We start from the raw sequence: 213,492 nt of genomic DNA on the forward strand, positions 1-213,492 counted from the left end.
AGGTTGGGGTCTGGAAAACAAGAGCTGGAATAGGGGAGCTAGAGTTACAGGCTGGGGAGTGCTGCCGTTCTAGGGTCTCAGAGTTCACAATCTTGGTCTGAGGTCTAGAATATGGGGCACGATCTGGGATCTTGGGTCTAGGAGGCTCTGGGTAAAGTGAGAGCAGGAGTCCCTCCTGTTCCCTATTCTCCATCCAGCTGCTCAACTTAACCCCTCCAGCCCCGCCCCTTTCCCAACCCCACTCTCCCCATCAGCTCCTCAGGCCTTTGGCTTCCCCGACCCTCCATCCCCGACCCTCCATCCTCAGGTCTGGCCTGGGGCCCCTTCTTCCTACCGTACCCTACTTCTTTGCCTCAGCTTCCTTTCTGGCTTTCTGGGATCTGAGTACTCAGCTTTGGTCTCTAGCGTCCTGCAGCCTGAGCTGGGTCATCTAGGCTCAGGGGCTCAGTCAGGGGCTAGAGTGTGTGGGGGGGATCAAGGCTCTAAGCAGGGGTCCTGAGCCCTCCTCATCCTCACCTCAGCTCTTCCTAGTCCTCTCACTGCCCCTCCCCCAGGCTGTCCCTAACTTTCCCCTCCATCCCTATTCCTCCACTGCAGACCCACTTCCCTATGACTCTGCCCTCCACCCCGCCCTCTCGCGTGGCTTGCTCAGGCAAACCCCGCCCCTACTCTTCCCTCATCCTCTGCTGTGCAATCTGGCCTCCCTTCCCTGCCTGCCTTCCTTCCCTTCCTCCATTCCTCCCTCCTCCATAGACCCTACTCTCCCTGTCCACTACTTCTGGGCCTCTCCCATCTTCCCTTTTCCCTCTGTCCCTCCCCTCCTCCTGTCCCTTCTCCACCCCTCTGGACTCACCTCCTCCCTTCATTTTTCCTCTCCGCGATAGCCCTGCTCCTCATCTTCTGGCTCGCTCTACCCTTTTCTCTCTGCCCCTCCCTCTCCTCCTTATTCCCTCTTCCTCCATCCCCCCTCTCTGCTTCTCTTTCTACACCTCTCTAGTTTATCTGCCTCTCTTGCCTCTCCCTTTCCACCCCTGCCCTTGCTCCAATCCGGGGCCTGCTCCTCCTTGGTCCCGCCCTCTTCTCCTAGCTCCGGGCTGTGCTCCTCGCTTATCGCCTCACCCTCTCATCCAGTCCCTCCTGTTCCCCTCCCATTTCCTCTTCCCAGTCCTAGTATCCATACCCTCTTTCCCTGAATCCCTTTTCCCTCTGCCCTTCTTTCTCTCCCTCTCGCCCTGGCTCGCTCCAGGCCCCTCCTTTTCCTCGTCTGACCCAACCAAGCCCCTCCTCCCTTATCTCCTCTCTGTCCTCTCAATAGCCTCTCCTCCTTCCTCTCCTCTCTCCTCCCTCCCCACTCTCCTCCCGATCCATCCTTCTTCTCCTCCTCCCCGCTGCCTCTGCATGCCCTTTCTAGTCGTGCCCTTACTCCCTCCTCTCTGTCTGCCCGTTCGCTCCTCCCTCTGCTCCTCGCAGGCCCCGCCTCTCCGCTGCCCCGCCCCTCCGCCCTCCCCTTCCCGCACTCCACTCAGGTCCCGCCTCTCGGTGGCCCCGCCCCCAGTGACCACGCCCTCCGTCGCCCCGCCCCCGCGCCGCAGCGACAAGATGGCGGCAGGCGGCAGCGGGCGCGCGTCGTGCCCGCCGGGGGTCGGGCCTGGCGCTGGCAGCCTGGGGCCTAGCGCCAACGCCGCCGCGGCCCCCGGCAACGCCACCGCCTGCGCCCCGGGGCCGCCGCCCCCTCCATCCCCGCCACCCGGGCCCGTGCCGGACGCGCAGGCCGTGGGCGACGAGCGCGACGACGCGGGCCCGGGCGCGCTGCTGCGTGAGCCCGTGTACAACTGGCAGGCCACTAAACCCACGGTGCAGGAGCGCTTCGCCTTCCTCTTCAACAACGAGGTGCTGTGCGACGTGCACTTCCTGGTGGGCAAGGGGCTCAGCTCGCAGCGCGTCCCCGCGCACAGGTGGGCCGCCGAGACGCCGGACCCTGCAACCCCAGACCCTGCACCCCTGGACCCTGAACCCCACCCGGACCCTGCATCCCAGGAATCAGCACCCTGGAACCCTGCACCCCACCTGGACCCTGCACTCGAAACCCTGTAGCCTACCCAGACCCTGCACCCTCCCATCCTGTTCCCCTCCCGGAGTCTGCATTTCACCTGGATCGTGCACCCCATGAACCAGCACCCAGAACCCTGCATCCGAGACCTTGAACTTCACCTAGGACGTGCACCTCAGACCTTGCACCCCATCAGACCCTGCATCCCTGGGTCCTGCACCCCAAACCCTGCAGTCAAACCTTGGACCCTGCAACCCAACCCTAATCTCAAGACCCTGGACTGCACCCAGATCCTTTATCCCTAGATTCTGCACCCCAAGAACCCGCAGTCCACCAGGACCATGTACCTCAGACTCTACACCACGCGCACACCTTGCATCACCCCAAGACACTGAGTCTAGAGCCTCAGGCCCTGTCTCTTGGCATTCCTGTAATTGTCACCTGAACCTGGTTCTCAGATACCCCTCAATCACAGTCCAGTTCCTGAGCATGGGGGGCCTCAGGCCCTGCTCCTGACCCTCCATCCAGGTCCCTTCTTGCTCCCTGAATCCTCAGCCATCCCCACCACCCCTTGTTCTCCAGCTTGTCCAGTTCTAGGAACCCCCTTCTTCTCCCACCCACCGTCCTCACACCCTGTGTTTGTACCTCCTGCCATCTGACTTAGGTCATCTCTCCCCAAGACACTTGCTTGTGCTTCCCTGTGTACCCCTAGTTTTGCTCTTGCCTCTCCTCTTCCTGCCTGCCTTGAGTTCCCCGCCGGTCTGAGCCAGCCCCTCTCACCCCAGCCCTTACCGGATAGATCTCATTCCATGCCCCGCCGAGCTCTCTGGGAGTGGGTCAAGGGTCCTGCACATTCTTAGATGGGGTTGAGGGCTCTCGAGAGTCCCGTAAATGCACTGTCTGGCCGGCCATTGCTGTTCTGGGCACTTTTGAGTTCGTTGTCTTGGCGGCAGCCTGGAGAACATAGAAGTGGGTGGGCAGACCCTGGGGAAGGAGAGGAGTGCTGGGGTTGCAGAGACCCCGAGTCTCGAGGACTTGAGAGTGTGTCCACAGCAAGGACAGCAGGAAGAGTGAGGGGCACTCTAGCCCCGTGGTGGGCTGGTGGGCAGTGGAGGACGTGGCTCCCAAGTGGAATAGGTTTTTCAGTCGCATTGTGGCAAGTGGCTGAGAAACCAGTGGTGTGACTGGTTGGATAGCAGCAGAAGGACCCCTGAATCTCAGTTTCCATACCTACGCACTAGGCTCAGACCTCCCCGTCAAGGCCTGCTGGGATAGGCGATCCCATACTGTGCTTTCCAGGCCCCTGTGGGGAGGGGGCGTGACCTGCCATGGGTGGCTGACATTCCTGGGCCTAAGTCCCACCCACCAACAGTGTAGCTTAGGGTTGGCTGAGAAAAGCAGTCGTGTTGGGCCAGACAAGTCTTGAGCTCAGCTGTATCTTGGCTGGGGCAGGAGGACTGTAAATTCCAGATCCACCTGCAATCTAGGAGATCCTATCAGAAGAAGGAGAAAGAGTGAGCTTTAGTCTTTTGTTGGGAAGCAGAGGCAGGTGAATCTCTGTGAATCCAAAGCCAACAGCAAGTTCCAGAACAGCCAGGGCTACTTAGAGTGCCTCAAAAAACAAACCAAAAAGAATGACCAAAAAAGAAAAACAAGTAAATTGAGGGCTGGGGGCGTAGCTCAGGAGTGGAAGTCCCCCTAGATCCCCCCGGGAGAGGCTGGGTTGTGACACACCTGCCTACCCTGTTTTTTTTTTCTTTTGAAGGAGGCCAGAAGATGGCTTAGTGGCTGAGTATGTTCTTTTGTAGAGGAGGATAGACTCAGTTCCTGGTGGCCACCTTGGTGCCTTGAAATAGCTTGTAGCTGCCGGGTGATGGTAGCACTCGGGAGGCAGAGGCAGGCGGATCTCTGTGAGTTCGAGACCAGCCTAGTCTACAAGAGCTAGTTCCAGGACAGGCTCCAAAGCCACAGAGAAACCTTGTCTCGAAAAACCCCAAAAAAAAGAAAAAAAAAGAAAAGAAAAAGAAATAGCTTGTAGCTCTAGTTCCAGGGGTCCTGAAGCTTCTGATCCCTGGAGGCGCTTGTGCTCCTGTGCCTTTAATTTAAAGGAAGGGGGGGGGCTGAAGAGCAACCCCACAACCTGCAAGAGGCTGAAGGACCTCCCAGAGGCCTTCGCAGACCTGGGGTCCAGAGTGTGGCCTTTAGGACCCTGTACCGTTCTGTTTCTTTCTTTGTTTGGGGGTCCTAAGGAAGAATCCTGGGCTCTGTGTATGGTAGACAAACTCTCTCCACTGAGTTGTGGTTTCTGGCCTCTGTGTGACCACAGAACAGATAAACCAACTGTGGTCAGGGAAAACTGACTCAGGTCAGAGGCAGCACCTGATTGCGCCTCTGTCAAGGTCACAGAACACAAGGAAAGTTTGGAGGAGCACTAGGGTCTCGTGCTGGCTGGGGCCCTGATTGGGCACCTGAGGTGACACCTGAGGCCACCCGGAGAAACAGAATAGCAGGCTGAGAGGCTGTTACCTGGCGCTCTGGAGGTGAGGCCAGAGACTCTGCAGCCCAAGGTCGTCTTTGCTCACACAGTGAGTTTTAAGCCAACCTGGGCTACAGGAGGCCTGGTCTACCACACAGGAAGTGGGGAGACAGTTCACTGGATAAAGTGCTCGCATCCCCATAAAAGCCAGCCAGCTCTGGAGGTGAGGATTCTTGGTGCAGGCTGGTAGCTAGCTGGAACTGGCGAGACCTTCTTAGAGAATAGCCATGGGAGATACCTGGCATTGCCACAGCCAGACAGCAAGAGCTTTTGGTGGTGTTGGCTGTAATTCAGTGCTAGAGCATTTGCCTAGCATTGGAAAGTCCTCGGTTCAAGTCTCAGTCTGGAATAAAGAAATGTTTTGGCCAGCTATATTGGCTCCATAGCAACTGTTCAACTCTGGTGTAGCGATAGGCAGGAGGGCTTTGAGGGTGGGTGAAGCCTGTGTGTGCGCATGTGCGCATTTAGTTTATGTGTACAGGTGTTTTTTGCCTGCATGTATGACTGTGTACCCTGCATGTAATGCCCCTGGAGGCCAGAAGAGGGCGTTTAGTCCTCTGGAACTGGAGTCCCAGCTGGTTGTGAGCTGATGTGTGGGTGTCAGGAACGGACCCTGGGTCCTCTGGGAAGAGTAGCCAGTGCACTAGCCACTGAGTCCTCTCTCCAGTCCCTTGTTTTCCTTCTGACAAGGTCTCATGGAGGCCAAGCTGGTCTCCAACTCTCAGTGGCCAAGGATGACCTTGAACTCCAGGCCTCCACCTCCCCTTCTGAGGGGGATGGGTGATAGAAAGTGCTCCACTGTCCTGGTTTGTGTCTGTGGAGCATGGGGCCCAGCCTCACCCTCCTAAGTGCTGGAATGACAGGCCTGTGCCTCCGTGCCCTGCTCCTTTGGTGGTTTCTGAGGGGCCGTCCACAGATTCCACACCAGCTTGCCATGGGGCTTCTGAAGTCACCTGGATCAGCTTGGGACCGGTAGGCAGAACCTCTGCCTAGGATGCTTATCCTTGGGGTGCGTGGATCCTCTAAAGCCTTGAGGGCTCCTCCTGAAACCATCTTCCGGCCTCTTCTTTGTGGGCAGATTTCATGCTCTGCCAGACTGTCTTGCTCCAGTGTGTGTGTCTCTTTCTGGTTCTTTCTGTCCGAGCTGGCGATAGAGCTCAGGGCCTCAAGCCTAAGTCATTACTCCCTCCCCAGTCCACATCCCTCCTAAGCAGCCGTCACTCCCTCCCCAGTCCACATCCCTCCTAAGCAGCCGTCACTCCCTCCCCAGTCCACATCCCTTTGCCTCTGTGTATTTTGTTTTGTTTCGTTTTTTGAGACTGTGTCTTGCCATGTATCCCAGGCTGCCCTCCAGCTCACCACAGTTCTGCCTGGGGATGACAGGTGTACGTCTCCATGTCTGGCCTATTTATTTACTTGTTTAATCTTTTATTTATTTTATGTACATCGGTGTTTGGCCTGCATGTATGTCTGTGAGGGTGTCAGAAGCCCTGCAACTGGAGTTAGGCATGTGGGTACTGGGATTGAGCCTGAGTCCTCTGCAAGAGCAGCCAGCCAGTGCTTCTAATTCCTGAGCTACTGGGAAAATGTTGTTTATTGAATTTCCTTAAAATTCTCTTCATAGTTGGGTGTGGTGGTGCACACCTTTAATCCCAGCACTTAGAAGGCAGAGCTCTGTGGATCAGTGTGAGTTCTAGGACAGCCTGGTTTATGTAGCAAATTCATGGCTAACCAAGTTTTTGTTTTGTTTTTTTTCAAGACGGGGTTTCTCTGTGTAGACCTGGGTGTCCTGGAACTTGTAGAGCAGGCTGGCCTGAGACTCTTTACAAATAAGGATATACTCCTTCCATTTCCCCACGGCCATTTGAGCTCTCAGGAAGCTGAGCTGCATAAGGTTTGTCTAAAGAACCCCCCCCTTTTTTTTTTGAGACAGCCCTAGCTGTCCTGGAACTAGTTCTTGTAGACCAGGCTGGCCTCGAACTCACAGAGATCTGCCTGCCTCTGCCTCCCAAGTGCTGGGATTACAGGCGCGGCCACCATACCTCACCCACACCTGGCTTTTTACACGAGTGATAGGATTTGAACTCACACCCTCTTTTCCCGTGGAGCACTCTCCCCAGCCACAGCTGTGGGCTTTTCTTCCATGTGGCTGTGGGATTGGAGCCTTGCATCAGCCCTGTGCACATTTGTAGCCCCTGTGTGTTCCTGGCGCAGGTAGTCTGGGTTCACCTTGAGCTGGTCCCTGCAGTGAAGCTCCTGGCCTTGTGTTGGGTGTGGTGCTGCAGGCTATCCCAGCAATGAGGCTGAGGGGGAGAATCTTGAGTTCAAGGCTAGCCCAGGCTTTGTGGTAGGACCCTGTCAGAAACAAAAAGCAACAGCAAAAGATCATTTTAATAGTGTGTGTGTATGTGTATGCATGCATGTGTCCATGTGAACTTGTGTGTATGTGTGTGTGTGTGTGTTCGTACAGGTGTTCATGTGACTGTGCTCGTGTGTGTGCCAGCCTGCAGAGTCCAGTTATTGGATCGCTGAAGCTGGCAGTGAGTGTCCAGCATGGGTGCTAGGAGCTAAACTTGGGCTTTGTGCAGGAATAGCTTGTGGTCTTAACCCACTAAGCCATCTCTCCAGTCCCCAATCACCATTTTAATTGCACCTAGGTATGGCTCCCCAGACACCCCCCCCTTCCCGGCATGCAGCAGCGCTGCTGTGTAGTGCGCACCGGCTCCCGCAGTTCCCTTCACTTCCCGCTCGGCTTGTGTGGTGTAGCCCTGTTTGTGTTCATGGCTGTAGAGGGAACACGTTGTGTGTGGTCACACTTGATGCGTGATGGGCTGTCCTGCCTTTGGCTGCTGGGAACATCTGTGTCTGTTCCTCTCTCCTGCGAAGAACCAGAGAGGCCATAGTGGACAACAAACATGTCCAGGGAAAAGGCTGGGATGCCTTCAGGAGAACGAAAGGCAGGGACAAGGAGAGTTCCCAGGGCCTCCCCTGGCATGGGTTGCCCCATTGCTGAGTCAGAGGACCAGGTGTGGGCATTCGTGTCAGGTGGCTGTGGCTATGCTGGTGCAGCTGGGTGCCTGAGTTTCTGATTTTGGCTTTTGTGTGGTCGGTGGAGGCTTCCCTGCGGGGACAGAATACTTCCTAAAAAGAAAGAAGAGGCACAGGCAGAGAGGTTATTTCTGGCTTACTGCTGCGTGGGCCCGGGGCCGGGAGCTGCTGTGCTGTGCTGAGCAGTTAGGTTCCCAGCCTCCACCAGCACCAGGATGAGGTCAAGAGCTGGAAGGCTGCAGGGCTGAGACTGAGATCCCAGAGCCAAGACCCTGGTCTGAGCAGCTGCACTCTTTCCAGGCCCCCCCCCCCCCCCCCGTGGGTCCTTTCTTGCTGCCCCAACCCCAGGCACCAGCGTTCGCCTCAGCTTTTCCTCAGCCATCTCCACTTTGATTTTGCAGTGATGAACATGAAGTCTGTAGGTATGCACATGCAAGATAGGTGCTGTATTGCTGAGCGACGCTCCAGCCCCACTGGGGGAGTCTATGCGGGGCTCCACCCCGACCACGCCCCCAGCCCCTCCCCGCTCTGAGCTATCATCCTTCCGCTTTTGAGTTGCCCCCTTACTGAGTTGCCCAGGTTGCCCTGACCTCCTGCCATGACAGGCAAGTCCAGCCAGCTGTCAGCTCTTTGTCTGTCTGTCTGTCTGTCTGAAGGCCCTGTCCTGCAGTTAGAGCCCGCCTCCTCTTTCGCTAGTTTTGGTTAATTCCATTTGGGAGTGCCAATTCCAAGAGGTTCTGGGTGTACTTGGTTGCTCTTTGGGGACTGGTGGTGCCTGGTCTGAGTTTGCAGTGACAGTCGGCAGTGGCCAGACTCTGGGCGGGAGGAAGCTTTGTTATTGTAGGGCCAGTGAGGTGGAGAGGGGCCTCCCTAGTGGGTGCACCCCAAAGGCACAGTGGGCCTACAGTTCTGTGGAAGGTCGTGGTCCCTTGTCCACAGCTTCAGCAGTGACTCTGTCCCACTCATGGTGCATGGACCCATCTACATGTCCAGAGGTATCCAGCTGGAGTCTTGTCTGCTCAGAGCCACCCTGTCACTGTGGGAACAGAACAGAGCAGGGCACTGGACCGGCTCCATGGTCATTGTTTCCATCCAGAACATGAGCTGTATTCCGAGCCAAGTCACTGTGGGTCTTGAACCTGGCCATTGTGCCCTTAGTCCTGCCCTGACCCACCCACACTCCAGCTGTTACACGACCCCTTTGGTTCCCTTGCCCCTACCCTTCACCAAGCCCTAACACCCTTTCCAAGCCTGTGCTGTCTGCCCGAGGCTGTCCAGCCCCTGTATCTAGTCTGCTTTCTCCTGTGAGGCTCAGGTCCCCATGCCTGTTTCTGCGGCCTGGAGACTGGAGGGAGGGGGGCTGAGGGAATGGGGATGAGGAAGAAGGGCCAAGTGCAGGAATGAGTGAGGGGCTGTGTGGGCAAGGGCGAGTAGAAAGGACTGTGGTGCTGCCCCATGCTCCCCCCTGCTGCCTCCTCCTTCCTGTTCCTTCTAGAAGGATCTGAGGCCCGGAAAGGCCTCTGCTAAGATTGCCAGGAGTCTCTGCAGGTGTGACAGGGGACTCTGACTGGCCTGGGCCAGCAAGACTAACGGACAGTCGCCCTCTCTTCTGGCTCAGGTTTGTGCTAGCTGTTGGCAGCGCTGTCTTTGACGCTATGTTCAATGGTGGGATGGCTACCACATCCACTGAGATTGAGTTGCCCGATGTGGAGCCCGCTGCATTCCTGGCACTGCTCAAGTAAGTTCCAGATTCTTCCGACCACAGGGGTGTTAGAGTATGGACTAGAGTGTGAAAAGACAGGAGCGATCCCTCTGTGTCTGCGACAGAGCCTGCCCTCCAGTGCAACATTCTAGAACACATGCCCAGAGAAGAGGGTTTGGGGGCTGGAAAGATGACTCAGCACCTCCAGAACCCCAGCCAGGTGGTCGCCAAGTGCAGGTCTGACATTCTTCAGGACCACACACACAGGCACACAAACTCATGCCGTCTTCAAGAATGGGCAGAGTGCTATGTGCCACACCTGGCCTGCAGTGCTGGTGTGGAACCCATGGCCTCGTGACTTATACTGCCCTTGACAGTGCCTGTGGTTTTCTGTGATTTACCTGTGGTCACATAAGCTTGGTCACAGGGTCTCAGCACGCCTACAGTGGCCTGTGTGGCCTCGCTGAGTGATGTTTCCCAGGTCAGGAGATTGACAGATGTCAGTTCTAGAGGTGGCTGAGCAGCCCCTTGCAAACATGCAGTGCTCGGCAGGTCTGGTGGCCTCATTCTCACCGCCCACGTCTCCTGCTCAGGTTTCTGTATTCAGATGAGGTACAGATTGGGCCTGAGACGGTGATGACCACACTGTACACCGCCAAGAAGTACGCAGTGCCTGCGCTCGAGGCACACTGTGTGGAGTTCCTCAAGAAGCACCTGCGGGCTGACAATGCCTTCATGCTGCTCACGCAGGTGAGTGCTCACGCGGTGTCCGGTGACGCCTACAGGGCTGGCACCAGAGATCCTTCAGCCTCTGCCTCTCCAGTGCTGGGATTAAAGGTGTGCGCCACTACTGCCTGCTTTTTGTTTGTTTTGTTTTTTTCTCCTCTGAGACAGTCTGGCTCAGCAGCTAGGCTGCTCTGCCTTCCTGACCCCTCTGTCTCAGCCCGAGGCCTGGGGTGACACTTTCGTCCATTCACGAGGGACAGTGTGGTGTGGCCTGCTCTCCCTAGGCTCGGCTCTTCGATGAGCCCCAGCTGGCCAGCCTGTGTCTGGAGAGCATCGACAAGAACACAGCCGACGCCATCGCTGCCGAGGGCTTCACAGACATTGATCTGGGTGAGTCAGGCCCACGGGTCTTGGATCCAAGGATTGCTCTGGGCTTGGGTCAGGTTGGAGATCCTGATTTGAAGATGACGGGACACCCACCTCCTGGGTGACATAGCGGGCCTGAATGGAGCAGGTCCCATGGGGCTTGGTAGCAGGGCCTGTTCTGGGGTCAGTGCCCTCTCCAGGGGTATCTGCAATGCAGTGGAAGGGCCGTATGGGGTCAAAGCCACAGGAACCAATCACAGGGTGTAGGGATGCACTCCTATGATCTTGGCTCTCAGGAGGCTGTCAGAAAGATTGCTGTGAGTTCTAGACCTGCCTAGGCTGTAGAATGAGACCCTGTTTCAAAAAGAAAGAGAGCTAAGACTGACTCAGCTAAGTTGGTAAACTGCTTCCCTATTACTTGCTAGCCCGTCACCCCAGCACTCAAGAGGTGGAGACAGGAGGGCCAAGGGTGTAAGGCCAGTCTTGGTTACATAATGATTTCAAGGCTAGGCTCAACTACTGAGACTGTGTTGAAGAAAGGGAGGAAGGGAGAAAGAAAGGCAATGCTTAGGGAGGGCTGTTTGTCAATAAAACTTTATTGATAAACATGGACAAAGGGCCACAGTCACCAAGCTCTGGCTGTGAGGTGGTTCTTATATGGTCTGGTCTGCATGTGGTCCCTTACAGGCATAGGGGTTCACAAGCCTTTCTCTGCCACAGACACCCTGGTGGCAGTGCTTGAGCGTGACACCTTGGGCATCCGTGAGGTGAGGCTATTCAATGCTGTTGTGCGCTGGTCTGAAGCAGAGTGTCAACGTCAGCAGCTTCAGGTGACACCTGAGAACAAGAGGAAGGTGCTGGGCAAGGCCCTGGGTCTCATCCGATTCCCCCTGATGACCATTGAGGAGTTTGCCGCAGGTAACAGGCTTGCACGGCCCTATTGAGCCACCCTCCTTGCCATCAGGCTGTGACTTGGGGACCCTGCCTGGGACCCTGGGGTTTCCATGTCTTGGGGTCATGTCCTATCACCCACTCAGGATTCAGCTTTGGGCTGGGCTCAGTTGTCAGTTGGTCACCTGGCATGCAGAGCGTGGAGTGGCTTCTAGAAGCTGCACTTGGTGAGGTGCTGGCTGTGAGGTAACCTGGTGTGTGGACAGGCAGGGCCGAGCTCTTGGTGTGAAGCAAGGGTGTTCCCCAGGACTCTAGAGGACCTCGGAGGTAGGGTCTGCCAGCCCAGCGTCCAGCAGAAGGACACTGAAGGGGGGTTCTAGGAAGGAGGAACTTCTTAACTTGGTTGGGCCCTGAGAGTCAAATGTCCCAGTTTGAGGGGCAGGCCCTGAGTCTGCCTTTCCTTCGTGTGGTCAGCCAGCCCTCTGCCCGCAGGCCCGGCACAGTCTGGCATCCTGGTAGATCGCGAGGTGGTCAGCCTCTTTCTGCACTTCACTGTCAACCCCAAGCCGCGGGTGGAGTTCATCGACAGGCCCCGGTGCTGCCTGCGGGGCAAGGAGTGCAGCATCAACCGGTTCCAGCAGGTGGAGAGCCGCTGGGGCTACAGTGGCACCAGTGACAGAATCAGGTGGGGCCTCAGGACCCCAGGTCGGGAGGTGATGGGAAAGAAGGGGCAGCAGGAGCTGGGCAGGTCCTGAATGGGCAGTGTGCCTTCCCCACAGCTCCGGCTGCCCGACTCACCCGTGGCTGCTCCAGTTGTCGCCCTCATGGGCCCAGGGCGTTAAGCCGCTGCCACCCACTTCCCTCTGCAGGTTCTCTGTCAACAAGCGCATCTTTGTGGTGGGCTTTGGGCTCTATGGATCCATCCACGGACCCACTGATTATCAAGTCAACATCCAGGTGAGCTGCCAGCCCCACCCATGCCACACCTCCTCTCCTTGAGAGCTCGCCCAGAAGTCCCACCCACAGACCCTCATCAGTGCCACTCCCTCCCTCCCTGCGAGCTGAGCAGCCTTCCTTCCCCAGATCATCCACACAGACAGCAACACGGTCCTCGGCCAGAACGATACTGGTTTCAGCTGTGACGGCTCAGCCAGTACCTTCCGCGTGATGTTCAAGGAGCCCGTGGAAGTCCTGCCCAGTGTGAACTACACTGCCTGCGCCACACTCAAGGTGGGGGCCACACTACCTGAGGGCGCTGGCCCATCCCTGCAGGCTGTGGGTACCCTTGTTATTTCCCCCCCCGCCCCCCGTCCTGAGGACTTACTGACCTCACTGTGACTCCCTCTCCCTGCCAGGGCCCAGACTCTCACTATGGCACTAAAGGCCTACGCAAGGTGACCCATGAGTCACCCACCACGGGGGCTAAGACCTGCTTCACCTTCTGTTACGCGGCCGGGAACAACAACGGCACTTCCGTGGAGGACGGGCAGATCCCTGAAGTCATCTTCTACACCTAGGCCATTTTCCACCCAGGTCGCCCCTCGGCCGTCTACGGGCTTCCCTCCCCACCACGTCCCTCGTCATCACGGAAGGGGCTGCCTTGTGTCCACAGGGACAAGTGTGACTGCCTGTCCAAGGCACTGGGGAGGTGGTCGGGCCATGGGCTGGGCCCTGTCAAGACAATCCCTCAGTCTTGGGGGCAGAGTGGGCTTGGCCCTGGATGGACAGCTGTTGGGGTCAAGGGCGGTGGATTGGGAGTCGGGGTTTCCCACTCTGGTTCCTGCAGCTCAGGGCAGCCGGCCAGCTCCGTGCCCAGGGCACCGCAACCATTCATCCGCTCTCTTTAATTGCACACTGCAATGCATTCAAGCCCACACTCAGCTGGAGCCTGTCCTCCAGCCGATGGTTTGGGTTTCATGTTCCTTCTGTTCTCCGCTGCTCCCTGGGGACCCCAGGGCCTGACCTGTGTGCACTGAGGACACCTGAAGCTCTGGCCTCCTGGACATGGGCAAGTGCAGGGCACTGGTCAGTCCTAAGCAGCCTCGGGTGGGGCTGCTGGGCCTTCCTGGATGCTCTACCCAGGGTGGGTGACAGGTGGGCCACCGTTCCTGCTCCTCCCAACAGTGACGTGCAAACCATCACTGTCCAGCCTCTGTGGACCAGCTCCTCCCCGGTGTGGCCTAGAGGGCTGGAGTAGCAGGTTGAGCCCCATCAAGACACACTGGGCCTCCAGCTGGCCTGCTGTGGCACCCAGGGTACAGAACAGCCCTGTGCAAACCATAGATAGCCCTGCACCAGGCACCCTGTTCAGTGATGCCCTAGGAGGCACAGTCCCCTATCTGGGGTCCCACTCCTTGTCCTTCATGTCCTCTGTACCTGTGACCTCCTACCCAGATCCCATGTCCTCCCCAAAGCCATGGGAGGTGAACCCTCCACACTGTGTCCCCAAATGATTTTTTTTTTTAAAATAAAGGCGAGAAACATCCACCTTAAGCCACTGAGTACCAAACTGTCTGCCTGCTGTGCGGCTGGGGGTGGGCACCTTGGCCACATGCAGCTCCCTCCCTAAGAGCACCTTCACAGTGTGCCCACAGAGCAGAGGCAGGCAGCCAGAGCCAAGACCTGGACCCTGGGCTAGCCTGGGCTACACGACACTCTGCTTCAAAACAGAAAAGGGGGCAATGAAGAGGGGGTAAAGGGAACTTGCTGCTATTGCAGGGGACCTGCGGTCCCAGCTCCTATGCTGGTGGCTCCCAGCCACCTGTGCTACCAGGTCAGCTGCCTCCACCACTCCTGTGCACACAGGTATGGCTTAAGACGCTACAAATAAGTCCTTTGCCAGGAGGTGAGGGTGAACACTAATCTCAGCACTCAGGAGGCAGAGGCAGGTGGATCTCTGAGTTCAAGGCCAGCCTGGTCTACACACAGAAATCATGCTTCCAAAACAAAAACAAGAAAAACCCAATCAACTAAACAACCAAAACCAGAAAACGAACAACAAACCAGTGAGAGCAGTGCGACCCAGCGCAGCTGAGGCTGAGGGCACAGACTCCGGCACACACCGCAGCGCAGCTGAGGGCACAGACTCCGGCACACACCGCAGCGCAGCTGAGGGCACAGACTCCGGCACACACCGCAGTGCAGCTGAGGGCACAGACTCCGGCACACACCGCAGTGCGGCACAGCAGAGGGCACAGACTCCGGCACACACCGCAGTGCGGCACAGCAGAGGGCACAGACTCCGGCACACACCGCAGTGCGGCACAGCAGAGGGCACAGACTCCGGCACACACCGCAGTGCAGCTGAGGGCACAGACTCCGGCACACACCGCAGTGCGGCACAGCAGAGGGCACAGACTCCGGCACACACCGCAGTGCGGCACAGCAGAGGGCACAGACTCCGGCACACACCGCAGTGCGGCACAGCAGAGGGCACAGACTCCGGCACACACCGCAGTGCAGCTGAGGGCACAGACTCCGGCACACAGCGCAGTGCGGCACAGCTGAGGGCACAGACTCCGGCACACACCGCAGTGCGGCACAGCTGAGGGCACAGACTCCGGCACACACCGCAGTGCAGCTGAGGGCACAGACTCCGGCACACACCGCAGTGCAGCTGAGGGCACAGACTCCGGCACACACCGCAGTGCGGCACAGCAGAGGGCACAGACTCCGGCACACACCGCAGTGCGGCAGAGGCTGAGGGCACAGACTCCGGCACACACCGCAGTGCGGCACAGCAGAGGGCATAGACTCCGGCACACACCGCAGTGCGGCACAGCAGAGGGCACAGACTCCGGCACACACCGCAGTGCGGCAGAGGCTGAGGGCACAGACTCCGGCACACACCGCAGTGCGGCACAGCAGAGGGCATAGACTCCGGCACACACCGCAGTGCGGCACAGCAGAGGGCACAGACTCCGGCACACACCGCAGTGCGGCAGAGGCTGAGGGCACAGACTCCGGCACACACCGCAGTGCGGCACAGCTGAGGGCACAGACTCCGGCACACACCGCAGTGCGGCACAGCAGAGGGCACAGACTCCGGCACACACCGCAGTGCGGCACAGCTGAGGGCACAGACTCCGGCACACACCGCAGTGCGGCACAGCTGAGGGCACAGACTCCGGCACACACCGCAGTGCAGCTGAGGGCACAGACTCCGGCACACACCGCAGTGCAGCTGAGGGCACAGACTCCGGCACACACCGCAGTGCAGCCGCAAAGCCGCCCACCAAGCCTGACTCCAGGTGGAAAGGAGAATAGACGGCAGAAAGAAAGCTGAGATTTCCTCTTCCCAATGAATGATTCTAACTTGTGTCAAGCCATCTTTCCAGTCCCAGAGACTTGGCTCTACTCTGGAAGCCCTCAGCTCTACTTGTGGATACCACTGGGAACTCTCGGGAGAGTGGCAAGCACTTGGGAGCACAGGAAGGCCTTAGACCACTGCACCTAGGGAGCCGCTCTTATAGACTACTGTCTCCTGAGACACAACCCAACCAAACCCGAGCCTCTTGAGGGTGCATTTTCCGTATAAGGATTTTTGATTTAAAGATTTATTTATTATGTATAGTATTCTGCCTCCATGTGTGCACCAGATCTCATTACAGATGGCTGTGAGTCTCCATGTGGTTGCTGGGAATTGAACTCAGGACCTCTGGAAGAGCAGCCAATGCTCTTAACCTCTGAGTCAGTCATATCTCCAGCTCTACACAAGGACTTCTGACAGCAGTTTCTTCAGGTTGTTTTAAAATTTATTGTTTTTGTTTTTCAGGACAAGGTTTCTCTGTGTAGCCCTAGCTGTTCTGGAACTCACTCTGTAGACCAGACTGGTCTTGAATTCAGAGATCCGCCTGCTTCTGCCTCCTGAGTGCTGGGGTTAAAGGTGTGCAGCACCATTGCCCAGCAATAAAATATATTTAAAAAAAAAAGATTTCTGCCAGGCGGTGGCAATACACGCCATTAATCCCAGCACTGGGGAGGCAGAGGCAGGCAGATCTCTGTGAGTTTGAGGCCAACCTGGCCTACAAGAGCTAGTTCCAGGACAGGCTCCAAAGCTACAGAGAAACCCTGTCTCAAAAAAGAAAAACAGGGCTGGAGAGGTGGCTCAGAGGTTAAGATCACTGGCTGCTCTTCCGAGGTCCTGAGTTCAATTCCCAGCACCTACATGGTGGCTCACAACCACCTGTAATAAGATACGGTGCTCTCTTCTGGCCTACAGACAAAATACCTTGTACATAATAAATAAATCTTTAAAAAAAAAAAAAGCAAAGCAACAAAAAAAGATTTCTGTGTTCTCTTATCTGTGGTGCCCAGGAACTGGTTCAGGGGTGACTTGGGCTCTGGAATGGCCACAGCTCCTGACCCTGACCATTCTGCCCTCTCTCCAGCCCCGTCTTCTTACTCCTGGCTTACCTCTTATCTCCATCCTTTCTTCTCCCATGAACCCATTTTTTATTTTTTGGTAGGTGGTACCTGTGTAGGGAACCGTCCCAGCAACAGCAAGCCCAGCTGCCCCCTGCTCACTTCTCCTGTTAGCTGGTCACCAGGACAGCACTGCCAAGCCCTTCCCAGCCTTTCCCTCTGCAGCAGCACAATGCTCTCAGAGTGGCTGATTAACACAGACTTGGGTGCAGCAGCCTTTCTGCCCTACCCAGTCCCCACAGCCTCTTCCATCCTTCCTGGAATGAGCTGGCGCCCAGCTCCTCCAGGACTCCAGTGAGCCAGCAGGGATCCTCTTGTCCCTAGACCTGAATGTCCTATATGGGTTACAAAGACCAGGCCCACGCTTGGGGATGGTTTCATTTTCTTTTTAATTTTTTTTTCTTTTTTTAAAAAAAGCCCCTAAACTCTATGGCTTCAAGGAAGCGCCGGAGAAACATAAGTTCATTTCTGTACATGTTGTAAAGCAAGAACTCAGCTCCCGCGACCACAGCCTGGCTCTCCCATGGGGACCGCCTCTCTGCTGCCCCAGGTCGGGCATTAAGGCGATTCTGTCCCGTGGGCCCAGCACGCAGACACAGGTCACAGCCGCCCTGGCTCCATGGGGCCCAGTCCAGTCCCTGCATGGTGACCGTCCCGCGCTCCACCCCAGCTTTGGTGCAGCATTGTGGTAGCGCACGCGCCCCCCCCTGGTGGCCAAGGCCTCAAGGCCCCGGGCCTGCCCCACTCGAGAAAACGGCCTTTGGATCGAGGGGACAAGCTGGACTTTATGAGCTAATGGGGGCGCAGCGGGGACAGCGCGGCGCTTCTCTCCTGGTTTTAAATAGTTAATGCTCTCAAAGGGGACGAGACATGGGCGTAGAGATTTCAGCCAAAGTCCTGTGTGAAGGAAGTGGCCCCAAACCCCCGAAGATGATGCCTGCAGTCGGGCCAAAGAGCCCCATGCCACCAAGGACACTGCCAGCCTCCTGGATACCGCCCTGGGGATCTCGGCAGCCGCTGCACCCACCCTCACTTGTGTCTCTGCAGGGATTTTCTCTTTCTCCTCTTGAAGAAGCAGCAACACCTGGGGGGGGGGGGGGTTAAAAGGACAAAGTGGGGCCGGGCAGTGGTGGCGCACGCCTTTAATCCCAGCACTCGGGAGGCAGAGGCAGGTGGATCTCTGTGAGTTCAAGACCAGCCTGGTCTACAGAGCTAGTTCCAGGACAGGCTCCAAAACCACAGAGAAACCCTGTCTCGAAAAAAACAAACAAAAAACCCCGAACAAAAAAGGGACAAAGTGGGGATGGATAAGGGGACAGAGGTGACAAGACACTGATATGGGGTGGGGGTAACTCGAGAAACTCGGGAGAGGTGACGTAGGGGTGGAAGCGGCACGTGATGAGTAGAAGATGGCAGTGACAGAGCCTTACTTGGTTTCATCCGCCACCTCTACTTCTGCGGGGGCCGCGATGGGGGCGTTGGAGTGGCCCGCGGTGGGGTCATCGGCGTTCAGCTCTCCGTTAGTGGAGTTCAGTGCCTGGAAGGGCAGCGGGTACCAGGCTAGCACCCCTGCTCACCCTGCGTCACTGGCCTCCGTCCCCTCCAGGACAAGTCCCCAGCCGGCCCTCACCTGGTTCTTGGTGTGGGGCTGGGCTTTGTCACGATGAGGCGGCTGGGAGGGCATGTCGGTGTGCACGGTGCCGATGGGTGTCGGCTGCGAGAGCAGAGTCAGGACAGTTCCTGACCCGCGCCCTCTGGAGGATGGCCCCTCCTATGGAAGCTCCCGCCCACGGCGCTCCTGCACACCGTGGGGATAGGGGCTCCCGACCTGGTGTCCCCGCACCTGCAGACCCACACCGCACCCGCACGTGAGTTCTAACCGGAGGGTATCTCATCACCTCCACGTACCAGGGGCTTCCCGGCCCAGTCATACTCGTAGTCAAACACGTAGCCGCTGCGGTCGAAGAGGTCGGTGAAGAGCTTCCGCAGGTAGTCGTAGTCTGGCTTCTCAAAGAAGTCCAGGCGCCGTACATAGCGCAAATAGGTGGCCATCTCCTCTGCGAAAAGACAAGGGCCAGGGGCGTGGTCACATGGGCAGCTCAGTCTGCGGTGTGGCCATGGCCACACTGTGGGACGGAGCCAAGGGGCATCGCCGTGGGCTCCTCACCCGGGAAGCTCTCACACAGAGCCTCAATGGGCGTGGCGCGCTTGGTGTCACCAATCTTCTGGTAGCGTTCCTTCAGCGTGTCGGCCTGCGTGACGTGAGCGTGGTCAGGGTCAGCGCCCATTCCCGCGCCCCTCCCCCACCCGGGAGTCCCCGCCCACCTTGAGTCCCTGCCAGGGCAGGCTCCCGCGCAGGAAGTACATGAACATGTGTCCCAGCGCCTCCAGGTCATCCCGGCGGCTCTGCTCTGCGGGGACAGCACAGGCTCAGCGCAGCCCCGGGCCCCACCCCATCCCCCCACTGCAGCGCGGCTCACCCTTGCCCAGGTGCGTGTTGATGCTCATGTAGCGCGCCGTGCCCGTCAGGCTCTTGTGCTCCCGGTACGGGATGTGCTTCTTGGTCTCAGGGTCGATGTACTCCTTAGCCAGCCCGAAGTCGATGATGTGGATGGCGTGCTGCCGTTTGCTGCCCGGCCGCCCGACCAGGAAGTTCTCTGGCTTCACGTCGCGGTAGATGAGGCTCTTGGTATGTACGTACTCCATGCGTGTGATCTGCGGGGACCTGGGTTCAGCGCCCAGGCCCTGCCCCGCCTATCCACCCCGCCCGCCAGCTCCACCCCTCCGCACCAGCTGGATGGCAATCATCAGCACCGTCTTCAGCGTGAAGGTGCGGTCGCACAGGTCGAACAGGTCCTCCAGGCTGGGCCCCAGCAGCTCCAGCACCATGGCATTGTACTTCCCGCACGGGCCAAAATAGTAGACCTGAGGGACGCCCTCTGCGGAGGAAACACGCGTGCTGGACACCTGGAGCCCCTGCCTGGGCCACACCCTGTGTCAGTCTCACCGAGTGCCCATGCCCCCCCATGCCGGCCTCACCTGCTGTGCTAAGCTGCTTGTAGAAGCGGTACTCCAGATGCAGCTGCGGGGCCCGGGACTTGATGGGCTCCTGCAGGACAGGGGACAGTTACCCAGGCCCTCCTTCTGGGCCTGGGATGCTCGGCCTGACAGGGCAGGGCAGGGCAGGGTAGGGTACACTCACCAGCTTGATGGCCACGTACTCGTTTGTATACAGGTTCTTTCCTGGGGGAGGGTCAACAGAAGAAGCATGAGGATTGTGGGCTAAGGAGCCCACCCCACCCAGTCCACAGCACACTCCACAGAAGCTTTAGACCCCCTCCCAGCTTCCCAGGAATCCCTGCACTGCACCTCACTGCTTGTATGCAGTCCCGGGGAGAGGTCTACTGTGAATCCAGCAGTAGGACCTGCTCCACGCTCGCCTCTCCTGCAGGGGTCACATCTGCCACACCCAGGCAGACCTTACCCCAATCTCCAACATCCATGTTTACCTCAGCATCACTAGTCACAAAGGCCACCTCCAGGGTCACACCCCAGTGGCTACACCTGCCACCCCTGAAGGGAAAAGACGTTCCTACCACAGCAGCTGTGCCCACAACTGCCTCTGTTCCCAGCCATAGCCAGCCACCAGCTATGGCGCAGCCCTCTGCCCTGGTTCTCCTGGACGTCTCCATCACCACCAGCCACCATGTGCTTGCCATCAGGGCCCCTCTATGACAGCCTGCCACCACCTGTGACCCACCAGAGTGCCCCAGGCTGTGTAAGGCGCAGCGCCATCAAGCTTCTTCCAAGAGGAGGCGCAGTGATGGTCCATGTCTCCATAGGTCTGGTCCCCACCCCTCCACCTCACAATGGCTGTCTCTTGCAAGAACAGCGAGGTCAGCTGTCACCTGGGAGGGCCTAAGTCTGCCCACTTTCCCTGGACTGTGGCTCTCACAGGTCACTTTTCCTCTGTGGCATTCCCGTCTCTGCTGTGGGAGACTCGGTGTGGAGCTTGGCTGCAGCTGACAAGCTCAAGCTCCCACAACCACCGCGCGGGGGAGGGGGAGGACGGGACTCCCAGAGCTGTCCTCTGACCCACAGGGTCTGGCATGTCTGCTCCCAACATATATACACATTAAGACTTTTCCTTAAACGTGGGCGGGGCTGTGGAGACGGCTCAGCAGGAAAAGCTGCTCTTCCAGAGGACCTGGGTCCAGGGGCCCAGCACCCACAGGGGCTCACAATAGTCCCTAACCTTAATTCTAGAGGGCCCAGTGCCCTCTTCCGGTTTCCGTAGGTATGCATACAAAACACCCATACACATAAAACAAGAATTTTGAAAAAAAACTCTTTTTTAAAAACAAAACAAAACATGGGGGGGGCTGGGCATGGTAGTACACACTTAATCCCAGCACTGGGAAAGCAGAGGCAGGTGGGTACCTGTGGATTCTGGCTAGCTTGGTCTACACAGTGAGCTCCAGGTCAGTGGGACCCTGTCTAAAAAGAAAAAGGAGGACAGGGGACAGGACTATGGCCCCATAAGAGGAAGAAAGTTGCGCAGACATAGGGCTTCAATTTTCCCATTTAATGAACAGTTATCTCTACAGATCCAAGGGGCTCAGTGGCCCCAGGCCAGACAGACACCTGAGTACGGGCCAGGGTAGCTCCACATGGGAAGACGATGGGGGCTCAGGCAAGAGGCACCCCATACTCACCAGGGAAACGAACACCCGTGCAGCTTATTCTAACTCTGTGGGGCATGGGGAGGGAACCGAGCTCTCGATGTGCTGCCAGGCTGGCCTCCCTCAGTACCGAGTGATGTAAAGCTAGTTCAGAGCTGGGGGAGAGGGAAGGCACTGGCTCACATCACCACTGCATCCTAACCTGCACTCACAGTATTCGCTGACCCTGGACTCCAACAGAGGTCAAGCTGCACAGGCTGGTGCAGTCAGCACGGGAGCACATAGCACACACCCCATAGACAGGCTCCTGCACAGGCTGCAGTGGAAAACCTTTTAACTCACACTGTCCAAGCCCCGACACAGATCTGTACAGAGACCTGAGGTGGTGCACGGCCACCCCAACTGCCTGAGGCCAGGGGTCCTTTAAAGTGTCCTCATACTTGCCCATGTGTGTGGCTGAGTGTTCAGGGCTGCGGTCTGGCATACCCATCACAGCGGAGGGACTATTCTCAGCCAGGCCTGGGGACACCTGCGGCTGCAGACTGCGGAGGCCCTTACCCAGATGGGGTCCTAGCTGGCCTTGAACAGGCCAGTAAGTGCAACACCCACCAATACCCTCCCACGGGAGAGGAAGGGACAGCTGTGCACAGGGCAGCTGTGCCCCACATCAGTGCCCTCGCTGACTGAATGGCACGTGTCAGCTGATGAGTGGTCAGGAGTGGAGAATGACAGCCACTGTGTTCTGGCCCTCAGCTATCTGCCTTTGCAGCAAGGTCCACCTCCTCCCCAGGCCCGCTTCCAGGTGACATCGGGACCTGAGCTGGCACGAGGTTGGTGTTTCTTTTTTATCTTAAGGAGCTGGACTGGGATGAGTGCCTGCACATAGGTCTTCTCTAACCTACACAGGGCCAGGATGTGACAGTTCCAGGGACCTTTGGACTCCCGGGCACTGCTGCGAACGGGGGCCAGCCGCCTAAGAGGGAGGCACACTGGCTCAGCACTAGCCCTGCAGACCAGGCAGCAGTTAGACACTGGTCTCTGCAGCTCAGGAGCCAGAGGCCGGGAAGCTGTGACTCCGCCCACCCAGCCGCTTGCAGGCAACCACCACAAAACCTAGTGACAGACCAAAGAGTGTAGGACTTACCTAGGCGAAGCTCTCCGAAGTTCCCACAGCCTATCTTCTTGCCAACCCGGAAATTGGGGCCCACCATCAAGACCCCTGAGCTGGTCCCCGAGCTGCGGACGCCATGGTTGCTCCGGCTTGTGCCAGTCTTGGACATTCTCCGGCCCTCCTCCAACTCCCCCTTCCCTCCTTTCTTGTCAAAATCCATAAGTTTGTGGTACCCTGGCCTCTCCACGGTGACTCTGCCGTGAGATCCGAGTGCGAAACCTGAGCTCGCGCCCGGCCTAGTACACCATTGCGCCTGGTGGCCCCTTGGCTCCCGGCTATTGACACCCGGGTGTGCTTGCAGGCCCGGCTGCAGTGCTCATCTTGGTGGCCTCAGGGTCACTTGCAGAGAGAGAAGACATTCTGCCAACAGGTCCCACCGCCTTAAATCTCGTGGTGCCCCACTGTGAAGAAACAGAGACACGGGTTAGCGGACAGAGATCGCAACAAAGGCTACTGTGGTGTGACCAGGCAAAGGCTGGCAGAAGCCTAGCCATGTGCCCTACTTGCCACATGGCTGTGCCATCAAGTGGCACAGGCCCCTTGGAAACCTAAAGCAAGAAAGGGAAGCCAGATCCAGGCTAAGAGGTAACACCAGGGCTGACAAGACAGGAACAGTGGCAGGTGGCAGAGCAGACGGTGTCCCTAAGAGGGCAGGGGATGGGACTCCAGTCATGCAGGTGGGAAGGCACATGGCACACAATGCTGGGTGAACAGGGAAGGCTTGACAGGGCTCCAGGCAGTGGGTGCCGACCCTGCTTGACCTGCATCTCTTAGCCCCAGAACTAGACTGGCCAGGAGCTCACTGAGTAGCCCAGGCTGCCCTCGATCTCAGAGATCTACCAGCCTGCTTTTTATGTGGGTGCAGAGTCACCAGATCTCCAGACTCTCAAGGTGAACACTTCAGCAACGGAGCCGCTGCCCAGGCCGTGGGTTTGCGACTCTGAGAGATGAATTCACAAGTGTGTTCTAACACAAGTACTCATGCAGGGGTTTCTCACCCACCAGGCCACGTGCAGCTGTATGTGCTCCTGGGGCACATCTGGAGGGGCTGCCAGCCTGCTTTCCTGCTCAGTGCCCCCAGCATCCCATCCCCATGCACTGGGGTCCCCGCCCAGCACCATCTAGGCGGTGGTCATGTGTCTGTTTGCTGACTTCTATTTACACACCGCTCCGCTGGGTTGTGGCCATCGTATCATTCTGAGCCTTCACTGACAGCACCTCCTCACAGAGGGGCATAAGGAAACCCTGGGCAGTAAGCCTGGCTGCCCAGTGCAAAAGTCTAACCTCCTTCCTGGGTATGTAGCAGGGGCCTCTCCTAAAGATAAAGGGAACTCAAAGAAACCAGGGGTGGGGCTCTACAATGCCAACAGCTACACCACAGGCTACCCAGGATCTGCACTCCACCGAGGACACCCACAAAAGCCCAGCACCTGGGGGAAGCATCCCCCTCCTCACTATGGATGCCATGGGGAGGAGCTCCTGACGGCTAGGCCGCTCCTCTTGCCCTCTCCTCACCAGGACACTGACTCTCAAGAGCATGGGAGGCAGCAGACGGCCTGCCAGGAAGACTGTGGCACGAGACCCGTGTGCCACCAGGGGCAAGTGTGGAGGAGAGGAGGGCAGAGGCCAGCTGAGTCTGATGAAGGCTACATGGCAGAAAACCCATCTACTTTTCACTCTCACCCAGCAAGGGGCACACTTGGGCAACTGTCACTCCGAATACTCCCTCCAGAGCCTCTGCGTCCACATGATCGCCATGACGTCCATGGCTACCTCACTGAGGTTCGGCAGGCAGAGCACCTCCCTAATGTGCAGGAAGCCTGAGCATCCTAACACAGCATCCCAATGCAGAGATGTACAGCATTGTCTCAACACGCAGGATCAGAGGCAGGAGGGCCAGGAGCTCACCCTGCTCCCAGAACATTATCACAGGTCAGCAAGATGACGGCTTAGTGGGGAATTTGGTGACCCCCATCTCCTCCCTCATCCATTCTCCCCATCAGCACACGCTAAGTAAACACAGAGAACTGTAAGGGCTGCACACACAGAGAGGCACTCTCGGTCTAGCACCCACCCCAGCATCCCTGCACGGATGCCAGGGCTCATGTACTCGGGAGAGAAAGGATCACTTAGAAAGGTGCAAACATCTACAAAAAGCAGCCTTCCCTCCAGCACTCATCCTGTTCAGACCTCCACACCCCTTAAGCCCCAGACAGAACATCACCAACACTGAGAGAGCAGCCTGGGGAGCCAGTTGTCCCCCGCCTTTCCCAAGTGCACCTCTGCAGAGGGCAGGTGAAGTCCCACCATGGGGCCCAGCAGCATGGAGAGCTGGACAAAGCAGGCAGCATTGAGCAGGGGCAGTGAGTGACATCAGGAGACCTAGTGCATGGACACCTGGCTGTGTCAAATGCAAGGACTGGTAAAGACACCAATGTTAGGGACCACAAGGACATGGGACACTCCAGATCACCAGAGGCAGCAGGGCCACTCCAAGGATTAGAGAGAAAGGTACCCAGATGAGGCTGAGTCTCTTCAGGCCGGAGGGGCCACAGGAGTTAGCAGTGGCAGAGTGCCACTTTCTCCTGGGAGACAGACAGCGCTAATCTAAGGGAACGAGGCAGGCCGCTGTGTCTTCCTTAGCATGGCTGGGCAGCTGCAAACCTGTGACCTGAAGAGCTGCCTGTCACAGGCACAGAAGCCTTAGCCTAGGACTCACCACACAAATGTGACCCCCGCACTCCGTTGCCCACCTATGGTGTCTGGTGGGCAAGACCTAGGTGACAACATCAATTGCACAGCCAGCAGCACAGGCAGTGCAGACCACCCTGGGGCCAACTAGGGTATGCAGGGAACGGGCATCCACAGCACTGCACAGGACACCAGGCAATGGCGGGCTCAAAGCAGGCAGGCTGGAAGAAGCAGGCCCCACAACACTACTGTGCCCTTGAACCACGGTGTTTATGGGTAAGTAGGCTGCCCCTATCCTGAGTGGACGCGGCACCAATCTGCCACTGCTCCTCTCACAAGAACAGCTATGCAGACATGGGCTATGTGGCAGTCTGTGACACCCAAGAGAGTAAGGACGCCACCACAGACAGCTGTCACTCCAACACCGAGGGTCAGTGGAACAGACAACCTGGTGACAAGCAGCTGTGTCTCAGGCACACCTGAGCATGTGAAGAGTGACCTGGGACCCCAGAGAAGAGGAAGTGCCGCTAGCCTTGGCTCTGGATGAAGTCTGTAGCTAAAAATAGACCTAGGAAGACAGGCAAGCTTTCCCAGCCCTAAATAAAGCCTCCCTGGGAGGACCCACAAGGCCCAGAGCCCAGGCTGTCCCCAGGGGTGAGCCCAGGCTCAGGGTTAACGCTGGACTGGCCTGCGCAAGACTAGGCTGGAGGTCAGCTGCAGGGCACTCACTCAGGGAGCTGGCTGACAGCAGGTTGGATTCCCACCAGACACACCCCTCCTTGCAAGGCCCCAGCACGCACCTGCCCTGTTCTTTTTGGGGTCCCCCATCTTGCTGGGACCCCGGCTGCTCTCTGCTGGAGGCCCCAAGCCCCTTCCCTGCATCTCCACTCAGTGATGTCACAGTCCCTAGCTGACGTCACCGGGAGTTTCCAAGCTAGACCTGGTGCCCAGCTGAGGGGACAAGCAGGGACAACACCCACCATGGGAGTCCTGCAGAGGGTGGGGATCTGGCTGCAGCCCTGAAGATATTGCACCTGAGTGGCAGTCCAACGTGCCTGTTTCTTGCAGACCCAGGCTGCGACACACCAGGACTCCCCAGCACCGAGTCCTGGAAAACAGCTGAAGAAACTTGGGGTTCAAACCAAGAAAGGAAAGGAGCGTGGCCTACAAGGTGTGGTGCTACCTGGCCAGTGGGCAGTGGGGGCTATGCATTAAGTTGGGATCTGATGACCAAAACAGATATATATGTCTGCGCCATGAGGCTGATGGGAAGGGGGGGGGAGCGGGGGACGAGTCCTACACAGGCCCATGCAATGGCCAGATTTCTCAGTACTTTGTCTTTAGAGAAAGGTACCCAAATACCATCACAGCTCACCTGCTCCTGCATCATTATCCCTAAAGATGCAGAGAGATGATCTGGGGATGAGTGGATGGAGCCACTGTGCTGGTGGGCGTGCTTCTGTGCAGCCCCAGCCAGTGTGGGGGCTCACCAACACCTGGGCTGACAGTCCTCAGAAAAGGGCTGAGGGCCTGGACCACAGCACTGGGAGACCATCTGGGAGGACCCATCAACAGACTTCAGAGATGGCCAACCCCAGCCACGCATACCACCATATCCGCCATGCTTACACACATTCACACACTGGACACGCGCTGATACATGGAATTGTCGGAAGCTGGGCGCGCACAGGCCTGACAATCAGTATGCATGCCTTATGGGCAAAGAATCAACCACTGCCCTGCTGTGTCTGACACCCAGACAGCTCTACAGCATAAACTACAGAAAGAGTGACTGAAGGCGAGGACGGGCAGGAGGGACACAGCCTCCCTCCTGCTCCCGACAGAACATAACACCCTCTACAGGAGAGCAGACGGCGTCAGTTCCTGAGACCTTGGGTCTCGTACCCTCTACACTGGGAGTTGGTTGACTGTGGGACCTCCTGACCCAGGTCTCGGTGAGGGTGACTCTGCTCTCAGGAAACCATGGGCCATGGGGGCTGCCCAGCACTCACAGACCCGTCTAAAGTCACAAAGCTGGCGTCAGCCCACGCACGGCTGTGTACAGGTACGGACTGTGGTCTACAGCAGAGGCCTGCGTGCTTCCCACAACACCCGGATACTATGACAGGAAATGATCACATGGACCACCAGCTCCAGTGGGGCTCAGATCAAACCCACGCTACAAAGGACAACTCAGTCGTAGGCTCCTGCCCAGCAGGAGATTCAGGGGTAAAGGGGGTTTGTCCCCTGGGAATTCCCCAACTGTCACCAGGAACAGTCACCAAGGCCTCTCAGGGGTGGTTCTCAGGAACAGCTTGGGACCTGCAGTTCTGCAGTCTCAGGCACGAGCAGTGTAGACCGACGTGCACACGCATCTTCCTAACTAACTCTCCATCTGCTACCGAGCCATCTCGCATTTGAATCCCAGCTTGCCACTTTAGCTAGCACAACCAGCTCCTTGTAAGGCCCTGGCCCCACAGGTGGCATCTGAGTACTGGGGAGCTGAGTTTAGGCAGCACTTCTACCCTAGCTGCCTCCTAAGTGTGGGGAAGACGGGCATGAGCCACCATGCTTGGTCTTGACATTTTATTAAGGGGTGGGGGAGAGCTGTCCAGGCTCACACAGTGTGTGGAGGGCCTAGCACCAGGTGAGGCACGGGCTAGATGCACACAGCCACCCACCCCGAGGGGCGTAGTCTGTCCTAGAGGCCCTGCCCATGCCACGCCTCCTCTTAGGGGCGTAGTTCAATGGCCAAGGGCTGTATGCAGTATGCAGATTTCCCAGGAGCCCACCGGGGTATGCCTCCACAGGAAGCACAGGCCACAGCATGGTAACTGGAAGAGAACAGGCCAGCGCCTGGGGCTGCAAGCCACTTGCAAGCTCTGTGGAACCCAGTCACTCTGATCCCAGTCCCTCTGTGCCTGGGGCAACTGCGGACTCTGGGGGCTCGTGGCACATCCAACCCTCTGGTCCTGATTCCTGCACCTGCCCCCCAACCTGTATAAACACCTGAAGACCCTTACAGGCCTGCACCTGTGCTAGGGTTTTCTTTAGCTCTCCCAGGAGTGCTCCAATCTTTCTCACTGTAACCCCAGGAGAACGTGCGTGGAGCAAAATCCCAGGAGTCAAGGAGTTCAAGGCCATCCTCAGCTACACATTAGCCAGCCTAGGCTACCTGAGATGTGAGCTCAACAACACTTTCGCTGGGTGTTGTGCCACAAACCTATGTCCCAGCATTCAGGTAATTGTGGCAGGCATGAGTTCATGGCCAGCCTGGACTACGTGGTGAGTTCATGGCCAACCTGGACTACAGAGTTGCCATCTCAAGTGGAAAATGGCGGGTGAAATGGCTCAGTGGGTAAAGGGCTTGGTGAAAACCTAACAGCCTGAGTTCGACCTCTGGAAACTGCATTAATGTGGAAGGAGGCCAGCCTGGTCTACCAGCAAGCTCCAGGACAGGCAAGGCTAGAGACCCCTATTGTCAAAGAAAAAAAAAAAGCTCGCCGGTGGTGGTGCCACCTTTAATCTCAGCACTGGAGAGGCAGAGGCAGGGGGATCTCTGAGAGCAGGAGAGCCAGGGCTACAGAGAGACCCTGTCCTAAAAAACAAAACCGTTCAAGGAGAGAACCAATTCCAAGTTGCCCCGACCTCCACAAGCACACCTGAGACACACAAGACCCTGCATCAAGAGCCAAGCACAAGGACCCCACACTCAGAATACGGAAGCAGGAGCAGGTGTTCAAGGCATCCTAATCCACTTGAGACCTTGTCTCTCAAATCTAAAACAAAACAAAAAAAAAGATGGCTTTTCTGCCCCCTTGGGTCCAAGCCAGGTGTGGCACGCCCTTAGGGAGTCTCTAGGGAGTCAGTGGCTGGTAGCCCTCCCAGCTGGAAGTTCCCACTTCCAGGCCCCAGGCCCAGCCAGACCTAGGGTCCTGCACAGGTCTGCACAGCCCCATACAGGGACAACCTTGTTCCTGGCTTTGACTGTGGACTCCCGTGAGGCTGCACGCTGCCACTGGACAGGATGTGACCTCAATCTGTCGCAGCCTCATGCCACAGAGCTGTCCCCAGGGGTAAGGCTGTGGGCAGGAGGCCCCAGGCAACCTGGAGGCCTGTTCCAGAGGAGGGGAACAGACTACTTCCCCAGTGTGGGGCCTCTTTACAAGAGGAAAGACTAGGAGGCCCACCCACAACACCTGGCCTCTGATGGGAGAGCAGAGGCTGTGAAACCCAAACATCACTCTGTCCTCAGGCTGTGCCCTGGCCGCAGGACTGGGACTAGTGACTCCTGTCTCCCAGGAGGGTTCTGAGGGCCCCGTGGACATGACATGGGGCCAGAGAGGGCACATAGGCAGATGTAACAGTTGTGGCTCCCAGTCTCGGCTTCTTGACTGCTATGCGTCCCAGGTGTCCTGTGCCCTCTGCCCAGTATGAAGCCTCCTGGTGACCATGCATGGGACAGAGCATACAGAGGTAAGGACTAGGGTCTACTGGTCCTACATCTTTGCAGGCCGTGGGATCGTGGCCCACCCGAGTGCCATAGCCAGATTGTTTCCTCAGGTGACAGGTGGCCATCCAAACGCTCCAGGAGACCTGCTGAGGTTTCCCCAACACCACACCTTGAGGTCAAGCCCTGCTTTTGTGCCTCCAGAGTGACTGATGCCTCCTGGGGACCAGGATGGGGACAACACAGGTGCAGCTGCCCAGCCTCTGGAAGTAGCGAAGGTCACAGAGAGTGGATAGCATACCAGAGGGACCCACAGGGTCACGCAGACAGGAACTCCCTCGGGGAACATCCCTCCTGGAGTCATCCAGCATGTCCTTTGTCCCCAGGATTATTAACACAAGTCACCCCTCTATAAACCAGGCGCCATGACCACCTCATGGATGCCGTAGCACAGCCCACAGGCCCACCAGCTCGCAGCTGAGTGTGGACACACTGGGAGTCGCATGCCTAGGGCTGTGCCAGTGCCAACCAACAGGCTCTAGAGAAAATTGCTCATGGCACTTACTGGCAAGTTGATGCCCAGGGCCTTCAAGGACAAGGCTTGGGTCCAGCAAGAACACGGCCTCTAAGTGTGGGTGAATCTGGATGAAGCCCCAGCCACTTCTCATCCAGACCCAGCTACAGGACTCTTGGGCTGATGGCTCCTTCAAGTGGCTCCAACTGCCCCCCAGATAACAAGAATGCCATTGGCCTGTTCTATACCATCTAGACACCAAAGACCGCAATACTTAATCCTGCTTTTCCTCCCTCCTCCCTGTCTGGCCCCCACACAGGTAAGGGCAGTCCCTTAATGGTCCCCAGCCCTGCAGGAAGGACGGAGTCTGGGGCAGTTTCAGCAGGCACCACAGCAGAACAGACACCAGCACCCCACAGCACAGCTCTGTCCTGTCTGCTGTACAGGACGCTTCCCCAGCCAGGCCTACAAGCAGATTCTCCAGAAACACACGTGGTCCCCAAAGCTGGGGTGGCCATGTTGAAGCTGTTACCAAGAACCTCCCCTATTCCCTTCTGCTGGAGGCAATTACTGTATAATTGAAAAGACACAGGTCCTTCAAAGAAGTCTGCACTGGGCTCCACCACAGACAGCAGGAGCAGGGGGAGGGCTGGTCTGGTCTCCAGGACATGCTTGGGGCCCAAGTGACCATCCTAAGGTGAAATCAAGGCAGACAAACAAGAGGCATCCTCAAGCAGCTGGCATAGGGATGCACAGGCCCTGAATCTCACCCCACTGGCCTGCAGTGGGCTCTGGAGTCTGGCCCTTTCCAGGGGTCCCCTACTTTCTTGCATAGTCTTTCCGGTTCTCTCCCACTGGCTTCCAACAAAGTACCAAGGCTCAGCATTAGTGGGAAGGCCCTGGAGACCCATGGCAGGCACTGTGTGCCTGTGATCTCCTGGGAAACCCACCAGTCAACATCACACAGCTCTGCTGGAGACAACTGCACACTTACCCCTCACAAACCTATGTGCGCCAGTCTTCTCTAAGCTCGACCAAAGCCCCCAGGGCAGGCAAAAAGCCCAGTTGTCCACCCCCACACCTAACAGGTCAGCACTATCCCAGTGGGCAGCTGCGGTTTCTCCTATACCAACAAGACCTTTGTGCTTTCAGCCACCAGCTCCCAGAGTCCCCAGCCCACAGACATCCAAGGAAGACCCCATCAGCCTTCTGAGCTCAGGGTGCCGGGTTGGGCGAGCAGACTGCAGCTCAGTGAGGACAGACAAGTCTCCCCGCCTCCACCTACACACCAACCCCCAGGCTGCTTCCTGCAAACTGCCATCCGGAGGCCACCAAGATGAAAAACAGCTGCCCCCAACCTAGAAGCTCGGTCGCGCCCAGGTTGCACAGGAGACCCTTCCCTGAGGGCACTGTTCCTATCTCCTTGTGAGAAAGTCACCCGTGGACGTGGACAAAGTTGGGGCAGAGAGGTACAGGCAGGGGATCCTGCAGCCTGCTCAGACATCTCACCCCTCCCTCCTTGATCCGTGTGTTTCCGGAAAACAAAGCCGGTGGCCAGAGCGGAAGGGGGAGGGCGCAGGCAGCTGGGCCCAAGAGTTCCCAAGCAGCTCCCTGCAACAGGTCCCCCCCCTCAATGCCTGTCCCCAAGCCCCCCAACAAACCGTCAGGACCACAAATGTGAAGAGCGAACATCAGGGAGAGGGCTGGGAGGATAGAGGGACAAGGAGCCGGACCCAGTTGGCAGGACCCAGGTGTAAAGGGGGTTTGGGGACAAAAAGAGACATGGGGGGACATGAAGAAAAACGTGCGATTTGCAAGTGGTCTGAACACTTGGGAAGAAGACACAGGAAACTGGGGGGTCAGAGAGCGAGGACACGAGTGGGGTCAGAGTGTGGGGCACACTAAAGCCGAATGGGGGTCGCGGGAAGAAGGCGACCGGAAGTGGGGGCGCATGAGTGTCGCCCGTGAGTTGAGAACCTGCGAAACAGTAGACACTGAAAGTCAGGGGTCAGAGAGAGAGGGATACTGAGGCAGGGTGACCGGAAGTTGGGGTCGCGCGGTGCAGAGCACCAGTCGGGAACCGCAGGGTGAGGACCGTGAGCGCCCAGGTGCGAAGATGGGGTCATCTGAGGTCAGTGGGGGGGGGATCACAGGGTCCCGGCGCCGCCGGGGTGGGGCGCGGCCGGCCGTGCGCGCGCAACGTTACCTGCGCCCCGCCTGGGGCCCGCGGGCGGTGGCGGCCGAGCTCAGCAGAGCGGCGTCCCCCGCTCCGGGCCCCGCGCACGTTCGCGCTTCGGCTCGGGCCCCCGATCCGGCTCCCGCGCTGTCGGGGCCGGCCTCGGCATGTTCGGCGGAGAGGGCCGGGCTCCGCCGCTCCGCCGCGCCCGCTCCGCGGAGCCCCCGCGCGCCTTACGCCGCCAGCGTCGGCCAGCGGGGGGCGGCGGCCTGCGCGGGCCACTGCGCCGGCGCGACCGGGCAGCGGCAGGCGTGCGCGTGTAACGTCATAGGGCGGGGCGGGGCCTTTAGGAAGGGGCGTCGCTTTACGATAGCGTGGGGCGTGGTCCTAAGGCGCGGAACGTGGCATTACGACAATATCAGCATGGTCACTTTGAAGGGCCCGGAGCTTTACGACGATCAGCATGGAGCTTTACGACACGGTGGGGGCGTGGCTTGAAAGTGGGCTCAGCATTTAACCACAAGGGAGGGGCGGGGTCTTAAGGTGGGAGGAGCGAGTGACGGTAGTGGGGCGGAGCTTTGCCAGTGGGCGGACGTTGAGGACGGGAGCAAAGCGTTACCATATCGGTGGGCGGGGCCGAGTGGCGGGCACGCCGTTTTGCGACGGCGCCTGTGGGTAAGGGAGGGTTCGCCGCACTACGGCTGCCGCGTTTTGCGGACAGGCCGAGCCGCCCACCGGCGGATCCCGAGGGACACCAGAGACAGGTGGCCGCGGGAGCGTACCTGAATTGTGACTAGTTCCATCAGCAGCCCCACCCTTGTGAAGGCGGGGTTTACGAAATCCGCGGGGTCGCTCCCTTTCGTTGCCATGGAGACGCGTGGCGGTCTCCGCGGCGCCAGCCCGGAGCCTTGTCTGTGACGTCACTGTCTCGCCACCTAACGTCACGGTGGGCGGTGTCTACGGGCGTGGTTTCACTGGGCTGGGGGTGGGGTGGGCTGGGGGTGGAGGGGAGCTGAATGGCGCTGGACCTGGAAATTGCTTCCATAAATGAAAATCGCATTCTAAAATCGTCTAAACCCAGGAAATTGTCGATTTGGTTACAGGCAGATGATCAGAGTTAGGGATGTTCGTCTTGGTGTTAATTATTTAAAATTTTATTTTTATTTTATTTTTGTTTTTTCGAGACAGAGCTTCCCTGTGTAACAGCCCTGGCTGTCCTGGAACTCACTCTGCAGACCAGGCTGGTCTCGAACTCACAGAGATCCCCCTGCCTCTGCCTCCCAAGTGCTGGGATTAAAGGTGTGCACCACCGCCCAGCTTTATTCTGTTTTGTATTTTTTTTTTTTGGAGACTGCCTTGCTCATGCTGGCCCCCAACTCCAAGAAATCTTATAGGAATCCTTCCTGCCTCAGCATCCAAGTGCTCGGATGACAGGCATGACCCATTCATTACCCGTTGGTTTCTCTCATCGTTCTTTTGCATGACGACATCCCCAAGTGCCAGAGCCTCTGGGGGTCCCAATCCTGCAGCGGGTCACCTAAGGCCAACCGGCTGGCAGCCTCCTACAAAGCACAGGCTCGGCCTCCAGCTGGCAGGCATTTGGTGCAGCCATCAAAGTGCTTGTTAACTCATCGCTGCACGTCTGCCCACCTCAAATAAACGCGGGGAGTGGCTGCAGAGCTACCCAAGGCCCTGCCTGGAAGGAGGCGAGGCCGCGCAGTGAACCCTGCCCGCGGCTTCTCTGTTCAGTTGAAGGAGACTTATCTAGTCACAAATCCGCAGAGCCTCCCAGGCTAAAGCTATGGACTACCCGGAGTCCCCAGTCCTGGGGTCAGATGACCTCATGTGTGGTAACGTGCCTGAGGGTGGATGCTTTGACCAGATGCCTCTGGGACTGCCAGAAGCTGAGCGCCGAGCTACCAGCCCCTCCCCCCTGACTGTGTGTTGCTTTCCTCTTAGAAGATACACAAGGGGTGGATTTGGCGTCCTTCGGGAAGGCTGAATCAGCCTTTTATAGCCAAGTGCAGCCCCAGAGGCTGCGGAGCACAAAGATGAAGGTGCAGCCCTTTCTCCTTTCTCATTGCAGCATGGTTCTCCCCTGAGCTGTGGTGGACGGGGTTGCATCTCTGTCCTGGGAGCCCCGCGGGAGTGTGCACACAGTAGGCGCTCAACCTATGGGTGGGTAAACTCCACAGTCCTCACAGGTGTGGAGAAGTTGGGCTTTTCCCTTTTTTAGATGTCCTTCCCTATCTTTGTCCCTGTCTACCTGGGTTATGGCTGTTACTTGCCTTTTAATCCAGTGCCCTGTGCAGCTCAAATTCCTATTAAAGCCAGGATTATAGTCGTTCCAGGCAGAGGCTGTGTGACTGTGGACTGATCGCTTACCCTCTCTGGTCCTCAGTATTATCTTCCTATAATTTTAGGTAATGGCAAGGCCTATGAGTATATGGTGGGAATCCAGAAATGAATAAAATCCCGCAGCTGTCATCCCAGCCTCTAAGGCGCAAGGGCTGCTGCTGGCAGGGTGGCCCCAGAAATACCTTGACCAGCCAGGTCAGTCTTGCAGGGGGGAGTCTCAGACTCCCTGTTAGCTGAGACCCCTTTTGATGTTCCAGTATGGATGCTGAGAATTAGAGACAGTGGATTCATTGGCCACTGCACCACCACACTGTGGGACAATGGTCTTTTTAAAAAAAAATACTTATTTTATTTATTATATATACAATATTCTGTCTGTGTGTATGCCTGCAGGCCAGAAGAGGGCACCAGACCCCATTACAGATGGTTGTGAGCCAACATGTGGTTGCTGGGAATTGAACTCAGGACCTTTGGAAGAGCAGGCAATGCTCTTAACCTCTGAGCCATCTCTCCAGCCCCAGGACAATGGTCTTGTACCTGTAAAGGTTTCTCAGTTGTACTGGATTAATAAAATGCTGATTGGCCAGTAGTCAGGCTGGAAGTATAGGCGGGGCAACCAGAACAGGAGAATTCTGGGAAGCCAAAAGACCCAGATACAGAGGATGAGAACGCCTTGCTGAAAAAAGGGACCAAGCCATGTGGCTAACACAGACAAGAATTATGTGCTAATTTAAGATGTAAGAAAGAATTAAGAGGGGCTGGAGAGATGGCTCAGTGGTTAAGAGCATTGCCTGCTCTTCCAAAGGTCCTGAGTTCAATTCCCAGCAACCACATGGTGGCTCACAACCATCTGTAATGAGATCTGGTGCCCTCTTCTGGCCTGCAGATGTACACACAGACAGAATATTGTATACATAATAAATAAATAAATATTTAAAAAAAAAAGAAAGAATTAAGAAGCCTGAGTATTAATAGGCCAACTAGTTTATTATTAATGTAGGTTTCCGTGTGTTTCTTTGGTACTGAACCACTGTGGGACCGGGCAGGACAGTAATCTCTGTCAACAAATGGTGCCAACGTGGACAACTCAGTCCTCTTCAAATCTAAGAGAGTCTGGGAAGGAATTCTAGACACAAGAAGAACAGTGAAGCACAGCTTCTTAGTGACAGCAGTTTCTCAGACAGGCTCTGTTTGCAAGAAAGGCGCAGTAAAAACTGCATTGAATTCTTCAACAAAAAAGCAGCGGTTTCCTGGTTCCCCAGCACAAAGGACTCTGGCTCTTTCGGGAGGTCTGGCTATGGAGCATTTGAATGGGTTCTGTGAGCAGAGTGCTACAACCTGCTTAATGGCAACATAGACCCGCTGTGTGCCTGAAAATGGGGTGATGTGCATGGCTCTCAGAGGCAGCGAACATGCCTCCCCCATGCTGGACTGGGCAGAGCAAGCAGGCAGGGCCATGGAGTTGGTCCTAGCCATGCCTGATTAGCATTGTAAAAAAAGCGATTCTGGTCAGAAAATAATAACAGATACACAGTAAAGACAGATTCAGGGGGCTGGAGAGGTGGCTCAGTGGTTAAGAGCATTGCCTGCTCTTCCAAAGGTCCTGAGTTCAATTCCCAGCAACCACATGGTGGCTCACAACCATCTGTAATGAGGTCTGGTGCCCTCTTCTGACAGCAGGCATACACACAGACAGAATATTGTATACATAATAAATAAATAAATATTAAAAAAAAGACAGATTCAGATAAAAAAAAGACATCTAAATGGATCATAGAAAAATGTACATAGGCTTGGGAGAGAGAAGAAAAAGTGAAGAGACAGTAGATGTCATATAAAAGACATCTAAATGGATCATAGAAAAATGTACATAGGCTTGGGAGAGAGAAGAAAAAGTGAAGAGACAGTAGATGTCATATAAAAGAGTACAGACAGCATAGATCAAAGGAATAAAGAAATAAAATATTAAACTTGTTGAAAAAGTAATAAAGAAAAATAAGCCACATAAAGATGTAATATACACAGAAAGTCTAGATTATGTATATTATTGTGTTTTCTTTGAATTTTTGACTTTTTTTTTTCGAGACAGGGTTTCTCTGTAGCTTTGGAGCCTGTCCTGGAACTAGCTTTGCAGACCAGGGTGGCCTGGAACTCACAGAGATCCGCCTGCCTCTGCCTCTCCCATCTGGGATTAAAGGCGTGCGCCACCACTGCCACCGGGTGAGTGTTTTGACTGTTAAAGAGCTACACAGCGAGAGACATTTCATTGTGGGGACTGCCAAGTCAAGCCAACATAAAGGTGTATTGACTTCAGAATTTTAGTCTAAGAATTAGACTTTGGAAAAGAGGTTCTGCTCTTGTTTCCACAGAAGATGAGAACCCAGGAATTAATTCCAGACTAATGTGGTTTGATGCACAAAAATCCCCCAAAAGGTCGCCATGAACACCCTCAAAAATAGTTTGCCCAACAAAAACCAGGAAGCAGTTTGGAGAAAACTATGCCCATATCCCCAAATATTACATTATATTATATGTCTATAAATGTTTGGTTACATTTAAAGGGGGATATGCTATACAGATTTGCATTGCTATGGATCTTGATACAAATTTAAGGTCAATTTTGTTATATATTTCTGCTCTTGATTAAGGTTTTGTATTTGTGCAACTCATTTAAAAATGTGCTGGGCGATGGTGGCGCACGCCTTTAATACCAGCACTCAAGAGGCAGAGGCAGGCGGATCTCTGTGAGTTCGAGACCCCCCTGGTCTACAGAGCTAGTTCCAGGACAGGCTCCAAAGCCACAGAGAAACCCTGTCTCGAAAAACAAAAACAAAAAAAAAAATGTAATGTATGGGCGGTGGTGGCGCATGCCTTTAGTCCCACCACTCAGGAGGCAGAGGCAGGGGGATCTCTGTGAGTTTGAGGTCAGTCTGACATACAGAGTGAGTTCCAGGATAGCCTGAGATACACAGAAAAACCCTGTTTCAGAAAAAAATAATGAAGTGGGGAGGGGAGCGGCTGGGAGGAGAGCAGAGAAAAATGTAGAGCTCAATAAATATCAATTTAGGGGCTGGAGAGATGGCTCAGAGGTTAAGAGCATTGCCTGTTCTTCCAAAGGTCCTGAGTTCAATTCCAAGTACCCACACGATGGCTCACAACCATCTGTAATCTGGCACCGTCTTCTGACCTGCAGGCATACATGTAGGCAGAAAACTCTATATGTAATAAATAAAATCTTTTTAAAAAAGTAAATCTTAAAAAAAATATCAATTTAAAAAATAAATAAATAAGCCGGGCGGTGGTGGCGCATGCCTTTAATCCCAGCACTCGGGAGGCAGAGGCAGGCGGATCTCTGTGAGTTCGAGACCAGCCTGGTCTACAGAGCTAGTTCCAGGACAGGCTCCAAAACCACAGAGAAACCCTGTCTCGAAAAACCAAAAAATAAATAAATAATAAATAAATAAATAAAACTCTGTTCTCAAAAAAAAATGTAATGTAAGCTGAACAGTGGTGGCACATGCCTTTAATCCCAGCATTTGGGAGGTAGAAGCAGGCAGATTTCTGTGAGATCAAGGTCAGCATTGTCTACAAGAGCTAGCTCCAGAACAGGCACCAAAACTACAGAGAAACCCTGTCTCAAAACACAAAAAGCAAACAAACAAACAAAAGTAATGTATATAATAGTCAAGCTTGTAGTCATGTTAGTTAGGTTTTCTCGCTATATAGAGATATATTTCTGTTAGGTATTCTTCAAATCTTTCAGAGACCTTCAGAATATGGATGGTATTTAAAATGTTTTAAGAACTTAAGACTTTTCATGACAATGAGACACATCTGTTCCTGGGAGCACCATTTTTCAAAAGGAAGATGGGCATCAGAGAGGCTCTTATGGCCTTGGTTAGCCATTTGGGTAAGAAACTGCCCTTACCTGGACTGATTGATGCTATGCTGTGTGAACTGGACATGCAGGACCCACAGAGAAATGGTGGCTGAACTTGCCTAAAGGGGAGATGATCCCTTGGGATTCCTGCTTCATGAAAGAGTCTGCCAGACATTCTGCAGGACACAGAAGATAGTGACTGACGGGGCTGGAGAGATGGTTCAGAGGTTAAGAAAGCTGGCTGCTCTTCAGAGGTCCTGGGTTCAATTCCCAGCAACCAAATGAGATCTGGTTCCCTCTTCTGGCTGGCAGGTGTACATGCAGGCAGAGCAGTATACATAATAAATAAATAAATCTTAAAAAAAAATTAAAAAAATAGTGACTGGGCTCCAAAACCACAGAGAAACCCTGTCTTGAAAAAAAAAATGACTGACAAACTGCCAATATAGGCGGAACGGTCTTTGAAATTTCCTGCTTTGTGGAAAAGTCTGCGGATACTATGGGCCTGTAGGCTGAAGACAGATGCCCCAATGTTACAGAAGAACTTTGGGTGACTGTCCAGGCAGTGAGAAGTCTCTGTCAATTCTAGAGTTTTAGAAGTCCCTTACTATGCACTTCCTGTTAACTTAGGTAATATTATATCCTTCTGTTTTTTTTGTTTTTCAAGACAGGTTTTCTCTGTAGCTTTGGAGCCTGTCTTGGAACTCCCTATGTAGACCAGAGATCTGCCTGACTCTGCCTCCTAAGTGCTGGGATTAAAGGTGTGCACCACCATCTCATGGCTAATAATTTTTTTTTTAAGACTGGGTCACATGTAGTTCAAACTAGCCTCAAACCCAATATGTAGCAAAGGGTGATCTAAACTCCAACTCCTGATGTACTGAGCATTGGGAGCTAGGGAACACTACCCACTGAGCCCAGCCCGGACTTGAGATTGTAATGTCCATACCGAGAAAGTTCCAGCAGAGCAGGTGGCTAAATCACCTGCTGGCGAGGTGCCAGGATTCCTCAGCAGCTGGAGGAGGCAGGAAGAGTCCCCCTTTGGGCCAAGGGAGCTCATCTTGTTCCTGGCAGCAGGTGGAGGACCTTGAAGAGATGACAGCTGCCCATACCCTGCACTGGTAACCACGGGGACTCCGGCTACACATGGCTTCCTTACACTGAGTGGCAGGGTGCCCACACTTTCCAGCCAGGCCTGGTAGTTTCCTTCTGAGGGGACAGGACAGTCTCGGTCATCAAGCAGGAACTGGCCTTGGAAGGCACACACTGATGTTTTCTTGATGTTGCCCCAGAGGCTAGCGTCCAAGCTAATCCTAGACAGTGTTCTGTGGGAGCAGGAGGGGCTGCCCTGCCTGAGTTCACCTTGTCCCAGGATGAGCTTAGAGGTGCCTTTCAGGAAGTCTGAGTTGGAAATAAGATGCTATGTGGTTTCCTCTTGATGTCACTTCTCTATGTATAGATGGAGGAGGCCATTGCTGACACATTGACTCGTGGTGAGTGCTGTGTGCTGAGGTCTTATTGACGCCTGACTTGTGCACAGAATGGGCCACACCATTGGCTGGCAGATTGATTGCTTAATGTTGATTGCTTAATGCCTGTCCTGTGCAAAACATGGAAGGAATCATTCATTTGTCAATCGATTGGTGATGTCTGCATGGGAGGGAATAGGCAGTGCAGTTTTATCTACCTACCAGGTAGATGAACTCAACAGGGCAGCCCTCCTGCCTCCAGATTCTGACAACAGTGATTCTATAATTTTCCTGTATTTCCCCATTTTAAAGCATTCCAGAACTTTCTGAATATTAGAGGCACAATCGTTCCAAGTTCTTCCTGGCTTCAGAGATGAGTATGTTCTGTACTACACCCCAGCATTCCCCTCCAGCCAGCAGGGAAAGTAGAGGACCCCAGGATGCACCAGAGGAGCTTAGCAACAGTGCTCAGATACACCAGGTGGAGTCAAGAGGGCTCAGGGCCAGCCTTGGCCATGCAGCGTGCTGGAGGCCAGCCTGTGGTACAGGAGACCATATTAAAAACACAAACCAGTAATTCGGTTGGTGGTGGTGCATACCTTTAATCCCAGCACTTGGAAGGCAGAGGCAGGAGGATCTCTGTGAATTAGAGGTCAACCTGGTCTACAGAGTGAGTTCCAGGACAGCCAGGGCTACACAGAGAAACCCTGTCTCAAAAAAACCAAAAACCAAACAACAAACCTAGAAAAGATTAAAAGAGCCAAAGCAGAGAACGGGTTACAGCATGTGATATTGTACTGGGGACTTTGGAGACAGGACTCAGTATGGGAGGCCAGTGTGGGTGGCTGGCCATTGTCTTCTGTGCCGACAGCATTGGAGAGTGCAGAGGACAATGGGTACGAGAAACCCAGAGTGTCCCCTGGTGGCTGAAGACAGAATGGCACCATAACTGTTGAAGAGATGCCGCGTGAGGAACTTCATAACTATGGGGTCACTGTCGCCGCTCCTGAAAGAACTGCCACCCTATGTGTGGTAGTGAGTTGTGTGCAGACACAGGCTTACAGGGAAAGCCCCATACACCAGGGCTAACACAAGCTCGTCTCCCTTCTGTGGGACAGAACTTTGAGGTCAACAAGGAGGGCTGACCCCACTGATTTTGTAGGGAGTCCAGTCCTGCCCAGTGGCATGTGGCAGCCAGTGACCTCAGTGTCCTTGGCCTCTAGATACATCTGCCCATCTCTCCTTCCATGGCCTTCCCTTGGCAGGTATCTGTGCCTTTGGATCTTTTTTTTTTTTTAATTGCTTTTTGAGACTCTGTAGCCCCTGGCTGTCCTGGAACTCACTGTGTAAACCAGGCTGGCCTTGAACTCTGCCTGCCTCTGCCTCTGGAGTGCTGGGGTTAAAGGCGTGCACCACCACCACCCAGCAAGATGCAGTTTTCATGGGCATTGCCAAGGCTCTGGGGGAAGGGCCTTAGTGCAGGGAGAACAGGAGACACAAAGCAGACCATGCTGGTCCACTCTGGAGCATGTCCTCCATGATGCCACCTTCTCTAAAGCCTTTTGAGACCGAGACCTATGTATCCCAGGATAATCCTCTTATTTTGGGGCATATGTATTTTGCTACGTAGGCTTAGCCAGCATGGAACTCAAGACACCACCTGCCTCTGCTCCAAACCCAGGTCAGCAGCAGGCTATGGTGCCTGTCTGTTACGCCAACCTCCAGGCTCCACACACACACAGGTACGTATACATGTGCACACAAGTACAGGCCCTGCTGCAGAAAGAGAATTTATTTCCAGAATATTCTCACATAACAAAACCAACTTGGCATGTGGGTACACATACCCCGGGATGGCAGGGCAAAGCTGTGTAGGTGTCTTGGGGGTACTGGGCTCCATCCCCATGCCCCCTCTGTACCTCAGTGTGCGAGGCTGATCCCCAAGCGCCTGCCTGCAACTCTCTATTCTGGCCCCCTCTGGGCATCCAGGTGCCCAGGCAGTTTGGCAGGACACCGGCAGGAAGGGCACGGCTCTGTGGGGAGGCCTGGGGACTGCAGTGGCTTAGCTGGTGGCACCAGCAGGTCATAAGGGAAAATGTTGAGTCCAATGTCATCAGGGGTGCCATGGACCTTCCATAACTCAGGTGGCTTTCCTGTCCAGGCCACAGCTACCCTGGGAAGGCGAAGGGTGAGGGAAAGCAGGGTTCTCTCTAAGGCACAGTTCTGTCCCTGGCTCTGCTCCCAGCAGACCAAGGGCCTGTGGTCCTGGCTAGCCTCTGGGTGAAGGGGTGAAGCCTGCTGTGTAGCTGAGCCTGTCTCTCCTCCCACAGAGAGAGGGAGGGCCTCCTGGAGCCACAGCAGCCCCAACCCAGTGATCACTGCCTGCACTGGCAGAGGTCTAGTCAGAATCCTGGATGGTTGTGGGGCCAGCAGGCTGTCACTGCCACTAGGGATGGGCCACAGAAGCTGGAGGACCCTGTCCCAGGGGTAGACCCGATGGCAGTGCTAAGGATGCAGTCACAACAGCCACGCTCCTGCCTCCACCCTCAGTGCTCTGGGACACAACGGCAGGAGCCTGGCCCTTGAGGCTGCTCCGTGGACAGGAGAGGCAGTAACAGCTTGGCTCTGGGGGCTGACAGTGGACAACAGCTGTTGGGCAGAGCTTGCTGAGGGTAGGACAAAGATGAATACAGGCCAAGAACCTCTTGTGACCCTGGGGAGATGCTCGGGCTTCAGGACCAAGGGTGATGGCAGGAGACAGAGGCACGAAATTAGGGCCAGCCAGCTGCCTAAGGCCACTGGCCTGCACTGGGGTAGCTGGGGACAGTGGGGTACTCAGGCAGGCTATTCCCAGAGAAGTTGTTAAACTGGGCCTCCCTCGACGGGGGATTCCTCCAGGTACCAGCACTCCACTCCGTCTGTGCCTTCTGCAGGCTCCCACCAGCCCCACGGTAGATCTTGTGCACCTGAAGGGTCAGGACAAGAGCAGAGAGCAGGTCAGGCACTGGCAGGGACAGAGACCCACTGTGAATCCTCAGGTGACATCACAAGGCATGACAGACCCTACACCCTCGCTGTGCCCTGGGTGCGCCCTCGCTGTGCCCTGGGTACCTCATCTCCATTCTGCTGTCCCCGCAGCCCCAAAGGACACACCAGTTCAACAACAGCTTCTCCAGGGCGGTACGCATCACCCTACTGTGACACCTGTCACTAGTGTGTGTGACCTCTGACCATCTTTCTTAGGGAGCCTGAGGAAGAAAGGGGGATAATGCAGGGCAGGGTGGTATAGACCCTCATCACTCAGGCTGAGGTAGGAGCTAGCCTGGGCTACATGAGACGTTGTCTAAAAAATACAAAAAAGCACAGTGTGCTGGCGCACACCTTCAATCCCAGCACTCAGGAGGCAGAGGTGGGCTCTGAGCTCAAGGCCAGCCTGGGCTACAGAGCGAGTTCCAGCACAGTCAGAGTTACAGAGAGGATCCCTGTCTTGAAAAAACTAAATAAATAAATAAAAAGTAAGAATGAATAAATAAACAAAAAGGCAGGTGTGGTGGGAGCCAGAGGCAGGCAGATCTTTATCAGAGCCAGGGCAGCCAGGCTGAGAGCGGGGATGCAGCGCAGTGTGTAAGGCACACTCATCCTGAGGATGCAGTGCAGCGTGTAAGGCACACTCATCCTGAGGATGCAGCGCAGTGTGTAAGGCACACTCATCCTGAGGATGCAGCGCAGCGTGTAAGGCACACTCATCCTGAGGATGCAGCTCAGTGTGTAAGGCACACTCATCCTGAGGATGCAGCTCAGTATGTAAGGCACACTCATCCTGAGTTCCATCCTGCCCTCCACACCACAGAAACCAGCTGTGGTGGCACACACCTGTCACCCCAGTACTCCATCCCAGCAGCTGGTTGTGGCCTACGGTCACAGATTGCTGCCCATGACCCAAGCAGCCACACTGGACAAGTGGAGGACAGATATCAGTTAACTGGGCAGAAGCCTGTCCTGGATATGGATCAGAAACTCCAGCAGGACAGAGAGGTTCTACGGCCTGCCGGCCCCTGGACCAGCCTTACCGGAAGGCCTTGTATGCGGGCCGAAACCAGCACACATAACTGCAGGGAGTGAAGAGAAGCAGCCAGAGCAGGGCCAGGCCGAAGTTGGCTCCTGTCCCATCCGCAATCCACCAGGCCAGGCAGGCCACCAGGTTCACCCCCAAAGTGGCACAGTAAACTGGCAGGAGGATCAGGAGTTCAAGGTCAGTCTCAGCCTACACAGTGAGTCTGAGGCTAGCCTGGGCTACATGATACTGCCTCTAAAAATTAAAACAAAACAAAACAAAAAATACTCAAACAAAACCTGCAGAGGCCGTAAGGCCAGAGTGGCCATGTGCAGCTTCTCTTCCATGTGCAGGGCTCACGTCAGCTTTGGGGGCTGTGTCTTTAGAATTCCTCACAGCACACCCGCTCCTCCACGACTAGTTAGGGACTGGGAGGAGGGCAGCGGCATGCACTTGGGGAGTGTGACCCAGATAGGACTGGGTAGACACTATAAGGATGACACACGCGCCGGGTGGTGGTGGCACACGCCTTTAATCCCAGCACTCGGAAGGCAGAGGCAGGCGGATCTCTGTGAGTTCGAGGCCACCCTGGCCTACAAAGGGAGTTCCAGGACAGGCTCCAAGGCTACAGAGAAACCCTGTCTCGAAAAACCAATAAATAAATAAATAGATAGATAAATAAATAAATAAATAAAAAAGGATGAAACACGGGCCTCCTGGATTGTCAACACTGTCCTGGGAACGCCGGGGTTGCTGCAGATAAGTCGCAGCTCTAGGGACGTGGGCTGCTCACTCCTAGACATGCATCAGCTTCGAGAATGGAAGAGCGGCTCTGTGCTGAGCAGGGCTGCCCGGAGCTCACAAGGCTCGGTTTATCCTCTAGAAAAGAAACCCCCAAAAAGGCTTTTCCCCTCGAGACAGGATTTTTCTGTATAACTAGCTCTTGTAGACCAGGCTGGCCTTGAACTCACAGAAATCCACCTGCCTCTGCCTCCCGAGTGCTGGAATTAAAAGCATGCGCCACCACTGCCTGGCGTCAAAAAAAAAAAAAAAGGCCTTTTAAAAGGTTACTGCCCCTACACAGCTAGCTACAGTAGAACCTGTGCTCTGCCTTGAGGATGTGTCCAGCCAGGCAGAGCTGCCACAGGGCACAGTGGTGTTTGGGGAACCCGGCCAGGTCTCCTGCGCTCCCTGCTCTGGGGCCAGTGCCACCTGTGATGCCCAGTCCTGAACCTTCTCCAGGACTTGCACACCTAGCAGAGGGCCATGTGTCCTCCCCAACCAAGCCTGTGAGTTCCCAGGTGTCAAAACTCTTCACAGCCACACCTGAAGACACAGGTGCTCTGTGGAGACAGACCTGCCAACTTACCTTCACAAGAGTGATGGCCATCATGACAGCAGACAAGGAAAACAGTATGGCCGGGATCAGCATGACCACGGCAGCCCCAACACTGACCGTAAAGAATCTAACAGCCGCCAGCCAGCCACTGCAGAGTGAAAAGGGAGACGAGGGGTAAGGAGGGCCCAGCATGTCCTTCACATGCAAAGAGCTCTGACAAATCAACAAGGAATGTGTAAATAGGCCTCATCCTTCATATGTACAGATCTCCAACGGATCAAGAGGTAAAAAGGAGCCCGAGCTCAGTTAGGGACCAAAGGGTGACTGACAAAAACAAAACACACCAAACATCTCAAAAAAAGTATTAAGGCAAGGCCTCGATGATTCCTCCAGGCCGTTCTCCACGCTACCACTAAATGACCAAGTACGTGGGGCTGGGTGGGACACGCTAAATAGCCCTCCTTGGCAGCCGTCCATCCTGGAGATGCCATGGCTAGGGATGGAGTGGGTGACAGCCCGTTCCAAGGCTGTGGACTCCAGCTGCCAGGGAAGGTAGGGGGCAGGGTTCATATGAGAAACATGGAGGGGAAGAGGGTGCCCGAGGACCTTACATGGACTTCGACGAGGACGCACAAAAGAAACGGAGGCCACACTGCGTCAACTGAGCAGGGCTCCTAAGGGCTCCCAGGGACTGAAGCAACAACCATGGAGCCTGGAAGGGCCTGACCTAAGTCCTCTGCATACACCTAAGGGGCTCCCAACAGTGGGAGTGCAGGAGCCTTGTCCTGGGCTGTCTCACAGCCATGCACGAGGCTGTGCCTGCTCCTACTGTAACTCGTTATTCCTGTTTGGTTGATGTCCCTGGGAGGGAAATGGAAGAGGAGTAAATGGATCTGGAAGAAAGGGAGGTGCTGGGAAGAGTGGAGCGGAGGAGAACTCTTGGGGTGTAATACACGCGAGAAAGAAATGGGGGCCCAGACCTAGCGGCACATGCCTTTATCCCAGTACTCAGGAGTGGGGCAGATAAAACTCGTAACTTCAATTACCAGGTCCAGGCCAGTCAAGGCCATATATGGAGTGTGTCTGTCCAAGGCAGCCCCGGGCAGAGTGGCAGGAAAGGGTCGCTTTAGGATGAAATCTAAGAGGGTGGCACTGGCAGGGCCACGAGCAGCTCGGCAGCACCCTCTGCTGGTCGCTCGCGATAAGGCCCAAGCGGACTCTCACATAGGCACATCCCTTAGTCGGCTTACCATGCCCCCCAGCCTGAGAAACCGACGGCCTGAAAGACGGCCAGGACGAACTGTGCTCCGAAGATGAAGAAGAACGTCATGAAGTTAAAGGAGCTGTCGGCTCTGCAAGGAAAAGAGCACGGTGGGGAGGAAGCACCGAGTCCCCTGGTCCCTGATGGACCTACGGACCCTCCACCAGGCACTCAGCCAGTGTCTCTGGGGACGGCCTGGAGAAACTTGGGGGTCCCACCAACAGGGAGAGCTGATAAAGCCTAGATACCCTGAAGGCAAAGGAAGGGGGCTTCGGAGAGTGGGAGGAGACAGCCTCTGCTCTGGCTTGGTGGAGTCCCCCTGCCCCACTCTAGCCTCTGTCTGTAACTCAGGCACACTTGTCCCAGAAGGGAGAAGCCAGCTGAGGAGAGACAACTGAAGGTGGATGGATGACGGACACCCAGGCATGCAGCTGACACACATCGCAGTGGACAAACACGGGAGGTCACACGTGTGTGACTCAATAACAGACACTGTCCAGAGACACAAGTGGCCTTGTGGAGGCCGGAGAGCAGACTTTTGCATGATGGAATCCTCTAGAAGCAAGCACCAGCAAGGCTAACCCACCACACTGCAATCCCAGCATGCATTATGTTCAGGAAACTATAGTGCACGAGCCAACTGTAAACCAAAAATCAGGGTACGGACTCCAAAGACGACTTAGCAGGTGCCCTCAAGTTAGGCTGAGGCAGGGGCGCTGTGACCAGACCTCCCTGTGGTGTAACTCCACCAAACTTCAAAGCACCAAAGAAGGGGACATGGCTCAGCCAGTGCCACTTGCCTTGAGTCTCACACCCTGGACTCCATCCCAGCAGCTGGTTGTGGCCTATGGTCACAGATTGCTGCCCATGACCCAAGCAGCCACACTGGACAAGTGGAGGACAGATGTCAGTTAACTGGGCGGAAGCCTGTCCTGGATATGGATCAGAAACTCCAGCAGGACAGAGAGGTTCTACGGCCTGCCGGCCCCTGGACCAGCCTTACCGGAAGGCCTTGTATGCGGGCCGAAACCAGCACACATAACTGCAGGGAGTGAAGAGAAGCAGCCAGAGCAGGGCCAGGCCGAAGTTGGCTCCTGTCCCATCCGCAATCCACCAGGCCAGGCAGGCCACCAGGTTCACCCCCAAAGTGGCACAGTAAACTGGAGGGGGACACAGGTGGAAAAGAGTGGGGGCATATCAGCAAGGACGGAGGAGCCACACGAAGGGACCAGGACCCCTCCGCCCCGTGAGGCTCACACATCCACAGGCGGTAGATCCTCTTCACCAGCACCCGGTGCTCCACGGGGATCTCCTCAGAAAAGTCCTGGTAGAAGCAGGGCTTCAGCGGGACAAAGCGCGGCAGCGGCGGGAAGTTGTTCTCCTTTCCTGCAGAAGGACCCCACCGAGGCTGCACAGGACGCAGACCTTTGCAGGTTGCCTTCCTGTCCCCTCGAAGGCTGCAGCCAGGGCCACACCACTAAGGAGCGGCCAGGCAGTGCACGCGCCCTAGGTTGGCAGGCCAGGGAGGGCAGGAAAGACCAGGCAGCCAGAGGTCCTCCACAGCCCCAGGGTTCCCTGTACACCCCTCCGAGCTACACTTCAAACCCTCAATCTGCACGCTGGAAGGTGGTGGCTCTTTGGTGGCTCTATGCCCCACTGTAGCACTAAACGTGTCACAAGGGCAGAAGCTCAGGTCAGGTTTGCAACCACAGCTCAGGAATCCAGGGTTTCAGTGGGAGTTGGGGAACAGGACGTCTCACCTGCCATTTCTGTACCAGCTGGCCTGGCACCCAGGCAGAAAGGGCCACCTGAAAGGAGACTAGTATCAGGGCCCCTGCAGCCACCAGGCCCAGGAAGAACCGAGCCCAGTCCACCCACACAGGCCCTGATGGCTGCTGCCCAGATGTTGGTCCCAGGTGTGGGGCTGCATGTCACCTCCCCACAGAGAAGTCTGGAAGGGGAAGGGTGAAGCCACCAGCTGATTCTACCCGCAGCCTTGGGGCCAGGATGTCCCCAGTTTTTGTCCTCCCAACACTGACCCAAATGTGGCCCCAAAGATGACGCTAAGTGCTCCCGACACAACCCTCGGGATTTCTATTCAAGGGAACCACCCAGAACAGAGCTTCCTGCCATGTGACAATCACATGGTCACAGCAGCTGTGGGTGTGGAATTCACCCAGGAGAGCTCACAGGGCCCTGGCACAGCCCCAGTCACCTGAATGGCTCTGAGGAGGCCGGGGAAGCCCCCCTGAGGTTTCAAGTAAAAAGGTTGCAGGTCCACCCTGGTCTCAGAGTCCAGGCACTGCTCAACCAGGTGCCACTGGCTGGACACAGTCCCACAGTGTCAAGACGGGCCACCTCACAGCCTCACCCTGCCCCATCCTGCCTCCTGGTCATCTGAGTAGCAACAGGCCCTGGCTTTCCTTGGAGGAGGAAGGTTGTAAGGGAGGACATGAAGATACAGGCAGGAACCCAAGCCCGACGTCTGCTCTAGGCTGAGCCACGCTCCGCTGTCCACATCTGCCCAAGGCCAGCAGGCGCATAGCAGGCCCTCACCACTGGCAAAGCCCCATGTCCCCTCAGCCTGGGAGGGCCCCCAGGCCGGTCTCCTAAGGGCAGCAGCGTCCTGCTCAGAGGCCTAGCAGCCCACCACTCAGGCGGACCCTTCTGAAGCCCCAGCCTCCCCAGCAGAGAGGTACAGAGAAGGGCCATGAACAGCCCAGGCCAACAGGTGTCCAGACAGACTGCAGAGACAGGCACGGGCGTCTCCTGAACTGCTTCTGCCCCTAGAAGCATCCAGAACTGGCTGCACTCAGCAGGGCTGCCACCTTCCCCTTCAAAGCCACACAGCCTGGCCCCTTGGTGCAAACAGGAACTTGGTTTGAGGTGCTTTATTTTCACACACGATGGCTGCTCCCTGCCCCAAGCCTGGAGGACCACCGGAACTGGAAGACAGCCACTGGGCTTGTAAGCAGGGTCGCCCACGGTCGCCATAGCCAGCAGAGAGGAGGCCGCTGTCTTGGGACTGAAAGGGTCCCACACACGCTAACACAGGCGGTCAGTGTCCTTAGACAGATACAGAGGGTGGGTCCCTCGGGTCCAAGGCCGTGGAGCTTCAGGGGACGCAGAGGTCTGGAAGCAGACGGTCACCAGGCCTATGGGTCAGGGTCCAGCTGGCAGCACTGGTCTTCAAGGATGCCACAGAACACCTGGAAGCGGTGGTTGAGGTCTGGCCGCGCGTGGACACGGAAACGCGTGCCCAGGGCGCCGTCTGGTGAGGGCGCCCCATAGAAGACGCGCTGGATGCGGGCGTGGACAAGGGCCATGGCACACATGACGCAGGGCTCGCGGGTGACATACAGGTCGTAGCCAGTGCACACGTAGGGCAGGCTGTCCTCATCCTCCTCCAGCTTGCGCACGCTGCCAGGACGTGCACCCTGGGCGGTGGAGGCCGGGGCGAAGGAGCAAGCTGGGTAACATCTGAGGTCACAGGTGCCACGGCCCTGCCCCTGGGCCACCAGGTCAATGCACACCATGACAGCGTGCAGCAGGGGGCTGGCGGTGCCGCTGCAGTCATGGCCTGTGGCCAGCACGCGGTCAGAGGCTGGGTCGACCACCACAGCGCCCACCGCCCGCAGGCCCTGCGCAGCTGCTCTCTGGGCGGCACGCACGGCCCTTTGCATGTGGCTCTGCATGGCTGCTCGCGCCTGTGCAGAGAAGAGCTGCCCGGCCAGCGCGCTGGTCACCTGCTTGTCCTCGTGGAAGGATGTAGGCCAGTGTGCCCGCGCCTCCTCAAACTGGCTCCGGGTGAGGGGTGGCCGGGCGGGCACAGGCACCAGGAAAGGTGTGCCCAGGCCACGTGGGTCCACGGCCGGCCTGGGGAGGAGCTCGGCCAGAGAGCGGGGGCCCGCTGAAGGCCCTGCCAGGCACAACAGCAGATCCGATGCGTGGGCGCCCCCGGCACTGCGGCTGGGGCGCACCCGCTTGAGGTGGGGCTGGGCTGGAAGCGGGTAGACAGCAGACACCTCCCGGAGGAGGCGTGATGTCTGGCGTTTGTCCAGGACGGGGGCAGCATAGGCCAGCACCAGCTCCACGGCCCCCGACTGCTGCTCCGACAGGACAGGGAGGGCTTGCCATTGCACAGGCTCTTGCTCCTCACTTCCAGTCTTCTCAGGTTCAGGCTGCTCTGCGAGGCCCGCGGTGGGATCCATGCTCAGCGAGCTTTGACTGTGGGAGACAAAGATGCGACTGGAGTGTCATCCGTCAGCTTCAGTGGCTCGGGGTCTGTCCTGGGATGCTATGGATCCTGCCAGGTCTGGGAAAGAGGAGCCTGAGCGCCAGGTACAGTCAGCTGACTCCCAGGCTGCACAAGGAATAACCGTGCCGGGCTCCTCAGGGCTCTGACCAGTCATCGCGCACAGGACGGACACAGTGGGGAGACAGTCACTCATTACTGCCGAATCCAGAACCCACCCCATCAGCATGCACAGGCCCAGTAACACTACCTATCAACCTGGGAGGAGCAGGCCAGGGCATCAGGAGCTCATGGTGACTTTGAGGCCAGCCTGGGCTACATAATACTTTGTCTCTAACAAAAAAAAGTCCATGAAAAACAAAATCCAGTCCTTGGCCCCTAAACAAGCCCACGGTCACCCACCCACAGACAACTAATACTTGATCTGTGGGTCTGGCATGGGCTACTGCCACGCTTTGGTTGGCTTGAAGAGCTCAGGCATATAGTCAGGAAAAACAGAATTCTGCCTGCAGTATGAGGTGTGGACATGCCTTGTCCAGTATATGTGCGTACAGCCCCACGGGGACCTCTACCTGCAGAAGAGGCGACCATAGCACATGTTTCTGGCTATGGCCCCAGGGCTAACTGGTGGGGTGGAGGACCACCCACAGAAGGGCATAGCCCTCACACTCACATCCCCCCGACCCCAGGTGGAGCCTACTGGGGTCACAGTGGATCAGAGTAGAGACACACAAATGTCACCCCAGCACTGGTGGGGCAGAGGCAAGATGATGGCTATAAACTGCAGTGGGCAAGACCCCACTTTAATACCCCAGAAAAAGGCAGCAGACCTAAGATGTATCTATCCCAAGAACACAGGCCCTGCTGAACAAGGCAGGCACGTGGCCAGGACCCATTCCAGCAGGCTCTGCCAGCACCCCAAAGAAACCTGAGCTGACAGTCAAAACTAGCGTCACCTTGTGATACACAAGAGAAAAGCCAGGCTCAGCCAGGCAGTGGTGGCACACGCCTGTAATCCCAGCACTCAGGAGGCAGAGGCAGGGGATCTCTGTGAGTTCAAGACTAGCCTGGTCTACAAAGTGAGTTCCAGGACAGCCAGGGAGGTTATGCAGAGAAACCCTGTCAGAAAAAATGAAAAAAAAAAAAAAGAAAAGAAAGAAAAGAAAAGAAACACCAGGCTGTGAGAGGCACAGTGAGGGCTAGGCCACAGAGGATCCTCTTGGCCGCAGACAACTGCTTCACACTGCCATGGAATAACAGTCAGTCAGAACAGGACGTCAGGCGCGACCCGGCAGCAGCCATACTGCAGGCTCCACACAGACCCTGCTACCCAAAACCACTTGCCACCCTTATGTCAGCTGAGTTGTCACCTACCTCTCTGCCCCACCATGCCAGCTGACTAACAGCCATCTACAGGCAACGATTAGACACCCACATTCTTCACAATCATCAAAGCACCGCCACGGAGGGGCTGCGAGAGTGGCTCAAAGGTGGCAGGAACGTGGCTGCCACACTGAAACCTGAGTTACATACTGAGCATCAAAGAAACCAACCAGAAGACAGAACAAGAGCTCCCGCGAGGGAGGCGACTGCAGGGCTGCCTAGGGGCTTGTCTGCGTTACCCACAAACCGCCACCCCTGTGGTGTCCCCCGGCCACCGTGATGGCCTGGTGGGCATCTGCTGGCTTCTAGAGCTCCCCCAGGCTGCCCAGGTCAGTGGAGCATGGCTCTATGGGGAGAATGGTGCCAGGCATGTCTGAGAGCCTAGTGGCACCATGGCTGCCTCTGACAGGCCCCAGGGCAGGCAGAGCCCATGAGGGGCCATGGTGACATCTGGCCTTCCCAGGCACCCAGCACGCCTACAACCCCCACCAACTGTGGGGACCACAAAGCACTACTGTCTGCAGGGCAGAAGACACAGCTGCGTTTGTCCCCTCAAGACTACAAACAGGGACGCAGAAAGAAGGCCTTGGGGACAGGTGCCTGGCTTTACAGACCTCTGGGGAGGAGTCTGAAAGCCACAGGATGGTAGCCAAGGCTGTGGCCAGAGGGGTCCTTCAAGGTCCATTCTGTATGCTTTCTTTCTTTCTTTCTTTTTTTTAAATATTTATTTATTTATTATTATGTATACAATGTTCTGTCTGTGTGTATGCCTGTAGGCCAGAGGAGGGCACCAGACCTCATTACAGATGGTTGTGAGCCACCATGTGGTTGCTGGGAATTGAACTCAGGACCTCTGGAAGAGCAGGCAATGCTCTTAATCACTGAGCCATCTCTCCAGCCCCCTGTATGCTTGCTTTCTTGTTCTGTTCTGAGACAAGGTTTCCCCGTGTAGCCCAAGCTAGCCGAGAGCTCACCATGTCTATCAGATCAGCTTCAAACTTGCGGTCATTTTTATGTCAGCCTCCCACGTTCTGGGACTGAAGGGGACACCAGCATAAATGGAGTCAGCATGCAAACAGGTCCCAAAAGGAGCTCCTGCCCCATGAGCCCCCGACAGGGACCTGGGGCCTGCCGACACTCCCTAAAGTGGCTTAGGAAGTCTGCCTCTCTCGGGGGAACCTCAGCACACCGCACTTAAGAACTGCAGGCAAGCAATGGGACCTGGGTTCAGGGTCCCACAGAAAGGGGCCACGGCTGTCGACTGGCTTGGCTACAGGGGAGGACAGCAAACAGCATCACGGCGTCAAGTCTGAACGCTCAAGCCTAAAACACCAGGCCCTCAGTAAGCAGGATGCTGAGTTCCAGGCCAGTCTGAGACAGAAAGCAAAACCTTCCGAAATAAAAAATATAAAGGACTGAAGGCAGAGGGCAGCGGTGACAACCTACCCACCTCCAGTGAGGGGGTAAGGGTGGAATCAGCTACCGGAGGGAAGGGACGTGGGTTAGCGGTGCCCACCTAACAGGACCAAAGCCCAGGATTCGATACCTGGTACCGCCAGAACTACCTCAACAATTCCCACAGGGTACCATAGCTTAAAGGGAAACTGCACACCTGCTGTTTAGACGGTGTTTGGACAACCCTGAGGCAGGGGACTAACTGCGATGACCCGGAACAGACGCAACTGGAAATTACGAGTTTCCGGAATGAGAAGAGGGGCACACGCGTGCGCAGCAAACCGACGGCGTAGGGTGCGGTAGGTACAAAACCCTCGACGCACGCGTACTCGCGTTGACTGAGCGCACGAGCACGCCCACCACCTCCCGGAACGCGCGCAGCACTCCCGGAGCCTACGTCGTCGGCCCCAGCAAGGCCTAGTTTTCCCGTCCACCGACCGGATCGTGTCGCTCTCCCCGCTGCCCGGTGGCGTATCCGGAACAGTGGAAGCCGAGTCCCCACGGCGGCTGCTCACCTGAGGGACGCCCGCGAGAACACGCCGCTCCAAGTCCTAGCAACCGGACCGCCCCGCCTACCGGCGCGGGGCACGACGGGAACTTAGTTCGTGGGCGGGGCCTGCTCGAGGCGGAGAGCTGACTACAATTCCCATAAGGCCGCGCGCGTGCCCTTTCACGCCATCTTAGTGTATCTGGGGGCCTTTTTCCTTGTGTCCTGCCGGGGCCAGAGCGCTGTGTTGCCGGTTCAAGACCCACGAATGGATGGCCCAAACATGGACCCTGCTTGACACTGAGACATCCACAGAGGGGAGACTTGAGGCAGAAGGAAACTCACTCAAAGAGCATCTGCCCTCAGACTACCGGGAAGTTCCCCGGGTTCCAGGTCCACTCAGGCCCTCCTTTTCCCCATCCCTACAGTGGATGAAGCAAATATGTGGACTCTTGAATAAAAATTGGGGCTCGGGCTACAGCACGTTTTTAAGGTGTTTGCCTAGCATCCAGGAGACCCCTGATTCCATCCCCCAACACGGCTAGTGCACATAAGAATTCATCCCGCCGCTCAGGGGACAAACTGTGGTAGGGGAGCCACGTGGTGGTTCGCAGCGATCTGTGATGTAATCTGGCTCGCAGGTGTACGCGCAGGCAGAACACTGTATACATAATAAATAAATAAATCTTAAAAAGAAGGAAAAGTTCAGGCTTAACGCGCTTGCTTCTGCCGACGTGTTCTTCCGGTGGTAGGTACACTAGCCCTGTCAACCCAGCCGTCTTCCCACACCTGACTGTGGTACTTCTGGCCATCGGCATGTTCTTCACCGCCTGGTTCTTCGTTTACGAGGTCACCTCCACCAAGTACACTCGTGACATTTACAAAGAGCTCCTCGTCTCCTTGGTGGTCACTCTTCATGGGCTTTGGAGTCCTCTTCCTCCTACTCTGGGTTGGCATCTACATATGAGTCCCCAAGGGTACCCACCAGGCAGCTTCACCAAGTCCCTGCTTTTGTAAATTATTTTTTTACCATTGCTACAAGTGTCCCAACTGCTGTTTACAATAAAGGCAGATGTGTAACAAAAAAAAAAAAAAGAAAAGAAAAAGTTCAGCACTCTGAAGGCAGAGGCAGGTAGAAACCGTGTCTCAAGGAATGAAAGTTCCGGGGATGCAGATAAACGGTGACACCAACAGAGCTGAAGAGATGGCTCAGGGTGTAAGAGCACTGGCTGCTCTTCCAGAGGTCCAGAGTTCAATTCCCAGCACCCACATGGTGGATCACAACCATCTGTACTGGGATCCAATGCCCTCATCCGGCATGCAGGCATCCATGTAGATAGAACACTCAGACATTTTAAAAAACAAAACAGTGAAGCCAAGCATGGGGATTCATGCCAACAGCATGGGGTTCATGCCAGCATGAGCAAGCTGAGTCAGGAGGATCACAAATAATTCCACCTAGGCTGACCTGTGTGAGATGCCTTTAATCACTCCAGAAGCAGTGGCAGGCAGACTCCAGGACAGCTGGGACTACATGAGACAATGTCTTGAAAACAAACAAACAAACAAAGATGAAATAAAATTAATGAATAAATAGTAGGGACTGGAGAAATAGTTTAACATTAAGAGCAGGCAATACTTTTTAATTGATTTGTTGACTAAGGAGCCAGAATCTGATGCTTCATGGGTGTTGTTCTTAATTGCTGGCTGTCTGCAGGTTAGAGGGTAAAGACGTTATGTGAGGAAAAGACACAGACACGCGGCGGTCCCACGTGGGTGCACTTTAATGAGGGGAGGGGTAACAGGCAGGTAAAGGGCGTGCCAACACAGTAGGAAAGGCAGGGGAAGAAGAGAAGAGGGCGAACTCGTGACGACCTTCGCTTTTAACGGGGAATGCAAAGGCTTCTGGGAAATGTCCATATCCAGGAGAACGCTGGGAACTGTAGTTCCGCAAAAGAACAACATTTCACCCTTTTGGTTTGATTAAAAAAAATTGGGGAACCTTAAAGGGTAGGGAATGGGGGCGTAGTCCGGTCTCTCATGGCTGCTTCCTGCTGGCTTTGGGCGTTGAGGGGTCCAGGGAATGTCCGATTATTCTGGCAATGTCCCACTGGCCGCTGGTGTCTGAGGTCGCTGGTGTCTGGCGACTGGCCGCTGGTGTCTGAGGTCGCTGGCTGCTTCCTGCTGGCTTTGGGTGTTGAGGGGTCCAGGGAATGTCCGATTATTCTGGCGATGTCCCACTGGCCTCTGGTGTCTGAGCTCGCTGGTGTCTGGCGATGGCTGATTGTACTGCTGGCATTTGAAGTCCTGGCTGTCATCTGAGGTGGCCGATTGAAGAAATCTGTCTGGCTTTTCCTGAGTAGCTGGGTCATCATTAAGATTCTGGAAGGCAAAAGTTGCATTAGTAAAAGGAAAAAAATTAAAAAGGGGGGCGAGATCTGAGGTGAGGGGGGGATAGGAGATCTGGGGGGATCTGGGGTGAGGGGGGACAGGAGATCTGGGGGGGGAATCTGGGGTGAGGGGGGATAGGAGATCTGGGGGGGGAATCTTAGGATGTCCGGGGTTAAGAATGATAAAAAAAATACTTATTCCGTTAATGGTCCGCTTGTGTTTGATTTGTTTAGGTGGGTTGGGCTGGCATCCTGGAGATTAAAGAAAGTGTCTTAAAAGAAATAGATTTTAAGCATACATTCCTTAACATTTTAGGGGCCACTGCTGCAGTCAGCGGCTGGCCTGTTATGTTAAAGAGCTTTGTAGAGGAGAATCTGCTTACCACTTGACTCCGTATTTGATGATGGTACCTGTAACGACAGCTAGATGGTTATTTATGAATTTAAAGAAGGGAGGGTGTGTTAACACAGCGACGGATGGGGACCACTGTTTTCCTTAGATTGTAGTAGAGGGGACTGAATCCGGCGTCCTTTGGAACTTAAGAGAACAAGCTCCCGTCTGAGTTACCATATATGAAGGATTATCTTGAGCTGTAGAGATAAACGGTTTAAGATGTGACAGGTGAATCCAATGAGGAATCCCTTCAAGCTTGGCAGTTTATAATCGGCAGTGGACATGTATTTTAAGTGAATATTTGGTCTTGGGATCTGACTTTTGTCAGATCCGACAGGAGGCTGTTGTAGCTTTTAGGAACCTGATATCCTTAGGTGTAACAACGGGAGAGTGGTGGTTAGTGACAACGGGAGCCTAGAGGGGCTTTGGAAGATCGAGGGGGAGGCATAGGACAGGGAGGAGACGCTTTAAGCCGCCTGTGTGACCTGTGGCGGAGAGGAGACAGGGAAGAATCCGAAGACACGCGCGACCTGTGGCGGGAGAAGTGGGGTGAGGCTGGTTCGGAGAGGGAGCGGGTAGGTGACCCAGAAGAATATTTATGCGGGACTCCTGGAGACCTAGGAATGAAACGTTTAGAGGCGACATGGGGGAAAGGTGCAGGCGAGTAAACCTTGGAAGAAAGAGGAATGGGTGAGCCATCGCTATCGCTCGACTGGGCGGAGCGAGAGCGAGTGGCCCCTCCAGGCGCGGTGGGGGGGGTATGGAGTTTGAGGTTTGTCCGGGATCCATGGCGGCAGGAGCAGAGGGTCCCTGGAGGGATGGCATTGCACCAGCCTTCCAGATGCGGGGGTTGGTTACAGAGCCCATGACTGAAACGGAAGCCTGCCCGCAAAAAGGTACCGGAGTACCGCGAACAATGGCAGCCACGAATACAGGCATCCGAGTATTCATGGGGCGTGCTATGGCTTAATTGGCCCGAGCCCAGCTACCGGACAGGGGAGAAAAGCCCTGGCTGGGAGGAGACAATTAAGCTTATCGGGGCTGACTGTACAGCCCAAAAAGGCACCGTGGCAGAGCGGGCCAGGAAGAGGATAGGAAAGGTTAGAAAAAAGAGAAAGAGGCCGGGAGCACCGAATTCCCGGGCGCGGACTGAGGCAGGGTTCAGCCAAGGGCAAAAAGCCGGGGGGGGGGGGGGGGAAGGGGGAGGGAGGTTGGCGACCTAGTCCAGGATGCGCCAAAGAAAGCCGGCCGGACAGTCTCTGAGCGCCCCGGGGGGAAGGGAAGCCAACTTAGGTTAACTCACGGATCAGGATGAGGCAGTGGTGAATGGCCGTGGTAAACAGGTGGAGGTGAGTGCAGGCGGTTGGTTCAGACCTTGTGCTGGTCAAACCCAGAGGCAAAAGCCTCAGGCACCGGGACGGAGAGGTCACCGAGTCAAACGGTGGCACCACTGTTGTTCTTAATTGCTGGCTGTCTGCAGGTTAGAGGGTAAAGACGTTGTGCGAGGAAAAGACACAGACACGCGGCGGTCCCACGTGGGTGCACTTTAATGAGGGGAGGGGTAACAGGCAGGTAAAGGGCGTGCCAACACAGTAGGAAAGGCAGGGGAAGAAGAGAAGAGGGCGAACTCGTGACGACCTTCGCTTTTAACGGGGAATGCAAAGGCTTCTGGGAAATGTCCGTATCCAGGAGAACGCTGGGAACTGTAGTTCCGCAAAAGAACAACAATGGGGACCTCACGCAGCAGCCCTGACTAAACTGCAGACTGTCTGGCTTGAGCAGTGGCTGCCAGCAAGGTAGACACGGGCGCCAGAGAACCTGGATTGGCCAATGTCCGCAGAATCAGATTCTTTGCAATCTTCTCGGACTGTCTGCCAGGACCTTTCTGGAATAAAGAGTGTCTTGTGACCAGCTATCAGACCAAAATAGGTTCCACAGGATCAGTTTATGGTCACTTGCAAGACCAGTAAGTGGGAGATTAGTGTGGACGTGATGTGATCCATGTCAGAAAGCCAGAGACCTTAGGTGCTGCGTCTAACTTACAGGAGGCCACATGAGCCCAGGGACTCTGGAGGAAAACCAGGACTTTGGGTCATTACACTGGAAGAGGTCACCAGAAAAGCGATGCTAGTTATTTTACTATTTTTGTGAACCCCAATGAGAGATGAGCCTCTCTGCTGACACAAATAATCCCAGTCAGACCAAATCAGACCAAATTAAAAGATATCCAGGTTTAATTGGACGTCTGTGCTCTCGGGTGGCCCCAGGTTCGATTCTCAACACCCATGTGGCAATTCCAGAGCTTCTGACACCCTCCCACAGATACATATGCACCAGTGAACATAAAAAAGATTAATTGAAAAAAGATTGACGTTTGCCGGGCAACGATGGCGCACGCCTTTAATCCCAGCACTCAGGAGGCAGAGGCAGGCAGATCTCAGTAGTTTGAGGCCAGCCTGGTCTACAAAAGTGTGATTCAAGGCTAGGGAGATAGCTCGGTGATTAGGAACACCAACTACTCTTCCAGACAAAGGTCCTGAGTTCAATTCCCAACAACCCAATGATGGTTCACAACCATCTCTAGTAGGAATTTCTGTCCTCTTCTGGTATGTAGGCATATAGAACATTCATATACATTAAATCAATCAATCAATCAGTCTTTAGCTGGGCGGTGGTGATGTACCTTTAATCTCAGCATTGGTGAGGCAGAGTCAGGCAGATCTCTGTGAGTTCAAGGCCAGCCTGGTCTACAGAGTGAGTTTCCAGGACAGGCTCCAAAGCTACAGAAAAATCCTGTCTCGAACCCCCCCTCCCCAAAAAGAATCCCCTACTTCCTGCCCGGCCTATACACTCCACAGAAACCATTCTCTGCCCCAGCCCCTTGAAATCAGCCATCATCTGGACACATCTGGGCATGCATTCGCCAAATACAGCTGTCTTCAAGGCACAGTCTCGGGCTGTGCAGTTGTGACACCCAAGATTTGGAACCTGCTTTGTAAATTGGGAAAGAAGCCTGGGCTGGCACCATTATGATCCCCGCGCTGAGGAGGCTGAGACGAGAAGACCACTACACGGTGACTAGCCTGGGTTGAGTAGCAACACTCTTGTAGCTGAGTGAGTAGAGGGCTTGCCTGGCATGTAGAAAGCCAGAGATCCTGCCCCCAGCACCATGCAAACCTGCAAGGCGCACCTGTTACCCCAGCACGGGGAAGCAGAGGCAGGAAGCAAGAAGTTTAGGCCATCCTTGGCTACATAGCTAGGTTGAGGTCAGCCTGGACTGCATGAGACTGTGTCTCAAAAAAAATTAAAAAGAACAGAAGATACTATGTGGTGTCATTACTTAAGCTTCAGGAAAAGAATCTCTGCAGTTTGACTACTCTCCATTAAGTCTGACAGGCATGGGGCCATCTGAGCAGGCTTGGCCCTAAGATCGGGTCCATCTTAGCAGTTTTGTGAATAGTACTTAATTCTGATTTTCTCCTTCCTTTTTTAAATTATATGTGTATAATGCACTTGTGCACCTTGCATGTGTGTGTGTACATGTACGCGGGTGTGCGCGCCTGTGCATGTGCATGCGCATGTGTGCACCATGCGTGTGTGCACGTGCGTGTGTTGCTTTCCGAGGCCTGAAGAGGGCCTCAGATCCCAGAGCTGCAGTTACAGGTGCTTGTGTCCTGTGGTGTTTGGAACTCAACCCAGGTCCTCTGAGAGGCGGCCCCTGCCAGTAACTGCTGAGCTGCCTCTCCAGCCTAGTTTTCTTTTCATTTTTTTTTAATTTTATCTAATTTTTTCTCTTTTTTAATATTTATTTATTTATTATGTATACAATATTCTGTCTGTGTGCATGTCTGCTGGCCAGAAGACGGCACCAGACCTCTTTACAGATGGTTGTGAGCCACCATGTGGTTGTCGGGAATTGAACTCAGGACCTCTGGAAGAGCAGGTAATGCTCTTAACCACTGAGCCATCTCTCCAGCCCCAGCCTAGTTTTCTTTGCTAATGGTTGGTTGGCTAGTTTTTTAAGACATTGTCTTCTTTGGGTTAAGGTAGCACAGAACTCTGGGCAGTGCCTGTCTCCTGAGTTCAAGTGCTGGAATGGATGTGTTAGCTGTCCTCCACAGCTTCCTTCCACATTAACACAACTAGCTTTTCCTTCCTGCTGGACTTAAAGGTGTTTGCCACCACCACCTGGCGAAATAGTGCGCTTGTATTACTTTGTGTGTGGGGTTTGCTCTGTGGGTGGGTGAATGCAGGTCAGACGCCAGCTTACAGGCTCTGTTCTGTGTTTTTCTCCACTCTGTGAGTCCTAGCGATTAAACTCAGCTCTTCAGGCTGGACAGCGCGCACCCGCTGCACCGGATCACCGGGTTGGACAGCGCGCACCTGCACCCGCTAAACCGGATCACCGGGTTTGACAGCGCGCACCTGCACCTGCCGCACTGGATCACCAGCCCCTGTGTTTTAATTTTTGATATATCTGTGTAGTACTGGCTGGCCTTGAACTCCTGGTGGTCCTCTCTTGCCTCTGCTTCCTTCCTAGGGTGTTGTTACAGAGGCTTACTGCAATGTCTGGCTACAACAATGGTTTTTTTTCTTTTACAGAGTGTCCTGGGGAATGTGGGCATCATTGTACAGAAGAGAGAGCAGGACAGACTTCAGTGAAGAACTGAGTCTTACTCCACCAACTAGAGTCCTGTCCTGGCCACTCTCACCCCCAGCCCGAGGGCTACCTTCACTCCCTATGATTTATCCCACATATAGCCTGGCTTTCTGGCTTAGCCAGCCCTGGCTTCTCACAGCCCTAAATTGGAATGGCCTGGAGGAAGTCCTGGGTTTGAAGGAAGGAGTCTATTCATGATATGGTGCTTAAAGGTGTGTGTCACCACACCCAGCTAAATGTAAACTTAAATATTGAAGTATTATTATTATTGATCTTGAAAAATAAAGAAAAAGGAAAAAATTACATTTACTTGTGTGTGTTTGCATCCTGCTACACCTGTGGAGGGCAGAGCACAGATCTGTGGGCTTGCTTCTTTCTACCCACCTTTCTGAGGGTTCTGGGGTTGAATTCAGGTCATGGTCAGGCTTAGTAGAAGTTGCTTCACTTGCTCAGCCACTTCCTGAGTCCCATCCATCTTTCCATGCAAGCATGTTAATGTGCAGGAATAGGAGACACCTTAGGGAAGGTCTTCCACCTTGTTTGAGACAGTATTTTCTTTGGCCTGGCGCTCAGCCGTCCACTAGGCCAGCTAGCCAACAAAGCACCCAGACCGGCCTGTCTCTGCCTCTCTAGCACTGGAATTACAATCCAGGAACCTGGCATTTTACATGGCTTTTGCAGACTTGAACTCGGGTCCTGGAACTTTTGTGGTAGTAAGCACTTGCCTCCTGTAGAAAGCTGCATGGAGCGCACCTGAGGGTACTGGCTCCCGCCCTCCGCAATCCCGAAAGTGAGGTGCTCTCTGTGATAATCAATGATCACGCAATGATCATCAGCTGCCTGCATATGCGTGAACCTATGGGCAGTGCCCACCTGGCAATATCCGGGTTTGGCAGCCTGTGCCTTTTTAAGGGCTAGGAGAGATTTGCCCAGAGAGAGAGAGAGGGAGAGAGAGAGAGAGGGAGAGGGAGAGAGAGAGAGAGAAGGAGAAGGAGAAGGAGAAGGAGAAGGAGAAGGAGAAAGATTGCTGTGAATAAAGCCCTGAATAAAACTGCAGTGAGAAGAGCTCTGAGTGTCGCATCACCCTTGCGGGTCGAGGGTGGCCGTGACAAGTGGTGGCCTCGTACGGGGAACCTCCAAACCTCTCTCCGTGGAGCCCAGAACTTGCTGCAGTCAGGGGGTGCACCGACAGTCCTCAGGTAAGGCTGGTTTTTTGTTCTCACCAATAGAAAAAGGGAGAGCAAGGTAGTAGAGCCACGACAGAGTGGACGGATTAAAAGTAAAATTGTAAGAATTTAACATTTGTTCAGATGGGCGCTTCACCTTCACATCCAATTTTTTTTTTTTTTTTGGTTTTTCGAGACAGGGTTTCTCTGTGGTTTTGGAGCCTGTCCTGGAACTAGCTCTTGTAGACCAGGCTGATCTCGAACTCACAGAGATCCGCCTGCCTCTGCCTCCCGAGTGCTGGGATTAAAGGCGTGAGCCACCACCGCCTGGCTCACATCCAATTTTTTTTAGCTCTTAAAGGAGTCAGGTCAGTTTGGAAGCTACTGTGGCGTTGCTTGAAAGACCAAAGGCATAATGAAGCAATAGAGAATAGCCAGACTGCCTTAGAGATTCAACAGAAGGAGAGATCTGAGAGAGCAGCCTCTAAAAAAGTTATGTTTGACACTGGGTCAGGTAAAGATACGAGGAAAAAGGACCCAGGAAAAGGAAAAACAGAATTATATTCTAGTATGTCAGACCTGGAGGAGTCGGATATTTCCACTCAGAGTCTGATGAGGAGGAGGAGGAGGAGGAAGAGGAGGGCTTTTATGTAGTCCCCCTAGAATCTGTCCATAAGATCAAGAGGAAAGAAAGGGAGGAACAGAAGCAAAAACAACTTGAAAGTACAAGAAGGAGTGTAACTCCTCCAGCCCCTCCTCAGTATCCTGGGGTCATGGGAGCAGAAGGAGGGACTTCTTTCAGCCCTGGAGTGTGGAGGGAAGTCAGAGCGGAGATGATGACCCAGAAAGGAGATAGAATGATAACTGCTTTCCCAGTGTTTCAAGATCAGCAAGGCAACAGATACCATGAGCCCTTAGATTTCAAAGTTATTAAAACGTTGGCAGAGTCTGTCCGGACCTATGGCGTTTCAGCCTCTTCTACAGTGGCTCAGGTGGAGGCTTTACATAGATACACTATGACCCCAGCTGATTAGATGAATCTTGCAAAGGCTTGCTTATCCCCTGGTCAATATTTGGATTGGAAAGCTTCTTTAATTGAATTTGCCAGGGGCTGGAGAGATGGCTCAGCGGTTAAGAGCATTGCCTGCTCTTCCAAAGGTCCTGAGGTCAATTCCCAGCAACCACATGGTGACTCACAACCATCTGTAATGGGGTCTGGTGCCCTCTTCTGGCCTGCAGGCATACACACAGACAGAATATTGTATACATAATAAATAAATATTTAAAAAAAAGAAAAAGAAAGAATTTGCCAATGGCCAGGCTGCGATAAATTTAGCAGCTGGAGGAGCTCAAGCAGCCTGGGATATGGATATGCTACTCGGACAAGGTAGATTTGCCAATCAGCAAAATGGATATTCTCCTCAGATGTATGAGCAAATTAACAATCTTGCTACTCGAGCCTGGAAGTCTTTACCCAATAGAGGGGAAGTAAGAGGTAATTTGACAAAGATTATCCAAGGACCTGCAGAGCCTTTTTCTGATTTTGTGGCTAGACTGGTGGAAGCGGCAGGAAAGATGTTTGGTGATCCTGACACCGCTATGCCATTAGTCAAGCAGTTAGCATATGAGCAATGTACTAAAGAATGCAGGGCAGCTATCACTCCTTACAAGAACAGAGGGTTGGAATATTGGATGAGAGCATGTAGAGAGCTAGGAGGTCCGTTAACCAATTCTGGGCTAGCTGCTGCTGTACTCCGGCTAAGTAAGAAAGGGGGAACTATGGGAGCTTGCTTTCATTGTGGCAAGCCAGGCCATGTAAGGCGTAACTGCCCTCAAGGAGGAAACACTCAGCAGGGACATGTCCAGGAAGCTGGAAATGGTCAATGCCCAATTCCAGGACTATGCCCCAGATGTAAAAAAGGAAGGCATTGGGCGATTGGGTGTAAGTCAGTAAAAGATATTAATGGACAACCTCTAATAAATGTTACTGTGCCAAAAAACGGACAGCGGGGCCCCCAGTCTCAGGGCCCCCAAATACATGGGGCAGTGGAGGATCAGAGCAGAGAAGGGAGTCACGAGCAGTGGCCAACCTTCAGACATCCCAAGGACCGCGGAGAGCTACTGCAGGTTCAGCAGGATTGGACCTTCGTGCCACCACCAGACTTTTATTGACACCTCAAATGGGGGTCCAAACTGTAGACTCTGACTTTCAGGGCCCCCTTCAGCCTGGCACGGTGGGTCTATTGATAGGGAGATCGTCTACCACCTTAAGAGGCTTACGAGTTCACCCAGGGATAATTGATCCAGACTATACAGGCATTGTTAAAATCATGGTTGAGTCGCATAAAGGCATTACCGTGATTTCCCCAGGTGATAGGATAGCTCAACTTATTATTTTGCCTAGTCTACATGACAAACATCCAGTTAAAGACATTGAAAGAGGAGATAAGGGATTAGGTTCATCAGGTACAGACTTAACATTTTTATCCTTGGATTTGGACCAAAGGCCTATTTTACAACTAACTGTTAATGGAGTCAAGATCACAGGCCTTTTGGATACAGGGGCAGATAAAAGTATCATAGCCAGTAAAGATTGGCCACGAGGATGTCCTATACAGACCTCATCACACACCTTACAAGGATTAGGATATGCAGGTGCTTCTAATATTAGTGCTAATTTATTAAATTGGCAGGATACAGAAGGCCACTCCGGAGTAATTCAACCTTATGTTCTTGAACTTCCAGTATCATTATGGGGAAGAGATCTCATGAAATCTATGGGTTTTAAATTAAGTAATGAATATTCAGAAAAAGCTCAAACCATTATGAAAAATATGGGCTGGCATCCGAATTGGGAAGGTATTTACAAGGACCGAAAGATCCGATAGTGGCAGAACTAAGAAAACCCAGACAAGGGATGGGTTTTTCTTAGGGGCCCTGGGGAAGGAATTCCCATTACTTGGAAAACAGAGGAGCCAGTGTGGGTTCCTCAGTGGCCTCTTTCCTCTGAGAAGCTCATAGCTGCCAATGATTTAATAATGGAACAGTTAACTCTGGGCCATATTAAACCATCCATTTCCCCCCGGAACACACCTATCTTTGTAATCAGGAAAAAATCGGGAAAGTGGCAACTATTACATGATTTGCGAGCTGTTAATAATCAAATGCAAGTCATGGGACCGGTGCAATACGGGTTGCCATTACTATCCTCTTTGCCTGCCTCCTGGCCTATTATTGTAATAGATATGAAAGATTGTTTTTTCTCCATTCCTTTGTTTGATAAAGACAGCCTTTACAGTTCCATCTCTTAATCATGAAGAACCAGACAAAAGATAGGAGTGGGTTGTCTTACCACAGGGAATGGCCAATAGTGCTACAATGTGTCAGCTGTATGTGGGAGAGGCTATTACACCCCTGAGAAAAAAATTTCCCACTCTAAGATACGTTCATTATATGGACGATATATTGCTGGCTGCTAAGAATGAACGAATGTTAGATCAGGCCTATTTGGAGCTTATTAAGCTACTTGAAAGGAGAGGGCTACATGTAGCCCCTGAAAAGGTACAAAAGGATAAAACTGTTAATTATTTAGGAGTAAGAGTTTGTGAGAAAAAGATCATCCCTCAAAAGATAGAGTTAAGGAAAGATAGTTTAAAAACGCTAAATGATTTTCAAAAGCTGTTAGGTGATATAAATTGGATTAGATGTTATTTGAAGTTACCAAACTATAAGTTAAAGCCTCTGTATAGTGTTTTAAATGGAGACTCCGCTTTGGATTCTCCAAGGCAATTGACTACTGAGGCACGAGAAGCATTAAAAAAGGTGGAAAACAGGTTACAAGATGCTTTCCTACAAAGGATACAAGAGGGTCAAGATATTGCTTTATGCATTCTTTCCTCATATTACCAGCCCACAGGACTCTTATGGCAGAGTGGGCCATTGTTTTGGATATATCCTAGAGTGGGCCATTGCTTTGGATCTATCCTAAGATATCTCCAGCTAAATCTCTTGAGCATTATCCTACTGCTGTAGCGACTTTGGCATTAACCGGAATTCAGCAGTGCCTACAATATTTTGGGGTTACCCCCGCAAACATTATAGTGCCTTATTCCAACCATCAAGTAAAGATTTTATGTGCTACCTGAGATGAGTGGGCCATCTTGCGTTGCTCCTATCCGGGGTCTATAGATTGCCACTATCCTAAACATTCATTGCTAACTTTCTTTAAGGAACACCCAGTGATATTTCCTAAAATTACTACTTTACAACCCATTCCAAGAGCCAGTGTTATTTTTACAGATAGATCTAAGACCGGTTGTGGCGCTTATATGGTAGATTCCTTGGAGCCTGTTATACATCAATTTTCTCCTGGAGCCCCCCAACAAGTTGAACTGGCAATTGTAATAGAAGTGTTTAAGGCCTGCCCTTTTGCATTCAATCTAATTTCAGATTCATGTTATGTTGTTAATGTCTTAAGATCCTTAGAGCCGGGCGGTGGTGGCGCACGCCTTTAATCCCAGCACTCGGGAGGCAGAGGCAGGTGGATCTCTGTGAGTTCGAGGCCAGCCTGGTCTACAAGAGCTAGTGCCAGGACAGGCTCCAAAGCTACAGAGAAACCCTGTCTCGGGAAAAAAAAAAGATCCTTAGAATGCGTGGGACCTATTAGGTCTTCCAGTCCCGTACATGTACTACTTGTACAATTACAGCTTTTACTCTGGCAGCAAAAAAATCCTTTTTTTGTACAACATATCCATGCACATACGGGATTACCAGGTCCTTTAGCTGAGGGCAATGACAAAGTAGATCGTTGTACCAGACAAGAATGGATATTTCTCGCCTCTGCTTTACAGAGAGCATATAATTTTTACAAGGAATTTCATGTTAATGCAAAAACCCTACAACAAAAATTTAATATCTCTCGTGCTGATGCACAGAAAGTGTTTGTAGACTGCCCACAATGTGTTGTTTATCATCATCCTCAAACCTTGGGAATCAATTCACGTGGAATACTACCTCTTAAAATTTGGCAAATGGATGTTACACATGTTTCAGAATTTGGTAAGCTGAAATATGTGCATGTTTCAGTTGATACATGTTCTGGCATTATTCATGCCACACCCATGACAGGTGAAAAGGCGACTCAGGTGGTTGCCCATTGTCTAGAAGCATGGGCAGCCTGGGGCAAGCCTCAACAATTAAAAACTGATAATGGTCCTGCTTATACTGGACAAAAATTCACCTCATTTTGTAAACGTATGGGTATTCAATTGACACATGGACTGCCATACAATCCACAAGGACAAGGCATTGTGGACCATGCCCATCGATCTCTAAAGGAGATACTTCAAAAACAAAAAGGGGGAATAGGCCATAAGCAAACCCCTAAGAATAGATTTTCCTTAGCCTTATTTACTTTAATTTTTTTTTTTTTAGTTTTTTCGAGACAGGGTTTCTCTGTAGCTTTGGAGCCTGTCCTGGCACTAGCTCTTGTAGACCAGGCTGGCCTCGAACTCACAGAGATCCACCTGCCTCTGCCTCCCGAGTGCTGGGATTAAAGGCGTGTGCGCCACCACCGCCAGGCCTACTTTAAATTTTTTAAACTTGGATAACTCCATTCAGTCTGCCACAGACAGGCATTCATGTCCCATGTCCGCCCAGTCCTCCAAAAGGAATGGTGAGCTGGAAGGATGCTTTGACAGGGGTCTGGCATGGACCCGATCCCATGCTGGCATGGGCACGAGGCGCTGTTTGTGTTTTTCCACAGGATCATTTGGACCCTATTTGGGTGCCAGAACGCCTGGTGAGGAAGGTGCAAGTGCAGACGGAAGCAGAAAAGGATGTTACTGTGCCTGTTCCTCACCCACTCAACGGAGAAAGTGATGGCGGAGCTGCGGTGGGGGATTCTGTCAGCCTTTCCCAAGCCGATGCCAGTTCTCCATGACCTGGATCATCATAGCCATGAATCATTTGAAGGAGTGGGTGGGAATAGGAGCCCTAACAGGCTTAATGGTGCTTGCCTCCCTGGTATGCCTATGGTGCATTTGTCACATAAGGGTTTCACCGCATCGCAATGCAGTTATGATCATTCAGGCCTTCACGGCTATTGAAGCAGGACAGTCCCCTCAAGCTTGGTTATCTATATTTGAGCACAGGATGCGAGTCTTGCACACTGCACTTGAGGTAAGCATACATCAGCCTCAAGAAGAGCAAGTCTGATTGCATGTGGGTTGGTGTCTAACTCCCACCTCTGTAAAAAGACACCGGACAGTGTCTCTGAGTGGATGATACCTGGACAAAAACTATTACATGTTCCATTTTTAACAGAGATCAGACCTCTACTCTTGCCTGGTGCTTTACAAAACAAAAGGGGGAACTGTAGAGAGCTGCGTGGAGTGCACCTGAGGGTACTGGCTCCCGCCCTCCGCAATCCCGAAAGCGAGTGCTCTCTGTGATAATCAATGATCACGCAATGATCATCAGCTGCCTGCATATGTGTGAACCTATGGGGCAGTGCCCACCTGGCAATATCCGGGTTTGGCAGCCTGTGCCTTTTTAAGGGCTGGGAGAGATTTGCCTAGAGAGAGAGAGAGAGAGAGAGAGAGAGAGAGAGAGAGAGAGAGAGAGAGAGAGGGAGAAGGAGAAGGAGAAGGAGAAGGAGAAGGAGAAGGAGAAGGAGAAGGAGAAAGATTGCTGTGAATAAAGCCCTGAATAAAACTGCATTGAGAAGAGCTCCGGGTGTCGCATCATCCTTGCGGGTTGAGGGTGGCCGTGACAGCCTCCCTGACCTTGTTTCTTTTAGACAGATTTTTTTATATTTATTTATTATGTATATAATATTCTGTCTACATGTATTCCTGCAGGCCAGAAGAGGGCACCAGATTTCATTAAGATGGATGTGAGCCACCATGTAGTTTCTGGGAATTGAACTCAGGACCTTTGAAACAGCAGGCAACGCTCTTAACCGCTGAGCCATCTCTCTAGCCCCTAGACAGAATTTTTCTGTGTAGCCCTGCCTGTTGTAGAATTAGCTGGCCTTGAACTCACAGAGATCTTCTTGTTTCTGCCTCCTGAGGGTGCTGGGATTAAAAGTCTGTACCACAACTACCAGGCAACATTTCATTTCTTTTTCTTTTTCTCTTTCTTTTTTTTGTGTGGGGGGGGGTATGTGCTTTGAGACAGGGTTTCTCTGTAGCTTTGGAGCCTGTTCTAGAACTAGCTCTTATAGACCAGGCTGGCCTTGAACTCCCAGGGATCCATCCGCCTCTGTTGGGATTAAAGGCGTGGACCACCACCACCTGGCTGCAAGAGTTCATTTCTTTTGTATGTGCATGCCTGCTGCGGTGTGGCAACCAGAGTGCAATTTGCAGGAACCATTCCTTTCTTTCTTCTGTATGGGTCCCAGGGCTGGAACTCGGGCCCCCAGACTTGTCAGCTACTACTGAGCCATCTTGCTGGCCCATGCACTGTTGGGGAATAGTATTTCCAGGTGTGTGACTTTTGTTCACATTGTATTTGTTTAAGTCTGAAGTTGTGGTATGGTGCCCATTTAAAATACCTGTTGGTTCTAATAAAGAAATGAACGGCCAATAGCAAGGCAGGAACAAGGACAGGAAGGGCTGGCAGGAAGAGAGGATAAATAGAAGGAAAACCAAGGCAGAGGAGAGCAAGGAGTCAACGAGAGAACAAGGACAAGGGGACACCAGGGGCCAGCCACCCAGCTTCACTGCAAGCCACGGAGAAAAAAAGGTAAAGAAAGGTAATACAGCCAGGCGGTGGTGGCACACGCCTTTAATCCCAGCATTCGGGAGGCAGAGGCAGGCGGATCTCTGTGAGTTCGAGGTCAGCCTGGTCTACAGGAGCTAGTTCCAGGACAGAAAACAAAAAGAAAGGTAATACAGAAATAGAGAATGAAAAAAGCCCAGAGGGAAAAGGGAGTTGGAATAATTTAGGTTAAGAAAAGCAGGCAACCCAGCACCCACGGCTGTCCCTCCAGGTACCAGTAAAAATTTAAAAAAAAAAAAGAAAAAAGAAAAGCAGGCAAGAAACAAGTCAAGCTAAGCCTGGGCTTTTATAAGTAATAATAAGTAAGCCTCTGTGTGATTTATTTGGGAACTGGGTTGATGTAGGTGGGTCATCTGTCTGTTGCTTTCATTGGTTAATTAATAAAGAAACTGCTTGGCCTTTGATAGGACAGCAGCTTAGATAGGCGGAGTAAACAGAACTGAATCCTGGGAGGAAGAAGGCAGTGAGCCAGACGCCATGCCTCTCCTCTCCAGGCACACGCCATAGCTCTCCTCTCCGAGATGGATGCAGGTTAAAATCTTTCCGGTAAGCCACCACCTTGTGGTGCTACACAGATTAATAGAAATGGGTTAATCAAGATGTGAGAGTTAGCCAGTAAGAGGCTGGAATTTATGGGCCAAGCAGTGTTTAAAAGAATACAGTTTACGTGTAATTATTTCGGGTAAAGCTAGCCTTGCGGAGCTGGGCAGGAATGCAGCCCACCACTCCTCCTTCTACACTGGGTGGTGGGCCCTCCAAAAAGTCAAAGGGGTAAAATGTCACAAAACAATGTGCTATATTTCATAGAGTATTAAATACAAAGCTAGGTGTGGAGACAAGTTCTCGAATGCTAACATCCAATAGGCATCGATTTCTAGGCCAACTCTGAATACAGAGGAGACCTTGTCTTTAGACACAAGAAAGAGCCAGGTGTGGTGACACACGCCTTTAATCCCAGCACTAGGAAAGCAGAGCCAGGTGGATCTGTGAGTTTGAGGCCAGCCTGGTCTACACAGCAGGACCCTGTCTTAGAGTCCTTGCCCAGCATAAAGCTCTGGGTTGTAGCTCTCAGGAACCTGACTTAGTGACACAATGTTGTTTTCCCAGCGTTTGGGAGGCTGAGGCAGGGGGATCAGGGATACAGTACAGCCTTCATTCCTTATCAAGTTTAAGAACAGGCCAGTTTGGGCTGCATGACACTCTTGCCGCAAAAGAGAAGGTAGGGGTGGGGGAATGAATGAGGATATAGTAAAACTGGGTGTGGTGACACATGCCTAATCCCACAGTCTCATGGAAGTCACTCTGGGTCCCCTCACCTCCCTGGAAAAGACTTTCACTCAGCTTGTCATGGTAGCTCCTGTCTGTCAGTCTAGCAGGACTGCTAAATTCAGGGGCCCAACCTGAGCTACATAAGGATTCCCCAGTGACCTGGCCTACAGATCAAGATGCTGTCTCAAAAAACAAAGGAGGAGGCTAGAGGGATGACGCCGTGGTTAAGAGCATTTACTGTGCTGTGTAAGACCCAGGTTTGGTTCCCAGATGCCACACAGTGGCTCACGACCATCCTGACTATCAGTAACTCCAGATCCAGGGAATTTAACCTCTTCTCCTTGGGCACAAGGCACACATGTGATGTACATACGTATATGCAGCCAAATACTCATACATACAAAATAAGAAAATAGAGTTTGGCGGTGGTGGTGCACGCCTTTAATCCCAGCACGCAGGAGGCAGGCAGATCTGTGTGAGTCCAAGGCTAGCATGGTCCACAGAGTAAGTTCCATGTCAGCCAGGGCTACATAGAGAGACTCTGAGTCAAAAATGAATAAAAATAAAACAAAAAGAAAAAGTGGGCCATTGAGATGGTTCATTGGATATAAGCTTTTTTGCCACTAAGCCTGAATACCTGAGTTCAGTCCCTGTTACTTAAATCAGAATCAACTCTCACAAGCCGTTTTCTGACCAGGAGATTTATGGCACAATAATGTATACGTACAGACAAATAAACCAAGTAAAAAAAAATTTGGGAGAGGGGCAGGAGAGATGGCTCAGAGGTTAAGAGCTCTTGCGGAGGTCCTAAATTCAATTCCCAGCAACCACATGGTGGCTCACAGCCATCTGTAATGAGATCTGGTGCCCCCTTCTGGCCAGCAAGCATACATACAGATAGAACATTGTATACATAATAAATAAATAAAACTTTTTTAAAAATTGTGAAAGAGAATCTTTTCTTTAATGTAAAGTTGTTTTGTCTGCTTGTGGTTTCTTTTTTTTTTCTTTTTTTTGGTTTTTCGAGACAGGGTTTCTCAGTGGCTTTGGAGCCTGTCCTGGAACTAGCTCTGTAGACCAGGCTGGTCTCGAACTCACAGAGATCCGCCTGCCTCTGCCTCCCGAGTGCTGGGATTAAAGGCGTGCACCACCATCGCCCGACTGCTTGTGGTTTCTATAGTTTGTCTGGTGACTGAAAAGCCAGGAGTGAGCGTGGGCATCCCCTAGAACTGGAATTACCTTGTGGGTGCTAGGAATCGAACTCTGGTCTTTTGTAAAAGCAGCCAGTGTTCTTAAACGCTGAACCACCCCTCCAGATTCTGTCTCTAGACCCTGAGAGAGAATGATTTGATCTATCTGCCTCTCCAGGAATGCGGAAAGAATGATTTAAAAAACCAACAGGGGATGCAGACTCCGCCCACTGCACCAAGTTTTGCTCCCCGCTTAAGCCCCGCCTCTAGGCAGATCTGCTCCACTCCAGTGAGCCACACCCTACCAAGGCCACGCCTCTCGACCCTTCGGGTCCGCCCACATTTCAGGCCCCGCCCCCAAGCCGCCAGGTGCCTCTTCGGTGGTGACCACGCCCCCGCCCAATCAGGCCCCGCCTTCTACACAGGACTTAATCCGGCTCCTCCCGCCCGTGGCCCCGCCTCCAGAATTTGCACCTCCCACCCAATCCACCCAATCCGCTTCTGGTCTCTTTGCCACGCCCCCATAAACACTCCTGCCTTGCGCTGTCCCCCTTCCACCACTCGCGTCACTTCCGGGGCGTGTTAGGTCGAGGCTCACTTCCGCCCGCGGCGGAGCGGCGGTGGTGGCGGCGCAAGAACCCCAGTCGCGGTCCCGAGGGACAGACAGACGGACGCAGGGGCGGGCAGCCGGGAGCCATGGAGTGCGGCCCCGGAGCCGGCGGACGCGGGCGGCGGTGAGTGTGGGCGTGCGGCGGCGGCAATTCGCGGAGCGGGGCCGAGGCGAGCGGGGGCCCTGCGTCCTAGACACCTCTGCGTCCTCCGAGGATGGCAGCACGACAGCACGATCAGCGTACCCACCCTGTCCCTCGAGTCCCTCTGTCCCCGGGCAGCGATCCTAGAGCAACCGTTTAACCTCCTCAGGACGCGGCTCTGCTCCAAGAAACGCCCGGGCCCAGCCGCCGACCCTGAGCCAGCTCCGGAACCTGCCCTTATCCCACACCACCTCCGCCTGCATCTCCCTGCTGACACTCCCCGTCCACCTCTGCCCCATGTCTGGTCTCTTCCTGACAGCTGGGGCCTACATCAGACTTCCCTTATGCAGCCCAGGACTCCAGGTTTTCCCCTCACCCCCACGGTCAAGTCCTCATCCTGCAACAGAGCCCAAAGGTGCAGCTGAGCCGTCCCTGCTACCCCGGGAACCCTCTTTCACCGCCGGGGTTTACCTTTTCAATCCTGTGTCTCTTGACTGTTTCCCTTTTCTCATGGTGCGCCCACGCAGAGGCCAGAGGATAGCTTTCTGGAGTGAGTCGGCTCCCACTCTGTGGGTCCCCATGATACAGCTCTGATCTTCAGCCTTGGTAGCAAGTGCCTTTACCTGCTGCTCCACTTCCCTCAGCCCGTCGACATTCTTGCAGTTTTTGGCTTGCGCTGCTTCTAGGGGGGTTGCCTCCCTAGCCTGACTGGCTGGGTCAGGCATGCCGGTGCAGGCAGGCATATGTAGGTCGTCCTAAAGCCCTTACTTACTTACTTACTTACTTACTGGCTGCGGGTAACACCGGGGCCAGGTTTTATGTTTGTGATCACAGTACCTGGGATTTTGAGTGGCACTGAGTGAAATATCTTGGCTTGCGCTCCCCAGCGGCACCCATCTGTGAATAAGGTCCCACATGCTGTCTGTCCCCTCTATTATAACATTGGCAGATGTTGGAGGCTTATGTCTTTCTCCTACAACTTCCTTATTTTCTCTGGCTGCGCAACACATGGTTGTTGAGTGAGGTAGGTGCTTATTGGTCTTGCTGGCCCCCTCCGCATGGAGTGTCTTGCAGGGTGGAGATCTGGTTAACTGTAGAAGAGTGACCATGTGGAGGGCTCAGGAGGGAGACTGAGGCCTACCATTGTTTGACTTGTCTACAAGTGTGCTGCAAGATGACACCCCAGAGGTTGCACCCGGATAAACTGTACCTAGGGATGTTGTTTGTGAACAGGGAGGAGGACACCCCTAAAGGGAGGTCACTTGATGGGTGTGTGCATCAGAAGGAGCAGCCTGGCAAAGGATGATGGGGACTGAGCTGTGACCCAGGCAAGGAGGCTAGAGTGCAGTAGGGGAAAGGTGGGCTGGCAGGTGGAGCCATTGGAGCGGACTGGAGGGCAGTGTTCGTGGTAGCACCCACTTTTCTGGTCTTGGTAGTAGGGCCTTGTTTCACATTGTTCTTCTCCAGCATGGTCAGGGCTTCTTTCTCCCTGGGCTGCAGATCCTTCCAAACTCTGGAACCACGGGGGTTACAGGGTATTCCCTGATGAGGCCTGGATTATAAAGGACTATAAAGCTGTGGGTGTTTGGGGCAGGATCATTGCCTTCTAGGGCTGCTCTGGGCTCTTCAGTGTCCTGGACAGAGTCCCCAGTCTCCACCCATTCCTTGCTAGGAGTGTTTCTGGTTATAGATGTGTAGGCATGGCCTCTTAATCTCTTAGAGACAGCCTCACCTGCATCTGAGAATTGCCACATGGGAGCTGGGGACTTGTTTTTTTTCTTCCCAAGACTGGATTTCTGTTTAGTTCTGACTGTCCTGGAACTCTGTGGACCGGGCTGGCTTAGAACTCACAGGTCTGCCTGCTTCTGCCTCCCTAAAGGCGTGCGCCACGGCAGCCTGCTGGGAACTGGGGATTTTTTAACACATCTTTGTCCCTGCTCTGGCTCTTCTCTCTTCTCTTTGTATGCTCCTGCACTGGCATGGACTGGGACTTCTACCCAGCCCCAGGCTGCACACTTCAGGTACACAGGGAGCAGAGATGTGTCTGTGAGCCCACAGCTGCCTGAGTGTTATGTGTTCATCTGTCCTGTGGGTTTATATGCTGTGACCTAAAACCCATGGATATCCTCTTGTTAAAGTTGAACTGTGATGTCTCCTGCTTCCTCCCTGGCAGTGAGAGATGGTAGGCATGATTAGTGGCGGACTATTCTGGAAAGGTCTTTGTTTGTCTGTTGGGCAGCTCTGCACACAGTGGTCATGGCTTTGGTGTCAGCTGCTTATTTCAGGGTGTCCTGCAGAAATGGAGCATCTGAGTTTCCCCTGGAGTCAGGCCCTGTCCCCTCTCTAACTCCCACCTGTCACTCTGAGGCACATTAGTAGTTGCAAGGATCGCAGACCCAGGAGGTTGGGTGACTCAACCCTGAGGCTGCTGCTGCAGGAGGCCTCAGCTGCCCTGACCCCAGGGAGACCCACCTGGCTTCAAGCACCGGGACAAACCATTTTCCCAGCCAATGGGGCCCTGCCTCTGAGACGCATCCTGTCCTTGTTCCTGGTCTTTGTGTCTGTTTCCTCCCCTGGGTTCTGTCTCTATGCTCCAAGGCCCTGTGGCGTCCCCTCCCTCCTCCCCCTGCATGGGAGCCTTTGGGTCTCCTCTCAAGCCCCAGGCTGGGCTGCCTCCTCACCTGTTCCTGGAGGATAGAAATCTGTAAAGGACTGAGGGGTGGGGCTGGAAAGCTGGCTCAGCGATGAAGAGCACTGACTGCTTTTTCAGAGAGAGGTCCAGGGTTCAATTTCCAGCACCCACATGGCACCTCACAGCTGTCTGCAACTCCAGTTCCAGGGAACTGGACACCATGACAAAACACCAGCGTACATAAAATAAAAATAAAGAAAGAAAGAAAGAAAGAAAGAAAGAAAGAAAAGGACTGAGGGAGACTATGCTAGGCAGGAAGACAGTCCGGACATAGGCCATGGGGTAGTGGAATGGCAGAGGCTGGGGACATACACCGCAGAGTTGTGCATCAGAGGCCAGGAGAGGCTGCGGGGTGAGCTAGGGCTGTGGGCAGACCAAGAGGAACAAGCTAGCCCGTGGATATGGGGACACGCCTTCCTCTTTGCCTGGCACGGTCTAGCACCTAGTTCCACCCTAGCTTCCTAGAGGGAACCCACATCTTGGTGTCCCCTACAGGGTGTCCCACTGTACGACATGGAGACCTGTGGCTGCGAGGCTCCCGGGGGCTCACCTTGGACCGCGATGGGGCCGGGCTGCGGCCTCCTAACCGGACTGAGGTGTGCGGCCCGCGAGCCTGGCCGCCCGCTGCCCGCGTCTCGGAGCACCCCTGCCCCTCCCCTGGCCCGGCGCGGGCCCGGTGCCCGCCATGAACGGCCTGTCGGTGAGCGAGCTCTGTTGCCTCTTCTGCTGCCCGCCCTGCCCGGGCCGCATCGCCGCCAAGCTCGCCTTCCTGCCTCCTGAGCCCACCTACTCGCTGGTACCTGAACCCGAGCCGGGTCCCGGCGGGGCTGGCGCTGCCCCCTTGGGTCCCCAGCGGACCTCAGCGGCCACCCCCGGGCGCTGGAAGATCCACCTCACTGAGCGCGCTGACTTCCAGTACGGCCAGCGAGAGCTGGACACCATCGAGGTTTTCCTGACCAAGAGCGCGCGCGCCAACCGCATCGCCTGCATGTATGTGCGCTGCGTACCTAGTGCCAGGTGAGCCGAGGGGTCTCAGGGCTCTCCCCGGGGGTGCATGCCCATCTTACCCCTCTTGTAAAGGACAGAAGAGCCTGCTCTTGGGTTCATGCTTTCTGGTCCCCAGCAGAGGGTGAGGTGTGTGTCAGGGGGTGACATCTCAGCTGGAGTCTGAAGTCCAAAGGGCAAGTCCTTTACTGAGGAGCCGGGCAGGTGCTTCAGGAAACTTCAGGGGCAGGGCCACCCAGGTGCATGGCCTTGACCTGGTGCAGGCCTGTTTTGTTATAGTCCTGTCAGGGTTGGGCAGAGGCCAATTGGGAACAGGATGGCCCTTAAGAGTTGGCTAGTGGCCAGGGTTGGGTCCCTGTCCTCCCCTAGCAAGACTGTGCACTCGTGGAGTGCATGGGAACAGGCTCTTCCTTGGTGCAGTTTCCAACACCGTGGAGTGTACATGCCACTAGGGATACGGCCATCGCCCTCCTGTTAAAGATTGAACTCATTGTGGGTCCCTCTGTGTTCCCTGTAGATGGGCAGCCTAAGGCCCGCTGGCTGATGACACCAGGGATGCAGGATTAACTGTTCCCACCCAATACTGCCTCCATTCTGGGAGTCTAGCAGCTGAGCAGATGGGACAGTGAGTGCTGTCGGCTACCAGCACAGATGGTCAGCCTGTCTGTGCCCATGCCCCTCTTCCCCGACCACCAGGTACACAGTTCTCTTCTCGCATGGCAATGCAGTGGACCTGGGCCAGATGTGCAGCTTCTATGTTGGCTTGGGCACACGCATCGGCTGCAACATCTTCTCCTATGACTACTCTGGCTACGGGATCAGCTCTGGCCGGCCCTCAGAGAAGAACCTCTATGCCGACATTGATGCGGCCTGGCAGGCCCTTCGTACCAGGTGAGGGCTCTGGCCCCTTGGGGCAGGGGTGGGACCAGCGGGATAGGCACCTGTGGCCCAGAAGACAGCTTCCTTGATCCTTGCTGTCCACTGGGTCCAGGAGATGGCTGTTGAGGGACCTGGTAGCCCAAGGGCTAGGAGACCTTAGGACTCCGTGTTGTCAGCTCAGCTCGTTCTGGGGCAGCTGGACCAGAGGGTGCCCAGGTGGCAGCAGTCACAGGTTTAGACTGCCAGCCTGCACTCCAGACCTTTAGTCTCTGCTCCTCTGTCACACCGTACATCCCAGTCACCCCAGTCTCACCCCCCTCACGAAGGCTCCTTTTTCTCCGTCACCGAGCAGAGCCCTTGCAGGGGGTTAGAAGAGGCTAGTCGTCTCTAGTTCTGGAGGTCCCATGTGGTACTGGGATTCTGACAGCCCTGGGGAAGTGGGGACCCTGGTTGCCCTGGAGATAGTAGGTGTCACTGGGCTGGCTTCCCCCTGTGGACACCATCCAGCCTGGAAAGTGCTCCGTGTGTTCTTAGCTCTCTCCATTTGCCCCACCATGGCACTGGCTTTCAGGGGCCTCTGCCAGCACCATAGCTAAGCCTCAGGGGAGGTGGGGTGACTTCTGGAGGGGCTGCCCCCCATGATGAGGGGAGCTTAGGCCTGAGCTGTGCCTAGTGCTGTGCAGGCAGAGCTGGGGGCTTGGTCAGCACACATGGGCAGTATAGGTTGCCCCCAGGTGGTCCAGCTCCTGCCTGGGATCAGGGGAGGGGCCTGTGGACAGACAGGTGGGAATTCTGACAGGGGCAGCAGTCTGGGCGGCACTAGGCCAGCTCAGCCAGGATAAGTGACCACAGCAACCTGCGGGGGTAGGAGGGGCCACAGGGTAGCTGGGAATGGACTGGCTCCCAGGACCTCCGCAGCCGCACTGCCTGTGTTGTGCAAGCTTCTATTTTGGCAGCAGGGAACTCAGGGGACCCTAAACTGGGCCGAGCCATCCGGGGACACAGTCTTATATATTCCCAGAACCCAAGCTTGTGGAGAATCAGCGATGGGAAGAGACAGACCCGCTTTCTCTCTGGGGTCAGGAGGGAACCAGAACTTTGGGTCTGGACTCTTAGGTCCCCAGCCTGCTCACTCAGGCACTGTCAAAGGGGCTGTGGGAAAAGCCAGGGAGCTGCGGCTTGGCAGGGCCCTGGGAGCTGCCCTCCTCCAGGCCTCCTGCTGACCCTACCGCTGCTGTCGGTCAGGTACGGCATCAGCCCGGACAGCATCATCCTGTATGGCCAGAGCATCGGCACGGTGCCCACGGTGGACCTGGCGTCACGCTATGAGTGCGCTGCAGTGGTCCTGCACTCACCTCTCACCTCGGGCATGCGGGTGGCCTTCCCTGATACCAAGAAGACCTACTGCTTTGATGCTTTCCCTAAGTGAGCATGGCAAGTGGGTCCTGGGGGCGGGGTCTGGGGTCTGGGGGCGGGTCCAGCCTGACCATTTTCTCTCTCAGCATCGAGAAGGTGTCGAAGATCACATCACCGGTGCTCATCATCCACGGCACGGAGGATGAGGTGATCGACTTCTCACACGGGCTGGCACTGTATGAGCGCTGCCCAAAGGCCGTGGAACCACTGTGGGTAGAGGGCGCCGGGCACAACGACATTGAGCTCTACAGTCAGTACCTGGAGCGCCTGCGCCGCTTCATCTCCCAGGAGCTGCCCAGCCAACGCACCTAGCCAAGCCGCAGGGACCTCAGCAGCACACGGGCCTCCTGCCGGGGCTGCATGTGACCCGGCGCTCAGGACCCTTCCCAGTACCCCACAGGCCACGAGCCATGTGCAGGTGAAGGAGGTCCCTCTTTTCCTCGTGGATGCAAAGAGAAGGAAAGAGGGAAACTAATTAAAGGTTTAAGATTTTAGGGTTGCCCTGGCTTCTTCATGGCTCCAGTGCGCCTTCCTGGGGCTGGGAGATCGCAATGACCAGACGGGTGCTGGGCTGTTAGGAAATTGTCAGGTCCTTTCTGCTAGCCTGCACCCGGACTGAAGGGCAGCGCCTTGCTCTGCAGGAGTCCCCACCCCCACTGTGGACAGAGCATAAGCTCCTACTTCAGATGCGGAGATGACAGGCCCAGTAGACCCCGGGGCCGGGCCATGTACTGTGCCAAAGAAGCTGAGGTGATTGCCTCAGGACTGCAGGGCAGCCCTAGCTAGGGACTCTTCGAGCAGTAGGGTCCCTTGGGGAAGGAAGGGCTTGTCTGCAGGAGGCCAGCACTCTGAACTGACTCCTGATGCTGCAAGGTACATTTGGGGGCTGGAATATGTGGGGTGTGGCTGTAGCAGAAGTGACATTTGGTTTTCACTCCCAAGTCCATGACCCTTGAAAGCCTCCCCAAATCGGAGTGGAGCATCCCTGACTGCCTAGCCACTCCTCTCCGACCTCAGGTTACCCACGCCCTTACCAGATCCCTGTCTGCAGTCCAACCGACTACCTCCTCCCCATTACCTGCTGCAGAGTTGTGTCTCTCCCGCTTCTTCCCTTCCATCCCCCTGAAATGCTGAATTGAGAACCCAGGCTGCCCCAGGACTAAGTCTCCTGTGACCCTGGCACAGCTGGGGAAAAAGCAGCTGCCCCGAGCCCAGAATGCACACAGTTAGCAAGCCTCGTCCCCAGCTGCTCATCCTGGAATCAGACTGAGGCAGGAGGATTGCCACCAATATTGAGGGAAGCACAGGACAGAGCGAGTGAGACCTTCTCAAGCCCAGCTTTTGCTGGCCACAAAGTCTGGTTTCCTGGGTACTGGAACCAGGTTCTTCCTGTGGGGGAGAACATTCCACCTGCTGAGCTGTGGCCCCAACCCTCTTTCTGCTTTTTGAGTCATGGTCTTACTCTGTAGCTCACTGTGATCTTGAACTGACCCCGAGGCCTGCCACACTTGGATTCTGGTGCAGGCACACCAGAAGAGAACTCCTCACAGCCCCCCCTTTTGTTTTGAGTCAGAATCTCTGTTTTTAGCCTGGCAGACTGAAATTTGCCATGTAACTGGCCTCCAACGAGAGGCAGCCCCACGACCTCCATCTCCCCCCTGCTGGAGTGAGACCTGATGAGCCAGCATAGGAGCCAGAGCCAGTGCAAACAACCAGCCAGGCTGGGGCTTGGTGGCACGCACCTTTAATCCCAGCACTCTGGAGGCAGAGGCAGGTGGATCTCTGTGAGTTCGAGTCCAGCCTGGTCTACAGAGCTAGTTCCAGGACAGCCAGGGCTACACAGAGAAACCCTGTCTCAAATGAATAAACAACAAAAAAACCCCACATTTATTTGGGGTGAGGCACATGTGCCCCAGCATGTGCAGAGGTCAGAGGTCAACTGTCAGGAATCAGTTCTCACCATGTGGAGTTTTGAAGGCAAGTGTCTACTCACTGAGCCATCTGGCTGGCCCTCCAGCCAGCTTTTAAATACGCTGTTTTGTAATAGCCATCTCTGTCACTATAGTTATTTAAAAGTTGGATAAATGTACATTTATTATAAAGATGTATATTTAAATAGTCTGTATTTTACGGCCTTTTTCTACCCAGTTGGTTTTGTTGTTTGCTAAAGCATCTGATACGTTAAGGAAACTGGGGGCTGGAGAGAAGGCCCAGTGGATACGAGCACTTGTTGCTCTTGCAGAGGACCCGGCTCAGTTCCTGTCACTCTAGCTCCAGGGCATCCAAAGTCTGTGGACCCTGAGCTCCTACACACAGATCATTTAAGTGTGTGGGTGCTTGGCCTGTAGGCAGGTGCCCAGAGAGGCAAGAAGAGGGTCTCAGGTCCTTTGGAGTTCCAGGTGGCTGTGAGCTGCCCCACATGGGTGCTGCTCTGAACCATGCTAGGCCCCCCTCCCCCATTGTGTTTTGAAACAGGGTCTTTCCTGGAACTGACAGAGACCCTCCTGCTTCCGCCTGAGAGTGCAGCAACTAGAGATATGGTGGTTTGAAATCTGTATTTTTAAAAATTTATTTTGGCATTTTGAGAGCGTCTCAAACTCACTGTTGCCTAGGCTGACCATAAATTCCTGATCCTCTGGCCTGTTTCCTGAGGCTGGAATGACAAGACGTGTGCCACCAATGTATCTGGTAATTTATCTTGCTTTTGTTTTTTTGTTGTTGTTGTTGTTTTTCGAGACAGGGTTTCTCTGTGGTTTTGGAGCCTGTCCTGGAACTAGCTCTTGTAGACCAGGCTGCCTTTGCCTCCCAAGTGCTGGGATTAAAGGCGTGCGCCACCACCGCCCGGCTGCTTTTTTTTTTTTTTTTTTATTGAGACAGGGTTTCTCTGTGTAGCCCTGGCTGTCTTGAAACTCTCTCTGTAGACTAGGCTGGTCTCAGTCACAGAGATGTGCCTGCCTCCCATGGGGTGATAGGGAACCCACCGTGATCCAAGAGCTAGGAATAAAGGCATGTGCCACCACTGCCACCTTGATCCAAGGGCTAGGAATAAAGGCATGTGACACCACTGCCCAGCTTTATCTCGCAAGTCAGACTTATAAGGAAACATTATCTGAACTTTCAAGTGCATAAGATACTTTGTTTTCTTCCACAATTGGGGTAGTTTCCTCTTTTACACAAGTTAATGTGTCTGTGTAAGCAAATCCTATGTGTGAACAGGGGCCCGAGGCTGGAAGAGGTCAGGTCCTCTGGAGTCAGAGTTGCAGGTGATCCTGAGCCGCCCACTATGGGGTTTGGAAACTGAACTCGGATCCTCTGGAAAGACCAGCAAGTACCTTAACCCCTGAGCAGTGTCTCTAGGGTGCCCCCAATCTTGTCTCTTTGCGACAAGATCTTGCTGTGTAACCCTAGCTGTCCTGGAACTGCATGTAGACCAGGTTGGCCTGACGGTTGTTATCCACATGCCCCAACCTCCCTACATAGCTCATAGGAGGATTCTAGACCTCTACCCATCTCACTGTGTTGCAAAAGTCTGTTCCCTGCCCCGCCCGCCCCCCCCCTTTTTTACAAGACAGGTTTTTGCTAGGGTTGCCTGCACACATAAACAACCAGCTTTTCTTTTTTTTTTTTTTTTTGGTTTTTCGAGACAGGGTTTCTCTGTGGTTTTGGAGCCTGTCCTGGAACTAGCTCTGTAGACCAGGCTGGTCTCGAACTCACAGAGATCCGCCTGCCTCTGCCTCCCAAGTGCTGGGATTAAAGGCGTGCGCCACCACCGCCCGGCTACCAGCTTTTCTTTTATTTTGGTTTTTCGAGACAGGGTTTCTCTGTAGCTTTGGAGCCTGTCCTGGAACTCACTCTGTAGACCAGGCTGGCCTCGAACTCACAGAGATCTGTCTGCCTCTGCCTCACGAGTGCTGGGATTAAAGGCGTGCCACCACTGCCTGGCAACTCAAGTTGTAGGAACTCCTTCTCATACTCTCGGGTCCTGTCTCCTCTCAGTGCTCGGGCTTTCTTTTTTTCTCATGAACAGCAAAAGATCTCCTTTCATTCTGATAATCTTTGTAGGGCTGGGGGCGTGGTCAGGATGGAGCCCCGCCCAGAATCCTCTCAGAGAGGGGGCTGAGGGCGTGGTCAGGATGGAGCCCCGGCTAGAATCCCCAGTGAGGGCTGGGGGCGTGGTCAGGGTGGAGTCCCGCCTAGAATCCCCCAGTGAGAGGGCCGAGGGTGTAGTCAGGGTGGAGCCCCACCTAGTATCGCCCTGTGAGCAGCTGCAAAAGAAAACAAGAAATGAATGCAAATCGCTCACATCCAGAGATAAAATTCTGATGAAACTGTTATGTTAAGTAACAGTCCTAACTTACCTTTGGCTCCTGCTGTTGGATCCTCTGATTAAATGAGGATTTGGGGCTCCCACATCACAGCTCAGTCGCTGACCCCGTGTCTCTGTCAGCAGCAACCACAGGCCTCTGGGGTATGTGTGCACCTGTGTGTGTTTTCTCTGTGTACGCGTTCCCCACAAGATGCAGAGTGTAGCAGCCAGAGCCTTGTATGGAGTATGGAGAGTGTGGATGGAGCCTTGGGGACTTCGGACTGGACAGTCACCCCAGCTTCTAGGTTACTGTCTGTGGCTGTCTTTTACATACACCCCTTTCCCAGAGGCCACTGTCGACCCCAGGAAGCCACCTGGGGACAGGGTCTACCTTAGCTCTCCATTTTGTGAATTTCCCAGCCGCACTGATTCACACCCCAGTTGCAGTGGTCTCCCAGTCCAGTACGTGGCCACAAGGTCTTGCCGTCACCTCAAGCTCCCGATACATGGCTTACCTCCTAAGTGACTTAGTGGCCCCCAAAGAGTTTAGAATACAGGATCAGATGTGCCCTAGATGTACCCATCGAGCAGGGTACGAACCTTCCCACGCCTGACGTTCAGGTCGTTCTGGCCTCTCTAGTCTTGAGGGCTCTCTGTGGACAGCAGCCGGACCCACGTGAGGGCAAGAAAGGCCAATACCTGCCTTGGGGTTCGGATTTCTCCTGAACGCATCATCTCTTTGGACTTGGAATAGGTCTCTGACAGTTACCTACCTCCCTTACTAGGGTATACAGTGGACAAGGATGTATTAGGCGCATGGCTACTTTTGGCTGAGGGTCCACAGAGATGGTACATGTTTGTGATTCAGATTTGTTCATTTTGGATTTTTGCTTCTCAATGCTGCAATTTTATTTTATTGGTTTTTGGAACAGCCTTTCTCTGTGTAGCCCTGACTATCCTTGAATTCTCTATCTGTAGCCCAGGCTTGCTTCTCACTCACAGATCTGCCTGCCTCTACCTCCCAAGTGCTGGGATTAAAAGCCTGTGCCACCTGCCTGGCCTCAGTGCTGGTATTTTAAACAGGATTTTACAAAACCCAGGCTGGTCTGGAATTTACTATATAGACTAGAATAATTTCCTGATGTCCAGCCTTCACCTGGGAGTGTTAGGATTAAAGGAATGTACTACATGCCCAGATAATTAAAAACAACCCTCCAAACAAACAGAAACAAAGAGCATGGCCTGGCGGTGGTGGCGCACGCCTTTAATCCCAGCACTTGGGAGGCAGTGGCAGGTGGATCTCTATGAGTTCGAGGCCAGCCTGGTCTACAAGAGCTAGTTCCAGGACAGGAACCAAAAAGCTACGGAGAAACCCTGTCTCAAAAATCAAAAAAAAAAAAAAAAAAAAAAGAAAGAAAGAAAGAAAGAAAGAAAGAAAGAAAGCATGGACCCATGCAGCCCTGTCCATATTTCTACTTTGCTGGATGTTGCTATGGATCAAGCCAGTCTTAGGAAGTGGCTGTCTGGGTGCTGGAGTGTTTGGCATCAACCTTCCTGAGCCACGGGGCTTGGAAGCAGCAGTGACCTGGGTCTGTGCTTTGGCTTACCTGTCCCAAGTCTGTGTACAGCTCAGAACAGGCAAAGCAGGCACATTGTGAGACTCCAGGAGGTGACAGACCTCTGGGGTCCATCCTGTCCCTCAAAATGGAACCCAGAGTGCTCAACAGGGTGCTTAATAGTTCACCTTTGAGCCCTGCTGTGGTGGTCACACCTTAATCCCTGCACTTGGGACACGGGGCAAGAGCATCTCTTGTGAGTCTGAGGCCAGCCTGGTCTACACAGTGTGTTCCAGGACAGCCAATTGTGGGCTACACAAAGAAACCCCATATCAAAAAAGCCTTAAAATACATATAGATAACTGGGTAGTCACAGTAGCTGTGGTCCACCTAGATCCTGTCTGGAGATAAAAATCACCCATGAAAGCCGGGTGGTGGTGGCGCACGCCTTTAATCCCAGCACTCGGGAGGCAGAGGCAGGTGGATCTCTGTGAGCTCGAGACCAGCCTGGTCTACAAGAGCTAGTTCCAGAACAGGCTCCAAAACCACAGAGAAACCCTGTCTCGAAAAACCAAAAAAAAAAAAAAAAAATCACCCATGAAGCCCCAGGGACCTGTGCTTGAGCCCCAGGGGTACTATCACAGAAGGAGCAAGGCGATTCTCACCAGTCAGGCCTTGTGGGAGCGAGCTGGGTAGTTTCCCAGAACCCTCAGCGCCAGAATCGTGTGCACAGGGTTCCAGCTTTGACAGTACCATCTGTAAGGTAAGGCCCCTCCTGGGTCAGCCGCAGCTTCCATGGTTTGACACATAGTATCAAACTGACTCGAGGTGGGGGGGGCTGGGATGCAAGGAGAATATGCAGGAGTTGTATATGAGCACCCGCCCAGGGCTGCTCCGGGTGATGGATCACTACTGGGGTCTAAGGATACATAGTTGGGGCATGCTAAGTGGCACCACCTGGTGGGTGGCCTTACAAAACTTATCACTGTAGGGCTGTTAGGTGTGACCTCTTGAGCCAAGGGTTGCGCTAATCTTCATTCATCCTGGCTGTAGTTCTCAGCAAAGGACTGTTCATGGCTCCTCTCTTCAGGTGTGTGTGTGTGTGTGTGTGTGTGTGTGTGTGTGTGTGTGTGTGTCTGGGGATGCCAAGGGTGGGTGCAAGGGTGCGGAGGGAGGGCAACAAATTCCTGCAGGAAGGATACCGCCCTTACCTTCGAAGACACAGAAGCTGGGCCAGGACCTACATGGTTCTGGTTGTTGGAGTGCAAGCCTGAGGAAGAAAGGCAGGTGTGTCCTCCTGGCCCACTCCTGTCCAGTCAGAGTATTGCTGCCCCCCCACCCCCAGAGTATCCAACTTCAGTCATTGAGGGACATAGGTGTCACCACCAAGTACAGAGGGTTCTTGGGGAAACATGGCCGACCCGAGGGCAGAGAGGTAGAACCTGGGGAAGTCAGCTGGGGGTGCAATGTGGGGAAGGTAGAGATGACACTCAGGATCACTGCCACCGTCTAGCCTTTGCTGGGAACAACCGTGAAGAGCCTTGACTGACAGACTGCTGTCGGCTGGCGTGCTTCGCCCCCTGGAGGCCGTCCGGGCCACTGCATGGCCTCCACAACCGGGCGGGAGTTGGGAAGGGGCGGGAGCCTGGGCGCCGACTTCCGCGCACCGGGCGACTGGGGCCTGGGGCTTTTAGGAGACCATCATTTCACAACTTGGCCGAATCATCCACGGGAGTTTCCAATCACTCCATCAGCTAGCCGCACTTTCCCTGCTCCAGTCTCAAAGGCCCCCAACAGAGGAAGGGAAGGAACGCCCGGAACTCCGGTGTCCCTAGCTTCGAGCGGGTGACCGAGACAGACCTTTTTACTGCAGCCCCGTTCACTTTTGCCATTCCGATTATTCCCGAATCTCCGTGCGCAAAACCGAACTCTACAGATTCGCTCGGCCAAGTGGGGTGTAGGGCACCACCGTACGTTCCAAAGTCTCACCGCCGGAATATTTTGATCCCAAGACATGCATGGCATTGGGGACCCCAGAAGTGGGGAATCAGGGCTGCCGGGTTCCTGCCAGGCGCCAGGGCGAGGAAGGGGGGGGGAAGGGTCGCGCACGTGGCCCGGGGGCGGGGACGCGGGCTTCCGCACCCCCACCCTGGCCACGTGCGGATCCCTGCCGTCCCCTCCCCTTCGCGGACAGGGGCGCGCCCCAGTGCTTGTGTGTGGGGGAGGGACAAGTTGGAGAGGGGAGGACTCCCGGCGTCTGCGCACCCCGCACAGCGTGGTGGGCGCGTCCGCGAGGAGAAGGAGCGCGGACCCGGAGGAGGCGTGGCGCGCAATGGGGAGGGAGGTGGGGCATCCGAGACTGGGGTAGGGCTTGTGGGCGTGTCCCCGAGTGGGCGTAACTCTCAGCGCGTGGGGAGGTGGCAATCCGGAAAGGGCACCGATGGGGGTAGTGCGTATCAGGCCGCGGGCAGAGTTTCTCTCCGTTTGGCTTTTTCTCTTGTGGAGAGCGCACGATCTAGGGTGCTGGGCGTCGCCGGGTGCTTTGCCAGCGCACAAGGGTGTGGAAGTGGGGAAGGACCGGCAGCTGGCAGAGTGAGCCCCGCCCACCCCCGGTGGCGCGCGACTCTCCGGACGGTGGAGGGCGCGGCAGGAGGGGGCGTGACCACGGTGGGAGGGCGTGGCCACTGAGCCCCGAGGGGGCGTCCTCCGGGCGGGGCGGGCCGCGGCCGCCCCCGCGGGCTCCGGTGCGTCAGGGCGCGTCAGGCGGGGCGGGGCGGGGCTGAGCGCGGGTGGCGGCGGCGCGCCGGGGCCGCCTCCTCCCTCCTCTCTTCCCTCTCCTCCTCCGCCTCCCGCACTCCAGCAGCCGCCGCCGGCCGGACGGGCGCAGCTCCCGCCGCCTCCGCTTCTCTCCCGCCGCCGATCCCGCGCCCGCGCGTCCTTGCCCGGCATGTCGGCGGCCGTGGCGTGCGTGGATTACTTCGCCGCCGACGTCCTCATGGCCATCTCCTCTGGAGCCGTGGTGCATCGCGGGCGACCCGGCCCCGAGGGCGCGGGCCCCACAGCCGGCCTGGATGTGCGCGCCACGCGTCGTGAGGCCACGCCGCCGGGGACCCCTGGGGCACCGCCACCGCCAGCCACCGTTCCGGGGCCGGGAGGCGCCACTGCTGCGCCCCACCTGCTGGCCGCCAGCATCCTGGCTGATCTGCGAGGCGGGCCCGGAGTCGCCGCCGCAGCCAGCACCGCGGGGGGCACCTCTCCGGTCTCCTCTGCCGCTTCGTCGCCGTCTTCGGGCCGCGCCCCCGGCGCCGCCAAGAGCCACCGCTGCCCCTTCCCTGGCTGCGCCAAAGCCTATTACAAGTCTTCGCACCTCAAGTCACACCTGCGGACGCACACAGGTAAACCCCACGTTTCTAGCCCCCGTGGGGTTCAGGGGGAGCCTTGGAGCGCTCTCGGGAAGCCCCCTTCCCCCACCTCGCTGGGAACCCCGAAACTGCGTGGGGGGCGGGGAGGGGGGCGCGCCCGGCCCTCAGCCACCTCGCCGACCGGGAAGGCGGGGACATGGTGGGTGGGGCGCACTCAGGGGGCGTGGCGGCCACGCGGTCGGGCTGCGCGCGGAGGGCGGCCCTGGTGGCTGTTCGGGATCCACCCCGGCACGGTGGTGCCACCGCGCGCGATCGTGTCCCCCAGCTTCTCACCCCTTCAATCCCGCTTCGTGTTCTTGTCCTGTTTCTCAGTGCTCATGGTCTCTTGCGCTAGGTGGTCAGAACATCCGCTTCCGTAGTTCTTCCTCGGTCCCCCCCACCCCCAGCCTCAGTTTCCTTATCTGTGAAGAGGGTGGGAGGATCCTGGTCACTGCCTCCGGGGTATCTGCGCGGATTCCCTCTGGAGGGCGGCGAAGTACCTGGCGCCGGGCCAGGAGGTGGTGGGGGTGAGGGGTGGTTTCCTTTCCATTCTGTGTACTTGTGGCGGAGGGAGGCCGCGGTCTGGACCTGAAGTTAGGGGCTTGGGTCTTCAGTCCAATGGAAAACTGGAAATTAAAATCTCCACCCCAACCCCGTGTTTGCGCTCTTCACACACCTGTGATGGATCTGCGCAAAGTCCAAGGTGGGCAGCGAGACCTCGCCACACCAGGGTTTCTGGGACGTCCAGTCCCTCGGGATTGGTTAGGGGAAACCTTTTGCTAGGCACTGGATGTTCCCCCGTCCTGGTCGCCCCAAGGCTTTATCCATTTTAGCTGGGAATGTGCACTAGGATTGAAAACCCACCTCTTTAGCGGTGGTCGAATGAACAGTTTTGCAGCTTTCCGGGGGTAGGGCGACCCGCCTCTGTCATTCGCCTAACTTAACCTGATTTTGGTCTGCCATCTCCTGTCTACAGAAAAGATACAGGCTGCCCCGCTCTTGCTGTGGGCAACGGGGCACCCAAAGAGAACTTGGTCCAGGGACTCCCGTTGTGGTCATACTGGGAGAGAGTCTCAGCCCCCGTAGCTGTGTGGGTGGCTCCAAGCATGTTCAGGGTAGGTAGTGGGATGGAGGCGCCATCTTTGGTGTCTGCTGAGCCAGAGAGGGTGGGCATGGATGGTGCCTCCTCTCACTCTGTCCCTCAGCTGCTGTCCTGAGTCCCCATGTTGGTGTGCAAATGGACAGAAGTTGGGCCGGGCAGCTCCCCACTCTGTTGTGCAGCTACACACTTATCTCTGTGGAACATTTCAAGGGGGCAAAGCGATAGCAAGATAGATTTTTGTTTGTGTTTTTTTTTCCCCTCTTGACTCTTGAGAAAGACCTCTCTTTCCCACAGACTGCAGTCCAGGGTGTCCTGGCTGTATGGTAATGGGCTGAGCCAGGGCTGCATGGCCGACACCTGTGTTCTTTCTTCCTAGCTCCTAGAACTTGGCTTCTTGGTGTCTATGAAAGAGGAATCCAGCACATTCCCCCACTCCAGGGACATCAAGAGACAATCCTGTTGTCTGATATGCCAGAAAAACTGAGGCCCAAGAAGTGAAGTCCACGGGATGACTACAGGCAGTTTTTACGATGGGGGAGGATGCGATGCCCTTCCTGGGTCTCATGTCCCCAAATTCCCCATATAATAACCATTGTGCGACCAGGAGAGCCATGTTGAATCCAGGCACCTTAATGTCATTTTGGGGGTGTCTGGGGATCACATAGACTTGAGTATTGCTATATAGTTAATTTAAACGATTGTTTTGATAGACTCCTGTCTATTTTAATGTAGCCCTTACTATCCTGGAACTTGCTCTGTAGACCAGGCTGGCCTCAAACTCACAGAGCTCCACCTGATCCTGCCTCCCGAAGGCTGGGATTAAAGGCGTGGGCCACCATACTTGGAACCATACAGTTTCTTTTTTTTTTTTTTATTGAGACAAGTTCTCGCTCTGTAGCCCAGCCTGGCTTTGAAACTTGAGGCAGTCCTCCTGCTTCAGCTTTCTCCTGATTACAAGCAAGAGCCACCTCTGACTAAACCAGCCTCTTCCGTGGAAGGGGATTTGTTTCTTTTTCTTTCTTTCTTTCTTTCTTTTTTTTTTTTTTTTTAGTTTTTCGAGACAGGGTTTCTCTGTAGCTTTGGAGCCTATCCTGGCACTAGCTCCTGTAGACCAGGCTGGCCTAGAACTCACAGAGATCCGCCTGTCTGCCTCCCGAGTGCTGGGATTAAAGGGATTTGTTTCTTGTACACTGCAGGGGAAGCTGGCACAGGACCCGTCCCAGGGCCAGTGGGACTCACCTCTGCTGCAGAGCAGGGATAGATAGATCTGGTCCCCTGCAAAGGCAGAGCAATGCCCCAAGGCTGTGCACTTGGAGGGGAAGCCGTGTCTCCAGACACCCACTCGTGCCTGCCTTGAGACTGGATCTCGACAGACAGAAGAGGGCGAAGGGTCCCGTTATGCCCACCCCGTTGTACTTGGGGGTTTACGGAACACCCCCATCCAAGGGACTATAGGCTGTAGGCAGAGCTTGGCACTCCTGAACATTACAGTTACCCCAGCTCCTGCTTGGGGTGGAGAAGGACTTTAGAGGCTGTGGGAGATGTTGACGTGGTTGCCATGGATACTGCAAGCGAGCCAGCCTTGGGGCGGGGGCGGGAGGAGAGGCTGGCTGCTGATTCTGCTCCTCAAGCCCCTCCATCTCTAGCACCCTCTCTCCCTAGACCTGGGCGGGCGGGAGGGGGGGCGTCCCTTGATCTGGTCCCTGAAGCTTGAGAGACCTGATTTCATCCACGCAGGGTCTCACCCCTCTGGGTCCAGGTTGTTCTCAGTAAGGTGTCCTGGGTGCTGCAGGATGGCCTCAACCCTGGGCTCCCCCTAATTGGGACAGCCACACACGTTCCCAGATACTGCCCAGTATCTGCTGGAGGGCCTCTGGTCACCTCTAATATATTTGGAAATCTGCTTCTTTAGGTCTGAGAAGCGATAGGGTAATGGGGGTGCTAACTGCAGAGCCTGCTGCACTCCAGAGGCCTGCATCACTGAAGGAAGCCCACCCATTGCCACTGACCGACCTCCACAGTAATGTAAAACATTACGTACGTCTGAAAAAATGTTAGTGTTTATGGTTACTGGGATTGTGCAGGGTCACTGGGCGTCTTCTGTTCCTGTGCCCACTAAATGTGAAGTCTGAAGGTGGGGATTTGCTTATCCATAACCGTGTAGCTGGGTGGGGCTGGCGTGGGAACAGCAGGCTAGCCCTAGGACTGGGATTTTGAGGGCTACTGAAGGTTGGGGTGTCTCGGCTGACTTGCCTTTTTCTTTATAGAGGAGGGCTTAGGATGGAAGAGTCAGGCGGTGTCTGAGGGGGTGGGGTGCCAAGAGGCTAGGGCCACCCCTAGCTTTGCGGTCAGTCCTAGAAGCGGTTCTAATTTGTCTGAAGCTATTTCCAAGAGGAGAGACAGATGGGGAAACTGAGGCCTGAAATGGGAAGGAGCCTGGTCACCTGCAGGCAGAGGGGCAAGATTCCCAGTGTGATTTGAAGCCCTGTAGAAAGGGGTTCAGGTGGCTTTTGGGGATTGCTAGCCTACTCAAATCCTCAACTCAACTCCTCCTTTGAGGACACAGCAGCTGGGGCTGGCTACATTGCTGGGGGTGATAACCACACCCCCACCCAGGCTTCTGATAAAAGCAGCCCAGATGGGGTGGGAGTTGGCAAGTGATACCAGCCAGAGGCCTGGCTGCCCTTTGGAGGGGTGGGTTGGTGTGTGTCGTGGGGTGATCTCCTTACTTCCCAGTCTCAAGAGCTCCCGAGAGGTGGGGAGTAGTCAGACATCCTGGCCCTCTGGGAGGGAGAAGGGGATGCGAGGCCCTGCTGCCACCCTTTAATTGGAGAATTTATTTATTCCCTGTGTAGCCCCGCCTGCCCTGGAACTCGCTCAGTAGACCAGGCTGGCCTCAAACTCAGAGAGATCCTCCTGCCTCTGCCTCAGGAGTGCTGGGATTAAAGGTGTGCACCACCACCTCCTGGCTTTGAGACACAGTTTTATCCCAGTAGCCCTGAAACTCACTCAGTAGACCAGGCTGGTCTCAAAGTCAGAGATCCGCTGCCACCCCTGGTTTAATGGTTTGTTTATTTGCTGTGTGCGTGTGCGGTATATAGGTCGTGTGTGTGTGTCGTGGTGCATATGTGAAGGTCGGAGGACATCTTGGAGAGTTGATTCTCTCCCACCATATTAGTCCTGGGGATCTAACTCAGGTTAGGGTTAAGGTCCCTCTGGTGGCAAGAGGCGCCTCACTAGCCCATTGTCCTATTCCGTACGTGGGCAGATAGTGGGAGTCCAGGCCTATAGACTTTCCCACAGTTAAGTAAGCATTAGGCACCACTGCATGCCAAACTCAGGCTGTGACATTTTAGGAACCTAGCTCACAGCTGCGTGTTGGGGAAGGAGAAACATGGGGAGACCACCATCAGAGTTAGGGGGCCCGCCGCAGGGGTGATGCTCCACAGGGAAGGGGTAGCAAGCCGAGGTTTGGACTTCACCATCTACTCCTAGCCAAGGTGGAGGTCCAGCCAGCCTTCACAGCAGTCCAGCCCTTCCCGAGGAGGTCAGACTCAGGCAGGGTGAGGCTGATGGAAGCTACACCTTCAGGTCCCCCTCTGCTGGCCACTCCGCTCCTGGAACAAGTTCACAGGATGTCACAACCTCCATGTTTTAGAGGCTCCGAAGTTGTCCCCAGCTCACCCCAGCCCCGCCTGAGCAGAGGGTCAAGTCCACAGCCAAGCCCTTAGGGCCCTTCCTGAGTGGTTCCCACCCACCTGACCCTTCTCCTCCCAGCAGTCAAGTAGCCTGGGGCTGTGCGGGGACTCGCCTGCAACTCCCCCAAGTTAACTAACTCCAGCTCCCAGCTCTCTCGATAGATCCAGATACTTAGAGTAGCACAGCCAGGCCAGGTATTTGGCAAGTGTTCACCCGACGTTGCGGTGGGGGGTGGGGTGGGTGGGTGAGCCCGTGCGCCGGTGTGCACACGTGCGCTCCCCAATACCCTAGCGTGGGGCGGGGTCTGGCAGGCTCTCGGCTCAGCGAGCGCCCCCCCCCACACACACACACCAAGGCGACCCTGGCCGTGGCCTCTGCCTCCCCCAGGGCGGGAGCTGAGACCACGTGAGCAAAGCCGGTTAGGACCGCCTATGTCTCCGGCTTGCCACTGCCGAGCTAGTGCAGCAGCTGAGTCCCTGGCTGGCTGGCGACCTGGCAGCGGTTGCCTCCACTGCGACCTGCTCCTGGCTAAGTGGAACTAGGTGGCGGGAGGTGGTGGGAGCCAGCCCCACAGGGAGGCCCTGAAAGAGGAAATAAGCTGATTGAATGCTAAGGGGTGTCCCCTTTTCTCACACCCTCTCCCTCCTCTCCTGTCCGCAAAATGGCGACAGGATTACACGTCCCCCTTGGACGGACATAGGACGTAGTTCCTCACCCAGGATCTGTTCCAAAGCTAGGAACCTCACCCCATAACCAAGCGTCCCTCCCCCTCAGAATGAGCCCCTTGGGCACTGTGCTGGAGCTGGGGTAGAGGAGGAGGAGTCGTCCTTTCTGAGACTGTTTTGGACCCGCTGACAAACACTTTTGTTGGGACCTGGCATTTCGAATCACTTAGGGGACACTTTGGAAATGCTAAGGACTTGCTGACAGCCGTCTAGAAACAATGGTCCCTCTCTCTTCCTTTACTGCTTAGGGTCGCAACTTCCTGGGGCCTCAGGTTGCCTGGATGACATGCAAAATTGGCACATGGGCACCCCAGAAGCAGTTTCCTGGCCTCTGCACCCCCATGGTGGGGGTGTGGTTTGTAGGGGGCCGGACGGAGATTGTTTCTTCTTCTGGCTGCTTCCTGGGGCCAGGGACACCAGGGTTGGCTGTGTCCCGCCTAGTGCTGGACCCGCCCACTTTCCCTCCCCTTCCCCGGTCCTTTTCTCCTGGGATCCCCTGAGCTACTTACAGCGAAGATGACACCAGATCCCCTGGGCCTTTGGCCCAGCCTGGTATCTGTTCCCCTTTCTGGTCACCTCCTCACTTCCATGAATCCTGTCTGGAGGGCCCCTTGGCCACATTCTGAGGGACATGAGTCCTGAGTACCTGTTGGCCAGTGGATCCGCCTGGGACCACACCAGGTGACCTGGTGCTAGTCCCCTTGTGAGTTAGCAGAGGTTAGGCCTTCTGGTCACCAGTGACTTGGTTCTGCCCTCTGCCTCTGGAGTCTGAGCACTTTCACAAGCAGAAATGTACAGGGGTTTCAGGTCCACATTCTGTGTGTGCAAACCGCCCTTCCAACCCTTGGGCCTCAGAATTCCAGGCTTCTGGGTGTCCAGAGCAGACAGGCCAGGTCCAAGGCATGGGGGCCCCGGGTGAGTCCCCTGGGCCTCTTGGTCCATGGAGGCCTGGAAGGTGCTAATCACACGGTGAAGTCTGGTGTTGGGGGTGTCTCTGGGAGACAAGAGCTATGGCCAGTGGGTCCTAGGCTGGGTCAGGAGGGCCACTTAAGTCATGGTGGGAGCGGTCAGTGGAGGAAGCGGCCTAGTGGTGTCTTGTCTCGGCTCAAAGGCACCTGCTGCTTCTGACTGAGTCCCCTGTGAGACCACACTCCTGGGCACTCTCTCTACACCCGGTGATTTAATTTAAGCTAAGCTTGGGATTGTGGGGGAACAAAAGCCTTGCGTTTTACCCCCGCTTCAGAACCCCAGATGAAAACTATCCGGTCTGATTCGAGACTGCTGATGGCCCATGGTATGGGGGAGGGCCTGCCCCATATCTGTGTGTACAAGGACCCGGAAAATGGCTCCTTTCAGTGCCCCACAGTTATTTGGAAGAAAGGATGCTGTTGAGGACTAGGACTCCCGAGGACCTTTCTTTAGGGTGGGCATACATAAATGGACATAGGTCAGCCGTGGACATGGCCCACTCCGTAGCTCCAACACTTGGGAGGCCGAGGCAAGATTTCCTTTATTCTTGGCTGGCTAGGGTCATGTATGTTATATCAAGACCCTGCCTCCACAGGCCTGTTGCTCAGGGCGAGTGCTCCCCTAGCATGTAGAAGGCCCTGGGTTCTGTTCTTGGCACCACATAAGCCAGCGGCCCGTGCCTGTGATTTCAGAGCAGGAGATGGAAATCAGATAATGGAGAGGCCCTCGGCCCAGTTGCTAGACACACCATGTTAGCCGGGGCCACTTCTGTAGATGGTGGAAGCCTTGGGATTTACAGGAACCCCCCTCCTTGCCCCCCGCCCACCCACCATGTTGTCTTTTTGTCTAGGTGAACGACCCTTTGCCTGTGACTGGCCTGGCTGCGACAAGAAATTCGCTCGTTCTGATGAGCTGGCCCGCCACCACCGGACGCACACAGGCGAGAAGCGGTTTCCCTGTCCCCTGTGTACCAAGCGCTTCACCCGCAGTGACCATCTAACCAAGCACGCCCGACGCCACCCCGGCTTCCGCCCGGAACTACTGCGACGACCTGGTGCCCGGAGCACCTCGCCCAGCGACTCACTGCCCTGCAGCCTGGCTGGCAGTCCCGCACCGAGCCCTGTCCCTAGCCCAGCTCCTGCCAGCTTATAGAGCCCTGGTCTGTCCACCCTGAGAGTGGCCTGCTTGCTAGGCCTCGGCAGGGATTTCCATCGAGGGACATCTGCCCTCTGGAGAGCCCGTGTTCTGGAGTCCCAGCCCATATCAAGGAAGCCTCAAGGGGACTGAGAATGGACTTGGGTCACTAGGGGGCCTGGGAGGTGGTCTCGGGCTCTGTGTAAATAACCACGATTAACTGTCCCATCCCCTCTGCAGGAACCCCCAAATGGGCAGTCAGCAGGTCCGTGTCCCCTGCTGCCATTTCTGCCTTTCCTCCTGGGTGGCACTGGGCATGAAGCCTGGCCACAGTCCCACTCCTTAATCTTCAGCCCCCTCGTCACTCCTCTAGGTTGGGACACAGGTACACAGCCATAGGTGACTGGGGCTTCCCGTGGGCCCCGACCTGCCCCCACCCCACTGAAAGCCATTGGCCGAAGTTCAGGGAAATGGAGGGGGTGCAGCCTGGCTGACCCCCCAACATGGGTACTCAAATCTCAGGTGTCCACAGGTTCTGCCCTCAGTAAGGGCCACCCACATCCCCAGCCCTGGGAAGTTAGGAGGCACTGCAGTTTTCAGAGGACTTTGGGTTGGGGACGCAGGTGGGGTGTGGAGGTGCCCTCATCGAGCGTCAGCACCCACTGTGGGGTGTGCTGTTGGGCAGGTGAAATTATTTATTGTCCTCTCTTGACTGTTGGCATGGGGGGCCTGGCCCCCCATCTGGGTGTGTGTATGTGTGAGAGAGACAGTGGGCGTCTGGTGCCTCTGGGCCCTGCCTCCCTACTCCTGCTGGACTAGGGTCCCTGAGTTGGGCCTTTGTGGCCTTGCGTCTCAGACAATCTTCTGTAGGACTGTGTGGTCATCAGGCGAGGGCTGCAGGGCTCTGCCCCGCCCTTTGTGTCCTCCACACTCCTGGGTGTCTGCGGAGGTGGTCTTGAACTCCAGGACTGGAAACAGGGGCTCAGCTCCTGGGCCTTCTGGGATAGCTCGGGTTTTTTTGTTTTTATTTGTTTTGTTTTTGCTGGGATAGACTATTTTTTCAGGCTCCAGTTCCTTGTTTCAGGGGCCCCCTTGTGTGGCCACTATCCTCAGGGGTATGAGTGTTGGGGGGAGGTCTCACCTGAACCTGAGGGTTGGTTGGGTGGTCTCTCGCGGGAGAATCTCTTAGGGTTCTTTGGGAACCCAGAGAAAGTTGAGCTGCCCCATATTGGCTGTAGGAGGTTTCTGGCATTTCCATTTGTTCTAGAACCTTCCATCATCCAATGAGGGAGACTAGTTACAGCCACCTTCCCCTGAGCCTACCTGGAGGGACGCCTCCCTTCTGGAGCTGGGCTCGGAGGGTCCTAGGCCAGCCACCCTCCCAGGTACTTCCATCTGCCCCTTCTCTTTGGACACAGAAAGGAGATGCCTTAGTTGGTGGAGTAGGGGTTGGGACCCTATTCTTTTTGTGTCTTTTTGGATGTATCTTGCTCCATCCCGGCTCCTGGTCCCATGCCCTTCCTGGAAACGGGAAAGGTCTTAGGGTCCCGGGACTTTGGGAGGAAGCTCCCCCCTCACTTCAGGTTCTGGTAGGTCACTGGAACTTGGGTCTAACCATTGAGAGGTAGTGTCTGTGACACAGGCAAGGCAGGAGTCCTAAGGGGTTTGTTCTTTCTGGGAGGGGCACTCCTCTTTCATTCTGCCTGGCCTCTCACCCATGTATTTAATTAAAGAAGCCCTTTTTAAAAAACCTGCCCTGATGAGTGTCTGATTGGTTCCCATGTCCCACCCATATCTGGTTCTTAGTTACATCCTGGGGAAACTGAGGGAGCCTAGGACCCTCTGAGACCTTGGAAGGGGGCTGCCTGTGCAGCCTGTGCACAACACATAGTCACCCACGCCTGGTGCAGCTGCACACCCGTTACCCAGCAACCAGAGATCTGTGACAGGGCTCCTGGGGGCGTTGGCCACCGCCTCCTTCCGGAGCCAGCAGGAGGGGTGGGGGTGGGGATAGACCCCTAGAGCTGAACATAGTGGAGTAACTCAAGCTCAAAAGGTGCCTCAGGACCTCTCCCGCCACATGGGCCTTGCTATGTCATCCCATTGTCCAAAAGTTGAATGCCCACTGCATACCCTCTTGGTGCAGGAGGGGTGTAGGGGGGATTCAAGAGGCTTGGGAGCTTTCAGGAGCTGATGAGAGCTTAAATCCCTGTTGGCGAGGACACCAGATCCCAGGGGTCTGCAGAGTTCTGGGGGTGGGGCGGGGTGGGGTAGGGAGGGGCTGACCTGCCCCATTGCACCTGCTGTGCCAGAGGAGGCGCTGCACCCCACCTAGTGGCCAGAGCTAGTACTGTGGGTCGGAGTCTGCTGGGGAATTGCTCCTAGGGGGTGTGTTTAACTGGCTCCCTGGAGAGCTTGGGCGGAGCACGCCCCCAGCTCCAGGCATTCATGAACACTTGGGCTTCTCCAGCTTCCTCGTGGTTCTCTGATCCTCTCCAGTGCCCTCGATACTTTAGCAGTGCCTGCTCCAACGTTTCTACGCTTCCTCATAGGACCAAAAGACACCATCCTTGTCTGACTCCTTGAATATCCACCTGCGACTCCCTTGATGCCTCCAACTGTAACTCATCACCCCGCCCTTGTCACGCTGGCCCGTGCCTGTCACAAGGTTCACCCCATGGTCTTTGTAACACTCCGCAGTTTCGTGCCGTGCAGTTGAGTGTGGAGAGCTTGAGTAGCGCTTTTGAGGCTCCACGAAATACCTATCCAAATTCTTCTCCTTTTTAAAACTATTTTGGCGGGGCTGGGGATGGAATCCAGTCCCTTGCATATATACTAGAGGGGCTCTACCTCTTGGCCACGCCTCCAGCCCCTCACTAGGGATTCTAGGCGGGGCTCCACGACTGACCACGCCCCCAGCCCCCTCACTGGGGATTCTAGGCGGGGCTCCACCCTGACCACGCCCCAGCCTTTCATTGAGGGACTCTAGGCCAGCACCAATCACTGGTGCCCCAGACATGTCTTCACATCTGCTTTGTTCCACGCACCATTACTAATTGGTTTCTTTTTTTCGTTTTTCTTTTTTTTTTTTGGTTTCTCTGCATACCTTTGGCTGTCCTGGAACTAACTGTAGATTAGGCTGGCCATGAACTCAGAGATCCACCCACCTTTGTCTCCCGAGTGCTGGGAATAAGGTGTGTGCCACCACTTCCTAGCCAAGAACATTATTTATGCGAAAATCAGCCCCTGCCCCTCTAACTGCCATCGCCTCCCCTCCCCAGCAGCACGGATGCTCGGATGCTCGTCTCAGATCTACACTCCCAGCTCTGGCCGTTCTCTGTGCGGTCCACACTACGCTTTGCTCTTCCGCGTGGTTCTCTTGCCGAGCATGTTTTCCAGAGCCCACATCTACATCATGTTTCCCAAGAGTAGCGAAATTAGCCAGACATGGTGGCCCACACCTTTAATCCCAGCACTCAGGAGGCAGAGGCAACAACAAACAAGCAAAACAGTAGCATAATTACAGTTAGGGAGAAGCAGCAAAAATAATTTTATGGTTGGGGTCATCACAACTTGAACTATATTAAAGGGTGGTAACAAGGGGTTGGAGAGGTGGTTTAATGGTTAAGAGCACTGGCTGCCTCTCCAGAAGTTCTGAGTTCAATTCCTGGCAACCACGCGGTGGCTCACAACCATCTGTAATGGGATCTAATGCCCTCTTCCAGCCTGCAGGCATGCAGACAGAGCACTCACACCCAAAAAGATACATACCTAAATAAAAAGTTTTAAAAACAGAATACAAGTAAGGGATGATCGCATTAGACTGCGGAGCCTGCTCTACACCAGGCTCCAGTGTGGAGGACTGTGCTGTGCTCATCACCTACCCATGTATGGATTGTGAGTGCTACCCAAAGTTTGAATCCTGCGATGCTCTACACCAGGCTCCAGTGTGGAGGACTGTGCTGTGCTCATCACCTACCCATGTATGGATTGTGAGTGCTACCCAAAGTTTGAATCCTGCGATGCTCTACACCAGGCTCCAGTGTGGAGGACTGTGCTGTGCTCATCACCTACCCATGTGTGGATTGTGAGTGCTATCCAAAGTTTGAATCCTGCGATGCTCTACACCAGGCTCCAGTGTGGAGGACTGTGCTGTGCTCATCACCTACCCATGTGTGGATTGTGAGTGCTATCCAAAGTTTGAATCCTGCGATGCTCTACACCAGGCTCCAGTGTGGAGGACTGTGCTGTGCTCATCACCTACCCATGTGTGGATTGTGAGTGCTATCCAAAGTTTGAATCCTGCGATGCTCTACACCAGGCTCCAGTGTGGAGGACTGTGCTGTGCTCATCACCTACCCATGTATGGATTGTGAGTGCTACCCAAAGTTTGAATCCTGCGATTAATGCTGATAAGAACACTAATACTTAAGTTCCTGGATAGAAGTGTGTTTTTATTTCTCTTTGGTAAGCATCTAAGGAACTACTGGCAAGACTTTATGGTATCCTCTCCATCTCCCTTGCTGAGCATATTTCTGAGATTCCCCAGAGGAGCAGGGTGCGACTCCCCCAGAGGGGCAGGGTGCATGGCTGAGTGGTGACTGCCCACCTAGCTTACATAATAAGTCCCTGCATGCCAATTTCTTCCCTGGGGGGTGGGGGAGAAAGAAAGAAAGAAAAGAAAAGAAAAGCTGGCTCTGGAGGCACTGTGTTGTTCTCTCTGCCTGCGGCTCTTCTCACAATCATAAATGTGGCTAAAGTGGGCTAGGGATGTGCAGACCACACATTTAATTCCAGCATCCAGGAGGGAGAGGCAGGGCAATCTCTGTGAGTTCGAGGCCAGCCTGGTCTACAGAGTGAGTTCCAAGACTGGCTCCATAGCTACTCAAAAAACAAAAACAAAACAAAATGTTATGTGTTATTGCACAGAGGTCTGCCATCTTCCTTCTCAGGACGCCAGGCAGAATGGCTGTCAGTTCAAGGCCAGACAAAAGGAGAATATTGTCCTGTCCCTAGTCACAGCCACACCAGATGTTCAGTGAACAGATGGATGCTGAGTACCCTGGGTGGGACACAAGGACTTGAACGCTGGCTCGGTGGGCGTTACAGGAGCCATGTACTAGTGAGTTAACCATGCTCTTAGACGGCAAGATGTCTGGGAAGGTGCTGAGAGCAATGTCCCCAGGGATACAAACTGTCAGACTACCTGTCAGGGACAGTCCAGGCTCTCCATCGTTCTCCTGCCTTGGCTGACATGCAATCTCCCAGCGTCCCCGCCTTGCTTTGCCTGAGGACTTCATGAGAAATGTCTATTCCTGGAACACCTCTCTTGCGGACCCCAGGACCTCATCGCCAACCTCACTGTGGCTCTATACAGGCACCCTGACATGGGGGTCACTACAGCTCCTGTCCTAGGGCACATGGCACAGAGTCAGGCTTTGGGTCTGGGGCCACACCGGGTTCTCTATGCCCACGGGGAGCTAGGCTTTGGGTGTGGGGTCACCCCTGGTTCTCTATGCCCACGGAGTCTGGCTTTGGGTGTGGGGTCACCCCGGGTTCTCTATGCCCACGGAGTCAGGCTTTGGGTGTGGGGTCACCCCTGGTTCTCTATGCCCACGGAGTCAGGCTTTGGGTCTGGGGTCACCCCGGGTTCTCTATGCCCACGGAGTCAGGCTTTGGGTGTGGGGTCACCCCTGGTTCTCTATGCCCACGGAGTCAGGCTTTGGGTCTGGGGTCACCCCGGGTTCTCTATGCCCACGGAGTCAGGCTTTGGGTGTGGGGTCACCCCAGGTTCTCTATGCCCACGGAGTCAGGCTTTGGGTGTGGGGTCACCCCAGGTTCTCTATGCCCACGGAGTCAGGCTTTGGGTGTGGGGTCACCCCAGGTTCTCTATGCCCACGGAGTCAGGCTTTGGGTGTGGGGTCACCCCTGGTTCTCTATGCCCACGGAGTCAGGCTTTGGGTGTGGGGTCACCCCAGGTTCTCTATGCCCACGGAGTCTGGCTTTGGGTGTGGGGTCACCCCGGGTTCTCTATGCCCACGGAGTCAGGCTTTGGGTGTGGGGTCACCCCGGGTTCTCTATGCCCACGGAGTCAGGCTTTGGGTGTGGGGTCACCCCTGGTTCTCTATGCCCACGGAGTCAGGCTTTGGGTGTGGGGTCACCCCTGGTTCTCTATGCCCACGGAGTCAGGCTTTGGGTGTGGGGTCACCCCTGGTTCTCTATGCCCACGGAGTCTGGCTTTGGGTGTGGGGTCACCCCGGGTTCTCTATGCCCACGGAGTCAGGCTTTGGGTGTGGGGTCACCCCGGGTTCTCTATGCCCACGGAGTCAGGCTTTGGGTGTGGGGTCACCCCAGGTTCTCTATGCCCACGGAGTCTGGCTTTGGGTGTGGGGTCACCCCGGGTTCTCTATGCCCACGGAGTCAGGCTTTGGGTGTGGGGTCACCCCGGGTTCTCTATGCCCACGGAGTCAGGCTTTGGGTGTGGGGTCACTCCGGGTTCTCTATGCCCACGGAGTCTGGCTTTGGGTGTGGGGTCACCCCAGGTTCTCTATGCCCACGGAGTCAGGCTTTGGGTGTGGGGTCACTCCGGGTTCTCTATGCCCACGGAGTCAGGCTTTGGGTGTGGGGTCACCCCGGGTTCTCTATGCCCACGGAGTCAGGCTTTGGGTGTGGGGTCACCCCGGGTTCTCTATGCCCACGGAGTCAGGCTTTGGGTGTGGGGTCACCCCAGGTTCTCTATGCCCACGGAGTCTGGCTTTGGGTGTGGGGTCACCCCGGGTTCTCTATGCCCACGGAGTCAGGCTTTGGGTGTGGGGTCACCCCGGGTTCTCTATGCCCACGGAGTCAGGCTTTGGGTGTGGGGTCACCCCGGGTTCTCTATGCCCACGGAGTCAGGCTTTGGGTGTGGGGTCACTCCGGGTTCTCTATGCCCACGGAGTCTGGCTTTGGGTGTGGGGTCACCCCAGGTTCTCTATGCCCACGGAGTCAGGCTTTGGGTGTGGGGTCACCCCGGGTTCTCTATGCCCACGGAGTCAGGCTTTGGGTGTGGGGTCACCCCGGGTTCTCTATGCCCACGGAGTCAGGCTTTGGGTGTGGGGTCACCCCGGGTTCTCTATGCCCACGGAGTCAGGCTTTGGGTGTGGGGTCACCCCGGGTTCTCTATGCCCACGGAGTCAGGCTTTGGGTGTGGGGTCACTCCGGGTTCTCTATGCCCACGGAGTCAGGCTTTGGGTGTGGGGTCACCCCGGGTTCTCTATGCCCACGGAGTCAGGCTTTGGGTGTGGGGTCACCCCGGGTTCTCTATGCCCACGGAGTCAGGCTTTGGGTGTGGGGTCACCCCAGGTTCTCTATGCCCACGGAGTCTGGCTTTGGGTGTGGGGTCACCCCGGGTTCTCTATGCCCACGGAGTCAGGCTTTGGGTGTGGGGTCACCCCGGGTTCTCTATGCCCACGGAGTCAGGCTTTGGGTGTGGGGTCACCCCTGGTTCTCTATGCCCACGGAGTCTGGCTTTGGGTGTGGGGTCACCCCGGGTTCTCTATGCCCACGGAGTCAGGCTTTGGGTGTGGGGTCACCCCTGGTTCTCTATGCCCGTGGAGTCAGGCTTTGGGTGTGGGGTCACCCCAGGTTCTCTATGCCCACGGAGTCAGGCTTTGGGTGTGGGGTCACCCCGGGTTCTCTATGCCCACGGAGTCAGGCTTTGGGTGTGGGGTCACCCCGGGTTCTCTATGCCCACGGAGTCTGGCTTTGGGTGTGGGGTCACTCCGGGTTCTCTATGCCCACGGAGTCAGGCTTTGGGTGTGGGGTCACCCCGGGTTCTCTATGCCCACGGAGTCTGGCTTTGGGTGTGGGGTCACTCCGGGTTCTCTATGCCCACGGAGTCAGGCTTTGGGTGTGGGGTCACCCCGGGTTCTCTATGCCCACGGAGTCAGGCTTTGGGTGTGGGGTCACCCCGGGTTCTCTATGCCCACGGAGTCAGGCTTTGGGTGTGGGGTCACCCCTGGTTCTCTATGCCCACGGAGTCAGGCTTTGGGTGTGGGGTCACCCCTGGTTCTCTATGCCCACGGAGTCAGGCTTTGGGTGTGGGGTCACCCCGGGTTCTCTATGCCCACGGAGTCAGGCTTTGGGTGTGGGGTCACCCCTGGTTCTCTATGCCCACGGAGTCAGGCTTTGGGTGTGGGGTCATCCTGGGTTCTCTATGCCCCTCTCATTGCTCTGCTTACTATCTGTTTATAATTAAACCTCACTTCCACACATAGCCTGGACCATGAAACCCATGCACAGGGCTGTGCGGCGGTCCCCACACTCCTACCCTCCCACACTGAAGCTGTCCCAACCCCAGTCCCCACCCACCACACTCCTCTCCATCTTACTGGCTCCTGGTAGTGGAGCTCTGTAGTACATCTCTCTAAGTGTGCCTAATGCTGTCTAAAACAACAAATCTTTATTTACTTCTTTTTCTTTTTTTTTCCTTTCTTCTCTCTCCTTTTCTATTCCCACGCCACACTGACCAGCAATTTATTTTTAAATGTCAGTTCCCAGGTAACCCAGGCTGGCCTTGAATTCTTTTTTTTTTTTTTTTTTGGTTTTTTGAGACAGGGTTTCTCTCTGTGGTTTTGGAGCCTGTCCTGGAACTAGCTCTTATAGACCAGGCTGGTTCAAACTCACAGAGATCCACCTGCCTTTGCCTTCGAGTGCTGGGATTAAAGGCGTGCACCACCACCGCAAAGCTTGGCCTTGAATTCTTTAGGTAACTGAGGATGATCTTGAATGAATCCTGTGGCCTCTTCCTCCATTGTATTGAGATTACAGGTATGGACCACAAGAATTTCCTTTTTTTTTTTTTTGCTTTTTGAGGCAGGGTTTCTCTGTAGCTTTGGAGCCAGTCCTGGAACTAGCTTTTGTAGACTAGGTTGGCCTCGAACTCACAGAGATCTGCCTGCCTCTGCCTCTTGAGTGCTGGGATTAAAGGAGTGTGCCACCACCGCCCGGCAGAATTTCCTTTTTAGGCTATGTAATATTCTAGCACGTGCATGGACCACTCCGTGTGTATCTGTCATGCATCAGTACTGATCTAGGTTACTTCTATCCATGAGATGTTTTAAATAATGGTAGGTGACATGACTGTTGAAATAGCCTTTCAAAACTGCATGTGTTGGCTCACGCCTGTAATCCCGGTGCCCTGGAAGCTGAGGCTGGCAGTTGGATTTCATGGAATTTAAAATAAGCCTGGAAGTCGGGCAGTGGTGGCACACGCCTTTAATTCCAGCACTCAGGAGGCAGAGGCAGGAGGATCTCTGTGAGTTCGAGACCAGCCTGGTCTACAAGACATAGTTCTAGCCGGGCGGTGGTGGTGCACGCCTTTAATCCCGGATCTCTGTGAGACCAGACTGGTCTATAGAGCTAGTTCCAGGACAGGCTCCAAAGCCACAGAGAAACCCTGTCTCGAAAAAAACCAAAAAAAAAAAAAACCCAAAAAACAAATAAACAAAAAAACTCTAGCCTCGTGGTCAGATGGAGGCAGATCCTGGAAGCCCGAGGGCCAGATAGAGTAGCTGAAGTACTTTGGTAAGAAGCCTATCTCAAAAGAAGACAAAAGAAAAAAAGGGGGGGGGGACAAAAGGTGGAAAGCTATACCTTCCTAGCCTCTGCATGTGAGCACACAGTCCTGCACCCCTCAAAACACTCCCCCACCCAACAAAAATAAAACGAAACAAAAAAACAATCAAAAAAAGTTTCCGACTCGGGAGGCAGAGGCAGGCGGATCTCTGTGAGTTCGAGACCAGCCTGGTCTACAAGAGCTAGTTCCAGGACAGGCTCCAAAACCACAAAGAAACCCTGTCTCGAAAAACCAAAAAAAAAAAAAAAAAAGTTTCCGGAGTGGCTCAGTGGTAGAGCGCTAGTCTAGTGTATCCAGGCTCTGCAAAATTAAGAAATGTCCCGTTTCACGGTTAGGTGAATATTTGAGCGTCAACTCAGACAGGCGTGGGTCTCTCAATACTAAGACCCTGGCTAGTGAGTTGGCTCCGTGATGAAGAGCACTTGCTGCTTGCTGCTCTTGCAGAAGACTTGGGTTCTATTTCCAGTACTCACATGGTCGTTCGCAACCATCTGTAGCTGCAATTCCAGGGGATTCGACTCCGTCTTCTGACTTCTGCGAGCATCAGGTACAGTCATGTTTGCACATACATACGAACACAAAGTAAATCCTGAGAGAGAGAGAGAGAGAGAGAGGGAGGGAGGGAGGGAGGGAGGGAGGGAGGGAGGAAGGGAGAGACCGTAACACTCTCCTCGTCCTCCAGGGGGCGCACAAAGTCATTATATAGCGAAATGAAAATAAGCGTAGTCTGGGGACCCGAGGGACATTTTCAGTCAGGCGCGCTCTGGACAGTCCAGGCTCCTCAGAGGCTTGAGGTTCAAGATAACGAGGCTGTATCCGCGAAAGTCGGGTGCCGAAAGGTTCTTAGGGACCAGGAACAGATAATTAAGCTTTCTTTAGAGCTTCGCTTGTTCTAGACCTGCGTCGGCCACTATTCCAAGAGAGCCGATATTGCAAGCAGGCGCACTTCGGGCAGCCTTTCCCGGCGTCCCTAGCGACAGCGTCCCGGGGGCCTCTGGGGGCCTCGGAGCAAGATGGCGGCGGCGGCGGGGTCCGAGAGGCGCGAGCGGCGGCCTCCGGAGCGAGTGTGAGGAGGGGTCCCGGGGTCCCGGGTAGCTCCGGGCCGGGGCCCCGCTGAGGAACAGACCATGCTACGTTCTACCGGCTTCTTCCGCTCCATAGATTGCCCATACTGGGCAGGAGCTCCCGGGGGGCCTTGCCGGCGGCCCTACTGCCACTTCCGGCACCGCGGAGCTCGGGGCCCCGGCAGCGGAGGCGCGGCGTCTCCCGCAGCAGGTAAAGCCCGCACGACTGCGCCCGGTTCCGCAGCTTGGCCAGCGCGCCTGTGCTGCATGTTCCCCTTGTGCAGCCTGGTCGCACACCCTCACAGTGCTGTCCCTCCTCCCCTAGTCGCTGTCGCGATGCTGTGCAAGTGCCTAGGCCTCTCTGATCACTGAGTAAAACGTAAATGCCTACTCGGCGGAGGGAGAGACAGTGTAGGCGTCCGAGCCTACATTTGTCCGTTGGTGCAGTCGGTGCGATTCCCCCGGTCCTCATTCCGTCATCATTGTTTGAAACGGGATGTCATTCCCCTCCTGTCACCGAACCCTATGCGCTTGTGGTACATCTTGTTTATGATCGCGACACTTTTCTCGGGCGTCTCCAGTAGTTGGAAACACAAGGCCCTAGGGGCACCTGCTGTTTGTCAATCTGAAAACCCGCTTGGCTTGGATGAGTGTAGACTTTGAGTTTGTCGGGGAGCGTGTCGCAATGACTGCCGTGATGGCGCTTCTGAAGGCCTCGAGGATTAGGCAGTGTGGAGGAGGTACTGTATTAGAAGAAAACAGTGGGAGAAATTAGGATTTTGTTAATTAGTGTTTTGTTTGTTTTTACTGAGTAGGCCTGACTAGCTTGGGACCCAGGATCCTCAGTTCAATCTAGCGAGTTCTGGGATGACATTGTGGGACTGAAGAGATGGCTCATATTTGCCGCTTTGACTGGGAACGTGGGCGGAGGCACGTCTTTAGACCCACGGCACTCAGAAGGCATAGCCAGGTGGACCTCTTGAGTTCGAGGCCAGCCTGGTCTACATGAGGATTTGTTCCAGAAAAACCATAGATAGTGAGATCCTGTGGGGTTGGGTAGGGGAGCACACTTGCTACTATTGCAGAGACCCGGGATTGGCTTCCCAGCATCCATATAACTTCCAGTTCCAGTACCTGATGCAGTCCGGTTCTGCGCAAATCCATACATCCAGACAAAACTCTTATGCACGAAATTAATAAAAAATACAAAAACTTAAAAAGTGGCACTGCACCCAGGCATCGTGACCTTTTATCCCAGCACCAGAGAGGCAGAGGCAGGTGAATGTCTTTGAGTTCAAGGTTGGCCTGAGTTACATATGTGGCCATCTCTAAAACAGAAAGACGGGCAGACATTAGGAGGAAAAGGCTGGAGGAAGGGCTTATTGAATAGAGTTCTGTTTAGACCCCTGGTGACCTCTGTCCCTTCAGAGAGCCTCTCCTTTGTTTTATTTATACATTCGAGGCAGGTCTCATGTAGTGTAGGCTGGCCTCAGAGTCTGCGCAGCCAAGGATGCCCCCTGCTGACACGACAAGTGCATCATCCCAGCTGCTTTATTGCTGCAGCCCTGGAGACAGGCGCACACTCACATGTGAGAGGCAGGCCTCAGCACTGGCTTCATCTCCAGTTCCCAGATTGATTTCAGATACCAGTCTGTCTCAGTCTGTTTTTCTTTAAGTAAATATTTATTTGAAAGTGTTAAAGCCGGGCTGTGGTGACGCACACCTTTAATCCTAGCACTGGGGAGACAGAGGCAGGTGGATCTCTGTGAGTTGGAGGCCAGCCTGGGCTACAAGAACTAGTTCCGGGGGCTGGAGAGATTGCTCAGAGGTTAAGAGCATTGCCTGCTCTTCCAAAGGTCCTGAGTTCAATTCCCAGCAACCACATGGTGGCTCACAACCATCTGTAATGGGGTCTTCTGGCCTGCAGGCATACACACTGACTGAATATTGTATACATAATAAATAAATAAATAAATAAATAAATAAATAAATAAAAAGAACTAGCTCCAGAACAGGCTCCAAAGCTACAAAGAAACCCTGTCTCAAAAAAAAAAAAAAAAAAAAGCCGGACGATGGTGGCGCACGCCTTTAATCCCAGCACTCGGGAGGCAGAGGTAGGCGGATCTCTGTGAGTTCGAGACCAGCCTGGTCTACAGAGCTAGTTCCAGGACAGGCTCCAAAGCCACAGAGAAACCCTGTCTCGAAAAACCAAAAAAAAAAAAAAAAAAATTAGTGAAAGTGTTGTAACAATCCCCCCAAAAATAAGTCTGATGGTAGCACACACCTTTAATCTCAGGAGTAGAGACAGGTGGATCTCTGAGTTCCAGGCCAGCCTGGTCTACAGAGTTCCAGGACAGCCAGGGCTACACAGAGAAACCCTGTCTCTAGAAACCAGAACCAAACAACATGTATGTGTGTGTGTGTGTGTATGTATGTATGTATACACGTATGTATGTATGTATGTGTTCCAAATGTGTGCAGTGTCCAGGAGGCAGAAGAGAGCATTGGATCCCTTGGCACTGGAGTTAGGGGTGGTGGTGAGCCGCTATGTGGGGTGCTAGGAATCCAACTTGGGTTCTCTGCTAGAGGAGCTGGTATCCTCAAGCCGTGAGCCGTCTCTCTAAGCCCTGCTGGTGTGTTTCTATGAAACAGGTTGACCTTGAACTTGTGATCCTTCTGTCTCTGCCTCCTGAGCACTGGGATGCCAGGCATGAACTGCCAAATCTGTTGTTTTTGAGTCCAGTTTTATGCATACACCGGCTTAAAGCAGTGGTCTTCATCCTTAGTGGTTAGGTTCCTTATCTGGCCCTCAGCTGGGTACTCCACCCAGGCACTGGGGAAGCTGCCATGGAGGAGCAGGGACACAGCTCTGCATATCTTAGCCCAGGGGTGGACACTGAGTGTCTGGTGTAGGTGGCATGCAGTTTCTTTTGTTTGCTTTTTATATGTATGTATGTTCCTGTTTGTCTCCATGTCTGTCACCTGGGTGGGTTTCTGCAGAAGCCAGAGGGAGGCATTGGATCCCCTAGAGCTGGAGTTCCAGGTGGTTGTCAACCTCCAGACACGAGAGCTGAGAGTTCAGGCCCTCCAAAAGAGCAGCCAGTGCTCCTAACTACTCAGCCACAGGCCTCACTGTGTAGCCCTGTCTGTCCTGGAACTGGCTATGTAGACCAGGCTGGCCTGGATTGCTTCTGCTCCCCTAGTGCTGGGGTTAAAGGTGCAGGTTCTAGACCTCAAGGGGCCATTGTGTCAGCATGCGACACATCCTTTGGTCTAGGGATATCCTGACTTTTAACGTTTACTTCCTTTTTGCTGTGTGAGGATGGAAGGCAGAGCTTCCTGCATGGCCATTGTGTGCCGAGCTGTACCCAGTCAGCCCCATCTCTGAGCAGAGTGTTAGTCCTCAGCTTCCCTCCATGCCGCTCTTCACATGCTGTCTTGTGCCACAGAGGGTCGTGTTGGAGGTCTGGCGCTGTCCTTTACACCCTGCTCTTTAGTTTTGAGGACAGGCATTTTCTACTGTCTCTAACCCAGACAGAGCCCAGCCCTTCCTGCTCTGGGGACCTTTGTGACCTGTTGTCCTCTCCTTGGTGCACCACAGCAGCCCTCTGAGGAGGCCTGGGCCTGGACGACTCTGGGCTAGGATAGGATCCAAATCCCTCAACCTTGGTGGCATCCTTTGGGCTCGCTGGAGTAGCCCTCCATGGCCTTTGTGCCCACAGCAAAGCAAACTCACATGTGGCTGGCCTCCAGCGGCTCAGAACTGCAGGTGAAGGTGCCACAGAGACAACTGGCCCTGCAGCCCTGCTGGGCTGGCCTTTTGCTCAGCTGGAGAGACATGGTTAGCCTTTTGAGGCATGGTTGAGTGCTATGCCGGGGAGACAGGCTGAGGGACACCAGTGAGGCAGGTTAGAGCTGGGGAGTTGAGTGACAGGGCCAGGCTTGGGTTTTTCTGGGGACTCATGATGGCTTGGGTTTTGGGGCTGTTTGGGTCTGACTGGTATACATAGAGGGACTGGTACAGTGGCCTCACAGAGCCAAGGGCCCCCTGTGGCTCCACTTGTTTTTGGTGAGGACGCTGGTCTTTTTCTTAGATTTCCCTTATTATAATGGGCAAACTCACAGAACAGGACGAGAAGTCCAACCTCAGGTGTGTGACGCAGGAATCAGAGACAGCAAGCACTGGGCAGGCCTGTGGTTTTCTCTGGGTACCAAAAGGTCATGCTCTAACCTGGTCTAATCTCTTAAAGGTCACTGGTTGACAGAGGTTCCCCATCACCTCCCCCTTTTTTCTAAATAAGAGAATTCCAAGGCCTTTAATCCCAGCCCTTGGGAGGCAGAACTCACCATATGTGAGTTCAAGGCCAACCTGGTCTCCATTGCTAGTTCCAGGACTGGCTCCAGAGCAACACAGAGAAACCCCGCCTCAGAAAACCCAAACAGAACACACAGGAGAGTTCCAAATCCCATACAAACCATATACACTAGGGACACCAGCTGTAAGATTAGGATCACAACCAGCAGAAACAATATTAAACAAGGAACAAATGCTAAATGTTTTAATAAACGTTCTATCCTAAGGAGTCTTAAGTCTTGTATTGGAAATTGCTTGACATGAGAGGACGGTAACTATGACTATCTAATCTTCAACCCCATCAAAGGCCTGAGAAGGGAGATGATATTACTTGAGTAGGCAGGAAGTGCAGTCAAGCAGCTTCCAAAATGCACAGAGACAACTGGCTACTTGGGCGATCACCCGAAGTCTCATTTGCAATGTTGAAGCAACCAACTTTGGCTAAGGTCTAGAGTAACTGACAAACGGTTTTCAGAGGCAGGGACATTTTCAGAACCGTCTTACTCTGTCTTGGCTAGGTTTGGCAGTCTTTCTTGCATCTTGTTTGCCCAGTCTAGACACCATTCACTTTGTCAGTGGTTAAGGCATGGGCAGTTCCTTGCCCAAAGGCCAATTGTGCCAAGAAGAAAACAAACTCCAAGTAGAGTGCCTTTGGTGCTCAACACTCTCAAGAACAGATCGGTGCTGTCAGGAGCAATCGTGTCTCATGTCAACAGCAGCCTAAGTTATTTAGATGCCATGTTCACAGCTACCGTCTGCTAAGGGCGGTAGGGTGAGAGGAGCAGAAATGAGAAATCAGGGTGTCTGAGCTAGAGAGTTACTCCCACCCCTGCTACCGCATGTCTTCAGGGCACCTGAACCTCCTTTTGAGACTCCCCAGTCGTGTGGTGTGGGCGGCAGCCAGGAATGAAGTGCCGGGGTTCTACACACACACCCAGAAGGAATCATTCCCAGATAGGTGCCAAGGGACAAGTCCAGGGCAGTAGCTGTGGAGCTTTCTAGAAGGAGTAGGGTTTGTTCAAGCAAAGGAAAAGGAGGATGTTCCTGGGGGGTGGGGGGTGGAGAGAGGGACAGGAAAGTGGCCGTGGCTATGGCCTCTGTGGGCTCCTGGATCCCAGTCCAGTTCCCATAGTACATGCTTGAGCAGTGAGGGTCATAGGGGCCAAGCGCTGCTGCCCTCTTCCCACTGACCTCGGCTACCCACACATGGGACCTGTGACTTCCTGTTGTCCTGGCAGACCAGCCTTGGCTCACTGCCAGGGAGCTTTCCTTGTCTAAGGGGCCTCTACCAGCCGCTGGCAGCCTGTACTCCTGGGCTCCTTCCTAGGGGAAGATCCATTTCACCGGGAAATGCCAGCAGAGGGTGCCCCAGGCCACAGCATCTAGCCAGCTGTGCCTCCCAAAAGGTCCAGTCAGGGATAGTTGGCCTTGTGGGTGTGTGGGTACACCTATACGTTAGAAGGTGAAACGTCACTCCCCGGCTGTCTTCTGAAATACAGTAGCACCACCCTACTCCAGTTGCACGGTGACTGCCTTCCCGTCTGCCTCTTCCAGGCACAGTCCTGCCCTTCACAGCCACCTGCTGGTGCTGGGCAGCTGGCTCCACTGGTCCAGCGTTGCAGGGGAAGGTGGCTTGGAGGGCAGAAGGCTGTTGTAAAAGCAAGACAGGATGCTTCCTCCTGCTGCTCAGCTGGCACATGTGCCCGGTGCTGTCTTTTTTTTAAAGATTTATGTATTTATGATGTATACAGTATTCCCCTGCATGTGCGCCTATATATCAGATGAGGGGCCAGGTCTTATCACATTGACCTCAGGACCTCTGGAAGAGCAGGCAATGCTCTTAACTGCTGAGCCGTCTCTCCAGCCCCAACCAGTGCTGTCTTTAGAGTGCTTTTTGTGGGTGCCTGATGAGTGTAGAAGAGTCCTCAAGCCACCCGTCCTGCATCTGTCCTACATCTGCCTCTGGCCGTGGCTCCTCTCTGTTCACGACCACTTTGTTCCCTGTGAGTTGAGCTGGCCCCTTTGACCTGGTTCTGTGGCCTGTCTGCCCTGGCGCCATTTACACAGGACTGCTAGTGAGCAGCACTAGTAGCACTGACACCCTCTCTCGAGGACACCCTCTCACAGAGACAGGGGCATTGGATTGGTAGGCCTGCAAGGGGGAGGCTAGTCTGGCAGAGGCCTGGAAGTATGGCCTCTGCAGGGGACTTCTTCCATGCCAAGCCTTAAACAGGGCCTGTGGTGTCAGGAGACCCATGGGAAAGAATTAGGGCACACTCCATCCCTTGAGGGTGACTTGTCTCTGGGACCTATAGTGCGCCAGTGTTTTCTGGAAGCAGCCGCCCCCCCCCAAGAATGGACGTCTGCCCCACAGCAGCCTGGGGGTGTTCTCCGGCCCTGCTTCTCTTTGCCAGAGACTTTGGGGTGGTAGTGGTCTGGGCACGTGTACCCCGAGGTTTTCTGAAGGTCTTTCTGGCTATTCTGGACTCAGTTTATACCTATGAGACTCTGTGGGAAGAGGACAGGCAGGCCTGCATACTGGCTCTGTCTGCTTCTGGGAAAGAGTAGCTGAGAATCGAATTTTCTTCGTTGTACTGGAAAGTACTTTACGGGGGGGGGGGGGGGAGGAGGGGGGAGGCCACCTCTATCTAACCTTGCCCAGGGTAATGTTAGCCTGCTTATCAGTTCCTCTGAGCTCTAGTGTGTGTGTGTGGGGGAGACAGTGGCTCAGACCTGTCCCTGTCCCAGAGAGCCCAGCATCCTAGGAATTCAAGGCAGCTGTCTCCTTGTACCCCACTGAGTGACCACACCTGCCTGAAAGCCATCACCCTAAAGGACTGACCTTGTAGAGTCACGAGAAGGTTCTAGAGGGTGACCTGGGGGCACAGGGATCCTGGGCACATTCCTTAAAGGTGACTGCCTAGGATAAGACTTGTGCACCCATCTGAGGCTGAGGGGCACGCCTTAGGCCTGGTGACACCCTCTTTGGCCAGACTCATACTTGTGTGCAGCTTCCCTTAGCTTTTTTCTGGTGTCCTGCTGCAATGTGTGTGGTCTCTGTGCGTGAGTCCAAGGTAGCCTTGGAGCTTGACCCTGCTTGAGTGACCTCATCCGTCCAGTGGTGTTGAGTGCAGGGGAATGTAGGTGCCTGGAATGTATGTGGGAAGGCCCAGAAAGATGGCTCATAGTCCTCAGTGGGGGCCTTGGGCAGTGTGGCCATCTATTCTGGAGCTGCTATTCAGAACTGTGCCAGTCAGAATCCAAATCCATCTGAAACAGCCCAGAGTGGACTTAGCACCCAGCACTGGCCATAATGCCTCTCCTCCCTAAGGAGTATATGGACTGTCCTCCGCTGCAGGGCTGGACGCTCTTATCACCCCAGGGCTGGACTGGACGATAAGCCGTCCCTTAGCTTTAGCAGTCCTTTGGCCTTGAGTGGAGACCCCCAGGTGCTGGCTGGGGGCTGACTTCCTGTTAGCAGGAGAGGCCCAGTGAGACTCTGCTGCCCATGGTGTGGCCTGACGGTCACCCAGGAGAATGCTGCTTGGCTCGGCCTCTTTGTGTCTCTCCTCCCACAGACAGTCTGAACTTGCTCCAGGCGTCCTGTTCCAGCCTGAGGACCCAGTTCCCTGTCCAGCGGTCTGTAAGGTGGAGAGTGTAGGTGGTGTGTGAATCCTACCCCCGCCTAGGACTTCGAGACCCTCCCCTGCAGGTGGGGAATTTCCAAGAGCCCAGCCCACTCTCCAGAGATCACCATGTACACCACATTTACACAGAAGGCTCCTCCTTTGTCACTGTAGATTTTATGAAGCCTAGGGTGGTGTGATCCTCCTGCCTCAACTGGGATAACAGGTGTGATTACTCCTGGGATCAACATCTGTATTAGTGATGTGTGTGACAAAACACTTGGCGGCGGCAGCTTAGGAGGGTTATTCTGGCTCACAGCTGGAGCTGCGGTCCACCATAGCACACAGGCATGGGGGCAGTTTGGGGCCCCAGCCCATGCAATGGTGTCCCCAAGTATAGGGCGGATCTTCTCACAGCCCATGCAATGGTGTCCCCAAGTGTAGGGTGGGTCTTCTCACAGCCCATGCAATGGTGTCCCCAAGTGTAGGGCGGGTCTTCTCACAGCCCATGCGATGAACATTGGATGTCTCAGCACTTGCCACTAAGCCAATTGAAGCCCTGGAGCCCACTTGGTGGAGGGAGAGGACAGACTCAAGCTGTCCTCTGACCTCTACTTGCAAAATAAGAAGCCATTCTCCAAATAACAAAGCCAGGCAGAGTATCCCTCATCCGGGTGTCTTCCCTGCTCACTCTCACTGGGCTTAAGTAGGGCATTGCTTGCAAGGAGGCCCTGGGCATAACATTCATTTTAGCCCTGGCTGAATGGTTTAGTTTGTAGTTTACCCCCACCCCTTTCTCCTCATCCCCCCCTTCCTCCCCTTTCCCAGGGGCTCAGGGCATGCTATGCAGGCTCTTTGCTACTGAACCCCCAACCCACTTTAATCTTTTTGTTTTGAGATGGGGCCTTGCTGGCCTAAGCTGTCCTTGAACTTCTGATCCTCCTACCTCAGCCTCCTGCTGCTGGCCCACTACCTCTAATCATTGGAATGTTACTTTCTAAGAAAGTAAGAAAGCCTGGCACTGCTCCAGCACCCAGGAGGTGGAGGCAGGAGGACCGGAAGTTTCAAGGTCATCCTCAGCTGCATATTCAGGCCCAGCTAGGGCTACACCACTGTGAGATCCCACCTCAGATAACTAAGGGACTAGTGAGAAGGCAACTCACCTGTTTCCTGGTTTTCCCCAGTCCCTTCCAAGGCCAGTGGGCTCTGGCTGGGTACCAGTGTGTGCTGGGTTCTTGTCCCCAAACCCTTGCTTTTCTAGGCAGCAGGGGCTTAGAGTAAGCACCCCATCTTTTGTCCTTCAAGTTGCAGATGTGAAGTCCCCTGCCGTGTCCCCTCACGATTCCCAGTCGCACCTCCCCTGAGACCACCTTGTGGAGGCACATGGCCCCTGCTGATGAGGTGTGGTTCCCAGCTCAGGGTCATCAGCCACAGGCTCTGGGGACAGGACAGGATGTCAGTTGGAGACAGCCACAGGGAACTGCCATGGGGTCACCTCATGAACTGCGCATGTCTGAATGCGTGACCGTTCTGCAGGACTGTATGGGCTCTTGAGAAGGCCAACTGGTTTGTAACAACCTACCCTCCCTGACCCTGCAGCTCACTTGGGGGCAGTGCTTGGAGAGGGGATAGTAATAATGTATCTGGGCCCCACCTCTTCCAGATATTCATAGTTGGGTCGTACAATTCTTGCTTTTACTGGTGGGACTACATAGTTGCTTTATTAAGGCTTAAAAACGGTTTTTACTTTTCTTTTTTTTTTTGGTTTTTCGAAACAGGGTTTCTCTGTGGCTTTGGAGCCTGTCCTGGAACTAGCTCTTGTAGACCAGGCTGGTCTCGAACTCACAGAGATCCGCCTGCCTCTGCCTCCCGAGTGCTGGGATTAAAGGCGTGCGCCATCACCGCCCGGCTCGGTTTTTACTTTTCATATGTGAGTGTGTGTGTAGGCTGTGTGAGTCAGGCCCCCATGGAGGCCAGAGGTGTCCTGCTGTGGGGCTAGGGTGTCAGCTAGATCTGTCTGCAGTGCGGTGGAGTCCTTACTCTGCCGTCTCCAGCCCTTCAAGTCCTCTGCAAAGGTGTAAAATGCATGAGGGGCTCAGTGAAGGGTGGCCACTCCAGAAAAGCTGGTCGCAGTGGGGTGCACTTGTGACCAAGGCACTGGGGAGGTGGAGCCCCAGGAGCTTGAGTTGGCCGTTGAACTAAGTGAGACCTACTTGACTGAGAGCAGGGCTGCAGGCCAGCCAGAGCCTTCAGCTGTGGGGTTAATTCCTGGTAGGCCCTGTGGGTAGTGTGTCCACCTTGGGGTCTCCAGGCCATGCCAAGAGGTCCTTGGGAACCTTGCTTCTCTGCACCCCCTTCTGACATAGGATCTCATGCAGCCCAGGCTAGCTTTGAATTATGTAGCCGAGGCTTATCTTTAACTCCTGACCCTCTTCCTTCCTGCCTGTACCTTCCTAGAGCAGGGTGATGGGCGTGAGCCACCATGACTGGTCTGTGTGGTGCTGGGGTGAAGCTTGTACATCCCTGGCAGTGCTCTGCTCGCAAAGACCCAGACCCACCCCACATGCGCATGCACACACTCACGCGCACCAGCACCCTTCTGTAATCTTCTGCATAGGTCCTGCCATAGGGCAGGTGATTCCCAACACATCAGCATCACGGTGTCATGGTAGGGATGTCCTGGGGGCCCAAGCCTACTGTGCAGTAGGCTGTGGAAACCTGGTTCTCTTACCTTGCTCTCTGGCAGGCTTGCTCAGTGGTTATTCCATGTTCTCTTCCCTTCCAGGGCTTGGCTATGACCCGTACAACCCAGAGCTGCCTCAGCCTCCTGCACAGAGGGAGAATGGCACTCTGGGCCAAGGTGATGGCATGCTGGAGCTGGAGCTGGTCAACCAGGCCATTGAGGCTGTGCGTGGCGAGGTGGAGCTGGAGCAGAGGCGCTACCAGGAGCTCCTGGAGACAGCACGGGGGCACGGCGCCGGGTCTTCAACCCTGGTGCCCTGCAGCCCTGCCATGAGCCTGGATGACGATGACACCTTCTCTCTGGCCCTCACCTATACACCAGGTGGCCTGCTGAGCCCAGACTCAGGCTATCAGCCCACTCCACTGGTCGCCCCTGCTGAGCCAGGTCACAAGTACTCACTGGCCCCTTCAGAGAGGGGTCAGAGCAGAGCTGGAGGGGGCACCAGTGCCCTGGAGTATATCCCCAAGGCTGTGAGCCAGTCGCGCCACTGTGGCCGACCCGTGTCTGGTGGCAAGTACGTAGTGGACAGCTCAAAGCCATCCACAGATCTGGAGTATGACCCACTGTCCAACTACTCAGCTCGGCACCTTGGCAGGGTCAGTGCCAGGGATGAGAGAGCTACCAAGCGACCACGAGGCTCCCGGGGTGCTGAGCCCTACACACCTGCCATTAAGAAGCCCTGTGACCCCTTTGGTGGCTGTGAGGCCAGGTTCTCAGACTCAGAAGACGATGTAGCCAGCCCACCAAAGGCTGATGCGGGCAGCCCCAAGGCTGAAGCTGATTCTGAAAGCAAGGCACCTGGGAAACGTGCCTCCGAAGAGGGCAGTTTGCGGGGCACCAAGGAGATGGCTGTACAGTATGACGTGGAAGACCTTGGGCAGCCTCCCAAAGCAGCAGACACAGTGGCCTTGGCCAAGCTTGGCTCCCTAGCCAGGGCATCTCAAGAGGTTGGGGTCCCCAAGGATGGCAAAGCCAAGAAGAAGAAAAGTGGGACACTGGCCAGCCTCAGCCACAAGGACAAAGCCCGCAAAAAAGACAAGAAAAAAGACAAGGACCCAAGACGGCTCCGGGAGAAGGAGAAGCTGTGTGCAGACAAGAAGAAATCACAAGCTGGCAGCCCTCGAGGCAAGACCCAGGGCTCTGAAGGGACCAAGAAAAAGCCATCCAACACCACCACTGGTGCCAGCTCAGGAAAAGGGGGACCAGGTCGCTCCTCCAGTGGAGGGCCACAGCCCCAAGACTCTGGGCCTGGTCCTCACCCGCCACTGGCCTGTAAAGGTGGCAGCGCTAGGAAGTCATCATCGGGGAAGTTAATGGACTGCAAGACCCGCTCCCTGGATGAGGGTGCCTCCCAGAGCACCCCTAAGCTCAAGAAACGGGCCCTGAGCCACGCTGAATTGTTTGGGGATGAGAGTGAGGAGGAGGAGGACTCGGGCCTGGGGGTCAGGACACTCCGGGTCTGGCCCCCCACCCTGCCCAACCTCAGCTCAGACTCAGATTCAGACTCTGACTCCAGCCTGGGCCTGGGGGAGACGCAGGTGCCCAAGCGTCTCAAGGCCGTGCCACCCACATCCCCCGTACCGCCCTTCCCATTGTCCTCCTCCTCCTCCTCCTCGGGCGCCAGCCAGTGTGCAGAGGAGGATGTGGACTACTCGGCCCTGGAGAAGGAGGTGGACTTCGATGCGGACCCCATGGAGGAGTGCCTGCGGATCTTCAATGAGTCCACCAGTGTGAAGGCAGAGGACAAGGGCCGGCTGGCCCGGCAGGTGAGGGCGCTGGCCCTGCAGGCGAGGGCCCTGCGAGGGGACACTCCATCCTTTAGCCAGCTCCAGCCAGCTCCAGCCTCTGCAACCCAGGCGGAAGCCATTCCTTCAGCGCCGGCCTCTTAACTCCATCCAAAATTCAGGAACCCTCGGTGGCCACCTGCTGCCCCCTGCACTCTGCCCAGAACGAGGATGCTGGCTTTCTACCCACCCAGCCGGCTTCCCATGGCAGCGTCCGACTGACCGTTCAGACTGACCGGCAAAGGGGTACCGGGCCCTCCCGCCCCAAGCCTGCCTCACACTTCCTGTCCCCAGCTCCTTGGCTTTTCTTACCCCCCTCCCCCAACTCTTACTCCTTTTCTGGCCTCTGTCCCGCTTCTCTCCCCTTCTCCCTGGCTTGCCTGCTCAGGCCAACCTTGATCCATCTGGGTGTCCTTCTTCCTATGTCCCTATGTTGGCCACCAGGGGGTGCTCACCCTGAGCAGACAAAGATGGACTTGGTCAGTTCCCTACAGCACCAGGCCTATGGGATGCCCTTGACTGGTACTCCATATCTGAGCCATCATCCTGGGCTGGGTGTGGGGCAGCAGCAGGGGCCATGCCCACTTGTCCTCCTGTTCACAGAATTGCTGTCCTAGCCTGTGAGACAGGTGCTGGGTGGGCCTTGGGCCTGAGATCTGGTGGTGACATGAGGCTGGGTGGAAAGGCAGAAGTGTGACCCACGGAGGCACCCAGAGTGAGGAGTGCATGTGTTTTCAGACCCCCAAGGAGGCAGCCTCGGAGAAGGAGCATGCCGGCCTGACCACTTTGTTCCCGGGGCAGAAGAGGAGGGTCTCACATCTCTGCAAGCAAGGCAAGGAGGTAAGACCCAGATTTGGGATAAGGGCGGGCAGCTGGAGGGAGAAGGTCTGCCACCCCAGTCTAGATCCCAGGCCCCCTGCTGCTGGCCTTTGGTAAGCTGGTGTCCTGTAGAGAAACATGTCCTGACCACTGTCTGTCCTGTTGTCCCTCACTTGGTCATGGGGACGGTGTAGGGAGAAGTGTGGGGCGAGGCCAGGCTGCCTCAGCTATGGCCGGAAGGCAACGAGGACCCAGGAGAGAGAAGCCTGCTCAGGGCTGTGGTGACAAGCTCAGGACTCGTTCTTAGAGCCTCCCTAGGAGGTGGGGCAGGGTCCCAGGTGCAAACAAAGAAGGGGTCGTCTAAGGAGATGGCACCGACAGGTCACAGGCCCCACCGCTGCCCTGCACTGCTGGGCAGAAGCCAAGGGAGGCTGGGGTGGGGGGAGGGTCCTCCCCACCCTGGGACTTGTTCCTCATTCAGCCTGCCTTGAGTGCTCTGGACTCAGAGCTGGGCTCCAGGACCTGTGTTCTTTCAGACAGAGGCCTCAAGGAGGGTTCCTGTGGCTCCCCCAGCACGGCCCCCCACTGCTCAGGAGGTGTGCTACCTGCGAGCACAGCAGGCACAGAGGGACTCCGCTAGCTGGCTGCAGGGTGCCCCGAAACCGACAGACAGGCTCTCCACTGTGCATATCTCGGCCCCTGGGGAAAAAAGGAGGATCGCTCACATACCCAACCCCCGCCTAGCCACCGGTAAGTCTTGGCCCCACCCTCTTATATTCCCAACCCCAGCATCTGAGGTACAGGAGGCAGCACCCTGAGAAGTTCCTGATAGACTTGCGCACTGCCCTCCTGGGACCTTGGTGACTTACTGTGGAGTAGGGATAGAATGGCAGCCTCCTTGCTTCCTCCCAGATCCAGTCCCCTGGGACACTGGAGCCAGTGGTTGGTGGGACTTGCCTGGGCCTACGTGGAGTGGGCAGCAACTCTGAAGGTCAGGTGTGGGGTAGTCCTGTCTGTGCCGAGTGGTGGTCCCAATCCAGGAGGGACAGTGAGGTGTCACCATCGTCTTCCAGCTCCGAGGGAGGGTCTTGCCGTCAGGACAGACCAAGTCTTACTAGTCACTATGTGCACCTGTGACCAGTCAGGAAGAGCTGCCTGGCCTGGGCCTCCCCTTCCTTCCCCAGGGCTACAGCACCCGGAATTCTCTGTTCTTGTTCATGTCCTGGCCAAGCCACAGCACGGCTTGTTAGGGGCTGCTCTGGTTCTGTGACTCTCCTTGTCCTCCAGGCGTGCACCTTGATCTGCTTCAGTGCTCCCACTATAGCTTGTGCACAGGGCTGGGCATCACCCCTGTAGGTGCGCCCTCCTCCCCGGGGAACCCCTCCTCCCTAGGGGGCCCCTCCGTGGTTGGCAAGTACAGCCTTGGGCTTGTTCCAGAGAGGAGAGCAGAGGCAGCCTGGTCTTGCCCCCGAGCCCTATCCAGAGACGATCCTGACTAGGGACAGGGATTCTGATGGTCAGACACCCTACACCCCTTGCATGGACAATTAGGGGGCATCCCTGACCACCCCGGACCAGGGCGGAGACTGTGTATGGTTTGTGACCTCATTACAGGGACAGGCAGGTAGCCTGTCACAATGAACAGGTCAGGGCATCCCAGGCCCTCTGGTCCTGTGCCTAGGAGCCAGGGTTACCCCTCAGACGTCAATGCCTCAGAGTTGGGGACTGGAACATGCGGCAGAGGCCCCAGCCACGCCACGCCATTCGCCAGACTGCCCCGACCGTGGCATTGCCTGAGCCGGCCTCCACAGCCGTGTTGCCCTTCCCTACCTCCATGGACTTGTTCTAGAGCAGCTAGAGTCCCATGTCCTTCCACACCCCAAGCCCGGTGCCCCGGCCCCCGCTGCGCTGCGAGATGCGCATCCTGCTCACACTCAACGACCGCAGCTTCCTGGTGCTCCGCAGCTCCGTCATGGGCCTGCTGTCCTCCTGTACTCATGTCCCCTGTCCCCCACCAGCCCCGACAGGTGCCAAGAGGGCGCTACCTACCAGCAGCAGCCAGGCGTCCCACGGTCCTGAGCCTGGCAGCCAGCCACTGAAGACACGCACGTTGTCAGGGATGGCATCCAAGACCACCACCACCGTCACCCCTAAGCGCATCGCCCACAGCCCGTCACTCCAGGTACCGTGCACCAGCTGGTGCCTCCCGACCTCACTGCGGGACTCTGAGGGGCCAAGGGCTATTCTTGGCTCATACTGTCCCCAGTAGGGTTCCGTGTCGGCCTTACAGTGTATTGTTTCCTAGTAGGGAGGGTGAGCCAGAGTTCATGCAAACTGCAATCCCCTAGCCTTGTCCTCTAGAGTTCATGCTGGCCTCGTGCTGTAGACAACCCTTTCCTATGTAGAAGCTCTGTGTCCTAACCCCACTCCCACCCTGACCCCCTCCCTGGGTCTCTTTCCTCCAGAGTCTAAAGAAGCCCATTATCCCAAAAGAATTTGGCGGCAAGGTCCCCACTGTGGTCCGCCAGCGCTATCTCAACCTGTTCATCGAGGAGTGCCTCAAGTTCTGCTCGTCCAACCAGGAGGCCATTGAGAAGGTGGGCCCTGGAGTGAACGTCCCTTAGCAGGCGGAACGGGCCCTGGGCACTGTGGCCTTGAGCTGGAGCCAGGAAGGCCTGTTTGTCTCCCTGGCTCTCATCCAGGCATCTCGGTCCAGACTGACTGCCTGTACTACTTCCTCGTGGGCGGCAGGTTCTTCCTAGCCAGTGTGCCCTGAGTCCACGGCAGAGACTTCTGTGGGGCGCACCCTGGCCCTGCAGCCCCTGCTGTCACCCCAGTTGAGCTGACCTTCTGCTCATGCTCCTGGTGCCACTGTGTCCTCCACAGGCACTGAACGAGGAAAAGGTGGCCTACGAGCGCAGTCCCAGCAAGAACATATACCTGAACGTGGCTGTGAACACCCTCAAAAAGCTGCGGGGCTTGGTCCCCAACGCCGTGCCCAGCCTCAGCAGTGAGTGGCAGCTCTGCAGAGAAGGGATTGTCCCCAGTACCTCATGTGGAGGCTGCCACCTGTGGTTCCCTCTGTCCCTCCCTCCCTCCCTCCCTCCTTCCCTCCCTCCCTCCCACCGAGGGCCTCTGCTAATGGTGTGGGCGGCCTCTTCACAGGGAGTGCTTGAGCACTGCCTTTGCTGGGAGACAGGGTTAAGATGTTTCATTCTGTCCCTTGAGAGGCCACGTAAGGCACGCCACAGTGATCTCGCTTGCCTGTACAGACCCTAGCCTCCGCTAACTTCTCCCCTACCCACTGGAAGGGTCTGGGTGGCCTTTGGAGGCAGTGACAGCTCAAAGCCGATTCATTAGTTATCTTCCTGAGTTACTGCAGCATGCCCCTGCCTCACACCTTCCGTTAGGAACAGTGGGCCCGTCCTGTCCACCCGGAGCATGGATTGGGGAACTGCTCAGTCCTGGGGTGACTTGTCCTGCTTTCCCTTCCCAGCGGGGACTCTGTAGGCAGGAGAAGGTAGTGTATATGCGATGGGTGCTGGCTAGGTGACTGAGGGCTGAGTGCAGCTGGCTCACCCATCCCTGCCTTCTCTGCACTTCCTTCTAGAAGCCAGTGGCCGCAGGGTTGTGTCCCATGAGGTGGTGCTGGGGGGCAAATTGGCAGCCAAGACCAGCTTCTCACTGAGCCGCCCCAGCAGCCCCCGGGTGGAGGATCTGAAAGGTGAGTTGGCACCTCTGCTGACCCACACCTCCCTCTGTGCGTCCTGACCCTGCCCTCTTCCATATCTTGTCCCCCCTCCTCTGCAGTAGGGACTGCCCAGTGCAGCAGTGTGTATGCATGTGTGTGCGCATGTCCCCTATCCCCTGCAGCACCAACACCCAGTGTCCCCACAGGGAATGCCCTGTACAGCCGTCTCAGGGAATACCTGCTCACCCAGGAGCAGCTCAAGGAGAATGGCTATCCTTTCCCCCACCCAGAGCGCCCAGGGGGCGCCGTCATCTTCACAGCTGAGGAGAAGAAGCCCAAAGACCGTGAGTCTCCTCCTGTTGGGCCCTCAGCCAGGAACACTGAGTAGGGAGCTGCCCGCCGAGTTAGGGCATCAGGGGTGCTGGGTGCCAACCTCTCGCCCATGTGCTCTCTGTCCATCTGTCCTCACCCCCAGCCTCCTGCAGAATTTGCTGTCGCTGTGGCACCGAGTACCTTGTGTCCTCCTCGGGCCGCTGTGTGCGCAGTGAGGAGTGTCACTACCACTGGGGGCGACTGCGGCGGAACCGAGGTGAGGCTGGGTCACTGGGCCACAGACAGCCCTGCCTACACCCTCCTGGCTACCCCACCCCACTTCCCACTTCCATGGGAAGGCCCTGGCCTTCTGTGATCTAGATTTTCCTCCAGAACAGCTCTGCTTGGCTCCAAGGGGGAACCTTCCCTGGGCCTGCAGCAGCTTGAGACACTGTTGGCCAGGTGCCTTCCCTGGATCCTGCTCCCTGAATGGGTGTGCAAGGCTCCCTGCCCGGTGCCCTGAACACCATTGCTCTCTCTCCCCAGTGGCTGGGGGCTGGGAGACCCAGTATATGTGTTGCTCCGCTGCGGTTGGCTCTGTGGGCTGTCAGGTCGCCAAGGTAAGGCCTGCTGTGGCCACGCCCTGCTCTTAGCTTCTGCACTGGGGTTGAGGGACACATCTGAGCGCTATGTACGGGCTTGTTATGTGGCCCCACTCAGCCCTTCCAGTGAGGAGTACACTGGGCCCACCTGCCTCCACAGGCACCTGGTCCCAGGCCTAGCCAGGGCAGGGAAGTCCCCAAGCATCACTTGTGGCCTGTGCCAGCCCTGCTGCTCACTCCCCTGTTCCCCAGCAACACGTGCAGGACGGCCGGAAGGAGAACCTGGAGGGCTTTGTGCGCACCTTCCAGAAGGAGCTACCAGAAGATTCCCACGCAGGGGTCTTCGCCCTCGACTGTGAGATGGTGAGTTTGGGGTCTCAGGAACCTGGGTGCTGTGTGTGGCTGGATCCACTCTGGGAAGGTGAGGAAGGGAAGCCGGCCAAGAGCTGTCACCGAGGTCCTATCTCAATGGCTGTCTTGCACTATCAGGCTAGTGGCCTGGGGCGGGGCAGTCTTCTCAGCCCACTTGAGAAGGCGTCTCTGAGTCTCCAGCCCACGCCTCTCTCTGCTGCATTGCCCTCCTGGTGTCATCCGGGGTCTGAGCAGCCGCCATGGCTAGCCACGGCGGGGAGAGGTGAGCCGGGCAGCCGACTGCATTGGTGTCCGTCTCATGCCCGCAGTCCTACACTACATACGGCCTGGAGCTGACCCGCGTCACAGTCGTGGACACAGACATGCAGGTCGTGTACGACACCTTTGTCAAGCCTGACAACGAAGTTGTCGACTACAACACCAGGTGTGTCCTGGCCCACCGCGGGGCCTCAGCCTCACTTCTGTCCTGCCCGGCCCGACGCCCCTCTCACATCCGGCCCTCTGCAGGTTCTCAGGGGTGACGGAGGCCGACCTTGTAGACACGAGTATCACACTGCGGGATGTGCAGGCCGTCCTGCTGAGCATGTTCAGTGCTGACACCATCCTCATCGGACACAGTCTGGAGAGTGACCTGCTGGCCCTCAAGGTATCTGTGCCTTCTGTGGCTAAGGATGGGAGGCCATGCCTACCAGGTCCTGTCCATTATCCACCCTCCTACCTGTAGGTGATCCATGGCACGGTGGTGGACACGTCAGTGCTGTTCCCACACCGCCTGGGCCTGCCCTACAAGCGCTCCCTGCGGAACCTCATGGCCGACTACCTCAGACAGATCATCCAAGACAATGGTGCGGAGCCTGGGTCCAGGGCGGGGGCTGGGGGAACATACAGAAAGTCAGGACTGTGCTTGACATGTCTGCCCTGCAGTGGATGGGCACAGCTCCAGCGAGGATGCCAGCGCCTGCATGCACCTTGTCATCTGGAAGATCCGAGAAGACGCCAAGACCAAGCGATGACTCCCTACCCGCCGCCGCCACTACCTTGCCCTTCCCTTCCTACGACCCTGGCTGCCCTCAGCCCCTATGCCCCATGGCCTCTTTTCAAACTGTGTAATAAAACATGACAGCTGACCATGCGCTTCCAAGCTCAGGCTCCAGGTCTGCAGTGGCCCTGAGCTGGGGCTGAGACAGAGCGGCCCTGAGCCCTACACAGTCCCACGTGTCACCCCCCCCACTTCTGTCCCTGAGCCTGCAGCTGCCCAGGATAGAGCTGGCCTGGCCCCCGTGCCTAGTCAGCCCCCACCCCTCCTGCTGCTCGAGGCAGTGGCCCTCCCTCCTTTGTATATAACACAGGCGACAGGACAAGCCCTCGTGGTTTGAGACAGGGGTTGTCTTTTTTTACTTTATACTGTTATTTTTATTAATTTTTAATTTAAACCTGCTGACCTGCACAACTCCTCAGTAGAGGAGTTCAGCCCTGGTGCCATTGGGATCCAGGGGCCGAACCCCACACAGTCCCATGGGCCTGGATGTCTGCCCTGCCTTGTGGGGTGGCTTCCAGAACTCACCCCAACCCACCAGAGCTCTCCAGCCTCAGAGCCAAGCCAGCCCCAAGGCCGTCTTTGGGGGGAGGGGGAAGCTGCTGCCTCTCCATGGGTAGGAACAAAATAAATGTTTATATGAAGTTTAGATTTCATATGTGTGGTGCTTTGGCCAGGCAGGACACCTTCTTGTGGCCCCTGTCCTATTGGCCAGGGTTGACAAAACAATTTATTCCCTTGCTCAAGAGGGCCCTTGCCATCCTGTTCTGGGGACCTTTGTGGGACAGCCCTCTCCTGAGTGTCCCTGGTGCAGGCTGGTGGTGTGTGGTCCATGCCTCTTTGCTTGGTATAAACCCAGCTACTCAGACAGTGTCCAGGGTGGAGACCAGGGACCCCTGCCACCTGAGAAGGGGCCTATAGCCATCAAGGTTTTCTGGTTTCTAAGACCAGAAAACAATAAATTTTCCACACGACCTCGGTTGGTTGGCCTCCTCTTGGCAGTTGTCTGCAGCACAGTGAGATCTGGAGTGAGCAGGCCCTGGTTTGGCTGCAGTTAAAGCCAAGCAGGGACACCCCACTGTGATGGTCAGAGCCTTGTTTGAGCCTAGTCCAAATGCTGGGCAAGCCACCTGTGGGGGCTCCGGCTCACGGCAGCAGCAGCCTGGGGGGTGGGGGGGGCGTGTCTATTTGGTGGACAGGGAACTGCAGGACCCACGGGAGCTTTCTTGGTTAAGCTGGGCAATCTACCCTCAGGGGTTCTTTTGACCAATTTGTCCCCTTTTACCTTCTATAAACAAGTTTTTTTAAAAAAATAAATGGTGCCGATGTATTCACAGAAGTCCAAGTGTCTGCCTTGGGTGCTTTGGTGTGTGTGTCTTCCTGGACGTGTCAAGGTCTCCTGGAGGTTCACCCCTTTTTGTTAGCCTACCCTGGCTCTGCATTGGAGGAGCCCCTGCCTCATTGTAATTACCCCTTCCCCTGGAGAGTCAGGTAGGGGGGTCTCCCAGATAAAGGCCATCCAAAAGGGTATGAATGCATCCCATAGTTAGACCAGTGGTTCTCAATCTGTGGATCTCAAGGCCCTGCAGAACGAAGCCCACTGACCCCAACACCGGGTCCTTTCCTGATACCTCAGGAATGCCCTGCCCTGGTAGCTCCCCGTCCATTTGCAGCCTGCCTCCTGTGCCATGACGTCACCCTTTCACAATTTTCCTAGGTCTGGCCTCGCCCTCAGAGGCTGCAAGCAGACCCCTCTGCCTGACCTTTCAGCAAAGCTTCCGTGCCCAAACCCCCACTCTGGTTTCTGGCCCACGGTGGGCCTCTCTCCATGAGGCATAGCTCCACCCATGAAACATGACACCACCCACGAGGCGTGGCTTTATCCACAATCCATAGATGCCACGAAACCTGGCCTCCACCCATGATGGCCCAGTCCATTCTTGGCCCACCTACAAGCATGGCCGTGCCCACAAGACCTGGCCACACCACACTGACCTAGTCTCTCTCACAACACTGCCCGACCCTTACATCCATGCCACTCAACTAAGCCCCACCTTCTTCAGGCCCGGTCCAGCTGCCGGCGGCCCCTTCCCCTCCCTTAAGGCCCTGATAGGCCCCGCCCCTTCTCAATGCCCCGCCCCCAAGCCCGTGCCGCCCGTTTCAGACCCGTTGGCACCAGGCTAACAGCTCCCACAACATCGGCGGCCCTGGACGCCGCTGGCGGCCCACCCTAGGCAGCCCGGCCCCACCAAGCCCGGCCCCACCAAGCCCGGCCCTCGCAGGTGAGCACCGCTACTCACAGCCGTGCATCCCAGGACATCTGTGTGACCTCTCAGGGCTCTGTAGGTCACAGGGTTGGGGTGTCAGCATTGGGTGCAGGAGATGGCGCCCCCTAGAGGCTCATAAAATCAGACACCGAGTTGGGGGTTACTGACCCGACAGTCTGGTGACCACTAGATGGAGTTTACTGGGACTGTGCATTGTGGCCAAGAGGGGACACTGCCAATGACGTGTCTGGTAAGTGGGCGGTGTTCCTGCCCTAGATGCACTTTGGAGAGGGCGTTTTCTCTTGACTCGGACAGGTCAGGACCCCTTAGGATTGCCTAAGACCATCGGAAAACACAGATATTAACTTTACAATCAAATAATAATAGTAAAATTACAGTTATGAAATAGTAACAAAATAATGGAGCTAGGCCAGGTGAGGGCGCCCGCCTTTAATCCCAGCACTCAGAGGCAGAGACAGGAGGATTTCTGAGAGCCAGGACAGCCAGAGCTACACAGTAAAACCCTGTCTCGAAAAAAACAAAAATACTAGTATTATTATCACTAGTAAAATAATAATAATATAATTTTATCGTTTGGGGTCACCACAACACCTGGAACCTACTCTAAAGGGTCGCAACATCAGGAAGGTTGAGAACCGCTCGCCTATGGGTCCCCTAGAATCCCAGCTGCCTGGCGGGCCTCCTCACCCCATCCCTCCCACATCCTTCCCTAGCCTCAGTTTTCCTCTGATGATCAGGGAGAGGCAGGACTCAGTCTCCCAGGACAAACCTGGTGCTGAGCCAGGAGGATGCCCTGGGGACACACGTGACGCAGACGCCCACAGTCCCTGTCCCTTGGATAGAAGCGGGGTGCAGCAGACTCAGAAGAGGTGACTAGAGGCGGGATGGGGGACGCCCCAGCTGCTCAGGAAGCCCGGAGAAGGCATAGGATCCCGACCGGCTGGTCTGGGAAGTACGGAGTGAGAAGTGAAGGGTGAGGAACCTATCAGGGAGGGGAGGATGTTGGGGGGGGACACACAGCACACCTGGGCAAGCTAGGAGATTGCTGTAGTGTGGGGGTATGGGGTGAAGTGTTCCCAGGGTGGGGGGGCACCTGCTGGTTGCCTAGGTACAATTTGTATAGACTTAAATGGGAACTAGGGTCCCTAGCTACAACACCAGGCTCAAGTTTCCAGACCAGCCAGGTGTGGTAGCACCCCTCTCTCGCCCTAGCTATTCCAGGAGCCTGAGGCAGGAGAATCATGAGTTCAAGGCCAGCCTGGTCAGCATAGTGAGACCCTGCCTCAAAAAATAAACCATCATGCCGGGCAGTGGTGGCTCATGCCTTTAATCCCAGCACTTGGGATGCAGAGGCAGGCGGATCTCTGTGACAGTCTGGTCTACAGAGAGAGTTCAGGACAGCTAGGACGGCACAGAGAAACCCTGTCTCGAGAAGCATAAATAAATCATGAGAAGGGTTATCAGATTGACATCTGTCACTACACTTAGCAGCCAGAACACAGAGATCCACCTGCCTCCATGTCCCAAGTGCTGGAATTAAAGGCATGTGCCACCACACCAGGCCAGATCTATGTTTAAATAGCTGTATGCTCACATACACAGGCTGTGAGATGATGTCACACACACACGCACACGCCTCGGCCCCATTGGGTCAGCCCATGAACATGAGTGGAGCATGTGTGGGGAGCAGGTGGAACAGGAGGGGTATGGGGGAGACTAGAGGGCAGCCAGGCTGCCTTGCTGTGGCTGGAGGCCACAGCATCTCAGCAATGCTGTCCCTTGTCCTGGGTGCTGGGGATAGATGGGGGACGTAAGGCCGACTGCTCAGATGGACAAGAGGGGTGAGCGAGATAAATGTCTCCCCTAAGCAACGCCCAAGACAGGGACTTGCTATGCAACCCACGTTGAGCTGGACCGTGAAGCAATTCTGCTTCAGCGCCAGGCAGGGGATTGTGGGTCCAGCAGTGAGGCACTCTTAGAGAGGAGACCTCGAGGTCTTTGAGCAGTGACAGACACTACCCGGAAGAAGTGTGGAGACAGGGTGATTGTGACTTAGGGCTCTTTCCTCCCAATCCCACAGACCCACCAGCATGGATGATGTTCACCTTGGGGAAGACCTAGAGGATAAAGACACAGGTGCGGTCCTGTGTCCCCAGTAAGGCAGTGTGGAGAGGGAGGCCGCTGGGTGACGGGTATACCCTCAGCCCGTACCACATACCAGAGTGGGCCGCCAGGGCTGGAGTTCCTGGGACCCTACACCCTGATGGCTTGGGGGTAAGCCATCTGTCACTGCACCTACAGCCCGCCTCTAGGCACAGAGACCACTGGGCTCCCACTGGCCCCCCTGTCCAGCCTGGTGTTTACCAAGTTCCAGGCCTGAGATGGGCATCACTGTACCTGGGGCCCCTGGGGGCCTATTAGCCTTCAGGCTCCAGGGTGATACGCTAGCAGTTGTCCCTGGTGGAACCCCAGCAGCACCAGCCATCCTGCCCTCCCCCCCTTCCCCCCCGCAGCGTTCACCTGGGAGGTGAAGGCCAACAACCATGCCTACCACAAGCAGTTCAGAAAGAAAGGCTTCCTGTGCTGGAGACAGAAGAAGTACAAGGTGAGTTGCCCCTGACAGCTGCACCCCAGGGCCCCCGCCCAGCACCTGACTCTATGATGAGCCAGGATCCACCCTGAGAGTCTCAGAGTTGTTTTTTTGAAAGGAGATCTCACTAGGTACCCTGACTTGCACTTTAACTCAGGATCCTTCTGCCTCAGCTTCTCCAGTGCTAGGGAATTTATTCTAGGATTAGAACTGGAACCAAAGGCCTCTGAATACTGGGGGGAGTTCCATCCCTTGAGCACCTCACTGGGTGATTCTAGGTGGGGCACCACCCTGACCACGCCCCCAAGCCCCCCACTGGAGGATTCTAGGCGGGGCTCCACCCTGACCACACCCCAAGCCCTTCACTGGAGGATTTTAGGCGGGGCTCCACCCTGACCACACCCCCAGCTCCTCACTGGGGGATTCTAGGCGGGGCTCCACCCTGACCACGCCCCCAGCTCCTCACTGGGGGATTCTAGGCGGGGCTCCACACTAGAGCACACATTTTACCCTTTATACAAATATAGGGTGACCTTCAGTTCCCTCTGTCAGCCAGGCAGGATCCTTCTGCGCAGCCTCCTGAGTGCTGGGATGATATGCCTGTGCTACCAGGCATTCTGCCGCCCTTATTTTAACCATGATAACAGTGATGTCATTCTAAGTCCCTAATTCCATTTCCTTCCTGGTACTAATCCAACAGCTGCCAGTTCAGGACTCCCACAGGCCTACCTACAGTCCCTCGCTATGTCTCACTCAGCTCCGTGATTTTGCCCTAAGTAGAACCTCAGACAATGCCTGTTGAAGGCCTGCTCTCAGCTGGCACTCATCAAGACCTTGCCCTCAGCAGGTGCTCAGTAGATGCTGGCTGGAAGCCTCGTGGTTTCCTAATCCCCAAGGCCTGTAGGCATTCGGTACTGGCATGGTGTATGCTGTTGATGTTGGCAAGGCCTCGGGGGAGTCTGCAGGGTGGGACAGATGAGGAGCCAGGTGCCGTGGGCAGGGCCGGCAAGGGCTTCTGTACCGGGGTAGCAGGTACTGCATGCCAACAACTGATAGCTCTCGTTCTAGAGCAACGCCATCCACACAGCCAAGTACAACTTCTTCACCTTCCTGCCTCTGAACCTGTTTGAGCAGTTTCATCGTATGTCCAATCTCTACTTCCTTCTCATCATCATCCTACAGGTGGGCCGGGCGGGGTGCGGCGAGTGGGGCGGGGCGAGGTGGTGGGCGGATGTGAAGTGAAGTGGGACCTCAGGGTCACAGGAGCCACCATAGGTGGGGGCTTCTCTCTGAAGACTGTGTGATGGGAGGCCTTAAAGTCGCTCCGCCTCCCCTCTCCTGTGCTGGTGGTGTATGCTAGCGACAGTCCCGGGCAGGCAGAAGGGGTATCGTGTATGCTAGCGGACAGTCCCGGACAGGCAGAAGGGGTATCGTGTATGCTGAAAGCCAAAGGTGGGTGCAGGAGAGAGGTTTCGTATTCAGCAAACACTGTCCTGGGGCCTTGTATTCAGCAAGCTCTCAGTAAATGCTGGTTGCGGGATCAGGAAGGCACTTAGCACTGTGGGGCTTCACAGGCTTTCCGCGGCCCCACCCACCTGCCTGGGCTCTGAGAACAGCATGGGTGCCCTCCACTGGGACAGGTCCTGGCACCTGGTTGATGCCTGGCCTAGGGGTGCGCCCTGGGTGGAGGTGCCTCCCCTCCCAGCTGTGAATAGTGTCTCAAGTACACCCCCACTAGTCTGGCACCTCATTTCTGCTCTGCTTTAACCTGTCAAATTACAAAACATGTATGGAGTATCTGCTGTGTGCGGGGAGTCAGCCAGGCGCTGTCCTCCTTGGCTCTGTTTGCCAGAGACTGGGGAGAGTGGCAGTCTAGGAAGGGCTAGAGGACAGGCTCAGGTCTGAAGGAAGAGGAACCTGGCTTCCAGGAGAGGACAAGACAGAAAGGGAAGGTTAGGGTGTCTGGGGAGGGGGAGAGGAGAGGCTAGTGTGACTTCCTGGCCCCTCCAGGGCATCCCTGAGATCTCCACACTGCCCTGGTTCACGCTCTTTGCCCCTCTGGTCTGTCTGCTTTTGATCCGAGCCACCCGTGACCTGGTGGATGACATCGTGAGTGAGGCGAGGGTGGTATGGGCCAGGGTATGGGAGGTTGGGACTGTCCCCAGACCACACACAGGGAGCAGAGTGAGCCCAGGGGGCCTCTGGCAGGGTGTGCTGGGCCTCCAGGCTCGACCGGGAGCACTTGTAGACAGGTACCCTCTGCCTCTACCTCTCTCTTGGGGATCCGCTCTGGGGTGGAGTGGGGACAGGGGACAGGGCTGCCTCTCAGATCCTCATTTGTTGGTCCAGGGTCGACACAGGAGTGATAATATCATCAACAACAGGCCCTGCCAGATTCTGAAAGGGAAGAGGTGAGGGCTGGGGACATCTGAGGACAAGGAGACTAACCCTGGGAGAGCCGCTGAGCGGCTAGCACCTTCCCACACTGCCCTAGTTGGGTTTGTGTGGCTGTGATAAAGGCCAAAAGCAGCTTGCGAGGAAAGGGTTCACTTCAGCTCACAGCTCCAGCCCATCATGAGGGAAGGCGGGCAGAGCTTCAAGGCAGAGCTGAGGCAGAGGCCCCGGAGGACACTGCTCACGGACCTGTTCGCGGGGCTTGTAGGGCCTGCTGTCCTGCACAGCCCAGAGCCACAGTTGGCAGGCCGGGGCGGGGGGGGGGGGTTGGTGGTGGCGGGGGACCCTCCCACAGCAATCATCCATCAAGATAAAGACATGCCCATGGGCCAATACGATGGGTGCTTTTTCTTAGCTAGTCCATCCCAGCTGAGGGGAGGTGGTTCTCGGATGGGGACCTGACAGTTTGCTCTGTAGATTGTGGAGTTGAGACATAGGGGGTTCCCCTTGAAGGAAGGCTAGGAAGGACATTAGTGGTGCTGGAGCGCATCGCGTGGAGGCATGACCCTGGCTGAGGGCAGAAGCAGGTTGGGGAATGTTTTCTGGGGACAGTGGCTGCCGACCTGGGCCTTGTAGGTGGTGACTCAGTAGGATCGAGGGCTCCAGAGGTGGCAACTTGCAGCTCCATGAGAGGAGCTGGGCACATGGGGGAGTAAGCCACGCCCATGCCGTGACTCCACTCCCCTCCTTGCAGTTTCCTGTGGAAGAAATGGAAGAATCTGTGTGTGGGGGATGTGGTGTGTCTCAGCAAAGACAGCATCGTCCCGGTGAGCCCCCTACGAGTGCCCCTAGGGGTGGGTCTGCTGTGGGGGATGCGATGTGTCTCAGCAAAGACAGCATCATCCCGGTGAGCCCCCTACGAGTGCCCCTAGGGGTGGGTCTGCTGTGGGGGATGCCATGTGTCTCAGCAAAGACAGCATCGTCCCGGTGAGCCCCCTACGAGTGCCCCTAGGGGTGGGTCTGCCAACAGTGCCTTTCTGCCCCACCACAGGCTGACTTGCTCCTGCTGGCCAGTACAGAGCCCAGTAGCCTGTGCTATGTGGAAACCGCAGACATTGATGGGTAAGAGGCCATGGCTTCCCTGGGGGCTTGGCAACAGAGCAACCCTTCTTTTCCTGTGGCTGAAAGAGATAGCCAGGTAGTCCAACTAACCCTTCAGGGTACCGGTGTGTCTGTACCCAGGGCAGACAGCCACGGCGCAGCCCTGACTCAGGGAGCAGGTGTGCTATGTGACCTCAGACAAGGCCTCTCCTTCTCTGGGCGTCATCTTTCTGTGGATACAGCAGGCACTTAGCAAAAGTGGTCAAGGGTCTGGAGGAAGTACAACTTCTCAACACAGGGTGTCATCCACGGCCATATTTTAATGACTCTACACCTTGCTCTTGTCCCCAGGGAGACCAACTTGAAGTTCAGACAGGCTTTGATGGTCACACACCGGGAGCTTACTAGCCCGAAGAAGATGGCTTCCTTCCAGGGTGAGGGAAGGAGGCAGCCTGTGTTCCTCTCTCCACCTCCCTTGTTGGGCCCATATGGGTGGTGGGTAGGCCCTACACAGCTCAGTGTGCCACCCATGGAGAGGGACCCCCTGCCCTCTGCAGTTCCTCCTCCACCTCAGAAAGTACCCATGCTGCTGGAGGTGTTTTTACGGTTCTATTGTAAAGGCCAATTAGGAGGTTTGGCCTTTTGCTGTCTTAGCGCTAATGTAGACTCAGCCATTCTCTCAAAGCACAGCACCCCAGCTGGCTTTCTCTAACCTTCCTCAGAACTTAGCAATAATTCTAGCGCCCAGGAGGCTGAGGCAGGAGGAACCCAGGACTGAGGGCTGGACAGGTGACTCAGGTTAAGAGCACTGGCTGCTCTAACAAAGGACCTGGGTTTGATTCTCATTGGCTCACCACAGCCAGTAACTCCGGCCCCAAGGGACCCAGTGCCTCTGGGCTCCACAGGCTCCTGCACACATGTGCACACACCTGTGCATAGATGTACACACACTTGCATACACATGTGCACACACCTGTACATGCATGCACACACGTGCATACATGTGCACACGCCTTTACATGAATGTGCACACGCCTGTACATGAATGTGTGCGCACACCTGTGCATAGACGTACACGCTTGCATGCACATGTGCACACACCTGTACATGCGTGCACACACCTGTACATGAATGTGCACACACCTGTGCACGCATGTGCGCAATCTGTGCATGGATTGCACACACCCGTACATACATGTGCACACACCTGTACATGCATGCACACACCTGTACATGAATGTGCACACACCTATACATGCATGTGCACACACCTGTGCATAGATGTGTAATTTAAAATTTATGGTTGCAGGGGAGGGGGCTGGAGAGACGGCTCAGCAGTTAGGAGCACAGGCTGCTCTTCCAGAGGACCCAGGTTCAATTCCCAGCAACCACATGGTAGCTTAAACCCATCTGTAACTCCAGTTCAAGGGGATCTGACACCTTCATACTAGTGCATATAAAGTAAAGTTATATATATATTAAGGTTGGGCACGCCTTTAACCTTTAATCCCAGCACTGGGGAAGTAGAGGCAGGTGGAACTCTGTGAGTTTAACGTCAACCTGGTCTACGGAGTGAGTTCAGTACAATCAGGACTGTTATACAGAAAAACCCTATGTCAAAAAATAAAACAAAAAGATATGTTCTATAAATTGACTAAGAAAAAAAAAACTATTACAGTAAGGGTCTGGGAAAGGATTCAGTGTGGCCTTTGGCCTCAGGGCACAAAGATCCCCAGCTCTGGGAGGAGAAGTTTGAATTCCTTCCCCTGAAGGAACCTTCTGCTTTGTTTCACATTCCAGGCCTTCCTGGTGCTTATCTAGGAAAACAAAGACCTCTGCCTCCTACCACCCTCCAGCAGGCAGTGACCCCAGGCCCCACAGGCATAGCACCTGGCACACAGTACACGCTCATTTAGTGTGTCAGGTGAGAAGGGCAAGTTCCATAGGAGACACTGCGTGGTGGCCGAGGCGCTCCATTGCTCGCCCCCCGTCTTTGGGTCTTTTTCTCTGAAGGACAGAGCTGCCCCCTGCTGGAATGTTTGGTGATCAACAAGTCAGGACCCTAAGAAATTGTCCATGCCAAACATCTCAGGTGTCTGGGATCCAGGGAAAATGACAAACACCGAGTCCCTGCCTAGTCTCTCTACCTGTCCCTCCTTAGGAAACACATGACAACTAGGTACTTCCTTCTCTCTCTCTCTCTCTCTCTCTCTCTCTCTCTCTTTTAGTTTTTTGAGACAGGGTTTCTCTGTGTAGGGCTGGCTGTCCTGGAACTCTCTCTGTAGAGCAGGCTGGCCTTGAACTCAGAGACCTGCCTACCTCTGCCTCCCGAATGCTGGGATTAAAGGTGTCTCTTAAGACAGCAGAGGATCATGGGTTAGGCTGCCTTCCACTGGAACCAAGCATCCTCAGATGCTTATCTTTTCTTCATTTTGTTGATTTTTAAAAATAATTTTAATTTTTTTTCCAGACAGAGTTTCTCTGTTTTGCCCTGGCTGTCCTGGAACTCCCTCTGTAGACCAGGCTGGCCTCGAGCTCACAGAGATCCGCCTGCCTCTGCTTCTCGAGTGCGCCACCACCTTTCTAGAACATTTCTTTCTGGGCTTCACAGAGTTTCAATGCAGACCTATCTTGCTCCTCAAGGAGATTTATCTATGCACTGTCGTGCTCACAGAATTGAGTTCGTTACTACCAGAATAAGTTTTCACCAAATTGTGCCATACTTAAATATGCCTAAAATAAATGGTTCCGTGGGTGAGACTTGAGAAGTCTGAAGCATCTCTGGCTACGGTGTCGCACTGAGCAGAGCTGCCTTCCTGCTTCCTGTGGGTCACCTCTCTGCAGGCCTGGGAAGGTCGCAGACACCGATGTCATCAAAGGCATGGGCATTGCAGCAATGTTCATCCGATTTTCAGCCACAGGGGACGGGGCTAGAGAGGGAGGGAGGGAAGGCAATTGGACTGCAGGAAGAGTAGGATATGCAAACGACCTGAGGCCATGATGGGTCATCTGGTGCATTTCGAGAGAGCTGGGAGATGGTGCCAGGAGAGTGGCCTGGGTTGGATGGTGACAGCAATGTGGCAGGAAACTGCAGGGCCAGCACCAGTGCTGAGGCCATGTGGCTGCCGCTCACTGGGTCCCACAGGTACAGTGACTTGTGAGGAACCCAACAGCCGGATGCATCATTTCGTGGGGAGCCTTGAGTGGAACAACAGGAAGTACTCGCTGGACATTGGGAACCTCCTCCTACGTGGCTGCAAAATCCGCAACACAGACACCTGCTACGGCCTGGTCATTTACGCTGGTACAGCGCATTGGGCTTCTGCATGGGGAACTAAGGGAGAACTGTGAAGCTGGTGAGGGACCTCAAAGCCTACATGATGTGGGCCCTGGGTGCTGTCAGATAGGCTAGTGGTCAGCACCCTGGTTGGATGGGTGGATGGGTGGGTGGATGGATGGGTGGGTGGATGGATGGGTGGGTGGGTGGGTGGATGGATGGATGGGTGGGTGGATGGATGGATGGGTGGGTGGATGGATGGGTGGGTGGATGGATGGATGGATGGGTGGGTGGATGGATGGATGGATGGATGGGTGGGTGGATAGATGCATGTGTGGATGGATGGATGGATGAGTGGGTGGATAGATGCATGTGTGGATGGATGGATGGGTGGGTGGATAGATGCATGTGTGGATGGATGGATGGGTGGGTGGATGGATGGATGGATGGATGGGTGGATGGATGGATGGATGGATGGATGAGTGGGTGGATAGATGCATGTGTGGATGGATGGATGGGTGGGTGGGTGGATGGATGGGTGGGTGGATGGGTGGATGGGTGGATGGATGGGTGGGTGGATGGATGGGTGGATAGATGGATGGGTGGGTGGATGGATGGGTGGATAGATGGATGGGTGGGTGGATGGATGGATGGATGGGTGGGTGGATGGATGGATGGATGGGTGGATGGATGGATGGGTGGGTGGATGGATGGGTGGGTGGATGGATGGGTGGGTGGATGGGTGGATGGGTGGATAGATGGATGGGTGGATAGATGGATGGGTGGATAGATGGATGGGTGGGTGGATAGATGCATGGGTGGATTGGTGCATGGGTGGATGCATGGATAAGTGGATGGGTACATGCATGGACGTTTGAATGTTATGAGGTAGATAACAGATGGGAATAAATCTTGCAGGTTTAGACACGAAGATCATGAAGAACTGTGGGAAGATTCATATGAAGAGAACCAAGCTGGACCTGCTGATGAACAAGCTGGTGATCTGGGTAAGGCGTCCGGGAGAGCCTGTGAGGACTTCCGATGAGGGAGGCAATGGCTTCCGGGTCCCCTGTGGCCTCCTCATCCTCCGTCCATCCTCTCTCCTTTTCCTCCTGTTTTTTTTTTTTTCCTAAAAATTCTGGGCTAATTTTGTTTTGTTTTGTTTTTCGAGACAGGGTTTCTCTGTGGTTTTGGAGCCTGTCCTAGAACTAGCTCTTGTAGACCAGGCTGGTCTCGAACTCATAGAGAAACCCTGTCTCTGCCTCCCGAGTGCTGGGATTAAAGGCGTGCGCCCACCGCCCGGCTTCTGGGCTAATTTTGAACTTTCCTCCAGCCTGCACCCAGCGCTAAGGTGACAGGCCTACCCTGGGCTCCTTTTGTATTGTGCTTTATGGTAGCCCAGATACAGGAGGATCAGGACTCAGAGGCTACCTTGGATTAAAGACAAAGAGCCCCAAAGCCAGACTAGGACTCCGAGAGCCCTCTTGCTGTCTTGTCCTTCCTTAGCCCGGGCAGCCCCTGGATAAATCCCCACATGCAGGTCCTCCACCCGTCTCCGTCCACTCCACAGATCTTCATATCCCTCGTGATTGTGTCCCTGCTGCTAACACTGGGCTTCGCCTTCATGGTGAAGGAATTCAAAGGCAAACACCACTACGTGTTGGCACTGCATGCGCGCACAGAGGTCGTGGAGTCTTTCTTCATTTTCTGGGGCTTCCTCATCCTGCTGAGCGTCATGGTGCCCATGGCCATGTTCATCATGTAAGCTTCAGGGCAGGCCTGGGGGGTCCCTGTCCACAGGGTGTGGAACTTGGAGCAAAACTGACTTGAACGTGGGCTTGGCCGTTCGCAGTGCCGAGTTCATCTACCTAGGCAACAGCTTTTTCATCAACTGGGACCTTAATATGTACTACGAGCCCCTGGACATGCCGGCTAAGGCCCGCAGCACCAGTCTGAACGACCAGCTGGGGCAGGTGCAGTACATCTTCTCTGACAAGACAGGGACGCTCACACAGAACATCATGACTTTCAAGAAGTGCTGTGTCAATGGCTGCATCTACGGTGACGCCCCCAGCCACGCCCCCCAGCTTCCTAGTTAGGGTGCCCTGGGGATCTGCTAATGAGCATCTGAGCTCAGAACCAGACCAATGGCCACGTGGTCCCAAGGTGTCCCCTGAAAGTCTGAAGTTGGAGCAGGAACCAGGGGATCCTAAGTGTGGCCTCCTGGGGAAGCCAAATCCTGAAGCAGGTTTCTTCCCCAGATTCAGATGATGAGCATGGGATTCTCCGGAAGGTGAGCCCTGTGGAGCCTACCTCGCTGCCGCTGTAGCAGCCTAGTAGGCCTAGGTGAGGTGAGTGCCAGATCACCTAACCCTGCCTGCACCCTGCCATCTCCCAGCGCAACCCATATGCCTGGAACCCGTTCGCCGACGGCAAACTCCAGTTCTACAATAAGGAGCTGGAACACATGGTGCAAGGCCAGCAGGACACAGTTGTACAGGAGTTCTGGCGTCTGCTCGCCATCTGCCACACCGTGATGGTACACGAGAATGACAGTAAGTGGCCAGGCAGCCTGCTCTCCGCCTGCTGCCTCCATCCAAGGGGCTGGGAGATGGCCCCTTCTCACCCCTCCCCTCCCCTTCTCACCCCACCCCTCCCTTCTCACCCCACCCCTCCCCTTCTCACTCCACCCCTTCTCACTCCACCCCTCCCCTTCTCACTCCACCCCTTCTCACCCCACCCCTCCCCTTCTCACCCCCACGCTCCCTTTCTCTGTCAGACCAGCTGCTGTATCAGGCAGCCTCCCCTGATGAGGAGGCATTGGTCACTGCTGCTCGGAACTTTGGCTACGTGTTTCGGTCTCGGACCCAGGACACCATCACCCTGGTGGAGCTGGGGGAGGAACGGGTCTACCAGGTTCTGGCCATGATGGATTTCAACAGCGTTCGAAAACGGATGTCAGTGCTCGGTGAGCCCCAGGTCTCTCCCCGCTACTCCTGTGCCTTGCACAGTGGCAAGCAGACATCAGAACCTTGCCATCCCCCACAGTCCGAAACCCAGAGGGCTCCATCTGCCTCTACACCAAGGGTGCTGACACAGTCATCCTGGAGCGGCTTCACAAGAAGGGCGCCATGGAGACCACCACAGAGGAAGCCTTGGCCGTGAGTCTCCTGCTGGGGGAGGCCAGTGTGCACGGCTGTAGACAGGCGCAGTCAGAGCCAGGGCTCCATCAGATAGATGAACTTTCCATGCGCGGGTGGGTAAACTGAGGTCCAGTGAAGAGCACCAGCCTGTCTGAGGTGACCCAATGTGACAGTCAAGCCTAAGCTCCCACCCTAACCAAATCCCTATCAGCCATAGCTGTCCTGGCCTTCAGGAGTGACATGTTTCAGACATGCTCGGAGGCCTGTAAGGAGGACCCTCCCCATGGTGATGTTAGGAGGAGTCTTGGGACAGGGACCCTGAGAGGGGGGTAGGACCTTAAAATCACTGAGCAGCTGGGGTGTGGACATACACACCTGCCAGCCCAGCTCTGCAGAGCTGAGGCAGGAGGGTGAGGAACTCAAGCTAGCCTGGGCTATCAAGTCTTAGGAAAGAGCTGACTGAGCCATGCATACATGCAGAGGGTATGAGAGAGGGTGCCCCCAGTGCAAAGGTCCAGAGACACCAAGGCACTGGTGACTTGGGATGAGAAGGGCCCTGAGGACTGATGGTCAGTCGCCTGTGCCCACAGGCCTTCGCAGAGCAGACCTTGCGCACTCTGTGCTTGGCCTACAAGAAGGTGGCGGAGGAGGCCTATAAGCAGTGGGAACCGGAGCACCAGGAGGCCACCCTCCTGCTGCAGAACCGGGCGCAGGCCCTGCACCAGGTGTATAACAAGATGGAACAGAACCTGCAGGTGGATGACAGGGGGGGTGGGGACCGGCCACTGGGCTCCTGCCCTCTGGGTCTTGGTGCCTGAACCCCATGCTCGCCTTCCCCAGCTGCTGGGAGCCACGGCCATTGAAGACAAACTGCAAGACGGTGTCCCTGAGACCATCAAGTGCCTCAAAAAAGGGAATATTAAAATGTGGGTGCTGACCGGGGACAAGCCAGGTGGGTCCCTGGCACTGTTGCCACAGAATACATGCTGCACCTGGGGTGCTGCACCCGCGGCAGGGCTCTCTGCGATGTCCCCAGGAGTGGGACACGTGCCTCGCACAACCTCTGTGCTCCCGGAGTTTCATCGTGACCATCACACAGCCGGGTGGGGTCCTCTTCACACCCTTGGAGACACACCTGCCCTGAGGTGACCTGTTGGCCTCCAGGTCAGCACTGAGGCGCTCCCTAGGGCCCATGTAGAGACATGTCCGCTCTGACAATTTTTGAGGTTTTTAATTTTGGGTTTTTTTTTTCAATTTTCTTTTTTACTTTTCGCTTCTGACTTTCAAATAAATTTGACATTTTCGTGTTTGCTTAAAATGTGGTGGGCCTCAGGATCCCGGCTCCACCCCATCTCCCTGGTACCCCACGCATCCTCCCCAAGCCCAGCAGTCAAAGTCCTACGGCTACTTCTGATTGGCCAGTTCTGTTATGACATGGAGCCTCTTCGAGCCAATCACTGAGGCCAGCCAGGAGGTGTGGCGGGGGGGGCTGCAAGGGACGAGGACCTTCGTGGCAGGCGGGGCCTGGGGGGCGGGGCCTGCGGGGCCTGCAGGGCGGGGCTCCTGAGCCAGAGTGCATGCACCCGGATGGGTTTACAGAGACTGCGGTGAACATCGGCTTCGCGTGCAAGCTGCTGTCGGAGAACATGCTCATTTTGGAAGATAAGGACATCAAGTAAGCAGGTCGCGCTCTCTGGCACTCTCACACCGTCCCATGGCTAGGACGATGGCGCCACTTTTCCAACCATCCTTGTCCCCGCAGACGTTTACTGGAGAACTATTGGAACGAAAGCGAACAGCAGAGGGCGTTCAAAATGATGACTCACCACAACATAGCCTTGGTTATCAATGGGGAGTTCCTGGTGAGTGGTGGGGGCCAGGAGCAGTGGGGCTGGGGAAACCTGGGGGGGGGCATACTAAGAAGAGGGATGCAGGCCTAGTGACCCAAGCCCCTTCGCCCCCTTCCCATCCCCTATGCCCGACACTAGGATCAGCTGTTCCTGTCCTTGCGCAAGGAGCCCCGAGCTCTGGTCCAGAATGCAGTGGTGGATGAGGCCCCTGAGGAGCCGGTTATGTCCAGGATGGACTTCCTCCAGGCGCGGAGGATCTCCCAGATGTGGCGAAACATTGGATCCTCCCTGACACAGTCCCCGTCAGCCGCCTCTAAGATCCACGAAAGCCCCGAGGTTCGGCGGGAGAGGGCCTTTGTAGACCTGGCCTCCAAGTGCCAAGCTGTCATCTGCTGCAGGGTGACGCCCAAGCAGAAGGCCCTGGTGGTGGCCTTGGTGAAGAAATACCAGCAGGTGGTGACGCTGGCTATCGGAGATGGAGCCAACGACGTGAACATGATCAAGAGTGGGTGGCGGACCTGTAGTTGGGGTGGGGTGGGGTGGGGGAGTCTGGAGCCTGGGGATTAGGCCCCCCAATGGCTGACAGGGGCTGCCATGGCCCCTGCAGCTGCAGACATCGGCGTGGGGCTGGCAGGTCAGGAGGGCATGCAGGCAGTTCAGAACAGCGACTACGTGCTGGCCCAATTCTGCTACCTGCAGCGACTGCTCCTTGTACACGGGCGCTGGTCCTACATGCGTGTCTGCAAGTTCCTGCGTTACTTTTTCTACAAGACGGTGGCCAGCATGATGGCTCAGATATGGTTCTCCATGTTCAACGGTTTTACAGCACAGGTGTGTGGTGGTGTGAGGGCTGAGGCAGGAGGATTGCCACTAGTCTAAGACCACCTGGGCAGATCAGGTGTGGTGGTGCATGCCTATCATGACAGTTTGGGGGAATTATAAGGCACGAAGATTACCATGGGCTCAAAACAGCTAAATTAAGCCTGGTGGTGGTGCACGCCTTTAATACCAGCACTTGGAGGCAGAGGCAGGCGGGTCTCTGTGAGTTTGAAGCCAGCCTGGTCCACAGAGTGAGTTCCAAGACAGTCAGGAGCATACAGAGAAACCCTGTCTTAAAAAACCAAAAAATAAAATGTAACTAGGCAGTTGGTTAGACCTTGGTTCAGACTACAAAATGAGTGACAGGGCTGTAGCCGTGCAGAGAACCTGGGGAGGAACCAAGCCTCTACTTGTGCGGTGGGACACAGAACCAGGTGAGCGCTTGCCAGCCGTAGACCAGGCTGGCCTCCAACTGGACATCCTCCTGTATCAGCTTCCCCGAGGTTGGGGTGCTTGGACTCTGGGTTCCTGCTGTTTGTTTTTAGTTTTTAGCTCAGTTAGCTCCAAGAGAAGAACTGGTCTGGCTGGGTCTCTCCTAGCTCTTTAGCCTCTAGTTCCCCTCATCAGAATCAAATCTGATGCAATTCTAGAACAATCTAGAAGCTCATTCTCTCTCCAAAGCTTTACACAGTGCAGACATCAGACTTGGGTGTCTGTCTTTGTTGGTCGCCTGTCCCAGGTGCCAGCCGCTGGCTGCAGGGCCCCTAGTGAAGCTGTCACCTCCCTTGCAGCCCCTGTATGAAGGCTGGTTCCTGGCTCTCTTTAATCTGCTGTACTCCACACTCCCGGTTCTCTACATTGGTCTGTTTGAGCAGGTGAGTGCACGCAGGGGGGTCTGCGGGAGGGGGACCTCTGGCTGGAGAGGTTCCTGCACCCCAAGAACCAGATCTTGTATCTGGCCTTCTGTGTAATAAGAAGGGGGTACCAGAAGGAAGAGCCCATGCTGTGCCTCCCATCCATGATCCAGAGTGATGCCGCCAGGGGGATTAATTTGGGTGAGGACCAGGGGGACTGGAGCAAGAGTTTCAGTTCCATCTCACATTTAAAATTGAAATATTGGGACTGGAAAGATGGCTCAGAGGTTAAGAGCATTGCCTGCTCTTCCAAAGGTCCTGAGTTCAATTCCCAGCAACCACATGGTGGCTCACAACCATCTGTAATGAGGTCTGGTGCCCTCTTCTGACCTGCAGGCATACACACAGACAGAACATTGTATACGTAATAAGTAAATAAATATTTTAAAAAAATAAATAAAATTGAAATATTTAGTTGTTGGTGGGAGGAAAATTGGGCCGTTTTGCATGAATATGTGTTTCCACATGCTGAGTGAACTTTTACAGACACTCTTAGAATCCCCATCAGCAGACTCCCCCCCCCCCCGCGGACCCCCCCCCCCGCAGATTCTCCCACCCGCGGACCCCCCCACCCGCCGACCCCCCCACCCGCGGACCCCCCCACCCGCGGACTCCCCCACCCGCCGACCCCCCCACCCTTGGACTCCCCCACCCGCGGACCCCCCCACCCGCGGACTCCCTCCCCCCACACGGACCCTACCACCCGCGGACTCCCTCCCCCACCCGCTGACTCCAGACCCCACTAAGAGCCTCTGGCTCCTGTCCAGGATGTGACTGCGGAGAAGAGCCTAAAGATGCCAGAGTTGTACGTGGCCGGCCAGAAAGATGAGTTGTTCAACTACAGCATCTTTCTGCAAGCCATCGTCCACGGCATGCTTACATCGCTCATCAACTTCTTCTTGCCAGTGCTCGTCAGCAGTGACTTTTCCAAGTTTGGCAGTTCTAGTGACTACCAGTCCTTTGGGGTACTGGTGGCGATATCTGGGCTACTGTCTATCACCCTGGAGGTAGGTGGACCATGACACCTGAGAAACCATGGAGGCATCTGCCTCACACTGACTATTCTAGCCTTTAAAAAAAAATCAAAAACAAAAAAGTTGTGTTTCACCAGGGTCGTCATGGTTGGTGCACCAGTCCTTGGGAGGCCGAGGCAGGTGGATCTCTGTGAGCTCAAGGCCAGCCTGGTCTATAGAGGCCTACCCAGAGAACCTTGTCTCAGAAAACAAACAAACAGATGTGTTTCATTTTAGCTGTGCTCTCCAAGAGCGCTAAGGACTCTTAACTGCTGAGCCATCTCTCCAGGCTGCCCTCTAAAATATATATATATATATATATATATATATATATGGTTTTTATTTCTTTTCTTCCCCTCTTTTATTTGTTTATTGAGATGAAGTCTCATTATGTAGCTCCGACTGATCTAGGATTCAGTAGATAGATAGTCTTTTTTTTTTTAAGATTTATTTATTTATTGTGTATACAACGTTCCTACTGCCTGTGTATTTCCATGCCAGAGAGGGCACCAGATCTCATTACAGATGGTTGAGAGCCACCATGTGGTTGCTGGGAATTGAACTCAGGACCTCAGGAAGAGCAGTCAGTGCTCTTAACCTCTGAGCCATCTCTCCAGCCCACAGGCTGGTCTTGAACTCAGAGAGATCCACCGCCTCTGCCTTCAGACATCCGGGATTAAATATATACACCATTGTGCCCAACTCAGAAAAGCTTTTAGAGGCTGTGTAGACGTGGCTGCCTGTGTGCCTGTGCATACGTGTGCTCTGACTGAGGCATGGTCTTATTCATTGCTGCTGTCATGTGAGAAGACATCTCCTGTCTACTCACCCCAGATAGGGAGCCCACAACAGGCCCGAGTAGAGATTCCATTGAAGTCCAGCATGGTGAACCAGTGCAAGCCCACCCCAGTCTGGGTGACAGCTTCCAAAAGCTGGAGCACCGCAGACAGGCCGACTCTGGCTCTAAGCCTCTCCAGGCAGCTCAACAAGTGTCTGTGTCTTCCAGGCCGGCTGCTGGTCTCACTCTGGGAGACAGGGACCTAGTGAATCTGGTCAGTTTCAGGGACTTCCTGAAGCTTTTTGTGTTGTCTGCCTTCCTGCTCATGGAGTTTCCTGCGGGATAGAGTGCTTCTGTCTGGAAGGAAGTGATTACAGAACAGCTGCAGACGTGGTCAGACTGCCTGGCCACAGCCTCCCATCTAGCCACGGGCTGGCCAGGATGGCAGGTGGTGTGCTCACACCCAGCCAGCAGCTCTATGTGGGTCCTCAGGCTGACACAGCCAGTGCTTTATTCGCTGACGTCTCCTGGGACTCCTCAGCCTCCAGTCTGAGACCGCTTCTCCCACTGAGCACCCCTGCCCCAGTGCTGGGGTTCGGCATGCAGAACACACATTCAGCTTCCACATGGGTGCTAGAGATTGGAACTCGTGTCCTCAGCCTAGACTCACGTGCTGACCTGGGGGCTCTGCGTCCTGCCTCCTGTTACTGACCTCCTGGCTTCCCATCAGGTTATTCTTGTCATTAAGTACTGGACGCTCCTGTGTGTGGGCTGCATCGTGATCAGCCTTGCCTCCTATGTCATCATGACAAGCCTCACTCAGAGTCTGTGGTTGTTCAAGATCTCACCAAAGACCTTCCCATTCCTGTGTGAGCTTCCTGTGTGTGGGGGGAGGCCTGGCCAGGAGGGAGGGAGGAAGCTGAGGGCTGGGAGGGACACTCGAGCTTGCCCCCACCCGTCTGCTTCTCCGTTGTCTCCAGTTGCTGACTACAACGTGCTGAGCCACCCCAGCAGCCTGCTGGTGATTATCCTCAACGTGGCCCTGAGCACGCTGCCAGTCCTGGCTCTGCGCGTCATCCACAGAGTTGTTTCCAAACTGCGCCCCAAGGTGAGGCCGAGCAGGGGACCCCAGCCCCTCCCAGCTATCACAGACACTGACCATGTCCTGCCTGGGGCAGTGTCCTCGGGACTCAAATCCCTGAGCACAGCCATATCTTAGAACACTCCTGACACCTTGGGGTCTTTGCCATGTGTCATTCAGAGCCCCGGGAGGGAGGACGACAGCTTCGGGGTAGTTTAGGCCAGAAGGGAAGTAGGCTCCAGTATCCATCCGTGGGCTGACATGTGGCCCGGTCACGTGCTCCAAAGAGAAGGACCCCAGAGACGCTGTGGTCAGCGAGAGAGGCAGACAGAAAGGACACATGGTGTGGGACTCTATGCAGGGGAACGGTGGGCAGTGGATCACTGGGTGACGAGGGCTGCAGAGAAGGCAGCCGAATGAGGCTTTATTGGAGATGATGGAAGGTTCTGGAAGTAACAGGTGGACAACTTTCTGAATGTGTGTAGAGCCAGAAAATGCCCTTAAATGAGGCTAAAGTGGCAATTGGGGGGAAAAAACCTTTAAGATTTATTTATTTATTTTATTTGTAGTGTGTGTGGATGTTTTGTCTGTGCAGTTATGTGTACCATGTGTGGGCCCAGCACCCACAGAGGCCGGAGGCGTCGGCTCTCTTCTTTTCCTTCCTCCCTCCCTCCCTCCCTCCCTCCTTCCCTCCCTCTCTCACTCTCTCTTTCTTTCTTTTTCAAGACAGGGTTTCTCTGTAGCTCTGATTGTCCTGGAACTAGCTCTTGTTGACCAGGCTGGCCTCGAACTCACAGAGATCGGCCCACCTCTGCCTCCAGAGTGCTGGGATTAAAGGCGTGCGCCACCACCGCCCATCTAAAATTTTGTTATCTGATATAAAATCCTGAGTCAGGTCCCAGGGAAAGACTGCTGATTGCCCAGTGGGGGTGGGTCACAGAGGGATTCTCTCTAAATTTACATTTCTGTATGTAGTGTGTGTGTGGGGTGGGAGCATGATGATCGCCTTGCTATCCCTGGCTGTTGCTTTACAGGAGGAGGAGGTCCCAAGTGAGGAAGAGGAAGTGGCTGTGGAGCCTGCTGTGAGGCATCTTCGCCGCGGCATCCCTGCCCGCCGATCCAGCTATGCCTTCTCCCACCGTGAGGGCTATGCAGACCTGATCACCCAGGGCACCATCCTGCGCAAGTCCATGGAAGACTCCATCAGCAAGTCCCCGAACCCGTCTGAAGAAGACCTACCCCCACAGCAACCCCCACAGCACAAGGAGTCGATATTTAATCCGCGAAAGATCTCCATCCTGGCTAAGATGAAACTGCAGCATCATGCTAAAGCATCCCAGGAGGAGGTCCACACCGATATAAGCTTCCAGACAGAGAAACAGGCCACTCTGTACTTGGACCCCACTGACACTCTGAAGCCACCCTCCACCCCAAGCGCCACTTCGGTGTCCTCCTCTGATGACCAGGCCTTCCACAGTGTGCCTTCGCGATACACCCTGGAGAGCCAACCAGAGCGCTTGGACGTCAGGTCCGCCTCTTGGAAGGGACTTCCCTGGAAGGACCCACCCTCTCCTAAACCGAGCCAACTGGAAGTCCCCAAGCAGCAACATAGTCACACCTCCAGTTGACCAGAAGTCCCTCGCTGGGAGATCCCCAGTCATCCAGTACAGTGGAACCATCACCTGGGAGTGAGCAGACGGCCAAGGCACAGCCCCAGCAGCATGGCGGGTGCCAGGAACCTTTCAAGTCAGATCTCCACCCTGCTCAAGTATACAGCAACTACCCCCGTCCCAGCCCCAACAGTCAACAAACAGCATCCAAAGACAAGGGGGTCCCGCACCCTTGCCTTTCTAATAAAACAGGGTCCCTCTGACCCCAGAGCTGCTTTGGGCTCTCTCCTTCTCCAACTCCTCTTTTGGTAAAAGCCAGGGAACATTCCTTTCCAGACTTAAAAAAGAAATATCCGCTGGACAGTGGTGGTGCACGCCTTTAATTCCAGCACTCGGGAGTTCGAGGCTGGCCTGGTCTACAGAGCTAAGTTACAGGACAGGCTCCAAAGCTACAGAGAAACGCTGGCTTGAAAAACAAATAAAAGGGGCGCCCGGGAGGGGGTAGGGGAATAAAAAAAAAGAAAAAAAAAAGAAAAACAAATAAAAATACCAACCCCAGCAACCCCCAAATCATCAAAACACTGACCCCTACTCGTCAAGTAGTTAAATTTCAGGAAACTTTTTGTGGGCTTTTCTTTTATTCCCCCCCCCCTTCTAAATTCATGGAGCTTCATTGCTTTTGAGAAAGGAAAGTGCTCAGTCTCCACCCCACCCACCTGGGCCCCTTCCTCCTCCAGGCCACCTCCCTTGTTGAAGCAGGTCCTGGTGTGGTGTGCCACCTCAAGGTCTCCCCTGCCTCGCTACCTTCTGGGTGGCGGAGCCCCATTCTTCCCGGTCTGTACCAGTCCACAGTTGGCCAGCACAGCTATGCAGCTGAATACTTTATTGAAGGAAAGAAACAAAAGAACAAACGCAGCACAGTGTGGTTAATGGCGGATGGCTTCTCTTGCCTGTGTCACCCAAGGGGTTGGAGCCTTTGACTGATTCCTTCTCTGAGAATACTTGGGAGGTCCCTCACACCACTCTGGCCTGAGATCACCCCCAACACCACACTCAGGGAGCCGTACAGGCCCCCAGGATAAGCCCTATACCTGGTGGCCAAACTTTGAAATATTTATTTATTTATTATGTATACAATATTGTCTGCGTGTATGTCTGCAGGCCAGAAGAGGGCACCAGACCCCATTACAGATGGTTGTGAGCTGCCATGTGGTTGCTGGAAATTGAACTCAGAACCTTTGGAAGAGCAGGCAATGCTCTTAACCACTGAGCCATCTCTCCAGCCCCGTGGCCAATCTTTGGTTAAACCATTTTGGGGTAATCCTGCAGGTGGGAGACTGAGCTCTTCTTTCACCCCAATCCTATGACATGGGACCTGTCCTTAGAAGTCAGCTTTTGTCCCGCATCCTTGAGACCTCCCTGGGAAGGGTCGGGGCAGACAGCACAAGAATCACAAGGTGGCCTGTACCCCACTTCTTTCTCCACTGATGAGGCTGCACAGAGCCCTGTTCTCCAGGGTCCCCACGTGAGTTCAGAAAGGTACTACCCATGCTGGGGAAGCTGAGAGCGTCTGAGGACAGGTGACTGGGTTTCTGAAAGGCCTTTTGCATCTGGGGAAGTTGGGGTGCACCCAAGCTTCTTGACTACACTCACAAATTTCTTAGTTGTGGGAAGTTTGTGCTCAAGTGAACCCCACCTGGGTGGGGGAAGGGGTCCCCAGGTGCAATGGAGAAGGAGGGGAAGCGATGGCCCTCTCTCCACCAGGATGGACACACAGCTGGCCGGATCGGAGGAGGGGAAGCAATGGCCATGGTGCTCAGGTCTGGCTTGCTCCAGAAGCCCTCTCTAACTCAGGGTCTTGCCAGTGCGGTGGAGTGGGCCCGTAAGCAGAGGGTCCTGGGACAGGGCCAATGATAACGCGATACCCCCTCCACGTTTCGTCATCAGAATATATGAGACATGAATCAAATTCCATCACCTTTTTGGTTTTCATTTTTTCTTATTTTTTTTCTTAAATTACATTTGAACACGGAACACATAGAATCATAAATACTCTTAGAAGACTCAACTCCATAAAACAAGGAAACAGAAGAAGCCAGGGAGAGGTTCAGCCACGGAGCACGCCCTTCTCTCTTTCCTAAGAGACTCTTGTACATAGGAAATCTGTGAAGGCCACCGGTCCCCCCTCGCCCTCACAGGGACCACCGGCTTCGCTGCCCTGACATTCAGTGCGTCTCCCACGGAACCGATCAGAGATAAACATGCCATTATTTTCAAAATTATAATTTAACAGTATAAAGCTTCAAGTCACATGTTCCCAAAACTAGCTAAGGTTTTTTTTTTGTTTGTTTTGTTTTTAGCACATAAACTATACATTAAATATTTTGAGGTATTTCAGAGAGAATTGTCAAAGGCTAGAAGGAATTGTGCTGGACTGTGGGCTCCCTCTGTAGGAAAGATCTTTGGTAGGGAAGGACCAGAAGGTGTGTGGGGCAAAGTGGAAGGATGGAGGCCCATCAGGGCCTGGATAGGGTCCTGATGTGCGTGCGTGCATGCGTGTGTGTGTGTGTGTGTGATGGTATTTGGAAGGTTCCATTGGTGGCTCGGGTGGAGCCCCACCTAGAATCCCCCAGTGTGGGTTGGGGCCTGGTCAGGAGGTAGAGGGGCTGGGGTGTGGTCAAGGGTGAATACTTGCCTAGAATATACTAGCTCCTAGATTCCAACCCCATCACCACCAGAAACAAAAGAAAAAGGGAAGCAAAAAAGAAAAAGACAAAGAGAAAAACAAAACTCAGTCTGATTGCTGCCACAGGCTTGTGGTCTTAGTCTTCAGGAGGCTGGGGAGGGGCGCTCAGCCTGGACAGTAGCCTTGGCTGCAGAGCAAGACCTTGCCCTCAAACGTACAGATGCAGATGCACACATATATTGGTCTTTTCTAACTTGAGTCATAGATCTTTTGAGGCAGGGTCTTACTATGTGAACTCAGAGTTCCTCCTGCCTCTGCCTCCTGAATGCTGGCATTAAAGTTGTGACCACCACACCAGGCTTTGTCTATTCCCCTGCATCACAAGTGTGGGAGCCAGGGAAGGGGAGGACTCAGTGCTAGTGCAGGTGGGAGGGGCGCCTGAGTCCCCACAGATGGGAGCTAACGGGTGTGTTTTAAAAGATTTACTTTTAGCTGGGCCATGGTAGCTCACACCTTTAATCCCAGCACTCAGGAGGCAGAGGCAGGCGGATCTCTGAGTTAAAAGCCAGACTGGTCTACAGATTGAGTTCCATGACAGCCAGGGCTACACAGGGAAACCCTGTCTCAAACAAACAAAAAAAACCCATATTTTATTTTTAATCGTGTATGGGTGTGTGAGAGTGCAGGTGCCTGGGAGGACCAGAAGAGGGCGCTGAGTCCTTCGGAACTAGAGTTCTGGATGATTGTGTGTGTGTGTGTGTGTGTGTTTGGTGTGTGCGTGTCTCAGTGTGTCTGTGGGGGGGAGACCTGTCTCTTGCTGAGTGGGAAGGGGGGGCTCTTTTCACTCTGAGCATTCTGCCTCACACCAGAAGGTTCTAGAAGCATCCATCCAAGTTGCTTCCATGGGAAAGCAGCCAGTCATTTAGGACAGAGGACTCTCTACACACATCTTTGGTTCAATAAAAAGGCACTCACCGACCTCGCTGTCCTCTTGTCTCTCTCTCTCTCTCTCTCTCTCTCCCTCCCCCCCCCCCCCCCTCTCTCTCTCTCTCTCTCTCTCTCTCTCTCTCTCTCGGGTGGGGACAGCCATGGAGTGAGGATGGGGACACCCTGGCTTCCAGCACAAACCCTTGGGGGGTGGGGGAATGGGGGAATCTTTGGTATCAGACGTGATATTTGAATCACAGCATGGACTCAGTGAGGTAGCCTTTACAGGATGGGAGGTTCCTTTTCTTCTTCTCACTAGAAAGGTCTCTTGCATTCTCTAGGGAAACTGAAGGTGCGCCCTTCCTGGGAGCAGCCATGGGATAGGGTTCAGAAGAGAGTAGTTCCCAGGATCTTGAACCCCCAGAGGGGGAGGGGGAGAGGCAGCCTTCTGGATCTGGCTCCCAGGCGAGGGGAGGACTGAGCAGCGGGGTGGGGGTGCCCCCTTGCTTCTGACCCTTCCCCATTGTACATTTTTTGGCAAAACAACGGAGCGAGCAGTTTTCCACTTCCTCCTCTGAGAGAGGCGTCACCAAGGCGAGGCTTACCCCCGAATGTCCTCTGGTGTGTGGGGTGCCCAGATGTGCACCCCCAAGCAACCAGAAACCAGGCGACGAGTTCCAGAGATTTCCAGAGCTTTGCATCCAAGGCACCCCCGGATCTGGAGACTCTGATGTGCCCCCAAGATCCGGGGTGTCGTTTTTTGCTTTCTGGTGACATTGTTCCCTGTGTAGCTTTCTTCACGTAGCAAGGTGCTCATAGCGAACTCAACCAGGGGCGCTGAGGCGAGGCGGCCATGGCGACCCTCATCTCCACATCTGCCACTGTCTCCTTGGAGACAGGGGGCTCTCGTAGCTCCCCTCCCCGGCTTAAGGCAGGGGACTGTTGGCACAGAATTTGCAGGCCGCTGAGGTGGGGGTGGCGGCCAGGGTCTCCGCGGTGAGGAGCTTTCCTGCCCGGAGAGAGGGCTTGGTTTGGAGCAAGGTTTGGGGATGGGTGCTGTAAGGATCCGGCTTATTGTCGGTTTTTGGCCACTTGGGACGAGTCTCAGTTCCTGGGAAGGGGCAAGGGGACAGAGACCTGGCCTGGAGGAGAAGGGGGGGGGGGGCGGAGAAACAGGCAGTTGTCTGCTTTCCCCCTTTTGAGGAGGTCTGGGATCTGGGAAGGAAAGGTTCTCTATTTAATTTTTTTTTTAAGTACCCGGGTTTTGTTTGTAAGGTGTGCTTGATTCTTGACCCACTCTTCCCTCGAGGTCCCTTTAGTGTCCAAAACTGAAGGGGGCTCGGGTGGGTCCCTGTCCCCTGGGGGTGGGTGGGATTTCCTTTGGCTGGGTGGGGGAGGGGTCCCCATGCCCGGGGCTGGGGTGTGCGATTCCCTGGGGCTGGGGTGGGGGTGGGGAGTGGAAGGCTCAGGCTTTGGAGAAGGTGGCAGTGGCTGTCGCGGTGCCCGGAGTGGCACCCGGCTCCTCAGCCCAGCGGTTCATGCAGCGGCGTCGGGCGTTCATGAAGAAGTTGCTGACGGTGTTGAGCTCCAGGCCCAGCTGCTGTGAGATGGTGGCCTGCATCTCCTTGGACGGCCGCTTGTTTTCCTTGAAGATGGCGATCAGCGTGCGGCGCTGCAGGTCGGTGAACACCAGCCGCTGTTTCTTGGGCTGTAGAGCCCTGTCCTTCTGTTGATCCTGCTCCTTGCGCTTGCAGGCTGTAGGAGGGACAGGGGCGAGGGAGTACACCACGAGGGGGGGGTGAGGGGACGGGGACCCGAGCACGGGGCCAGGGCAGGATGAAGGGACATAGGGAGGAAGGGGGCGTGGGTCACCCAGGAAGGGAAGGGAAGCGGATCAGAGTACCAGGGCCAGGGAGGCGCAGGGTACAGGAGCCAGGCCGAGTCAGGGAACACAGAGAAGGAGGGTTGGTCAGGTCGCAGAGGGCGCACATCAGAAAGGTTCAGAGGATGGAGAAAAAGAAGGGGAGAAGAAGGAAGAGAAGGGTCGTTAGCAGTGTGAACAGGACCAGGGTGGGAGATAGGCAGCCACAAACGGAGGACGGAGCCAAGCAATGCATCTAATCAACACAAGCATGTCACAGTCACCCCCTCCAGCAAAGCCTCTCTCCCGGGGTGACCAGTCCCATCTTCCTACTGCCAATCCTTCCATTACAGTCGCGATCCCAACATGACCTCTTCCCCAAAGACTGTGGATGCAGGTGCGGAGGGCATAGCCCCCTGCCGTGCTATCCCACCTGGAGACTGTTGGGGACAGGATGGGACTCCTGACAGTGAGACGGTTGACTCTAGGCCTCAAGTCTCAGCAAGCAAGACACAGACCTGACCCCCTCAGGAGCAGATGACACTGAGTTCGCGGCCCTTGTCTTCTGCTACCCTAGAACCCCCAGGGAGGGGGCTGGGAGTGTGGCTCTGAGGTAGAAGGCCTACACATTGGAGTTAGCATGTTTGTCATCCGCTCTCAATGACACTCACAACCAGATGAAACAGATGATCGGCTAAGGGAGGAAAGAGGGCCATACCTCAGAGGGTGAAAGAACTTGCCACCCAGGCCTAGTGACCAGAGTTCAGTCCTTGGAACTTGCACAGAGGTAGCAGAAGAAAAGCAACCCTAGAACGATGTTCTCTGAGCTCTGTCTGTGCACCATGACCGGTGTATCCACACACACCACAACAGTAATAAATAAGATAAAATGTAAATATATAGGCCTGATGGTTAAAGTAATGTCAGATCGACAGACCCTAGAATCACCTAGGAGCTGAGTGTCTTGGTTTGTCGGGGGGGGGGGGGCATGACACCTGCCCTCTATGGGTGGCCCGGCCCCTAGGCTGGATCCTAGCTGATGGTGGAAAGTGAGCTGAGTCTCAGCATGCGTGCGTTCCCTGACTTCTGGCTGTGGATGTGGTGTGAGTGTCTCCCCGAACGCCTACAGCCTCTCTTTCCCTGGTGATGAACCCTTGCCCCCTGGAGTGGCCTTTGTAAGGAAGACTCCAGGACTGAATAACACGAGTAGACAAGACACAGACAGACACATCTCTGGGAACAGACAGACATGTCCTAAAGCTTCCCAAAAGGAAAGGCAAGTGCCTTGGAAACATCCAGAATCAGGATGGCTTTGGGGGGCTCAGAATCTAGGAGAAAAAAAATGTCAGGGTCAGAGCTGGAGGCGGCACTTGTTGCTCTCTCAGGGACCCGAGTCCAGGTCTCAGCCAGCGCTCCAGATCTGTAACGGACGCTCTGGAGAGCCTCCTCCCTCTTCTGGCCTTGGTTAGAACTGGCACACACAGAGACACGCTCATACACATAATTTAAAATAAGAGCCAGGCAATGGTGGCACACCCCCTAAATCCAAGCAGTTAGGAAGGCAGAGGCAGGTGGATAGATCTGAGTTCCATCCTGGTCTACAGAGGAAGTTCAAGGATAGCCAGGGCTACACAAAGAAACCCTGTCTTGAAAAACCCAAAACCCAAAACCTAAACAAAACAGATCTTTAAATTAAAGGTGTGTGCCACCATGGCCTGGCATAAGTTATTTTAAATTTATTTTTATTTTATGATCATTGGTTTACCTGCATGTGTGTCTATGTGAGGGTGTCAGAAACCCTGGAACTGGAGTTACAGACAGGTGTGAGCTGCCATGTGGGTGCTGGGGATTGAATCTGGATCCTCTGGAAGAGCAGTCAGTGCTCTTAACCTCACCAGCCCCTATTTCCAAAAGTCTTAATGAGTTGGCTTTGGATCTTGTTTGGGAGTTGTCGAGGGAATTGGCATGGCTCCAAGTGACTCCAGGGTCTGCAGAGAGTTTTACAAGAAGAAATGCGATCCTGAACGGGAGAGACGGCTCAGAGGTTAGGAGCTGCTCTTCCTGAACACCCAGGTTCAATTCCCAGCAGCCCCAAGGAGGCTCACAACCATCTGTAATGAGATCTGGTGCCCTCTTCTGGCCTGCAGGAATACATGCAGGCAGAACACTGTATACGTAATAAATAAATCTTTAAAAAAAAGCTATAATCTATAGGAAAGAAAGGAAGGAAGGAAGGAAGAAAGGAAGGAAGGAAGGAAGGAAGGAAGGAAGGAAGGAAGGAAGGAAGGAAGGAAGGGAGAAAGAAAGAAAGATAAAGGCAATCCTAACAGCCCATGCGACTCAGCCAAGGGCAGCATTCACAGGAACCATGATCAAACCGTAAGTGTCCAGTGACCTGACATCCTCTCTAACCCCCGATGGGGCCAGCAACACATGTGGTGCACAGACATGCATGCGGGCAAAATACTCAAATGTATCAAATAGAAATAAACAAGGTGGCTAGGGATTCAGGTAGCCCTCTGACCTCACGTGCGCATGCGCGACGCACCGAGCCTAGGCGCTGAGGCACGGGCTCTGCGGTTCATTTCTATGGCTGTAATAAAGTACCCTGAGAAAAATAAACTCGAGGGGGAAACGAGTTCATGACTACTCAGCTTGCAAGCTGCTTGTGCTCCAATGCCTTTTTCCACTCTTTGTGTTTAAATTTTTATTTTTTTAGATTTGTGCGCGCACGTACACACATGGGCATATGTAGGTGCAATGCCTGCCCCGGCCAGAAGGGGGCATCAGATTCCCCTGGAACTGGAGTTACAGGCAGCTGCCTGGTGTGGGATCTGGGAACGAATCCCTGTCTTTGGAGGAGTACCAGGTGCTCTTAAACACTGAGGCATCTCCACAGTCCAGGACCCAAACCCGGTGACTGTTGGTATTCACAAAGGACAGGTCTTCCCACCTAAGGACAGAGACAATCCCATTGCCGGTAGTGGTGGCGCACGCCTTTAATCCTAGCACTCAGGAGGCAGAGGCTGGTTTGAGTTTGAGGCCAGCCTGGTCTGCAGACCGAATTCCAGGACAGCAAGGACTAACAGAGACCCTAACTCAAACAAAGGACAGCGATAAAACACAAAGAGTTTGCCTCAAGACTGGTCCACAGCCACCCTGATTCACACGGTCCTCCACTGAGACTCCCTCCCACGTGGTCCTGGGTTGCTGCAAAGGGACATTTAAAACTGACTGTCAATGCAAGCTGCTGCGTGGTGAAGCCCTGGTTTCCATCCTGAGCCCCATATATATGCACATAGATTTGGTCACGGTAGAGCAGGAGGATGGACGGAAGGGGCCACTCTCGCGGGAGGCTCCTCTGGACCTGACTGTGCTACCGTGCTCACAGGAGACCAGGTGCTCATCCCTGGACGAGGGCACAACTGGAGCCAGCAAGGTGAGGAGAGCATCAATAGCCCCAGCTTTTAAATTCTACCCACCATCCATCCATCCATCCATCTATCCATCCACCCACCCATCCATTCATCCACCCACCCCCTCCACGAGTGCTCTTAGCCAGGGAGCCTACTCTCCAGCCCCTCACCTTATTTTTTGAGACAGGCTCTCTCATTTGGACTTGGAGCTTGTAGGTTAGGCTAGACCGGCCCAGCATCTCCTGTTGCTGTGTCTACAGAACACAGAATAGGACCAAGTGCCTCCACTCCCTGGCTTTAAACCTTACATTCATTCATTCATTCATTCGTGTGCCCATCCACCTCGCCCATCGTCTTGCAGTTCCCATTGTGTCCAGCAGAGGGAAGCCGCCCCCGTCTTTCGGGTTGTGTCCTGGAGGAATACCTTGGAGTTTTGGGGGGAATCTGCTTAGAATCCTGGATTTGCACGGAGGGTGCCTGGGTTTCTTGTTTTTCTAGAGACATTAGGGTGCACAGATCACCCCAGGTCCAGGTCCGACGCATGGCTGTTCTGGGGTTCCCAGGCAGGACTCCCTTTTTTCCATTGCTAGGCAGTGGCAGAAAAATATTTAATGAATTGGGGAAGAGGCCCCCCAGATTCACAGGGGGGCTGTGTCTGAGAAGAGGTGAGACCTGGGTCTCATTTCTCATGTTGCCATGAGGACCCGTTATTAGCAAGGTCTCACACTCGCCAGCTTTCTGGGATCTTCCCTTAGGAGCCGCAGGAACTGACTAGACAGCTCCTACGCACCCCAAAGCCCAGCCGCATTGGCCCCTGCCCCAGGAATCCCTTTCTGTCGCTGCCTGCAAAGCTTTGGTTCCATCGCTGTAAAATCTGGTCCCAGGGCTGGGGCTCAGTGGGAAGAGTGGTTGCCCAGCCTTCATGAAGCCCTGGTTCCATTCCCAGCATTAAATAAAACAGTGGCGCATGCCTGTCTGGTCTCCTCTCAGTCTTGGAGAGGAAGACACAGACAAATCAGTTCAAGGTCTATCCTTGGCTACTTAGGGAATTGGGGGCCTGCCTGGGCTACATGAGACCCTGCCTCATAATCCAGTTTGTTTTTTTTTAAAGCAAGCAGGTGTCCCTTTCCAGGCCCCCATGTACGCCGTGCCCCACAGGTGCCCCGAATCACTCTCACCCACACCCACCAAGGCTGTGAGCAGCAGCAGTGGCGTGCCTGTTCCCTCCCCACACTCCTGCAGTGGACAACTCAATACCAGCCTGGTCTCTGGCTGGGATGATGGCCGGTTTCCTTGGCGACAAGTCCTGCCCCACCATTAGCTGCAGGGTGGGGGCAGATGTTGGGACCAAGGATCCCTCCTCGTCACGGTGACTCAGCCCATCCGGGCTGCGCTCCCCCCACCCTCCCAGCCTGGCGGGCGACTCTGCCAGGGTCACAAGTCCCCAGGGCGGTTAGAAAGGCCCTTGAGGCACCTCAGTCTGTCCCACCGCCCTCCCGCAGGCCTGCCCTCCCTGTGTTCTCCCACTCCCTCCCTTCCAAAGGGTTTTAAGGGCTCCATTTTTCAGTCTTATCTGGAACCAACAGTCCACACCCACCTGGCCTGCCCCTCCAGGATGAGGGGCACTTGGGAGCTGAAGGGTCACAGGGCGGGGTCACCCACCGGGGGCAGCCAGGGGTAAACCAAGTCAGCGAAGAGCACACCGCCCAAAACTTGGATACACACACACACACATATATACACACATGTACGCAAACACACATATGCATGTACACACATACACGTACACATATATGTATGTACGCACATACATGTATGCACACATATCTGTATATATACACACATTTATATATATGTTCTCGCTCCTGTATCCCAGGCTAGCCTAGAACTCCCGGCCATCCTTTGGTCTCCCCAAAGCTGACAGGCCTGTGCCACCGCGCCAGGCTGAGCTCTGCCGTTTAAAGAGTCATTTGCAGGAGGCAAGGTGGCAGCTGGGAGAAGAATTAGAAAAAGATGGCTGGAAAGGAAACAGGTGACTAGGAAGACAGAGAAAAGCTGACCCAGAACAGGCTGGGCAGTGAATGAGCAGATCAATTGTTTGTGAATTAATCCACTGATAAGGGCTCCGCGTCCCCGGAAGTACGTCCTGGCACCCAAGGGTGGCCACAGTTTTCAAACACCTTATTGTGGACCGGCTGGAGCCCAGCAGTGAGAAGCCACGGGCGGGTGGCAGGGTGTGGACGAGTGGGCCCTGGGGAAACCTAGGAAGCTGCCCAGCTGAGCATCCATCGGGACCCTGCAGAATCCGGAAAAGTAAAATAATAATAATAATAAGGCGCATGCCGAGAGTTCATCTTCAGCTGCACTGAGGTGGAGTTTAAGGTTAGGGTTAGGGCTTGGGCTATAGGAGACTCTCTCAAAAACAAATCGTAATTACTTTTGAGAGATTTGTGCGGCCCAGCCAAAGGGAGGAGGAAGGGCAGGTGCAGCAGGGAGGAGGGTAGGCTGGAGGGCTGTGCCCCCTCCCAGCAGCGGGGATCCCCAGGCTCTCTGCTCAGTCAGTGCCTTAACTGCCTTGGCTTTCCGGGCTCCAGAGCTGCGACTTCCCCACGGCCGCAGGGCGGTGTTGAGGGGTCGCCCCAGGCTCTGGATGTGGGGGACGCCCCAGGCTCTGGACGTGGGGAGGCGCCCAGGGCTTTGGACTTGGGGGGGGGACGCCGACTCAGAGTAGGGGGCACCGTCTCAGAGGGGGCGTCTGGGTGTAAACGGAGGCATGGATCGCCTACTGGCAGCCTGGGCACAGTGTCTCAAGTTGAATAATCCTGTACCCCAACAGCACAGGGTCCCCAGGCCTCTTCCCCTGGGGTGTCCACACCAGGGACCTCATGCCGCCTCTTTAGCCGGTTCTCTTTCTCTCTGTGGTTCTTCAACGTGGCCATAATTCTGTAAATCTCGCCGCTGTCTCCACTGGCAGGGCTCCCAGATGAGGGAGGGTCCGGGTCACTTTGCCTAGGGGAAACTGCGGCCACAGGTGTCACAGAGCAGCCTCAGGATCACGGGAACCTCTCATTCACCACCCCTCTCCGGGCCCAGCCCCGCCCTTCCCCCCTCCAGCACAGCCTAGGGTATTGATCACGGCCTATTTTTAATTAAAAACTTGATTCAAACCAGCTTGAACTCCCTGGTTAAAGCAGGCTGTGTGCCGGCTAATACAAAGGGGCCGCGGGGGCCGGCCAGCTTCCGGCAGCCTCCCCGACTTCGCTGCCTCCTGGCTTTTGTTCCTCACCTGTCCTGCGCCAGCCCTGTTCTCAGGGAGGACTGAGGGAGCTGCAGGAGAAAGGCTGTCCGGGAAGATGCCTCAAGCAACTTAGGGGCTCTGGCCCGGTGGGGAGTGCAGCCAAGGGATGAGCTGGGAGAAAATGGTCGTTTGTGCTTCAGGTTGGACAGGGAGTAGCTGATAGGGGATCTACAGGGCCTTAGTTCAGGTGAGGAATTTAGTTGAAAGGGGCTTAAGTTTTTCTGTTCTTTTTGTTGTTGTTTTGTTTTCTGAGACAGGGTTTCTCTGTGTAGTTCTGACTGTCCTGGAACCCACTTTATAGACCAGGCTGTCCTCGAACTCACAGAGATCCTCCTGCCTCAGCATCCTGAGCACTGGGATTAAAGGCATCAGCCACCTCCGCTCAGCTAAAACTACATTTTGTTTTGTGTGTATATGAATGTGGTTGGGATCACAAACTCGTAGGAGTGGGTTCTCTCCCACCATGTGGGTCCCCAGGATTGACCCCAAGTCCTCAGACCTCGCCTTTCCCCACTGAGCCATGTAAACTCCCCGTCAAGTTAGCCCAGCCTCTTGCCAAGCAGTCACGGGGTCAATTGTCTACCTTCTGTCTACCAGACTCTGGTGTGGTCACAGGAAGTGGCCATTGGGTCTGAAGGAAGGTGTGAACTTGGCCTCAGACACTGGCATCAGGAGGGGACAGGAAGTTACAGTGTCCAGTTGAGTCAAAGCCTTCCTTCTCCCCTGAGGGTCTCTGAGGACTCCTGGGCAGTGTGTGCATGTGAGTGTGAGCGGGCAGGCGTGCGCACGCATGAGTTTGTGTGTTCCTGTGTTCCAGAACAACTCACCAGTGCCTGGGATACTGTCACCTTCGTGAGAGCTGGAGGCCAAACACAGGCCTCAAAACCACTGTGATTGCTTGGTGTGTCAAGGACTACCAGGTACTGCTCCATAAAGGACCATGTCTTTCCCAGTGAGGGGATGGGGGCGTGGTCAGTGTGAAGCCCCTCCCACAATCCCCAGTGAGGGGCTGGGGGCGTGGTCAGGTGTTAGCGTGCTGAGGAGGCCTTGGTCTCAGCGCTGTGAGAAGTTGTAAATCTTTCCATTGCAATCTTCGGGGGAACTAGCCGGTCAGCAGGTCCTTATCCTGAGCATCCGCTTGGGAATGGTCTGCCCTGGGGACATGGCCTCCAGCTGCCGGGTATTCTCGGTGTGGCACCTGCAATGGCTCCACTTTTGTTGTTGTTGTTTTTCCAGACAGGGTTTCTCTGTAACTTTAGAGCCTGTCCTGGAACTCGCTCCGTAGACCAGGCTGGCCTCGAACTCACAGAGATCTGCCTGCCTCTGCCTCCCACGTGCTGGTATCAGAGTGTGCCACCACAGCCCAAATAGTGTCTTCACTTTTTCCCCATGTGGGCTTGTGCCACCCACCCACCCGGTACCTTCCCAGAGTCCCTGCTGCTCTCTCAGGCGCTTGATTGTTCCCATTTCTCAGATTAGGAAACCGAGGCTAAGACCTTTGTCTAGAATCGGTCAAGGATGAGACAGAGGTGAATACAGCCTTCAAAACAGTCTTTCTAACCCCTGCAGGGGCGGAACCTCCTGTGTGTGGGGGTGTCTGTCATTCAGAGCATCTGATGTTTACACAAGGACTCCTGGCCTTTAAGAAAGAGAGGCAGGACTGTAGCTCAGTGGGGAGAGTCCTGGCCTCACCCGCATGGGGTCCTAGGCCCAGCCCAGTGCCACATAAACCAGATATGATGGCATATGCCTGTCACCCAGCACTCAGGAGGTGTCGGCCAGAGGGAGGATCAAGAGTTCAGGGTCAGCCTCAGCCAGCCAGGATTACCAGGAAACCCTGTCTCACGCCTCCCTCGGTACACAAGGGACCCCGCAGCTGGGCCCATCTCCTTGGGTCGCAGGCCTTTCTGCCAGCCAGCTGCCTCTGCCCCAGCCCCCTGTGGCCCCCCAGAGAATCAAGCACCCCACAGATCCACCATCATTTCCTGCCTCAACTTCTCCATGCTCTTCCCACCTGTCCACATGCAGGTTCTATTTCCCTTCCCAGTGTGTAGCGACCTAAGGCAGAGGCTGAAGAAGGGAGGGTGTGTGTGTCTATGTGTAAGTATGGTGGTGTGGTGTGTGTTCATGCATGTGTATACAGAGTGTGCGTATGGTATGTGTATGTATGGCGTGTGTATGTTGTGTATGGTTTGTGGTGTGTGCATGCAAGTGTGTGTGTGCGTGCATGTATGTGTATGGTTTGTGGGGGGGGTGCGTGCATGTATGTGTGCATGCATATGGTGAGTGTGTGATGTGTATGGTTTGTGGTGTGTGTGCCTGAGTGTGTGTGTGAATTCCTGTCCCCTTCTTTGAATGTCTTATTATATATGTATATTTTTTTCTGATCAGTTACAAAAAAAAAGAATTTTTTTCAGTCCAGAGTTGCAATTTAAACAATATTTGAAGCCGGCGGAGGCTATCGACCTGCACGGTGATGAATCACAGACGGTAATTCGAATTCATCGACCGCCCCACCCGCCAGGAGCCTCCCCTCCCCCAGCTGGCTCTGATAGTCACAGTCACTGTTGCTGGGGTATCTGCGGGGGGGGGGGGGGAGCGCAGCTCAGAGAGGGGACTCTGAGGTGGGAAAAAATGTTTAGGGGGCCAGAGCCTGGACCCCAGTAGCTCCCCCCATACACACAATGGATATTTTACGTTGGGGAAACTGAGGCTTGGGGGGAACAATGCACACTGAGGTAGGGATGGGATTCTGGGGCTCTTTGCTGTGTTACCTGGGAAGGACAAAGAAAGGAATGACCCTCAGTGGTCTCCAAATGAGGAAAGGGAAGGCTGTGATGCTTTCCTGGAGCTGGGGGGCAGGAGCAGCCAGGGGACCCCGGCTTGAGCTCAGCCACCTTCGGAGCCATGGCTCCTCCCTTTCTTTGTCTCCAGTCTTTCTTTTTGTTTCTTTCTGCTTTGGTCTCTTTCCCTCTCTCCATCCCTCTATATTTTCTCTGTCTCTCCAACTCACCTCTCTCTTTCTCCCTCTCTCTTTGACTCATTTCTCTCCATCTCTTTCTCTTTTCCTCTCTATTTTCTCTCTCTTCTCTTCCACCTTTCATTTCTTCTTCATCTCTCTCTACTCTGTCTTTCTGTCCATCCGTCCATCCATCTGCCTATCTATCAATCATCTATCTATCCATCTGTCCATCCATCTATCCATCCATCTATCTATCATCTGTCTGTCTGTCTATCTATCCATCCGTCCATCCATCTATCCGCCCATCAATCATTTATCTATCTATCCATCCATTCATCCATCCTCTATCATCTCCCCTCCACACCCTGTCCCCACACCATCCCTTTCACTGTTTTTTGCTTTGCAGGATACTCTTAGGTTGGTAGCATTGGGGACAATGTTTTCCTAGTGAGGCTGTGACTTGCAAGGAGAATTTCCCTCATGGGCTCATGGAAGCCAAGGTCCGATTTTGCCCCAAGTAGACACACAAGGGGCTGATGCTCCCGGTCTGGCACTGGTGTGGGGACACCTGCAGGCCTCGGGCTGTCACCAAAACACAGTATGTTGAAGGGACTTGCCTGGCGCCTCCCCCACCTGCTAAACAGCACAATTTACCGCCACTTAACTGCTTTCCATTTGTGCAAGGACCAGAACTAAAGACTGGGACCTAATGACCCTGGTTGGGCTGGCTGCCACTTCTGGCTGCAGTGCCAGAGTGTGGACCCTAAGGTAGGTCTGGAATAGGCCAGGTCTACCATCTTCATTATCTGCAACAGTGTGCTCCCCGCGTGTGCTCAGCGTCCAGCACCTCACATGATACAGTCCCCGAGAAGGAGACGTCGGTCACCGTAGCAGCACAAGAAAGGACGAGTCTAGCCTCAGTTTCCTGTCCGTAATAACACAGAGGGCCAGTGGCCTTGGTGTTGATGTGAATTTAGACCTAAGGCTCCGGGACCCTGCACCCAAGAGATGTCCCAAGGCACCTGCGGTGTGGTTGCCTTTTGTATGGTGTCCACGAAAGACCAACTGAAACACTACCTTGACCAGCATGGCCGCTGAAGGGTGCAGGGCAGGGAGTGTCCCTGTTACAGAACACAGAATGTGGTGACAGTCACCCAGAAGCTTGTGGCCCTGACTGCACTGGTCCCTGGCGATCCCACTTGAGGACTATCAGTGAGGTGAAGAAGAGGGGCTGTGTGTTGAGACGTGTCATTATCCCAGTTAGGTCACCAGCAACGGGACCCTTCAGATAAACCTGTGTTTCTCGCCTGCCTACCTACCGATCTCAAGTAGTCATCACACGGAGGGGGAAACTGAGGCTGGCTGCAGGAGGCTAGGAGGCTCAGGGCTTGGAATGTTGGGACAGGAGCAGGTGTCTAAGGCTTCAACCAGGTCGGCTTCTACCCACCCTGTACCACCCAGTATTCCTGCTTCTCTGCACCGCCCCGCACCCCCCCCCATGCTTGCAGGGTGGCCTGGGGATACAGTCAACCTGGTGCTCCGCTAGCTGGCTTGCTCCTGCCTCAGGGGCGCCTTACCGAGCCCCGGCTGCCCCGCCCCTCTCTGTGTTTGTGTGCAGAGGGATCGATGACTCTCTGGAAACCGCTATTGTCCCTAGAACGGGGTACACAGCTCCCTCCTCACCACGCTCTGCCTAGACCCCGCAAACACACGGGATGTAGGGTACTAGACACACACACACTCACAGATAGGGTAGGAGCAGATAGATTAGACCAAAGGAGGAGACAACGGGCTCCCCAGGGGCTGGCTGGTGTGCCTGTGTGGGAGAGTCTCAGGCAAGACACGAGGGAAGGAAAGAATAAAGAGAGAATGGACTGGGAACATGAGCGCCGGTCCAAAGAGAGCGACTGCCATTTGTCCCGGTGGATGGAGAGAAGTAGGAAGGGGACAGAGAAACCAAGGACAGCAAGGCCCGGGGAGCCACCGCGGGTGTGAAGGCCTCTGCTGGATGCCACGGAACCCAGGGTCCCATGGGTCGCCCCTCCCCCCATCTCAAATGACCTTTGCCAGCAGCCAGAGGGGGGAGGGAGAGGGGACTAGCGGATCGATCGGTGGCAGGGGTTGAGCTACACAGGAAGAGAGATCGGTACTGGGGCTGGGGGCCAAGCGGTGGCCAGGCCTTGGTTAAGCATAGTCAGCCACCCGGCGCTTTTTGACTGGGTGCAGGGAGGCGCCGGTGGGGCCTCTTGCAGGGTGGCTATGAGGAGGGGAGTGGCACCTTCTGGTCGCGGGGGACACACTGGATCAGGAACCGAAGGAGTGTGCCACGCGCGCGCGCGCACACACGGGTCTACGCGAGGGCTGTTTTAGTTTAGCGCCAAAGATACTAGACACCTACAAGTCCCCCAAAGACACCAGACACCCTACACAGTCCCCCAAGACCAGGGAAGGCGACGACGGTGCGATCTTGGCGGTGCAGACCCGAGGTCAGAATCCTAGGCCAGGGGAACCCCCCACCAGCCGACCGAGACTCACTCTCCAGGGGCCCTAGATAGTCAGCTCCTCACCCGAAGCCAAGTGTGTCCCCCCAGGGCCAAGCCTCTGGGGCCCTCGTCCCTACCTGCCAGGCGCAGCGCAGACATGCGCTGGAACTCGGGCTCCTGCAGCCACTTCCACATCCTGCGGAAGGTCTCGCGACCGGACTTGAGCTTGCTCCAAGGCTTGGGGTTGCGCAGCAGGTCGGAGAGGGTGCCCTGCGAGCGGCACAGGATGCGCTGCGCGAAGATGGCCTGCGGGATGCTGTAGCGCTTCAGCTCGGCGGTGATGCGCTGGGCCACCTCTTTGGTGTTGATCTCTTCGGCTGCGGCGCCGGCTCCCGGGCCGCTGCCACCTCCGCCGGCGCCACCGCCCCCTCCGGGGCCACCACCACCTGAGTGAGGCCCGTGAGCCCCAGCCGCGGCCAACCCGCCCAGCGGAGCCAGCAAACCCGCGGCCGCCCCGCCAGCCGCCCCGCCGCCTCCCGCGCCGCCGCCGCCTCCAGGAAGCCCTCGGGCCAGCGCGTCCTCCGCGCGTCCCAGCAACGTGGCGTGTGGCTCGAAGGCTGCGGGTGGCAGTAGTTTGTCCCCGGCCAGGTGGCCCGGAGCCCCGTAAGCGGCGAGCGGCGGCGGAGGAGGCGGTGGCGGCTGCGGGGCGCTGTGCAGAGCCGGGGGCAGCGCGCTGGGCAGCGGCGACAGTGGCGACCCCATGGTGGGCAGCTCCTTGCCGTAGGGCCCGTAGAGGTGGCCCACCGAGGCCAGCGCCGCCCGCTCGTCGCGCATAAGGGTGAAGCTGCCGCTCACGCTGGCCGCCAGGCGCTGCGGAGGGGGCGGTGGCGGCGCGGTGGCCGGGTGAGGGTGCGCGTGCGGGTGGCCTCCGTGCGCCCCGGCCACCGCGTGCTGGTGGAACTTGTCGGCTACAGCGGCCAGCGGCGGCAGGTGCTGCAAGGGCGTGAGCGTGGTGTAGGTGCCACCCAAACCTGGGCCCTCGCACGCCATACCCATGGCCGGGTGCAGGGGACCAGCCAGCTCCCCACGGAAGTCAGGGCCACCACCCGCGGCCCCTGCAGTTCCCGCGCCCCCGGCGCCCCCGCCCCCTGCGCCACCACCGTCCAGCAGGCTAGCCATGCCCGCCACCAGGCCTGGGCGTCCCGATGCCACCAGGCTTCGGTGTTGGGCCGCAGCGGAGCGCGCGTGGCCGGGACTCAGCAGCTCGCCAGCTTGAGCGTGTGTCACCCCGTGCAGCCCCCCGAGGCTCTCTAGGCTCAGCTCCATCCTGGGCGCCCCTCCGTGCGCGCTCAAGGCCGCTGCATGTTCCCCACCCACTGGCCGACGCTCCAGGTGGCCGCGGCTGCTGTCCCAGTCGCTCAGTGCTTTCGCTCGGGCTTCGGCTGCTGCGTGCAGCGGCCACCAGGATGTGGCGGGGCGGCCGCCGCCGGCGCCCGAGCCCGGGTCTGACGTCAGCGCCCCCGCCCATTGCTCCGCCTGCACCCGCCAAACCCCCTGGAGCTCCAGGCTGGCTCCTTTGTGCCCCCCATTTTGCTTGCCAAGAGAACCGGAGGGATTGGGGGAGGCGCCCTAGCTGAGGCTGGGTATATGTGTCTCATCTTTGTGCCTTTTAATCTCTGGCCCGTATGGCCCTTCTGGCACACCCCCTGAATCTTTGGGGTATGATCACACGTACCCCGAACTCAGTTGATACCCCATAAGAAGACGTGGCTCTTTTTCAGACTCAACCCCGTATGCATAAAATAATAATAAACCTCTGCGGGGGGAAGTGGGGAAGTGCGGAGGTTCTCAGAACAATCACGATCTATATTGACTTCAAGTACAAGGAAAAGCGGGTTTGGGACTCAGTTTCCTCAGTTGTGGAACTGCTCAGCCACGGGACTTTCAGAAATACCTCTGGAGCCTGGGGCGTGTATTTTTAATCCCAGCAGGGCAGAGGCAGAGGCAAGCGGATTTTGGTGAGTCCAAGGTCAGCCTGGGCTACGCAGCGAATTGCTGTGCAGCCAGGGTTACTTAGTAAGACCTTCTATCAAAACAATAGAAAACCTTCCCAGTGGGTAGGGGGACTTGATGGCACACGCCTTTAATCCCAGTATGCCGGAGGCAGAGGCAGGCGGATCTCTGAGTTCGAGGCCAGTCTGGTTTACAGAGTGAGTCCAGAACAGCCAGGGCTACAAGAGAAACCCTACAAGAGAAAAAAAAAGCAAATAGCCAGGCGGTGGTGGCGCAGGCCTTTAATCCCAGCACTCGGGAGGCAGAGGCAGGCCTAGTCTACAAGAGCTAGTTTCCAGGACAGGCTCCAAAACCACAGAGAAACCCTGTCTCAAAAAACCAAAAAAAAAAAAAAAAAAAGCAAATAAAAGAAAGGAAGGAAGGAAGAAGAAATTCCTTCTAAATCTAGTGTGTGACGACCCTCCTGCCCACTCTGTGCCTGGGTTCTAGGAATATCTTGGCTGAGGTCACCTGTATGCAAACCTGCTTGGGTTTTTCCTGAGACAAAGGGAGCCTAGACAGAGAGGGAGGAAGGAGGGCTCACAGGGGGCATATATTCCGGCCCAAGGCACCTGGAAACAAGATCCCTCATGAGTAGGTAGAAAAGAGTTCCTAGAATGGCCAAGCCAGGCCCTAGGGGGTCCAGAGTCTAGGTCAGGAGGGGACCCCAACTTTGTTCCAGCTCTCTCTCCCTTCTTTTCCCTGCCCTAAAATCACAGGTACCCACTTACATGAGCACGCCTGCCTCCAGCAATGGCTTGGTCTTGGGCTATTGGGCTGAAGAGAGACCATCCCAATAGAGGACGTGACAGCTAAGTTGTGTCCTTGCTCCAGGTCGTACCAAAGCCTTCTGTGTTCCTCAGTTTCCCTTTTCACTCTGACCCCGTGGGAGCAGAGGAGCTGTGGAGGAAGGAACAGCCACTAGTGTGTATGTGTGTGTGTGTGTGTATCGGACCCAGGGCTTCCTGCTCACGGACTCGGGAGACAGGGCAGTTAGTGTGTGTGTGTGTGTGTGTGTGTGTGTGTGTGTGTGTGTTTGTGTGTGTGTGTATCGGACCCAGGGCTTCCTGCTCACGGACTCGGGAGACAGGGCAGAAGAGGATCAGCAGGTAGAGTTCCACATTTTCCCGCCTTGGTCCCTGTGGGGCAGGGTTGCAGAGTGTACTCTTTTCTGTCTGTTTTTACCCAGCCACCTCCCCAGAGGTCAGAAGCCTGAGGGTGTTCTCATCTGGGGTGTCTAGACAATTTTGGGGTACACACATCTTCCAGATAGAATGGCGGAGGCGAGGAGAGGAACTGATCTCACCACTTGGGTTTCCTCGCCATGTGGTGATGAGGTAGGGGGTACCGGCTGTGGCCAGGCTCACAGTCAAGTCTGAGGTCCCCAAGTCTACTCTGCCACATTACAGATAATTAAAAATAGTCGTGGGGTGTGGAAATCAATCCTCCACCGTTAGCCGATAACATCCAGGGCTTCAGGAAGCGAAGAGCAGAACCGTGGGAGCGGAGCGGAGCAGGCAGGGGGCTGACTGGGGTGTTTATGAACGGAGAAACAAGAGGAGGCTAGAAGCCCTTTCAAAGGCTTGCACCCAGGGATGCTCCTGTGGACAGGTCGGGTTGGGAGGATGCTAGCCACCTGCGGTGGGGGGCGCCTGCGGAGGGGGTCGGGATGATGCAACCCCATCCTCATTCCCTCCTGTGCTGGTTCTTGTTTTAAGTAATAACCAAGGTGGATTTTCCTCCTGATGAGTGAGGGATCCATTTTGAGGAAAAGAAGTTGGTGGGTGACTTTAAGACGAGGGGGTTATTTCTGTTGAGTCAGAACACCCTCGGGTGCCACACACACCCTTTTGAACTGCCTAGATTCAGAAGGGGCCTCTCCGCCCCACGAAGGGACTTTTTCTGGAGTGCAGCCTGTGCTTAAATCTTCTCTCTGCAGGGTCTGTGGAGAGGTGGAGTAAAAATCTAGGGGTCCCTTCAGAACCGCACCGCTTCATCGCCCCCCTCCGCCCCAGAACTGCCCCCCCCCGGTTAGTAATTAGTAAAATAGAATTGAGTGGGGCCACGGGGGCGGGGGCGTGCGTGTGGCTGGGGCCTGATCGATCTTGGGTCATTAGCAAATTGAGGGTGGAGGAGGAGAGGGCTGGAGGGGGGCAGGGCGCCCCCATCTCCATACCCGTGGGGACCTAAGACAACTCATGGAAGCTCCCAGTAGAAAAATCAGAGGTGGAGTCCAGGAGTCCTGGAAAACGGCCTCTGGGTGTCTGGGATGTGCTGGGCTGCTCCAGGTTGACTCCAAGGTGTCTCTGTGCTCAGCCCAAGTATGGGAGGTTTCGGGTCTCGATTTCCGGGAGGGCTGAGCACAAGCGACAAGGGTGTTGGGGGATCTGCACAGGCTGCGCGGGAGGAGCAGTCGGCTGCCCCTTCAGGCTCCAGGACTCCTCACCGGTCCTTGTCTGACGCCCTCATTTTAGCTAAAAATGGATGCAGGGGCTTGAAACACCCAAAGTTGTGCCTTGAGCCGGGTCACCCAGCCTCCTCCGACAGGCCACGGTTTATTATTTCTCACGGAAATGAGAGTCTCACCCGCTGCACACCTGTCCCCGCTATTCTCACCGGGGACGCTGGCGACTGTCTCCTCCAGTTCAGTAAGAGCTGGATGGCCCGCAGGTCCCCGGGCCAGCCTTCCCCAAACCTGCAAGCTTTGCCGACCTGTTCCCCACAGCGCAGCGCCTGGCCTTCTCGGTTGGGGATGTGCTGAGGGTGGGTGTGAGATGCATGTGATGGGGACAGACGAGAGGTGTCGGGTGGTCCCGAGGTTCTCTGTCGGGTGTGGGGTTGCACACATATTCTGAGTGTGGTGCACCGGACTCACCCAGGGCGCACGCAGCACCCCGAGATTCCTTGCACCGCCCGGACCTGTGCCAGCTTCCCCTGTGGCAGCTTCCCGGGGCTGCTCCGCGACAGCTGAGCCCGATCGATCCCCGAAGGCCCCGCGTCTCCATCGAATCCGCATCGCTCTGGGCCGCGGCGCTGCGCAAACACCCGCTTGCCGGTGCAAGGACCCTCAACCTCTCAGGTTCCAGGACCGCAGTGGCGGGGAGAGATCCCCATTCTCGACCCGGATCTGCCTGCCCGCTACCCTGCCGCTCGGGGGGGTTTCCCACCCAGAAAGCAGCCGCTGGCTCTGTGGGACCCCAGAGGAGAGAGAGGGCCCAATGCTGAGAGAGGGAAGCCACCTGATGCTTCCCTCCTCAGATCGCTCTTCCTTTGTCCTTCCCTGCTTCCTTCTCTGACAGGGTCTCCTGTAGCCCAGGCTGCCCTCAACCAGGCTCCTGGCCTTCCAGCCTCCTCCTGGGGTAACGCAGACCCCGCTTATCTCCAATCTCTCCACCATGAGCTTGGGGAAAATGAACTGTCCTTATATGGGGGTTGGGGAAACTGAGAGAGGCCTGATCTGGAGCTACCGGAGGGCCGGGCAGGAGCAGGGGCCAGGTAGGGGCCTCCTGGATGCCCCCACTCTGGGGTTCGCGTCCACTTGGGTTGAACAAGGAACCCCCGCGGCGAGGTGCTGCCAGGCCAGGACCAAGCGCTGTGCCGGGCTGAAGGGACTCCGGATACCCCCTGCGCACACCTCCAGGGCAAGGCTCCCCGTAGAGTTAATAAAGCACAGGCGTCCTGCCCCGCGTGGCCCCGCGGGTCTCTCACGGGAAAGACACCCAGAAGTGTCCCACGGTGGCTGGGGAGGTCTGCTGGAGCCATAGCCTGGGAGAGGACCCACAGCCAGGCGCACGTGGGCCACCCCGGATGGCGTCTGTCCCTGACCCTCCACAGCTTGGCTGGAGTCAGAGAGCGGGTGAGGCCCGGCTGGAACGCGCCGTCAACGCGTCATTTATCAGAACACACCCGTCCCTTTCCGCCGGCCCAGCGGGTGGGGAAGGAAGGCACGTCCCTGAGGCTCCTACGTCTGTCTTCCCTTTGGGATTAAGCGAAAGGATACAGTTCCGTGGGACAGGAACTGCACCTGCAGAGTTGGCAGAGGAGGTCGCTACCCACTATAGAGAACGGTCCTCTCCCTTCCCTTGCTGGGGAGGGGAAGACAAACACTACCCCTCCACCCAAGCGAGGACTGGGACAGCAGCCTTTCCCTTTGTGGAGCCAGAGGTCCTAGTGGCTGGGTTTTGTAGGGTGTGTAGGAGTTTGGGTCCTCAGAAGGGGCTAAGAACATTGAAAGCAGAGGTCTACCAGCAGTCTAGTTCAGGGATCTAACCGGCCCACGTCAGGAAATGTTTGGTGAGTGAGTCAATCAGATAAAGCCAGGAACTAGACTGGGGTGGGCCAGACGGAGAGCCAGGTTCTGCATGGTGCCGAGCCCACACAGAGGACAAGGGGTGGAAGCCGGCTTGGAGTTAGGTCCCGCTGGCCCCCTGGGGTATCCAGGTCGACCCAGGCTGGTGGGTCAGTCTCAGCTGGCACCGTGCCCCCTCTCGTCACCCACCAGTCGGAAGACAGCAGCCTGAAATGAGACGTCCCCAATGTCTCCGATGTCCTGGACCTGCTTGTCAGGTGGATCAGCCCCCGCTGGGGCCACAGCCACAGGGGGAGGAGAGGAGGCCCTGGGGACAGACCCCGGAGCTGTGGGCTGCAGGGCCATCCTTCTCCCTGGCCTCAGTTTCTCCCACTGGGCAAGCAGAGAGACAGACCACGGGCATGTTGGGGGTCTGGGGACTCATCTTACTTCCCTCTTCTCCCTCGTTCTCGGTTGCCTCCCCCTCCCCTCCTCCTTCCTCCCCAACAAGCTCTGTCGTCTAGTCGTCTAGGCTAAGTCCCAATCCCTGTGACAAACCCCTGGCTCCCCTCTTCCTTCTCTCCACTTCTAGGAGACTGCAGGGTGGTGGGGACAGGGCACATAAGGCAACCTCTTGGTTGTTTTACAAGTGGGGAAACTGAGGCACACCCAATCACCTGCTTCCTAGAGCAGGTACCTCTCAACTGAAGGCCCATGGGGAACAACACCACAGCCCTGCACCTCTGCAGGAACAATGGGGAGACTGTTTCAGCTGACCCGCAGGCTCTGTCCGCAGGAGTCCCTGCTGCCTAGGATTTGATCTCAGAGAGTCAAGCATTCACAGGCGGCCCACAGCACAGACCCCTGTGGAGCCTACTTTTCTCCATCTGGACGCTGGACTAGCACCAGCCTCCGCTGGGGATGCTTGCAAGAGACTCAGGAAAGATTTGTGGCAAGTGGGGCTTCCCAGGTCCGCCCAGCCTCAAGGAGAGAGAACCAAGCAGCGGAAGGGTCGGAAGGAGTGGGGGTGGGGAGTGGAGTGGAAACTTCACCCCAGCCTCTGGCATCCAGGCACCCAAAGAGTCTTGAATGCTCAGGTGGAAACTCCATCCCAATCTCCCTCCCCCGTCTCTCTCCAAACCCTGCTGCATCTCAGAAAGCTCTCCCCAGAGATGCTCAAGACCTCGCCCACCAGAAAACAGACGCATGGTTGGTTTTGTGGTCTTCCTTTCCTGTCTCCTCTCTGGGGGCCTGGAAAATCACCCAGGAGTGTTGTACCCATTAAACCTGGGCTTTTTCTAATTTGGTTCGATTTGGTCTGATTTGGATTGCTGTGTCCGCAGAGAGGCTTATGGGGTACACATGCTTTTCATGGAGGCTGGGAGGATGGGACTGGGAGGGTAGAGGAGGCTGGGAGAGTGGAGGCTGGGAGGATGGGACTGGGAAGGTGAAGGAAGCTGGGAGGATGGGACTGGGAGGATGGAGGCTTGGAGGGTGGGACTGGAAGGATGGGACTGGGAGAATAGAGGAGGCTGGGAGGGTGGAGGCTGGGAGGGTGGAGGCTGGGAGGGTGGAACTGGGAGGGTAGAGGCTGGGAGGGTGAAGGCTGGGAGGGTGGAGGGTGTGACTGGGAGGGTGGAAGCTGAGAGAGAGCAGGCTGGGGAGAGTGGAGGCTGGAAGGGTGGAAGCTCCCAGAGGAGCCCTGCAGCTGGGATTGATTCTCCCATCGATCCTAGGGGAGCTGGAGCCAGCAAGGACGGCTCCATACTGGGAGGCAGGGGGAGGAGAAGGGGAGGGAAGGGGGACAGGGAGGCACCTCCTTCCTCATCCAGGCCCAGCAGAGTCTCACTGGAGAGCAATCAGGGGACAGATTCTGAGGGGGGCAGCAATGTTGCACCTACCCTGGCAGGGTTGAGGCTGCCTGTTGTGGCCTGCTGGGTTCTTACAGACTCCACTTCTGCCCTGTGTTCATCCAGATTGTCCCAAGAGACTTTTCTTCGATTTCTCTCCTCCACATCCCCTCTGTCTTTGGAGACAGGGTCTTAAGTAGCCCAGGCTGGCCCCAAATGCACTAAGTAGCTAGGGATGACCTTGAACTCCTGATCCTCCTGCCTCAGGCTCTGATACACAGTGAATTCCAGCCCTGTCTGGGTTTTGTGGGTGCTGAGGCAACCCTCCAGCCCGACTGCATAAATTTTCAACGCAGTGTCCCCACTGGAGGGGTCTCAGCGTGTTGAGAGCCTGTGGGCGTGTCTGTGTGAGCCTGTGGGTGTGTCTGCGTGAGCCTGTAGGCGTGTCTTGTGAGCCGGTGGGCGTGTCAATGTGAGTCTGTGGGCGTGTCCATATGATCTTGTGGGCCTGACCTGTGAGCCTGTAGATGTGTCCATGTGTCCCTGTGTACTCATCTGGGAAGAATCCTTTTTCAAAATTGCTTTATTTTCTGTGTATGTACACCACATGCATGCAGTACCCATCATGGCAGAAGGGGGCGCAGGGTCCTCTGGCGTTGAGTGACAGCAGGTTGGGACCACCTATGCTCTGCAGAGCAGTGTGCATTCCCTACTGTGAGCCGGCCCTCCAGCCCTGGGATCTTTTCTCTTTTTCTTTTGTTTTTTGAGAGGTGGTCACCAAGAGAAGAGGTAGGCTGTCCTGGAATTTGCTCCAAAGACCAGGTTGACCTTGAACTCACAGAGAGTCTCCTGCCTCTGCTGGGATTAAAGGTGTGTGCCACCACTGCCCTACAAGGGCTTGAGTGTTACCTGCCTCCTCCTTAGGAGCCAAAGAGATGGAAGCTGGAGACATAAAACAAGAACTAAGACAAGGTAGCCATACAAAATAAGACAGGATTGAGGTGGAGACATGGGGTTGGGGAAACCAGCCCTTCAAACCCACAGCAGCCACTGTGAAAGGCTGGACATCAATGGTCTGAGCTCCCCAGCTGGCAAGGCCTTTGAAAGGCTTGTGGCCTGGGTCCCAGAAGCCATCTTTCCGGTGTCACTATTGCCCCTGTGTGTTAGACAGTTAGACCCCGGTCACTGTAAAGGTGACCCAAACCAGAACCACCTGGGAACTGGGACGTCAGATTGGTGTTTCCTTCATTGCTAACTGGTGTTGGAGACCCGTGATGCTGTCCTTGGGCCCGTGGGCTGGCTATGTCAGAGGACAAGCTGAGCTAGCCTTGGGGTGCGGACTGGACTCGGAAGCGCCCCTCCAGGGCCTCAGCTCAGCTCCTTCCTTGCTGGAATGTGAGCCTTAAGTCAAATAAATGCTCTTCTCCCTGTGTGCTTCCCACCAAAGGGGAAGAAGCCCTTCGCCACCCACACAGGAACAAAACCTTTTTCCTCTGCTCCTCTCTCACTGCCTGGTACAGTGAGCTCCAACACAAGGAGCGGAGTGCACACACACACACATACAAGGAGTGCACACTCACATACAAGGAGCAGAGTGCACACACACACACAGACTGGAGTGCACACACACATACAAGGAGTGCACACACACATACAAGGAGTGCACACACACATACAAGGACCGGAGTGCACACACACATACAAGGACCGGAGTGCACACACACATACAAGGACCGGAGTGCACACACACATACAAGGAGTGCACACACACATACAAGGACCGGAGTGCACACACACATACAAGGAGTGCACACACACATACAAGGACCGGAGTGCACACACACATACAAGGAGTGCACACACACATACAAGGACCGGAGTGCACACACACATACAAGGACCGGAGTGCACACACACATACAAGGACCAGAGTGCACACACACATACAAGGAGTGCACACACACATACAAGGACCGGAGTGCACACACACACACACAAGGACCGAGTGCACACACACACACACAAGGACCGGAGTGCACACACAAATACAAGGAGTGCACACACACACACACAAGGACCGAGTGCACACACACACACACAAGGACCGGAGTGCACACACAAATACAAGGAGTGCACACACACACACACAAGGACCAAGTGCACACACACATACAAGGAGTGCACACACACATACAAGGAGTGCACACACACACACAAGGACCGGAGTGCACACACACATACAAAGAGTGCACACACATATACAAGGAGTGCACACACACACACACACAAGGACCGGAGTGCACACATACACATACAAGGAGTGCACACACACATACAAAGAGTACACACACATACAAGGAGTGCACACATACACACACACACACAAGGACTGGAGTGCACACACACATACAAGGAGTGCACACACACACACAAGGAGTGCACACACATACATACAAGGAGTGCACACACACACAAGGAGTGCACACACACACAAGGAGTGCACACACATACATACAAGGAGTGCACACACACATACAAGGACCGGAGTGCACACACATACATACAAGGAGTGCACACACACACAAGGAGTGCACACACATACATACAAGGAGTGCACACACACACAAGGAGTGCACACACACACAAGGAGTGCACACACACACAAGGAGTGCACACACACACAAGGAGTGCACACACACACAAGGAGTGCACACACACACACAAGGAGTGCACACACACACATACAAGGAGTGCACACACACACACAAGGAGTGCACACACATACATACAAGGAGTGCACACACACACAAGGAGTGCACACACACACAAGGAGTGCACACACATACATACAAGGAGTGCACACACACACAAGGAGTGCACACACATACATACAAGGAGTGCACACACACACAAGGAGTGCACACACACACAAGGAGTGCACACACACATACAAGGAGTGCACACACACATACAAGGACCGGAGTGCACACACATACATACAAGGAGTGCACACACACACAAGGAGTGCACACACACACAAGGAGTGCACACACACACAAGGAGTGCACACACACATACAAGGACCGGAGTGCACACACATACATACAAGGAGTGCACACACACACAAGGAGTGCACACACATACATACAAGGAGTGCACACACATACATACAAGGAGTGCACACACACACAAGGAGTGCACACACACACACAAGGAGTGCACACACACATACAAGGAGTGCACACACACACACAAGGAGTGCACACACACACAAGGAGTGCACACACACATACAAGGAGTGCACACACACAAGGCATGCACACACACAAGGAGCAGAGTGCACACACACTTGAACCCTTCTCATTGTTCTTTCCACACTACACAGAGTCTGGTGCCTCAGTTCCCACAGCTGCCCAAACACTGCCAATCACTCAGAGATGATTTCCATCTTTAGCCCAGGCTAACCTTGAACTCACCATGCAGCTGAGGAGGACATTGACTTTCTGAACCTCCTGCCTTGGCTCCTGAGTGCTGGGGTGTGTGCCCAGCCCTCACCGAGCGCTGATCTGAGGTCATGGGAAGATGGTCATAGTTCTCTGTGGACACAGAGCCGTGGCGCACTGGCCCCCCCACCCCCGTTATCCGTGAGACTGATGCCACACCGGTGGTGGCGGGTCCTCCAGCTCACAGTGTCTCTGGTACCGTGAGACAGGGTAATTCCTAGCTGCACAGTTAGCTCGAGGCCTGTCTGGCTACAATGGACCCTGTGGGGTTTTGTTTGTTTGTTTAAGGCCTGGTAGGGTGGCACACGCCTTTAATCCCAGGACTCTGGAAGCTGAGGCAGGTGGGTCTCTGTGAGTTCCAGGATGGCCAGGACTATACAGAGAGACACTCTCTCAAAGACACACAAAGAACAAAGACAAAGTCTCACTATTTAACTCACACTGGCTGTGAACTCACAGCTGGTCTCCTACCTCAGCTTCCACGTGCTGGAAGATAGGTGCCTCCCGCTCCTCTTGGGACTCTCGCATCTCCAAGAGCCCCTTACCAGGATTCACCGGTTTCTAGTCACACGTGTTGGGGCTGTTTGTTGGGTTTATATTTATTTATGCCTGTGGGCGGCCTTGCCATGGCCGGCATATGACACCACCAGAGGACAAACTCTGGGAGTTGGTGTGCTCTGCCATAGGAGTGTGGGGGACTTGAACTCAGATTGTGAGGCTTGACAACAACAAGCCCCTTCCCCTGCTGAGCCCACCTGCCTAGCCTCCTCTGCTGTCTCTGAGGATGGAGGGGCCTGTATGTCCTGCCGGGGGCTTGACACACAGTAGGAGCCATCACTGCAGGCCACAGACCGAAGGTTCCTACCTTCCTGCATCTCCAAGGCTGGAGAAAAAAAAGAAGCAAATTTTAGACAGACTGAGTGGGAGCGGTAAGCTGTGGCTCCCCAGGCGGGACATCGACCCAGCTAGGGGCAGGCTTCCGGCTTTGTTTGGGCGGAGGTGGGGGGCTTGGGGTGGGGGTGTCCCTGCAGACAGGGCTGCCTCTGCAGTGAGTGCTCTCTCTCTCTCTCTCTCTCTCTCTCTCTCTCTCTCTCTCTCTCTCTCTCCACACACACACACAAAAGCAGGAAACGCGCATTAAGTCCATTATCAATATTTTGCCTGGAAAAAAATACGAAAAGCATTTTCTTCTCTGAAAAATTAATAACCTAGAAGGAGGGGGTGGGGAGCCACGTTTGAGCCTGGGAGGGAGAGGGAGGGCCCTGGCTTCTCTCCACACAGAGTACCAGGGTGACTCCTCCAACACCTGACTGTGCCCCCACTCCCCGGGCTTCCCATCTCCATGAGATGGTCCTGCCACCTCCACCTCCAGCCTCCCCCTCTAAAGATGGGCATTTTCCACACTAGGTCAGACACCAGCTCCCACCTCCCCACAACAATCCTGCCTCTCCAGGAAACTACTCAATCTGCAAAGCCCGTTGCTGGTACTGGCCACAGTGGCCTTATACCCACCCGTGCATCTCCCTCTGTTCCCACATCTGGGCATCCAGGAGCATCCTGGGAGCCCCAATCACTTTCTGAACCTGAGTATCACCTGTATATACATCAAGTCATCAAGACAAAGAACAATGCCCTGTGTGTCCCTTGCTTGTCCTGGAGAGAAGATTCTAAAACACCTTTGGAGGGAGGGAAGCCAGGGAAAAACACCTTCTTCCTGGGTCCCAAGTTTTTTTCTTGTGACAGGATCTTGCTGTATAACCAGGCTGGCCTCAAACTCACAACAATTCCCCTTCCTCAGCATCCGGAGTCCTAGGATGATGGTTGGGTCATGGACTGAGCCTTCCGTTCCTGCGACCCTGGTGGAGCCCCCTTCTGTGGAGAGACTGCAGTGTTCTGGAATAATCCAGATGCTGCAAAACCTCACAGGCAGCATCTACAGCCAGACACAGTGGCGCTCCCCGGTTATCACCACAGTAGGAAGGAGGGAGGATTGGGGTTCAAGGACATCCTCTGGCGTCATGAGTGAGAGGCCAGCCTGGGTTACATGGGACCCTGTCTCAAAGCATACTGTATGCCCACAATCCTCCTGGCCTCCCAGAGGACAAGTGTGAGGACAGGTTTTTGGGGGGCTCAAAGGCCGAAGTTGCTGCTGCTTGGAACCCCTCTTATAGGTGCCCCCGACTCTGGTTTCCCCAACTTATAAGGAAGGCATCCTGGGACATCTAGAGAAGCCCAAAGCAGTTCTCAGGGCTGTGGCTGGGAGCAAGGGGTCTGGTTTGGGGGTACCTTCTATGTCTGTCCACCTTGCCCATCCTGAGCCCCCACCTACGGTGTGCTCTGGATCTCCATCTCCCCTCTCCACACAGGCTGAACCTTCACTTGTCCCTGAGACCCAGCTCCCTGCCCAGAGCATAGCCCTGTCTCTTCATTATAGATTAGGGGGGTGATTGCATTGAGATGTCTCTGCAAGACCCCACACAGCTCCCCAAATCCAGCTGTGCCTAGGCCACCAAGGCACAGAAAACAGCACCACCCTCCTCTTCCTCTTGTCTCACACCCAGGCTAGCCTGAAACTCATAGCAATCCTCCGGCCTCAGCCTCTCAAGTACACCATCACACTGGGCTGAGAGTATAGACTTTTAACCTGTGGTGGGGTGATCTGGGAGGGCTTTCCTGGGAGGTGACTGCATCTGAGGTTGGCGATGGGTCTCCCCACTCCCAACCTTGACTCGGTCCTGTTGGGCAGACAGACTATCTCAGGACAGGGGTCCTGGACCTGCCTCTGTGGAGCACAGCCTGGGGATGCGCTGGGGAGGGCTGCCTGACAGGAGGGAACATTTTTTCCGAGGCGGCTGCCACGTCTCTTCTAAGGCCCATATTGAACCTTCTTGTCAATGCCGGAGCTGTAAGTGGAAGAAAAAAATCGCTTAATGGGCTTCTGGAGGCTGGCGCAGGCGGTGGGCGCCCCGGCCGCCAAAAAGGTGGTGGCGCTGGGCCCTTGAAAGGGGAGCTTCACACATCTGCTAATCACCTTCCAGGCGCTCACCCCATTTGCGCCCCCCACGCCCACGCGACGGAGGAACTTCCGTGTCCCTAGCCCCATCTCCGATGAGGACTTGAGTACTCTCCCTCCAAGGATGGTGTGCGGAGCCTGGAGCAGGGTGTGGGGTGATGGGCTGGAGGCAGGGGTCTCGGTCTGAACGCAGAGAGGAGAGGGAGCCCTGGGGCTGCATCTGGGAGATGAAGGGGATCCGGTGTACACGGAAGACTAGAAAATCACCAAGCAAGGGTTAGACGGGTTAAGGGCAGGGAGGGCGGGGGAATAAGGGACCCCTCCACTCCCACTCCACCCACCCCCGCCAGCTAAGGGAAGTAACAAGAACCAGAGGCTTTCTTCTTTTTCTTTCTGGAACTGAGGATGAAGCCAGAACCTTGCACAGGCTAAAAAGTCCTTCAACCCCTGACCACGCCCTCAGTCCCCCTGGGAGGGTTCTACCTCTGACCACACCTCAACCCTTTCCTGGGGGACTTCTCAGCGGGGTTCTACTTCTGACCTCGCCCCCCAACTCATCATTGGATAATTCCAGGCAGGCCCTCCACCCCTAAGCCTCAGTCAGACGCCAGATTCGACTTCAGAACGTTTTTTATTTCTACAGAAGCCTTCACTGCGCAAGCTATTTTGCAGGTGCAATTGAAGCACCCAGGTGACTGAGGAAGATTGCCCAAACCTGGAAGTCAGCCTTAGCTACAGACTTATACCTTATTTTAAGAAGGCAAAGTCTTGGGCGGTGGTGGCACATGCCTTTAACTCTGGCAATCATGAGGCAGAGGCAGGCGGATCTCTGTGATTCTGAGGCCAGCCCGGTCTTCAGAGTGAGTTCCAGGACATCCAGGGCTACACAGGCCAACAGACAAACAAGCAAAATAAGAGGGAGAAGGCTTTTTTTTTTAAAATTTGGCCTAATCTTTGGTTGAGACAGGGTCTCCTACACAGCCAGGCTTGTAGCCCAGGGTGACCTTGAACTCTGGATTCTCCTGCGCCCACTTCCAGAGTCCTGGGATGACGGCTGACACCTGGCACCGAGTCCAGATTTTATGACTACCTTTGCAATTCTGCCGGTGAGTGTGTATTGCTTTCTAGAAAGATCCAGCAGGAGAGATCCAGCCTGGCAGCAGCCTCTGAGAGAATTGATTGGAATGTAGAATGATCTTCAGCTAAGAGGATCTAGCAAGCCCCTTCCTAGGGACACTGTAGCTGGAGATGGGGTGGAGCAGCAAGCGGACTTGTCAATCACCTGACCCATCCAACTGGGGAAACACCTTCGGAGATCCACACACCTGGCGATGTCCAGTGGGGACACCGTGCTGGAACACCAACCAAGGCTCATTCAGATGCGGGGGACACGCCCTGGGCGTGCGACCTGTGTGTGCTAGGAGTCTGGATGATGTCCGTGGGACACGGTCCACAGTCATTTTCTTCTGTCACCCAGAGCTCAGTTGTCAGTCCTGGGGACTAAGCAATGTTCACAGTGCAAGAGCAGTGAGTGACCTGGGCTTTCATCCCAGCACTCAGGAGGCTGAGGCAGGATTGCAGAGAGTTTCAGGTCAGTCCTGGATAGGAAGAAGATGAACATAGCTGGGCTCCAAAGCAAGACCCTGTCTCAAAAACAAGCAAGCAAGCAAGCACGTAGGGGCTGTTGAGATGGCGAACTCAGTGCCCTACTTTGCCCTCTGACCTTCACGTGAGCAGGCTCATACACATGCACACCATAACTGAATAACTGTCATTTTAGAGACTTTCAGCAAACAACATGGGCTAAGGAGATGGCTGAGTTCAGATATCCAGCACCCACATAAAAAGCTAGGTCATGCAAGGCTGCCGCCCCAAACAAGACAGGTACCTCCACTTCTTGCACACTGGGGTGACAGGCATGTACCACCATACCTGACTGCTTTTGTTCATTTGAGACAGGATCTCACTGTGTAGTGCTGTTTGGCCTCAAAATTTCAGCCATCTTCCTGTCTCGAGCCTCCACAATGCCACCATTTTATTTTTGTTTTGTTTTGTTTTGAGTCAAGATCTCTCTGTGTAATTCTAGCTGTCCTGGAACTCACTCTATGAGATCCCCTGCCTCTGCCTCCTGAGGGCTGAGATTAGAGGCTGCGCCACCACCACCTGAGTGGCATTAATCTGTAAATTAACTAATGGATTTTGTGTATGAGACAGACAGCTTGTGTAGACATCAGAAACAGTTTTGGGGAACGGGTTCTCTCCTTCTACCATGTGGATCCTGGGATCTAAGTCAGGTCACCAAGCTTGGCACTCACCTCACTTGTATTTTATATGTACATTCAAGTGTGTGTGGGTGTGAATGTATGAGTGCCTGTGTGTTTGTGCGTGTGTGTGCACCTTTGTGTATGTGTATGTGTGTGCCTGTGTGTATTGTGTGTGTGCATGTGCGTTTGCATGTGTGCGTGTCCCTGTATGTTCGTGTCTGTGTGTGAATGTGTGTGTGTGCACGTGGTGTGGAGAGAGTTCGGCATCAATACCTTTTCCAAGGACTCTCCACTCATTCATTTGAATTTTACTCTGTATGAATGGGAGCTTTGCCTGGCACCATGTGTGTTTAGTATCTGCAGAAGCCAGCAGAGGGTGTCGGATCCCTGGGAACTGGAGTCCCAGACAGTTGTGAGCTGCCATGTGGGTGCTGGGAACCAAACCCAGGTCCTCTACAGGAGAAGGCAGTGCTCTTAGAGGCTGATCCATCTCTCCAGCCTTATTTTGTTTTATTTTGTTTTGTTTGGAACAAGTTCTCACTCTGTAGACCAGACTGACCAGAGAGAACCCACCTGTCCCTGCCTCCTGAGTGCTGGAATTAAAGGTGTGCGTCACCACACTCCACTCCATTTTTGTTTGTTGGAGACAAGGTCTCAGTCTATAGCCCAGGTGGCTATATAACCCAGCAAGTCTCCAGCCTTGGACTTTCAGAGTGCCGGGGTTATAGAGGCTGTGTGGGTTGCAGCTGCACCATGCGTATTCAGGTACAAATGTGGAGCTGCCAAGAGGGCCTGCGCACTCACGCGCACTCACGGGCATTCTGACACTAAGCTTCCCCAAGCTCTCAAAGGCAGACGCTCCTCCAGCCCACCACATCCATTAGAAGGGACATCAGCCAGTTGCCAACCAGTTAGTCCTTTGATGAGAGCTGTCTTTTATCTTCAGCAAGCCCCGCCAGCTCCCGCCTCTCTCCCCATCCCCACTCGATAACCAGGTTAAGATAAAAATTGAATCCCAGTGTCTGCGTTCAGAAATAACCCTGCACAGCCCGGTCAGCAGCTCATGTTTCAGCCCGGAGAAGCCTAGCCCAGAAGCCAGGCACCCAGGGAGGGGTGCAGGGGGGACCAGAGGGGAGCAGAGGAGCAGAGGAGCAGGGGGAGCAGAGGGGAGCAAAGGAGCAGAGGAACAGGGGGAGCAGAGGGGAGCAGAGGAGCAGAGGAGAAGGGGGAGCACGGGGAGCAGAGGGGAGCAGAGGAGCAGAGGAGCAGAGGAGCAGAGGAGCAGAGGAGCAGAGGAGCAGAGGAGCAGAGGAGCAGGGGGAGCAGAGGGGAGCAGAGGAGCAGAGGAGCAGAGGAGCAGGGGGAGCAAAGGGGAGCAGAGGAGCAGGGGGAGCAGAGGGGAGCAGAGGAGCAGAGGAGCAGAGGAGCAGAGGAGCAGAGGAGCAGAGGAGCAGGGGGAGCAGAGGGGAGCAGAGGAGCAGGGGGAGCAGAGGAGCAGAGGAGCAGAGGGGAGCAGAGGAGCAGGGGGAGCAGAGGGGAGCAGAGGGGAGCAGAGGGGAGCAGAGGAGCAGAGGAGCAGGGGGAGCAGAGGAGCAGAGGAGCAGGGGGAGCAGAGGAGCAGAGGAGCAGAGGAGCAGAGGAGCAGGGGGAGCAGAGGAGCAGAGGAGCAGGGGGAGCAGAGGAGCAGAGGAGCAGAGGAGCAGAGGAGCAGAGGAGCAGGGGGAGCAGAGGAGCAGGGGGAGCAGAGGAGCAGGGGGAGCAGAGAGGCAGAGGAGCAGAGGAGCAGAGAGGAGCTAAGGGAGCAGAGGAGCAGGGGGAGCAGAGGAGCAGAGGAGCAGGGGGAGCAGAGGGGAGCAGAGGAGCAGAGGAGCAGAGGAGCAGGGGGAGCAGAGGAGCAGAGGAGCAGGGGGAGCAGAGGAGCAGAGGAGCAGAGGAGCAGAGGAGCAGAGGAGCAGAGGGGAGCAGAGGAGCAGAGGAGCAGAGGAGCAGAGGAGCAGGGGGAGCAGAGGAGCAGAGGAGCAGAGGAGCAGAGGAGCAGGGGGAGCAGAGGAGCAGAGGAGCAGAGGAGCAGGGGGAGCAGAGGGGAGCAGAGGAGCAGAGGAGCAGGGGGAGCAGAGGAGCAGGGGGAGCAGAGGAGCAGAGGAGCAGAGGAGCAGAGAGGAGCTAAGGGAGCAGAGGAGCAGGGGGAGCAGAGGAGCAGAGGAGCAGGGGGAGCAGAGGGGAGCAGAGGAGCAGAGGAGCAGGGGGAGCAGAGGAGCAGAGGAGCAGAGGAGCAGAGGAGCAGAGGAGCAGGGGGAGCAGAGGAGCAGAGGAGCAGGGGGAGCAGAGGAGCAGAGGAGCAGAGGAGCAGAGGAGCAGAGGAGCAGGGGGAGCAGAGGAGCAGGGGGAGCAGAGGAGCAGGGGGAGCAGAGGAGCAGGGGGAGCAGAGGGGAGCAGAGGAGCAGAGGAGCAGGGGGAGCAGACGAGCAGAGGAGCAGAGGAGCAGAGGAGCAGAGGAGCAGGGGGAGCAGAGGAGCAGAGGAGCAGGGGGAGCAGAGGAGCAGAGGAGCAGAGGAGCAGGGGGAGCAGAGGAGCAGAGGAGCAGAGGAGCAGGGGGAGCAGAGGAGCAGGGGGAGCAGAGGAGCAGGGGGAGCAGAGGAGCAGGGGGAGCAGAGGAGCAGGGGGAGCAGAGGAGCAGAGGAGCAGGGGGAGCAGAGGAGCAGAGGAGCAGGGGGAGCAGAGGAGCAGAGGAACAGAGGAGCAGAGGAGCAGGGGGAGCAGAGGAGCAGAGGAGCAGGGGGAGCAGAGGAGCAGGGGGAGCAGAGGAGCAGAGGAGCAGAGGAGCAGAGAGGAGCTAAGGGAGCAGAGGAGCAGGGGGAGCAGAGGAGCAGAGGAGCAGGGGGAGCAGAGGGGAGCAGAGGAGCAGAGGAGCAGGGGGAGCAGACGAGCAGAGGAGCAGAGGAGCAGAGGAGCAGAGGAGCAGGGGGAGCAGAGGAGAGCAGAGGGGAGCAGAGGAGCAGAGGAGCAGAGGAGCAGGGGGAGCAGAGGAGCAGAGGAGCAGGGGGAGCAGAGGAGCTGAGGAGCAGGGGGAGCAGAGGAGCAGAGGAGCAGGGGGAGCAGAGGAGCAGAGGAGCAGAGGAGCAGAGGAGAAGGGGAGCAGAGGAGCAGAGGAGCAGAGGGGAGCAGAGGAGCAGAGGAGCAGAGGAGCAGGGGGAGCAGAGGGGAGCAGAGGAGCAGAGGAGCAGAGGAGCAGGGGGAGCAGAGGAGAGCAGAGGAGCAGAGGAGCAGAGGAGCAGAGGGGAGCAGAGGGGAGCAAAGGGGAGCAGAGGAGCAGGGGGAGCAGAGGGGAGCAGAGGAGCAGAGGAGCAGAGGAGCAGGGGGAGCAGAGGGGAGCAGAGGAGCAGAGGAGCAGAGGAGCAGAGGGGAGCAGAGGAGCAGAGGAGCAGAGGGGAGCAGAGGAGCAGAGGAGCAGGGGAGCAGAGGAGCAGAGAGGAGCTAAGGGAGCAGAGGAGCAGGGGGAACAGGGGGAGCAGAGGAGAGCAGGGGGAGCAGAGAGGAGCTAAGGGAGCAGAGGAGCAGGGGGAGCAGGGGGAGCAGAGAAGAGCAGGGGGAGCAGAGAGGAGCTAAGGGAGCAGAGGAGCAGGGGGAGCAGAGGAGCAGGGGGAGCAGAGGAGCAGGGGGAGCAGAGGAGCAGAGGAGCAGAGGAGCAGAGAGGAGCTAAGGGAGCAGAGGAGCAGGGGGAGCAGAGGAGCAGAGGAGCAGGGGGAGCAGAGGGGAGCAGAGGAGCAGAGGAGCAGAGGAGCAGAGGAGCAGGGGGAGCAGAGGAGCAGAGGAGCAGGGGGAGCAGAGGAGCAGAGGAGCAGAGGAGCAGAGGAGCAGAGGAGCAGGGGGAGCAGAGGAGCAGGGGGAGCAGAGGAGCAGAGGAGCAGAGGGGAGCAGAGGAGCAGAGGAGCAGGGGGAGCAGAGGAGCAGAGGAGCAGGGGGAGCAGAGGAGCAGAGGAGCAGGGGGAGCAGACGAGCAGAGGAGCAGAGGAGCAGAGGAGCAGAGGAGCAGGGGGAGCAGAGGAGCAGAGGAGCAGGGGGAGCAGAGGAGCAGAGGAGCAGAGGAGCAGGGGGAGCAGAGGAGCAGAGGAGCAGGGGGAGCAGAGGAGCAGAGGAGCAGAGGAGCAGAGGAGCAGAGGAGCAGGGGGAGCAGAGGAGCAGGGGGAGCAGAGGAGCAGGGGGAGCAGAGAGGCAGAGGAGCAGAGGAGCAGAGAGGAGCTAAGGGAGCAGAGGAGCAGGGGGAGCAGAGGAGCAGAGGAGCAGGGGGAGCAGAGGGGAGCAGAGGAGCAGAGGAGCAGAGGAGCAGGGGGAGCAGAGGAGCAGAGGAGCAGGGGGAGCAGAGGAGCAGAGGAGCAGAGGAGCAGAGGAGCAGAGGAGCAGAGGGGAGCAGAGGAGCAGAGGAGCAGAGGAGCAGAGGAGCAGGGGGAGCAGAGGAGCAGAGGAGCAGAGGAGCAGAGGAGCAGGGGGAGCAGAGGAGCAGAGGAGCAGAGGAGCAGGGGGAGCAGAGGGGAGCAGAGGAGCAGAGGAGCAGGGGGAGCAGAGGAGCAGGGGGAGCAGAGGAGCAGAGGAGCAGAGGAGCAGAGAGGAGCTAAGGGAGCAGAGGAGCAGGGGGAGCAGAGGAGCAGAGGAGCAGGGGGAGCAGAGGGGAGCAGAGGAGCAGAGGAGCAGGGGGAGCAGAGGAGCAGAGGAGCAGAGGAGCAGAGGAGCAGAGGAGCAGGGGGAGCAGAGGAGCAGAGGAGCAGGGGGAGCAGAGGAGCAGAGGAGCAGAGGAGCAGAGGAGCAGAGGAGCAGGGGGAGCAGAGGAGCAGGGGGAGCAGAGGAGCAGGGGGAGCAGAGGAGCAGGGGGAGCAGAGGGGAGCAGAGGAGCAGAGGAGCAGGGGGAGCAGACGAGCAGAGGAGCAGAGGAGCAGAGGAGCAGAGGAGCAGGGGGAGCAGAGGAGCAGAGGAGCAGGGGGAGCAGAGGAGCAGAGGAGCAGAGGAGCAGGGGGAGCAGAGGAGCAGAGGAGCAGAGGAGCAGGGGGAGCAGAGGAGCAGGGGGAGCAGAGGAGCAGGGGGAGCAGAGGAGCAGGGGGAGCAGAGGAGCAGGGGGAGCAGAGGAGCAGAGGAGCAGGGGGAGCAGAGGAGCAGAGGAGCAGGGGGAGCAGAGGAGCAGAGGAACAGAGGAGCAGAGGAGCAGGGGGAGCAGAGGAGCAGAGGAGCAGGGGGAGCAGAGGAGCAGGGGGAGCAGAGGAGCAGAGGAGCAGAGGAGCAGAGAGGAGCTAAGGGAGCAGAGGAGCAGGGGGAGCAGAGGAGCAGAGGAGCAGGGGGAGCAGAGGGGAGCAGAGGAGCAGAGGAGCAGGGGGAGCAGACGAGCAGAGGAGCAGAGGAGCAGAGGAGCAGAGGAGCAGGGGGAGCAGAGGAGAGCAGAGGGGAGCAGAGGAGCAGAGGAGCAGAGGAGCAGGGGGAGCAGAGGAGCAGAGGAGCAGGGGGAGCAGAGGAGCTGAGGAGCAGGGGGAGCAGAGGAGCAGAGGAGCAGGGGGAGCAGAGGAGCAGAGGAGCAGAGGAGCAGAGGAGAAGGGGAGCAGAGGAGCAGAGGAGCAGAGGGGAGCAGAGGAGCAGAGGAGCAGAGGAGCAGGGGGAGCAGAGGGGAGCAGAGGAGCAGAGGAGCAGAGGAGCAGGGGGAGCAGAGGAGAGCAGAGGAGCAGAGGAGCAGAGGAGCAGAGGGGAGCAGAGGGGAGCAAAGGGGAGCAGAGGAGCAGGGGGAGCAGAGGGGAGCAGAGGAGCAGAGGAGCAGAGGAGCAGGGGGAGCAGAGGGGAGCAGAGGAGCAGAGGAGCAGAGGAGCAGAGGGGAGCAGAGGAGCAGAGGAGCAGAGGGGAGCAGAGGAGCAGAGGAGCAGGGGAGCAGAGGAGCAGAGAGGAGCTAAGGGAGCAGAGGAGCAGGGGGAACAGGGGGAGCAGAGGAGAGCAGGGGGAGCAGAGAGGAGCTAAGGGAGCAGAGGAGCAGGGGGAGCAGGGGGAGCAGAGAAGAGCAGGGGGAGCAGAGAGGAGCTAAGGGAGCAGAGGAGCAGGGGGAGCAGAGGAGCAGGGGGAGCAGAGGAGCAGGGGGAGCAGAGGAGCAGAGGAGCAGAGGAGCAGAGAGGAGCTAAGGGAGCAGAGGAGCAGGGGGAGCAGAGGAGCAGAGGAGCAGGGGGAGCAGAGGGGAGCAGAGGAGCAGAGGAGCAGAGGAGCAGAGGAGCAGGGGGAGCAGAGGAGCAGAGGAGCAGGGGGAGCAGAGGAGCAGAGGAGCAGAGGAGCAGAGGAGCAGAGGAGCAGGGGGAGCAGAGGAGCAGGGGGAGCAGAGGAGCAGAGGAGCAGAGGGGAGCAGAGGAGCAGAGGAGCAGGGGGAGCAGAGGAGCAGAGGAGCAGGGGGAGCAGAGGAGCAGAGGAGCAGGGGGAGCAGACGAGCAGAGGAGCAGAGGAGCAGAGGAGCAGAGGAGCAGGGGGAGCAGAGGAGCAGAGGAGCAGGGGGAGCAGAGGAGCAGAGGAGCAGAGGAGCAGGGGGAGCAGAGGAGCAGAGGAGCAGAGGAGCAGCGGGAGCAGAGGAGCAGGGGGAGCAGAGGAGCAGGGGGAGCAGAGGAGCAGGGGGAGCAGAGGAGCAGGGGGAGCAGAGGAGCAGAGGAGCAGGGGGAGCAGAGGAGCAGAGGAGCAGAGGAGCAGAGGAGCAGGGGGAGCAGAGGAGCAGAGGAGCAGGGGGAGCAGAGGAGCAGAGGAGCAGAGGAGCAGAGGAGCAGGGGGAGCAGAGGAGCAGAGGAGCAGGGGGAGCAGAGGAGCAGGGGGAGCAGAGGAGCAGAGGAGCAGAGAGGAGCTAAGGGAGCAGAGGAGCAGGGGGAGCAGAGGAGCAGAGGAGCAGGGGGAGCAGAGGGGAGCAGAGGAGCAGAGGAGCAGGGGGAGCAGAGGGGAGCAGAGGAGCAGAGGAGCAGAGGAGCAGAGGAGCAGGGGGAGCAGAGGAGCAGAGGAGCAGGGGGAGCAGAGGAGAGCAGAGGGGAGCAGAGGAGCAGAGGAGCAGAGGAGCAGGGGGAGCAGAGGAGCAGAGGAGCAGGGGGAGCAGAGGAGCTGAGGAGCAGGGGGAGCAGAGGAGCAGAGGAGCAGGGGGAGCAGAGGAGCAGAGGAGCAGAGGAGCAGAGGAGAAGGGGAGCAGAGGAGCAGAGGAGCAGAGGGGAGCAGAGGAGCAGAGGAGCAGAGGAGCAGGGGGAGCAGAGGGGAGCAGAGGAGCAGAGGAGCAGAGGAGCAGGGGGAGCAGAGGAGAGCAGAGGAGCAGAGGAGCAGAGGAGCAGAGGGGAGCAGAGGGGAGCAAAGGGGAGCAGAGGAGCAGGGGGAGCAGAGGGGAGCAGAGGAGCAGAGGAGCAGAGGAGCAGGGGGAGCAGAGGGGAGCAGAGGAGCAGAGGAGCAGAGGAGCAGAGGGGAGCAGAGGACCAGAGGAGCAGAGGGGAGCAGAGGAGCAGAGGAGCAGGGGAGCAGAGGAGCAGAGAGGAGCTAAGGGAGCAGAGGAGCAGGGGGAACAGGGGGAGCAGAGGAGAGCAGGGGGAGCAGAGAGGAGCTAAGGGAGCAGAGGAGCAGGGGGAGCAGGGGGAGCAGAGAAGAGCAGGGGGAGCAGAGAGGAGCTAAGGGAGCAGAGGAGCAGGGGGAGCAGAGGGGAGCAGTGGAGCAGAGAGGAGCTAAGGGAGCAGAGCTGGCAAGGGGAAATCAGCAAATTTTGTGTCTCCTAGACCAGGGCAGATCTGAGGCTGGATGACCTCAGCCAGGTCAGGAGACTATGGAGCTTGTGCTCACGGAGTGGTGACCCACACACTGGGTCCTTTTCTTTCTTCTTCCTTTTTTATATTTTCTTTTATTTTGCATGTGTTCTGGAGGTCAGATGACAACCTGCATGCCTCTCCTTCCACCATGTCCCAGGGACCAAAATCAGGTCATCAGGCTCGATGGCCCTGTGCCAACACGGGCCCTTACGTTTTATTTTGACACAGGGTTTTTACTAAATGGTCCAGGCTGACCTTGAACTCCCTTTGTAGCCCAGGCTGGATTTGATGTAAAATTCTTTTGCCTGAGCTTCACTTCAGGAGAGGTGGGGTGACCAGTTGAAGCAGCTTAGGCTCTGAATTTGACCTTTTCCATCTATCTATCTATCTATCTATCTATCTATCTATCTATCTATCTATCTATCATCTATCTATCTATCTATCTATCTATCTATCTATCTATCTATCTATCTATCTATCTATCTATCTATTTCAGAGACAGGGTTTCTCTGTAGCTTTGAAGCCTGTCCTGGAACTCACGCTATAGTCCAGGCTGGTCTCGAACTCACAGAGATCCACCTGCCTCTGCCTCCCGAGTGCTGGGATTGATGGCGTGCTCCACCACCGCCCGGCTTATTTTTTGAGACAGGGTCTTACTATGTTCCCCTGGCTGTCCTGGAACTTACTCTGTAGATCAGGCTGGACTCAAACTCATAAAGATCCTTCTGCCTCTGCCTCCAGAGTTCCAGTATTAAAGAGGTGTGCCACCAACACCTGGACTAGCTTTTGATGATCTGTGCTACATTTTGTTGTATTATTTTGGTTCTGGGGATGGAAGTAGGTCCTCTCAGCTGACTACACACTGAGCTCCTACCCCCAAAACATATTTATGTTTTATTTTGCATACCTGGCAAGGGCTTTACCACAAACACGGCTTTTGGTGGGTGGTTTAGTTTTTCTGTTTTGAGACATCCATAATCCAGGTTGGCTTTAATCCTCCTGCCTCAGCTTCTGAGGGCTGAGATTATCAACACGGACTTGTGAGATGGCTCAGTGTGTAAAGTGGCTGGCCAACAAGTTGGCCACAGGGTTCAATTCCCACATCGTGGAGAAAGCTGACCTCCACACACACGACACAGCGCACACAGGTAAACAAATACAATCCACAAAACTTTTGAATAGGTCAGTGTGAACCAGGGTGCCCGACTGACCCCGCGCACAGCCAAGGACAGCGGGCTATGGGTCCCCGGTGTGGTAGAGATGCCCCAGGCCCTGGGCGCGAGCCTCTGACTATGGCTCCGCCCCCGTGCACTCTGACCTCATCCTGACTGGGTCGCATCTGCAAAGACTGTATGGACCCCAGGGGAATGATGGCGAAGTCCGAAGGTTTTAAACACGGAGGGCTTCACTCAAGTGGCCTCACGGGACCCTCCTCCTCCCGCCTCCCTGGGGTATCAGGTCCCCGCCGCGCTCTCCCGCTCTCGGTTCTCCGGCTCTCCCACCCCGCACCCTCTCCGCCCTGCATCCCGGAGATAAGAAACAGGTCAATAAAGTTTCTCAGCCGCGATCCGCGCAGCGCGTCCCGGGGAGGTCAGGGGACGGCGGCATCGACCCGCGCCCGGAGCCAGGCCCGGGGCCGCGCTGACCGGCTGACCGCACCCGGAGCCGTCGGCCAATGGGAGAGCGCACACCGCGGTTGCCTAGCAACGCGTTGGCGGAGGGGCGGGACTGGCGGGGGATGCCCGCTCATCGATGCGGAGCATGCGCGGCAGGGCGGGCGGGAGCTCGGCGCCCGCCGGCCATCGATTGCCCGCGCTGCTCCAGGAGAACAACCGGTCGGCAGGCGCCGGGCGAGCCGCCCTCTCGGCAGCCCCCGACGACGCAGGTTCGAATCCCGCCGCCCCGGCTGGGGCGTGTTCGTCTTAGAGGAGGACCTAAGGGACAGGGACAGCGGGGTGGCCTCTCCCCAGCGTCCTCGTTCTCTCTCCTTCCTTCCTCCCTATCTTTTCATTACTTCTCTTCTTCCTCTGACTCTTCGTATTTCTCTGTGTGGGTTTCCTAGGTTGGTGCTCACGTTGTTCTGCATGGGCTCTGGACGTTGGAGAGAAGCTCCACAGACCTCGTTGAGCCCACAGCGACACCCCTCCAGTTCCCAACAGGTTCTTGCGGATCTTCCTCAAACCAAGCAGAGTTGGGGTGTGGGAGGGGCAATAATGAGACTCTGGTGGGACTGGGACTGGGGGTGTCCTCCTGCTGCTCCTCCTGGTGGCTAGCCTTCTTTGGCTTGTGCATGCGTCCTTCTGCAACCTCAGGAGCCTCTTTTTATAAGCATGTGAGCCATTGTCCCAAGCTCCTCCTCCAGGCATTCTGATAGCATCCAGACTGGGCCACATCTCTAAATACGTGGGAACCCCAGGAACCGCTGTCAGAGACTAAAGCCCCAGCAGTTGTGAGTTTTACATAAGCAGCCCTGATGGCACCCCTACTTGCCCTGCCCAGTCCAGGAGCTTGGGGTGAGCCCTGCTAGTATTTCTCTACTGTCTCTCAGTCCAGGGAGAGACAGTCGTCCCTGAGGCTTGTGCAGCAGGCAAGTAACAGAGAATTTGTTTGGTCAAACAGCAAGACAGCTGAGCTGCGTTGGGGTGGGGTGATGATGGTTGAACGTAAAGACCCCTCACTCCCGACCACATACAAAGGCAGATTGTTGCCCACCTCCCTAAAATGCATACACAGTGATATCCTGGCCTATAATGAGATGAAATTCATGTAACAAAAAGTTAATGATTTCAAAAGCAAAAACCACAGGATTAGTTTAATCACGAGGTCATATGGCAATACCATTATCTAGTTCCAGGATATTCCCCGCCTCTAGAGGAAGCCCCATCTGGATGACTATCATCCTGACCCTCTCAGCCTCTCATGGCCACACATCTACTCCTTGCTTCCCGTCTGCATGGTTCCTGCCGCAGAGGCCACAGTGTGGCTCTTGAGTCTGAAGCTCTCCTGCAGCAGGATGTCCCCAAGGCCCCTCTGCTGATCTTGCTCATGGCTGAGTAGCCCTTGGTGTATGGATGGACCACTCTTTAGTGTCTGTCATTGATGGACTTGTGTCCCTCTTGGCCGGTCAGTGTTTGTCGACTTAATACAAAGCTAGACAAATCTAGGAAGAGGGAAGACCAGTTGAGGAAGCTCCTCCATCAGATTGACCAGTGGTCAGGTCTGTGGGAGGGCCCAGCACACACAGGGAGCCATCCCTGAGCTGGTAAGGAAGCAGGCTGAGCAAGCCATAGGGAGCAAACTCTCCACGGCCTCTGCATGAGCATCTGCCTCCCTCAGGGATGAGGCTGCCCTGAGAGCTGAGCTGAAGTCTGTCCTGGACAAGTGGCCTCGGGCCAGTGTTTTCTCTCAGTGAGACAGCAGCCAACCACATCCCTTCCTGCTCCGGTGAACACGGCTCTCCTGCGAGGTTTGCTCAGGCGACAAATGGGCCCCACCCTCCTGAGACAGAGCTTCGAGTTGGAGACCCAGAGAAGGTGACACTGGGACAGGTCTTGCTCAGCTGCAGAGCTTGGACAGGAGGAACAACAACGTACTTGGCTCTGTGTCCCTATGCCAGTAGCCCTTAGGTGGGTGGCTGCTGTTGGTTTGTTTGATTTGTAGATTAGGTCTTCTCTCTGTAGCCCAGAGCTCAGAATCCTCCTGCCTCAGCCTGTGCCACTGTGACTAGCTTTGATAAAGACAAGCTTGTTTCTTAGTTTATCAACTCTTCCTTGTTTATGGAGGCAGGCTCTCAGGTAGCGCAGGCTGGCCCCAAACTCACTATGTACCTCAGGATGACCCTGAGCTCTTGATCCTGCTGCCTCCACTTTCTGAGTCCTGGGCCTGTGCCCCCCAAACCTAGTTTCTGCAGTGTTGGGGATGTACCAGGATTTCTGGCGTAGCAGGAGTGCATTCTACCCATTGAACCAGAACCACAGTCCATCATAGAGATTTTTTTTATTTTTTGAGACAGGGATTTCCTGTATAATGGCCCTGGCTGACCTGGAACTCACTCTGTAGACCAGGCTGGCCTAGAACTCACAGAGATCCGCCTGCCTCTGCCTCCTGAGTGCTGGGACTAAAGGTGTGCACCACCACACAGATTAAGGAACCTCAAACCCTGGCTCTACCTCCTCTTCCTCTCAGGTTCCCTTCCATGTGTCGTAGACCATGGGATTCTCTTGATTGTCCCAAATCCCAAAGATATCCATTTCCTTCAACTGCTACTCATTCGGGTCCAAGAGACAGGAATGAGTGTAACCCCGTGATTCTAGCAGAGAGGGTGAAGGTGGGGTATGGAGGCCCTGGGCTCCAGACGGGGTCAGAGGGGTCAGAGGGTAGCCCGGCTGGGAAAGTCTGGACAGGGGCTGGGAGGCATGGAGGGGCTAATGACCTTCCTGCTCCTTCCCTCTGGCTGTGTTCAAAGGCAGGAGGGGCACAGGGGTCAGGACGTCCCGTGACGTGTGCCTCATTTTCCACAGCTGCTGGAGCCAGCTTTTGGCTTTTGAATCTGGTTTATTCTTCAAATCCCCACCCTGACACTCCTGGGGTTCCCTTACTTGACCAGAAAGAGAGAACCGTGTAGCCCAAAATCTGGGGAGACCTGCCTTCAAGAAAATGGGAAGGCCCTGCCAGGCATGGTGGTCCAAGGGCGTGGACTCATGGGAGCTGTAGGTGTCTAGAGCAGCAGAGGGAGGTTGTGGGTGGGAGCAGAAAAGAAACATTAAGGAACCTGCACTCACTCGACATCCGAGGCACAGAGAGGTTAAGGAATCCATTCAAAGTCACACAGCCACACAGTAGACCAGCCTTCACTTGTGTGAGGGTCAAAGGTCAGCGTCAGGCTTCTTCCTCCAACCTAAGATTTTCGTTTGTTTTGAGACAGGGCTCCATTATCGCTATGGCTTCTAAGTCAAAGCGATCCTCCTGCCTCTACCTCCAGAGAGCTGACATTAAAGTGTGTACCACACGACAGCCCCCCCCTACTCTTTTTTCAGACACTCCCTGACTGAACCTGGAGCATATAGCTTTGGCTAAATGCTGGTTAACCAGCCCTGGCATTTAGTGGGTGGAGGAGCTCTGAATGCAAGTCCTTAGGTTTCTGTGGCAAGCACCAAGCCAGTCCCTAGCCCTACTTTTTCTCCTCTGTGCCACCCAAAACAGCCGGGGACAGCATGTGGTTATTTATTTACAATCGGGATCTCCTGAGTCTTAAACCGACCTTTTCCCAGTCCTTACATAGCCGAGGATGACCTTGGATTCCTGGTCCTCCTGCCTCCCCTTTCCCAGCTCTGGTTTGTCTGGTGCTGGGGATGGAGTCAGGTTTTGGTCCATTCTGCAAAAACAACCCTGGCCCTGGGGAAGAATTGTGAAATGCCCACAGCCCCCCGCCCCCCGGTACAGGTGGAAGTTAGGGACAATCCTGCTTGAACGCCAGCTCCCACTGGCATAGGTACAGACCCTGCTGTTGCAGTCTGTGTGAGGCCTGGGGATCTCAGGGCGGGGGCTGCGCTCCCCTGCTCCCCCTCCCTGCCCGGGCCTCTGCCCACCTCCCCCAGACCACTGCAGAGGCGCCGATCAGCAGCGCCAATCGATCATATTGAGCACTTTTCAAGCTCGGGTGAGTTTTGCGGATTCAGTGTAAACCGCAGGCTGCCCCCCCCCCACTCCTCCCTTCTGGCATCGGCATCGACCTGGGCGAACGAGCCCCTTCCTCGCTGCCGCACTGACAGCTCCGCACCCCGTGCAGGGCTCCCCAATCCTCCCAGGACCCTGCAGAGAGAAGGATAGGCTGGGAAGAGATTGAGGGGGCTGCACCAGGGGGCAGTGTGCTTGCTGGGAACATGGCAGCCCTGGAGGATGGTACACAGAGAGGGAGGTCTCTCGCTAGGGAGGTGCAGAGGCTGGGGCACACAACTGCCTTCCTCAGTAATCATCACTTCCTGCCTAAAATGTCTTCTGCACCCACCTGACCCGATCTTGTGACTCAGCCAGTGTGACAGGCCTCCAGGTTGCTGTCCCCATTCCTGCTCAGGCCTCATCAGAGCTGCCCATGTGGCAGAGCTGCCAGACACATAAGATGTGCTTGGAAAGAGTGGAGGAAAGCTAAGGGCCACGCCAGTCACGGGAGCAAAAGATTAGCCGTAACTTCATACATCCATGCGGCCCACTTCTCCCCAAACTTCCCTCAAACACCACTCTAGGCTCCCTGTCCTCATGCATCCATCTATTCCTCAATCCACCCATCCATCCACCCACCCACCCATCCATCCACCCATCCATTCACCCACCCACCCACCCATCCATCCACCCATCCACCCACCCATCCATCCACCCATCCATTCACCCACCCACCCATTCATCCATCCATCCATCCACCCACCCATCCACCCACCCACCCATCCATCCACCCACCCACCCACCCACCCATCCATCCACCCACCCACCCACCCATCCACCCACCCACCCACCCATCCACCCACCCACCCACCCATCCATCCACCCACCCACCCACCCACCCATCCATCCATCCACCCACCCATCCACCCATCCATCCACACATCCATCCACCCATCCACTCACCCACCCACCCATCCATCCATCCACCCACCCATCCATACATCCACCCACCCACCCACCCATCCACCCATCCATCCACACATCCATCCACCCATCCACTCACCCACCCACCCATCCATCCATCCACCCACCCATCCATACATCCATCCACCCACCCACCCACCCATCCATCCATCCACCCATCCACACATCCATCCATCCATCCAACCATCCACCCACCCATCCACACATCCATCCACACATCCACTCACCCATCCATCCACCCACCCATCCACCCACCCATCCACCCACCCATCCATCCACCCATCCACCCATCCACCCACCCATCCATCCACCCATCCATCGATCCACCCACCCATCCATACATCCACCCACCCACCCATCCATCCATCCATCCACCCACCCACCCATCCATCCTCCCACCCACCCATCCATCCATCCATCCACCCATCCATCCATCCACCCATCCACCCACCCATCCATCCATCCACCCATCCATCCATCCACCCACCCATCCATCCATCCACCCACCCATCCATCCATCCACCCATCCATCCGTCCATCCACCCATCCATTTGTCCATCCACCCATCCATTTGTCCATCCACCCATCCATTTGTCCATCCACCCATCCACTCATCCATCCACCCATCCACCCATCCATCCACCCACCCATCCATCCATCCACCCACCCATCCATCCACCCATCCACCCACTCACCCATCCATCCACCCATCCACTCACCCATCCATCCACCCATCCACCCATCCACCCATCCACCCACCCATCCACCCATCCATCCATCCATCCATCCATCCATCCATTCACCCATCCATCCACCCTGTCTCGAAAAACCAAACAAAAGAAGAAACCATGAATGCTTGTGAGAGGACTAATGGATGAGAGAAATGAAAGACAGATGGGTGGATGACAGTCTGCTGGGTGGGCAGACAGATGGACAGATGGACAGGTGGATGCAGAATGAATGGAGAGAACAGGTGGACAAAGAGATGCCTAGGTAGTTGTTGTAACTGTTTGTGGATGGGTGGGTGTAGGGGGTGGAGGGATGGATAGATGAGAGAGACGAGGGGTAGATGGTGGACGGTGGAGAGGACGCTGCAGGGGTGGATAGATGTGTGTGGGTAGATGGTGGACGGTGGAGAGAGCCCTGCAGGGGTGGATAGATGTGAGAGACGACGAGGGGTAGATGGTGGACGGTGGAGAGAGCCCTGCAGGGGTGGATAGATGAGAGATGAGTTGTAGATGGTGGACGGTGGAGAGAGCCCCGCAGGGGTGGATAGATGAGAGAGACGAGGGGTAGATGGTGGGCGGTGGAGAGGACGCTGCAAGGGTATATAGATGTGTGTGTGGGTAGATGGTGGGCGGTAGAGAGGACGCTGCAGGACTGGATAGATGAGAGAGACGACGAGGGGTAGATGGTGGATGGTGGAGAGGACGCTGCAGGGGTGGATAGATGTGTGTGTGGATAGATGGTGGACGGTGGAGAGGACGCTGCAGGGGTGGATAGATGAGAGAGACGAGGGGTAGATGGTGGACGGTGGAGAGGACGCTGCAGGGGTGGATAGATGTGTGTGTGGGTAGATGGTGGGCGGTGGAGAGAGCCCTGCAGGAGTGGATAGATGAGAGACGAGGGGTAGATGGTGGGCGGTGGAGAGGACGCTGCAGGGGTGGATAGATGTGTGTGTGGGTAGATGGTGGGCGGTGGTGAGTGGCGCTGTTCCTCATGATCTTGGCATCTTTGCCTCAGGCTGGCCCAGCGCCTTCCATGGATGTGGAGAAGAGCAGGCTGTGCTGAGTGCCACTCAAGCAAGACTGAAGGAAAAGCAGACATAAGAGCGAGTTACTCGCTGTGGGGCAGACTCCAGCTCCTGGTGCATGGGCAAGGCTGAGCGTCCCTCAGCCTCCTCCTGGTGGGGGTGCAGACTTTGGGAACCACAGTCTTAGCCACCAGGAAAGAGGAGATGGGGTATCTAGACCACTGTGTCCTGGCAGCTCTGAGATCCCCCTCATAATTAATAAATGAAGACGCTTGTTCATCGACGGAGCTGTGAAGAGAACATTGATTTTTAACCCAGTGCTGGGTGTGTGTGTGTGTGTGTGTGTGTGTGTGTGTGTGTGTGTGGTTTAGCTTTTTACACCTCATTTGGAAGTAGGCTTCCCTGAGAAGTTTTAAAACCAAAAGATACTTGCAAGACCCAGCAGGGTGGGAGTGGGGAGCAACATCAGCCATGGGCTATGAAAAAATGGGGAGATGGGTAGGGGTGGGACCGGGAGGCAAAAGAGGGAAGAAAGTCTCGTTTATTGTGGAAGTCACTGGTGCTGAGGCTGCCGGCTTCAGAGCATATTTAAATATCTGATTGAGGATCAATTATTGGCTGAGTGGAGAAAGTTCACTGGGCAGTTCCCACCAGGCCATGGGGGAGGCTTAGGGGTGGGAAACGGTGCTGTGGTTTTTATTTTTTGTTCCACCCACAGTGCATGGTGAAGGGTGCGCACTATGGTAAAATAAACTCAATTGATGAGCGCAAACACACAGAAATGTACCAGGCCCCTATCTCTGAGAGCATTGTGAGGTGTCAAGGGCATGTGGATTGTGTGGGGAAAGGGAGTTCACGACATCAGCCAGAGATGAAACCACCATCCCCGTCACCATGCCTGGCTGCTCTTTCTTTCTGATGAAAGAGAAACACACCACGGGGAGGAAAGGGAAGGGAAGTAGAGCCATGTGAAGCAGGAGGATGTTGGCATTGTTTCTGGAAGATGCGCTGAAGCCTGATCCGGACCCAGGGAGGGGCATAGAAAGATAAGGAGTCCCAGCCCTGAACTACATCACAAGCCAGAGATCAGCCTGGGCTACATGCGACCCTGCATGGAAAACTTACAGGCTCCGAGGCAGAGATCGCTTGTTTCCCTTGCAGAGGACCCAGGGTTTGGTTCTCAGCACCCACGTCAGGCAGCTCACAAGTGTCTGCCACTCCAGTCCTCTTGTGGTCCCCACCAGTGCCAACACACTTGTGGCACACACTCACACAGGCAATTTTTTAATTTTAAAGAAAACGATACCACAAATCATTGCACTCCTTCTCCCATTCTTTCTTTCTTTCTTTCTTTCTTTCTTTATTTATTTATTTATTTATTATGTATACAATATTCTGTTTGCGTGTATGTCTCCAGGCCAGAAGAGGGCACCAGACCTCATTACAGATGGTTGTGAGCCACCATGTGGTTGCTGGGAATTGAACTCAGGACCTTTGGAAGAGCAGGTGATGCTCTTAACCACTGAGCCACCTCTCCAGCCCCCTCCCATTCTTTTTTGATTGTTTTCCTTGGCTAGGTTTTGAGACGGGGTCTCTCTGTAGCCCTGGCTGTCCTGGAGTTCACTCTGTAGACCAGGCTGGCCTCGAACTCACGGAGATCCACCTGCCGTTGCCTCTAGAGTGGGAATGAAGATGTATACCGTGCCTGGCTTCCACCTAAGTTGTTTGTGCCTGTGTGTGTCTGTGTCCATGTCTAGTATGTGTGTGTGTATACATATGTGTGCATGCCTGTGTGTTTCCATGTTCACATGCACACCTGTGGTATGGGGGGTGGGGACAGAGCCTGGAGCTCCCTGAGTCAGCCAGGCCTCTCAGCCAACCCCAAAGACCCCTCCTTTCTTTGCCTCCTCAGAGCTGAGGCTGCAGGGAGCACTACCACAGCTGACTCTTCTGTGGGTGCTGGGGATTTGAACTCGGGTCCTCATGCTTGTGCATGTCTTCCCAGTCCCTCTTTCTGGACTTTCTCCCTGCCTTAGCTTCCTGGGTACTAGGAAAACAGGCGTGAGCCACAGAGTACAAGGTGACACTTATGCCGGGTGACTGCAGGACCAAATTCTTAAAACTTATTCCCATCTTTATAGTATGTGCTTGTTGCTTGTCTGCATGTCTGGGTACCACCTGTGTGCCCCGTGCCCCACAGAGGCCAGAAGAGGGCATTGGAGCCAACATGTGGGTGCCGGGAACCTTTGCAAGGGCAGACGCCGCTCTGACCACTGAGCAACCTCCCCAGCACACACTCCATCCCAAACTCTGACTGAGCCCTTGTCTACAATGTCCCAGTGAGGTGCCCAGGCAGGAGGTTCAGGTGGGCAAGGTCATTCTGCCACAGATGGAGTTCGGGACTGGTGGCTACACGAGACTGTCTCAAAACAAGACAAATAGTGGTTTCCATGGTCAGTGGTGGACACTGTCCATCTGCCAGGTGTGGCGGGGGAGGTTGAGAATGCCTGTTGTTGTGTTGTTGCAGCAAATGTCTTCCTACCAGAAATAAGAGATCTCACTGTCTCTTCAGCTAGTCCACGCTTTGTTAGCTTTCAGACCAACAGGATTGTAATCTATACCTATCTAGAGCTGAGGGCTGGAGAGATTGCTCAGTGGTTAGAGCACTGGCTGTTCTTGGAGAGGACCCAACTTTGGTCCCAGCATACATCCAGCCGTCCATGACCACCTGTGACACCAAGGGATTCGACATCCTCTCCTGGCCTCCAGAGACACCTACACAGACATACAATACATTTTAAAATTAAATTAGCTGGGAATGATGGCACACGCCTTCAACTCCAGCACTCAGAGGCAGAGGCAGGAGGATCTGTGAATTTGAGGCCAGCCTGGGCTACAGAGCAAGTTCCAGGACAGCCAGGACTGCACAAAAACCCTGTCTCAAAAAACCAAACAAAACATTTGATGGCTTCGAGTATGTAGTTTTCACCCGTGTGTGGTCGTTCCTGAACTGGGGTGTACGTGGGGCTTCTCACTAGGCTCATCTGGACACGGCCGGCCTGGGGCTTGTAATCGTCTTGCCTCAGTCTCCCCCGGAGCTGGCCTCACAAGGGTCCTCATGCCCAGCACACATGTAAATTTTAGCATAATTTTATTGTTGCCCCTCTATAGAAAAGAAAAAAGAACAAGACTGCACTTGATTCCCGCCACAAAGAGGCCAACGCGGGGGACATGGAGCTGGATCCCTGACTGACACTGAAATAGAAACATGTGGATTTGTAGCAAGGGGAATGACATTCCTGCGTCTCTGGTCTCCTTTCACCTCGCACACGCGCTCCGTGTTCGTCTCTGGCTTCTCAGAAGTCTTTCCACTGCATCATCATTGACCTCTAACCAACAAAACTATATTTAAAGCGTTTTCTTCTGGTTTTAAAATTTATTCATTCGTGTGTGTGTGTGTGTGTGTGTGTGTGTGTATGTATGTGAGCGAGCATGTGCACATACAATGCATGTGCACAGTGCCCACAGAGGTCAGAAGAGGATGTCAGATCCTCTGAAACTAGATGCTAACTGAGCCGTCGTGTGGGTGCTGAGAACCGAGCCCAGGTTATCTCTTGCACTAACCGCTGGTCCACTTTTCCAGTCCCTTGATTTGCTTTGTTTTTTTTTTTAAGATTTTATTTATTTATTATGTATACAACATTCTGCCTCCATGTATGTCTGCACGCCAGAAGAGGGCGCCAGATCTCATTACAGATGGTTGTGAGGCACCATGTGGTTGCTGGGAATTGAACTCAGGACCTCTGGAAGAGCAGACGGTGCTCTTAACCACTAAGCCATCTCTCCAGCCCGATTTGCTTTGTTTTTTGAGGTAGGATTTCGCCATGCCTCCTGCATCTGCCTCCTAAGTTCTGGGACAGCAGGCACTCGCCTCCACACCCCGCCACGGAAATTGTCTGGAATGAGTGATGGACAGTTCTTCCCGGGCTCTTCTGGTGGGAAGGTGCCCGGTTCCGTGACACTGGGCACTCCCTGGAATGAGTGACAGTTGAGTGTATGGCCAAGTGCAGTTGCCACGGTCTCTCTGGGAGACATCCCAGCTGTCTGGGGATGAAGTCTCTGCGCTTCTCTTGTTTCCAGCCTTCCTCCTGCGTAGGCTCTCCTTCCTGAAGGTGCAGAATTCTGCAGACAACCAAACCACTGTGCATGTCCTGGGCACTGGAGGAGCACGAGCCACAGGGTCAGCCATGCCGGATCCGGTGGTCTCCACCTTCAAGCCAGGTACACGGCAGTTAAAGACGATGCTGCTGGGGGGCCTTTCTTCTGATGGTTGGGCTTTGGTCCCAGCCCTTCCCCCTCACCTCCCCAGAACCCATCCATCCCTGGATCCCTGTCACGGAGCGTCACACTTCATGGCCCTCTGTGTCTGGGACTCTCCCACAGCAGCCTGTTCTCAAGTTCCTTCCAGCCTGTGGGCAGCGTTAAGAGCCTCACTCCTGTTCACGGCCCAGTGACACTCCAGTTGCCGTGGGTCACACCGAGCACACTGTTCACATGTCACCAGCTGTGGACCATGTGACAGTGAACATCAGTGCAAATGATTTGGTGCTGTGGATGTGGAACGTTAGCCTTGGGTCAGTTCTGTTCTTAAACTCCAGCTTCTGCTTCCTCGGGTCTCACCCAGCGTGCAGAGGCCAGAGCTCTGCTCACCTCAGCATCCGCTCTCAGATTCCCTTCCTTTGCATGTGTGCGTTTCCACACGTGTGCGGGGCCATGTGGGTCAGAGGACAACCTCTTGCCTGAGGCAGTGTCTCTGACTGGCCTGTGTACTCGACACAACTAGAGTCACAGAGACGAGGGGACCTGGTGCGAGAACCTGGGCAGGGCCCACATCAATTTTGTTGTTTTGTTTTTCAAGACAGGTTTTCTCTGTGTAGCCCTTGTTGTCCTGGAACGCTAGAACTCGCTCTACAGCCCAGGCTGGCCTCGAACTCAGAGACCCGCCTGCCTCTGCCTCCAGAGCGCTGGGATTAAAGGCGTGGCCACCACCTTACCCATCAATTAATAATCCCACACAGACACACTGACAGGCCCGTGGCAGTCCCTGGCGAGACTTCCTTCCCAGGAAATTCTAAATGCGTCAAGCTGACAGTGTAAGATGACATTGTTACTGTTACAAGTTCAGAACCCCCGTACCCTGACTCTTCTTGAGTTCTTGGAGGTCACACTCAGGACAAGCTTTTCAGCCACTGAGATCTCCCCTGACCTTTTCTGCTTCAGGCATTGTTTCAGACTTATTTATGAATTGTGCTGCTTTTCTCTTTCCCATGCTGTTCGTCTGGCCCTTTACCTCAGTTCATGCGTCCTCTGCTCGCCCTGGCTCATGAGTCCTTCTCTCCCTGATTTCCTGGAGTTTTCGCTGTTCCCGGTTTTCCCTGGGGCAGCATCAGCACTTGGGTGGGGGGATTGATTTACAGACAGCATCAACGCTGTGTCTCCAATCGGGCAAGCTCCTGCCCCAGCAACTGCTAACCGTTCTGCAGTGCCAACCCCATGACAGTTCTTTTTCATACTTTGTGTTAATTTCTGATTTATTGGAGATTTATTTTTGCTTTGTCTTCTCAAGACAGGGTTTCTCTGTGTAGCCTTGGCTGTACCAAAACTCACAGCAATTCTCCTGCCTCAGCTTCCCACATTTTGAGATGACCCATGTGTGTCACCAAATCTCACTAACATTTTCACTGCAGACCACTGTACACCAAGCACACACACACGCAAACCCCTATAAGTCTTTTTGTTTGTTTGTTTTTGTTTTTCGAGACAGGGTTTCTCTGTGGCTTTGGAGCCTGTCCTGGAACTAACTCTTGTAGACCAGGTTGGCTTCGAATTCACAGAGATCCGCCTGCCTCTGCCTCCCAAGTGCTGGGATTAAAGGTGTGCGCCACCACCACCTGGCATTTTTTTGTTTTGTTTTGTTTTTGAAGCAGAGTTTCTCTGTATAGCTTTGGATTAAAGGCCGCGCCACCGACTGCATACCCTGTATGTCTTAAGTACTCTTTCCATAGCAAGGAAACAGTCCTTCATCAAAACTGACTCTGAGCGGGCGGTGGTGGCACAGGCCTTTAATCACACCCCCCTGGAAGGATTAAGCGGATCTCTGAGTTTGAGGTCAGCCTGGTCTACAGACTGAGTTCCAGGACAGCCAGGGCTACACAGAGAGACCCTGTCTTGAGGGGAGTGTGGAAGCTGGGGCACTGACCAGTCCTGATGACCTGAGTTCAGTCTCCAAGACCTCCAGGAAGGAGAGAGTGGACTCCTGCAAACTGTCCTTTGATATTTCCCTCCTGTCCCTGTGAGTGTGTCTCAGACACACATAAAAAACACAATAAATAATTTTATAATAAAAACAAAAGTGAGAGGGCTGGAGAGATGGCTCAGTGGTTAAGAGCATTGCCTGCCCTTCCAAAGGTCCTGAGTTCAATTCCCAGCAACCACATGGTGGCTCACAACCATCTGTAATCGGGTCTGGTGCCCTCTTCTGGCCTGCAGACATACACACAGAGAGAATATTGTATACATAATAAATAAATAAATATATTTTAAAAAGTGAGAAACAGGAGACACGTGACGTGTTCTCCCACTGGCTCCCACACGTGTGTGTACTCATAAGGTGGAGATGGGGTTTATTCATCAGTGTGCCCTGTGGGGCATTGGCTGGACTCCAGTGTTCTATCACCAGCCACATGGGGCCTCACCGCTCACTCCAAGCAGAGCCTCGTGTCCATCCCTAGTCCCTCTGGACTGCATCTGCATCACTGTGGGCTCCTCAGACCACAGACTGGTACAGCCAAAACCACAGAGAGGGAACCACAGAGAGGCCAAACCAGTGAGACAACAGATGGACCGTCTCGGTGGATGAGGGCCCCAGGGACAGCTCGAGAGGGTCATTCCCTCCGCTTGTGGTCCTCCCGTCTACCTCCACAGCCCAGGGCTTCCGGCATCAGGTGATCTGAGACCCAGTCCTCTGAATTTTCTCCAGATCTCAGCTTGTCCTTCAGGTCCCCAAGAGGCACAAAGAAGACATTTAGATAAGCCGTGCACAGTGACATGTGTGCCTGTTATCTCAGTGCTCAGGAAGCTGATGCAGCAGGATCAGCTACAGAGTGATCCAGTGACTCAGGGAATCAAAACAACAGAGAGGGAGAGAGAACGTGAACAGGAAAGATACGCAGTGGATGGTGGAGAGAGGGGAGGAGAGGGACAAGGAGAATCTTCCAGAACTCTCAGAAAGCCAGAAAGCCCCATGGGGAGCCTGCAGACTGCAGTTGATCTGGCAGCATCAGGACATTTGCCCTAGCTTCCTCATCAGAGGCCACGGCCTTGTCAACATGCTGGGCCGCTCACAACCTCCGCTTCAACCTCTCTGATCAATCACCCTAAAGAAGCCTTACAGGAGCTTTGGGTAAAGTCCTGGGAGTTGGAAGTCTGGGGACTTACCCTGGGCCTCCCTAGTCCCAGCTCAGCCCTCAGAACCAGGCAGAACTGGATCTCAAGACTACTTAGCATGCCTGGGGGTAGCAGACAAGCTTCCTGTTCATTCCCGTGCAAGGGGAGCGTGCCCACGCAGATGGAGTTTGGCTGCGGTGGCTGTCGTCCAGGCTACTCATGTCCAGTGTCTTTTCTAACAGATCCGGGACCTGGAGAAGTGTCCCTGGGGTTGAGGGAACCCTTGACTTCTACAACTCCCAGGCTCCAGGTCAGCGAGTTGGGTCCATCTGCACCTGTTCCAAGGTATTACACGCATGGCACCCAGCTCAGGAGAGAACCCAGCGTGAACCACGTGGGTCATCTGGCCTGCGGGGAGTCTGGATTGTCTTGTAAATGACACGTCTGGACATGTGCAACTCCACACCCTTCCTCCCCATCCATGCCTGTAAGGGCAGGGGAGCAAGAGGCTGGGGCCAGCCTGAGCTAGAGACCGTGATCCTGTTTCAAACAATGACAGGAATATATGTTTTAAATACAAGATACCTGTCGGAAGGTGGTGGTGGTCACCTTTAATCCCAGCACTCGGGAGCGTCCCTGGAGCGCTCTGGTCAGCTTAGCTGAATCAGTGAGTTCCAGGATAGTGAGGGGACAAGGCAGGCAGAGTTGTTGGCCCCCACCACCCACATGCACATACACACGTGTGCACACAGGCATGAACACACGCACACACACGTGTATAAACATGTTCTCAGTGTTCAGGTTTAAGCCCCAGCTCAGAGACAAGCTGGAGCATGGGAGAGGCGACCCAGAGGGACTGAAGACATTGTCCACGCTGCTGTGTGCCAGGGCCCCACCTCAGGATCTGTGTCCAGCGCTGCCCCAAAGCAGCCTAAACTTCTCCACACCCAGCCATCTCCAGGATCTCAGGACTTGGCTCCCAGCCACCCACAGGCTCTTCTCGGTGACTATCTGGCCAACTGTCACCTCCATCAGTGCGTAAAAGTTATCAGGCCCCACTTCCCAGGCCCTGGTCGAAAAGAACCAATTCCCTGGGGTGCCAGCAGAGGGATGAGCTGCACCCCTCACATCGCCTCCTTCAGCTGTGTCCCCAGTGCCTGGCCCATCCCTCCACTCCAGTCCTCATTCCCGATCGATTTAATGAAGGGAGCTGCTGGTTCGCCGGTGTTTCCGGCAGTTATACACCCCGTTTAAAAATTCTTAATTAAGCAGGGTATTTTCTTTCTGTTTACACTCCAACTAATTATGCTTTTAAAACCAACAATAAAACATTAAGTCCCAGCTATTAAAGGCCTCGATGTGGACCTGCGTCGTGGCCCGTGGGGCAATTTAGGGACCAGCCACTTCCACTGGAGATAGGGTGCCCAGCGTCCCTCAAGAGGGTTCCTGGGCCTTATCCGTTCCCTGGAGGGTGGGGATGGGCCTGACTTCCGCTGGGCCTGCGCTGATGGGGTTATTGATCGGCTGGCTCGGGCTCGGCCCATCTTCCTGCCATCCTTGGAGCATCACCGTCTGTGCCAGGAAGAGATAGGCAAAGTCACGGCGAGGCCCGAGAGACGGTGAGCCTGAAGGGCCCCGCTCTGGACTCAGGTCTCTGAGCCCCATGTGGATTCTCCGGGCATGGACTATGGGAATTTCTGTGGTTTTGCTCCTGGGGGGGGGGATTTCAAAGGTGCCGCTGGGGACTGTAGGGGTATGGCCACGGCGAATGTGCACAATGCACAGGTGTGAGGAAGCCCAGAGCAAGAGGTGAAAGGCTGGCTGACATGGCCATGCACACCTGTAAGTCTGGCGCTGGGCACCGGGGACAGGAGGCGGATCCCTGGCACTTGCTGGCCACCAGTCTTGTCACCCCAGGTTCAGTGAGAGACCCTGCCTCAAGGAACAAGGTGGAGATTGACAGCAGGGTCCCCAGAGCCTTTGTCTCCTTCACAGGTGTGGGCAAACATACCCACGCTTGCGCGTGTTTGTAAGCAGAGGGTGACGGGTACAAAACCCATTCCACCTCAGAATAGTGGGTGGGACCTTTGTCTATGCCGTGCCAATCTGGGAAAGGCCTAAAACAGAGCAGGTATAGATGCTGTATGTACGGAAAGGTTCCCCAGAATGAGTGTTGGGGAAAGAAGTCTAGAAGACACAAAACTATGGGCCAAGGGCCACATCTGACCCCCAGTTTGTTTGTTTTTTTTAAATAAAGTTTTATTGTTCCATGGTTGCATTCACTTACATGACATCTACAGTGGTTCTGATGTACCAGCAGAGACCCTCCAGCCTGAAAGCACAAAGCTTGCCAGACGTAGAGCAGGAAGGCCCTCCAAGGAGCCAGAATGTGAGGACAGTGGGAAGGGAGACCGAGATGGGAATGTTGAAACAGCTAAACTAGGAGGCAGGGAAGGAGAGGAGACAGGCTCGGCTGTGGGATGCTCACTGAGATGAAGGCGTCTGTGGGACCTCTGGGTCAGCTGAGCCTCTCTGGGCCAAGAGAGTGGTTCTCACCTGGGGCCCAGGTATAAAAAGCAAAGTCATGGAGCACTCTGTGGAGCCTCGCTAGTGTGAGCAGGAGCTCTTGGTGGCCGCTGGAGACACTGATGGCTGACACTCAACTTCTCAGAAGGATGTGAGCGCCCACCAGGTTCCCCAGTAGCCCCCTTGGTGCACAGGAGGCCATCTACCGATGAACCACATACATGGGCCATGGCTGACAAAGAATTTGAGTAAGTGACTCGGGAGAGGTGACCATAGGGCAGGAAAGGTGGGGCCCACAGGGACGCTGGGATCTGTGCAGTGAATACCCTTCATTATCTGTGTATGTTCATGTGTGTGCATGTGTATGGGGGATGTGCACACGTGGGCTTCATGCTTGGATGTGTATGCATGCAGTGGCCAGAAATCAACCTTAGGCCTCATTCCTCCAGTGCTGGTCACCGTGGTTTTTGATTTGAGACAGTTTCCAAATACATTCAGTTTTTGTTTTGAGACAAGGTTTCATCTAGCCCAGGCCACCCACAAACTCACCCTGAGCTGAAGGTGGCTGAGTTCCCCTCCTGGGAAGCCCCTCATTCTAGCCTGGCCCTAGAGGCTGAGCTGTGGGAAGGACAGACTCCGAGTTTGAAGGCATTGTGTCCCTCCGAGCATACAGCGGGTGTGGAGAAGGGACACCAGTGAGAAGCTCCGAACACCCCCAAAGTCACAAATGTGGGACAGGACACAAGACCAGCAGCTAGGCTGTAGCACAGTCCACTCAAGGCACAGCGGTTCTGTGGGGGATTTTTTTTTTTTTTTGATTTTCGAGACAGGGTTTCTCTGTGGCTTTGGAGCCTGTCCTGGAACTAGCTCTGTAGACCACGCTGGTCTCGAACTCACAGAGATCCGCCTGCCTCTGCCTCCCGAGTGCTGGGATTAAAGGCGTGCGCCACCACCGCCCGGCTTAAGAGGAGGAACACTTTTTTTTTTGATTTTCGAGACAGGGTTTCTCTGTGGCTTTGGAGCCTCTGTGGGGGATTTTGAGAGGAGGATGGCCCTGGGGAGAGCGTGGCACCTTTGAGGACAGACAAGAGGCTTGGCTAGCCCTTCAAGACATCAGAGTCTGGATATCTCACCACAGGGAGGTCTCTGTATCTGAGGAGGCCCAGGGCTTCTGAGGACGTGGCTCACAAAGGCCTATGTCCCTGTTGTAGCTTGACATACCTGGGAATCCTATAGGAGCCTACCACTCCAACCTGAACCCATGACCTCAGAAAACGCCAATCCCCTTACCATGACTGACTTATAAGTTTCCAAACACAGTTTTCATTTTGAGATGGGGTTTCATCAAGTCCAGGCCAACCACAAACTCACCATGACCTTCAACTCCTCACCCTCCTGCGTCAGCCTCCACTCGCGGGTGTAGGATGCGCCACCATGCCATGCCTGGTTTACACGCTGCTGTGAGTGGAGCCTACGGCCTTGTGCGTGCTGGCTGAACATTCTGTCCACTGCCCTCCAGCCTTACACATGGCTCCTACCCAGCAGCCCAGCCCCCGAGTCCGGAGAAGCCTGGTTCATGAATGATTTACCTGAAGCCCTGTGGTGGCCAGTGTCCTGGTGCTGCCTGACCGGGGTCAGCTGCTAGAACTTGTGTCAGTCTTGGTTATGTTCCCATTGACCCTAGATGATGACCCTGGACTAGCAGTTTTTCTGAGGCAGGGTCTCATGGAGCCTAAACTGGCCCCGAACCTATGATTTAGCCAACGCAAGCCTCAAACTCACTACGTAGCCCAGACTGACCTCCAACTCAGTGTGTTTTAAAGAATGGCCTTGAACTTGCTGTCCTACCAGACTGGCCCCCAGCCTTGAACCTTCCGCACAGGCTGCTATCAAATTCTCTATGCAGAACTGGGGAAATGGCTCAGTGGGTGAGAGCATTCACTGACTAGGCCTGACTACCTGGACTAGATCCCCAGAACCCACACAACCGTGCAGGTCTGGGACTCAGCCCTTCTCCAGAGAGATAGGGACAGAACTGACCAGGGCCACCTAGCAGCAAGCCTGGAACATACAGCAAGGAAGAGTCAAGAGAAAACCTTCTTCAACAAGATGAAAACACAGCCAACTCTGAAAGTTGTTCCCTGACCCCCACCTACACAGACACCACACCCCAGATGTGTGGCATATACCTTTAATCCTGGCAGAGAAGGCAGACCTGAGAGTCCACATAGTACAAAGGTCCATAGTGAGACTCAGTCCCCAAATAACTAACTAAAGAAATGAATAAATAGCCAGGCAATGGTGGTGCACACCTTTAATCCCAGCACTCTGGAAACAGAAGCAGGCAGATCTCTGAGTTCAAGGCCAGCCTGGGCTACAGAGTGAGTTCCAGGACAGTCAGAGCTACACAATGAAACCCTGCCTCAAAAACAGACCATTGAAAACAAACCCTCCCTCTGTAGCCCAAGCTGACCTCGATCTCACCCAGCTCAGGCTGGCCCAGAACTTGCAGGCTCTTGACCAGCCTCCTAAGCTCCGAGGAACACCATGTTACCATGTTTACAGATATGGCCAGAGTGTCTGAGGAGGACTGTCTTATGCCCAGACCCCTCTGTCCACCCTCCCTCACTGCCTGGCTGGAAAAGATAAAGCCGTTAGCATCTGGCCTGCGGTGACGGATGGATGGGCCGGATTGTCCGGGAATCGCCGAGCGACACCATCGATCGTTGGGGCCTCCGTGGCTGACCATGGTTAATTTACGTAGGGCTGGAGAACGCTAATCAAGACTGTTTACAGGAAGTTAACTTTACTGCCCTGACCACCAGGTACTTCAGAGGAAGACCCAGCTTATTTCCTCAGGAAAAACAAGGCCACCTAGACCCACTGCCAACCTCCGCACTTGCATACGTGTGATCTGGGCCACACTGAGCTGCCTGCCCTGTGCGTGAGCAGTGTAGACAGCCCGAGACCTGCCTGGCAGATGATGACAAGGACACGCACCAAGCCAGTCACTCC

General features: G+C 55.4%; 9 protein-coding genes, 1 long non-coding RNA gene and 1 pseudogene across 19 annotated transcripts; 6 read left to right on the forward strand and 5 right to left on the reverse strand.

Moving 5' to 3' along the window:
- The first annotated feature begins 777 nt into the window (after positions 1-777).
- On the forward strand, positions 778-13,812 carry Btbd2 (BTB domain containing 2). 2 transcript variants are annotated; one of them, XM_075975451.1, is made up of 9 exons: positions 778-1,955; positions 9,253-9,372; positions 9,930-10,086; positions 10,347-10,452; positions 11,116-11,346; positions 11,812-12,004; positions 12,189-12,276; positions 12,403-12,549; positions 12,675-13,812. In XM_075975451.1, the coding sequence occupies exons 1-9, from the start codon at positions 1,399-1,401 to the stop codon at positions 12,834-12,836; spliced, it is 1,761 nt and encodes a 586-aa protein (XP_075831566.1). In that variant the 5' UTR covers positions 778-1,398; the 3' UTR covers positions 12,837-13,812. The 2 variants fall into 2 exon arrangements, with proteins under 2 accessions (XP_075831566.1, XP_075831567.1); XM_075975452.1 differs by having other exon boundaries at positions 781-1,955; positions 11,149-11,346.
- Positions 13,813-17,113: 3,301 nt separating this feature from the next.
- Positions 17,114-32,597, reverse strand: Csnk1g2 (casein kinase 1 gamma 2). The gene is made up of 12 exons (XM_075975453.1): positions 32,458-32,597; positions 22,570-22,997; positions 19,946-19,986; positions 19,783-19,852; positions 19,534-19,682; positions 19,224-19,458; positions 19,069-19,154; positions 18,911-18,995; positions 18,652-18,800; positions 18,374-18,457; positions 18,174-18,280; positions 17,114-17,827 (listed from the first exon to the last, which is right to left on the reverse strand). The coding sequence occupies exons 2-12, from the start codon at positions 22,754-22,756 to the stop codon at positions 17,773-17,775; spliced, it is 1,248 nt and encodes a 415-aa protein (XP_075831568.1). The 5' UTR covers positions 22,757-22,997; positions 32,458-32,597; the 3' UTR covers positions 17,114-17,772.
- A 9,314-nt stretch (positions 32,598-41,911) lies between these two features.
- On the reverse strand, positions 41,912-54,477 carry Scamp4 (secretory carrier membrane protein 4). Of its 7 annotated transcripts, XR_012910853.1 has the most exons (8): positions 49,160-49,890; positions 48,549-48,596; positions 48,046-48,174; positions 47,792-47,948; positions 46,778-46,879; positions 45,558-45,675; positions 43,246-43,382; positions 41,912-43,100 (listed from the first exon to the last, which is right to left on the reverse strand). XR_012910853.1 is itself a non-coding variant. In XM_075975457.1 (7 exons), exons 2-7 carry the CDS (start codon positions 48,553-48,555, stop codon positions 42,924-42,926), a joined length of 690 nt encoding a protein of 229 aa, XP_075831572.1. In that variant the 5' UTR covers positions 48,556-48,596; positions 54,397-54,477; the 3' UTR covers positions 41,912-42,923. The 7 variants fall into 7 exon arrangements, 6 of the variants coding, with proteins under 6 accessions (XP_075831572.1, XP_075831576.1, XP_075831575.1 ...); XM_075975457.1 differs by lacking the exons at positions 43,246-43,382; positions 49,160-49,890 and adding an exon at positions 54,397-54,477; XM_075975461.1 differs by lacking the exons at positions 43,246-43,382; positions 49,160-49,890 and adding an exon at positions 54,320-54,366.
- Adat3 (adenosine deaminase tRNA specific 3) lies at positions 49,665-54,459 on the reverse strand. Of its 2 annotated transcripts, none has more exons than XM_075975454.1 (2): positions 54,397-54,459; positions 49,665-51,015 (listed from the first exon to the last, which is right to left on the reverse strand). In XM_075975454.1, the coding sequence occupies exon 2, from the start codon at positions 50,997-50,999 to the stop codon at positions 49,944-49,946; it is 1,056 nt and encodes a 351-aa protein (XP_075831569.1). In that variant the 5' UTR covers positions 51,000-51,015; positions 54,397-54,459; the 3' UTR covers positions 49,665-49,943. The 2 variants fall into 2 exon arrangements, with proteins under 2 accessions (XP_075831569.1, XP_075831570.1); XM_075975455.1 differs by lacking the exon at positions 54,397-54,459 and adding an exon at positions 54,039-54,172.
- Positions 54,089-55,452, forward strand: LOC142852729 (dolichyl-diphosphooligosaccharide--protein glycosyltransferase subunit TMEM258 pseudogene; annotated as a pseudogene).
- Positions 55,453-56,106: 654 nt separating this feature from the next.
- Positions 56,107-58,850, reverse strand: LOC142852737 (uncharacterized). The gene is made up of 3 exons (XR_012910978.1): positions 58,456-58,850; positions 56,954-57,010; positions 56,107-56,750 (listed from the first exon to the last, which is right to left on the reverse strand). It is a non-coding gene; the product is annotated as an uncharacterized LOC142852737 (long non-coding RNA).
- Positions 58,851-73,802: 14,952 nt separating this feature from the next.
- Positions 73,803-80,462, forward strand: Abhd17a (abhydrolase domain containing 17A, depalmitoylase). The gene is made up of 5 exons (XM_075975462.1): positions 73,803-73,953; positions 77,159-77,680; positions 78,365-78,559; positions 79,793-79,972; positions 80,050-80,462. Exons 2-5 carry the CDS (start codon positions 77,349-77,351, stop codon positions 80,273-80,275), a joined length of 933 nt encoding a protein of 310 aa, XP_075831577.1. The 5' UTR covers positions 73,803-73,953; positions 77,159-77,348; the 3' UTR covers positions 80,276-80,462.
- Positions 80,463-88,257: 7,795 nt separating this feature from the next.
- Klf16 (KLF transcription factor 16) lies at positions 88,258-98,605 on the forward strand. The gene is made up of 2 exons (XM_075975464.1): positions 88,258-89,220; positions 96,572-98,605. The coding sequence occupies exons 1-2, from the start codon at positions 88,773-88,775 to the stop codon at positions 96,871-96,873; spliced, it is 750 nt and encodes a 249-aa protein (XP_075831579.1). The 5' UTR covers positions 88,258-88,772; the 3' UTR covers positions 96,874-98,605.
- Positions 98,606-107,449: 8,844 nt separating this feature from the next.
- Positions 107,450-127,522, forward strand: Rexo1 (RNA exonuclease 1 homolog). Of its 2 annotated transcripts, none has more exons than XM_075975465.1 (16): positions 107,450-107,746; positions 118,301-120,024; positions 120,781-120,882; positions 121,398-121,611; positions 122,880-123,043; positions 123,327-123,458; positions 123,748-123,871; positions 124,472-124,585; positions 124,735-124,896; positions 125,028-125,141; positions 125,411-125,484; positions 125,719-125,829; positions 126,147-126,262; positions 126,346-126,484; positions 126,563-126,683; positions 126,763-127,522. In XM_075975465.1, the coding sequence occupies exons 1-16, from the start codon at positions 107,599-107,601 to the stop codon at positions 126,849-126,851; spliced, it is 3,648 nt and encodes a 1,215-aa protein (XP_075831580.1). In that variant the 5' UTR covers positions 107,450-107,598; the 3' UTR covers positions 126,852-127,522. The 2 variants fall into 2 exon arrangements, with proteins under 2 accessions (XP_075831580.1, XP_075831581.1); XM_075975466.1 differs by having other exon boundaries at positions 124,759-124,896.
- A 2,524-nt stretch (positions 127,523-130,046) lies between these two features.
- On the forward strand, positions 130,047-150,210 carry Atp8b3 (ATPase phospholipid transporting 8B3). Its single transcript, XM_075977764.1, has 28 exons — positions 130,047-130,135; positions 131,243-131,298; positions 131,676-131,767; positions 132,821-132,934; positions 133,763-133,861; positions 134,102-134,163; positions 134,901-134,973; positions 135,198-135,268; positions 135,599-135,681; positions 138,393-138,551; positions 139,443-139,531; positions 140,095-140,285; positions 140,377-140,585; positions 140,786-140,817; positions 140,923-141,079; positions 141,304-141,492; positions 141,573-141,685; positions 142,258-142,422; positions 142,508-142,619; positions 143,267-143,342; positions 143,430-143,529; positions 143,656-144,022; positions 144,125-144,348; positions 145,128-145,211; positions 146,018-146,257; positions 147,772-147,910; positions 148,022-148,149; positions 149,157-150,210. The coding sequence occupies exons 1-28, from the start codon at positions 130,047-130,049 to the stop codon at positions 149,748-149,750; spliced, it is 4,107 nt and encodes a 1,368-aa protein (XP_075833879.1). The 3' UTR covers positions 149,751-150,210.
- A 4,600-nt stretch (positions 150,211-154,810) lies between these two features.
- On the reverse strand, positions 154,811-168,691 carry Onecut3 (one cut homeobox 3). Its single transcript, XM_075977770.1, has 2 exons — positions 167,503-168,691; positions 154,811-155,100 (listed from the first exon to the last, which is right to left on the reverse strand). The coding sequence occupies exons 1-2, from the start codon at positions 168,689-168,691 to the stop codon at positions 154,811-154,813; spliced, it is 1,479 nt and encodes a 492-aa protein (XP_075833885.1).
- Positions 168,692-213,492: the final 44,801 nt, after the last annotated feature.

The sequence above is a fragment of the Microtus pennsylvanicus genome, chromosome 6 (assembly GCF_037038515.1).
Source record: "Microtus pennsylvanicus isolate mMicPen1 chromosome 6, mMicPen1.hap1, whole genome shotgun sequence".
Taxonomy (NCBI): domain Eukaryota; kingdom Metazoa; phylum Chordata; class Mammalia; order Rodentia; family Cricetidae; genus Microtus; species Microtus pennsylvanicus.

Bases quoted from the DNA above. Each gene is read 5' to 3' on its own strand.
- Btbd2 (XM_075975451.1), top strand. From the start codon at position 1,399: ATGCCCTTTCTAGTCGTGCCCTTACTCCCTCCTCTCTGTCTGCCCGTT. The intron at 11,347-11,811 runs GTAACAGGCTTG...CTCTGCCCGCAG, and splicing joins CATTGAGGAGTTTGCCGCAG to GCCCGGCACAGTCTGGCATC. The intron at 12,550-12,674 runs GTGGGGGCCACA...TCTCCCTGCCAG, and splicing joins CTGCCTGCGCCACACTCAAG to GGCCCAGACTCTCACTATGG.
- Csnk1g2 (XM_075975453.1), bottom strand. From the start codon at position 22,756: ATGGATTTTGACAAGAAAGGAGGGAAGGGGGAGTTGGAGGAGGGCCGG. The intron at 18,801-18,910 runs GTGAGGAGCCCA...GTCTTTTCGCAG, and splicing joins TCTGTGTGAGAGCTTCCCGG to AGGAGATGGCCACCTATTTG. The intron at 18,281-18,373 runs GTGAGGGCCGGC...CTGCCCTTCCAG, and splicing joins AGCCCCACACCAAGAACCAG to GCACTGAACTCCACTAACGG.
- Scamp4 (XM_075975456.1), bottom strand. The intron at 47,949-48,045 runs GTGAGCCTCACG...GTCCCCCTCCAG, and splicing joins GATCTACCGCCTGTGGATGT to TTTACTGTGCCACTTTGGGG. The intron at 45,676-46,777 runs GTAAGCCGACTA...TTCACTCTGCAG, and splicing joins TTCTCAGGCTGGGGGGCATG to TGGCTGGCTGGCGGCTGTTA.
- Adat3 (XM_075975454.1), bottom strand. From the start codon at position 50,999: ATGGATCCCACCGCGGGCCTCGCAGAGCAGCCTGAACCTGAGAAGACT.
- Abhd17a (XM_075975462.1), top strand. From the start codon at position 77,349: ATGAACGGCCTGTCGGTGAGCGAGCTCTGTTGCCTCTTCTGCTGCCCG. The intron at 77,681-78,364 runs GTGAGCCGAGGG...CCCGACCACCAG, and splicing joins CGCTGCGTACCTAGTGCCAG to GTACACAGTTCTCTTCTCGC. The intron at 79,973-80,049 runs GTGAGCATGGCA...TTTCTCTCTCAG, and splicing joins TGCTTTGATGCTTTCCCTAA to CATCGAGAAGGTGTCGAAGA.
- Klf16 (XM_075975464.1), top strand. From the start codon at position 88,773: ATGTCGGCGGCCGTGGCGTGCGTGGATTACTTCGCCGCCGACGTCCTC. The intron at 89,221-96,571 runs GTAAACCCCACG...CTTTTTGTCTAG, and splicing joins ACACCTGCGGACGCACACAG to GTGAACGACCCTTTGCCTGT.
- Rexo1 (XM_075975465.1), top strand. From the start codon at position 107,599: ATGCTACGTTCTACCGGCTTCTTCCGCTCCATAGATTGCCCATACTGG. The intron at 107,747-118,300 runs GTAAAGCCCGCA...CTTCCCTTCCAG, and splicing joins CGCGGCGTCTCCCGCAGCAG to GGCTTGGCTATGACCCGTAC. The intron at 125,830-126,146 runs GTGAGTTTGGGG...TCATGCCCGCAG, and splicing joins TCGCCCTCGACTGTGAGATG to TCCTACACTACATACGGCCT.
- Atp8b3 (XM_075977764.1), top strand. From the start codon at position 130,047: ATGGGGGACGCCCCAGCTGCTCAGGAAGCCCGGAGAAGGCATAGGATC. The intron at 133,862-134,101 runs GTGAGTGAGGCG...TTGTTGGTCCAG, and splicing joins GTGACCTGGTGGATGACATC to GGTCGACACAGGAGTGATAA. The intron at 134,974-135,197 runs GTGAGCCCCCTA...GCCCCACCACAG, and splicing joins GCAAAGACAGCATCGTCCCG to GCTGACTTGCTCCTGCTGGC.
- Onecut3 (XM_075977770.1), bottom strand. From the start codon at position 168,691: ATGGAGCTGAGCCTAGAGAGCCTCGGGGGGCTGCACGGGGTGACACAC. The intron at 155,101-167,502 runs GTAGGGACGAGG...TCCCTCCTACAG, and splicing joins GTCTGCGCTGCGCCTGGCAG to CCTGCAAGCGCAAGGAGCAG.